The 255,688-nt window shown below is 37.6% G+C and overlaps 4 protein-coding genes across 14 annotated transcripts; 3 read left to right on the forward strand and 1 right to left on the reverse strand.

The window, feature by feature from the left end:
* The first annotated feature begins 2,826 nt into the window (after positions 1–2,826).
* Positions 2,827–49,866, forward strand: ttyh2l (tweety homolog 2, like). 3 transcript variants are annotated; one of them, XM_051885801.1, is made up of 15 exons: positions 2,827–3,327; positions 10,085–10,257; positions 22,649–22,760; positions 28,995–29,215; positions 32,834–32,929; positions 34,633–34,705; positions 40,642–40,711; positions 42,742–42,797; positions 43,393–43,485; positions 43,578–43,685; positions 44,846–44,988; positions 45,062–45,238; positions 45,370–45,448; positions 46,628–46,652; positions 48,601–49,866. In XM_051885801.1, the coding sequence occupies exons 1-15, from the start codon at positions 3,199–3,201 to the stop codon at positions 48,639–48,641; spliced, it is 1,596 nt and encodes a 531-aa protein (XP_051741761.1). In that variant the 5' UTR covers positions 2,827–3,198; the 3' UTR covers positions 48,642–49,866. The 3 variants fall into 3 exon arrangements, with proteins under 3 accessions (XP_051741761.1, XP_051741759.1, XP_051741760.1); XM_051885799.1 differs by lacking the exon at positions 46,628–46,652 and having other exon boundaries at positions 2,828–3,327; XM_051885800.1 differs by lacking the exon at positions 46,628–46,652 and having other exon boundaries at positions 2,829–3,327; positions 43,593–43,685.
* Positions 49,867–52,608: 2,742 nt separating this feature from the next.
* On the forward strand, positions 52,609–63,194 carry chmp6a (charged multivesicular body protein 6a). The gene is made up of 8 exons (XM_051885975.1): positions 52,609–52,826; positions 54,777–54,886; positions 55,064–55,151; positions 55,276–55,362; positions 59,109–59,174; positions 61,823–61,903; positions 62,002–62,068; positions 62,161–63,194. The coding sequence occupies exons 1-8, from the start codon at positions 52,761–52,763 to the stop codon at positions 62,208–62,210; spliced, it is 615 nt and encodes a 204-aa protein (XP_051741935.1). The 5' UTR covers positions 52,609–52,760; the 3' UTR covers positions 62,211–63,194.
* A 132-nt stretch (positions 63,195–63,326) lies between these two features.
* Positions 63,327–173,082, forward strand: baiap2a (BAR/IMD domain containing adaptor protein 2a). Of its 6 annotated transcripts, XM_051885795.1 has the most exons (15): positions 63,327–63,526; positions 94,256–94,331; positions 100,675–100,761; positions 127,971–128,032; positions 130,087–130,158; positions 135,774–135,911; positions 151,618–151,770; positions 154,684–154,917; positions 157,635–157,851; positions 157,978–158,179; positions 158,727–158,795; positions 162,320–162,473; positions 163,136–163,173; positions 171,146–171,189; positions 171,731–173,082. In XM_051885795.1, exons 1-14 carry the CDS (start codon positions 63,455–63,457, stop codon positions 171,171–171,173), a joined length of 1,602 nt encoding a protein of 533 aa, XP_051741755.1. In that variant the 5' UTR covers positions 63,327–63,454; the 3' UTR covers positions 171,174–171,189; positions 171,731–173,082. The 6 variants fall into 6 exon arrangements, with proteins under 6 accessions (XP_051741755.1, XP_051741753.1, XP_051741750.1 ...); XM_051885793.1 differs by having other exon boundaries at positions 171,146–173,082; XM_051885790.1 differs by lacking the exon at positions 171,146–171,189.
* A 1,220-nt stretch (positions 173,083–174,302) lies between these two features.
* Positions 174,303–230,066, reverse strand: aatka (apoptosis-associated tyrosine kinase a). 4 transcript variants are annotated; one of them, XM_051885695.1, is made up of 14 exons: positions 229,260–230,066; positions 201,444–201,577; positions 191,493–191,634; positions 184,573–184,652; positions 184,221–184,339; positions 183,923–184,010; positions 182,882–183,015; positions 182,476–182,560; positions 182,245–182,366; positions 181,559–181,708; positions 177,468–180,777; positions 177,186–177,330; positions 176,887–177,087; positions 174,303–176,746 (listed from the first exon to the last, which is right to left on the reverse strand). In XM_051885695.1, exons 1-14 carry the CDS (start codon positions 229,339–229,341, stop codon positions 176,718–176,720), a joined length of 4,821 nt encoding a protein of 1,606 aa, XP_051741655.1. In that variant the 5' UTR covers positions 229,342–230,066; the 3' UTR covers positions 174,303–176,717. The 4 variants fall into 4 exon arrangements, with proteins under 4 accessions (XP_051741655.1, XP_051741656.1, XP_051741654.1 ...); XM_051885696.1 differs by lacking the exon at positions 229,260–230,066 and adding an exon at positions 216,609–216,833; XM_051885694.1 differs by lacking the exon at positions 229,260–230,066 and adding an exon at positions 204,908–205,028.
* Positions 230,067–255,688: the final 25,622 nt, after the last annotated feature.

The following is a 255,688-nucleotide window of genomic DNA, read 5'->3' on the forward strand; positions in this document are numbered from 1 at the left end:
AAAAGCAGTAAAATGTTAATTTCTCAGCACATTGGGTTGTTAGAGATCATGGTCGTTCACTATGTACTTTTCTTATCTTTTTTATTCTCTTTGACTTGTAATGTGCTACTGCCACCTCTCGGTACGTGATCACAGGCTCAGCAAATAATTTAACACCCACATCTATAACAGCATTTTATAACATATGGAGTGTCATTAAAAAATAATATTATTAGGTTTATTTAAATAAATGTGTGTGCTCAGCATGCTTAATTAAAGTAGTATATTTTTGCCTAATGACCTTAATTCATTATTTAGTAACACCTGTCTTAATGTTGCCTATTTCATACATATTTTCCATTCATTCTATAGCTTTCCAAGACAAATGTACATGACTGTGTACTTAACTTATTTTATGGTGCAGTTCATCCCTGTGAATCAGTGTTGTTATTGACTGCACAATCCATTTAATTATATATTTAATATTATATGAGTCTTTTGTTGATTATTTTGGCCTTGCTCCCTCCTGAAGTATTTTGTGTGTCCATTTTTTTTCCTCCTTTGTCAATAAACCTGAGTCTATTAATTTCAGGTGAAATGTTGTTCTTAGTGCTGGAGACGAGAAGTTTCCTCTCCACTTTTTGTTACCTCTGTCCTCAAGAGGACTAAACTGTAACAGTCATTATTTGTAAGTATAAAATTACAGTATATTAGAAATGTACAGATATTTAAATAGGTTTCGAATGATTCCATAGTTTCCATAGTAACAGCAACTTCTGTGATTGGTGGATTTTGTTTCAGCATTGTGGGTAGTGTAGTACTCTGCATTTAAATGCCATTTTAAAAAATGAATAGTGGGTCATAAACATGGTTTGGGGACATGAAAGGGTCATTGGTTTAGAAAGGTTTGAAAACCCTGGAGTAAGACAATTATTTTGTGAAATGCCCTTTCTGTCCACCAGATGTCAATATTGAACAAGAGTGAAAGAGTTAATGGCACTCTCACTTGGCTGGCTATGAATTGTTTTCACTTTGAAATAAATGTTAGATGCTCTTTTTTTTTTTTTTTTTTTTTTTTTTTTTGAATGAGGCACTTACATTTTAAATGAGTATGAAATATTTTTTTTTTCCATGTATAGGCCTACAGAAACATTTGTCTGTTGTTGACTTTATTGTGATGTATGTGAGATTTATTTGACAGTATTCTTCTGATCATTTTAGTAGCATGTTTTTCACACATTATTTTTTATTGTGGAACTGCACACGTTTTTATGTAAGCCAATTTTCGCCTTAAAAGTAAATAAAATAATTATGATTTTTTATGTCATAATAAGTCATAACATATTAATGACTTTTTACATCACATTGTTAAAAAAAATAAAAACGGAAAATGTGAAATGATTTTCTGCCAGGACTTTGTCCAGTAATTTTACAGAAATTTCCATTAACCCTAAAATACAACACTGCAATGCGTAATTCTAAATATAGGTAAAACACCTGTAAAAAAACAAACAAACAAACAAACAAAACAAAACAAAAAAAATGAAAATACAGAAAATTCCTTCATATTTATATATACAGTACATTGTATTCATATCATATATCATATTTTTCATTTTATTCATTGTACTTTTTTACAGTGCATAATTTTAAATACCTAGTCATAACTGACATAAAAAGTAAATTACATAAAAGTCATAAAAAGTTGAAATTATGGGATAAAAAGTCAAAATTATGACAAACAATATTTTGACTTAATATTTTCAGACTCATAAGGCATTTATTTTGAAATAGCAATGAAAATAAAAAATCTTAGTCTTTTTGCATGTCTTTTATGTGTTTGTTAAAGGCTGAATTCAAACCAAATACTGCCATTCTGCCCATACTTCTGAAAAGGATGTCAGTTTCATAAATTGTATGAACATTATGGAAATAAATGGTTCAGGTCACTCAAACCATAGGCTATATGGAAATGGAAGAGTCCTTATGTGGTCACCAATGGAGTCTGGATGGTATCTAGTAAAAAAAAATGTGGTACTGTGCCCATAACAAACACTTACAGAAAGCTAAATTCTTCAGATATCAACCTAAAATTTGAAACACAACTTGATTAGATTTTAGATTTTGGCTTTGATTTCCTTGCAGTTTTAGAGTAAAACAGTTTTGTAAAATTTATATTTTATATAAATTATTATTTTATATTGTCCTAAACTAAAACTTCTATAACTATTTTTTTTTTTTTTTTTTTTTTCACTTTCATCTTTTTCTTTTACTTCTAAAATAATCTGCCAAGTGTCCCTTTTAAGGAGACCAAACTTAAGTCTGTGCTTAAAAGTATTCAAGATTTGGGGTCTGTTTCCCAAAAATGACAGTTAAGGGGTTAAGCCTAGTCCAAAACTAAAATGCACATTTGAGCTGTTTTAACAGAAAACAACTTACACTGGCATAGGCCTATCTTAAAATATGTCGGTGCCATTGTTTTGTCTCAAGATGCACACCAGTATAATGTTTTTTTTTTTTCTAAGGCACGTTTATAAAAGCTATTCAATATGCTAATTGAACTAAGGCTTAATGTTGACTTGTCTGTGAAACACTAAATCATAATTATGAGATTAAAACGTCATAACTATGAGATAAAAAAAAACGAAACTATGACGTCATAATTATGAGATTAAAAAACGAAATTATAAAATAAAAAAGTCGAAATTATGATTATAATAAATTATAATAACTTTTTATTTCTTAATAGTCATGACTTCTTGTCATAATTAGGCTATGATTTACCAAAGCATGTTTTTTTTTTTCTTCATATGTGGTGGAAATGGGCTTCCTTACATTTTGCCTGAAAATGGTGCCGGTCCTGTTTATACATGAGTTCACAACTTGTCTCGAGTGATCAGTGCCTTCGACGCTCGCTCCCTGAACGCGAGTGGTGCGCAGTCGCAGGAGAGACGCGTGGAGTCAGTCGGTGTCAGGGAGCCTTGAAGGGGTCACAGCTGATCACTCTGCATGCAGTCACACACTCAACTCTTGTGTTATGCATCCTTTTAAGCGAAAAAAGCTAGGGGAAATACTTTTTTGCGGTGTTTCCCTGTGTAGTCATCGTGTCTCGTCTTCGGGTGGCGGATCTTCGTTGTGTTTGGTGTTTTAATAGAGTGAACAGTGAGGATAACCGGAGCGCTCCAGAGATCAGCGGTGTGCTTGAGTTTCTCGCCCGGGATGGCCTCATTGCGCCAGGACTACATTGCCCCATGGTGGACCTACTGGCTGCACAATTTCCCGCATCTTAATGTTAATTTCCAGGCGGTTGATAACACTTTTAAACCGGAGGACGCCAGCTATCAGCAGGTGAGAGGATGGATTTTTAGTTTATGCAAACAAGATATATATGCTAATTAAGGTAGATTTGAATTGAAAGTTTGAACCGTGTTCTCAGAACAAGAGTGTTTTATTTATTGAAATGACCGAGGCTGGCTAGTTATATATGGCTCAAGAAAAAAAAAAATGTAGTTCATATTGAACACACGTTGACTTGACCACAATTGGAGCATGTTATTATACTTCACGGGGCAAGTTGTCACGATATAACATGCCATTAAACAGCCCATGACTTTCTAGCAAGTAAACAGTAAAACTATTATGAGTTTAGCTTTTCATTAGACTGCAAAGTAATGGATAATTTGGCCTAAATGAAAATAAATGAGTAACGTGCAAAATACCTAACCATTGTTTTGGCCAACAAATATTATAATTAATACATTGCATACATGTATAACTATAATGATTTAAAACATGTGACAACTTTTGTCCTGACCTTTAAGTGAAATTACTTTCGTTTTTGACTCTTTACTGTACGCCAGTGTCTAAAACAAATGTAGCCAGAAACCAATTTTATAACTTTTATAATTTTAAAATTTTATAAGTCTTTGCAGTTTCATCAGTGTTTTTTTTTTTCTCTTTTACAACTGATTTGCTGTTTGCAATGATCTGAAAACCAATTAAATTCCCTTTATATGCTACATTTTGAAATATATGCGAAATATATCCGAGTGAAACTGCTTCTTGAACAAGAACAAATGTAGGGCGGGATTTGTTTTTGTCCTTTGGGAATTGACTGGATGGTTGTGGTTTGCTATTGGTGGATCTCCTGTGAGTGACAGGTTGCCCCGCCCTCACGCCAGTAAACACATCATCAGAGAAGAGATGTCGCTGCAAGAGGGATGGGAAGTTATTTTGATTAAAGATTACAAGAGCACAATTAAAAAATGATTAAAACAGATAAATCATTTATAATAAGTACTTAAATATTTCATAAAAAAATAAGAATTGTCAATTTTGATTACATGGTGACCCCAAATATATTGTTAATGGCTTTTTACAGGAAGTCTAATCTTCTCAAATCAGTGTCAATGAACAGCAGGTTTCTACCGTGTATTGTCACATGCCCCACGTTTTCCTGTTTTCTGAGCAAGCATTGTTCAAAATGAGTTTGAAGCCAATACTTTAAGACATGTTCCTATACAGAAACTGACTTAATAAACCTACCCATAGAAATATTCACTGGAGTAAGTATTGTGACAGCTAGCCCCGGTCTCCTCTGTGAGTAAGCAGCTGAAGCAGTGGCATGTTCTTGCAGGTGTAGTGGTGGAACATGCAGGATGATGAGTGTGAAATGTAATTTTGTAAGTGGATCACAGGTTTCTCTCTGCTCTGCAGTTGTGTAGAACTCAGACAGGTTCTGTCGTCTGTGACTTGCACTCTTTATATGCATCTATTTGTTTACAAAATCCAAATTCATTACCGTTAAGACAAGAATTCCACACTCCAGTAATGGTTTGTACCTTCAGCATCCTGGGACCAAAAATGTGTGATAATTATAAATGTCTCTCACTGAACTCTAAATGTGCATTATCTGGTAAACACAGATGCGTCTGGTGGTGTGTCAGATCTCCGTTAAATTGTCTCTGTTTCCCCTGCGCTGTGATTAGTACTTTCACAGAATACAGTCTCCAGAGAAACATTTTCCTCATTGATTCAGTCAATACTTCTGCAGGGGTTTTTGTCAAAAAGTATATTATGTTCCTTGTTCAAGGTCACATTTCTCTGAGTTACTTGAGGAAATCAATAAAGCAGCAACTCAAGTTTATTTAATCTCTCATTCTAAAATTAAGTCTGCTTGTCAAATCTTCCTCTTGGTTAAATTCCCTCACTAGTGCTTATTTGAAATCAATCTCAGGAATTGTTCTTTTGAACATATTTCCAATACCTTCTTTAGGAATGTGTGTTATCAACAGACGTTGACATCGCGATTGGGTCATTCAGTGTCAAATCAACCAAATTTCGTAGACTTCCCCGACTCAAATTTTTGATTGTGTTCATATTTTTTCTGAAGAAAGAAAGAAGATAAATAGTGACGAGAGCCAAACAGATTGGTAGGTCTGTTAGTAAAATCTGTTGACTTAAGCAAACTTTGTTTCATTATATGCCAATGGTGAAGGTTCAAAAATGGGGAAAAAGCACTTCTTGTGTTTTTTGCCCAAATTTGCATGTCTGTAACTCAAGAAGTATTAAAGATATCTTAATATCCTTTTATTATTTGGTTTTTAAACAAACATTTCTTTTGGTATCTTCATTTTAAAGGCCCTCGATTGTTCAGTCCCAGCAGCTCCATGAGTAAATTGGTCAATTGTAAACATTTTCACTTTGCAAACATCTGATACTTTTTTTTATTTAAAGAGGAATATCTGAACAACAAATAATGTTAATGCTAGAAATGTATCTCGTGTTTTTCTATCAACACAATTGCATAGAACATAAATATTCCTTTTCCAAAGTTTGCATGCCTGTAATTCAAAAAGTTTTAAAGGTATCTCAATATGATTTTAGATGCTGGATATTATCGAACTTTTCATTTGAAATCTTGAATTTTAAGGCCCTGTATGGTTCAGTCCCATAGATATGGGGATCTCAATGCGGCTCCATGTTCAATTTGTTATATTTTACCAATTTTCAACGGTCGAAAACCAAATGTGGAATACAGTAGTTTGGCTTTCTTCTTCATTTATGTATTTCTTTCACCAGGAAAAAAAAAAAAAAGCTAAAGAGCAAAATCAAAATTTTTAGCTGAAGACTTCTGGTTGAGTTGACACGGAATGACTATATTAATATATACGGAATGAATATTATTTAATGTAGTTTTAGTTTTATGACATAATTTAACATTTCTCACAGCAATGACGCATGTCATGTGTAGTAAGTTCTTTTAAAGATGTATTGAAAGTACTAAAAGGTACCATGGTAGTTAAATCTAGTAGTTTTCTGGATATGCACGTTGGTTGTCATCATAGTTTTGATAGTAGATGAATATGGTAATTAGATGCCATCACTATACCATAGTACTACCATAGTACTTTTCTGTAAGGAACTATATGCAAATGAAAAATGCATTTCCTTCATTGCCTGTTCTTCTGAGTAGGCCTCCATCTCTCCTCTGTATGTTTTCTTTAGCACTGGCAGGAAGTTTGGTTTAATGTGGTGCTCTTTAAACTTCCTCTGATAACAATGCATGGGACAAATATAGAGTTATGTGGTTAGTTATGTAGCAGGTGTGTCGGTAGCAGGTTATAGAGTTAATTAGTAATTAAGTTGTTTAAAAATAGTGAACGTGTCCAGGGGGCTGTTGCATTGCTATTATTTCATAGCTTTGGATAAATACTGGAGGTCTCAGTATGTTTGCCTTTAATTATCAACTTTTTCTCAGATGTTACTTAAACTTCTTAGCAGAAATAAAAATGAGACCATTATTTAGGAGTGCAGAGTAGTAAAATGTGGATAGAATATATATATAAAGTTTTTGAAGAACATCATGAGAAATGTTTGAGGTCTTGGTGAGATCTCTGACTTTTGATTGCATACAGCAGTGGACAAACTATGCAAATCAAGTACTTGAGTAAAAGTACAGATACACAGTAAAAGTATAAGTACTCTGCTTCAATTTTACTTGAGCAAAAGTACAAAAGTGCTTGATTTTTTTTTTTTTTTTTTTTTGTAATGTACTTGGGTATCAAAATTACTGTTTGGATTTAAGTCTATGATTGGATTATTATTGCAGTGATTATTATGTTTCTAGCATGTTATGTTTGTCAACAGTTCTTTTAACCCTAATTGATGGAGTGTGTAGATTTTCATTTCTTAAACAACCATGTACGAAGACACATCATGGCCATATTTCAGGATGACAATGTCAAAATTCACCAGGGTTAAAATTGTGAAAGAATGGTTCAGAGAGCATGAAGAATCATTTTCACACATGAATTGGCACCTCTGAGTCCAGACCTTAATTTCAATGAAAGTCTTTGGGATGTGCTGGAGAAGACTTTACAGAGTGCTCACCTCTTGCATTGTCAACACAAGATTTTGACCAAAAATTGATGCACCTCTTGATGGAAATAAATGTTGTGATTTTGTTTTTACACTCAATCAATTAGGGTTAGAAGAATTGTTGTAAAACATATAAGATTCTAGAAACATAATAATCACTGCAATAATGATTAAATTATTTACTCTTAAAGCTGCAGTCCGTAACTTTTTTTGGTTAAAAATGATCTAAAATAAATTTGAGTAAGTACATAACCAAACAGTGTATAAAACTATCTCCTTACCTTAGCTCAATTCACAACGGTAAGCTTGTACAAATGTTTTATAATAAAATTGGTACTGGTGGGTTTCCACGTGAAATTCGAGCATGCAGCCATTCGTCTTTGCATCATTGTGTCACGTCTGTTTACATAAAGAAGGAGTCCCAGCTAGTAGGCTATATGGCATGAGGAGGATGCTGTAGGTGGTGGATCATTTATAGCCTTTTCTCACAGCAGCTGGAATAATTAAATTAATAATTTTGATGGCAGATTGTATGGAATGACAAGTGGACAAATAGAGAATAGACTGTACAGAAATTGAAATCCACAGGTAACACTAATACACACTAAATACACATAGTCACGCAATGCTGATGTTGTTAACATTAACAATTTGAGAACAAAGTATAACAATAATAATAATTTGCGCGGTTTGATGTGATCCGAGCTAAGTGATTTTAATCACCATTGGCAGCATGATTTATAGCTTTTTTTTTCCTCTCAGTTGGTCAGAACAAAAGTGGCAGATTTTTTACTTACTTATTCAGATGACATTTTCTGGTGAAAATTCTTATTTTGCTCATACTTCCAAGACTACAATCTGTGATTCTGAAGTACATGTGCAGTATCCACAATTGTGGTGACTGAGTTGTGCCGATGCACAATCCACGTAAAGAGGATAATTCCACAAACAACTGCAATTGCAGGTTTCAAACAGAGATGGCGACAATAAGGGAAACCTTACGGACTGCAGCTTTAAGCATTTGCCTATTTAAATCCAAACAGTGACTTTTTTTTTTTTTTTTGGCTGGGCATTGTATGAACCATGAACCATTTATTTAGCATTTGTATATACTTAATCCAACAATAAGGAAGATTTGTGGGTGAAGACATTGATTATATATTGATTTGTAAGTAAACAGTTTATTTTATTTGTAGCAATTTATAGCATTTTATTTTATTACCAAAACATAGGCCTACACTATCAAAACATCAAACTTCAGTATACTAAAATATCAAGTTACTGATAATTAAGTTGTTCAAAGAAGTGAAAATAACAAAATATACTATGTATTATGTAAAATTTAAGAAAATACAGTGTGGTGACAAATACTATAAACATGCAATATAAAAACAGACGTCACGTGGGGAAAAAAAATGTATTTGAAGAAGAACGTTATGCAAGCATGCTAGTTTTATATAATTTAAAACTACTAAAAAAATGCTATATGGGCATAAATTTGCATTAGTTTAATGTTATTTATAGATTTTACCTAAAGTAGCCTATCCCATACACATGCAAACATGGGCTTGCTCACGTTCAAGCATTTCATACAATTGACTTAAACAGCTCGCCCTTTTACAGCAAATTTAGCTACAAATAACTGACAGTCATGAGCTAGTTATGATTTTCATTAACTAATCAACATTAAAATTCAGCATTAGTGACTAACAATCCTCAAATTGTTATATAGTGGTTTAACTGTACCAGTTTGAGCATTAAGAATAATTTCACGCCACCATTTAGTGATTTTAGTCATTTTGCTCAGAATTTCCCAAGAGCATGTTGTGATTATCTAATGTGAAATTCAGTTTTGCACTCTGGCGTAACCACACTTTTTGTTGTCCCTTGACGCAAAATTAAAGTTTAAAAGCTTGGAGTGGTATTTGTTTTGCATTTAAATGAGCAATAGCCCTTTTCAGTATTTTCTTAACTGAATAATATCTAATATATCTATATCTAATATCCAGCTGCCCTTCTGCTATCCCTGGATCACAAGACTCCAGAGCTGATGTGCTTTACTTTCATCACATGATGTTCGACTCAAAGACTGAACATTTCTGTTTAGCCTCAGTCCATGTGGGTTACCATGGCGATGTGCATGGGGGCCCAAGCTCGCCCTCATAACAACCATTATATGATTTATCCGCCTACAGCTGCCATGAACTGTTCGAGGCACAACGTCAAGAAACATAATCTCGTAGAGGTGTGAACACCTTTGTTTTTCAATTTTCTACATAGTGTTCAGAAAAACGCATAACATTTATTCAGTTCTTTAATCATAACATCACGAATAATGTATAATGTACCACATGTGTCAAGTGTAGCCTTAGAACATTTCCAGTTTTACACTGAAAAAAAAAAAAAATATTTAAGGCATTTTGTTTAAAACATAACTTTCCTAAATTGTTTAAATTGATACAAAACTATTTAGAATTGGGTTAAGAAAAATTTATTTAATTCAAGATATAAATACTCAATTTCAATATCTTGAATTATTTAAGCATTTTTTTATGATGATCTTTTACTGAACACCAAAACAATAATACTGATTTAAAAATGATGCAGTTTAATCAACTTTGTCTTGCACTGCATCACTGAAGTCAGATGAATCAACATTAAGAGCTTTTCTACTTCCTGTTTGGTTTGACCATCTGCTCAATGTTTGCTTGACTCTGTTCCGCAGTCTCTGATCTTCCTGGCCTGTGTTTCTGCCGTGGGTCTGGGATTGAGTCTGCTGGTATTGTCTATATATCTGACCTGCCTGTGCTGCTGCCGAAGGGAAGAGGATGAGGAAGTCAAAAGGCCTGACACCTGCTGTGTCACATGGGCTGCTGTTATCACCGGTCTGGTCATATGGTGAGTAAAAAAAGAGTTTTGCACCCATCTGGACATATGTGAATTTTTGAATACATCATCATGTTTGTGTCACTGAATGCTATTGCAGATGCAGTATTATGGCATTTATTTGGCAGACACTTTAGAGTCAGTGACGTAGCTTTTTTCTGTCTATGGACATTAGTTCAGAAATACATGGCTCAAAAGACATTTAAAGACATTAATGCTTATATTCAGCAAGGAAACATTAAATTGACAGTAAAGACAGAAGATTTTACAGAAGATTTCTATTTAAAATACATGCTGTTCTTTTGAACTTCATATTTATCTAATAGTCCTGAGAAAAAAAAAAAAAAAGAGTAATGGCTACTGAAAATTCAGCTTTCCCATCATAGGAATAAAATAAAAATGTGTGTGTGTGTATGTATATATATATATATATATATATATATATAATATAATATAATATATATATATATATATATATATATATATATATATACATACAAAACAGTTGCTTTTAGGGCTGGGTAAACAGTGTTGATTTCTCGATTTTAATCGATTCTCATTTGTACGAACCGATATCGATTCTTAAATCCCAAGAATCGATTAGTCTGTTTTCAGTTGATGAATGAACAGAACATGTAGAGCGCCTCCCATCCAATAAATCGCAATAATCTTTGTGCTTTGTTACTTTTGATATGAAGCAAAGCCTCAGATTTCAAATGACATCCATCTTATTATGAGATTCAAAAAATAAATACCGTTTTGGCGCTGTTTAATGTGACGTGACAGATCGTTGTAGCGCCTCAGTAAAAGAGAAGCAGCAGCACGGAGCGCATGCGAACATCCTCTCCTCCGCTTTAATACCAGTTAGAGCGCGAAATAAACATGACTAAACATCTGAAGGTATGTTAAAATATACAGTACAACTTACCGAAATCCGTATCATGTCTCGTGTGATAGCTCAATCAGTGTTTCAACCTCGGAAAGACATCAATAAAACAGCTTGTAAACAATGTCGCATAACGTCACATTTACCTCAGAAAAACATATTCAGTGACTAAACTCATTAGTCAGCTAGAAAAGTGAACTCTAGAAAGCAGCATTATGATAAATATAGCTATGCACCGTTAAATATTCATTATAATGTTCTTCAATATTTAATGCATGTTTGAATAAATCAGTTATGACAGCCACGATTTAAATGTTTATATTAAAAAAAAAAAAAAAAAAAAAAAACGAATTGGAGTAGAAATATGATTGTGTAATTCTAAACTTTATTTATTATAAAAAAAACATAATTGAGTGTAATTTAAGTGTTTGAATATAAATAAGTTAATTTTAACCTTCAATATTATAGTAAAGTAGTACCAACTGACTCCCATGTGTAGTTTACAGCATTAGTTGAGAGATTTTTTTCCTCTAGAAAATTTGCCATGTACTGTAACTGATATACTACATCCAAAATAATCTATATCGAATCGAAATCATAATCGAATCGAAGCCCTAGTTGCCAGCCCTAGTTGCTTTGAATTGTAATAATATTTCAGAATTGTAATAAATAGTATTTTTGAATTGTAATAAAATCTCAGGTTTATACACTTTTTACAAAAATAATAATAATAATAATAATAATAATAATAATAATTAGAAAACAGACATTCTTTTATAATTGTATTTTTTTCTTGTTTTATTGTTTACAATGAATAGATTAAGGAATACAAAGAAGGCTGATGGGAGGGTACTGAATGATGTCCCGGGTTACTAAAGACCCGAGTTATGCATTTAAGGGTTAACCTGTGGCATTTCATTTAGGATATCAGCAGTATTTTACCATGGATAAGGGTGCGTTTAGATTGGATTTGTTATGCGACAGGTTAATGGGTGAGATGTTAGCTGTGGAAGAGATATTTTTAGTATTTAAGCTTGTGTGCTTTGACCTCACACACAGTTTCTTGTTCTCCCGAACGGCGGAGCAAATCAGAGCATGAACCGCTGCTTTCAGCTCCGATTGGTAGGAATTAAGATGGAAACTCAATTCTAATTTTGTGAGAATTAATCCTCCTTCACCTCTGCTCTCTTTGAGCCGGATATGTTGCGTAAATTCATTCTCTGCTAACCAGCACACACGTGTCACAGGATTCATTATGTCCGGTGCATGTCATTAGAATGAAAACACGTCAGGGTCTCTTATGCACAAAGTCTGCTGGAGATCACTTTTACAGTAAGTTATGGACCAGTTTCAGGATCCAGAAAGTGGGATACACGTCTGGTAAGAAGTCGGGACAGTTGGTATGTGCACGAATGATATCTTAAAGCTCAGTTCATACCCTCAGAAGAACCTATGAATCGATCTTCCCAGAGGCTTAAACCTCTAGAGCATCGAAGAGTTAGCACACTGCTAACACTGTTTGCTTTTCATTATGTCAATAAAAGAGAACAAATGCTTTTGCTAAAGTGATAAATTGAATTGGCAGAGGGTTCAGCTTAAACTTGTGACAGTCATGAAAGTTTAAGTCCTGATTAAGTTAACATTCCAGATCTAGACACAGGGCCTGTTGTCATGTTAAGTGCTGCTGCGTGATGCTACTTAGCATAAAGTCTGACTTAACCCTTCACTTGTGTACATGTATTCTAACACAGTCTATTATTCATAATTGGCTCTTTTAAAGACCTATATAAAATCCATATTGGAGTTTTGTGAATCCAGATGATTTTGAGAGTGTTGGGGAGACTTACTCAAAATGTCATTTGCATTGTATCATGGAAGTTGGCTGATTAGCTTCTTTGCCACAATTTACATTATCATGGTAACAACAACTTCTCTGATTGATGAATCTCAGCCCAGGATTATGTATTAGGGTAGCTTTTCCAGTGAAAAATTTATTGCGTCATCACATACTGTATAGTATGTACTACATTTGGTTTGAAACTTACTTCGTGACCGTTAAAAAAGTGTTTTAAATAGTTTAAATAGTATGAATGTGTGTGTAGTATAAATAAAGTTCGGACTATTGTCATGTGACCTACCAGCATCAGTTGCGTCGCTTCACTGCCATTCACGACGCCTTTCCTGTGGCCTCCTGAGATAGTAGTGTCCATCAGATGCACACTTCAGAATCTCATAGGGCTGGGACAATATATCTATGCATCGCAAATCAAGAAATGAGTCTGGATCGGTAATACCGCATATCTCACTATTCCTTAACCGTGACAGCCCTAATCTGCTGTTCAAAACTAAGCTCAAAAACGATTAACGATATGCGATGCATTTGGAAAATATCAGAAACAACCCACGAGTCGCAATGCATCGATATATTGTCCCAGCCCTAGAATCTTGGTGAAAGTTGTAGGTCATCCGGGTACTTTTCACCTACTGTTTTTTGAATACTGTGAATTCGGACATACTAGGCTCACATACTGTTTTTCATCTATTATATAGTATGGAAGTAGGCATATTCGGACACCGCGACAGTGTTCTAAAAACACTGAGCACTGATGTTAAAGGAGATCTTTAAACTTTTTAAAAATGTGTTTTTAAAATCTCAAAAGCATGTTCTGTGACTGGCCCCTAATTCAGTAATAACCTTCTTATGGTATATAATTAGAGTCTGAGTAAGGGTTTAGTGGAGGCATCAAGTTGCAAGCTCAGTTTTCTCATTTCCTCCACTTACTATATGACATCACCTTCCTCCTACTGTTTCCTTTCTAGCACAGATAAACATGACTTGTGCTTGTGGTTTTTCTTTGGTCATTTTCATTTTTCAGTTTTTGTCCTTAAATAAATCTTTGAAAACCCCATACCAGTTGACCACTTATCTAAAATTTGGAAACATACATTTCTAAATGTATATAGTGGCTGTGACCCTGCGTGAGGTCACTGTAGTGCAAATATATTAAAAACAAGAGGTGGTGTACTGCAGCAGATCATGTTCTTAAGCTAAGACACTATTATACTAAGACCTTAACTCAATAATGTGACTGTTTATCTCATTTATGTTTTTGTCGGGTGGTCCTTATTGGATTATCCCATCAGCTCTAAGTCGCTCTTTAATTCCATTATATTACCATTTTTAATTTTAAAAAGTAAAAAAGAACGGGAATAGTTTTCGTTGTCAGTGTTTCCGTTCCTTATAAAACACTTGGATGTAGGTCGTAAACACCATTGCCATGTATATCAGAAGCCAGTTCTCCCCTTTAGCCACTGTAGGAAACTCAGAAGCGAAGACCAGGAGACTTGGAAGTATCTTCAGCAGAATTCTTTATTGAGAACATGCTGTTGGTCGCTGCAGTCATCAAGTCTGACTAAGGGAGCTGAACATTGTATTTTATAGGCATTCAGTGGTCAGTCTTTAAAGGTGTTGACCTTACACACAGCCTTAGAACAAAATCATCTAAAGACAATACAGGGAATTACCCCCGACACCTTAGTTTTTCATATAATGTTATGTCAGGATGTAGGATCTGCAGATCTTAAACAGATTCTTAAATTTTTAATCCCACACCACGTTTCCTTCACATTTACAGAATAACATTAGCCCTGTTCACCCCATACTCCACAGTTTTCCAGTTTATCTCAATTTTTGCTAATCATAAACAAGCGTTCTTTTCAGTTAGCCATGCTCTAAGCTCTAATGACAGCGCTGACCCCATTAAAGCCCTGCAGAGATGGCTGATGGGTTAAGATTCAGCCGCAGTGGGTCATTTCAGCAGGAACTGACCTTCTAATTCTTATCCAGCTTCAGAACAGCATCTGATGCTGACAGTTTTTGAGATAGTGTGTCTCTCATTTGCACATTTGGACATATTAGGCATTTAAATGGCACTTTATCCCGCATCGCTCTATCAGTGCTCAGCGGGAGCATGCAAGTGTTTATTGAAGCATTGGATAAGTCCTCCAGTGGCTTAGAAGAGGATCACCAATCAGTCCTCAATGTTATTTATTCTATTGAAGACAAAAGGAGAAGATTTGAAGAATCTCTATGCAGATCTGTCTATACTACAACAGTTTGTGGTAACACTTTACAATAAGGTTTCATTTGTCAACATTAGTTAACTATATTAGCTAACATGAACAACACTTCTACAGTATTTATTATTCTTAGTTGATGTTAAAGGGATAGTTCACCCAAAAATGAAAATTCTGTCATCATTTACTCCCCCTCAAGTTGTTCCAAACCTATATAAATGTCTTTGTTCTGCTGAACACAAAGGAAAATATTTGGAAGTATGTCAATAACCAAACAGATCTCATTCCCCATTGGTTACCATAGTGGGGAAAATAAATACTATGGAAGTCAACGGGGATGAGATCTGTTGAGATGTACTGACATTCTTCCAATATCTTCCTTTGTGTTCAGCAGAACAAAGACATTTATATAGACTATTAAAATAGTCCATGTGACTACAGTGGATTAACCTTAATGTTATGAAGTGACGAGAATATTTATTGTGCCCAAAAACAAAGACGCAAAACTATCACAGAATGGTTCGATCTTACATGTGTCATATATTCCAAGTGTTCTGGGGGTATACGATAGGGTTTGGTGAAAACAAACCAAAATTCAATGTATTATTTAACAAAAATCCAGACCTTGGCCATTGGTCTTCTGTGCACGGCTATGCGACGTGCGCGTTTTCGAGACTCCATTAGCACTGCAGTTCACTCTGTCTTGCCCAGACAAAGCACACAAGTTGTGAGAAATCATGACTAAGAAAAACGTGACATGAAATGCAATACATGTACTTTCTTATCTGATTTGAACATTGGTTCTAGGTATTGTATTTCATGTCATGTTTTTATTATTTTGATTTCTCACAACTTTGGAGTGGACTGCGGCGCTAATAGAGTCTTACAAATGTGCAGCCATGCACAGAAGACCAATGGCCAAGGTAAGTTTTTCCTTTACGCAATACATAAAATTTCAGTTTTTCACCAAACCCTATCGTATCCTCCCAGAAAACTTAGAATGACATCAGACCATTCTGTGATACTTTTGCATCTTTTTAATTTAAAGCCTGATGCTGGTCACTTTTTTTCACGCAATTATATGGATGAGTTCAAGCTGGACATTTTTGTAATTTCTCCTTTTGTGGTTTGAAAAAGAATGAATGGGATACAGTGTTAGAACAACAGCATTTTGGGTAAATGATGACTTAAATTTCATTTTAGGGTGAGCTATCCCTTTAATATGAACATGTTAAAAACCCCACAGGCAGTGTTTGTATGATCCACTTCTTTAAGAACTATTTAAATCTTTGCACTTTCACATGTTTAATCGTTCACTGTGTCCAGTCATTTATTTCAAATTTGCACTGTATTTGCTTTTGGCACTTCAATAAATGGAGGGAATGTAGGTGAGATGTAACCAGATGAGCAGTGATTTCAGCAGCTTGCTGGATGCCGAGGGTGAAAGCCAGGCTAGCACACTCACCCGCTAATGGGAGCAGAAATGCTGCTGGCCTGAGGGAGTTGTAGTAATGATATAAGGAAAGAGCCTGGAATCCATCATGCTTAGGGGAAATCAGAGACAGGATTCTCACTCAGACCACCTGCCTCCACACCAGCACACACACACATCCTGTTGAGGAGTTATTATAGCAGGACAGTGTATGCCATCTGCTCAGTCTCCACTGTCCTTCAGTGGGTTTCTTGCATTGAATGTGTTTTTAGACTGGTTTTTGTTCAGAAGTGTGTGATATCTGACAACAAATAGTGTAGTCTTGAGAGTGTGTGTTCATGTGGGTGTTTGTGGTTGAACAAGGTAATGTGTGTTTGTTAAAAAAGGGGTGTCAAAGACAAAAAACTCCAGTCTGGCCCATGAGATGCTTTGAGGAAATTTTCTTTTTAAAAAAGTGAAATATGCTACAAATTAAATGGCGTGTACTCATAATATATGTTTTAAATAGAGCTGGACAGATAAACACAACAACAATTTGAAGAATTTTGTACATCATTTCAATATGTGGTAGAGCCTTTATTTTAATTATGCACAGCATTCAAATTCATGCTTTTCAGCTGAAACCGAATCTGTGGGTAACAGTGTCCTTTGGCGACCCAGTTTGTTTTGTCCCACTTTTAAGTTTGAGTCACTCAGTAATGGCAATGATGGCATGGACAAGGGGAAAATACTAGAGGTAAAAAACAAAGATTATTAAATCATGCCATGAATACCAAATTAGTGATTGCATAGAAATTCTTTTTTTTTTTTTCTCCTTAAAATAAGCACAGGATGTGTGCTAAAAAGGTCAGCAGATTCGTTCTTGGGCTAGTTATTGGTTATAAAATAAAAAGTTATTTTTTTCTGAAGAGCACGTTCAATCTGCATGGGTATGCCAAATAAATAAATAAATAAAAAAAATAATAAAAAGTGAAAAATAAATATATTGTCTACTGAACATTTTGTCTTATTTAGCTGTAATTTAGGTTTTCTAATCCTTCTCTGCTTCTGTCTCTCTCTCTCTCTCTGTGTGTGTGTGTGTGTGTTTTATATACAGGTGCTGATCATATAATTAGAATATCATCAAAAAGTTGATTTATTTCAATAATTCCATTCAAAAAGTGAAACTTGTATATTATATTCATTCATTACACACAGACTGATATATTTCAAATGTTTATTTCTTTTAATTTTGATGATTATAACTGACAACTAAGGAAAATCCCAAATTCAGTATCTCAGAAAATCAGAATATTACTTAAAACCAATACAAAGAAAGGATTTTTAGAAATCTTGGCCAACTGAAAAGTATGAACATGAAAAGTATGAGCATGTACAGCACTCAATACTTAGTTGGGGCTCCTTTTGCCTGAATTACTGCAGCAATGCGGCGTGGCATGGAGTCGATCAGTCTGTGGCACTGCTCAGGTGTTATAAGAGCCCAAGTTGCTCTGATAGTGGCCTTCAGCTCTTCTGCATTGTTGGGTCTGGCATATCGCATCTTCCTCTTCACAATACCCCATAGATTTTCTATGGGGTTAAGGTCAGGCGAGTTTGCTGGCCAATTAAGAACAGGGATACCATGGTCCTTAAACCAGGTACTGGTATCTTTGGCACTGTGTGCAGGTGCCAAGTCCTGTTGGAAAATGAAATCTGCATCTCCATAAAGTTGGTCAGCAGCAGGAAGCATGAAGTGCTCTAAAACTTCCTGGTATACGGCTGCGTTGACCTTGGACCTCAGAAAACACAGTGGACCAACACCAGCAGATGACATGGCACCCCAAACCATCACTGACTGTGGAAACTTCACACTGGACCTCAAGCAACGTGGATTGTGTGCCTCTCCTCTCTTCCTCTAGACTCTGGGACCCTGATTTCCAAAGGAAATGCAAAATTTACTTTCATCAGAGAACATAACTTTGGACCACTCAGCAGCAGTCCAGTCCTTTTTGTCTTTAGCCCAGGCGAGACGCTTCTGACGCTGTCTGTTGTTCAAGAGTGGCTTGACACAAGGAATGCGACAGCTGAAACCCATGTCTTGCATACGTCTGTGCGTAGTGGTTCTTGAAGCACTGACTCCAGCTGCAGTCCACTCTTTGTGAATCTCCCCCACATTTTTGAATGGGTTTTGTTTCACAATCCTCTCCAGGGTGCTGTTATCCCTATTGCTTGTACACTTTTTTTTCTACCACATCTTTTCCTTCCCTTTGCCTCTCTATTAATGTGCTTGGACACAGAGCTCTTTGAACAGCCAGCCTCTTTTGCCTTTTGTGTCTTGCCCTCCTTGTGCAAGGTGTCAATGGTCGTCTTTTGGACAACTGTCAAGTCAGCAGTCTTCCCCATGATTGTGTAGCCTACAGAACTAGACTGAGAGACCATTTAAAGGCCTTTGCAGGTGTTTTGAGTTAATTAGCTGATTAGAGTGTGGCACCGGGTGTCTTCAATATTGAACATTTTCACAATATTCTAATTTTCTGAGATACTGAATTTGGGATTTTCCTTAGTTGTCAGTTATAATCATCAAAATTACATGAAATAAACATTTGAAATATATCAGTCTGTGTGTAATGAATGAATATAATATACAAGTTTCACTTTTTGAATGGAATTAGTGAAATAAATCAACTTTTTGATGATATTCTAATTATATGACCAGCACCTGTATATTTAACTACAACAGAAAAGTTATAAGGTTATATGCCTTCTGTATGTGTGTGTGTGTGTTTTTTAAGATGTCTTTTTGGCATTTTTGCCTGCTATTGAGATAGGACATTGTTGAGGGCTTACAGAAAGAGAGAGGGGGACGGGTTTGGAAAAGGACTATGAGCTGATATGCCTTATGTGGTTAAAATACTTTTTCGTGCATTTTGCCTGTTTCCTAGGGTGCTGCTAGAGCTGGTTACTATGGTGATGTTATGCATTTCTGGGGAGTTTTGGGTGATAGATTGATAGATAGATGGACCGATTGATGGATGAGCGGATGGACAGACAGACGTATGGGTGGATGGATGGATGGATGGACGGGTGGGTGGATGGATGGATGGATGGATGGATGGATGGACGGGTGGGTGGATGGATGGATGAATGGACGGATGGATGGGCAGATGGATGGACGGACAGGTAGGTGGATGGATGAATGGACAGATGGATGGATGGGTGAATGGCTGAATGGACAGATGGACGGTAGATGGATGGATGGATGGACGCATGGGTGAATGGATTAATGGACAGATGGACAGGTGGATGGACGGATGGATGGACGGACTGATGGACAGGCGGATGGATGGACTGATGGACAGGTGGATGAATGGATGGACAGGTGAACGGATGGATGGATGGATGGAGACAGATGGATGGATGGATAAACTGGTGGATGAATGGATGAACGGGTGGATGGACGGATGGACATATAAGTGAATGAATGAATGGACGGTTGGATGGACAGGTAGATGGAAGGATGGACGATAGATAGATAGATGGACCGACGGATGGGCAGATTGATGGATGGATGGATGGATGGGTGGATGGATAGACGGATGGGTGAATGGATAGATGGATAGATGGGTGGCTGGATGGATGGATGGATGGATGGATGGATGGAGGGGCGGGTGGATTACTGGATGAACAGGTGGATGGACGGATGGACAGATAAGTGAATGAATGAATGGATGGTTGGATGGACAGGTAGATGGAAGGATGGACGATAGATAGATAGATAGATGGATAGATGGGTGAATGTATGAATGGATGGATGGTTGAACGGGTGGATGAATGCATGGACAGGATGGGATAGATAGATGGATGGATAGATAGCAACAATAACAGCAAAATTTTCAATAAGAAAAGCTGAAACCTCCTATAATTCATGCCAATGTAACAGTCTGCTGTGATCCACAGCCAATACACTGTTTTTGCATTTGTCAGTCTGAAAAATATCCTCTCTGCTGAAGCCATCAAAGAAAATGAGAAGAAATATCACGTCTGGAGTGGACTGTGTCTCACATAGCGGCTCTAACATACGGATTGGGGGGGTTTAGATCCCTTGCTGAGATGGGCTGAGCGGCGCTAATTCTTGACAGTCTGCACACATGGTACTGATGAGGTTGCTTAATGAAGCTGATCTGATGCTGTCTGGAGAAGAGAGCAGACTGGCTGCTGGCCTGTTAAGACGCAGCACAGCAGTCTAATCAGGTAGACCACAGTTCTGGAGGTTTCTTTGAAATATTACTTTAGATTTCACATTAGAAGCTACCTTGAGACCAATTGAGTCAAAATGATGAATTTTTTAGTCAAACTGGTACTGGTGAGCGCACTGGTGAGCGCACTGTTTATTGCGGTATCAGCTGGAGTCCGGTGTGTTTGGAGACTTTGGTTTGTGCTAAAATAAGAAACAAGGGCGTTTCGATACATAAGTAACAAGACTACCCTGGGTGTGAATCTCTCAAAACCTTTTTTTTTTAATTGAAGGAAATTAGTATTTTTATTTAGCAAGGATGTGATCAAAAGTGACAGTAAAGACATTATAATGTTAAAGAATCTATTCAAATAAATGCTGTTCTTTTAAACTTTCTACTCATCAAATAATCACAGTGTCTACAAATACATGAAGCAACTGTTTTCAACATTGTTAGAAATAATATTAATAAATGTTTCTTGAGCATCAAATCATCATATCAGAATGATTTCTGAAGGATCATGTGACACTGAAGACTGCAGTAATGATGCTGAAAAATCAGCTTTACCATCACAAGAATAAATTACATTTTAAAATATATTAATTCAGAACGTTGTTACTTTAAATTCTAATAATGTTTAACAATATTCACATTATCACTGTATTTTTGATCAAATAAATGCAGCCTTTGGTGAACATAAGATGTATCGACCTCACACATTTGTATGGTAGTGTGTCTTTGTCCTTAAAGGAAGTTGAGTTTTACCGTTTTCGAATCCATTCAGCCGATCTCCGGGTCTGGCGGTACCACTTTTAGCATAGCTTAGCATAGTTCGTTGAATCTGATTAGACCGTTAGCATATTTTTCCCATTTAAAACTTGACTCTTCTGTAGTTACATCATGTACTAAGACCGACGGAAAATGAAAAGTTGCGATTTTCTAGGAATTTTCTAAAAATATCGAAACTCTTTGGTCATTTTTGAGCAAGATGCTAACGGTCTAATCAGATTCAATGAACTATGCTAAGCTATGCTAAAAGTGGTACCGCCAGACCCGGAGATCAGCTGAATGGATTCGAAAACGGTAAAACTCAACTGTTTAACTCTAGGGGAGTTGGAAAATGAGCCTATTTTCAAAAAAAGTGGAGTGTTCCTTTAAGAAAATGAATTTACCATAATGTATAAAGTCCCATTTGTATGTGTCTATATGTATGTGTATGTGTGTGTGTGTATATTTTATATATATATATATATATATATTTGTATACAGAATTTTTTTACTATGATATTGAGGAAAATTATAGAATTACTATTGAGAATAATTGAAATGAGAAAATGAGAATAAATGTGCTTTATTGTCATGAAAATAAGCAGAATTAACAACTTTTACTAAATCAGTCTGTGAGATTTTACTACATTTTACTCTTATCGTTAGTTCTTCTGGTGTTTAGGAATGATAGCATCTATCTTGTTTCATCAAGTGTGCAAACGCCAAAAAAGTCTCCCTGACATATCTATGGTGCTAGTAAGTTGTGTACCGTCGGAACAAGCTGTTTTTGTAGTTTAGTTCAAATAAAATGGCTTTTTGAACTGTGCGGGATGCTTTGAGGAAGCTGCAACAAAATCTTTTATCTCATAAGATCAATGACAATTTGATTCCTCATCTGACCCGTTTATAGTGGTAAAAAAGTATACGCTTAACCTTTAAATGTCTTAAATCTTCAACAAACTGTTTGAAATGAAACTGTATTTGTAACACAAACTGTTGTTTTGCCTTGATTTGTTTTTCTCACAGTTCAGCGGTGGGCGTGGGTTTCTATGGAAACAGCGAAACCAACGATGGAGTTTACCAGTTGACTTACTCAATTTATAATGCCAATCACACACTGGGTGGCATTGGCAGTCTGGTAAGAGTTTCACTCCCTTCACCTGTCACTCATCATGTTGTGTCATTTCATTGGAATAGCCTAAGGAACATTGTGATTAAAATGAAATCTGAATTTTTCCTGCTGCATGCTGAAAAACTAAGAGCCGGAGCCTCAGGGGCTTTTCATTGCTGCTAGAGCTAGAATATGACTGTATCATGAGTGGCACACACACACAGAAACACATACATGCAGCGGACTTCACTTCTGCCACAGAGCTGTAGTCATAACGTGTCTGTCCCTATTTTAACTTCAAGTTTTTGAGGAGTTTGAGTTGTAGACTCTAGAAATCTCTCCAGATGCAAACACATCCATCTGGTGTGTGTATTCATCCATGTAGGATTATCTTTTCATCTGCATTAAAGGGGATTAAAAATCTATCTGTATATCCACTCATGGATACTTGTCCACGGGTGTGCCGGGAATGTTTGTGAGTGTCCTGCTGATCACAGAGTGATTGAGGACACCCACCACTGAATGACCACTTCTCAAATCCATTTATTTTATTTTGTATTTATTTTATTTCATTATTTTAACAGCAAACTGCCTTAGAATTGAAAATTGAAATATCACTTAAAACATTTGCAATTAAAGCACCATTTCCATCTCATGTGTTCAAGAGAACAAAATTGTCACTTCCTGGGGGAAAAAAAAAAAAAAAATGGAAGATGCTGTAATTGGGGAATAATTGGGATGTAAATTTTTCCTCCATCATTCCTTCAGATGCTTCTGGGAGGGAATTAAAGCAAATCATTGTGATGACAGACTTTGGCTTAGTCATTTCAGAACGACCAAACCAAAATTTGAGAAGCTTTTGAAATAAAACTGATCCACCAGTTATCCAATAACATCCATTGTTGAGGCAGTCACGTGATTTTGTTGTTGCGCTTCAAGGATTTATTCGGTAAATGTGTGTTTCATGGTAGTTTGTGCGCATGTTTTCTTATCGGGTTAAAAAGAAATGATCCATCTCATTTGAGAATTTATGTTTAGAATTTGTTTAGTTTGTCATTTCCATCCAGCGTTTCTTTATCCCAATATCCCATTTCTTTATTCCAATATCCCAAATGCGCATAAAAATAGGTTGATGGAAACATAGCCAGTGTGAGCATCAATGTGATTTCAATGCACTTTTTAATTTTGGCCATTACATTTAAAGCAATTAATACACATTCTTTCCTTGTTTCACGACTTACATGTTGATATGCTTTCAATTTTGTATAAGGGTCATTGACAAATAAGGTTTTTAAAAGTGTAAAAAAAACATAATGGATATATAATTAATTTTGAAGTTTTATTGAGTGTTAACAATGCGATTGTTTTTTTTTTATATATATATATATATATATATATATATATATAATTAATTAACGCTGCTTAGGTCAAAATTTGTCACCAAAAAAGTAAAACCGAACGACACTTTTAGTTATACCGAATGACGATATTTTCAAACAATGCTAACAGGCTGATATCTAGCTATCTAGCAGAAGGACAATCAAACATTTTATATTTAGTACAAGTTTTTAAAATATTACAACATTTTCCATGTTTTATAGCGGTTGTACCGAATGACCTGATGTTTCGGGACATGCACATGAGCAAGTGAAAACATGACTTTTTCAAATAGTTAAGAGAGAGTTAGTTACTTTACTTCATGACCATGTGGTCCTTTGCAGGTTTCTGAATGATGTCACATCCTGTCACGTGATATTGACTGCATGATCCAAAATGGTCCCACTAACTAGACTAGGTTTTAGACTAGGTTTACAAGTTCTTTCCGTTCTCATTAAAAATGTCACTGTGTTATCTCTGCCGAAAATGCACTGGGCAGTTCTTTGTAATTCACAGCTATGTTCTATTTAAAACAACCCACAAACAGTGTTTCCAGCAGTAGTCTTAGATGTGAGGGCCATGTAATTCAACATATGGCAGGTTGAGTCGGGTAAACAGAGCATTTGGCTGGCTGGCTGGCAGAAAATTTCTCCTCACACAGCCCTGATGTTCATTACCTGTGGTGACAACCTCTGTTCTTCTAATACTCTGCCTCCGAGAGCTTCCCGCCATCACTCTCGCTCTCTGCCAGTGTATCTTTGGCTCACTGGCCCATAATGCATTGCTTCACGGTTGGGTGATCATATCTAAATGAGCTGTCTAGAACAGACTTTTCACTGTTTGCTGCAACCAAAACAACATTCAGAATGTGAGAACAACAAACAGCCGTTGGCTTCACTAAAACCGCATAAATCCAATTTCAGCTTTAGTGAAAGTCAAATTTAATAATTGAAAGGCAAAGAGGACCAGTCTGAAGGCCAAGCTTGATTGCACAACTGAATTCATGAATGTTGAAGTGATTGGGAGAGTGAGGAGGGAGTTTTCAGACCTGCCAAGCTTTTTAAACGCCTCCTGCCAGTGGTTGCGTGCCAGAAAATAGCTGTTGCAACTGTGAGTAAATGGGTGTAGCGATTTGCCATTTTGCATGCTTCTAACTTTATTTCATGCTATGTCCACACCTTCCACTAGGGCAGTGACTCTGTGAATGTTGCTTTTATGAATCTTAATCTCTATGAATCTTAATTACACTTCCACCATCTCGAAATTGAGTTATAGAGCTATTATTCAAAAGAGCTACATATTGCAATTTACTGAAATGAAAGCAGAATGAGCAATTATTGCCAAGAATAAGATTTACCAGAAATGCCACATGGTGGCCTTTAAAAAGATGGAAAGAACACTAGTTTCAAACACTCACTGATGTACTGATCAACTACAGTATATTAATGATTTCACGTCTAAGAAAAGACTTAAAACATTTTTTTATGTGTTTTTTTTTTTTTTTTTTAATTGGATACAGACAGTGCTATTAATCCAGTCTATTGTAGCTTGAATAAGATGGTTGAATAAGATGTCTGACCTATAAATTGATCAGGTTTTAGGACCTGAAAAAGTTGACAATAATAGTGTGATGAGTAGCAAAGTGGTAGCTAATACTAATAATGTCACAGCAGTCTCCTTTAAAGGTTGAACTGAAAAAAATTACTGCTTTTTTCCCTCAGGGTTGTGCACCATTCAGTTTTTTAGAGGCCAATACATGGATGGGTCTCTAACGTTGATTCAGGCCAACAACAAAGGCTGTATTGTTCAAAGCAATAAATGCAGAATATTTCATGGTCATTACTCTGCACCTAGGCAGTTGAATAGCAGTAATATATCAAGGTTATCTGACAAAATCCTTCTGAAAGCATAATTGATTCTCCTCCAGCACCTGAATCTGTCAGAAACAATGATTGGGGACTGAAGAAGCTGACTTCAAACTTGTTTGTTACTTTCTGGACACGTTTTGAGCCTACCACATGAGAAAACCACCTTAACGTTAACAATGGATGGTCAGCCAAAAACATCAATTTACTTCCTGCCATATATCATAGTTTATAACTATTTTGTGCTTTTAATGTAAATGTTATCCAATGAAAGTTTAGCAAGTACTCTCATTTAAAGGGATAGTTCACCCAAAAATGAAAATTATCCCATGATTTACTCAACCTCAAGCCGTCCTAGGTGTATACTCTATCTTCTTTCAGACGAACACAATCTCTGATATATTTAAAAATATTCTTAGCCATACGCATTCGACGTACGTCCAAAAAGCGTTAACTTCTCGATCTTCAGTGACATGACATTCTACACTATGCCATGACGTACTAAGCTATGTCCTACGCTATAATGCATAGTACATCATGTCATTGTGTACTACGGCGCGGAAGTTACCTCTTTTTGGACGTATGTCGAATGCGTATGGCTGTTGCGCCAGAAGCTCGTTATTTTACTTTAGAAAGTTTTAAATAAGGATATTTGTCTTACACAAATGTATCGATTTACTTCAGAAGGCCTTTATAAACCCCCTGGAGTCATATGGATTCATTTTTTTATGGATGGATGCTTTTTTTTTTGTCTTCAAAATTTGGCCACCCATTCACAACCATTATAAACCTTGGAGGACTAAAATATGTCACCGATTTTGTTCATTTGAAAGAAGATAGTCATATGCACCTAGGATGGCTTGAGAGTGAGTAAATCATGGGATAATTTTCATTTTTGGGTAAATTATCCGTTTAATCTTGTCCATTTCATGTCCATTTATAAGTAGGGCTTCCCCCTAATAGATAACTAATCGTTAGTAGACTAGAAGAGGCTTAGTCAACCAAATTTTATTAGTCGGTTAGTCACAGAAAAAGAAGAAGCTTGTGCCTAAGTCATGCAGTCCGTGAGGGACAGATCATTAACGTGGTGATTACAGTATGTCAGGCAGGAAATCAAAATGTTCATCTATCATCCATTGCCCTCAAATATGATTTATCATTTGAAACATATTAGTAGCAGCTTTACATGGCTGTACACTCTAACTTTAATCTAGATAAATGTGCACTATTAGTAGGCGCATATCCAAGTGTTTGAGCAAGGTGTGGAAGCTAAAGTATAGCACCTTTACTGAAAGATATGGAGGCGCCGGCGCGATGACTTGCATTTTTTCCTGACAACAGTGGAAACAACGTAATATATTCCAACATTTTTGGTCATACAGATACGAGTAATACATCATTCGTAACTGTAAAGTGGTCTACTTTTGTTTGTGTAAACTCACAATCAAGAAAACGTTGTACTTTTGTAAAATAAAGAAAACAACCAGGATACACTTTCTGTCATCTCGATCTCTGTGAACTGGAGTGCGTCACAAAAAAAGAACCAAACTCAACGTATAGGCTACTTGACTCACAGATATGAGAAATATACAGTATCTATAGAAAGCTTGAAATGTCTTTTAAACAAACCAATTCAAATATAAAACAAATGCTCTCTGCTTATGTAATCCGTATGAAAGTTGCATTTCTCTCTATAGGCGCGTTCACTATACTGCGGAGATGGCGAGGCAGCATTGTCAACTTCATCTTTGTAGCCAACACTGACTCAACGCTAGTTTATTAATAAATCATTGTCTCTTTTTTTTTTTTCCCGACACATTCATAATCATTACTTTTACCAGTGAATTGCGGCAAGCTTTATGTGTGCTCTTAAGCATGGAATAGGCTATATTATGCCTATATATATTAAACGCTCATCATGGTTTAGTATTCTCCTCAGTATATATTTAAGTAATTAAATACAAATGTGCGATTAGTCGACTAATGGCTTAAATGAATGACTAATAGTCTAGGAAAATCTTTAGTTGGGGCAGCCCCATTAATTAGTCACAACATAATGACAAACATAAAAACAAAACATGAAAATATTGTTTTATAACCCTCTTACTGTCTAAAGGTGTCTTCGTTACCTTTGTTTAGTGAATTTTCGCAGGTGAAATCCAGTCAATAGGCTCAGAAATTCCATGTGAGCAAATATTTCCCCACACAGATTTCGCAACGATTCAAGTCTCACAAATTTGATGTGATGACTAGATTGGATTGAATGTGACTTCTGTGTGAGCTGTGCATTATACATCCCTACATTTGGACCTTTTTGCAGGCTACATTTTGCTAATGTGGCCACACCAATTCATAAAATTTCCATAAATATTTCCATTTTACCTGCTTTTTGTGGTCTTGTACTGTGTTACTTCTAAACTAGCTTCTTTCTGTCCCATCTAGCCTTATTCTCAATTCTCTTTCCTCAAAATAAGGGGATAAGACCCCTCACTTTGTCCCAAACTCATCTTTTAAAAATGTTTAGCCTACATATCCACTGGCTTGGGAGAAACCAGCTCAATACCTGCCAGTGAGATTGGGGGACTTGGGGGACATGACATTTGCAAATGTTGTCAGTAAACGATCAATAACATCATTGCATTTGCATGATTATAGTTTATAAAAAATGTTCACTGTAAATGCACAAAGTATACATAGAGTATCAATTTAAGGGGATGTTTTTTTTTTTCTGCTGAACAAAAAGATATTTTGAGAAATGCAATGAAAATCATTTTCATCATCATCAGTATGTTTGGACCCCAACAATCATTAAAATATCTATAATAATTAAACAAATATACAACCTTGCTCAACTTTTTGTCACTCTTGCAACTTTGCTTCTTTGGCAATCCCATGATCACCCGTGCATGCCTCCCGCTCCCGTAGATAATTATTTGGAAATGGCCATTCATCTCTGCGCCAGCGCGGCACCATTAGTCTGCTAATAGCGATCAGCAATTTTCTTTGTCTCTTCTCTCAGGTGGGAAACTCATTGGGTAGCATGCAGGTTGGGCTGAAAGAGCACCTGGAGCGGTTGGATGAGATATTTTCTCCACGGGGAGACTACACTCAAACCTTGCGCTTCATGCAGCAGATGGCTGACAACATTATCCAGCAGCTGACAGCCATGCCAGACACAAAGAAGATGCAAGTGGATTTGGCAGCCATTGCGGACCAAACTGCATTCATAGAGTACTATAGGTGAGCTGTTTTGAGCTGCTGGGGTAAGGGTGGCTTATTTACCGAAATGTTTTGCAACAACATGTCCTATGTCTCATCAGAGGTCAAAGACAGGACGGCTCTATTTACTCTTGAGATTTCTGGTGTAGATGTGGGTCAGAAATATGTTTGAATGATTCAGATGCCTCTGCGCTTCAAACATGTGACCCTATTTTTCAGACTTACCTTTTTTAACGCCTTACTCAAACATTTGACCCTATTTTTAAGACTTGTAGCTCTACTCCTTAAACATGTGACCTTATTTTTCAGACTTCTTGCCCTACTCCTCAAACATGTGACCCTATTTTTCAGACTTACCTTTTTTTAACTCCTTACTCCTTAAACATGTGACCCTATTTTTCAAACTTCTGGCCTTGTTCCTCAAACATGTTGCCCTATATATATATATATATATATATATATATATATATATATATATATATATATATATATATATATATTATTTTTTTTTTTTTTTTTTTTTTTTTTCCAGACTTCTGGTCCAACTCCTCAAACAAGTGACCCCTTTTTTTTTTTTTTTTTTTTTTTTTCTCTCAAATGCCTGGCCTTACTCCTCAAACGTGTGACCATATTTTTTCAAACGCTTTACTTCTGAAACATGTGACCCTCTTTTTCAGTCTTCTGGCCCTACTCCCCAAACATTTGACCCTATTTTTCGGTCTTCTGGCTCTACTCCTCAAACATGTGACCCTATTTTTCATACTTCTGGCTCTACTCCTCAAACATGTGACCCTATTTTTCAGTCTTCTGGCCCTACTCCCCAAACATTTGACCCTATTTTTCAGTCTTCTGGCTCTACTCCTCAAACATTTGACCCTATTTTTCAGTCTTCTGGCTCTACTCCTCAAACATGTGACCCTATTTTCAGTCTTCTGGCCCTACTCCTCAAACATGTGACCCTATTTTTTAGACTTCTGGCTCTACTCCTCAAACATGTGACCCTATTTTTCAGACCTCTGGTCCTGCTCCTCAAACATTTGACCCTATTTTTCATACTTCTGGCTCTACTCCTCAAACATGTGACCCTATTTGCAGTCTTCTGGCCCTACTCCCCAAACATGTGACTAGGGCTGGGTGATATTTTTTACTGTTTAACTAGTCAACTTAAAAACTTAACTACAATATGATTTAAGTAACATTCTCTTTATTAACAATCTGGTTAAAAAAGGTTCCATTCCAAGTGCACCACACATGAAGTGATCAACATGGTGTAAATGTAAAACAATTTGTTAAATATCTTTGCAGAAATATGAAGACAAATGTTGTACAAACTTCCTATATACTTAGAAATAATATAAAATAAGAAAATGCTAAATATTTCTGAGCCAAAAAGTAATAGCAATAAATAACACCAGTAATAGGCTATTATTAACAGCAAATGCTCTGTAAAAAGAGAAAAAAACAGCAACTTTCAGCCTGTCACCATCATGCAAACATGAAATATCAAACCGGTTTACAGGTTTTTGCATTCCATTGCGCTATTTGTCCTATTGTTTTTATGTTTGGCGGACATGTTTAGGTGTTGCACTTTTGCGTCTTTTGCAGCGTCTCACCCATGAAACGGCATTCTAAAAACACGGCGGTCAAGTTAAAAAAAAATGCTCAACTCGGGCTAAATAACTTTGCCTTTTTTTTTTTCTCATTCCACTCCCTGCATCTCATTTTTATAACGCAATAACGCATTTCTGAATGAACAGCCGCTTAAGAATAGTGATGTCACATGAGAGCGGTTAATCAGGCGCGATCATGTGGTCGGATCATTTTCTTCTCCTAATACGGTTATCATTGCTGTATTGTCAACATGTCTAATTGTAACGCTTGCTAACATTTTTATTCAAAATCGCGATTTCTCGATTTAAAAACTAATAAAATCGAGGCAAAACAGTAAATTCGAATTAATTGAAAAAATCGGAAAAATCGCCCAGCCCTACATGTGACCCTATTTTTCAGTCTTCTGACCCTACTCCCCAAACACGTGACCCTATTTTTCAGTCTTCTGGCTCTACTCCTCAAACACGTGACCCTCCTTTTCAGTCTTCTGGCTTTACTCCTCAAACATGTAACCCTCCTTTTCAGTCTTCTGGGCCTACTCCTCAAACATGTAACCCTATTTTTCAGACCTCTGGTCCTGCTCCTCAAACATTTGAACCTATTTTTCTTACATCTGGCTCTACGCCTCAAACATGTGACCGTATTTTTAGTCTTCTGGCCCTACTCCTCAAACATTTGAACCTATTTTTCTTACATCTGGCTCTACGCCTCAAACATGTGACCGTATTTTTAGTCTTCTGGCCCTACTCCTCAAACATTTGACCCTATTTTTCTTACTTCTGACCTACTCAAATACATGACCATAACTTTTGTCATTACTCCTCAAACATCTGACCCCTTTTCTAAATTTTTGTCCATTACATCTTAAAATGCTGGCCCCACTTCTCAAACACGTGACCCCAAACTGCTCAAACATGCTGCCCTACTCCCCCTAACAAAATCAACTTGTTTTGAGTTGGAGAATGAGGTGATGCCTTAAAGGTGTCAGCTCTGGACTACTTGTTAACCCTTACTGGTACTACTACTTGATCTCCATGTGTGCTAGGTTACTTTTGCTCTTTTGGAGCTGTTAGTCTTGTTGAATTGATTTGTATGTCCTCCTTGAAGATTACATTTCCATTTGTAGACCTGCGCGTTATGAACTTGCAGTGCATGTATTGACAAGTAGCTAGTGTTTCAAACAGCTGAAGGACTGCGCACTTGAGCAGCAGCGGTCAAACCTCTCTTCCTACATTACTCATAGGCAAATCTAATCGTCCAACCTTTGGACTCCCTTCTTTGATTCTTCATACTCCTTTGTCTCCATATACTGTATTTCTCTCTTTCACTCTCTCTCTTTTTCTGGCTCAAGATATGTGGCCATTTTTAAGTCCTCATGGTGTAGGATTACTGATTGGATTGTGGTTTGCCAGGCATTCCAATAGAAAAATAGAAAATACAGCACAGCACCTGTTTTTACATGTGGTTTTAATGCTTTAGTTGGCTCTGACATTAGTTAGAAAACGGTGCCTTACATATTAGGCCATTTTGTAATTCTTTTATTGAAATGTTATGAGTTACATACAACATAAAACCGTTTTTATGATCTCAAACAGTATGTCTGATCACCGGAAGGAACACCTTCTCAGTGTGAGCTGTTTGGCAGATTTTCTATTCTCACATACTAGGCTGGAGCTCATAAAATTCTTATGTCTATTTGGTCTGTTCAATTATTAATCATATAGATGGGAAATATACAATGGAAGAATAATGTGAGTGCCATAAACACCCACTTTTAAAGTCATACACGCTGAAAGCATGCTCCCACACACTTATATCACACAAGATGAATATTAAAATTAGAGCTGTCAATTGATTAAAAAAAATGGAATTGAATGAGGTGATACACAGTTTAATTACTCAAATTAAATGGAAATAAGCACATTTAAGTAATGTTTGCTTAGGAAAGCACTGAAGATAATTCTAAAACATTATGTAAAACATTATGAACATTTCTTTCCGCTCTCATCTTGGTTTTCTTTCTTTCAGATGGCTAACATACCTGCTGCTTCTGATTTTGGACTTGGTCATCTGTCTCTTAGCATGTTTGGGATTGGCAAAGCAGTCTCGATGGCTGCTCGCAGTGTAAGTGTACACTAAATATGTATGGTTTAGTCTCCTGGCTTTGGGTGTTCCCTTCGCAGAAGGGTAGTATGACCCATTTTTGTACACATTTCCATTTCATGTAAACATTGAGATGCAATATATACTTGTATGTTTGTGTATACGATGTGACATGTGTTATATTACCTGTATTTCAGCATGTATATAATCCTTTCTCGTTATTAATTGTTTGTTAGTGTCGCAAAGTTGTTTATCACTGCTAGCTTAAATCCCTAACGGATGCACTATAAAATAATGCAGCCTCTGACATAAACAGACCTCTGTGGAATGACTCTGAGTGCATCGAGTGCTGTGGTTACCAGTCGCCAGCAAGCCCTGCATTTCCTCTGTCTCTCTCTCCATTTGCCTTATTGGAAGCTCCTTTAGATCTATCCCCACTTACCCCACTAATGCTTATTGATCTCTGTGCCCGCGTGAGCATGTGCTCGCCCTTAACTAATTATTACGTGCTTCCAATCCGCTTTATTGGTGCTTTTAAGACCATCCTCAGATGAGAAAGGCTGTTTGAGGAAACCTCGGCTCCATTTTCCATGGCCACCAGAGAGCCGTTTACCCCATTCATCTCCTTTTGAATTCCTATTTACACACGTGATCGCTCACATGCTCACGTGTTCTCACCGTTTACATCCTCATTCATTTGTTTCTTACTACTTACTAAGTTACTTGCTTAGTAAGTCTTTTGTAGGTTGATTTCTGAATGCTTAAGTGACTTCAAGAACCTTACCATGATAGCACACCGTAGAGTTTATGCTCATCTGCAGTTGATCACTAAAACGTTTCCTGTTAGATACACATTCGACAGATCCTTTTGCAATATTCTTAATTAAAACAGTTGTGAGTTTAAAGTCTGAACTGAATATAATGATAAAAAAACACTATAACATGAAAGATTACAAATACTATAAAGAGACAAGACATATTTTTATCGTAAGGGCAAAACATACATTGTGAATGAGAATTGAATCAATCAAAGACACATTAAGGAAGTAATTAGAGCAGCTACTTGAAGTAAGTAGATTTACTTACTAACTGGAAGTTTGGTTGATATTCATTTACACATTCACAAAACATTTTTGTAATAAATGGTGTTTTAATAGAAGTAGTATTATAGATCGGTAGTATTAGTATCATATTAGAATTCTGCTGGAAAGATTACACATTTTTCTCTTTGAAGATGTTTATTTTAATTCAGCTCAAGAATTTATTAAATTGATCAGAAGTGACAGTAAATACATTTATAATGATTTCTATTTCAAATAAATGTTGATCTTTTCATCAAAGAATCATAAAACAAATGTACAACAAAAATATTAAGCAGCACAACTGTTGATAATAACAAGAACTGCAAATCCGCATATCCGAGTGATTTCTAAAGGATCATGTGACACTGAAGACTGGAGTAATGACGCTGAAAATTCAGCTTTGCATCACAGAAATAAATTACACTTTAAAATATATTCAAAGAAAACAGTTATTTTAAATTGTCATAATCACAATCTTACTTTTTTTTTTTAAAGCAATCAAAATTATTTCTTGGTGAGAATCTTTCAAAAGCATTCACAAATCCTACTGACCCCAAACCTTTTAACTGTAGTTTACAGTTTTATTTTTGACCTCACATCTCACTGTTATTCCCTCGCTTTCTCTCTTTTTTTCCATTTCAGTATCATGGTGTGTGGGGTATTGACCCTGATCATGAGTTGGGCGTCATTAGGAGTGGGCACGGCCACAGCTGTGGTAAGTTACTGCGTTTTCACATGACTGCTCACTTGAAACCCCCTTTGATCATGTCCAGGGAACAAATCAGTCACTTCATTCACATTTTTTTTTTCCCTTTCTAAAAACTATGTGAATGTTTGTAAGTCAAGAAAGAGGGGGGCGTGAGCTGTGTGAAACTCTTAGGAGATTATCAGGGTTCAGTGACTGCATTTGTGCGTCTCGTGGTGCATGCCAGTTTGCAAAGCTGATTACAAAGCCCTGGTCATTTAAATTAGACAGTCCGCTGGCTTAACGGAGGTTAACAGTTGTACTCTCTGTGTCACTAAACAGGCCAATTTACTTTGTCTCATGTCTCGCCTCTGTCTTTATCTCTGCATCTCTCAGGCTGCATAATAATGACTGCAAACTGTATTTATTGATCTGAAGATGCTTATATTTAGTCTTGATTTTAATACAGTGATTGGGTATGCAGTACATTATGCGTAGGGGCTTGTTCAGGTACTTTACACTTCCTGTGATGTACTTACCTGACATCAAACATGCCACATTTCATTAGAAGTCCAAATCCTCAAGCATAATGGTACCACAGCCTTCACATGAAGAAAACAAAGTAAAAGTTGTTTATTACTTACAAACAGGGCTCTGAACCGGTTCAAGGAATGAAAACGAAAACTGGAAACGAACAAAATGTTGACCGGAACGTAACCAGAAACAGAAACGAAATCAAATTTAATCGTTCTGAACAGAAATGCTAATTTGAAATGGCCATTTGGCAGTCAACCAATCACGAATTCAAATAGTACAGCCTATGCAAATGTGACGCTGACGCATCCAAAGTGTGTGAAATGCCCGCGCTCAGGCTCTACAGTGAGTGAAATGCCCGCGCTGACGCGCTCAGGCTCAGCTGTCAAGGCATCATAGGTTAGGTAAGTGACAATGGCAATGCCCTGGCATTAGTTTTTCCAATGATATGACACCAACCGTCAAGCATTAGGCCTACATTTAAGTGAAAATGAATGTCAAGTAGGCTAATATGCAGCTTGTTGTGCGATTTGAAACCAGCGAAAATGGCAGGATATGTAGAACATATACTTGCTTTTACCTGTATAACCATAAATTATGGAGTACAGTTTACTGTCTTTAGAAGGAAAAAAAAATTCAGTGGTCGCGCCGGCGCCTCACGCGCGCACACACTAATTATTGCATTGCTTACTTGATATTGCAGCCTGTTAAATAATTAAAATAAAATACAATCAACCAAACATATAAAATGTTACACTGCTCAATTCAATTCTGTAATACAATCTGCCGTTTACCACCCGTGACCACCCCCTGACTGTGCTGTTATGTGAAGGATGATGTCGATAATGCGAGTGAAGTACAAAGCTTACATAATAATTAATAGTTTAGCATTCGCCTCGAAAATGGAAACAGTGTCGAATGAGAAAGGTAGGCTTTAAATTAATTCGTTTAGCATCTTATTTAGTTTTATTTCTAATAAATAAACTTGTTTCTCGCCTTGAATATAGCAATAGAAGCTGGAATGGCGTTAAAAAAAAGATTTTTTTTTTTTTTAATTCGTTTTGGCTTGACGTAGCTATAGCCTGGATAGGCTGTTAACTTTAGAGGTTTTGTGGTAAATAAAATAGGGCAGTTTTGTTCATAATTTATGTTTACAAACATTATTAGCCTATATATTATATATAGGCTAGGTTATTTGTAAACATTTTATTTTATTTACTGATAAATTACATTATTTCTGAATGTAATAATAAAATGCGACGTATACGCGACATATCTTTTTTCCTCTCAGGAATAGCGTCGGTATTTTTAACCAAACATTTTAAAATATCTTGAAAAAAATACTTTATAAATCGTTGATAGTTTTTCCTTTCGTTTAATAGGTTTACATTTGGACAGAATCTTGTTATAAAAGAAAATTGTAGGCCTATTGGCTAAGACGGCAAATACTCTTTGTTTTTTAATAAATAAAATGCCTACGTATTATTATTATTATTATTATTATTATTATTATTATTATTATTATTATTATTAAGTAGGCTACATGCAAACAAAAAAAAAGTTAAAAAATAACGTTATTAACCGTTATTTTTTCTAAAAAAACGGTTTCGGAACGTTAATAATACAGAAGGAACGCTGGAACAGAAACGATTGAATTTTTTTTTTTTTTTCGTTTTTAAGCCTTGTTTACAAATGCTGCCAGATGATATTTACAGTTTGTCAAGAAACATGTTCTATTATAAAACACTATGTAATATGGTAAATGTATATGGTGAGTTCAGTAAATGAAATAGTCATGTAAGCAATAACAAATGAGCAATCAAGCAGTGCAGACCAATAAAATGATTGCGAGTGATATTGCTTATATATAAACAAGACGTTAATATTTGAGCAACTATATTTCTAATGAAGGTACAGCAGAACGACATTTTAATTCTGACTTCTGAATCAGTGTCTTTGAACAACTCAGTATGAATGATTTTGTGACTCACTCATAAAGACAGTTGTTTCACTCCGGAATCCTTTTTTTTTTTTTTTTTTTTTTTTACGAATACTTTTTTATTAAGAGTTACTTACCCAGTAACTTACTCTTAAACACATTCACTTGTCACCCCCTAATGCTTTTTTTATATTAGGTTGCTTAATATGAGAAGCATAAACACATCAATTTTAACCCTTTTTAATTTTTTCTTGGTCATATCTTGATTGGTTTGGTTCATGGTTTTTGAGGATGTAGAACCATCACTCAACCTGTCTGTCTGTTTCATTTGACTATTTTCTACGTAGACACAGATGAATTTAATATACTGTACAGTTTGATTTCTTACACAGCCTTTGGTGTCAACCACAAAATAAATGGGAAGTTTTTACTGCTTTCTTTTTAAAAGTTGATAAGTCTGATTATTTTGCCGTTCTAACTATGGTATATAGTTACAACAGCAATGGTATATATGTCAGAACAAACCCACCATTGCACTGTTGGAGAATAGCTGTGCTATTTACACCTGGGTACAAATGGACGTTTGGGAAAAATACATATACAGGTGCTGGTCATATAATTAGAATATCATCAAAAAGTTGATTTATTTCACTAATTCCATTAAAAAAGTGAAACTTGTATATTATATTCATTCATTACACACAGACTGATATATTTCAAATGTTTATTTCTTTTAATTTTGATGATTATAACTGACAACTAAGGAAAATCCCAAATTCAGTATCTCAGAAAATTAGAATATTGTGAAAAGGTTCAATATTGAAGACACCTGGTGCCACACTCTAATCAGCTAATTAACTCAAAACACCTGCAAAGGCCTTTAAATGGTCTCTCAGTCTAGTTCTGTAGGCTACACAATCATGGGGAAGACTGCTGACTTGACAGTTGTCCAAAAGATGACCATTGACACCTTGCACAAGGAGGGCAAGACACAAAAGGTCATTGCAAAAGAGGCTGGCTGTTCACAGAGCTCTGTGTCCAAGCACATTAATAGAGAGGCGAAGGGAAGGAAAAGATGTGGTAGAAAAAAGTGTACAAGCAATAGAGATAACTGCACCCTGGAGAGGATTGTGAAACAAAACCCATTCAAAAATGTGGGGGAGATTCACAAAGAGTGGACTGCAGCTGGAGTCAGTGCTTCAAGAACCACTACGCACAGACGTATGCAAGACATGGGTTTCAGCTGTCGCATTCCTTGTGTCAAGCCACTCTTGAACAACAGACAGCGTCAGAAGCGTCTCGCCTGGGCTAAAGACAAAAAGGACTGGACTGCTGCTGAGTGGTCCAAAGTTATGTTCTCTGATGAAAGTAAATTTTGCATTTCCTTTGGAAATCAGGGTCTCAGAGTCTGGAGGAAGAGAGGAGAGGCACACAATCCACGTTGCTTGAGGTCCAGTGTAAAGTTTCCACAGTCAGTGATGGTTTGGGGTGCCATGTCATCTGCTGGTGTTGGTCCACTGTGTTTTCTGAGGTCCAAGGTCAACGCAGCCGTATACCAGGAAGTTTTAGAGCACTTCATGCTTCCTGCTGCTGACCAACTTTATGGAGATGCAGATTTTATTTTCCAACAGGACTTGGCACCTGCACACAGTGCCAAAGCTACCAGTACCTGGTTTAAGGACCATGGTATCCCTGTTCTTAATTGGCCAGCAAACTCACCTGACTTTAATCCCATAGAAAATCTATGGGGTATTATCAAGAGGAAGATGCAATATGCCAGACCCAACAATGCAGAAGAGCTGAAGGCCACTATCAGAGCAACCTGGGCTCTTATAACACCTGAGCAGTGCCACAGACTGATCGACTCCATGCCACGCCGCATTGCTGCAGTAATTCAGGCAAAAGGAGCCCCAACTAAGTATTGAGTGCTGTACATGCTCATACTTTTCATGTTCATACTTTTCAGTTGGCCAAGATTTCTAAAAATCCTTTCTTTGTATTGGTCTTAAGTAATATTCTAATTTTCTGAGATACTGAATTTGGGATTTCCTTAGTTGTCAGTTATAATCATCAAAATTAAAAGAAATAAACATTTGAAATATATCAGTCTGTGTGTAATTAATGAATATAATATACAAGTTTCACTTTTTGAATGGAATTAGTGAAATAAATCAACTTTTTGATGATATTCTAATTATACGACCAGCACCTATATTTATATGTGTGTGTGTGTGTGTGTGTGTGTGTGTGTGTGTGTGTGTGTGTGTGTGTGTAGGGTATCAATGAATTAGCTTAATTACTAATTTTTTTGCTCCAAACTTTGTGAAGCTACACATTATGAGGCAGACCTGAGCTCTACCATGAGCTTAACAGTGATCAGAGTCACAGCCGACACTTCAGCCAGGATGTCTGTGGGGAGCAGGACCTGAGACTGCTCAATGAGGGTCCAGAGCAAAGGTCAGGCCCCGCACTAAAGTGGATTACTCCAGCAGTGCTTGACTACATCGATTCCTTCCTGTTACTGAGAGTGGAAACAAGCCTTGCAGGGATGTGTGACTCACACGTCTGCATTCAACCCTTTTTAATTCAGAGAGAATTTCCTGTTGAAACCCAATGTGTACCACTCTAATTGATTAATTGATTTTGAGAAATTAATAAATTAAACATTCAATTATGTTAATCAATAGATAAAAAAAAAAAATAAGAGCACAACAATTTAATTAGAAACAATGTTTATGACATTTTCCCTCAAGAAAGTTTCAGGTAACGGGTCGTTCTGTCTGTTTTTGCTGCTGACGCCAACTAATTTTAGCTTGGCCATCCACAGATTTTCACAATAGGATTAGCCCCGTGTGAACAGCTTGTATGGTCCTGACATCCAAGAAACGTCTTAGGCCCTGTTTACACCTGGTATTACGATGCAGTGGACGATGCTAAAAACAGGTGTAAACCGGGTCTAAAACGTTTTGAGCTTGTCCACCTTCGAACACTTCCAGAGGTAGTCGAAAACGTATTTAAATGGATTGCTTTCGTAGTGTAGACGTTCATGTGGAATTCGTTCAAACAGCCACAAAGACTGGCTATTCTCTGCCTACTGACCTAACATATAAACATTACGGGAAGCTCGCTAGCCAGACAGGCATTCATATGAAAATTTTGTGAGCTTATTTCGTCCATTAGATCGAAAGATCTGAAAAAGCCCATACATTTACTCATACATAGACCCTCCCCTCGAATAAATCGGGACAGAAGTGGTTGAAAGTGGACAAAGAGACGGAATAAAACACACAGGAATGTGTCTCCTTCATCTGCTTGTGATCCGATTGACCAAACACATCTTAATACCATGTGTAAACAGGGCCTTAGAAACCTGTCCCCTTTTGATACAAATATCACAACCCAATATGTTTGAACACTGCAGTAACATCAACAAAACTATTTGTGGCCTGTCAATATCAGAACTGTAATTGCGAATTTATTTGATCTGTCCTAGGGCACCAGTGACTTTTGTGTCTCTCCTGACAAGTTCATTGTCAATCAAACCAAAGACTCCTTAAGAGCAGGTAAGTGATATTTCATCACGTCATATGCCTGTCCTTTTCATGAACCTGATCTTTTCAGCACAGATATTTTAAAGGCATATTCAACCACTTTTATGCCATTTTATTTATTACAAAATAAATGTATTTATTACTGATCACCTGATTGAACATGCCATAGGCATGAGGACTGCAGATGTGAACAGAGCAATAAACTGCAATGTCCGTAATGTAAGACTCCTGAGACTGTGCCATAGGGAGACAGGAAGGACAGCTGATCGGCAGCAAACCATGTGTAACCATATGAATGCAAGAACTTGCAAGTGTCTTGGTGGAAGAGTGGAGTAACCTCTCACAGCAAGAGCTGGCAAGTCTGGTGCAGTCCATGAGGATGAGACTCATTGTAGGACTTAAAGCAGCTGGTGAACACACCACATACTGACTGCTACTTCTAATATTGACCCCTCCTTTGTTCAGGGACTCATTCAATTTCTGTTTATGAATTGTTGGTGAAATTTTTTTCAGTTTATGTCTCAGTTGTTGAATCTCTTTATGTTCATACAAAAATGTACATAGTAATTAAGACATTTGCTGGGAAAAAGCAGTTGAAAGTGGGAGGATGTTTCTTTCTTTCTTTCTTTCTTTTTTTTTTTTTTTTTTTTTTTTTTTTTTTTTTTTTGCTGAATCAAGGTTTCTTGCACCAAAAACATTAATTGTTTAGTTTTACACAATCATTTTCAATACTTTCTTACACTTAGTAATTTACATCTACATATAATTTGCATGATTGGTGGCTTAATACTGAATAGTTCTTGATATGTGGGTGGTCATACAGTGTATTAATGTTCTCAAATGATCCATTTAGCCAGTTCAATTTTAATTAATGGCACAGTAATCTGGGGCCAGATTCACAAGACATTCTTGAAAAAGAAAAATCTTTATAACCACTATTTTTACTTAAGAATGAAACTGAGAATATTTTGCATTCCCAAAAACAATTATTGGGAATACTTAAGGTTGTTCTAAAGACAAAACTTAACAAGAATTTGAATTCTCAAATAAAATGTTCTTAAAAATCTTTGTAAATAATCCTAAAAATTAGGATAAGCTTCCAACTTTCTTAATACCCAAAGACAAGATGTTTAATTAATTTATTTCAAATATTAAGCATTACATCATAACACTAGCTACACACAGTGTTGAGTAAGTTACTCTAAAAAAACAGTAATTACTAGCTACTAATTACATCTTCAACAGTGTAATTGGATTACTGTACTAACCCCATATCAACCTCGACCAGTTGAACAATACAAGGATAGACATGAAACTGGTCTTTTAAATAAATAATATAAAAGTCCATAAATTATTATTGAGCTGACCAAGGTGTTTAAGGGGAGAAGGTTACATTAAAAACATACATTTTATTATTATACATTAAATTTCAATGTTAAATCCACTATTGTTTCATATAGACTTGTTCTATAGTCTATACAGTGTTTAATGCAATTACATCAGAAGTAACTAATACAATTACAGAAAAAGTAATCCCTTACTTTACTTTTTAAAGGGAAAGTAATTCAATTTAATTACTTAGTAATGAATTACACCCAACACTGGCTACATTTAATACATGAAGTAACGGCATATTCGAGTCACGAGTCAGATAGGGACCTCATGTTTAATTTTATAATTGCAACGTAATTTTCAGGCACATTTAGCACATATGAGGGAGCGCGTTAAAGATTAATGAAGACCGAGTGCAAATGAATTCTACATATACCACTCAATCTTTAGACAGGCTCTTAAAAATATTTAAAATACACAGTTCATTAAAAAACATGACACAGATTGCTGATTTCTTGCACCAATTGTGACAAAAACTGTGAGAAAGCTTATGATTATTACGGCGTTAATCCTCAAGTATATTATTATTTATATTATTTTTAACGAACTTCTTGCACTTAATAAATTAATACATTTCCTAACTTCTTTCCTAAGAAGACGTCTGTGAATCCAGCCCATGAATGTTCACTTTGTTTGTGTGTCCCCTGCAGATATAGTGCACTATTACCTGTACTGCAGCCAGAGTCTTCCCAATCCGTTCCAGCAGGTAAACGATTCCCCGGCACATCAATGTTCAATTCCTCCCTGAACTCCTGACACAAGCAATTAACGCAGCGTACAGATTCATTTGACCTCTAATTGAGGCGAATACCCATGTTAAATCCATTATAATGTTTCTGTAAAAAAAAATCTGCGTGGCTAATTAAATTATGAATAGGCGATATGAAAATAAACTTTGATCAAAGAGGGTCTCTTTTGTCTGTAGTTTTGGGATAATTAGATTTGTCTGGCTTTCTCACGTTGCCTGTGGGAATCCTGTGAAAGCTTTTCCACTGATTTAGACATTATTCTGTGCTGGTTAAGCTGCTGTTTTGGATGATCATCTATTACAGTAAACGTTCTGGGGGGAAGGCATGAAGCAGATATAAGACAGATGTAACCATTAACCACATTTAAACCCTTAACAACTGTTAATCCAGATGTAAATACATTTCCTCAGCAGGGATTTGTGGCCTTTTACTAGTCATTGCATTAACAGAAGCCATAACCTATGGCATATCTGTGTAGAAATCATTTAGGTCAGTGGTTCGACTGCTTTAGCTCAAATGTTTGTCTGATTTGCTGTTGTTTCTCCACTGCAGTCTCTGACCATCTTCCAGAGGTCTCTGACCACCATGCAGATACAGGTGCAAGGTTTGCTGCAGTTCTCTCTCGCCGTGTTTCCCACCGCAGAGGTGAGAGTGCTGTCAAATATAGATGAAATAAAGAGTTCTGCTTCACATTCTTTCTGTACCTCCTTTTTCTCTAAATATGATTCATTTCCCAGTATGAATCATTTCAGAAAGATCTTCTTGGAATTCAGCGTCTCTTGAACTCCTCAGAGTTCAATTTGAACCAGCTCACTGCCTTGCTGGACTGCCGTAGTCTTCATAAAGTGAGTCATCCTTGTGTTTAAAAGAATATTTTAACAATTTGTTTGTCTGGAATAGCCAGACTTTTACCTATCACCAGTTTTCACATTATTTTAACCAAAAAAACAAAAAAAAACAAAAAAAACACCCACAATGACAATTTCAGTTAAATGTAATGTAATTTTCATTGCACCTTGAATCAATGTGCATGTAATGCATGTAAGTTGAAAACATTTTAAAAGATATTTTATTTTGTTTTTACAAATATCATAAATTATTCATTCATACATCATGTTTTTGGGGAGTCGCACCACATGACACTTTATAGCCTGAACTAACCTTGCCTTTTCATAAACAGATAAAATTATCTGACATTTTAAGAAATTTATGTTGACCTTGACATAAGGTTCTGTTTTTTTTTCTTTTTTTTTCTGTTTGTTGGTTGCACCACTTGACTTCGATATTACAGACAAAAGATTTTCCAATATTAATAAGCAATGAAGCATTTTTGTATTTTTTTCTCCTAAGAAATAAAAATAAAAGTCAAACAACATAAGGCAAGACACTACAGGCAAAGACTAGTGGAAAGAAAAACATCAAAATACACTTATGTATTTTTTATTATTATTATTACTACACTCTATCTACATGATTACAATACATGTCTTTAAAGGCTGTTTTTTTAAAAAACAGAAATCTGCAGTTTAGTATCATTTATATACATCATTTTTATTCCTTTCTACAGTATATTCTGAATGTGTTTACAAAGGGGGTTGTTCATATATCATTTGTCTGATTTTATTCCTAAAAACATGGTCGAAGTGTTTTTTTTTTTTTTTTTTTTTTTTTTTTTTTTTTCTCTCTTCCTGTTTACAGTATTTATTTATGGATATCCAAAATCCCCTCTGACTCTGATTTATCAACAAAATGAAACCTAGCTTTATCCAGTGTTCAGATTTCTCTTCTGGAAATGTATGCAATTTAGTGCATACTTATTTAGATAATGCCTCATTTGCATATTTCAACATAATATTTAAAAAAAAAAAATGCAATTTTTAACGTAGTCAGTCAACTATGGTGATATCTATTAGTTAACTTTTTCTACCCTATTCACCTGTGGCATCTTGCCTTCAAATCAAATGAATAGTCTCATGTTTGATCTAACAGCGTTCTGGTGTTGCAGGACTATCTGGAGGCTCTGCTGGGTGTTTGCTATGATGGTGTGGAGGGGCTCCTGTATCTGTGCCTGTTCTCTGTGCTGGCAGCCTGTGCCTTCTGTGCCCTGCTGTGTGCCGTCCCACGTGCCTGGACCCTCATCGCCATCAGGTACCATTCCTGTTGTGTCATTGCGGTGCATGGCACCGATCGATGTAGCTGACGTGTGGCTGGTTGTCCTCAGGGACAGGGATTATGATGATATCGATGAGGAGGACCCCTTTAACCCATCGAGACGCATCAATGCATATAACCCCAGCCGAGCTCAAGTTCACAGTTTCTGCAGCTACAGCAGCAGCATGGGCAGCCAGACGAGCCTTCACCCTCCGCTGCAGGCCACATCCAGCACTCCAGAGTACATGTGAGTGAGTGTGAGTGTGAGTGTGTGTGTGTGTGTGTGTGTGTGTGTGTGCGTGTGTGTGTGTGTGAGAGAGAAGGAGAGCTGTTGTTTTCTCTCATGCTGACCCAGTTATCTTTCCTCTTCTCTTGCAGGAACCAGTCCATGCTGTTTGAAAGAAATCCTCGCTATGAAAACGTCCCTTTGATTGGTAGCGGTTCACCACCGCCATCGGTATTTTGATTTTTTTTAATCTTCCATTTACTGTCAAACTTTTACTCAATCCCAATGGATTTTACTTACTATTGATCTTTTAAAGGATTTTTCTTGCAGAAAATAAAATTATCATGTACCATTAACCATCATGTCACTCTACAACAGGGCTCTGTGGATGCAACAATATATCAATATATTGCTATTATATTTCTGTAGCACTACTAATTTATTTCTATAATATATTCTTTATTTCTATATTTCTTTCAAGTTAGACAAGAAGTATGTCCAATTTCAACTCAAACTAGTGATTCTCAACTCTATGACATGTCCTATACAGGACAGAAATAAAGCAAAGTTTTTAATATTGCACTTTTCCAACCAGTATGACTTACTTTTTTTCCACAGATCATGGAAATATATTTAGGGTTTTAATTTTTAGACAGTTATTCCTTTAATTATCACTCATGTGCTACTGTTCTAAAATTTGTGGTCAGTAAGATTTAAAATTTTATATATATATATATATATCAGCATATTAGAATGACTTCTGAAGGATCATGTGACACTGAAGACTGGAGTAATGGCGTCTTGAAGAACATAAGATACTTCTTTCAGAAACATTAAAAAAATATTACTGACCACAAACCTTTGAATGGTAGTGTATTTTTAAAATAATTCTTAATTCTAGCAAATGTTTTGGTGTGAATGAAATCTTAATGGATCTGGTCCTCATGTGGCCTGTGTTGAAGGTTGCGTTGTGTGATTGTGGTGCTCAAGATCATGAGAACTGAAGCTGAAAGATATGGAGCATTACTGCCCCCTAATGTTTCCTTTTTTTAGTGGAGCATCCATGCAGGGAATAAGGAGAAATAACTATTAGTTGTTAATACTAAATTATTAATGAAAATTAATTAAAAAACAGTCCTGATTTGATTTAATTTAAAGCTAGAATTTCCACCCGGCTCATGCAGATTATGAGGTCTAAGATGAATCGTAAGTGAACGAGCGTAATTGAGAGGATCATCTTCTGAGTCGTGTCGGTTGATGCATTGCAGAAGGCGTAAAACTCATCACAGGACAGTCTTCTGTCTAATGAACTGTTTCCCAACTTCATTTTTAACTGTCAAGACGCTGTATTCACACAAAGATATTTTACAGCTAATTGAGTTCTTTTCCTGTCTTTTATCACATTTGAAGTTGTATCCCCAGACATTTAGAAACAGTAAGTGAGCACCCTGCCCCCTACTATGCTTCTGCCTTCCTTCAACATGCCTTTGTCCTCTTTGTTTTCATTTCCTTCATCTAAGGATTATCTTCACCCAATTCATAAACATTCTGTACCTCCATTTGAAACTTAAGAGCACTGAGCAGTTTGTGCTGCTGTTGTATTTTGCCATTTTTGCCCTGTATGTTTCCCACTAAGCTCTTTTCCTGCACTAGTATTGTACATCACCTGAAGGCCTGTTCACACATACAGTGATTTTATTTCTGGAGGTTTCAAACAAATAAATGATAATGGTAAGAGTGTGCCCTTAACTTGTCAATACAATCTTTCCAACATGACTTGAACGCACCATCATCTACAGTATCTGGCGGGAAACAGATCAGTCAAAGGCTGTGTCGAAATCACCCCCTATACCCTTAAATATAGGGTAGCCATTTGTAGTGGTGTCTGAAACCATAGTGGACATTGAGTGGACATTGAGTGCACTCATTTGATCCAATAATGCACCCTAATAACGAGTGTACAACTGATGTACACTCAACAGCTAGAGAATACCCATAATACATTGTGAAAGTCGCACGTCGATTGAATTCCCGCATCTCGCCAGATGGCGCCCGCAGTTGAACCATCCATCCATCCATTTTCCAAACCGCTGGTCCAATGTGGCTACAGTGTAATATCATACAGGTTTACATTATTTTTTAATTGATAATTAAATTGTTTAATTAGGGTTTATACATGCTAGTTTCCATGACAGAGTTCAAGATAAATCTTTTCATTACTACTGGAGCTGATAGTTTGCTAAGTTTCAAAGTAAGCAATAAGATACGAGAAGCTGTGCTGTATCGTGAATAAGTCACGGCTGAAGGGCGTTGTTAGGCACGATGCGAAGCGGAGTGCCTGCAACCCCTTCAGCCGTGACTTATTCACGATACAGCACTAGCCTCGAGTAACTTATTGCTTTTATAAAATGGTTATATAAGCCAAAAATATAGCAACAGAAGTTATATTTTCACACCATTAGATGGCGACAAAGACCGTCTTTATGAGTGTGTCAGTCAGTAGCGAAGACTTTTACATTGAAAAGACTGAATTGTTGTGAACACGGAACAAGACGCAACTGACAAATGCATTGACTAGTGCTGTCAGTCACGGGAAAACCTCTTAACTGTTAAAAGGACAAGATAATACATCGGATATTTAAACAGATGTTTTATTTTAAACATAGGACTGACCTGAAGAAAAATGCTAAATCTGAATGCAGGTAATAAACTCGCTCAATCGATCTTTCTCACAATACTCTTCTAATTTTACATAATACAGTAAGCTTCAATGAACAATATCAGCTGAGAACAAACAGTTTACGTTGTTAAGAGTGGTTGCTAAGGGTATTGTGTAGTGATACACAGAACTGTTGAGTGAAGCGGTCATAGCTGTGTTTTATTGTGAATAAAACACAGCTATTGACCAATCAGAATCAAGGACAGGAACTAACTGTTTTATAATGATTATTAAACAACAGCAAGTACAAACTGTGCAAAAGCGGCAGCCCTTCCGGCACACTCAGTGTCCGAATTCACTCACTCGTTTTCATTCACTCTGTCAAGAGGATTATATTAGTAGAGTAATGTAGGGAATAGTGAATAGGGGGCGATTTTGAACACAGCTACATTCTTCACTTCTATTGGTAGTCACTGAATCACTGCTCATTTGCATAAAGACATTGGATACACCCACACCCCACATCACAAAAGGTCGCTTTAGCTAATTTTGCCTTAAAGCATCAACTCATTGAAAATTAGTGTTTTTTCTTACTGCAGATCACTGTATTCATGTGTGAACAAGGCTTGAGGGTCTTTTGCCTGTGGTTTTCACACATGCTATTATCCAGTGTTGAATACCATTAACATCTCTGTTTCTCTCCCTGTTTCTTTATCAACTGCAGTATTCACCCAGCATGAGGACCACCTACCTGTCTATGACTGATGCTCAAATCAGACACTTTGGGACAGACTTTCAGGTGTAGGTTTTCTGGGTCCTCATCCCAAAGGAGTCTGGCGGCGTGAGATGAAGATTAAAATCACTCATCGTCTTTGAATCATCTCAAAGGACACACGTGGATGGTAAAGCACAAATATTTAATGCGAATTAAAGGGAGTTCTCAAAGACTGCATGCCATCCAGAGCATTAAAATACACTTCTCATCTAGAAAGGCAAAGCGTTACCTCAGAGGTTTATGGGTGAGCTCTGATCACGTGTAAATATTCGCTTATTCTCCTCAGGGGCTCGTCAGATCATTGATAAATTTTTTTTTTTTTTTTTTGTGATCGCAATGTACTGGATCAGAAAAAGATCCTTGAATAATAATACTTCAGCTTAGCTATTAATTTGCATTTGCATAACCTAAAGAAAATGAAAAAGAAAGAAAAAAAAAAACTATTTCATTTTAGCACACAAAGGCCTTGAGCTCCATAATGAGCCTTAAATTAATATTTCACTGACTTTTGTACAGGTTAAAGATGTAGCCTGAGAGAAAGGGCCAATTGGATGGCCTTCTGCGATCTGACAGACTAAAAGCTCTTCTATAATGAATATATTTTGCATGAGGAACAAGGTGTTTTGTTTGGTGCCTCTCTTTAAATATATGAAATTCTATGCTGTGATGTGATTTCGCCTCAATGTCTGTATTCTAGTAGTCAAATAGGTCTGCTATTCATTCCAGACAAAATACATGAGGCTCACAGCATAGAACAAAGATAAATATGAATCATTTTCTGCAACAGTAGATATGGGGATGAACAATTTGGATATGGAAATCGCTGACAGACTAGTTGTTCGTTTGGTTCAAGCTTCTTAAAGTGTCTTTGTCTATATGCTTGTGTACTCAAACTAGATCAAAGCTGGCGAAGCCTAATTTTCTAGGTTAAGCATTTTTTGTGTGTTTCTACTGATGTACTATATAGATATGGCCAATCTAAAGAAATGTCTTTATTAAGGTTTTTTTTTTTTTAGGCTCACTGTACAGTTGTTTAGACAGACAGCTGTTTATGATCCCAATGAATAAAAGAATAATAAAATTAGATTAGCTGATAAATGTTGAATTCTACCATACTATATTGTCTTTATTTGTCTACATTCCAAAAGTGCTGTTTTTTATTGTTCATGTAATGCGTTTTTGTGACATTTAATTCAATAAATAATTTTTTATTAAGTTATGTTTTATTATTCTTAATCCATGCTGTAACATAAATTTGTAACTTCAGTTCTCACTCTGTGAAAATATGGTTGGTATGAAGGAAAAATTATTCTGTCAACAAAATAATTTTTTTGTAGAGGTGAGAGAGAGAAAAAAAAAAAAATTGTTTATATATATATATATATATATATATAACACACACACACACACACACACACACACACACACACACAGTGGTGGTCAGAATTATTGGCACCCTTGGTAAATATAATCAAAGATGACTATAAAAATAAATCTGCATTGTTTATCCTTTTGATCTTTAATTCATAAAATTAGCAAAAATCTAATCTTTCACTGAAGGAAAATAATTGAAAGTGGGGGGAAAATCACATTATGAAATAAATGTTTTTCTCCATAACACGTTGGCCACAATTATTGACACCCTTTTATTCAATACTTTTTGCAACCTCCTTTTGCCAAGATAACAGCTCTGAGTCGTCTTCTATAATGCCTGATGAGTTTGGAGAACACCTGACAAGAGATCAGAGACCATTTCTCCATACAGAATCTCTCCAGATCCTTCAGATTCCAGCTCCATGTTGGTGCTTCTTCTCTTCAGTTCACTCCACTCATTTTCTTTAGGGTTCAGGTCAGGGGACTGGGATGGTCATGGCAGAAACTTCATTTTGTGCTCAGTGACACATTTTTGTGTTGGTTTTGATGTTTGTTTTGGATCATTGTCCTGATGGAAGATCCAACCACGGCCCATTATTGGATTTCTAGCAGAAGCGGTCAGGTTTTGATTTTTTTTATCTGTTGGTATTTGATAGAATCCATGATGCCATGTATCTGAACAAGATGTCCAGGACCTCCAGCAGAAAAATAGGCCCACAACATTAAAGATCCAGCAGTATATTTAACCGTGGGCATGGGGTACTTTTTATCCATGAGTGCACCAAACCCATCTGGTGGTTTTGCTGCCAAAAAGCTCTTTTTTTTTTTTTTTAGTTTCATCTGACCATAGAAGCCGGTCCTGTTTGAAGTTCCAGTCTTGTCTGACAACTGAATATGCTGGAGAATGTTTCTGGATGAGAGCAGAGGATTTTTCTTGAAACCCTCCCGAACAACTTGTGGAGATGTAGGTGCTGTTTGATCTTTTTTTTTTTTTTAGGCTTTCTGAGACTCAAGACTCAACTAATATCTGCAATTCTCCAGCTGTGATCCTTGGAGAGTCTTTGGCCACTCAAACTTTCCTCCTCACCGCACATTAGGACGATTTAGACATACATCCTCTTCCAGGCAGATTTATGACATCTTTAGTTGATTAGAACTTCTTAATTATTGCCCTGATAGTGGAAATGGGGATTTTCAATGCGTTAGCTATTTTCTTACAGCCACTTTCTATTGTGTGAAGCTCAACGATCTTTTGCTGCACATCAGAACTATATTCTTTGGTTTTTCTCATTGTGATGAATGATTACGGGAATTTGGCCTTTGTGTTTCCTCATGTTTATACTCCTGTGGAACAGGAAGTCATGGCTGGAAAATTTCATGTTCATGATCACCCTGGTGTGCTAAAAAAAATGTAAATATGAATGTACTTCAGAGATATTTTACTCATAAAAAAAATTCTAGGGGTGCCAATAATTGTGGGCAACGTGTTTTGGAGAAAAACATTTATTTCATCATGTGATTTTCTCCCCACTTTCAATTCTTTTCCTTCAATGAAAGGTTAGATTTTTGCTAATTTTATGAATTAAAGATCAAAAGGATAAACAATGCAGATTTATTTTTATAGTCATCTTTGATTATATACACTTTTGATATAATTCTTTTATCTATAATTTATATATAATATTTATTTATATATATATTTTTTAAGTGTAAATATAAAATACTAATCAGCTATTGTATTTAAATTTTTATTTTGACAATTTAGTTGAAGAATTTAATAGCCGATGACAGACAAAACAGAATCCCTGTATAAAGGAGATTTATCTTAAAGGTGAAATTATTCTGACTTGTATAGAATATTTATTTATTTAATTGCCAATATTTTAATTGAAGATATAGATAGAAATGCCATGAGATCAAATTGAATGATTTCACTCAATTAACCCATAGGTTTTTACAGTTTTTCTCAGTCGCTTTGGTACATTTCTTGAATCATCCTTAAAATTTTCAAACCAATAAGTGCATTTCTCACCGAAAAAAAAAAAAAAAAAAAAATTGTACAAACAGCAGCACACAATGGATTACCTGCAAAAGCCTGTAACTTGCTCAAAATCCTTAATTCATCTCTCAAAAGTAAGTATTTATATCAATGAACATATCAGTGCCTTCAGAATAAAAAGTCCTTGTGTCATTGTTCACAAACAAGATATATTTGACCATGTTGTCAATATAAAAGTGAACTCCGTCAGTATTTTCAGATGTAAACTATGTCTACGATTTTGATGATGACTGAAAATGCACAATACTGCACTTTATCTGTACGGCATATATACATTTCGACGGTACAAATTTACACATTACTCTATGTGGTATGTTAAGAGACTGGACATGATTCACAGTTCAACTTTTACTGTTGGTCTGTCAACAATTTACAGTACAATCTTACCCCATGTTACCCTGTATAAATGAACGAATGCCCTTCATACACCTGTACAAAGCGAAAGACAGGGGGCGTCAAATAATCACATCATAGACGCTAGAGGGCGCAGCTGCCTCTATAAACACAACATGGGCTTAGCGAGCCATGTGAGACAGCCGAATCAAAAAACGCCATCCTTCGATATACACCTGACACAGCGGAGCACATCTCTTCCATGTGTTTTGAAGTGAAGAGTAGCTAGCATTTCAGATGATATGTAATATTATAACAGAGGCGGGGATGTGGTTTATTCGCGATGGGAAATGTTTTCGGCAGACAGGGACGCTCCAGTCGAGTGACAGAGCAGGACAGGGCGATATTGGTAAGATCAATCAATAAGTCAATCAGCATCGCACTCACTTGTGTTGGGTTTGTGTCATCGCATACGCGTGTAGATAGAGAGCCAACATACTGTAGAGCGTCTGAAATGAGTTCAGCCATACTGAACTGCCAATGAAAGGATTAGATCAGCTGTCCTACTTTACAGAACACAGAATAGATACACAACAGCTTCTGTAGAAATGAGTGTATTATAGAATACAACAGAACACAGTCTGTAGAACAGATAGTGTAGAGCAGAACAGATCTGCTTCTGTTATTGAATAGAAAAGAGTGTATATTATAGAACACAACAGTTTATTATAACATAAAAGTAGTACAACAGAACACAGTCTGATATAGTATATAACAATGTTAGAGAGTTGTGTTTGTTATAGAATAGAACCGTTTATTATAGAAGAGAGAACATCTTTTATTGAATAGATTGAAATGGAATAGTATCAATTATAGAACATAATGTATTAGAATAAAATGCTACAAAATTGTATTGAGTAGAATAGAATTAGAACCACATCTACTGTAGAACACAAATCGGTATAGTTGCGTAGAACAACATTTAATAGAATAATATATAATTTAGATTTACTATAGAAAGTATATTCTATTCTATAATAAAATATAAATAGCAATGTAAACTACAATATAAGCTAATTAAGGGGGCTGGCTTAAAAGTGTTTAAATTATTAAAATAATTTAAAGTAATTAAAGTCCCCCTGTAGTTGATAATTTTATCCCTTAAAACTCATCTTTGATCACCAAAATTGCATATTTAAACGTTTTTTTCCTGTGGAAAAAAATATATATTAATGCCTTAATGTAACTACACCCTTGCCTCATTTAATATACACGGACCTATGAATATGCTAATTAGCCCCGCCTCCACCCACTCGCACGAGCTCAGACGAGATCCACTCGCTCAACTTACTGAGGTAAACGCTGCACAATGGTATCAATTTTTACAACGTCGGACACATAATTAATATGATTAGCGTTTTGCTTGACTACTTTATCAAATAACTAATAATGTGTTGCTAATGTTACACAAACCATTCACATTCATGAGTCAGACAGCTGCCTTCTAACAATCAGTATCCTTAGAAACGCTTTGAACAACTGAGAATGTCAGTGGAGAAAGGCATATAGTTTATCATAACATAGTAATATGCATCATACACCCGCTATATTGCTAAATCTACATGATTTTTCATATCAACAGAAAAATATACCGGGATAACCTTCTTTTGAGACTCCCTTGCACGGTCAGTTAATGATATGCTGAAGTCCGCCAGCACGTTGACGTGATTGGTTACAAGGTAGTTTGTGACGTCAGAAACACCAGCGATTTACTTTGGTTTACTGCAGTTTTAAAGAGAAAATACTCAGCAATTGTGTTGACTTATGAATTTGCACATGGTTTGTCTTAAAGCATATTAAAAACACCACATAGATATAAACAACATTAAAAAACTTGAGGGGGGTCTTTAAATTATTATTAATGTTATATTATATAATATATATTTTTAATGTAATATATTAAATATTTATAAAGTATTTAACATGCTAAAAAAACACAAATTCAAAATGAAATCAAATTTTTTTTTTTCCCTCCTTAATAACTATTGTTTATTCAACATCAGTTTTCACAGTTTCTATTAATAAGATGAGTTGAAAACAAGAAGCATTATCAAAATTACAGAAGAAATACTAGAATTATTTAAGTCTATATGGGAGGCCTTAGAATATTGTGTTGGACAGTGTCTGTTTGAGTGGAGTCTGCTGTCTTATTTATCAGAACAGTGTTTCAGGCGTACATGCACACAGATCCATGTCTGTTTATTCCTCGAAATCGAGAAACTGACAACTTTATGAATAAGAAGTGTGTCTATAAGTGAACTGTCATGTTTCTACATCACATCCTGTCACTGGATCACAGCAACTGAAACAGCAGAGAGATAAACTGAAACAATATCAGAAGAAAATCACATTACAGCTGGAGAAAGAGAGACGTCTGGCCAAACTGCTCCTGAAGGATGGCAAGAAAGAGTAAGACATTTCAGATTATGTAACGCTAACATTCATGATAGCCGATCACCCACAGTCACCCATCATGCATTGCATAGTGCCTTTATTGTGCTGACGTGGTGCCATCTGCATTGCACATGGCAAAAGTGATTTTGGTTTAACAGATTCACTAACACGTGTGATTCATGCATTTCACAGACGAGCTCTTCTGCTGCTCAAAAAGAAACGCTACCAAGATCGCCTGCTGGACAAGACCGAGATCCAGATAGCCAACCTGGAGCGCATGGTAGGTTTAGATGATATTATTCACATTTAAAGTATTAAATGTGATCATTAACATTAAGACATATAAGAGGATTTTACAAGAAGTATGAGCAATATGAATTACTTTTCGAATATGCTTCATTCAGGTTCAAGATATTGAATTTGTTCAGATTGAAGTAAAGGTCATCGAGGGTTTAAAAGCTGGAAATGACTGTCTCAAGCAAATGCATGAGGTAAGTCTATATATATATATATATATATATATATATATATATATATATATATATATATGTATATATATATATATATATATATTTATACAACCCGAATTCCGGAAAAGTTGGGATGTTTTTTAAATTTGAATAAAATGAAAACTAAAAGACTTTCAAATCACATGAGCCAATATTTTATTCACAATAGAACATAGATAACATTACAAATGTTTAAACTGAGAAATTTTACAGTTTTATCCACTAAATGAGCTCATTTCAAATTTGATGCCTGCTGCAGGTCTCAAAAAAGTTGGCATGGGGGCAACAAATGGCTGAAAAAGGAAGAAATTTTGAAACGATTTAGCTGGGAGAACATCTAGCAACTAATTAAGTTAATTGATATCAGGTCTGTAACATGATTAGCTATAAAAGGGATGTCTTAGAGAGGCAGAGTCTCTCAGAAGTAAAGATGGGCAGAGCTGTGAAAGAGTGCGTAAAAAGATTGTGGAATACTTTAAAAAATAATGTTCCTCAACGTCAAATTTCAAAGGCTTTGCCAATCTCACCATCTACAGTGCATAACATCATCAAAAGATTCAGAGAAACTGGAGAAATCTCTGTGCGTAAGGGACAAGGCCGAAGACCTTTATTGGATGCCCGTGGTCTTTGGGCCCTCAGACAACACTGCGTCACTCATTGCCATGATTGTGTCAATGACATTACTAAATGGGCCCAGGAATACTTCCAGAAACCACTGTCAGTAAACACAATCCGCCGTGCCATCTGCAGATGCCAACTAAAGCTCTATCATGCATAAAGGAAGCCATATGTGAACACGTGTCCTGTGGGCCAAGGCTCATTTAAAATGGACTGTTTTAAAGTGGAAAAGTGTTCTATGTTCAGACGAGTTCAAATTTGACATTCTTGTTGGAAATCACGGACGCCGTGTCCTCTGGGCTAAAGAAGAGGCAGACCTTCCAGCGTGTCATCAGCATTCAGTTCAAAAGCCAGCATCTCTGATGGTATGGGGGTGCATAAGTGCATATGGTATGGGCAGCTTGCATGTTTTGGAAGGCACTATGAATGCTGAAAGGTATATATAGGTTTTAGAGCAACATTAAATGAAAAATACGTCAAAGACGACCACGAACTCTTCAACAGCTGGAAACCTACATCAGGCAAAAATGGGACCAAATTCCAACACCAAAACTTCAGAAACTCATAACCTCGATGCCCAGACGTCTTCAAACTGTTTTGAAAAGAAGAGGAGATGCTACACCATGTAAACATGCCCCTGTCCCAACTATTTTGAGACATCAAATTTGAAATTAGCTCATTTTGTGCATAAAATTGTAAAATTTCTCCATTTAAACATTTGTTATTTTATCTATGTTCTATTGTGAATAAAATATTGGCTCATGTGATTTGAAAGTCTTTTAGTTTTCATTTTATTTAAATTTAAAATTTTTTTAAAATTTATTCCTTTTCCGGAATTCGGGTTGTATGTATATATATATATATATATATACACATATATATATATTGTGTGTGTGTGTGTGTAAGTCTATATATAGGTTTATATAGACTGAAACTAGTTTAAAGTCCTCATGAAATGGAAGTTGCAATAGTCTTTCTTCTCTATTGTGACGTAAATATGAGTGAAACAAGAACAAATGTAGGGGGGGACTTGATTTTGTCTATGGGGAATTGATTGGATGGTTGTGGTTTGCTATTGGTTAGGGATGTAACGATTCACTCAACTCATGATGCGATACGATTCACGATACTGGTTTCACGATAGGTTTTTCTCACGACTTTTTTTTACCAAAATAGATTTAAGACAAATTCTAAATGAGAAAGTGTCTTTATTATTTCTCAGACAAAATGCTGCATATTTCTTTTGATTATGAGGGCACGTGGATAAAAAAAAAAAAAAAAAATGATGTGCATAGATAAACCATTTATAATAAACGCTGCAATATTCCATTAAAAAAATAAGAATTTTTCTTTCATGGTGACTTTAACTCACAGATCTGCTGTATTGTAACAAGTGAACATACCTGCAGAAGCCTAGTAATCATTTATCAGTCATGTTTAATGCTGTTATTAGGAATTAAGATGGTTCGTTGGTCTGTTTTGGTGCAGTGGGCACTGTAGTTCGCAGCACCATGTTTTGGGAGCTGTTGCACATTGTTCTGGGATTAAAGGCTTAAACATAACACTCTTAGATTACAGCAGAGCTGACCTGTCTTTGTTTTGTCCTGGGCCATACTATTAAGACCTCTGAATCTCCAGAGCCCCTCGAAATCAACAACAGGAAAAAATGTCCCTTTTGCTAAACCCAACATATAGTGTAACTACCTTGTCACCCGTTATATTATCAGACAAGTTTTTGCTGTTTTCTAATATAAGTCTTCGGAGGATCTGTGTTTTGATTATCTTTTCTCAGTATCTGAAACGGTTCGATAAAGCATTCGGTCTCTCTAAACCCCTCCTTCCCGAGAGCTACTCTGCTCTGATTGGTCAGACGGCCTAGTCTGTTGTGATTGGTTACAGCACGTGTCGGAAACAAAACGCCTATTCCTGAGGGTCCGTTTACACAAAAACAATGTACTATAAATGGAAATGTTTTCGTTTTTTTGTGTACAGATTACAACGTTGTCAAAATGATCCTCGTTCACACAGATCCGAGAAAACGAATAAAAACGCTGTATTATTCATGCCAGGCCAGTAGTTGGCGATGTCACTTTGTAAAGAAACACTACACGCTACGCGTTTTTGTAGTTTTACTCTGAGACAATAATGGTATTGTTTTCAAAAACTTGCATTTTCAGGCCCACAAAACACCATTGTCATGTAAATGAGTGGCCAAAGTGCAAAAAAAGTTTCTGTTTTTAGTTGAAAACAGTGTCGCAAAAATGGCCCCTGAATTTCAGCTCTGAATCTTCCACAGTGATATGAACAGTAATAATGCCGTATCAATTCGAGTCCTCATTCTTTAGAAGTGCAACAAATTCCATTTGCTTTTGAAGAAAACAGTGTCTTCTCGACATGTCAACAACACGAAACCAACTTCTTCCAGGCCTCAGCTACAACTAAATTGTTTGAGGGTCAAAGTAGACGTTGTTCGCGGGCAACCAATGAAGACCTCAGGCTGGCAATGTGCAAATGTGTTACAAACCTATGTGGGTTTGAGCACGAAGTAAGACTGGAATTACTGACGACATGTTTCAGGCATTTCAGAATCATTTCTTTCTTTTGGGAGACAATAACTCCATTTATCCATATATTACACACTATATGAAAGTTAATATCTGAAAAAGCATAATAGGGGCACTTTAAATCATCTTTGCTGAATAAAAGTATTAATTTCTTTCCAAAAAAAAAAAAAAACTAACCACAAACTTTTGAGCGGGACTTTGTGTATTGATTCAAGTTACAGTAGAGGTGAGAATAAGTTTACAGTATCATGTGTTGTAGGAACATCAGAAACAATTCTGTTCACATAATTCCAACTTATATAAGAATAACATATTTTCCATTTTCACTGCTTTATGAGCACATTTTACTGAAAATTGCACTGTTCACTGATTCATTTCTGTGGGGCGTTTTGTAATGCTTGTCTCAGTGAGCAACACTAACCAAATGGGGGTGGAGGTTAGCATAAGGTCAATAATGTTATGAATATATAAAAAGTTATTTACTGGTCTATTATGAGCATTTGACTGAAGTAATTTTTTTTCTGCCACATTTTTTTTTCTCATCAGGTCATGTCAATTGAGGAGGTGGAGAGAATACTAGAGGAGACGCAAGAGGCCATCGAGTATCAGAAGGTTATAACTGTCACATTCAGTCCACTTCACATCCAGAGTCACGCTAAATAGACTTAAAACACTTCAAAATGTATGACAATCATTGCATTTATATTAAAGAAAGACAGAAAGACAGCACAAGAACACTTTAAACAAAACATTTTGCAAAATTATGTTTGCTCATTTCTCAAATAATTAAACAATATAATTGTGACACTTTGTGGTTGTTGAATGTTACTGTAACATGTCTATAAGTAATATGATAAACTACGACTGTGTGAATTCAGGGAGAATTCATATCGTTCCAAAGTTTGGGAGCGGTAAGATATTTTATTTTTTATTTAATGATTTTATTCAAGGTGAGGATACATTCAATTGATCAAAAGTGACAGTTAAGAGGTTTTGTTAAAAAAAAAAAAAAATGAAGCAGAACAGTTTTTAACATTAATAATAATCAGAAATGTTTCTTGAGCATCAAATCATCACATTAAAATGATTTCTGAAGGATCATGTGACACTGAAGACTGGAGTAATGATGCTGAAAATTCAGCTTTGATCACAGGAATAAATTACATTCTAATATGTATTTAAATAGGAAACATTTTAAATTGAAATAATTTTTCACAATATTACTGTTTCAAGTAAACTCAGTCATAGTGTACAACCACTAAAAACAACCAAAAAATGACATTTACACCTTTTTAAGTGTGTCTTAAAGGGACAGTTTAACCAAAAATGAAAATTTTCCCATCTCCGGAAATAATAGTTTATAGTAAAAAGAGTATAAAATATGACTATTTTTCTTAAGGCCCATTTAAACCAAGAACAATAACTACAAAGATTACTATAACGATTACTATATTTGCATTCACACCAACGAACGATAACGGTCTGTTTATTCTAAGCTTACTCTAAGCTTATTCTGCGGTTTCAAAGTGTGTACAACATGTTTTTGCTGTTCTTGTTGCATTCACATGGCTTTAACCAGCAGAAGTCCTGAGCATGCTGTGTTTCAAGTGAACAGCTAGTGTAATCGATCTGATCTAACAGGGAATTTAGCTGACGAAGTCAATCTAGTGGAATAAAAACAACACCTAGACTTTTTCACTGCAACTTCAAAGGAAGGAAGAAAATGCTTTCGAAACTAGCGCTGGATTCCTGAGGTAATTTTGTTACAGTGTTTGCTAGCCTGACATAATGATCTCATTGTTAATATTTCTCACCATTTATTCCGAGGGAATGACCGATTGTTTTCCATATATCTATTTTCTTTAAAGTATCCTTGAAAAGGGGGGTTGACTTGTCAACTTCGGCAATTAACTGCTCCGCAACCGCAATGTTGTCTGCCATTTTAAATGCGCACGCCCTTAAATTAGAATGGATATTGATTGGCTGTCAGTGTTTTATCGTTCAACAGCTGGAAAAAAAAATTGTTCTGAAAGTGAACCCTACTACATATCGTTTCTCTATATCATTATCATTATAGCTGTCGTGTGAGCTATTCTTATATATACAGAATGATTTTCAGAACAATATCTTTATCGTTATCTTTATAGTTCTTGGTGTGGAAAGGCCTTTACACACATCTATCTTTTTGCTTCAGAAGACACTGATTCCTCAACCGGGGTCGCATGAGGGGCTTTTGCACCGAATAGTTCTAGAAACTCAGTTATAGGAACTAGCCACTAGGATAGTTTCTCGAGAACTAATTTCTCCCCAGGCCATGTTCCTGGTTGCATTCACACAGAGAATAGGAACTCTGAATTGGCCGACAGCGGCGTCTTAAGTGCGGCATTTACAAACGCTAAAAACCGGTGGATGGAGGATGCCGTGATCGGAGCTGTTTGTTGTGTGTCGTGGGTTTTGTGATAACGGAGATGGAATGTAAACACATAATCTACGCACCTGAAAGAGCAAAAAGTGGGGCTAAGAGACGAAATCTCCTATGACAACTTTCAGTATTACATATCATCGAGGCGGAGAAAAGAACACAACCCTGCAGGTAAATCCCGTTATCACTGTTTTCCATGTTCGTGAAGTAAATATGTTTACACGGCTTTTTAAAAATGCCGGGTGCCGGTGTTTGACATGCGTTTGACCAATCAATGTACAGTCACGACACTGATAGTTCCAATAGTGCTGGTTTAGACCCTACTCTTGAAGCAGGAGCTAATTTAGTTCCCCCAAAAGGAGTTCTTAGAACTAAAATCAGCCCTAGTTCCTGCAGTGCGAACACGGCAAAATCCGGGTACTTCCGCCAATAGTTCTAGGAACTATGAAAAGATTCCTCCGGTGTGAAAGCCCCTATAGATTACAGTCACGATTGTTGGTTTTTCCAAGTGTCAAATGAGCGGCCAATGCCGTTATATAGACTCACAGAGATGGATTATTTTCCTAAAAATATTAATCGTTTGTGTTTATCTGAAGAAAGAAAGTCATATACATCGGAGATGGTATAAGGAAAAGTAAATAGTGGGAGAATTTTCATTTTTCAGTGAACTGTCCCTTTAAGTGTCCAAATGTAATTGATCTTCACTATTTGTAATAAAATGTTCAAGCTTCTCATCACCCTTCCTGCTTTTATAGCCCTGGACATTGGCCACGCTGCTCTTTCCTGGTTTTTATTGCTTCAAATGTCTCACTGCTTCTTGAAACTTCTTCCCTTGCAGCAAATTGATGAACTGCTGGCGGGTTCGTTGACACTGGAGGATGAGGATGCTGTGTTAGCTGAGCTGGAGGCCATCACTCAGGTATGGGCACCTTTACCTGTCATCCATCTTTATCATCGCTCGCTGGTTCGGCGTAGCATGTGTCTGATCCAACGCTTCTCTCTCTCCGTCCTGGCCAGGGAGAAGATATAACCCTTCCAGAATTACCCACAGATCCATTGCCAGCGGTGCCTACGGGGGAGACAGGTGTTGTTTTAGTACTGTCAAACACAGCACTGTGTGAGAGAATGACATGGCTCTTTTATTTGACTTTTTGATTGTGTTCTGTGTCTTTGCAGAGAGAAAAGAGGCGCAAATCAAGCCGGAGCGAGAGATGCTGGCAGCGTAATGTTTGATCTTACAACCTTGCTCATCACTCTGTTTTAATGAAAGGAAGAGCTAGGGGAATATAATTGACAGAAAAGAAGGCTTTCGTGGGATATTTAATAGGCTTGCATCAGAAACAGTGCTCTCACATTTATGGAAAACATTTTTGGATTTCCAGACTTAATATGTTCTTCTATTAAAATGCCTGTTGTTAGTTTAAGTATGTTTATTGGATATAGTAGTTCCTATTTGATTTGCTAAAATATATGAACTATGAGCACTTTTAAGTAGCAAATTTCAATACTTTTACATTAAAGCACATTTACAGATGTTTTTTAAATAATGTGCGTTTTTTAGCCTGTTCATGTATGCAAACCCTTTAAGAGTTTGGGTTAAAATCTGTGTATTCTACAATGTAAACTACATTGATTTCCTGGTTTTGCCACTTGGAGGTGTGTTAGCATCTCATGACCACCAGGGGGCTCTTAATATCACTAATTGAGAGGAAATAAATCTGTGCTGACAGATGCAAACTGCCAATCCTCTTCCGATGGCTCAGTTTGTGTTTAATGTAAACCTTCTGTTCATGTATGTAAGCATTTATATACATATATGAATCTGTGTGTGTTATTTTATGTCTAATACTGTAATTATAAAGGGTTTTCCTCTGACTCTCACAGAGAAATATCAGGGAGCTTTAAATTTTGATTCCAGTCATTGAAAAAAAAAAAAAAAAAAAAATATATATATATATATATATATGATCACAAATGAGTGGAAAAGTCCTGGATATTCACTAGTAAAGCAGTGAAATCCTGGGTAACAAACAGATGAAGCACTGTACGATCGAAATTATTTTTTTTTCCAACAAACTTTACACATTTTTCTTACCCAGTGTGTAAAGAATTTGCTCTGATATAATAAAATAATTAAAGAAGCTGTTTTCTGCAGTCTCTCAAAGTGTTCATAGCCAAACCTGACATAAAACAATGAAATGTTAAACAATGAAGATCAATATCCAGGGGGTTCTAGAGAAATTACATCCGGAAGTGGGCGGGCGCAGGTGAAGCGTAGCCACGCCTCCTTCTCGCGTTTTCCTAACACGGGGCGGTGCTACTTTTGTAAGCCCCTCCTTCGTTCTGTTGCCTCCGCACGGTAGTGTTGAGCTGAGAACAGACTCCCGTGGATCGGAGCGCAGATCCGCAGCTGACCCTCATCACACAGACACTGTTCGGATAACACACCACGTTCTGCAAAACACCGTTTATGGTTTTAACTGAAGATTTCACCATGTCTCGCACCGACGAGGTTCACCGCATTACGGAAAATGTCTATAAGGTAAAGTGCATTGATCCAACTGTTGGAACAACTTATCGATCACAGGTGGTGATCTAATGGGCTAATCCGTGTCACGAAAGTGCATGCTTTATGAGTTTTCGTCGTTGTTCTTTGTATTGCATAAGATTATTGTCTTTAGTGGGTTTATGGTTAGATTTGTCATCATTAATGAACTTGATGAGAGATCAAGTTTCTTGTTCGTGTTGATAGTGTCATTTAAATGCAGCTCACCATGAGAACAGAAGTGATTTGCATTGTTTTTTTATTTATCTGTCAGGAAAAGAACATAACCCCTCTCTCTCTCTCTCTCTCTCTCTCTCTCTCTCTCTCTCTCTCTCTCTCTCTCTCTCTCTCTCTCTCTCTCTCTCTCCACACACCTCTCTTATCTATCTATCTATCTATCGTGATCGACGATCACTTTTTACAACAAATTGTTTAAATGTCCGATGATTACTGATGCAGAACCAATTTGATTGGTTTTATTTATACTTTTCGACTAAGAAATAATTAATAATTCTATCGAAACAAAACATAATGTGTATTATGAATATTTTAATGCTTTTAAAGTAATTATTATTATTTATTTAATTTGCAAGTATATTTAGGCTCAGTTTACGAACTAAGTGGTCACAAATGTATGTAGGCTAGTATCATCCTATCTATCTATCTATCTATCTATCTATCTATCGTTCTATCTATCGTTCTATCTATCGTTCTATCGTTCTATCTATCTATCGTTCTATCTATCGTTCTATCATTCTATCTATCTATCTATCTATCTATCTATCTATCTATCTATCTATCTATCGTTTTATCGTTCTACCTATCTATCGTTCTATCTATCGTTCTATCATTATATCTATTATATCGTTCCATTGTTCCACTGTTTCATCGTTCCATTCATATATAGATTGGCAATATATATATATTTTTTTTTATGACTGATACAATATACAGATTATTTTGTTTAAATGTCTGGTAACTGATATTAATTAGTTTTATTTTTGAGTTTTCACTAAGAAATAATACAATAAAATAATGCAAAAAAAAAAAATACTACAACAATAAAACATTTTGTTCTAAAAACAATTTTGCTAAGTGGTCATTGATGATTATGTAATGTAAATCTGTCTCCTCATGCATTTTTTTCCATGTTGTTTTTGTTGTTTCAGCTTTTCCCCTGTAAACCTGTATTGGTTGCTATGTTTATTGGCATGTGCTCTGTCGGGCATTCCAGCATAGGTGGTTTAGGGAGGGGGGATGTGCTGGTGTGTGTTGCAACAGGTTCAGTCAATGTGTGTCTCGTCAATGTTTCAATAGATTCCCAAAAGGTTTCGGTTACAGTTTTTGGTTTGTAACTTTAAAAAAAGTTAATACTTGCCACACCATTAGGATTACGGCTCTCATCAGATACTTAAGCCTGTTAAATAGGCCACCTGAAGTCCAACACCTAAAATGAGGACAAAGAAACTATTCTGGTTGATCAAGGGCAGGCGGATGTCTCCTGTATCTGGGGTGTTACTCTTAAAGCAATGGAAACTTAACTATGAAGACTAGCTTACAGCACAATTCACATAATATTTTCATTGGGCTAACAGATATTTAAATTCTAGTTTACTGTGTCAGTCTGTATAGATTTACATTTCATTAACCTAAAGTGGGTTAGAGCTCACGGGAGGGCTTTGAATTAGACCACTAGTTGTGTATTGATGATCTGCGTTTGCGTGAGCTGTCATTTAACCGAGAATCGTTGTGTGCCAATTCAGTGTTGCCATCTTTCAGGGGTGGTGCTCAGCTGGATCGTTTGTCCAAATCCACCCGCTATTCAGATAGCTTGTTAAATCAGCCAGCTAAAGAACATAGATTGAGTTCAAAAAGAGTGCAGTATTGATGATTGTGTATGTGTGTGTATGTATGTTTGTGTGTGTGTGTGTGTGTGTGTGTGAGAGAGAGAGAGAGAGAGAGAGAGAGAGAGGGAGGGACAGATAAGAGGGGTAAACATCAGTGGAAGTGGTGGGATGTTTAACATCTGCTGAAGTATCACAGGAAAGCCAGAACTATGAAAGCTTGTTTCTGCCACTGTAGATAAAAAGTTAATTAAAAGCAATAAAAAAAAGGTCATTGAGACTTTTTATTTCACAGTTCTGACTGTTTTTTCACAATTGTGTGTTTACATCACTATTGACATTTTTCAGAATTCTGAGTTTTAATCTCATACAGTAATTCTGACTTTTTTCCTCTCTGAATTCTGAGTTTACATCTCGCAATTCTGATTATTTTTCCCTCAGAATTCTGAGTTTACATCTCGCAATTCTGACTTTTTTTCCCCTCAGAATTCCGAGTTTACATCTTGTAATTCTGATTATTTTTCCTCTCAGAATTCTGAGTTTACATCTCGCAATTCTGACTTTTTTTCCCCTCAGAATTGAGTTTACATCTCACAATTCTGATTATTTTTCCCTCAGAATTCTGAGTTTACATCTCACAATTCTGATTATTTTTCCCTCAGAATTCCGAGTTTACATCTTGTAATTCTGATTATTTTTCCCACAGAATTCTGAGTTTACATCTCACAATTCTGACTTTTTTTCCCCTCAGAATTCTGAATTTACATCTTGGAATTCAGTTTTTTTGTTTCTGCCACAGGATTTTTTAAAAAAGGTAATTGCCATTTTTTTTATCTTACAATTCTGGCTGTTTTTCCACACAATTGTGAGTTTGACTTATAATTATATCTTATAATTCAAAATTTTTCCTCAAATTTCCTTTTCCTTTGTGACTCAATGCATGGGTGTACCAGGGCGTGTGTGTGCGTGTGTGTGTGTTCTGTTGTTACTCAACTGTGCACACAGAACACTCCCTACCTGTGAGCAATAGCTGTGATCCTGCTGGAGTTGCTATGGATTTAAAACAAGCCTCACCTGTGAGTCACAGCCGGCCCTCAATCACTCAGCCTCCTGGCGTCAGACTCTCAGCAACAGGGCCCAGTCATCTAGACAGTGCCAGGCTCGGTCGGATCTCTCTAATCCCATCAGCCTCCAGGCGAGCACCAACGGCAGGGCTGACAAGACCTTTGCCAGCTGGTGGGTGACATAACTGCTGTCCACTCACCTGTGTGTGTGGGTGAGCTGAGGTCAAGCCACTTATATGTAGTTTGAGGCCAGACTCATACTGTGTGCTAATGCAGGTTGCTAAAGCATTGTTAGCATACGGTTTCATTGTACTTGCGTTTGTTCTTGCGTCACTGTGGCAGTAACAAACCTCAGGCTCAGGAGTTACCTTTAAATATGTAGCTCAAAGTTGTGGCTTTGATTCCCAGGCAAAACATGTTCCTAGCACTTACTAAAAATCCTCTTGGATTAAAGTGCCTGTTGAATACAGTGTACGTGTAAAAATGTTAATGTCTGTGACTGTGCCATTGAAGCTGCTGGAATTGTTTTGCTAACTGCTATTTTGCTAACTTCAGCCACACACCCTCTCTTCTATCTGTCTATCTGAATTTTTTTTTTTTTTTTTTTTTTTTTTTCTATTTTCCTTTTAATATCTCTATTGGGCTAGTGGTTCAAATTTTTACTTGCCCTGCCAAAATTTTCACTGGCTCCACCACAAAAAAAGTAAAGAATAAATAAATAAAAATGGGCCTAGTTGTTGTTTTTGGTGTTTTATCCCATGTAGCCTTAATAAATAAGGCTATGACACCAAAAACTACTAGCCCAACTTATATAAATTTTAAACATTAGTAAAGACAAGTAAACAGTCCGTAATAAAATGAGAGCAAATAATCAAATTACGAGCAATAGCAAAAATAAATACAATAGAACAAACAGATAAATGAAATAAACAGTGCTTTTTAGGTTTTTCAGGTTCAAGAGCAGTGAGCAATTTTTTTTTTTTTCTTCTTCTTTCTTTGTCTTATTGTTTGATTAACATTAAAAACATAGGCAGAGGCAGGTATATTAGGCTGCTGTCACTTTAATTCATGTCCAATATACAGTTTTTCCATTCCACTGAGCTACTTTTCCATTCTTCATCAATATAAATGTGCTAGACAGACGTCTTTAACTGTTGCGCTCGTGTTTTGCAGTGTCTTGCGTATGACATGGCATTCTAAGAACGCCGCTCAAGTTAAAATAAGTACTGAACTGCGGTGCAAACTAACATGACGGCGCCCGTCGCACATGTAGCTCAACTAACGCGATCGTTACAAAGGTGTTTAAACAACAAAACACATACATCAGAATATACAATATTTCATGCTATATTTATCAAATTTGTGAATATTTTGAATAAAAAAGGAAAAATTAAATAAAAGCAGATCATCAGTCATACAGCGCTATTGTGGCTGCGGTATGTCACATGACAAGCAATGATGCATCACCATGGAAACGATAAAGCGATACATTCTAAATAATGGTCGCCTTGAAAAATTCACACCGGGGGTTCAGCCAGAATATTTTAAACTTATACAGCCAAAACGCGTTCTGTGTGAACCAGCCCTTACACATGCATTTTATTTCTCAGCTGTTTATATTCACTTAAAGGGGTGGTTCACTGTTTTTTTTTCTAGGCTTGATTGTGTTTATGGGGCGCAGTTTAACATGTCTTAATGCTTAGTTTTTAAAAAAACGCTGTGTTTTTCATATATTTTACCTTTATTCTACACCGCTGTTTCCATTGTCATTTGAACAGACAGATTAACTTCCTGCTTATATGATAGCACTCCCTCCGAAATATGCAATGTGCTCAGATTGGTTAGCCAGCCCAGTGTATTGTGATTCGCTGAAGCGTCCGGAAACGCCACGCCCCCTACCATTAGTTGTTACATGTGCTTCAGTGGAAATGTAAATAATGGCATCTATATTGCCGTATCAAACTGAGCCCGAATCAGACCCAGATAGCAGTAATGAAGAGGGTCAAGCAGAACCTCTGCAAGCACGGCTTTTAAAGGACGTTTCTGAATGGTAAATATTTCCGTTTGTATTTGAGTCAAAGTGTTTAGATATGCTGTCACTTGTAAATGTTACTGTTGTTTGTTAGCTTTCAATAAACGGTTTTATCCTAAGTAAAGCTTTACTGTAGCCGAATACATGACTGAGTATAGCATTTTTGTAAAGGTATCGTTTAATTTACAGCATGAACAACTGTTTGTCTCTGAACATAGAAGTTTGTTGGTGTTTGTTGGAGAAGTATGAAATAGAATTTAGCTAACTGGCTAGCGAAGCAAAACCACGTTGGTCTTTGTTTACGTCCTTGATGCAACCAAAAAATAGCAACAGAACTATACATATTTAAAAGACATGTACAAACAATAAAACATACTTACAGTTGGGGGCCGATAAACAGCAGCTTCTGCTTTTAAAGTGGGAACTGCTTCATCTTTCAGTAATAGCCTTTGTGCAAATCCAGCATTGAACTCGTGTAGATTGTAGAAGCTGTCTTCCGCGCCGCATCCAGTGTAGACAATATCAATGATTATAACGGGTTCTATTATCTATTGACGCGACGCGACGCTCGCGTCCGGTGTAGACAACTCTTCCGTTTCCATAATGGCGTTCGACATGGCCTCACCCACTTTGTTGTGTGTTCCCGTGGGCAGTGTTTTGCAGGGTTTATGATGTCACCAACCCGGGAAGAAGCTCGTTGTAGTCCAAACCGGTCATTTTTGTAGGCATTAAACTGCCATAACTTTAAAAGACAAAATCTTCATTTGCATTGAACTTTCAGCACTGTAACTTTGCAGATACTCAAGCAGCAACATTACACACTAACTAAAGTAAAAAGGTGAAATCACAATGAACCACCCCTTTAAAGGGATAGATCACCCAAAAATAAACATTATTCCATGATTTACTCACCCTCAAGCCATCCTAGGTGTATGTGACTATTTTCTTTCAGACGAACACAATCAGAGTTTTATTGAATAATGTTCTGGCTCTTCCAAGCTTTATAATTATAGTGAAGGGGGCGTGAGATTTTGAAGCCCAAAAAAGTGCATCCATTCATCATAAAAGTAATCCATAATAAATCCATTAATAAAGGTCTTCTGAAGCGAAGCAATGGGTTTTTGGAAGAAAAATATCCATATTTATAATTTTACCAACAGTAAATAGCTTCTGGCAGACAACTGTAAGCATCAATTTATGCCAAAAGAGTAACCCCCTGACGCAACGTAGGATGTAGGAGTAGCGTAAGCTTAGATGCCTATCATGGCTCAAACAAATAGGGCTGTGCAACAAACTCAAGCCTCTCTTCTCTTATATCGAAATCCTCTGACATTTCACTTTAAAAAAAAAATCTTGTTTTAGGCTTCTAACTCGTGACCAGTGTTTTGTTTTGCTCTATCCTCTGCACTTTTGCATTCTTCATTGCGTCATGCTCAGATTAGGGGTTTCTCTTCCACAGTAAAACGATGCGTACAGCCCTCTGCCGGAAGCTAGTTATTATAGTTTATGAAGTTTTAAACAAGGATATTTTTCTTCCAAAAACCCATAGCTTCACTTCAGAAGGCCTTTATTAACCCCCTGGAGCTGTATGGATTACCTTTATGATGGATGGATGCACTTTTTTGGGCTTCAAAATCTCACGTCCCCTTCACTCCTATTATAAAGTTTGGAAGAGCCAGGATATATTTTAATATAACTTCGATTGTGTTTGTCTGAAAGAAGATAGTCATAATTTTCATTTTTGTGTGAACTGTCCCTTTAAGACATAACTAACTAGAGGATACTCGCCAATACGGGCATTTTGCCACAGTTTTGTGTGAATATGTCTGTTCATGCACAACGTGAGATTTTGAAGCCCCAAAAAGTGCATCCATCCACACTTGAAAGAGAACTCAATTAAGTATTGTGCGCTGTTTAAAATGTGCCTTTCTGGGTGTGATCTATCTATCTAGCGTTTCTTGTGGCAACATTCTGAATGCAACTCATAATTGCATTTTATTATAAATTGACCAAAAGCATTTTTGTGCACCGATTTGTGCAGGCTAAAATATGTATTTCATCCTACACTTGAATTTGTGTAGTGATTGATTGGAAACTCCTCCTGCGGTGGTGATCAGGCTGTAGGGAGAGATGTGACGGGACAGGGCATGTCTCATCACGTCTACAGGTGAAACAATGTGATAGGAGTGTCTCTAACACCTCTCCCAAATAGTCAACTTAGAGTGACATAAACATGGTTACCATGTTCACACAATCCCAGGGGAAACTTATAGGTGTGTCCATTTTTTTGTATTTATTTATTTTTTTTTTTATCCTACATACCATGACTGATATTGGAGAACAGAAATAACAAGCAAAGGTTTCAGTTACAATATGCATATTACTCTCCCGTAAATCTCTTTGATGAAAGCATTATCATACCCGACAGGCGAGGAATTTCATTTGTTCAGGAACTCATTTCATCAGAGATCACCAGGAGCAAACTATATATTATATTTTTTATTTTGTTATTTTTTTGAAGGATTGAGAGGACACATTTTTCATGTAGAAAATCTGGAAAGGTGGTTTCTTAGCAACAACATGCTACAAAATGTTTCTGTCATGTCTTTCAGTGAGATGCACAGAGCGCAGATAGAAACAGACATTGAGAGCATGTATTTGGTTATATTCATCAATAATACATAAAAAGTTCTTGTAATGGGGCTAATGAACTGTTACTGTTTTTATTTCGTCTAGTTCTTAAAGGGACAGTTAGCCTAAAATGGAAGTTTTGTCATCATTTACTCACCCTTGTGCCATTTCAAAACCCATATGACTTTTTTCCTTTACAACACAAAAAGAGTACAGCACATTGAAATTGATTTAAAGCTCAAAAAAGACAAAAAAAAATAAAGCACCAGTAATGTGTAGGGCTGGGACAATGCATCGATTCTCGATACAAAGAATCTGGAGCATTTCTGATATTTTCCGCTGAATCGCGATTCCCTCTCGAATCTATTCTGAGTTAAGTTTTCAACAGCAGATGGCACTACGTGCTTTAGAAACACTCGTACACTACCTGCTTCCAGTACCTTTAAACACGCTACTTAAACTTAAAATAATCATTCATAAAGTTTGAAAAGGTTGAAGCGAATTACAAGTGTGTTCGCAGTGGGCTGTTTACATTAATCTCGCCTCATAAAAGCATTCTGAGCCGAGGTGCAAGTATAACCACCTACATGACTCAGCCGAACGAATGATTGCTGCCCAGCACTCTTCTTCATGAGCATTTGAGTGTGCGGTTAAAACCTAGCCTAGAGCGCCATCTGCTGTTAAAACTAAGCTCAGAATCAATTCGAGAGAGAAAATATCAGAATCGATCCAGAATCATTGAATTGAGAATCGAGAATCGATGTTTTGTCCCAGCCCTAGTAATGTGTCAGAAAAGTAGTCCATACAACCGTTTTTGAGGAACAGTACATTATTTACAATAAATGTTTTGACAAAAACCTGCACAAGTTCGTTGTCTATGATGTGAAACATCATTGGTTCTTGTGAGTGATTGTGATGTGCCAGATTTGAATTTGGAAAGATTTTGTTAGTGTTTATTACACTTTTTTTGGATGCTATCACTCTCTGCTTTCATTATAAGGGAAAGAGCAGTGTGGACATTCTTCAAAACTTCTCCTTTCATTCCACTTTAAAAAGACTGAAACAAATCATTTCAAATCATGAGGTTGTGTTACAAATAATCCGTATCCATCAGTTTGACTGAATGAAATGTAAAATGTCCTTCATGTTCTATTTTCAGTCACTGCATTCTTTTCCTTCTGATTATTTTCTTATTTTCCTTTGTATTCTGCTGTAACATTATGGAAAAAGATAACATGTACTGTGAAATTGTGATCTTCTGTACTGATTTATGATATATCCCATGAATGCATAAGAATTTCTTGTTTTCAGTCTTCACATCTCTTACCAGGTTGTTTTCACGCAGATGCTTTAAAATGTAATTATCTCCCCTTTTCACATCTAATCCCTATTAGCAGTGTTGACTGGAGTGTTTTAAAAGCAGGTAAATCTGTCAAAATGACGGAAATCACTTGCAATGTGTTACATAAGGGTTGCAAAAGGGGGGAAATTTTTGGGTGAATTTCCGGATATTGCTGGGGAATTTTGGAAATATTCCAAGTTGGAAACTTAGCTGGAATTTAAGGAAATTAAATGGAATTCATTGGAAATTTGCGGTCATTTGTACAAACTGTATCATATACAATCATAAATAGAAACATTTTGTTTGGTCATATGCAGATTCCCTATGATCTGGTTGTTTTACAATTTTTTTTTCCCTTACATTTAAGCTCCCTCTTATAGGCTAACGTGCAGTTTTGCAAATTTCTATTTTTTTCTCATTAATTCCCATATTTTCCTGTTAATTCCCATGGAAATTTTTCAACTTTGAAAATTCCTGGGATTTTGCAACCATATACATAATACAGTATGATGTAGGAAAAAGGTTGATAAATTTGGAAAATGATGAGGCAACTGTAAGTTTCAATAATTTTCATTATTTTCTCATTATTTACCCTCAAAACTGTACCTGATTTGGCAAAGGCTGTGATTTTTTTTTTTTTTTTTTTTTTTTTTTTCTTTTCTCAGTGAAGCATGGCTCTTTTATCAGTAGTAAATGCTGCTCCATCTGAAAGCAGAGGGCGCTCTCACGCAGAAACTCCAAATCAGTGTTGCTAAGTCCATGGTTTTTCCGTGGAATTGAGCTAATTTAACAGTGTTGCCGCGGGTTGAAGCTACCCCAAATAACATGATATTTAGCCCCTGGAATGCGAATTTTACCAGGGGAACCCACCAAAAATGCGGATTTTACCCTCTGGAACACAACTGGGCTAGTTTGGAGTAGCAATTGGGTGGGTTTTGTTGTGAAAACCTGGCAACCCTACTCCAAATATGTCCCGCAGAAGTACGATAAAATGCACATCATTCCAGGAAATCCCTATGGGCATCATACTATCGCTGTACTATCGCATATTGTCGCTGTAGCTGATTAAACAGAAGATTGAAATGTTTTGATTAAACATGACTAATAAACACATGACTACGACAATATAATAGGTTTATTTGAGTTCTTTAAGCCTTCTCTGGTATTTTCATGATAATAAAGTACAGTGTATACTTCAGTGCTAATCGACATAGCCTTTATCACTGTATAGAATAATATGAAATATGTTATTCTGTTTAAGAAGCCACATCATTTCACAGAAGGATGTTTTCAAACACTCAACTAATGTTATGAAGTAAGTTTGGAGTAAAAACATGTTACTAAATGTTGTCTTTTGTTGGACATGAGGTTAAAAATGTTTCTCATCTTTGGAAAGATGTTTGACGCGTGTTGCTTTTTCAAATGCACGTTAACTAAGTGCTTTCGGATGAAGCAGCATTTACTACTGATCACAAAGCCATGCTTCATTGACAAGCTGCGCATATAAAAATAATCACAGCCTTTGCGATTTCTTAATCTAACCACGATTTCAAGTTAATTGCGATTTATCGTGCAGTCCTAGTACCTATGCTGTTATTTTTTTTTTCTGTGAAACAATAGAGAACATGGTCTAATCATTTTGACTATATTATGGTGTTCTTTTTTATCGGAACTTGTTTCTGCAAAAATTAAAAGATAATTGTGACTTTTTATCTTACAAATCTGACTTTTTTCCTCACAACTGTGAGATTACATCAACTTTTTTCTCAGTATTAGGAGATATAAACTCGCAATTGCAAGAAATAAAGTCAGGATTGCAATTCTGACTTTTTTTCTTGAGATTCTTAAAAATTCTCTTTGCATTTCATGGAAAAACAATAGCTAATAGGTTTGGAACAACATGAGGATGAGTAAATAATGACAAAATGTACTTTTTTTGTGTGTACTATCCTTTTATTTGTGTCATAACACAAATACTATCTCTTCGATAGTAACAGTATACGATAACCGAGTAAAAACCTCTAAGAGCGAGAGAGATTTTTTCCTTGTAATTGGTAAGTAAATAGAGATGTACTCTTGTAGTGTAAACTATGGCAGCTGTTTAAGGAATGGAGGCTTTTAAGGAATGTGAGTATATACTCAAGTCCTATGGAATTCCCATGGCCCTTTGACAACTAAACAATCAATACGTTTGCAGTTATTCCGCTGACAAGTTAATGGATCTCTCGACCCTATGATCACTCGCAATGTATTTAATAAGTGTAAAACAACTTTCTCCGGTCGCCTTTGTGATCTCGACAAAGATATAGCTTTTGTCGGTGTGTCAGAAGTCCCTGGGCCTCAAGAGATTGCATTTATCATAGGTTTCCCGACAGTCATTTGAAAAGGAATGGGTTTTATAAGAGATGGATTCACTCCGTACACCCACTCTCTCCTCTCCGTCTGGGGGTGGATGGCTCTGAGCCGTTGCCACATCTTATTGTCTGAGCTCTCTCTTCAAAGAGCTCTCTATCTCTAATACTCAGAGCTCACAAGTAATGTCGCAGTACGCTCACGGAATACACACCTTTAACATTAGCAACAGTGCGCTTTGGATTTATTGCATAATGAATCAACGTATTAAACCTGATGAGGGTTAACTAAGGCGAACGCTTCGTGCATGTGGAATAGCAGCTTGCTTTGGCATATTCATTAATTGAAGAAATGTTTCTAACTTTTGGATTTTTAGAAATGAAACTCTTTAACAAGCCCTTTCCAAACTATAGTTTATTTAATTTGTCTACTAACCATGTCCAAAAGGGGTGTATACATCCATCACAAATTAATTATGTTATGTTTGTCTTTTTTCCCCACTTGCCATTTCCACCACTTCTCAAATCACTTTTTGAAATAAAATGTCTGGCTCCATTTTGCTAAGGATCATTTAATTGCTAGCAGTTTATGTATCCTAAATACACGTATAAGTTTCACACCTTTTGTGTAGATAGAATTTAATAAACTTACAGCTTGATTGGAAAAGACACAATTCATATTTACCTTCCTTTTTTTCTTCACACATCGCATCTCATATTCCTCAAGTATTTTGTTTCCTTGGTAACCGTGTGTGTGTGTGTGTGTGTGTCATTGACGAATAAGGTTTTTAAAAGTGTAAAAAAAAAAACATAATGGAGACAATTCATTTTGAAGTTTTATTAAGTGTTAACAATGAGATTATGTGGTTTTTATAATCAATTAACACTGCTTTTGTCTTTTTTTTTTTTTTTTTTTTTACAAAATTTGTCACCAAAAAAGTCATTTGGTTTAACCAAAATGTCAGTTTTACCGAATGACACTTTTGGTTATACTGAATGACAATATTTTCAAACAATGCTAACAGGCTGATATCTAGCTAGTTAGCTTTCTAGATAGCTAGCAAAAGGACAATCAAACATTTTATATTTAGTACGTTAAAATATTACATAATTTTCCATGTTTTATAATGGTTGTACCGAATGACCTGATGTTTTGGGACATGCGTATGAGCAAGGGAAAACATGAATTTTTCAAATAGTTAAAAGAGAGTTAGTTACTTTACTTCATGACAATGTGGTCCTGGGCAGGTGTCTGAATGATGTCACGTCCTGTCACATGATATTGACCACATGACTTGATCTAAAATGGTCCCTTTATATTGTTACTCCAAATGACATCAATGAAATTCATTTTTCCGGACATTCTTTCTCATGACAAAGCAACTTCTACACATAATTTTAATAACATTTTGCACTATGTTAATATATGATTATATAAAATCATGCCAGAATAAAAAAATATATACATTTATTACATTTTTAGATGTTTTAATCACAAATGAAATGGCTGTATTGGCTTTTGGACGGTTAAACCGAATGACCTTTTGACACTTCAAAATCTTTAAAATACCTTTATATGTAGCAAAATATAATTAAAACCTTTTGGATTCAATAAAGAGATCTAGTTGTACTACCTTACATACTTTGGATCTCATATCTTTGTTTTTTTATTATTATTAAGGCCTTTGGACAGAAAAATGACCTATATGAAAAATGACCTAAATGATATATATATTTGATGCACAAATAATGAATTTATTGTGGACTTTCATTTTGTACAATTGAAACAAGATCTGGGACAAGGGGCAATAAAATATGTCAACTTTAAAATACACTACCATTCAAAAGTTTGGAGTAAATAAGGTTTTTGTTTATTTTTTTATTTATTTATTTTAAAAATTCATGCTTTTATCCAGCAAGGAGGCATTAAATTAATCAAAAGTGACCGTAAAGACATTTATAATGTTAAAGATTCAAGATTTCTTGACTTTCTTTTGAACTTTATATTAATCAAGTTATCATGGAAAAAAACCAAACAAAACATGAAGCAGCACAACTGTTTTCATCATTGGTAATAATCAGAAATGTTTCATATCATATTAGAATGATTTCTGAAGGATCATGTGACACTGAAGACTGGAGTAATGATGCTGAAAATTCTTCACAGGAATAAATTACATTTTAAAATGTATAGAAAACAGCCTAATTTTAATAATATTTTGCAATATTACTGTTTTTACTGTATTTCTGATCAAATAAATGCAGCCTTGATGAACATAAGAAACCTCTTTTAAAATGAATAAAAACTTCACAGGCCCCAAACTTTTGAAAGGTAGTGTATATCGAGATATATAATATCCAGTATTATCAAAAGAGTGAACAACACTGAACATTGCCCAGCCCTACACTTCAGACTATATATAAGCTACAAATAGTGGCTTCTTCCCCCTCAACCAAAGGTTACAGGGAGACAACCTCCACTTTCATCTGAAAACAAGAGCAGACTGTTCACAAGAGAGTTCTTTTTGAGTACTCAAGGTTAAAGTTGACCTCTTCCGAGAGATGTAATACAGTTTTGCCCCATTTGTCACAGCAGGACTGACCCCTGTAACCCAGACATAATGAAAACGTGTTCCTATAGGAAAAAAGTCATTTGAGGGCCATTCGCTCCATAATGGCCCAGCAATAAAACGGTTAGAAATAAATGTATCCTTACTCTATGCTAATCCCATTCCTTATGTCTTCATGCCTCTAACCAAGTGCTGGTAAATTAGTGCTGGAATCAAAAGCAGAGGAGTTTCCTTTCGGCCGACTCCGTGACCTGCCGCCCGCACCTCCTCCTGAATAATTACAGGCCCACATCTCCACACAGCAATTACAGACCATTTCCACAAGGATCGAGAAGCTCTCTTTCTCTCACCCACACCCGATTCTTGCTCCCACATTCATCTGCTCTTTCAAAGGCCGCTCCTGACATCTCACTCTCTTCTTAGTTTTGATAGATTTCAGACACCAAGTCATTCTGACCTTTCCAAAATCATTTTGGACTTTCTTCAACTGCGGGCTCTTTCATGACCTGGGGGTCGAATTTTATTTCAAAAAGTTTATTTCAAACTTAAGTTCAAGGCTGCATTTATTTGATCAAACATAGTAAAAACTGTAATGTTGTGAAATATTATTACAGTTTGTTTTACAACTGTTTTCTATTTGAATATATTTTAAAATGTAATTTATTCCTGTGAAGCTGAATTTTCAGCATCATTACTCCAGTCTTCAGTTTTTCAGGATACTTAGATTAATAGAAAGTTCAAAAGAACAGCATTTCTTTGAAATGGAAATCTTCTGTAACATTATAAATGTCTTTACTGTCACTTTTGATCAATTTAATGTATCCTTGATGATAAAAGTATTAAGTTCTTTAAATAATCCCACTGACCCCAAACTTTTAAACAGTAGTGTATTTGCTTTGAAGCAGCTTTGAGAGAGATAATGTTTAAAAAATACTGTAAAAATCTAGTTCATAACAATCGTGGCATTTCTGATGTGCCCAAGAAAGACTGTATATATGAACAAAACACCTTTTTGAATGATTATACAAATAAAACAGACAGTTTGAACTGATTCACATGAATCGAATTTCACTTCAAATTTTTTACTATAGAATTTAAAAGAAGCTCATAAAAACCCAATATTCTTAATTTTACTGTATATCGCATGTGAATATATCAATATATCATTCAGATCATTCAAATTTAGATTGGATTTACTTAAAAAGCAGTGTCAAGCGGGTTCCATGCAACTATATTGAGTAATTTGTACAAATAAGAATTTAGTTGTATGAACAAAATAAATTCAAGTAAAGCTGACAAAATTTCTTTGAGTAAATACAAATCATTTGAATTTATCACTGTTACATAATATTTATGTGCAGTTTACTTAATAATGTTACGTTAAATTTATAAAAGTTTATTAAGTAAGCAATAAGGTGCAAGAGACTGTCCTGTATCATGAATAAGTCACGGCTGAAGGGCGTTGTTAGACACGACACGAAGCGGAGTGCCTGCAACCCCTTCGTGACTTATTCACTGACCGTGACTGTGACCCTGATGGCGGTAAAGACTGTCTTTATAAGTTATTCACTCAGTTTACATTGAAAAACCTGAATTGTTGTGAACACGGAACAAGACGCCACTGACAAATGCTTTGACTAGTGCTGTCAGTCATGGAAAACCCCTTAACTGTTAAAAGGACAAGATAAAACATCGGACATTTAAACAGATTTTTTATTATGAACATAGGACTGACCTGAAGGAAAAAGCTACATCTGAATGCAGGTAATAAACTCGCTCACTCGATCTCTTTCTCACAACACTCTTCTACATAATACAGTTAGCTTCAATGAATAATATCAATTGAGAACATACAGTTTACGTTGTTAAAAGTGGTTGCTAAGGGTGTTGTGTAGTGATACACAGAACCGTTGAGTGAAGCAGTCATAGCTGTGTTTTATTGTGAATAAAACAGCTATTAACCAATCAGAATCAAGGACAGGAACTAACCTTTTTATAAGTAGACATTTATTGACTTAATTTACCTTATTAAATTAACTATTTGCTCTACAAAATAGAAACAACTCAGTTAAATTAAGTTCATGGTAGTTACATGAGTTTAAGTAATGTGTACAAGGATGGTTTGAGTGAAACTAACAACAGTGATAGTTCATTTTTTGAGTGTTTGTAACCCAGCCCTAAAACACTTATGGGACATTATAAACCCTGTCTTCTATAATCCCTGATGATCTCCTGTCCAATTATGTTCGGTGACATTTTTCTTGCCATAAAACATTAAAGGATTTCTGTGTGTGCATTTCATTGTGGTTTTAAACCTTTCAAGTGCGAGAAGACACAAAAGTGGACTCATTTTGGCACTTGTGCGCTGTTTTCTGTGCTGGGCACATCCAGAGCATGCACACAAAAACCTGCCTCTCATACGAATACTGAATTGAGTTCATCTTCCTGCACTTGACCGGACAAATACACACAAAATTATGTCAAAATATCCTGGTAAACACAGTCGTTCATGTCTTAAGTGAACGTAAGCGGTTGAGAAAGAAAATGCATGTGTAACAGTATATTACGTCTGTGCATTAGGTCTTAAAGTGACAGCAGCCTAATATACCGGCTGCCGTCTGTTTCATAACTTTTAATCAAAGAATAAAAGAAAATCACTCACTGATCTTGACTGAATAAGTTGTGTAATTTAATAAGGGATAATATACATTCTAGTTATAAAAAGAGAACTATGCAGTATTGCTTTTACATTTGATTTCAATTTCTGAAATGTGTTCATTGGTTGTATTTATTTGTGCTATTGCTTATTTGTGCTTAATGTATTACTGACTGTATACATGTCTTTAATAATGTTTGAAAATTATATTAGTCTAGTTTATTAGTTAGTTGTTTTTAGGCTGCTGATTTTTGTTCATGGTATTCAGCTGCAACAAGGTGTTTGGTAAAAAGACAGACTAAATGTGTTTGGTATCTAAACGTTTTTTACCATATTTGAATTGAAAGTGGGAATCGATAAGAATCGGAATAGGTGAGCAGAATCAGAATTGGAATCTGAATCGCTAAAATTCAAATGCTACCCAGCCCTACCAATCTGTGTTGTTTTGCTGTAGGTATGTGGCGTATTGAATGGAGTAGTTTAATGATCAGGGGACACTGAGTCCTGAGCTACTAATTAAGTTCTCAAAAATAAATCAATCAGCGTGTAACCTGCAGAGGAAGAGACACTTTCAAATGTTTCCATGGAAACCATCAGTGAGCTGCGGGAATATGAAGTGTTGTCACAGGGTCAGGGGGTTATGTGTTGAAAAGCGCTGTCTAACAGCATCACCTACGTTCTGAAGAAAAGACACATCTGTCCAGCTCAGATGCCTCTGCCTCTCTCAGACCTGCTTCATTTAATTGGGCTAATTGAATTTAGATACACGGTTATCTCAGCCAATGACGTGGTATCAGTCGCCCAAGCTGCCAGGCTTGCTTTCTCTCGTTACATAATGTTACATTCACTGTGTTAATCATACAGGATTTGTTCGTCTTGTTCTGACTCTAAATTCTGGTTTGAAGTCGTAATGAAGCAAAATAGTGCTTGACTATGACACGACTCCTTGACTGCTCACATATTCAGGTCTGAAATGCCAACAACAAAAAGTCTCTCAGTGGACTAAATAGCACTACTATTGGAGTGCTGCCGGACCAATCAAATTAAGGGACTGGAGCTAACCGTTCAGTAGTGATAAAAACACACCTGTGACCACACATTCAGTTTTAATTTGTTATGTTGCTTTACAGTCTTAAACAGCTTCCAGTTTTGAAGCTTTGGTGTTTCTTTTGGGTGTTTCTTCAACTATAGGGACACTTTTGGGACTGTGAACATTTAGAAAATAAATCCCTGAAAACACATTTTTTTTCACACTAGTTTGTTTCATTTGTCTGCTAAAGGGATCTAAAAGTGGAAATGCCACAAAACAAGTCATAAGTCGCAAGGGTATATTTGTAGCAATAGCCAACAACTATATATTATGGGTCAAAATTATCGATTTTTCTTTTATGCTTTTAAAATCATTAGGATATTAAGTAAAGATCATGTTCCATGAAGATATTTTGTAAATTTCCAACTGTAAATATATCAAAAATGTATTTTCGTGGGTGGATATGCATTGCTAAGGACTTCATTTGGACAACTTTAAAGGTGATTTTCTCAATATTTTGATTTTTTTGCACCCTCAGATTCCAGATTTTCAAATAGTTGTATCTCGGCCAAATATCCCAACAAACCATACATCAATGGAAAGCTTATTTATTCAGCTTTCAGATGTATAAATCTCAATTTCAAAAAATTGACTTTTATGAGTGGTTTTGTGGTCCAGGGTCACATATAAATACTGGATGATAAACTAAAACGAAAATGAGAAATGTTGACTTGGGAGTTGAAGTACTAAAATTACTACTAAAACTGAAATGAAAATATAAAAATAAAAGCTAATTCTAAGCATTAATAAACATTACAATAATATGAATAATATTAAACTATCACTGTTTCTACAACAGAATGTACTCAAACAAAATACATCTCTTTGAGATGTGGTGGAAATTACAATAAAACAAGAAAGGCATTTAAAATGAGCAAAAATATATGATAAAGTTTCCAATTGAATAAAACCAACAGCAAATATATATATATATATATATATATATAATATTTATATTTATATATATAATATTTATATTTATTGCCTATTTATTGTCAGCTTTTATCATTTTGCTGTGGCCATTGTTTAAAGCATTGAGCCAGTCGAGGTTGTCTTTTGTAGCAATTTTATCACACACTTTGCATTGTGCTTAACAGCTTTTACCCATGGCAAAAGGAAGGCCACCATGATTTGATACAGCCAGACTTTCACTCTGTGGTAAAAAAAAAAAAAAAAAATCCTTTTCTTATTTTCATTTGTTCAGATAGTCGAGGACATTTGTTGCGCATTTAATATACTGCATCATGAAGCTTTCTTGTCATCTCATGTGCATCTGAACACAAGGCTGGTAAACACAGGCCTGACTCCAGCAGCTCTGTGGTGCGGTCAGGCCAGTGAAGTGCATTCTGGGAATTCCTACACATAATGGGAGGATCATTAAGGACCCTTCAACCACTCAATGGTTTTAGGATGACAGTGTGTTCCATAAGAAAGTTCAAGCCTAGTTTGAGCACAAGACAGCAAGAGGACTTTGCATGGATTTTCTGTGGTTGTTCTTTAACCAGTGATGAGTGATTAGTGCTTTGCATGCAAATCTCGTTTGGTATCTTCTTCACTCATTAAACAGGCTGATGTACAATTTTTAACTCTGTCGAATAGATCTCCATGGGTCCTTTTTAAATGGCAGCTTACAGATAAATTTGTTTGCATTATAACAGTTATCTCAACTGGTGGGTTGTGACCCAAAAATGGGTTCTGAATCTGATATATGAAATAGTGAATCTGAGTATTTTAGCTCAAATTCATTTCACTTATCTAATGTTAATACAGTATTTGGCTGAGTGTTTGTTCCATGTGTTACACTAATAATGAACACTTTTACTGTTGTGTATGCATCTCAAAACACTTTGACCACAGTGCATGATTTGTAAACTAATAAATTCCAATATTTTTAAACACATAAACAGCTCCATATATTTGGCTTTTTTTGATGTAGTAAACTTGCTTGGTACCTTACCTGGTACAGCGCTTAACTTTCAATCACTCGAGTCCCGTTGAACACATATAACGATAAAACGGACTTGTGGAATCAAGCTAAAATGCCATGGTTGTTTCAGCAAATGTGTTAGGGCTTGGACAATACATTGATTCTCGATACAATTATTCTGTATCAATTCTGATATTTTCCGAATGTATCACAAATCGATTCTGAGTTTAGTTTTTAACAGCAGATGGCACTACGCGCTTTAGAAACGGACGTACTCTGCTTGCTTCCAGTATCTTTACACACACCACTTAAACCTAAAAATCATTCATGAAGTTCGAAAAGGTTGAAGCGAATTACAAGGGTGTACGCAGTGGGCTGTTTACATTAATCTCGCGTCATAAACGCATTCTGAGCCGAGGTGCAAGAATATATAACCACTCACATGACTCACCGAACGCACAAGTGCTCTCCAGCACTCTTCTTTGTGAGCATTTGAGAGAGAGAATCGCGATACATTCAGAAAATATAAGAATCAATCCAAAATAATTGTATCGTGAATCAAGAATCAATGTATTGTCCCAGCCTTACTATCAGTTAGGTTTAGGGTTGGGTTTAGTGTAGGCTCTTAACTTCTCTCAACGGACATTTAATTTCCAAACAGCGGCAATACAAACAACGTAATAAATGTTACCAGATACATGTTTCCTTGTCACTAAAGTTTTATCTCTTTTAGATAAAACTAAACACACTTTTAGTGCCACTTGCTGGAAATTTCACTTTGAAAGTGTTGTGAAACAGAAATGTGGCTTGGGTTGCAATTGTGAATATGTTAACTGAGGTAAGAAGACTGCATTTAAGTGATTTTGTGGAGGTTTTAATAATCTAGCATATTGGGGCTGTGCAGTTCATGGTAATATTAATAAATGTTTGTTTTTAGGACATTTTGTACTTTAAACAGTTTTAATCTTGTGTTTGGTCACCGCTTGATGTGCAATATCCAAACTTGGTTGTGAACAGTGTGAAGTAAAACCAGTTGGGAACCACATTGGCAGGCTTGTGTTTAGGAGTATTCGTCGTTGAGCCTGAATTAGGGATCGAAACGGAGACTAGATTTGTATTGGATATTGAAAGTAAGCCTGCATTCATCCTGCCCAGAAACACAGAGAGAGAGGGTGAAGATGATCCTGCTTTTTTTCAGCCCCTTGATGTGATTAAGACAGGGGTCTGATGGGGGGGGGGGGTGGAACAGTACGCTAGTCATTATACTGATACAGTTGCTATCCTCCACACATTCCTCTCTGATTGCACACAACATGTGCTCCGTCTGCCGAGAGCCCATGCACAGACCTCTGCCGCATTAGATTAGCACTGCCAGCATGTTGTCAAGCGCAAGGCCAGCTGTTGTTGGGTTCTGGACATTTGTAGTGTCAATCATTTATTAAGCCTCAAAAAAACAGAAAAACATTGCTGGTGTTTAAAGGGAAACTTCCTAACTCTTTATTTTATGCTGGAAAAAATGTCCTTAATGTAAAGCACTTTTTTTTATTATTTAATTTAATTCACAATTTTATAATAGCACAGATGGAAGGCAAGAATGATTCCTGTGTGATCAGACCCCTTAGTGAACTCAATCTGTTTTCAATAACTTTTTAATACTAATATCTTGTTTTGCTTCAAAAGAATTCGATTTATGTAAGAGATAATGTATGATCAGTTGGTCATAACCGTAAAATACACCCAGACAGTGTGATCAGGGCCCCAAGAAGAAAATAATTCACATCTGCAATAATGTCTTATCTCTCCTCCCAGCCTTGTTTCCTCTTAAATGCTTCTTGGAGTGTGTTTAAGTAACATTTTCCCTTTGCCTTTTATTGCTAACACTTTTTCCTTTATTTCTGTTTGGTCAGTGCTAATGTCAGGTATTAAAGTTAACATTGTGTTCCCCACTGCACCATAAATGCTGGGTGGTATGGGCAATGGTTGCCTCGGTCGGTAAAGGTTGTAGGTTTTAACCTAGAAGTAGTATATGATGTGGTTTTGTTTGGAAATAAATGGACACACTGGGCGCAGCTTCATATATATTAATGCATTAATTTTGACAGCCTAAATAAATATATCATCCGTCCATCATTATAACTAGTTATTATAACTATTATTATAAATATGTCAATTAACTTGGATGCCCCCAATATTAAATATGTCTAAAAATAAATTATTATTTGTTTAATGTTATTTTTTAAATTCAAATATTTGATTATGAAAAGTGAACAACATGAGTAAGATAGGATACGTCATAAGATGCGCAATATATCAGGAGACATGGAGTGGGTCAGACATGATTTTGACCACTTCATTAAGTTTTGTTTTGTAGAAAGCCTTTCTTTAAAGTGAATTTTGTTTTGTAAAAATTGTATCTTAGTTTCATCAACCAATTGCCTGGATTTAATAAATAAGAAGCAAATATAGAAGAAAATATAATCATGACAATATAATCATGGCGCCGGCGCGATCACTTGCACATGAACTGGAGTGCATCTTACAGGCTAAATGAACCAAAACTCAGCGGCTGCTTGCCTTAGACATGAGAAATATATCTATAGAAAGCTTGAAATGTCTACTTTTAAACTAAATAATTCAAAATGAAAAGAAATATGCTACTCTCTGATTACATAATCCAAATGAAATGTGCATTTTCTCTCTAAGCGCGTCCACAGAGATGAGAGTCAGCAATGTCAACTTCATCTTTGCAGCCGAAACGGATTCAGAAAACATTAGTTTATTAATAAACAATTAAAATGTCTCCTTACTGTTTTTGTCACATTCATAATCATTACTTTTGCCGGCTCTTTATGGCAAGCTTTATGTGTGCGCTTGAGTGCTATATATCATTATTATGGTTTATTCTCTCCAGTATTTAAGAAATCAAATAAATACAAATGTGATTAGTCAACTAATGGTTTAAATGAACAACTACTAGTCCAACACACACACACACCAGAGAAAAAACTTTGCAGGTCCTATGGCTGAGAGAGAGCCTACTCGGATGAAAACAATTATAGTAACGCCGCATTTTTTTTTTTTTTTTTTTTTTGTCAGTAAGAGTAACGGTGTTGTATTGGGGGAAAAAGTAATTTGTTTGATTACTCGTTACTGAAAAAAGTAATGCCATTTATTTATAACGCCGTTATTCCCATCACTGGCTATAACAGCCTCAACTCTTCTGGGAAGGCTTTCCACAAGGTTTAGGAGTGTGTTTATGGGAATTTTTGACCATTCTTCTAGAAGAGCATGTGTGAGGTCAGGCACTGATGTTGGACAAGAAGGCCTGGCTCGCATTCTCCGCCATTCAACAAAATGATGGGCGAAGGTTTCACAGTAATTGATGTTTTATCAATGTATTTTATCATAGCCAAAGAAAGGTTATTCATAAATCAGTGACATTTTCTGGAAGGCTTTATTGCTATTCTTCAATTGTACACAAGATGTGTACAATCAAAATTTAATTATGACGCATACCAATTTCCTTCTGCCGTAATTCTTTAATTGACACACCTTCACCTCGGAAATATGAGGCTCAAAGACAGCTCAAACAGCCAAGTACTGTAGAGATTCTGACTCAACCTAAACCTTAAATTGAACAACCCAGGCTCACAGGAAAAACTTGCCTGTGGCGACATTTCTGCAAAATGATGTTACGTTGCTTCTTGCAGGTTTCGTGACACTTTCGATGTGAAATAGTGGTGCTAAAAGCATGTTTAATTTTCCCTGAAACAGATGAACTTGAACCTGGCAGCGTTTTATTATGCTAATTATTGTACATATTTAGGACGTGAAAATAAGTCTTTATTAGTCAATAATCTGCCCTTGTAATCATGTTTTGTGTGAAAAGGGCTAGAAGTTGTTGGTTTTTTACTGCCTCTAGAGTTCATTTCGGATGGAAACTCTGGTGAATTGTATGAATAGGTACGTTTTTGGAGTTGTGCAAAAATGTAGGAAGAGGCACGTGTTTCTAGTGAGCTTGTGTTGCAGCTGAATACTGTAATCATGATTATTTATTTAATGTGCAGCCCCCATTTTTCAAAGAAGTGTTTGCACTGCTAGCATTGTGGGGAAATTAAATATCTCAGTTTGTTTACTTGCTTCGTTGAACCCATTAGCATCTTATTACACAAAGTAAAGCTCAAATCCGACTTTGATTGTCTACTTTTGCTGTTTTATCTGGCCAGATTTATCTGGTATTCTCTGTCACAGTTTTTACTGTCACTTTCATGCCTTGTCACTAAAGTGAAGGTGTTGCACACGTCCCCCTTACAGAGAGTCAGGAATAACCAAGCTCTCAGACAAAGTGTATGTTGGCCTCATATTCCAATTAGCTCTTGCAATTAGGCTGGCAGATGTAGCACACGAGGACTGGGATGATAAAATTAGCAACACTGACAGAATTTAGAAAAGAAACCACCTAAGCCCCGCCCAGTCCCTCTGACCTCACTTGTGATTCACAAGTTCAAGGTGCTAGCATTACGCCAAGCTAATTACACCTAGCTGAAGTGACACTAGCATTAGCAGAAAACCAACAATTTTTTCGGTGCTGAATGGTGTTTGTGTGACAGTTAAACTGTCTCAGTTTTGTAGGTACTGGAGTGCTGACTACAGCTCTGCTCCTAGTGAGCTGTCTTTCTGTCTACTGCTTACATAGACAGATGTCTTCATAGACAGCATTTTAACTGTTACCTTATAAGTAGCTGAAGTGCAATGCGGTACATCGACACATAAATAGTGCTCCTAAAATCACACAAATGCACACTACTGATTCAAATAGAATTTAACTTTAACATGTTGCTAAGCTAATGTACTCCAATACACATAAACATACACTGCTCACATAAATTAGTTAAAACAGATCCATTTAAATCAGAACTTTTTTTTTTTTTTTTTTTTTTTTAATTATACGTTATAATGAAATGTTCTGTAGGTATATTTTTACACTAGGATATTTTTCACTGAGCTCAACACAATATGCACTATTTTTTCCTTAGTCGGAATTAATCCAATCCGATTTCAGATTCTAGAAGTTCTGTTTACATGAACCCTAATTGTTGCAATCTGATTAATATATTTATTTACATCTGCATTACAAGTCACCGCAATAATGTCACCAGAGCCACAAGTATAATTGTCATGAAAGCTGGCATATTTGTCAGACGAGGGTTTTTTTTTTAACAAATATTTAGTAAAAATTCAGTCTCCTCCACTGAGATGTGAGATGTAAATAAACATATGCATGTTCATAAGACATCAAACGTATGTAAACATGCGTATCACAGCGTTGCGCATGTGTGCAAATCTGATTGAGAAAATAGTCTGATTCAAGCGTTAATGTTTTTTTTTCTGTTGATCGGATTATTTCAGATCTACACCACCCCTTCCAATCCAATTGAAAATTAATTCAGATCGATTTAGATATTTACATGAACTAAGTATCTTAGAATCCAGTAGAAGATTGCTGCCTATGTTTTGGAGCAGCCTTGGCATCGGGAGCATGTACGTGATGTCTTAAAGTAATAGTTCACTTTAAAATGAAAATTACCCCAAGATTTACTCACCTCCAAGCCATCCTAGGTGTATTTGATTTTCTTCTTTCTGATGAACACAATCGGAGTTACACTAATAAACATCCTGACGCGTCCAAGCTTTATAATGGCAATGAACGGGACCAACGCGTATGAAGCTCAAGAAAGTGCATCCATCCATTATAAACGTACTCCACACGGCTCTGGGGAGTTAATAAAGGCCTTCTGAAGTGAAGCGATGTGTTTGTGTTAGAAAAATATCCTTATTTAACAAGTCATAAAGTAAAATATCTAGCTTCCACCAGACTGCCTTACGTATTTAACTTACGAAGAAAGTGTAATGCCTCTCGCAGTTCAAAACGCTTACACTACGTCCTACGCCTTCTGTATTCAACTTTCGAAATGAGCTTTCTTCGTAAGTTGAATACAGAAGGCGGTCTGGCGGAAGCTTCTTACACAAATGCATCGCTTCGCTTCAGAAGACCTTTATTAACCTGGAGCCGTGTGGAGTATGTTTATGATGGATGGATGCACTTGTTTGAGCTTCATACTCGTTGGTCTCGCTCACTGCCATTATAAAGCTTGGACGCGTCAGGATATTTATTAATATAACTCTGATTGTGTACATCAGAAAGAAGGTCAAATTCACCTAGGATGGCTTGAGGGTGAGTAAATCTTGGGGTAATTTTCCTTTCAAAGTAAACTAATCCTTTAAATGCCATTTAGGTAGGCAGTTCGCTAAGTTTTGGAGAAGAGCCTACTTCATTACTGTTCTATCATTCCCACGTCAGCATCGACCAATTTTGCTCTTGATTACAGGAGTGCCATATGAGCCCAGACCTGGTCTCGCCTAACAGTTATGTAAGCCACCCACATCTAGCGCCAGGCTCTTTGCATCTCTACCTCTCTTCATTGTACCTTATCTCTCTCTTTCTCTTTTTTTATTGCCCTCACACGTTATGAGGATGTTGTTGAGGGGTCTTTTTAACGAGGCACTGCATTCTGGCAGGGCGTTATAAAGAAGGGAAGGTGCAGGAAAGAGTCAAAGGGGTAGGTAAAGGGAAAAAAATCCCTTGAAATGGAGAGAGGCCTTTCATTCTTGAGAGAAGAGAACAAAAAACTCTTGCTATTTTTTTTTTTTTTTTTTTTTTTTTAATGAATGAATATGTATTTTTCCTTCTCTCATTGTGGATCTCTTTCTTTCCATCTAATGGAGCTCCTGGGGTGAGGATTTTGCTGCTGCCTACTCTCCATCTTACTCTCCGTCAGGTGCAGACCCACTTTCAGAGCTGCCCTGAGAGTGTGGCAGGAGTAGGAAGGTGACCTGTGACGTCAAGCCACTGAAGCCTAGGGAACAGGTCTTCTTGTCGCTCAATCAAGGATTCGGCACTAGTTTTGCTCCCAGACTTCATTTATTGTAGAAAACATTAATATTTTTGAAGTTTCAATGAAATATTGACTCGATCTTTAAGTAGTTTGATGCCTATTAATACCTGACCTAAATCATCTTGGTAGAGTCCGTCCAAATATGTCTTCCTTTTCGGGCATCCGAGAGAGTTTTGACCTGGTATTTCTCCATCTGTTGACATGTTCCAGCCTGCATTTGGTGTCTCTGTGTGTTGACTGATTGAACAGCATCTACCCTGCCTAAGACTGTCAAAGATGCTCGATCCTGGGTTGCACCAGCAGTTTTCAAGGGCTTTTTTTTTTTATATTGGGAAAAAGTTAGCTACTACTTATTTTGTACTTGGTTGGGTGCCCAAGTGGTTACACTTAAATCATCTAATACTTAGGCACTTAATATGTCATCTGCCCTATTGAGATGTAAATTTGTAAACAGGAAATTGTTTAAAGATTTGTTTTTGCCAAGTGGGAGAGAGAGGGGGATGGGACCAAGATGGGAGAGAGGACCACGAACCAGGAATTGAACTTGAGTCACCTGGGGCGCAACCTGTGTCGGAGTCGGCACAATATGGCAGAGGTGTTGCAAATAGTGAACGAATTTTCCTTAAAAAGGACTTTGGCTGCATCTGAAATCACATACTTCTCTGCTATAATAGTAGGCAAAAAACTTTGTGTGAAATTCATAGTTTCAAAAACAGTAGGCGAAAAGTACCCGGATGACCTAGTATTTCTGCCAAGATTCTGAAGCTTGCATCCAATGGACACTTTACTCTCCCATGAGGCCACTGGAGAGAATTTGTGAATGGCAGTGAAGAGAAACAACTGATGCTATGTCACATGACAATGACAGCATGACCAATGTTTGTCTGGATTACATTCATACTTCAAAAATTCATACGATTACATACTTTAACAGTCGCAAAGTATTCAAAAGAAGTACCTACTCAGAGAAAATGTGCACACAACCCCTTGCATTATAGAAGAGGTGGAGTTTATGGCTGTTCTGTTGACTTTTTTGTTTTTTTTTGTTTTTTTTAAGAAAATGGTGAGAAATGCATGGCCAAAGCTGCCAAAGCCATTTTTAAATATGTGAACCTTAAATGTTAATTAGTAATGGATTTTAAGGTCATGGATTAAGCTAGATGCTAATGCTACAAGTAAACTTGTACTCTGCATATTAAGAGGATATTGAGGGTGAGACATTGACCAATAGTGTTGTTTACTGTGAAAATACTGGCTTGATATGTACTGTTTTTGAGGGTTTTTTTTTTTTTTTTTTTTTGTGAAGGAATAGTCATAAAGTTTCTATGAGGTTTCTACAGGCTGCTGTATGGGATGTAGTTATTTCGTGGTGAATTTTAGAGTAAGAAAGCAGGGTTCGGTGGTGTTGTGCTGTCAGCTTCAGGACTTTGTTAACCCTAAGGCCCTGGCTGACTGTGGCTGCTCTAATTGGAGGAAGCCCTGAAGGGGAAGTGGATGGTGCTCAGGGTGTTATGACAGATGCCCGCTCGAGTGAGCATCACTGAAGGATTACAGCATGGCGAGGCGGTAAAGTGTTTATTTTGGTTGCACTAGGCCCGGAGCTTCGAGACAATTTGCCCTGACTGCATATGTGCCCTCTCAGAAACACCAGACATCCCAGCCCTTCCTTAAAACGAACTGTATACACTTCCTGGCAGTATAACAAGCCCAGCTCGCACACTGGCACTTCAGAGCAAAATATGTTCATTAACTCTAAGCATATGCTTCCTTTCTATCTCTTTTACTTTCTTGCATCCTCTTAAATAGCCTCAAAGCCCTGCACAAAATGTCAAAGCTCTTTGCTCTCCCCCGAATGAGTGTCTGCTTCCCTCCCACATGAATAATCACACTCTGTTTAACACAACATGGAATGATGGGTGGTGTGAATGAGGGATGATGCTGTGGACAGTTTTTGCATAAGGGAAAATGGAAGCATCCTTGGTATGTTTGTGTGTGCATGGATGCACAGCCCCTGCTGAAAAGATGGTCACCATCATGTATGCTATGTTTTTTGTTGGAGTTCCTTGGTCAACCAGCTAAACTAGAAGGTACTAATCTGCCTAAACCAGCATGGACATTTATGTCTAATCCAGTCTTTTTAACAGGGGGGTTGAACAGAGCTAGATAATACTACATACTTATTGGTAGCTGACAGCATAATCAAATGAGCCAAGTATTCAGTAAGCAGGCTAAGGATGGGACAGGTTGATTAGTGTATTTATCTGTATATCTATTGTTTTGCTGTCAAAATACTTTTTTTGTGAGGGCAGTTTTGTGCAATAAATGGAGATTATATATAATATATATATATATATATATATATATATATATATATATTTTTCTTCATGTTCTTGTTCAGTCTGTGCTGTTGTTTAAATAGTTGGTCTATGTATACAATGATACTTCTGGAAAAATATTTAAGACTTATCTGTTCTATTCTGCTGTGTTCAGTCGAAGGATGTGTTCAAATTTGTCAGGTTTAGTGCAAAAGCTAATGCGGTTTCTTAAGTAGGACCCTATTTCTCACGGGGTCTCGATCCACTTCTATACGAACCCTGGTGCGGTTTGACTGAAATATAAATACAATATATAACATACCTGGTTTTTCTAGTCATAGTAGCTACATTGCCCATTACAGCATTGGAAATGCCAACTCCTTGCAGCAGATCTTCATTTGTGTGCAACGGAGGAATTCCTGGCATTGTTCTGATTCCTTTACACATTTTATAAGCTCTTCAGAAGTTTTCAGCTGGGAAAAATACCATTATATGTGTGCGCATACAATAAGCGTGTTTAGACCAGCACACAGCATTGTTTTGGGTGTTCGGTAAGTTTAGTCTCAGAATATACATCATAAAATAAGTTTTTTGTTTTGTATCTTTAGGTTCGATGTTAAAAATCAACAACGTCAGCTAACTTTCATTAATTTGCAATTGGGTCATTGATGAATAGGTTTTTTAAAAGTGTAAAAAAACATAATGGAGATATAATTAATTTTGAAGTTTTATTAAGTGTTAACAATGAGATTGTGGTTTTTATAATCAGTTAACACTGCTTTTGTCTTTTTTTTTTTTTTTTTACAAGATGGACAAAATTTGTCACAAAGTCATTCGGTTTAACCAAAATTTCGGTTTTACCGAATGACACTTTTGGTTCTACCTAATGACGATATTTTCAAACAATGCTAACAGGTTGATATATAGCTAGCTAGCTAACAAAAGGACAATCAAACATTTTATATATAGTACAATTTTTTTTTTTTTTTTTTTTTTAAATATTACAACATTTTCCATGTTTTATAACGGTTGTACCGAATGACCTGATGTTTCAGGATGTGCGTATGAGCAAGTGAATTTTTCATATAGTTAAAAGAGATTTAGTTACTGCTTCACAACCATGTGGGCCTTTGCATGATATTGACCGCATGACTTGATCAAAAATGGTCCCTTTATATTGTTACTCCAAATGACATCAATGAAATTCATTTTTCCGGACATTCTTTCTCATAACAAAGCTACGACTTCTACACATAATTTTACTACCATTTTGCTGATATATGATGTTATAAAATCATGTCAGAATAAAAAATATATACATTTATTACATTTTAAGATATTTTAATCACAAATAAAATGGCTGTATTGGCCTTTGGACGGTTAAACCGAATGACCTTTTGACACTTTAAAATCTTTAAAATACCTTTATATGTAGCAAAATAAAATTAAAACCTTTTAGATTCAATAAAAGAGATCTAGATGTACTACATTACATAATATGGATGTCATATCTTTGTTTTTTATTATTATTAAGGCCTTTGGACAAAAAATGACCCGTCACGCTATTAACCCAAATAAATGTCAACTAACTCTCATTAGAGTATTAGTAGACTGTTAGGCCAGGGTTAGGGTTAGTAGAGCAAGTTGACAGTCTACATATAGTTACTTATAGTTAGGAAAAGTTACTTTTAGTTAGTAGAATGTCTAAAGCGAACATGGACTATCAAAAAAAAGTGTTATGCCTGGCTCACACTACAGGAGTTTTAAAATAGTATGGAATTTTAATTTTGGCTTATTTGCTATAAAGTGATATTATCGGTTTATCAGCTTTGTAATGTTTACACATCCTTAGTTTGAACACAAGATTTTGTATGAGCCTGCCAATAACCCATGCACACTTAACGTGTTGCAATTCTGCTCCTTTAACAAATCTTTCCATCTCTTGCAGAGCATCATGGAACAGTTCAATCCCTGTTTGCGGAATTTCATCGCCATGGGGAAGAACTACGAGAAGGCTCTCTCCAGTAAGTACCCCCACATCACATCTCCAAACGTCCCCCACATTCAGGCAGCTGTCCAAACCCTCCACGCCTTCCCATCTGCCTTTAATGCCACTTCATTTGAAGATGATGACAATGTTTGTCATCCTGTCATTCAGATGGCCACACAGCCTTATCAACTCTCACATAACCCGAGACACCTCCTGAGCTCAGATGGGCCGAACACCAATGCTCAGCTGATGAGGGCATTCAGAGAGGAGATAATGTGTCCTGCCTCAATGATGATTTGATATTTAGCCATTAGACAGAGGAACAATCAGACGACTTTGAAGGCTTTGTGCAGTAGGTGACTGATGAAAGCCAGACAATTGCCCATTGATGTCTGCGTTCACATTGGCAAATGTAATCTTGCTCCGGCAGCCTTGGGTGTGCAGTGGCTGTAAAACATTTAGGGTGATGTGCAGGAATACATCTTAAAGGAATATCCCAGTTTAGCGCAAGCACCAGTTTTGAGAAAAAGAAAATGTTTGGCCTTTCCCTTATTTTCTTTAAAAAAACGTAGAAATCTGTGTTACAGTGAGGCACTTACAATGGAAGTGAATAGAGCCAATATAAAAACGTTAAAATAATCGCTGTTCGATAGTATAGTTCATTTAAACAAAAAATTGTTTTGCTGAGCCCACTTAATTCATTTAGTTGTCATACTAGCCAGGTGTGTCTTTAGCATACTAACATGCACTATTGCTGGTCAGTATGATACAGGAACTTAAATTTAAGTTGGCTCAACTAATTTTGCAGTCCAGTTTCAATCATCATAATATACAATGTATAACATAAACAAACTGGAAGACACTGGTGTCATTACTGATATTAGTATAGTTAATACTCACCGAGTTAAGCAACTAAACTCACATAATAACTATCCTAAAGTGTGAATTGGCCTTTAAAGAGTCACAAAGGAAACCTGGGCTACCCATAAATCTCAAAACCCAGCACTGGGGGGATTTATGTAAAATCTGTGAGACAGACTGCCCTTCAAACTCTTGAGCATTAAAGGCAGATTGGCTGGGGTTTGTGAAAGACTCTTATCCTCAGAAAGGGGGCTACCCAAGGGTCCATATGCTTCCAGACTGCTATCCACAGGTAGCAAGACGTTCTAGAGCTAATTATGCAGCAGTTTGGTAGAGAAGAATGTGGGTTTGTACTGTAAATACACGGCTGAAAGAACATAAAGGGAAGAGACAGAGTTGAAAAAGAGATTTATTCCATAATTGACTACCCCGTACTGAGGGGAAACTGGGCTCTGGTGGGAGGTCCTAGGCCACTAAGCCCACCAGAATAAATCATAATCCTCTTTTGCTCTCAAGCCATGTCTTTACCACTCTACCCCGTGTTTTAGGAAATGAAATCACTCAGACACAAAGTCAGCAAAGCTCTCTACCCCCATTTATTATTTCTGACTGGTATTGTTCTTGCTGATTTGTTTTAGAGCCTCAGGCACCGAAAGATGAATGAGTGCGGTAGGAGGAGTGTGTTATGACAAGGTTCTTTCTCAGTAAAAGATAGAATTTCAAAGCAGGAGACTTGCATATATGGATGGGAATTGTAAGGATTCCAATTTTACTTAATCCATTAGCAACTTTTCAGGAAGCATTTGCAAACTATCCATACATCCATTCATCCTCTAAACCTCTTGTCCTATGTAGTGTCACAGGGATGCTAGAGCGTATCCCAGCGTCTGGGGCTGTAGGCTGGGAAACACCGTGGACTGAAGGCCAGGGGACCTTCGTGCTGTGAGACGACAGTGCAATGTGATTTTTTTGGAAATTATATGTATTATTGTAAATGTACCAAAATGTAGCAATGAACCATAAAAGTAATCTGAGAGAGAGTGTTGAGAGTAGACAGGGAGAAATTGGATAAACATCAGCTTAATAGAAATCATTCAGAAATTATTTGTTTGTGAATTAGACTACACTGGCCGTGCTGTATGTTTGTGTTGCTTGCAATTATTGAGGACAAAGAAATAATACGTCTTTGTATTATTTTGTGACTTTCATTATTTCTCTCTCACATTCAGTTTGGTCTGTAAACAACCTGTCAGAGTATTTTAGAGCAAGTACCGTTCTACATTCACAGATGAATGTAGACGTTCAAGAACTGTTAATGGAACTAAATTTATTGAAAATGATAATGTTATGGTATTTTATTTCATAAATGGACCAGGTTCTTAATAAGAACTAGTTTTCATTCACCAATCCTACTTACAAAGTAATTTCACTGTAAAAAATCGGAAGTTGACAAAACTCAAAAACTTGAGGCAACCAACTTCAGGACTTTTTGAGTGCAGTCAACTTATGGGAAAAATGTTGAATCAACTTCACAATTAAAGTTGGTCTATACTTTCCAATATTTATGTCACCATAAGTGACCAAAAACACGATTTACTGTGCAATTAAAGTGTATCATCAGTGATCAAACTGAGCATGATCAGCAGACTGTTAGTTGGACCATCACCACCAAATTTGAGTTGAAAACTTAAAAGTTTTCTCAGTGTATTCCACACCGTCGGCTGAAGTTGGTCCTTGTCGGCTTTTATTCGGCCGATTCGACATGTTGAATCGGCATTGGAGCTCGTCGGTCCGTCGGGCCATCTGATCTTTCTGATTGGCTGTTCAGCTACTGCCATCTGCTGGCACGGAAAGGCATTTCTTCCTACGCAGACGCAGAACGGACATGCTACTTGGCCGTCGGGTGTCGACGGTGGTGTGTCAGGGCAACTTTGGACCCAGACGCTGCCGATGTGAGCCAACCCCCGCAGTCTGCTTTCATCGCCACTAGTTTGTCGGCATCGGCTTAGTGTGTTCCGGGATTAAAACTGAAATGTCATCATTAACTCGTCCTCATCTCGTTCCAAACTTGTTTCACTTTCTTTCTTCTGTGAAACTAAAAGATATTTTGAAGAATGTTGGTAACCAAACACATATGATTCCCATTGAACTTATTACAGACCAAAATACAATGAAAGTCAATGGGAACTGAAACTATTTGGTTACCAACATTCTTTAAAATGTTCTGCAGAAGAATACACGTGAATACAGGTTTGGAATGACATAAATGTGAGGAAACGATGACAGAATTTTCATTTTTGGATAAACCATCCCCTTTAAGTTGCTCATTCTAATTGACTTAAGTTATTTTTATTAAGCTTTTTCTGCATTCGATTGTTGAATCAACCTGTATATCAGCAAAAAAAAAAAAAAAAAAAAGAGTTCCTCTACTGGTCTATCCAACCTAGCAGATTAAGAAGAAAGAAACAAAGAACAGAGACAGTGAAGACAATGAAATAGTACATGGGAGTGCCCAGAGTTGATGGTCCCATCTGTCAGGCACATTTCTGCATAATTTCCCTGTAAATAAGCCCTGAACAGTAGCCACATAGTCTTAAACCTAGTGCAACATTCTGCTTTGCCATACTTAATCAGAGCCACAGCTGGTCATCTTGATGAATTGTTTGCTCAACCGATTTTTGTGGCCTTTCTGTCCGCGCCAAAAGCTGAGGATGGGTTTCCACAGGCCCTCAATGGATTCAGATGAAAGTCCCGATTGATTTCTGAATGAATTCCATAAAGAATAGCTGACTGGTATCCGCTTTCTCCCTGCGTGTTTTTTGCGCTCTCTCTGAGGGAGGTAAAGAGCCATTATTTTAAGCCTTGGTGCAGTGTTGGACACGCCTGCGGGAAGCACTGTTGGGCCACTACCTGAGCTGCTCTTGGAAGTTTTGGGGGGGGGACCAGCATCTTGGCTGCCAGATCTTGCAGCGTAGTTACAGTTTGTGGCAGTGGCTTTGTCCTGTGTTCATAGCCCAAGAGTGACTGTCATGAAGCAAGTCCAAGCTGCTGATTCCATGAAACATCTGTGAGGCAGGAGATACAGGTGAGCCCTGTATGAGTGGGCCAACTGCTCTACTCGATAATGAGTCCCGCCAATCCTACAGAAAACACCAGCATATTCTGTTTAGCTGTCCCAAATCTCTCATTCTTTCACTCAGTTCCTACTCCCTCAATGGAGAATGCCACATAGTGCACTATATATGGAATAGGCAGCGACTTTGACACACTTTCTGCACCAGACACATGGCTACATCTGAATTGCTTCATTATGATTAACTTGGCTGTCTACATTGCAAGCACCTTTTTAATTTACTAACTACATTAGGCAGATGCCCCATTTCTATTTTTGGTGTGCTGTACAGCTATTCCATTTTATTCTATTTTGTTTTGATGTCCAACATACATAGAAATTTGGGGTCAGTAGGTTTTTTTTTTTTTTTTTTTTTTTTTTGAAAGAAATTGATCGTTTTTATTCATTAAAGACATTAAATTAATCAAATTGACATGTTAGAAAATATTTCTATTTTAAATAAATTCTGTCATTCAAACGTTTGTTCATCAAAGAGTCCTGAACTTCCACACTTTATTAAGCAGTACAACTGTTTTTAACATTGATAATAATAAGAAATGTTTCTTGAGCAGCAAATCATATTATTATATACATAATATTTAAATTTAAATTTATAATATAAAATTAAAATATTAATATAAATTAATATAAAATATAAATTAATATAAAATATAAATATAATATTTAAATAATATTTAAATAATAATTAATGCATAATATTTTAAAATATATTACAATAGAAAATAGTTATTTTAAATTGTAATAATATTTCACTGATACTTGCTTGAAGCAAAAGTGTTCATGAAATCTCAGAAAAGATCATTATAACATTAAAGTGGACTTTTAAAAGATGTAATATAAGTCTCTGCTGTTCCCAGAATGTGTCTGTGAAGTTTCAGTTCAAAATACCCCACAGATTATTTATTAAAGTTTGTCAAATTTGCCCCTATTTGGGTGTGAGCAAAAACACGCTCCAGTTTTGTTGTTGTTGAGCAACCGAAACACAAGATGTTAAAGCTCCGCCCTCTCATGGAAAGTGTGTGTCCCTTTAAATGCCAATGAGCTGCTGCTCCCAGCCCGCTTTCCATGAGAGGGCGGAGCTTTAACATCTTGTCTTTTGGTTGCTCAACAACAACAAAACTGGAGAATCTCACGCTGCCAAAATGACAATTGCCAGTAACGGTGTTCAGCTTTACATTGTTCAAACCGGAGTCTCAGGAAGAAGTTACAGCTTTTAGAATGCATCTGGATGTTTCTGAACGGTTAGTGGATAAATTTCTGTAGTTGCTGTGGAGTTGATTCAACTTATCAACTAGCATGTGCCATCTTTTGTGCAAATCCAGCATTTAATTGACCTTCGTTTGTGAAGTAGTCCAGCGTCTACTACAACAACTCTTCCTCTTCTCTAAAGCAGCCCAACATGGCCTCACCCCCCTTTGTTGCGTGTTCCAAAGGACAGGGTTTATGTAAATTTTAGGGTTTGTGATGTCACCAACCTGGGAAGAAGCTAGTCCCTACCAGCCATTTGTTGTAGTCCTTAAAAAGTGATTTCTGTAAAAGAAAATATCTCCCTTTGCATTAAACTTTGAGCATCGTAACTTTGCAGATGTTTTTATGCTCAAACAGCAACATTACTCATTATCTAAAGTTAAAAAATGAAATAATAACCTAAGACCCCTTTAAGGTTTTACAAGTGAATAGCCTAGCTATGTACAGTAGTCCCACCAGTAAGACCAACACCAAACCATAAACCAGCCTAGGCTAGACCACCATGGAACTTCTCTGTAAGCTAAAAAAAATCACACATCTCTCTCTCTCTCTCTCTCTCTCTCTCTCTCTCTCTCTCTCTCTCTCTCTCTCTCTCTCTCTCTCTCTCTCTCTCTCTCTCTCTCTCTCTCTCTCTCTCTCTCTCTCTCTCTCTCTCTCTCTCTCTCTCTCTCTCTCTCTCTCTCTCTCTCGCTCGCTCGCTCGCTCGCTCACGTGGGGATCCAGGGAGAGTTGTGGAGATAATGATATTCTGTTTATTCTTTTTCACCAAAGTTGACATTTTAAAACCGCAATGAGGCATGGGATTGGGAAACAGTGTGTGTGTGTGTGTGTGGGAGACAGCTGGGCTGGTCTGGTAAAGAAAAATAGGGCTAAATTTCCATAGTCACAGTAGGGCTATCTTTACTCATTCTAAATGTGTTTCCTGTACAACTGATTGTGTTTCCTGTTGTGCGACAGACTCATCTACTCCTATAGCTTTTTTTGCTGCTCATTACCCAGCTGGACTGACACCAACTTGCACAGCTGATAGCCGTCCCATCCTCGTCATGGGCCCTTTTGATCACTGAATACACTGCTGTAATGAGAGATGAGAATGTTTGTGACATATTTTTCCTCTTGCCTCCATCTTTTGCAGGTGTGACATTTGCAGCGAAGGGCTATTTTGATGCTCTGGTGAGAATGGGAGAGTTGGCCAGTGAAAGTCAAGGATCTAAAGACTTGGGTGAGTCTCAGCATCTTGTTTTGCCTCAAGGGAAAAGGCAAACTGTGTGACCTGATCCAACATGACACAACAAAACACGCACTAATGGAACCACATGCTCAGCAAAGTGCCGATGTTGCTTTCGTTAGGCCCAACTGTCAGAATTTGTACCTACGAGAAGCTTTTATATCGTGCCTTTTTATATCTGAGGCGTTTCAGATATAGTTTATGTACTGGCGTAAATTATTCCTTGTTTCACTTGCTCAATTTCTCGAGTTTGCGTGGAAAATGAAGTCAAAGGGCTGATAGCATTGGATGGGAATTCATCTGCCGTGCTGCAGGGAAACTCAGCGATGCATCATTTATGATCAGTTTAAAAAGCGGATCTAGTTCGAGGGCTATAACTTCTTGAAATAGCATTTCACTTTCTGCTACAGGGAGGCTTTCAGAATTGTTGGTCGGTTCTTTGTTCTGCCAGGGATGTGAGAGTGGGTGTATACATGACCCTCAAGATGCTTGTTGATGGGGATCAGCTAGAGTTATGGCAGCAAAATCTCGTTTGTATTCGTGAAACGATCTCCATTGTCTATTGAACTTTCAAGTCCCTTTGGGCATGGACTGAACCTTCTTCTACCTCACTGTCAGGAGCTCTGAGTGAATTTAGGCTCTAGTTGACTCTTGTTTTATATACTTGGGGTTTTTCAGACAGACCATCAGGTGGGGATTTTTTTTTAGTCTTTCTGCATGTTACATCGTTAAACCTGTCTGTCACAAAAAACTGTCATTGAATCATTCGATCACTCCATTCGTTCAAATCACTGACTAATTCAAGAGCTAAACGAGTTGCTGTGTTTGAAGTTGCTTTACTGATTGAGTAGTTACAAAACGTTAAAAAGTTTGTTCGGTAACACTTTATTTTGATGGTCCACTTTAAACTTTATACTTTCTATAAATAACTTACTATAAGTAACTGAGTGAGTGTCTTTGTCTTTATGAGTGAGTCATTGAATCATTCGCTCGAATGATTCACTCAAACACACTGATTCATTTAGGAACCACACAAGTATCTTTATGAATGAGACATTGAATCATTTGCTCAGTGTACATTTTGAAACACGCTGATTCATTTAGGAAGTTTACAAGTAAATGTGTCTTTATTTGTGAGTCATTGAATCATTCCCTCAACCAATTAATTCAGACACACTGATAAAAGTATGTTCTGTATAATATGAATGTAATTTTGACATATACATTCATCATGTTGTCATTGTCATGTAACCTACCACTGTCAGTTGCGTCACTACATGGCCATTCAAAAATCCTTTCCAGGTGCAACATGGGATAGTGTCCATCATATGCGCATTTCCGAATGTGCCGGAAGAATTGTCTGGGTACTTTTCGCCTACTGTTTTATGAATACTGTGATCTAGACATACTTTTTCACATACTGTTTTTGTATCCTATATAGTAGGAAAGCATGCTTATTCAGAAATGTATTGCCAAAAGGTGTGTTTGACATCGGCTGTGGCTGGATGTAACCGATCGGCGAGAGTAGCCGCGTGCAGGCGGGGAGTAGCTGAAAACAGAGACTTGAAGTCGGACACTTTCTGCTTCTCGTAGTGACGCTCGTGCTGCGTTTGCATACTTTATCACAGCTGAAGTGAAATAAATGCAATATTTGACTAATACACTGATGTTTCAGAGACATTTTCATTCAATACTTTATGTACTGCTTAATACAGCGTCTGTTTTTACAAGAATAAAGTTGTATATAACACAATGACTACATGAAAAGAGCTTTAACTGTTATAAAAATACAGATTTGTGAGCATTAGTTGAACTGATGGCGTGACAATAAACATGAAACATATGTGATCGTTGTCATGCGGTGAATCCGGCCAATCGTGAAACAGCTGTGTCGTCATCAGAGCTTGTGCAGCTCCTCTTGAGAAACTGCACTGGCTGACTCAGGCGGCTGATCTGAAGCCATACGTCACAGTCACATGGCGTCAGCGGCGGTCTCGAGTCTTACAAAAATTTTTACCGCCATGCACTGCTTCAAGTCAGCCGCCAATCGGCCTGTGCAGCGCTGCATCAAGTCGAACAAGCCTATAGTCTTTATGAATGATTTTCTTTATGAATCATTTGCTCATCCGATTCATTCAGACACACTGATTGAACTAAGCAAGTGGCTGTCAATTTAGTTAAAACACACTGATTCATTCAGGAAAAAAACACCACTACTGTGCTGATTGAATTTGATTTTTGTGATTTGCTTGTGATTTGCTTGTAATTTCAATTTTGTTTGGTACTGTGTTTGTTGACAGTGCAAAAACAAACTGGCAATATTGTGCATGAATTGTACAGTAAGTTCAAGATATGTTTAATGAAACCTGAGAGATTTCTGTCCTTCCATTGAACGTCCATTCCACCAAAACTTTGTTTCAGTAAGTTCATAGAGATCATAAAAGAAATCCATATGAATCAAGCATTTTGGAGGGACCGAAATCTCTCCACTTTCATTAAAAAATATCTTCATGCGTGTGTTGAAGATGAACAAAAGTCATACAGTATTGGAACAACATGAGTGCTTGAGTAAGTAAATGATAACAGAATTTTAATTTTTGGGTGAACTACTCCTTTGATTATGCCGCATTTCAAAATGTATGCATAAACTGTCCTTTTCATGGTATAAATGCTGTTTGAGATGTGAGTGCAGTGTATGAATTTAATTGGCTCATATCCATCGCATTGGGTCAAGGGTGTCGCGTATGCTGGTGCCGTTGCTCAGGACATGAAAGCAGCATCTATGTTATTTCCACAGGGAATTTCCTGGACTGAGGCAGAGTAAACTCCCCCCTCATATATAATGCAATCAACTGTGAAGTTCATCTCTCATTTGAACTCGCAAAAGGTATTGGCACTTGAATCCCACTCTCTCGCTGTAACTGAGAGTGACTCACAGAGAGAGAGTCCCAGCCTCAGTGACAGACCCCCTGGACATAGAACACAATGAGGGCCTCTCCAGTTACTCTTCATATACATACAACACAACAAATAGTATAAACAGTATAAAACACTCTTCAAGATTATAATTTTTTTACTTGATGACAGTGGCCAGCATCAGGTTACCACAGTTTTATTGCCTTAAGCTTTGGCAGAAACTGCGACTATCATTGTACATTTTTGGAAGGGCTATATTTACTTAAATCCAAACATTAAAGTAGCCCAATTATGCTAAAGGTTCCTAATTTTGTTTTGGAGGTCTCCTACAGTAGGTTTACATGAATCCAATGTAAAAAATAAACACTATAATTTACTCATATTATACATTGCAGCATCACCTCGTTTTGATCAAGGATTCGGTCTCTCTAAATCCCTCCCTCCCGAGAGCCTACTCTGCTCTGATTGGTCAGATCTGTTGCCCAATCTGTTGTGATTGGTCTACTCTAGTATTACCTTCAATACCAAGTCGGTACTGAAATTTAAAAAATGTGACGATAACAGCATTTCCCCCTAGCATTTTGAGCGCTGTTGAGCGAATTCTTAAACACCTCTGATTGGCCGTTATGTTCATGCGCTCAACACAATGGCCAATCCAGAGCTGAAATTCAGATATGGTAATGGGAGTTTCATTTCCAACACGTGCTGTAAGTGGTAGACCAATCACAACAGACTGGGCCATCTGACCAATCAGAGCAGAGTAGGCCAATCACAGCAGACTGGCCAACATTTCTGACCAATCAGAGCAGAATAGACTAGTGTTGTCAAAAGTCACCGAGCACTATGAGCAGATCTGTCTATCAGCGGATATGTTAGGGATCCGCTGATAGACCCCTGCTTTCAAATGCTCCCGTGTGTAACTGTGTAAGCACTCGGTGAAGAGCGTCAAAGATCTCTATTTACAACATGTTTTTGATATGTCTGTTATTGACTACAATGATCAACGCATCTGTTGAGCATGTGAACACAATGGCCAATCAGAGGTGTTTAAGAATCCGCTCAACAGCGCTCAAAATGCTAGGGGGAAATGCTGGTATTGTCACATTTTTAAAATTGACTTGGTACCGAAGTCTGTACTTTTGACAACACTAGTCTACTCTGCTGTGATTGGTCAGATCTGTTGCCCACTCTGCTCTGATTGTTCAGATCTGTTGCCCAGTCTGCTGTGATTGGTCTACTGCTTACAGAACATGTTGGAAATGAAACGCCCATTACCCAACTCTGAATTTCAGCTCCAGATCTTCCTCATCACTTGACACACAGTGATATGAACAGTAACAATGGCGTCAGTTTTACCGTATCAATTCCAGCGCGAGTCCTCATCCTTTGGAAGTACAGAAAAGTGGATTTGTATTCATAGCACAGAAACCAACGTCTTCTTGACATGTTGACAACACGAACCAAACTCTTCCAGGCCTCAGCTACAACTACAGTGTTTAAGGGCGGGTCAAAGTAAACATTGTTTGAGGGCAGCTAGTGAAGACCATAGGCTGGCATTATGCAAATGTGTTATATTGTTACATATGTATGTAACAGGACGTGAGACTGGAATTGCTGACGACTCATTTGAGGCAGTTCAGAATCGGTTCTTTCTTTTGGGAGACTTTAAACTCCACTTATTGTCCACTTTGATCTTTGAAACTTGTCAGACATTTTATATTCATGAACAGCTATATAACACTACAAGAAAGGTAATATCCAAAAAAGCATAATAGGGGCACTTGAATCGTTTAATAGTAAGACGTCTTCGAGATATTGTGTGTTAAAAACTAAAAACGTAGTTGACTGATGGCTGTTTTTCACCGTCATTCTCTAATGCCGTTACATGTACTGTACATAATGGGCAGGTGTGGTTTGTGAGAAGCTGTGCCGTTGTTCATCAGCGGTGTCACATTGAGTCATTCTGCTTTGATTAAGTGACGAGTGTGTGCTTGTTTGTGTGTGCATTCATTACTCAAGAACAAAAACATCTGCATTATGCATTAGAGCAGGAGGGCTCAATCCTGGAGATCTACAGTAGCTGCTCTCAGTCTGCTAACACACCTGACTGTCATTTTCAAGTGAACCCAAAGACCTTGATTAGCCGTTTCAGGTGTGTGATTAGAGTAGCAGCTGAACTCTGCAGGAAGGTGTATATCCAGGAGCAATGTTAAGCTACGGACACACTAGGCGTCAAGCACGAAAATGACTTTGGACCCTGCAACAAATATGGGCAACAGGATGTGATGTCATGCTCTAGAGTCTGTTTTTAAGAGTTATTGTTAAATAAAAATATTTAAAAATATTTTGTTAATTGAAATAAAGCTGAAATAAAATATGTAAATTTTAGATCAAAAACTTAATATGAAATTAGATTAGAAATTTGGCCCAGATAGCCCAGTCTGTTGTGATTGGTCTGCTCTGCTCTGATTGGTCAGATAACCAAGTCTGTTGTGATTTGTTCTAATCTGCTCAGGGGTACATTTCCCCAAAAGCATCGTTGGCCAACTTCGGTTGCAAATTCCATTGAACTCTATTGGTAATGACGGAACTTGCGACCATAGTTGGCTTTGGGAAACACACCCCTAATTGGTCAAATGACCAAGTCTGTTGTGATTGGCCTACTCTGCTCTGATTGGTGAGATGACCCAGTCTGTTGTGATTTGATCTACTCTGCTCTGATTGGTAAGATGGCCCAGTCTGTTGCGATTGATCTACTCTGCTCTGATTGGTTAGATGGCCTAGTCTGTTTTGATTGATCTACTCTGCTCTGATTGGTCAGATGGCCCAGTCTGTTGTGATTGGTCTACTCTGCTCTGATTGGTCAGATGACCCAGTCTGCTTTGATTGGTCTACTCTGCTCTGATTGGTCAGATGACCAAGTCTGTTGTGATTTGTTCTAATCTGCTCAGGGGTACATTTCCCCAAAAGCATCGTTGGCCAACTTCGGTTGCAAGTTCCATTGAACTCTATTGGTAATGACGGAACTTGCGACCATAGTTGGCTTTGGGAAACGCACCCCTGATTGGTCAAATGACCAAGTCTGTTGTGATTGGTTCAAAAGATTCAAAAGTTAATATACTATTGAAAACAAATATAATGTCAAATTTTAAGGAATGTAATTATATTTCTAAATTAATTGATAAAATCTTATATTTGGAAAGGTAACACATTCATTTAAACCATTAACACGTTTAATTAAAATAATGGCATTAATTTAGCCTTCAAATATTCAAGTACATTTTCTTCAAGTTGTCAAGTAATTACTCAAGTAAAGTAAAAGGCAGTATTAAATATTCAAGAAAATAACTGAGAAACAGAAAAAAATAATGACTAATTAGATGTAATACAAAAATATTTAATTGGCATGGTCATCACTGCATGATATAAAACAAAAAATTGTTTTGATGGTGTCAGAGTTTGACTGAGAAGCAGGTCTTTAATTAAACACTTATTAATATTTATTGTTTGTTTTAATATTAATGACACATTAGACAGCGGTATGTATGTTTACACTGCAAAACCCACAGATACCCAGTTGAGATGCTACTCTTAATACTGATTCTGCATAAACACTGATATTATTCCTTTCTTTTTGTGTACTTTTTTCAATTTACCATCAGCCTATGTACCAGTTCGTTTGACACTGCAAACCATTGATGTTTATATTCTTTATATTGAGCCAAGAGGTCAATCTGTGACATTTAGTTCCTCTCTTGGTCAAATGTCACAGGTGTGCATTAATCGGCATTGTCGGCGGCTTCAAACGCAGCTCATCCAATCAGAATTTAGTGTGGGAATTATCCCTTTTTTTTGGTCCACACCCAAACCTCATTTGAGTTTTCCTGACATGTCACTCCCAGAGGGATCGCTCAAGGTTATATCCTCTCCCATGTCAACACACCTGCTCGTGAGAACAAACCCAACTCAAACACACACGTACCACAGAGTTTTGCTCAGTCAGACAGAGCATCATATGGTACTTCTCCCTGCTCTTTGAAAAGATAAACTAGCCATTACGAGCACAGATACACTCCAGCACCGCTGCGACCGCCGACCCGCGGAGATAATGACGGGGTTTCTTTTACTCTCAGCTGAAATGGAAGATCTGTCGTTTAGTGACAAATGCTTCATCTCTGTTTTGGTTAGGAGATGTCCTGCGCCGTGAGGTGGAACACTAAATTCTTGTGGGCAATTTTGCAGTGCTGTGTGTCTGTCTTTCTCCATGAGAGAGAGCCATGGGGGTTCGCGTTGAGACAGACTGTAAATGGTTTCCGCCTACACGCGCTCCTGCTTTTCTCTCTCTCGCTTAATTCCTTGCTGTTTTTCGTATATTTCTCGCATTAAACGCCACACATTCTCTCACGTACACACACACAGTTGCATAAACTCAGTCACGCACTCATAGTTGAGCCTGGGCAAATATCGTGCCTTCGTTTTTGGTGTCCTTGGATGCACAAAGCGCTTGCAGTGGAGAGCGCTCATTTTCATCTAAAAGTGAGGCGTGAGGGAGAGCGTACACACACTCACTCACTCTCTCACACACACACAATTCTTCCCCCGCTCGCATACACTCCCACGCTCACTGGTTTGTTTAGGATAATGATGCCCCTGTCACCACCTCCCACTCATATCCTCCCACCACATCTCTTTCTCTGTGTTTTACTGCCTTCATTACATCACTGTGTTATACTCTCTCAGTCTTACACAAGCAGACAGTGGTTGGACTGCTCGTAGACGACACATCACAACACGGCGCGCTCACGCTCCGCACGCTTACCAGGGTTACGTCGTGTTTTCTCACCACTGTTTCGGTATCTCATCACGTTTAAAGGGATGTTCTGGGTTTGAGTGGAGCGCTGTCGACAGCTTTCATGGCATGGTGTTGATTACCACAGAAAATCATATCAGTTTGTCCCTCAATCACGGTTACAGTAAAGGCGTGGTCACATTTTTTTGGCAAAAAAAAGCTACTTTAAGTGGATACATTTCTGGTTTTAAAGGGGGGGTATAATGCTATTTCATGCATTCTGGCTTATTTACACTGTTAAAGAGTTACATTCTCATGCTAAACATGGCCAAAGTTTCAAAACACGTATGACGGACTATTTCTGTGACAAATACACTACTTCCGGTTTCGGACCAGGTTTCAGAGAGTTTTTTTTCGAGTATGGCCTGTCAAAAGAGAGCGGAATTCCTTGTATAGGCACTTCTCCCTGATAAGCGTGCACACATAACCCAGAGCAAAAGCACGCCCATCAACGTGTTTCGTTCGGGATATGGAAGCCGAGAGATTTTTCAACAACGGCTGTGTCCTAATTCAGGGGCTGCACCCTTTGAAGGCTGCATACATCACCGAGGCGGTCTCATTTAAGAAAAATAAGCCTTAGATTGCAACGTAAGAAAGAAATTACAGTATTTTACACCTCACAAGGAATATCAGTCAATTTTATTGCGGTTACTTTTCTTAAATATGACATCCTTGATGAAGTATTCAGCCTTCAAATGCGATCTCCAAAGGACGCAGCCTCCGAAATGAGACGCAGCTCCTGTCTATGAAGGAGTGTGTTTTTGGTTGTGAGGGAAAGATTACCTTTTTCAGCTTCCCAAAGAACCCAGCGTTAAGGGAACGGTGGATGAAGTTTGTTTTTCCGGGGCAGCAACAGAGTTGTGCATGTATGTTTGTTTGTTCCCGGGATTTCTGTGATGAATACTTTGTAAACAAGTCCCAGTTCGGCGCTGGATTTGCAGATTGCGGGTGGTGAGTAAAGCTGCATCAAATGTCTGTGCACAAGTGCATAGAATGTAAACACCATGAACGTTTTTGTTCCCTTTGTATTTATAATGATGTCGCAGCTAACAGACGATCTTTACGCAAAAGCTGCGCGCGCTCGTGACTCTTTAGCTCCGCCCACGGCACTGACGGCAGGCACGCCTCCAGGAGCTCGACTTTTTTCGGAAAGACTCAGTTTAGCGTATCTATCTTTTATAAATATGATAAAACTAAAGACTTTTTGGAGATATGAAGGATGCATTGTTACTCTAGATGTACTCAAGATTAACATGAGATTGGCAGAAAATGTGTGTGAACCCCCCCCACTTTTGAATACTTTAGGGATTCCTTGCTGAACAAATAGTCTTAGTCTATTATTTGTCTTACAGTAAAAACTGAGTTAAAATCATTTTCTTTGGCGATCTGACACACAATGTTGTTGACAAAGCTTATTGAAACCAGAACATTCATAGATATGTTTTTAATATGTGTCTAATTGGGTTTTATTATTGATTTTTGTTGTGGACTGTGCTGTTGCTTATTGAATAAGTCTAGCAAAAGAAAAAAAAGTATCTAAAGTCAAGCAGCATCCTTCACTGCTTTAGTAAAATTGCTTGTGAAACAGTTACCATGAGAACAAAGCTTGGTGAAATTCGCCTCTCTCTCTCTCTTTTATTGAGATCTGAATGTTGTTTTGATATTACGCTTCCGTTTGACGTGATAAATGAAATAATTATCATTCTTGTCTATTTTTTTTTTTTAGATATTCAGTTTCAGTTTCCGGATAAATTATAACTGACTGATTTAATCAAATTTGTATTACGTTCTGCCTTACACAAGAGCCTGATAATGCGTCATGTCACAGCGTGCCACAACAGCTTGAGGTCATTCATACTGGAAGCTTCACAGCTATACATCTCCGAATGTTTACTTACATGGACCAACCAGCTGTACACCTGAGGACAATCTCTGGATTCAACTGAAATCCATTGGTGTAAAGAAGAAATTTGCATAGACAGAAAATACTAAGATTATATGTGAAATGATTTCAATTTTAGTATCATTTAGAAACAAAAAATATATAGAGACCAAATACATCCCAAGCTGGCTTTGAAATTGAACACACAAAACGTTGACTTTGAAGTTTCCCTATTATGCTTTTCCGGATATTATCTTTCATGCAGTGTGTAATATAGCTGTTTGTGAATGTAAAAGGTCTGAAAAGTTTCACGACAACTAAAGTTATTGTCTCCTAAAAGAAAGAACCGGTTCTGAACTGTCTGGCTGAAACGAGTCTTCAGTAATTCTAGTCTTACTTCCTGCTCGAACCTACGTAGGTTTGTAACACATTTGCATAATGCCAGCCTATGGTCTTCATTGGTTGCCCGTGAACATCATTTACTTTGACCCTTAAACACTGTAGTTATAGTTGGGGCCTGGAAGAGTTTGGTTTGTGTTGTTGACATGTCAAGAAGACGCTGTTTTCTGTGCTGCAAAAGCAAATCCAATTTGATGCACTTGCAAAGGATGAGGACTCGTGCTCGAATTGATATGATAAAACCAATGCTATCGTTACTATTCATATCACTGCGTATCAAGTACTGAGGAAGATCCGGAGCTCATATTCAGATATGGTAATGGGCGTTTCGTTTCCTATACGTGCTGTAAGCAGTAGACCAATCACAACAGACTGGGCAACAGATCTGACCAATCAGAGCAGAGTAGACCAATCACAGCAGACTGAGCCATCTGACCAATCAGAGCAGAGTAGATCTCAGAAAGGAGGGGTTTAGAGAGACTGAATCCTTTATCGAACTGTTTCAGACACTGAAAAAAGAGGTGTTGCTGCAATGTATATTATGAACAAATTATAGAGTTTTTTTTGACCTTTGGATGCATGTAAACCTTTTGTAGGAGACCTCCAAAACAAAGTTAGGAACCTTTAAAATAGCATAATAGGGGCACATCAAGACCAACCAGAAGCCTTTAGCAATCTGTTGCTTCAACAATGGACTCAACAAGCAAACGGTACACTTTAGTCCTTTGACTATGTAGCTTGTATCTACCCATGGCTGCCTTTTAGCCAATCATAACTTTAAATGCCAGAATTAATCTTCATGAGCTAAGACCCACCTGACTCTTGTGCCGTGCCTGACAGAAAGACACTTCCTGAGGAGAGAAGACAGGACTAAGAGAAGTAGTCTTTAACAATGCTGTTCAAAGTTTTTAAAAGTGTAACTTTTAAGTACAGTGACTGACATTTGTGTAAAGTTTCATTTTTAAGCTTTGAATGGTTTTCGTATGAGTGTTTCTATGGCAACTAGACATTTAAAACAATGTAGTAGCAGAGACAGAATGAAAGTCCCACCTTACATATAAAAGAGCCTTATTAAAAGGTACTGCCTCATCTTTTTGCTGTTAAAGGTTTTAGCCATAATTTCAGTTAAATGAGCTATATGTATTATACCATTTCATCAGTTTTTATTGATGATATGAAGTTCGATATTGCTATATAGAAAATAGCTTCCAGGAGCGTTGCGGTGCCAAGATGGCTGGCCGAGTGAACTGACTTGCATTAAAGGGATTGTGAATTGTGAAAAGAGGCTGTTGAGATGAATTTTTCAGATCGTTTCTGCGCCCATGTCTACAATGGGGGAAAAAAACTGTTACATAATTAGGACTCATCAGCATTTACGCCCCTCTGAGCGGCAAATGATGTGATGATATGCCGCTTTAATTTCCTGTCAGGTCTGAAGCACTTCCCCCTGTGGTTTAGGTCGAGTGGCCAGTGAATTAGTTCAGAGATATTGATGCAGAAAGAACTCGATGACACAATTTGTTCTCCAGAGATCCACAAAGGTGGCCTGCGATCACCTCAGTTTGAGAAGACAGAGAACACATTTATTAGTGATTGTTTTGAGTAATGCAAGTACAGCTCTTATCTAATTGAATGGGGAAATATCGAAATAAAACTATTTGCCAGACTCACATTTCAACAACATATTAAAGAGATTTGAGATTTTGGGCTATTTTGCCTCTGAAACACATCTTCTTTCTGACTAGTAGAAAGAAAACATCCAAAATACACATTTAAGTGTTTTATTACACTAATATCTATAGTTTCAATTACAATGCATATCTTTAAAGGGCTTTTTCTCACAATGAGCCAGAAATCTCCACTTCAGTAGCACTTACATACACCAAACCTCACAGTCTTCTTCATATCTATGTTATGAGAGGGATTTTTGTTCAGATTCATATAGATCTGACATGAATGGCATCATAAACGTTGTTTCTTGAAATATTGTGTCACACACGTCACAAAAGTCAGGCGGGTATTAGCTCATGAATATTAATTCCGGCACTTGAAGTTCTGATTGGGTAAAAGGCAGCCCTGGGTAGATAAGTGCTATATTGCCAAAGAAAATAAAGTGTACCATTTGTGTTTGTTCAGTCCCAGTCTGTTATGATTGGTCTACCGCTTGTGTTGGAAACAAAACGTCCATTACCATATCTGAATTTCAGCTCCGGAGGCTTCCTCAGTACTTTATGCAAAGTAATACGAAAGATGCCATCGGTTTTACTGCAATTGCAGCACCAGTCCTCATCCTTTTGAAGTGTGTGCAAAGTGGCCTCAGGTACAACTACAGTGTTTGAGAGTGAGGCAAAGTAGACATTCTTGAACCAATGAAGACAGTAGGCAGGCATTGTGCAAATTTGAGCCAGAAATCTCCACTTCAGTAGTCAAGTCATCTTCATTTATATAGCGCTTTTTACAATACAGATTGTTTCAAAGCAGTTTTACAGTAATAATAGAAAAATTAATGGACAGAAATGGTTTTGGCTTTACAGCAGCTCTAGGAAAAAGTTATCGAGCTAAAGGAAGTTTTTGATTGAATCACTTCTGTTGTAAAAATTGCTTAAATGACACCTTTTCAACTGAAAATAGAAGACTTTTAATGCGTTCTTGCTGTTCATTTACGTGTTTAGTCTATAGGTATCCACGTTTAGTCTTTCTTTACAAAGTGATATCACCAAATTACTTGTCTGGCCCGCATAATACAGAATTATTAGTCGTTTCCGTGGATCCATGCGAACTGGAATCAGTTTGATAGTGCTTAATCTATACATAGTGAAAGGGAAGGAGGCCTTCGCAGGTGATAGTTTAGTTGACACTTCCGGGCTGCATTGTCGTCGTGTCTAGGCGCAGCTCCTGCATCTCATCTGAATATGGCAGACTACAGAAAACCTCTGAACAAACGGAGAGAGACTAATATTAGCGTAGACGCCATTCTTCTTATGATGTAACGAGTACATCAGGTGTTATGGGAAGTGTTCCCGGTTCCGGCTGACCTAATCTATGCAGCCTAACAATTGACATGATTTGAATTATAGAAGTAGATAATGTGTTGTGTGTTTGCCAGGTTAAAGAGATGTGTTTTTAGTCTAGATTTAAACTGACAGAGTGTGTCTGCCTCCCGAACAATGCTAGGAAGGCTGTTCCAAAGTTTAAGCGCTAAATAGGAAAAGGATCTACCACCAGCAGTCAATTTTCATATTCTAGGTATTATCAACTGGCCAGAATTTTGAGATCGCAATAGATGTGAAGGACTATAATGTGTTAAGAGCTCGCTCAAGTACTGGGGAGTTAAACCATTTAGTGCTTTCTAAGTAATTAGCAAGATTTTTAAATGTTTAATAGGGAGCCAATGCAGTGTTGACAGAACCGGGCTAACATGATCATACTTCCTGGTTCTAGTAAGAACTCTAGCAGCTGCGTTTTGGACCAACTGGAGTTTGTTTATTAGGCGAGCAGGGCAACCACCCAGTAGAGCATTACAGTAATCTAGCCTTGAGGTCATGAACGCGTGAACTAACTGTTCCGCATTTGTCATTGAGAGCATAGCACAGTAGCACTTACATACACAGGGATTTCGGTTTAGATTCATATAGATCTGACATCAATGGTATCATAAACACTTAGCGTCAAATTAAAACTCTATTTTAGTTTGATCCAGCCAATGCACATGCAGTTTTAGGTGACTACTAGGCAATGATTTTGCTAATGGACTCTTTTTTACAGACTGTGTATTAAGAAGGTGGGACTTATTTTATTAGAGTCACCATATTTGTCATTACACATTTCTCCCATTCATTGTAATACCAGTGGCTCATAGCATTGAAAAAGCGACTATTTGTAATTCATCTTTTTGATGTCCATATGTTATATATCAGAGAGGAAACATGTTAATGGCGCTAGTAAATGCTAGGAGGTGTGTTATCTGTTTAGGATGAAATATGTTTTGCTCAGTCACTCCTTTTAATGGAACGTAGACCGAGTCCTATGATAACTTCTGACAACCCCCCCACCCCCCTCTCTCATTCACCTGGGCCTGTCGGAATGAGAGCAGTGGAGCTCTTTTATTAGCCCTGTGCCTCGGTCCCAGGAGCCCTACTTTCTCCTGCTCTATTTCTGAGAGCTGCACTGCATGCTGGGAGAACGAGGGCCCACACACACTCCCTCACCTTGCCCTTGATTTGCTGTCTTGGCATATATGTGCAGAGTGTCTTGATCCATGAAAGACTTGTATATGTATGTTGCGTCTTGGCTTTCATAGAGCTCAGAGCTGGAATAGTTAATAAGCTTCTGCAGCCCCGTGAAATTAGAGGCTTTCTGCTTTTCATCCTGTAGTGCTTTATTACAGAGATGGCTTCCTCTCAATTGCTGTTATTATAATATATCCTTTCTTTTTCTTTCTTGCTTTCTTTTGCTTCTTTTTTTAACTATCATGATCTTTGTCTTCACACCCTCACTTCGCTTAGAGGTCATATCATGGAAAACAGGATTTTTTTTTTCTTTCTTTGTAGAAACAAGAGTTCAATGCACACATAAGTGGTGGCTGAAACTCAAGTTTTAAAAATAAGTATGGAAAGTTTGGGTATTTTTTTCAATGATTTTATGTATGATTGTTTTAATGTTTCTGAAAAAAGTGTATATATAATATACAAAAAAAGTATAGTGTAGCAATGAAATGCTACAGCACTGTAGCAATGGCCTTTAAAACGAGCTTTGTAGTGGTATGTTCCTGTCAAGACACATCTGAGGTCATCTGAATCAATGTGCTCTATACAGAACATGTCACAACACGACAGGAAAAGGTTTCTGCTAAGAACAGATTGATTTGGAGAATGAGCGTATGGTTAGATAAACGTCACTGGATTTCTTTGCTGTAGTTCAGAAATATTCGCTCACTTCCAGCAGATGTAGGCATTATATTCTTCTGTCTTATGGCACATTAGGTTCCACCTCCCATCAGCTGAGAAGCACAGGCTGTGCCGATAGAATCCCTCACACTTGCCCTTCATTGCCAAATCTGCCAAAAACTGTAGTTTGGAGTGTAAGCTGCATCCCTGTCAGCTCTAATGGCTACATTCAAACACTGTGTTGTCTGTCAGGATTACAGACTCTCTGATCTCCACCTCTTTCTTTTCCCTCTTTTTCCCATCCTCAAATTCTATAGCTTCTTATGGCGAATGAAGCCAGAAACACACACAAGCACAAACAAATGTGCTCACTCACACAAAACTCTAGAAAAACCACAAGAATTTCATGTGTAGTTATGTATTTCTTTGTGTTTTTGTTGGTATCATATTGTACGTAATGGTGCTTTGATTTAAACCAATGTACTGGATGATTATTGTATCTATATGCCATGTCACTCCACAGTAAAAATTTGGTCCCACTTTATATTAAGTGTCTTTAACTAGTATGTAATAACATTTAAATAAATAAATAGATACAAAGAGTGTTTGTAATACAACATGAACACAATAAGTACATTGTACCTAATAATGAAGACACTTAATATAAAGTGGGACCAAAGATTTCTTAATGTAAAGTAAATAAATCTTTCATCCCAATGTTTTTATTCTTATATAACTATATTTGCAGGAAATACCAATAAATGCTGTAGTATTTGTTTCTAAGGTTATGCAGGAGGCTGTTTATCTGCCTTTAGATTTGGGCTATGACTCGTCTGTTCATTAATGCTGCAGTACAGGCTAGTTTCCTGGCTTCAGCTGAACTGTCATTGGAGAGTTGGAAACTGTCCTACATGCTGAGGTGAAGAAGTCATGACAGTGAAGAGATTTTACTGGGTCAATAGGACAGGATCCCTGGCCTGACATGGCCTGTCTCCAGCTTTATATGATTAAACTGCTCTTCTCTTTAGGCAGTAGGGTTTTGCGTAGGGTTATGCACAAACACACATCAGCACGTGTGCAAATCACCATCTTTAAAATTCTGTAAAGGACCATCTTTTTGGAAACTATTTAGGTCCAAGAGAGGAGAAAGAAGGCCAGTAATACAGAGATGTCTACACTGGTCTTGTATCATGTCTTCTTTTAAAGTCATCATGAAACAGAATTTGCAGTATTGGAATTTGCCTATCGTGACGTATATCCGAGTGAAACGGCTCCTCAAACAAGAAGGGCAAGACTTGATTTTGTCCATTGGGAATTGATTGGATGGTGGATGGTTGTGGTTTGCAATTGGTTGATCTCATGTGAGTGACAGGTTGCCCTGCCCTCAGGCCAGTAAACACATCATTGAGAAGAGATGTCACTGCAAGTGGGAGGGGAAGTTATTTTGACTGTTTTAACACAGAAATGCCATAGTATTTCTGTGTTTTCAAACATGGTACCACTCTAATTACCATTCTTGTACCATCGTACCACCACAGTACCACAGTATATGCTGTGTTTTCATGCCAAGCTACAAGATACTCTTCAGCTGAAGTAGTTAAAAACTAGTCAAGCTACTCTTCTGAAAAAAATAAAATTAGCTGTTTTTCTACTAACAAATATTAGCTAAGTATAGCTAATATGAATGATATAACATAATATGATATGAAACGACAAGCAATTAAATGATAAACCTATCAATTTACATGATTTTTACTAGGAAGCAATGGTATTTAGTAAATAGTAATTATCTGGCACAAAACATTTGGTTTTAAATTAGAGCCACTGCATCAAACTTGAATACGGGTCAATGACGTGACGGGTCATTTTTTTTTTGTCCAAAGGCCTTAATATTAATAATTATTATTATTATTATTATTATTATTATTATTATTATAATAAACAAAGATATGACATCCAAAGTATGTACGGTAGTACATCTAGATCTCTTTTATTGAATCCAAAAGTTTTAATTATATTTTGCTACATATAAAGGTATTTTAAAGATTTTAAAGTGTCAAAAGGTCATTTGGTTTAACCGTCCAAAGGCCAATACATATCATATACAATACATAAATATCTTTATGTATTGTATATGTATATGTATTACTTTATGTATTTTATAACATCATATATCAATATAGTGCAAAATGGTATTAAAATTATGTGTAGAAGTTGTTGTTTTGTTATGAGAAAGAATGTCCAGAAAAATGAATTTCATTGATGTCATTCGGAGTAACCAATATAAAGGGACTGTTTTGGATCAAGTCATGCGGTCAGTATCATGTGACAGGATGTGACATCATTCAGACACCTGCAAAGGACCACATGGTCGTGAAGTAAAGTAACTAACTCTCTTTTAACTATTTGAAAAATTCATGTTTTCACTTGCTCATACGCATGTCCCGAAACATCAGGTCATTCGGTACAACCGCTATAAAACATGGAAAATGTTGTAATATTTTAAAAACTTTGTACTAAATATAAAATGTTTAACTGTCCTTTTGTTTGCTAGCAAGCTAACTAGATATCAGCCTGTTAGCATTGTTTGAAATTACCGTCATTCGGTATAACCAAAAGTGTCATTCGGTAAAACTAAAATTTTGGTTAAACCTAATGACTTTTTTAGTAACAAATTTTGTCCATCTTGTAAAAAATGACAAAAGCAGTGTTAATTGATTATAAAAACCACATAATCTCATTAACACTTAATAAAACTTCAAAATTAATTATATCTCCATGTTTTTTTACACTTTTAAAAACCTTATTCGTCAGTGACCCATACATAAATTTATACAAAACAAATTAATAGCTCCCTGTGCAACAGCACGGAAAACAGGGTAATAAACAGCATTATGTAACTAAATATATATTTTCATTTCAGTAAGTCTTCTGGTAACACTAGTAATGATGGCTGTGATTCAGTAAGTCAGTTTTTTTTAATTCGTTAATTGGAATGAATCACCTAAACAAACAGCTTAGTTCAAATGAATCAGACTTCCCCCCACTACAAAAGAGAGAGGATATTCGAGGGGAGCTTGTCTGATTGTTGTTGGTCTGTTTCTCACAATCCTGCTCCTGCAGAGTTTATCTCTAACACACCTGCCTGGAAGTTTCCAAGACCTTGGTTAGCTGGTTCAGGTGTTTAATTAGGACTGGAGCTAAACTCTGCTGGACAGTGGGCCTCCAGGAGCAGGATTGGATACCCCCGATGTGAGCTTAGCAGCAGCATAATTGCAGCAACAGGCTCGTGTTGTGCTTTCACACTGTTGCTGCATGAAAGAACTGCAGCTGTGTGCAGAAAATAATGTGATGTTTGTGTTTGGCTTCATAAAATTCTGCATCGCAAAAGATTGTGCTGATAAGTAGATTTGAGGTGCTTTTTCGCTATATTTTGTTCATGCTTGTCAGTTTAGTGTGCAAATTGCAGCAATATGGGCTCAGCAATGATTATGCATCATAACTGCAAATGCGAGTTGCAGGACGTTCATGCATGCTGCGGCTTGCAGAAACAAAGCATTGGCAGTTGTTCGATGAAAAAGGGTTGAGAAAGTTGAGAAATGTTTAAAGTGCTCCTATGATGTTTTGTTTTGGAGGTCTCCTGTAATAGGTTTACAATAAGAGTGATCAGCAGTATGAGCGCCCACTATGACTACAACAATACAGCCACTTGACGGCCTCCAGTGATTAAAGTCACTGCATGTATGAATAAGCACTGCTCAATACTGTATGACACAACTAAGTACAATTTGATGTACTAGATGCACCAGTGCACCATGGGATACATGTTTTTTGTCAGAAGCTGCACCGTGGGGAGTGATGTAATCTGCTTTCTATACAAAAAGACAAAGGAGGCTACGCATCTCTATGTTAAGCTGATACACAAAGTCCTCCATTTTGTTCTTCAAAATCTCGGTTTGGCTGGAAGCCTCAGCGTTTCGACTGTTTCCATGACACCCTGCAGCGATCCACACTTGACCATTGTCAGTGATTCACTCTGCTCTCCTACTTGTACTCCTCCTCCCAGACTGGTCTGGCCTGTCAGGTTTGCCCGCGGCTGCCGCGGCTCTCCGCAACCTGCGTTAGTTTTATGAACGATGACGATACTCCTGCACTTCAAATGTTCCTATATATGTTTGCATATAGAGCCGGTAAGGTGAGATGGGACAGGAAGTATGGTGCAAATTATTTGACTAGATGGACTTGATCCAATTTTTTTTTTTTCTCTCGCGCACATTTTTCTGTCCGAGTAGAGACATGCAAGACTACAGGCGCAGGTTTTCCCAAGACAACCTGCTCTACTGACTGACAGGTATCTGTTGTTCTCTGTTGGTTGCGGGTTGTGACAGAGAAGGAGAGTTTTAAGTTTTAATTTCATTAATAAGAACAATTATATTTATATAAAAATAAAAACAATTATTATTATTTTTTTTTTTTACCCCAAATAAAAAAAAAAGTAGTGAAATAACAGTGAAGCAGGTTTATTAAAACATTAAAATATTTTAATAATAACAACAGCAATAATAATAATAATAATAATAATAATAAAATTTGTTGTTGTTGTTATTGTTAAAATATTTTAAAATGTTTTAATAAACCTGCTTCACTGTTTTATTTTGTTTTTTATTTGGAGAAAAATTAGCATAATAATAATAATAATAATAATAATAATAATAATAACAATTTAATGGTAATATAAAATGATAATGTAATGATAATATTAATATTAATTGTAGTAGTAGTAGTAATAATAATAATAATAATAATAATAATAATAATAATAATTATTATTATTATTATTATTATTATTATTATTATTATTATTATTTATTATTATTAAAACATTAAAAAAAAGTTTTAACAAACCTTCATTGTTTTATTTCACAACTTATTTTTTATTTAAGAAAGTCAGCTAAATCAATAATAATAATCATAATAATAATGCTTATTAATAGTAGTAGTAATAATAATAATAATAATAATTATTATTATTATTATTATTATTATTATTATTAATATTAATATTAATATTAATATTATTATTATTACAAAATGCTTTAATAAACCTGCTTCACTGTTTTATTTCACTACTTTTTTTATTTGGGAAAAAACTGGCATAATAATAGTAATAATAACAATATAATGGTAATATGTAATGATGATAATAATAATAATAATAATAATAATAATAATAATAATAATAATATCATCAAATAATTTTTATTCTTAATACTGATACTAATGATGATTATAATAATCATAATAATAATAATAATAATAATTATTATTATTATTATTATTATTATTATTATTATTATAACAACAATAACAATAACAATAATAACAATATAATGGTAATATAATGATAATATTAATAATAATAATAATTATTATTATTATTTTTATTATATCATCAAATAATTTTTATTCTTAATATAGATACTAATGATGATAATAATAATAATATAATAATAATAATAACAATATAATGGTAATATAATGATAATAATAATAATAATAATAATAATAATAATAATTATTATTATTATTATTATTATTATATTATTATTATTATTATATCATCAAATAATTTTTATTCTTAATATTGATACTAATGATGATTATAATAATCATAATAATAATAATAATAATAATAACAACAACAATAACAATAACAATAATAACAATATAATGGTAATATAATGATAATATTAATAATAATAATAATAATTATTATTATTATCATCAAATAATTTTTATTCTTAATATAGATACTAATGATGATGATAATAATAATAATATAATAATAATAATAATAATAATAATAGTAATAAAATAATAATAATTTGAAATTATTTACTAATGATAATTATAATAAAAATTATGATCATCTTCATAATCATCATCATAAATATTGTATTTATGTATTATTATTATCATCAGCAGTAGTTGTAGAAATATTGATATTTATAATAATTACATTTAAATATTGTGTTCATTATTGATGTTAGTAGTCGTGGTAGTAGCATGAATGTAGTAATAATAATAATAATAATAATGAATGTTACTATTATTATTATTATTATTGTTACTTTATTATTTATTTTACAACGTTTTAGCAAACCCTCTTCACTGTTTTATTATGTATTTATTTTTTATTTGGTAATTGTTTTCTTCTGCAAAATCAAAGTCATGTAATGCAGCCACTAGATTTTCCCAAGAGAACCTGCTCTACAGACTGACGGGTATCTATTGTTCTCCATTGGCTGCGGGTTGTGAGGGAGAAGGAGAAACGGCCGTGACAGGGGGGTGTGTGTGTGTGTGTGTGTGTGTGTGTGTGTGTGTGTGTGTGTGTGTGTGTGTGTGTGTGTGTGTGTGTGTGTGTGTGTGTGTGTGTGTGTGTTGTGGTTTGCTGTGTCGAGCTCTCTGCAGTGACCGTGACTGCTTGCTGCCCCGTTGCCGTCTGTCAGTCATGCAGCTGTGCACAAAGCAGAAGGAATGCGGATGTCATAAGTCCGTTTTTTAAAGAGCTTAAAGTACCTGCATGCAAAGAGCTCCTGTCAGACACTTCAAAGCAGAGTCAAGTTTTCTGAAAGGCTTTTAGTGTGTTTTTGCTGTATAAACTCACTGCACTTCTTTAACATCAATTTCAATATATTTTACATAGACAATATTCTGCTGACTTGTATTAATTCAGTAACTGCCTCAGATCAAGTTTCCTTTGATTCCTTTGACTCAAGCCAAAAAAAAAAAAAAAATCAGACCTTCCATGTGCTTGCAAAGTGAATAAATGATCTAAAGGTGAATTGAGGAAGAGGCTTTTCTAGTAACGTATCGGGAAGGAAGCTTTGGGTGTGTCTGTGTTTCTTTGTGGCCACATGCACACTGTTGAGGTTTGGGAGTCACATTTGAATGCAGAAGTTAATCCTCTAAATTATTGTTAAGTGACTATGAAATACATGAGTCACTCCTGAACATTGCATGGTTGATGTGATGGTAACCATAGCAACATTTTGGACTCTCAGTCAGTGGTGTACTGCTTTTTTCATAGTATCTATTAATTTATTCAAAAATATTAAAAAAAAAAATGCTGTTCGTACATGCTGTACAATCACTTGAATACGGATTTGGGTGAATTAAAATTTTTGTCGTTTTATATAATCGTAAAAAATGTCAGGATGATAAAGCTGTCCTAATTTTTTTTTTTTTTTTTTTTTTTATAAATTTTAATAAACTGATTGATTGATTGACCTGCTTCAGTGCTTGATGAGCATTATTTTATGGGTGTAGTCGTTAATAACAAAATTAGTTTTGCTAAATGGAAATAGGACAAATGGTGTAAAAAGTCCACACATTGCATTTAAATGAACACGCATTTTGATTGGTAACGACAGTCATACGTCATTTCATGACGACAGACGTAACACGACACTTTCATTATTTTTACGCCAGCTAGAGGGCGCATGACTTTAAAACTTTTTGGAGGACAGTCTCTAAAGATAACAATGTTTGTAATGTAATGCAACCAACATTCAGGGGAAAAAAAAAAAAACATAAACAGGAAATGATATCATAGAGCTGACCCCTGCATATCCTCATGACTGTGTGCCAAGGTCAGTTAGTCGATTAAAATATCATATAATTTGACCTTTTTATGACAAAACCAGATTAGGTCTCATATATTAGAGGTCAGATGACCTGAATAACTGAACTCTATGTGTACAGAATGAGATTAAGAACTAGAAGAAGAGTGACAACTGTCCTTTAGATGTAGTGTGTGTGTATGTGACCTGTGTATATCTGTGTGTTCACAGCAGGCTGTAGTGCTGCGTGTGTTAATTGATCCCAGCGCTAAGACCAGTCAAAATACCTCTTTAGTTTGTAAGCCTTGAGGCTGGTGAGCACAGCTGATTCGCTTTAATCGGTTTAGGCTACAGACTAATGAGGGAGGCCACTGTTTTAAAGTCTGATGTCATCATTCTGCACCATATACCTGTTTTTAATCAAACCTCTGATTGTGTTGTGATTTGCAAGTTATGTTGGTGTGTTTCAATCACTTGATTAATTGCAATCAAGCCACTGAAGTCATTTTGATCATTATTTTGAATACGGTGATGACTGAGGAAAATAATTGGTTGTTCCTTATCATTAAATTGTCGTGCAACACCTGTAACACAACAAAAACTAGCATGGGTCATTTCTATGGTATTTATGGTTTTCAAAAGTTATAGTGTGGCTAAAATAACAGATTTGTACACTTTAAGATACTTATTTAAATTTTAATAGTTGTGATCAACTGTAACAATTAAAGGCTTGTGTCTGATGCACAATTTGAAGATCAGCTCAAGTCTGGATGGAAATTTCTGTTTGGTTACTTTTTACCCCATCATTAACACAATGAACTAAGAATTTACAATAATTTCACAGCATGTATTAGTTTTATAAATTAACATTAGCACATTCACCCTGATTAATAATGCTGTAAAATTGATAATAGTTAGGTAGAGATATTAGGTAGAGTATTGTAAAATGTTACCCAGCATTTCATTAACACCCTGGGCAAATAAAAAGCATTGCACATGAACCGCCCACATAGTTACCGGTTTCATTCTTGTGATATGATATATCTCTGATTTTTTTTATTATCACTGTTATAGTAATGTTCCCAATAAGCTTCATATAAAGAGAATGGAAGTGTGTGGATTACAGTATATTGCATTTTCTTACATTTGAGAAATGAATGAATAAAGGAATGAACAATTCTGTCTTATTAAAGTAGTACCTTGTTCCTTGTGTTCTGAGTCCAGCCTGTTTTTGTTCTTGTTTTGTACAGCTTTCTCACACTGTGTTTGCTTGGCTGAATGACTTTGGGCTGCAGTGCTCATTTAAATGCGTCTGTGTTTTTTGTCTGGCAGTTTACTAAACATGCCCAGAGAGATAATAATTAAGATTATTGGGTAAACTCAAACTAGTGACCTGTAACAGTATGAAACTTGCAGGGATAGTTCACCCATTTACTCACACTCACATCGTTCTAAAAAAATGTTATGTTTTCCATGGAACACAAAGGGAGAAATTTTAAAGAATCTTCACACCGCTCTTTTCCATACGGCAAGAGTCTGTCAAGCTCCAAAAAGAACAAAATGGTCAACGCAACTCATTCGCTATATTTCAAGTCTTTGCAGCTCTATAGAAGTCAAATCTCTTTCAAAAATTATTGTACAGGAATTAGACATGTGCTGGTATACGGTAATACGATATATCACGATAATGAATATGCTTGATATTGTTATCGTGGGCACTTTAAAATAGCATGAATAATTTATTATTACTAATTATTCAGATTTTTAGAATGCATTTTAAGAATACTTTCCTCATCAACCGTATAAAATGCACAACATTGCTGAAAAGAGGCATGTGCACTGATGTAAACAAGCCCAATGTGCATGAACAGCGCATGGCGGAACGAGTGAAGGAGACGCGCTGAATGAAAATGCACTTTCTGACAGCAGAGGGCGCTGATGGAACAGCAGAAATGCAGCGGCTACCCCGGAAACCCCCGTAAACAAAGCAGCTGCTCTACAGCTACTACAGTATTTAAATGTTTTAAACAGCCATTCAGATTTTTGCATTTGCTATCGTGTTCATCACCGCACCAAATACTTAAAGACTTAAGGCTATTTATTTTCAAACGTAAACATTTTTATATTTTAATCTGGACTACGACATGCCCTATATATTGTTTTAATATATTCTGATTCTTTATTGTTCAATCACGCTTTACAATAAAGTAAAAAAAGTTACAATGAAGTTACTTACGTTAACTGAGACCTTATTGTAATACCTATTGTTCTTTGTAATTCTCTTGCACTTTAATCTGTTTGAAACATTTGTTTACTTTATAATTTTTTTGTGCATTGCTTTATTGTATTTATATGTTCAGAGTTATTTTTGTTACAAGAAAAAGTTATCAAACCTGTTATAGTATGACAAACATTTTTTTACAAGTTAATTTAACATTGTGATAATACCGTATACAGTAATAAAAGCTTCAGCAATTATCGCAACATGAACATTTAATACCGTCACATGCCTAACAGGAATGTTCCAAGATAAACAAAATATGTTGTGTATAATTCAGTAAAATCAGGACGTGCATTACTGACTAGTAGTCGAAGGTCGATAGTTGGTATTTTTTATAAATTATTAGCATTAGCCGTTAAGTTTTTCTGTTAGGCTGGTAACTGTCAGACTAGTGTCAGACTTTTATTATGACAATACCAGGACTTTTATTTTGACAGCGCCCATTTGGGAGTTTCCATTCTCTGTCATTAGTTTAAAGTCTTTATCTAACAGCTATTTAATAGCAACTTTAAATTTTTGATTTCAAACTGTGCTGCGCTATATCCAGTCAGCCACTAGATTTAAAATTAGCATTTGAGAAAACATTATTTCCAGTGCGCACAAACTTACTGAGTGTTCTATTGCTTACAGTGTTTACTTCCCTTTTATTCTTGTTTTTAACAGTTTCTTTTTTCTTTTTTTTTTACGTGTTTATTTTTCTTTCAAAATTATTTTTTTGTATAGATTCATTTTTAAATAATTTTTAATTTAGTTAATATTGTGTAAAATAAATATACATTACATTGAAGTGTGTGTTATTTACTAACTTTAAAGAGTTAAATATGGACAATAAGATGTAATGTAAATCCGCTTTACATTGACCATCAGACATTCTGCTCTTTAACATATTGGCAACGGCCATCAAAAAAATCTATATTGGTTAACCACTAGTACTAGCTTGTCAGCCCCGACCTATTTCTTTTGTTGTATGGAAAAGAGCAGCGTGGACATTTGGCTAAACATCTCCTTTTGTTTTCCATGCGAGGCAAACGGGTTTGGAACATGATGAGGATGAAAGAATGATGACCTACTTTAATTTTTGGGCAAACTGGTCATCATTAATCTCTCCAGGAGCCTCTCTCAGAGTAATCAACAGGCTCAGTGCTTGTACCTTTCAGTGAGAGCTCTTCAATCATGCATCTGTGGTGTAAACAACCTCGTGGGGATCCGACGCGTGTTGTTACACTAGACTGATTGTTAAATCATGAAGTATGAAGTGTTCAAGCACACGCAAACACTAGATCCGCTCTGCACTGTGCTTAAAGACGTTCTGTACCACCTAACTTTAGGCTGGCGTACTGAGATGGGCGGAGGTCAGGGCGGCTCGCTGTTGTCTTCCATTGCTGTGTGTTCTTTTCAAAGTGTCTTACTGGGTCTCCTCTGTGCTCTGCTCACTGTCTGTTCCTTTCTTCACAATGCATTGCATATTCAGAAGCAGCAGCATGTAGGTATATTAAAACAACTTCCACCAGCTGCATGGCCTCTCTTTGTTTCTTTTTTCTTCCTGTTTTCTTTACTCTTCTGCAATAAGTTTCACAACATTCTGACAGTCATCCTGCAGGAGAAGCACTTATTAAAAAGACAAATGAAACTAATTTCTAATTTTCAGTCAAGAGTTCTGTGGTTATGTTTAAAGGAACACTTCACTCAAATGTAAATCCTGTTCTGACATTCATGTCATTCCAAACCAAACCCATATGCTGTTATTTTTCTATGCGGAAAACATACACACACACACAAAAAGAATTTTTGAGGAGTCTTTTCCATAAAGTAGCAGTTCAAAGTGACCATGCCAGTCAAACGTCCCCCAAAAACCAGCGCTATAGTCTTCTGAGCTAAGAAAAATAACAGCATATGGTGAGTAAATAATGACAGAATTTTCATTTTGCGGTGAAATATTCCTTTAATACACTGAAATGTTCAAACCCTGTTTTGAAATGCTTTGTATTTTTGCTCATCCGAGTTTCTTTGTTTGTTCTCCACCCTTTCATCCTGTCGTTAATTTCTCTGTCTCAGTGTTTAATGTCTTTTGACCGTGTCATTGTCCCCATGTTTGCCCGTCTGTGGTGTGTTCAGTGTGTTGGCATGGTTTAATGCACGTTGGGACTTATCTTGCTTCTCTCCCTCTTTCTCTCCCTCCTTCCTATCTATCTATCTATCTATCTATCTATCTATCTATCTATCTATCTATCTATCTATCTTGCCTCCTCCACCCTAACTCGATCAGTCTCTATAACCTTACTACATTTTTCTCACTAGAATCACATGATTATGAGTCCATTTCCTGTTGTCCTCTCTCTTAACGGACATCTGTCCCTCTTCTCTGCAGGGGACGTGCTTTTCCAGATGGCAGAGGTCCACCGGCAGATTCAAGTGCAGTTAGAGGAAATGGTGTGTACCCTACTCAGCCACTGTCCATGTCTCCCCTTTATTAAAGGATCTATTTATCATAGATTACATTAGAACAGTTTTTTTTTTTTTTTTTTTTTTTAAACATGTTCACAGGTTCAATACAAGCTAGCTTTTGCTGTAACGCAAACTCTACCCATAGGAATTGCATCAGAAGGAGGATTTACAAGTTTGCAGTTGAAATTAAAAAAAGTTTTTACTGAATAATTCATGTAACTGCTAAATCAAAATAAAAACTTAATGTTTCTACTGTACCTCCTGAATGCTCTTGAAGACCTGACCCCTTTAATTACTGTTGCCAAGTCCGACAAGCCATGCCGTGTCCTGAAAGAGGACACTGACAACGTGTTGACAGACAAGACAGAGCAGGTTACTTTTGATATGAAACAAGGTCTCAAATTTTAAATTTTGTCATTTTTAAGGAAATTTATACAATAAATACCGTTTTGTGGCTCTTTAATGTGTCGTTCGCTGTTGTAGTGCCTCAGTTCAAGCGGTTCGTGAACCGATCATCTCTTCCTACTAGTTCATTTAAAGCATCAAATAAACATGAATGAACATCATAAGGAATGTTGTTTCAATCGCAGAAAGACGTCAGTACACACCATTTTTCAAGTTCAAGTCCACCGACGTTAATCTGCTAACTCCCCTGACTGCTTTGTCGGACAAAATGGCGGAGTCGGCGTTATGATTGGTTAGATCGCCTGTCAATCAAACTCCCGGCGAAGGGTCAATTGATGCTGTAGCCATGGCCGGTAATATTGTGACTCGTTACATATTCACTGTAAACCCAAGTAACTTGGCAAAACTCAAAAAATATGAGGCAATCAGTTAATAAATTTAAGTAAAGTTTAAGTAAGCAGAACTGGCAGATTTATTATTTCGTATGCATACGTTTTAATTATTCTTAACTTGAAATGTTTGAGTACACTAATACATACATTTAACTTAAAATTATCATGTAACCTCAATGTAAACAGTTTTATTAGTGTAAACTTAATCTTGCACAAAACAAACAAACAACCAAACAAAAATAACACTTAATTTTAGCATTTACTCTCCCTTTCGAGTGTCATGGGCAAAGCATGCTGGGAAATCCCAGCCCAGTTTCACTTAAACTTAAGTTTGTCTAAATTAAAGAAATAAGTTCATAAACTCAAAACAATGAAACAGTTCAACTTAAAATATATCAGTTCTGTGAACTTGAAAGAAAAAGAAAGTACTAAAGTTAATTTGACTGAACTAATTTGTTTAATTTAAGTTTGTCCTACTTAAATCAATTAATTATTTTGAGCGTTAGGGTTTACAGTGTTACATGTAATTACTGTAGTAATAACAGTAAATGATGCATAATTACATTAATTACTAACCCTATTCCTAATTCTAAGGGTATGTTTACACAACAATGATGTACTAAAAATGGAAATGTTTTTCCTTTGTGTATTTCACATACAGACGACAACGTGTTTTCAAGGATCCAACAAAACAACTAAAAATGCTGTATTATTCATGCCAGGCCAGTAGTTGGCGACATCATTTTGTAAACACTACGCGCCTATAGACTGAACATGTAATACGCATGCACATGATGTCACCATTTTCACAAATTGTAGTTTACATGGAGACGATAACAGTATAGTTTTCAAAAACTTGCACTTTGAAGCACGTTTTCAAAAGTTGTGTAAATGAACGATCAAAAAACATAAAACGTTTTCTGTTTTTAGTTGAAAATGCAATCGTGTAAATGGCCCCTAACTCTATAGTAAGTACATGTATAGTAATATTACTCAGTGCTTAAATGTATAATTACACTGTAACAAGGGCACCTTAGAATAAAGTAACCCCACGTAATTTTCTTTAGAAAACAAAATGAGGGACGAGTAATTATTTTCTGTGCTCATCAACATTATACTAAAAATGTTGTCGATAGTGTGTTGAACCCATATATTATTGTATAATCTGCACATATCTGTGCTTTCAGGTTACTAAAAAGACAATTTAATGAACTTCACTCAATTTTTCTGCTTTGTTTGCAGTTGAAATGCTTCCACAACGAGCTGCTGTCGGAGCTGGAGAAGAAGGTGGAATTGGACGCGAGATACCTGACTGTGAGTCCGCACCTCATCCCACTGTTTCCAGATGACAAGACACGTTGAGCACACTAACACTCTGAACAGAAGCGCCGATTAATAAAACCACTCTATTTTTTTTTTTCCTGTTTCACTTAGAAATGCATCAGATTATGAAAGTAAAATGGATTGTGAATGGTGTTTTAGGTTGACTTAAAATATGAACACCAGTGAGATGTTTCAAACAGTATGCTATATTATTATTATTATCACTTGACTTCGCTGTTGTATCTTTAATGTCACACATGGCATCCAGTTATTATTTCAGACATATACTACCGTTCAACACATTTTCGTCAGTTTGGGGTTGGTGAGATTTTTTTTTTTTTTTGAGAGAGAGAGAGAGAAGTCTCTTATGCTTATCAAGTGGAAAAAAAGTGAAATGTTATAATTTGAAATAACAATTTTCGGTAACATTTTAGTATAGGGAACACATATAGACCATTAACTACAACTTTTCCCTCAATAAACTCCTAATTTACTGCTTATTAATAGTTAGTAAGGTAGTTGTTAAGTTTAGGTATTGGGTAGGTTTAAGCATGTAGAATAAGGCATTAATTATATAAAATGTATATTACTAATAAGCTAATAAGCTAATGCTAATAAGCAGCTAGTTAAAAGACCCTCAAATAAGGTGTTACCCAATTTTCTTTTTTAATGTTTTAAAATGTAATTTATTCCTGTGATCAAAGCTGTATTTTCAGCATCATTACTCCAGTCTTCAGTGTCACATGATCCTTCAGAAATCATTCTAATATAATGATTTCGATGCTCAAGAAACATTTATTATTATTATCAATGTTGAAAACAGTTGTGCTGCTTCATATTTTTGTGGAAACCATGATTTCTTCAGGATTCTTTGATGAATATAAAGTTCAAAAGAGTAGAATTTATTTGAAATAGAAATGTTGGTAACACTTTATTTTAGGGTTCAGTTCTCACTTTTAACTAGTTGCTCATTAGCTTGCATATTACTAGTATATCGCTTGTTTAGTAGTACTTACAAAGCACATATTAAAGCTGCAGTCCGTAACCTTTTTTGGTTAAAAATAATCCAAAATCAATTTTTGAGCAAGTACATAATCAACCAGTGTTCAGTGCTCCTTACTTTAGCCCGCTTCACAACAGTAAGCTTGTAATATTGTTTTATAATAAAAATTGGTACTGGTGGGTTTCCGCTAGAAATTCGAGCATGCCACCATTCGTCTTTGCATCATTACATCACGTCTGTAAACAGAAAGGAGTCTCAGCTAAGGCTAAGCCCCAGGTGTATTGTAATCCAGAAAGGTCCAAATGACAATCATCAGTGACAACTGGAGATTCACCCGTAGTCAAAAGCAAAAGACTTTGGACTGCGGAGTGGCTACAGAAATTGAAATATACAGTTAACGCTAATACACACTAAATACACAGTCACACAATGCTGATGTTGTTAATATTAACAATTTGAGAACAAAGTGTAATAATAATAATCATTTGCATGGTTTGACGATCTGAGCTAAGCGATCGTTAGATTTAATCACCATTGCACCGCGATTTATTGTTCTGTTTTTTCTCAGTTGGTCAGAACAAAAGTGGCAGACATGTTACTTACTTATTCAGATCACATTTTCTGGTGAAAATTATTATTTTGGTCATACTTCCAAGACATAAAATATGTGATTCTGAAGTACAGTATCCACACCGATGTAGACTGATAGCAAACATTACATTCATCCACGCTGAGGAGTCGTGCTGATGCACAACCCACGTAAAGATGATAATTCCACAAATAACTGCAATTGCAGGTTTCAAACAGAGATGGCGACAAACATACAGACTGCAGCTCTAATGTCTTATTCTGCATGATCATATTCTACATCCCTTAATCCTACCCAATACCTACATTTAAATGCTACAAAAACTACCTTACTAACTATTGATAAGCAGTAAATTAGGAGTTAATTGAGGCAAAAGTTGTAGTTAATAGTGAATGTGTTCCCTATACTGAAGTGTTACTGAAATGTTTTATAACAACGTAAAAGTCTTTACTGTTATCTTTGCTCTTATCTTTCCTAATTTCTTTAAAAAAAATCTTACTGATGCCAAACTTTTGAACGGTAGTGTAAATATGGTTATTTAGCATTTTTTAGTCAAATTTTGCCTTGCCTCTTGGCAGTCAGATGAAACATTGAGCCAAGAATATGTAAAAAAAACAATTTGGATGACTTTGCTGCCACTGTTTTTGCTGTTTTGCATATACTGTATACTCCACATTTAGGCAAATGTAGTAGCTAATTTGAAAACAATTTATATTTATGCTTTTGGCAGATTCTTTTATCCAAAGCAACTTATCAGTACATATGTTCCATTTGATTCAAACACACAACCTTGGTGTTGCAAGCGCCATACACTCTTAAAAACAAAGGTTCTTTATTGGCATTGATGGTTCCACGAAGAAGGTTCCATGGAATTTTTCCATTGCACAAAAGATTCTTTGTAGTGCAAAAAGGCTCTTTAGGTTATTAAAATATTCTTCACACTAAGAAAAAAAAAGGTTATTTTAAGAACTGATCACTGAAAGTTTCTTTGGGAACCAAAAATGGTTCTTCTATGGTTTATCGCTGGGACAACCCCATTTTGGAACCTTCATTTTTAAGAGTGTACTCTACCAATTGAGCTACAGGAAAAATGCATACAGAAAATTTGTGTACACTACACAGCATACTTTATATACTGCTTTCTTAGTATGTACAGTAGTATGCCATTCCAAACATACCCACAGATCTTGTAAATCTACGACTTGAGACGTTGATCTTGCTTTCTTGTGTAGCAAAGGCCCTGTTTTCCCGTCATTCCTTGTTTCCACTATTTTCAACAAATGAAAGTACACAATTTGCGGGAGATTAAAGTATGTTTGGAGCAGTGCTGGGAGAGATATCTTTAGACCGTGAGTGGGTTGGAGAGGAGCTGTGTAGAGCAGTTCATTGGGGGGGGGTTTGGGCGACTGGGATTGGGCGTCGCTTGTCATCACATTGTATTCAGATAAAATTAATGCCTTGCTGTCTTGCCTTATTCAGCTCTGGAGAGAGCGGTCTGCAGTCATTCCCCTTGGAAACCAAACACTTTTTTTCCCTCAGTCCACACATTCTGTGCAAACATGTTCAGTTTCTGCTCTGGAGTCTCTGTTTAGGTCTGGAAGATTGTTGTGATACTCATTTTGTGCTGCTGTTAGAACACTGAATTACCGTTAAATAACATGGTTGATTTCGTACTTGTTAGTCAGAAGAAAATGTTTCACAGGTTCCAAATGCATATTCTGTCCCGTCCTCAACAAATCAAGGATGTCTAAAATACTTTGACAGAGCTGTTAGCTATTAGAAGTTACTGAAGTTAACCAGCCACATGCTCCGTCTCTCGAATTCCAAGAGAAGTCATGATCCATAACACATCAGACTTGATGTTATATTTATTCCTGTTGAGCATTGTGAATCATTCATGTGGTGAGAAAAGGGGATCATGGCTGGCAAAGCAGAATCTTCCTTTTCTCTCGCCGAAGATGGAGCGATTGCTCCATCGCTCACATGTAACGCTGTCTTTGTAGACACATTCCTGCTGTGCAAGAATCTGATTGAGCTGCCAAACTATTTATAGACGTGTAGTCTAGAGATCATTCTCTCGGCGTACCTTGTGTAGGATGTGTGAAGGTTCTTATATCTAGAAATGTTCTCAGCCAAGTGTATCAGCCTCCAGAATTTGGCCGTAAGCCATGGTGTGCAGTTGGGAGTGAAGACCTTCGCTTCTTTCTTCTGCAGACATCAGAACGCACTGCCCTGAAACCCCAGACCTTCAGCTCTCTTCCAGACCCCAGTGAGCTGTCTGGCTTTTGAAGGCATCATGGAGCCTGACTTGAAGGCTGTTCCTAACAGTTGCTGGCAGAACTTTTGCTGCCTTCCCAGACGTTTGGCCACTTTCTACACAGTCTCACATGTAGCATTGCATGTGTCCATCGTTGAGAAGACAATCCCAGAATTAGGAATGTGCTCTTTGGTCATTTTAACTGATGATTATTCAGCTGATCAATCAGATGTGTACTCGTTATTCGGTGTGAGACTGGCTTTCAGTGGAGCAGCTTCTGTTTCTAATATTTCATTTGTTGTTTGATGTATATATGGTCATTTTTTGCTGTTTTCAGCATCTCAAACCATGAGCGCAGGCAGTGTCTTTAAGACCCCTGTCACGTTAAAAACTAGTTTATTTTTTTGTGTAATGATTATAAAAATGAAAATGGTGGGGGGAAAAAAGGATAGCAGATGAAGATGAAGGAAAATGTTGATTATGAATATACTTGTATTTGATCCAGTACTGAAAATGCTGGCAAAATTAGGCCGTCGTTAGCTTAGCAACATGCTAACATCAGATTCAGTTGAGCAAATATTACTGTACTGAAAAAAATCACCAATTCACAATTATATTTTGATTATAATTATGATATAATAATGATAACATTTATATATAATAATACTAATAATTCTACTAGTCGTCATGATGATGATGCTGATGATGATGATGATGATGATGATGATTAGTAGTAGTGGTGGTGGTATGATTATTATCACAATAATTATATCACAATAATAATTGTGATCTAATAATATTTAATAAGAAAGATGATGATGATAATAATAATAATAAAACAATAACTTAAATATAATAATAATAATAATAATAATAATAATAAATTATTATTATTATTATTATTATTATTATTATTATTGTATAAATGTTATGTAATATAATCAAAATATAATAATAATAATAATAATAATAATAATTAGTAATAATAGTAGTAGTAGTAGTAGTAGTAGTATGATTATCATCCCAATTAAAAATTACAATATAACAATTAATTTTCATATAATTTTATTATTATTATTATTATTATTATTATTATTATTATTATTTATTAATAATAAATTGATGATGATGATGATGATGATAATCTAACATCATAACTTTTGTTTATTATTATTATTATTATTATTATTATTATTATTATTATTATTTCACCAAAATATCACAATTATGATTTTTAGTGGCAGTCCTACAGATGTGTTCGCTGAATCTGACAATTATAAATTCAGAATTAATTGTGATATAATGTTTATACAATAACAATGACATAATAATAAAATAATAATAATAATAATAATAATAGCAATAATACCATTATCATGAATGGTTTTTTTTATTGTTGTTTTTGTGGTTGTTGAATCATTGCATGTGTATTGTAACATATATTGTATTAGAAGGTTGTTGGCTCTGTTGGCCTGTTGTGTGTTGTTGTCATGAGTGCTGTGTGTCTGTGTACTGCACACGAGTGACCATTAAGAAAGATCCTGTCTATGTAGGTCATTTACAATCAGTCCAGTGCAGTCAGGACTCTGCCTTAGAGGAGGGCAGCTGCTTGTGTAGACGGCAGACAGCGAGTGTTTTGGAACATGACTTTTGACTAGTGGGTTTTGACTCCTGTGTCTTTCTCAATTCAGTAGCTACAGTCTGATGATTTCTGCATTTACCAACACTGTTCTTGTGTTTTTTTTTTTCTCCTGAAGGCGGCTCTTAAGAAGTACCAGATGGAGCACAAAAGCAAAGGAGAGAGTCTGGAGAAATGCCAGGGTGAGCTGAAGAAACTGCGGAGGAAGAGCCAGGGCAGCAAAAACCCCTCCAAGTACGGCGAGAAGGAGTTGCAGGTGAGCCCCCACACTGCCGCGGGTCGTGAACAGAGCTAGCGTGTCGCTGTGGGCTCCGTCCAAGGCCTTTGAAAGGGACGGAGGTGGATGGATAGGCTCTGGTTCAGCAAGACCACCTACATCATGTTAATGCTGAGATGATTTTAACAACGTCTGAATTTAAGAAGTGCTGCAAGCCTCTTGAGGCAGTGAGAACACAATGGGTGGGCGAAAGCCGTAGGTGTGTATACAAACAGCGCAGCAGCGTTTCAGCTAAGAGGTTGCGCCGAACACACACACACACGCAAACATCACAGCTGTTTTTTACTAACTTTCTTGTCTGTGGAAAGCATGCGAGTGGACCAGGCCCCAACCTACTGTATTAATTGCGGTGTGTGAATGCTAGCCTGCTGAGAGGAGTCTTACACTACGACAGCGGGGCTGTGGAGACCCGGCACAGATCAATAAGCAAAGTGCATGTGCTCTCGGAAGCTTACGCGCTCTGCCGGGTCTGAAAAAACGCTCCTCCTGACCCCATTTATATGCCTGATCTGATCACACTTCCTCTAAATGTAGCTCTGCAGGTGTGTTCTTAGCTTTAAAGTTGTTATTTTCAGATTGTAATAACAACAACTATTTTTATTATTATTATTATTATTATTATTATTATTATTTGTTATTGTATTTAGATTGTTTAGAATATTATTGTATGATAATAACAACAACAACAACAATAATAATAATAATAATAATAATAATAATAATAATTATTATTATTATTATTATTATTATTATTATTATATCACAGTTGAAGTTATTATTTTTTTAGTTTGTTTTTTATTTGGATTTTCCAAGTTTAGTTTTTATTTTATTAAAAAGACAATACAGATACAGTACAGTAGTTGTAGTTTTTGCAGTAGTATTTTTTGTAGTATTTTTCCCCCATCCATTTTTCCTATAGGGATTTACAAAAAACTTCATTAAAGAGCAATAATATAGCCATGAACCAAACCAACCAGCTGCAAGGTGAATCATAACATTACAAACTTTGAAAAAAAAAAAAATAAATAAATAAAAAATAGAAAATCAGAGGAAAAAGACAAATTACAAGGCTGTGTTTAATGAGGAAAAGGACTACAATCCCAATAAGCACTGAAAATGACAATCGAATTTAAAAAAAATGTTGGGTGAATATAAAACTATTGATGATTTATATTGAACCAATGTAGTTTGTTTGTTGCAAAATATGGGAAGGAAAGATTTTTTTCAAAGTGCTTTACATGAAGATTTAAAAATATTCATAATCATATCAGATGCATAATAAACTAATTTTAAATTAAATAAAAATAATAATAAAAGAGAAAAATGCATAAATAAGTTGTTCGCAGTGCTTCATGGGAGGCAATGCATGCTACAGTGTTGACATGATTTGCTAGTTTCTTTACAGAACTATGGGTAATGTTTCTCAATTTTCAAGTTGTTCCAAACCTGTATGAGTTTCTTTCTTCTGTTGAACACAAAAGAAAATATTTTGAAGAATGTTGGTAACCAGACAGTTGATGGCAGCCATTGACTTCCATAGTATTTTTTTCCTAATATGGAAGTCAATGGCTACCGTCAACTGTTTGATTTGAGAGGAAAGAAACTCATACAGGTTTGGAACAACTTGAGGGTGAGTAAAAGATGACAAAATGTTCTTTTTTTTTTTGGGTGAACTATCCCTTTAAGTTGAAATAATGCATGTGATACCTTATAAGTAAAATGACCCGTGATTGGTTCACCTTTCAATCAGATGGTCAGTTCTTGCCTTATTTGACTTATTTGATTCTATCTGACACAATGCAGTTTAATCAAAGGGTTAGTTCACCCAAAAATAAAAATTCAGTCATTTATTACTCACTCTTATGTCATTCCACACCTATAAGACCTTTGTTCATCTTCAGAACACAAAATTAAGATATTTTTGATAAAATCCTGCATTAACAGCAAGATAATTAACACTTTTAATGCTCAGAAAGCTACTAAAGACATATTCAAAGCAGTTCATGTGACTACAGTGGTTCAACCTGAATGTTATGAAGCATCAAGAATACTTTTTGTGTGGCAAAAACAAAACAAAATAACGACTTTATTCAACAATATCTAGTGATGGGTGATTTCAAAACACTGCTTCATGAAGCTTTACGAATCTTTTGTTTCAAATCAGTGGTTCGGAGTGTGTATCAAACTGCCAAAGGCACGTGAACCATTGAAATTTCAAAACGTTTCGAAACTCTTATGATGTAACAAAGCCTTGTTTACTGAAATCACGTGACTTTGGCAGTTTGATACACGTTCTGAACCACTGATTCGAAACAAAAGATTCGTATAGCTTCGAAGCTTCATGAAGCAGTGTTTTGAAATCGCCCATCACTAGATATTGTTGAATAAAGTCGTTATTTTGGGGGTTTTATTTGGCGCACAAAGTATTCTCATCACTTTATAATATTAAGGTTGAACCACTGTAGTCACATGAACTGTTTTAAATATGTCTTTAGTAGCTTTCTGGGCATCTGAAAGTGTTAATTATCTTGCTGTCAATGGAGGCCTCACTGAGCCATCGGATTTTATCAAAAATATCTAAATTTGTGTTCTGAAGGTGAACGAAAGTCTTACGGGTGTGGAACGACATGAGGGCGAGGAATTAATGACAGGATTTTCATTTTTGGGTGAACTTACCTTTTAAAACATCCAACACTGTTTGGGGAAAAAAAACCTAAATTCATTCTTCATTTTCAAGCACACATTTTCATATTTAAAAGAAAACCACCTTTGTTATGGGTGATCTTTTTTTTTTTTTTTAAAAACTGTATACAAAAGTCTTAATAATAGGTAAAGGTTGTATTAGCAAAAGTTAATATTGCTTAAGTGTTAGCGCGGTCAGATGTAGGGCTGAATTCGCCCTCGGGCCGTAAGCATGTGGGAACAGGTATCTGTCAGTGACTGCTGTTTTGAGATGCAGTGCTGCTGGGAGTTTATACAGTAAATGTCAGTCTACTGCCAGATGCCCTGCAGATAGTGAGCTCAGGCTGGGTGGAGCTTCACTCGCCTTAGAGAACTGCAGATATTTAGAGTTTTGTGATTTTGTAAACTAAAGCTACAAGGAGTACAGGGTTGCCAGGTTTTCACAACAAAACCCGCCCAATTGCTTCTCAAAATTAGCCCAATCGCGTTTCAGGGGGATTCACCTGGTAAAAATCCTGTGGGGTAAAATCCACATTTTTTGGCGGGGTTCCCCTGGTAAAATTAGCATTCCAGGGCTAAATATCACGTTATTGGGACTGCTTCAACCCGCGGACATGAAAAACAAACCCGCAACAACACTGTTATAGTAGCCCAATTTCACAGGAAAACCACAGACTTGGCAACACTGAAAAGGTAATGAATTACATTGCTGGCAACAATTCTTATACTTGTAAAGAAATAACACTTAATCAGCAAGGATGCATTTAATTGATTGAAAGTAACAGTAAAGACATTTATAATGTTACTAAAGATTTTCTTTTCAAACAAATGCTGCTTTTTAAAAATTCAGTATCTAGAAAAAAATGGTTTCCACAAAATATCAGGGAGCACAACTGATTTCAACATTGATAATAATAATCAGAATGTTTCTTGAGCATCAAATCAGCATAATAGAATGATTTCTTAAGGATCATGTGACCAGTGTTGCCAAGTCCACGGTTTTCCTGCGGAATTGGGCTACTTTTAAATTGTTGCCGGAGGATTTTTTTTTTCTCTCTAGAACTCAACTTATGTACAGTCACAGCTATTTTACTTTACTTTACTTTACAGCTACTTTACTTTAATTTACTTAAAGTAAATCAGTCAGTCTCATCCAATCAGATCGGTAACATAATGAAGCAATGAAGTGTCATGTTTAAGTACCCCTTTTTCTCATGGTAATGTCACCATAACACACTATAGCTTATTCCTTTAATAAAATGACAGCAGTCACAGATGTTCAGTTAGTAGTTTGATGTATTAATATTAATAGTTTGCGCAGAGTTTCGGGCCTTACAGTTGCCAAGCAACACAGTCACATGCCACAATAATATATAATGTCTGGTCACAAGCGTGTGTCTGCATTTTACAATGACAATGAACACTGCTTATCAGATTAAAAGTTGTATAATTACGCATTTAGATGATATATTATGAGTTATTTTATGTTTCTGAGCTTCTAAAAGATCAATCCTCAATATCTGCTTCAGTCCAAAGAACAGAGCACCTCTCATTTTCTACCTCAGACTCTTTTTCATGGAAATGAGGCCTTGAGCAAGAGCAGGAAAAGTCAACTGATTTAGTCGAGAGCCCCAGGGGAGCATAAAGCCAAGTCTGAGTGCGCACACACATAAATGCAGATACTTCATCCATATTACCGTAAATCACACCGCTATTGCTTAGACTGATGGTGGTTTGGAGGTTCATGGATTGTGATTCATTGGAAAAGCTCCATGAACAGGCATGAATTGACTGCTCTGTCTGAGCGTGTTCAGACGACTGTTTATGCACTTTGTTTTTCTCACTCTCAACTCTGTTGTACCTCCGTCCTCTGTTCTTTTTTTTTTCCTCTTCCTGTTGCTGCTGAAATAATTAGTCGCTGAAGTCCCTCTGAAGATGCTAATTAGCTAATTATTCAGTTCAGTAGAGTGGTCTGAGGTACAGCGGGAGGGATATGAGATTCGGCGGAGGTCTACGGCGCTCACGCTCGCTGTAATATCACACGTTAACAGACATGTCATGCTTCTGAATGGTGTGGACTCTTCAGCGAGTTCAGGGAAAGCAATTAGAGTATCTATAGAAGAACACTTGCATGCGCTGTTAGTACACATGTGAGAATTATCCTGAGAGAGACAGGGATTGTTGCTTTACTGGGCTGGAGAGGAAGCTGCTGTGCCACAGGATGAAGGACTGCTGATGTCAGAGGAACGAGTGGAGCTGCGGCTATATCAGGCTGACGCAGCGGGACACGCAGCAGGAAGCATTTAAGTTAGAGAGGGCTTTGTACTTTACAGCACACGAGTGTTGCTTTAGACATAGAGGGATTCCACCTCCCATCCAGCACACAGCCAGGGTCCAAAAAACACTTTTCTGCAAATGCTGGCTAATTTATGAAAATGTACTACTTATGAGAAAAAAAAAAAAAAATCCTATAATAAGGAATCATTTAGCTGGATATTTGCAGCAAACAGCGCAAGTCATTATAATAATGTGTGCCTCCCCTCACAAAATCGACAAACAAAAATGTCAAATCCTAATTATTTTAAATTTGAATCATTGGTGTTGCACACATGATATCTGCTACATGAAATTGCTGCATTATATAAAACGTTCAAAGGTCCCCCTATCTAAGCTGATTGGTACCTCTGGTACTTTTATTTTTAGTTTAATGTTATACATCTTTTTTTTTTTTTTTTTTTTTTTTAGCATTATAATTAAGATTGTTTATATAACTAAATTTAAGTTATTTTAAGACATACACTATTCGTGGATGTCTTAAAGCTTCGTGGTTGAGAACCACTACTTTAAGGCCCCGATATACTTAGAGGAAAACCTAAGAACAAACTGTGTGATGTAATTTCAAACAAAATCAGGCCAAAACAAAGTTTGTTTAGGGAGTTCAAACCAGTTGGTAAACACCTTTGAACTACTATTGGTTCATGGCAGTTACATAATAGGTAGATGTGGCTCTGAAGCTCCACCTTCTTGAACATGGAAATCTTCACCAGTTCATTTCTTTGGTTCAGTCCGTCAAGGTCAGACATCAGTGAGTAAAAACATGAACACACTGAAAGATCTGGAGGGTGGAGAGTCAAGACGCTGATGACTCAGAAGTCCAAGGCAAAACCAGTGCGACAATTGACCAAGGTGGAGCCAGAGGGACGAGGGAGCCTGGTGCAGCCTAAGGGACGACGGACCAAGGTGGAGCCAAGGGAGCGTTGAGTCAAGGTGGAGCCGATGGGTCGGTGGGCCGAGGTGGAGTCCGGGGCTCGATGGCTTGAGGTGGAGCTGAGGGATCCACAGATACTTATGTCGGCTCACACATCTGGACAGACTCTGCATTAGGATCAGGCTCGAAAAGTAAAGAGGCTACGAGAGCCTCTGGTGGTTGCTCTGATTCTTGCTTCGTGGTGGGATCGGGCTTCGGGTCTGTGATGGGCTCTGGCTCTTTCACTGTGGGTATGGCTGAAGGCTGACTGGGCTCTGGGTCTGGAGTGGGGCTGGCATTGTCCTCAACCACATGGCAGATGGTAAAGGGTTGTCTTTACTAAACATTAAGGTAATCTTAAGGTTTTATTTGTAATCTTTAGAAACTGCCAGGTGAATTTTCAGAAAACAGCCGAAAAAGCTAAATGCTTTTCTGATATTATCAGTAAATATCATCAAACCCCTAAAATCCTGTTTAGCACTATAAATTCAATAATTAATCTTCACATCTCTTATAAAGTAGAACCATCTCCTGATATTTGTGAAAGATTTGAAGTTTTTTATTGAAAAGATAGATTGGCATTCAACCCTCCCTTATTTCATTTCACTCTAATACTTTGCTTGACTGTTCAGTTAATGCAGCTACCTTAAACAGCTTTCAGACGGTGTCCTTTTCTGAGCTGAGAGACTTAGTGATGCAGATGAAATCTGCAACTTTGCCTCATGATTAGTCTCTGGTATTATCCCTGCATTTTTAAAGCACGCAGTTGTCCATCCTTTGCTCAAAAAGCCCAATGTTGATGCAAAGTGTTGCCCCATTTTAAAATTAGCAATTTTTCCAAAATTATGGAAAAAGTTGTTGTCACAGTTGCTCCCTGTTTTGAACTCGACTCAGGTACGTAAACTGTCAGTCAGGTTTTACAACTCATCACAGTTCTGAAACAGCTTTGTTAAAAGTGATGATTTGTTACTTGCAGTTGACTCTGGTGATATTGCAGTTTTGGTCTTACTGGATCTTAGCACCACTTTTGACACGCTATATCACAATATCCTTCTGTCATGCCTTGAACAGTGGGCCTTAAGGATACAGCACTACTTTGGTTCGGGTCATATCTTAGATCCAGGGCATTTGCAGTAGCTATTGCCCAGTTTTTCTCTTCATCAGTTTCTCTATCCTGTGGGGTTCCTCAAGGGTCTATTTTGGGGCCGTTACTCTTCAATCTGTACATGCTTCCACTTGGTAATATCATTAGAAAATATATAATCTCTTTTCATTTCTATGCTGATGATTCTCAGCTGTACCTTACATTAAAATCTAGAGACTCTCTGCAGCCTCTCATGGACTGTCTTGAGGATATTAAATGCTGGATGGCAAATAATTTCCTCCAGCTCAACAATGATAAAACTGAGGTGTTTATCTTTGGTCGCTCCAAAACAAGAAACTCTATTTACTCAGACAATCTCTCTCCATATGTTAAGTCACATGCAAAAAATGTAGGACTCAGACAATCGCTCTCCATATGTTGAGTCACATGCAAAAAAATGTATGTGTTATCTTTGACTCTGAGCTTTGTCTTGAAAAACAAATTAGCTCAGTTGTTAAAAACATCTATTACCAGTTGAGAATCATTCATGCGTTTATTAACATCTGGACTATTATAATTCTCTATACCTTGGTCTTGCCCAATCTTCACTGGCACATTTGTAGATGGTTCAGAACACAGTGGATAGACTGTTAACTAGTGCAAAAAAAAAAAAAAAAAAAATTTAGCTTCTCTTCGCTGGCTTTCTGTCTTTTTTTTAGAATTCAATTCAAGATTTTGCTGACTGTTTTTAAATCTCTTAATGGACAAGCCCCATCTTATATCTCTGATGTTATTTATTTGAATTCAGCTCCAAAGTCTCTCAGGTCTGCCAATAAAGCTCTCCTACATGTCCCTCGGTCACGTCTTAAATTAAAGAATGACAGAGCCTTTGCAGTTGCTGCTCCACGCTTATGGAATCATTTGCCATCTGAAATTAAAAGTGCTCCTTCTATTGCTATTTTTAAATCTAGACTTAAGACACATATTTACTCTCTGGCCTTTCCTGGCTATTAACTTATTGATTAGTAACTGATTAGTGTAGTAGTAATGATTAAGCTGTAGCCTAATCCAAAGATAATGCATGACGCAGAATGAATGGTCAAAAATTAAACAAGAACACAACTACCAAAACTTTAACGTGAGAACTAATCAGAAACCATGACAACTAATGAATTAGAAATCTGGGCCGTCCTTCGGGTGGTGCAACTGGTGCGTCTTCACGGGGCCCTGTAATTTGAGCAAAATAAGCTACATTTATGATGCATTTGCTGATTTGAAATATATTATTGACAATAAATGGAAAACCCTCACACAACGCAAAAATTAGTAGGTGCGTAAGGTAATGTCTTAATGTCACAGTATATTTAATGCCACGTTGTGCAAGCTGTGCAAGTTTTTTTTCTTTTGAAATGTCATCTTGGCAAACACTTTTGGAGGTTTCAGTCAATTAGATACTGAAGGATCTTGGACAGAAAATACCAAGTTTTCAAAAACAATAAATGTAACTTTGTTATTTGGGTGGAAACTATGCTCTTTCAAAAACATTCTATAAAAATACCATGGTACATGATACACATCATGACACTGAATAATTAATCTATTTACATCAAAGCACTGCTTTAGAGTAAGGGTATTCATTTTAGATGAGCAGTTCATTGGAATAGCTGTTGCTTTGTGGAGAGGAATTCATGATAGTGTTGACAGCAACATAAGCATAACAATACCTGTGTCTGGAATTTCCCTGCGGTACATGTGTCTTCTGTTTCACTTGTTAGAGAAATGTACCTTGTGTCATAATAAAGGTTGAGCTGGAATGGTTCAGCATGTCCCAGAGTGCAACACGGCTGTTTTTAGTGAGTTTTTCTTATTCTCCAAATTAAAGTAACATGTTGTTGGAACTGTAGCCTCCCTTTGGCGAGAGATGAGGCTGCTTCAAAATTGTTTTTTTTTTTTTTTTTTTTTTTTTTTTATAAAGTATAGGCTATGTGTCCACCTAAGCATTTTTCCTAAGGCCAGCATATTTTGTTTCAATTGTTATCAGTAAGAGCGCCACATATTTAAAAACGGCAGCATGTAGCATGACAAGGTGCTGAGCATCTATTTCACGCTGATTGCTTGCCGTCTTTTTCTGGATGCTGAGAGTTGAAAAATGTTCAACCTTGAGTAAAACTCAAACAGTACTCATCACTTTCACTTTTTACCTAGTCGTCCAATTACAGTGGTGGAGGGGCGGGACAAATACCACACCAACCATCCGCCACATCCTGCTTGTACAATGGCAACAGATGACAACAACGAGCACAAAATCATTTAAAATAAGAGCCAGAGCAAATACTTTACATTGTATTATCATTTTTATACTCCGAAACAAACTATCTGTGAAGTCAGTCTTCAGTGTCACATGATCCTTCAGAAATGTTTTTCTTCAGGACCCACTGATGAATAGAAAGTTCTAAAGAACTTTTTTCCCCCCCAGGAAGTCTTAACTAATCAGTTTAATGAATTCTTGCTGAATAAAAATATTCGTTTAATTAAAAAAATCTTACTAACCTCAAACTTTTGAATAGTAGTGTATCATACTTTTGGATGAATATTAATTGAATATTCAGTATGGTAATACTCAATCAAGGCATGGTGCTGAAATCTTACTGTGGCACCAGAATAGGTACCATGCAGCACTTCTCTCCGCTGTCTCCATCGATAACTGGAGCGAATGTGCTAAAGCCACATGACCTGTGTGACATCTTTCATAGCGGCTGATTGAGTAGGTCTGACAGCTTCCATATATGAAACTAAGGGTCCTGCCTTCTCCATCCATCACTCCATCAGCACGGCTGTCACCCGCGTCATGCCTGTCCACGCGGCCGTCTGCTGTCATGACCTCTAATGAATCTTTTCATCAAACACTCATTCCCCATGTTCTATATTTCCGTTGTGCTTTTCCTCATTTCACCTCCTGTGCTGTCGTACCTCACCGTGTCTCTTTCACACTGCAGTGCTCTATGACTCATAGTAGAGTTGTATCTGTATTTTTATTCTGGAGGGGAAATTAAAACATTCTGCTTTATCTGGGCTGTAAAACAAGTCTGCATCTCTGGTTAATGTATTATTCTGCAAGGCAGGAATCTTCCTTTAAACTCCAAAAATTGACCCTTTCTTAATGCATTCTCTTTTTTTGTCAGGAAATATCATTTTGCTTGAAAATGTCACATTATGCAAGTATAAAGGGGTTTTGAACAATGTTTCATGTTTTTAACCTATTCATAAGTGATGCAGACCTCTATTTTTCAATGCTAAAGACTATAGGTCTTTAACAGGGGGGTTCTGCCAATTATCAACCTCCTGCTGGGATTCTGCCAATTATGGTTTGATCTCAAGCTAATTTTTGAAGTTTTAGATCAGCCAAATCTTTCATCAGCCCTCCCACATTGAGGCTACGTTCACACTGTCATTTGGGATTGACAACTGCATTTACCCACAGGTGTGAGTCTGTTCAAACAGCAACTTATAGTAGCGCCTCAAATGCTCTCTGTATGAACATGCAATGGGAGTTAAAGTGTTAGTTCACCCAAAATAAAGAAATTTCTGTCATTAAGTACTCACCCTAATGTTGTCCCAAACCCGTAAGACCTTAATTCATCTTGGGAACACAAATTAAGATATTTTTGATGAAATCCGAGAGGTTTCTGACTTCCGATAGATTGCAACGTTATTACCACTTTCAAGGCACAGAAAGGTAGTAAAGACATCACTAAAATAGTCCATGTGACTACAGTGGTCCAACCTTAGAGGGTTAGTTCACCCAAAAATGAAAATGATGTCATTAATTACTCACCCTCATGTCGTTCTACACCCGTAAGACCTTCGTTCATCTTCAGAATACAAATTAAGATATTTTTGATAAAATCCGATGGCTCAGTAAGGCCTGCATCGCCAGCAATAACACTCCCTTTTTCAATGCCCAGAAAGCTACTAAAAACATATTTCAAACAGTTCATGTGACTATAATGGTTCAACCTTAATATTATAAAGCGACGAGAATGCTTTTTGTGTGCCAAAAATAACAAAATAGCGCATTTATTCAACAATATCTAATGATGGGCGATTTCAAAACACTGCTTCATGAAGCTTCGAAGCTTTATGAATCTTTTGTTTCGAAGCACATATCAAACTGCCAGTCACGTGAACTATTGAAGTTTCAAAATCCTTATGACGTAACAAAGCTTCGTTTACTGAAATCATGGGATTTTGGCGATCCGAAACACTGATTTGAAACAAATGATTCGTAAAGCTTCGAAGCTTCATGAAGCAGTGTTTTGAAATTGCCCATCACTAGATGTTGTGGAATAAATTTGCTATTTTGTTATTTTTGGCACACAAAAAGTATTCTCGTCGCTTTATAATATTAAAGTTGAACTACTGTAGTCACATGCACTGTTTTAAATATGTCTTTAGTAGCTTTCTGGGCATTGAAAAGCGGAGTGTTATTGCTGGTGATGCAGGCCTTACTGAGCCATCGGATTTTATCAAAAATATCTTAATTTGTGTTCCAAAAGATGAACAAAGGTCTTAAGGGTGTGGAACGAGTAATTAATGACATAATTATCATTTTTGGGTGAACTAACCCTTTAAGTACTCATCCTCATGTTGTCCCAAACCTTTGTTCATCTTCTGAACACAAATTAAGATATTTTTGATGAAATCCGAGAGTTTCTGAAGCACACATAGGCAGCAACGTTATTGCCTCTTTTGAGGTGCAGAAAAGTATTGAAGTCATCGTTAAAACAGTCCACGTGACTTCAGTGGTTCAACCTTAATGTTATGAAGCGACGAGAATACTTTTTGTGCGCAAAAACAAAACAAAAATAACAGCTTTTTTTCAACAATTTATTCTCTCCTCTGTCATTCTCCTATGCAGTTGACTTAGTGCAGGCTTCCGTGTTTACGTCTGAACGCCGGCTCAGTATTGGCCGACACTCAGTGCTCGAAGTGGAAAAGTAAAAGTGTCGGTACTCCCGATGCTCTGTTCAAAACGCGTTCCTGAAAAAGGGAGGGTGCGGCGGGCTTCCGTACATGCAACATGTCGGAAGTGCCAGTATGCAAGGAAAACTGGCGGTATGCTAAAGGTAAAAATAGATAAGTGCAGGTACTGCGTTAATACAATAAAGCCGATTGATTTAATCAACAGAAACTCAAAATATTATGTTATCTGAACCACATTAAGTTGATTTGACAAAAAAAAAATGTTGGGATAACAAATCATGAAAATAATTTTTTTCTGTGTAATGAGTTCTGACACATCACTGTCCTTCAGTGACTAACTTTTGCAACGGTCTTGATAACTTCGGGTATGTAAAATCTTTGAAGTGACTCCCATGAGCGCAGAATTGTGACGAATGTTTATCTGGAGTGACGTAAAAGTTGCATGAATTCCGTTTTGAGTGTTCAGACTGAGGTCGCATTGCAAAACATCTGACCTGTTTCGGATTTAGGACCACATATGGAAGTGGTCCAAATCAGAATCGAAAATATCAGATTCCATGTGGTTTGTGCTGTTCACACTGTCATGACAAAAACAGATCTGAGTCACATATGAGGATTTGCGCCACATTTAACTGCAGTCTGAACATAGCCATAGTTACCGAAAGCGAAGCCACACATGAAAACCCACAACGCACGGTAGATGTGCATTTGTACAGAGCAGATCATCTCTCTCGCACTGTGAGACATGACACAGTCCAGTCCAGTCCAGTTCCGTTCACACAGCACAAGCTTTCCAAGAATGCGGTTGTGAGTCCTGAAATTTGTGATTTCGGTTATAGAATGCAGTTGTTACTCCCGTAAACAACTCAACTGTGTGTGAACGTAACTGTATTAAGAACTCAAATACTGGACTGACAACCGTATTCTCCTGCTGTATGAATGTGGCCTTAATGTAACGTGTAAATAGGCTACATGACTACATGTACATACTTTATTCTGTGGAACTTAGAAGATATTTTGAGAGATGTTTTTTGTCCATACAAGAATAGTCATTGGTCACCAAAACTGTTTGGTTACCAGCGCTCTTCAAAATATCATCTTTATTGTTCCACAGAAGAAAGTCATATAGGTTTGGAACGACATGAGGGGGAGCAAATGATGACATTATGATGAAATGATGATCATTTTTGGATAATCTTTTGAAAGCAGTAGTACTTAGCCTTTTTGCCTCAAAAGACTCCATTGTCCAATATAATTATTATTTTTTTTATATTAAATTAGCCACAATCATTTTGTGATTACTGAAGTTTCAGGAACTGTATGTTCTTCAATAAAAACAATAGTTTTTGAAGTTATTGAAGGGGAAAATGAAAATAACCCCATGAAATGATTTGATGAACGCCATTTTCTTTCATGCACTAACATATTTCTGTTGAAACTGAAATTTGGGATGGTATAAAAGCCTGTGGTTTTTGTTAAATAGCCAATTGCATTTAGTTTAGCTCACAGCCAGACACAACCTGATTTACTAATGACAGGTTGTATTTATAGTATTTATAGACATTGTAGAGAGAATATTTTGAATACATCCCTAAGAAGAGTATATTGCGAGTACATCCTTAAAAGGAGATTACATTTTTTCTGGAAGAGAAAGGCAGTACTTTTAAAATCCTAGATCTGCTAAGAGTTACTTTTGTCAACTTTTTGGATTACATTAGCATATAGATGACAGATATGGACTAAAAGCCACAAAACATATACTTATTTGGTCTTTAATGCAATCTTCTGTTGTTCCTCAACACATGTAAGCCAGTCGCCATCAGTGTTAAACTAGCGCCAACCTGTGGTAGTGACTTCTAACTGCATGTACTCAATTCAGTCAGGACCTTGCATTTTGTGGCAATGTCGTGAACAATGGTTGTGTTTTATCTTGCATATAATAAATACGCTCTTCAACAAGCTCTTCTTTCAGATAATTCAGTCCACAGGATCCGAATTAGTTGGAAGTCCATCAAATCTCCCTATAAAACTCTCTCCTGCTGGTTTTACAATCCATTAATTTTACATCCCAATCTTCATCTGAGCTTTCGCCGTGTGACTGTAGGAGATTTTCTGCTCCATTAGGTTTTTGACTCTGACTTATTCATCTGCATTCACTCCCTCTATAAGTCCTTTTTTTATTTGAAGTAGTTCCTATCATTGATTCTTGATGGTGTCTGAAGTACTTTTCTCATTATAATGCTTTTCTCATCACTTGTCTCATTCATGCCAATATAACTGAAATGCCTGATGATACCAGGGGGCGATGGGGAGTCCCCCTCGTCCTGTTGTGGGTAAATTGGAATAGGGCACTAAAACACCTGGATGTGTTGAGATAATGAGTTCTGTAATGGTTCTGACATTTCCGGGAGCTGAGAGTCCCCACTGGGGATGTGAGAGAGGGAGATGGCAAGGTGATTATGGACCAATCAGCAGAGAGCGGGTAGAGAAAAGATCCTTTTAGTATTCATAAGAAAAACTATGGCACAGACATCTAAAACACATTCATATATTCACAGCTCTCCTACTCATGTTTTAATCTAGAGCACAGTCACTGACAAAACAGCACTAAAAAGCACCACTTTTGTAGTGCAATAATGCATTAATATGATAATCATTCAGTACCATGGTACTGTCGCAATCGTTTTTGTAAGGCATAATAGAGGACCTACTTTAACCAATTATTTGCAAAATATATGCATAAAGTTCTTAATCAGTACCAAAAAGAGTTTCACAGCCTTATGCCTAAGCAAGAACATTTTTAAAGGGATAGTTCACCCAAAAATGAACATTGTCATCATTTACTCACCCTTTTTATTTTCTGTTAAGCACAAAAGGTGAAACTAAAAAATAAAAAGGTGAAAATAAAAAGGGTGAGTAAATGATGACAATGTTAATTTGAGAGTTCCAAAATTTCATTTTGGAAAAAAATCCTGAAAAACTCCTGATATGAATGAGGATGAATGAGGATATGTGTTTTTGTATTCATTAATTACTATTACTACATTATACTACATTACATAGATTACTATTCAAAAGTTTGGGGTCAGTAAGATTTATTTTAATACTTAATATAAGAAGAAATTAATACTTTTTATTCAGCAAGGTGACAGTAAAGACATTTGTAATGTTAAAAAAAAAAGTTTTTGATTTCAAATATATTATTTTCTTTTGAAATTTCTATTCATCAAAAACATGAAGCAGCACAACTGTTTTCAGCATTGATAATAATAAATGTTTCTTAAGCATCAAATCATCATATTAGAATGATTTCTGAAGGATCATGTGACACTGAAGACTGGAGTAATGATGCTGAAAATTCAACTTTGCCATCACACGAATAAATTACATTTTAAAACATATTTATATAGAAAGCAGTTCTTTTAAATTGTAATAACACTTCACAATATTACTCATTTTACTGTAGTTCTGATCAAATAAATGCAGCATAAGAGACTCCAAAGAACCATATAGCCAACTTAAGAACCTTAAGTTGGTTCTTGAGGAACCAAAAATGGTTCTTGAGGAAGCTCAAGAGGCCATTAAAGAACCTTTAAGAATGTATATGCAAGCTTTTTGTATGAGTTTTGTATGTTCACCATAGAAACTAATTGTTTTTTTTGTTTTTTTGTTTCTTTTATGTTCCTCAGTACGTTGAGACCATCAGCAGTAAACAGAGTGAGCTGGATACCTTCATTGCAGAGGGCTACAAAACTGCACTTTCAGAGGAACGTAGGAGATACTGTTTCCTGGTAGACCGTCAGTGTGCTGTGGCCAAGAACAGCAGTGCCTACCATGGCAAGGTGAGACCCAGATGCTTTTTCCTTTGCTGTACAAGATAGACAGCATCACCACAAATGTACTTTCACAGTCTCTCCTGTAATATGGCTGAAGACAGCAGCAGTTGCCATGGCAATCCCCAAAGATCACCCCTCACTACCGTCTCCATTGGGCACAGTTTGTTTGGGCTTATTGCAAAGATGAGATTTATTCTCCCCTGCAATTGTCTGTGTTCCAAGAGTGCCTATGAAGTAATGCACGCCATTTCTGACATATCAATTTTCCGTAATAACGGAGCCACTTTCTCACGGTAAAACCACATCATGCTGCATGTAGAGCAGTTATTTAGATCTGCAGGTGGTCCCACCCCATATGCAATCAACTTAAATGCACCTTTTTACATCTGTATACTTGTGTGTGTGTGTGTGTGTGCTGGAGAGATGCTTGCACGTGGCTATTTTGTGTAATACTGTATATTATTGTATAACTTGCTCTGACTAAACCATAAACCCTGATCACGGACAAGACGTGTGGTGCTGTCTTCTGGGAACGCTGAAGCTGTAGGGAGGGGCGGAGAAAAGCCTTTCGTTTTCAAGAACATCCTGTCCAGTAGCTAATCAGTACGGAGGCGTGTGTGGGAAGAGTTCAGAAAGGGCGCGCTGAAGAGAGAGAGAGAGAGAGCGAGTGTGGTAGAATCAGGAGCCGTGAGTGTGTTGTGTGCGTGAGTCACCAGGAGTGGGCGGTAGGACGGAGACGAAGGCCCCTCACCCACACTGCAGTGAGCTGTACTGTAAGTGGTCCGAGATGTGAGAGACCCATCGGCAGTTGCTCAGAATCGACAGTTAACTGTTATGATGTGAGGTGAATTATATGTTGAAAGGATTGTGCTATGTTAAAATTTTGAAGCAAAAGACAGAAGTCAAAAAGCTTAGGGTCAAAACGGTGAAGGTGGTCGGGCGGGACTCATTTCACAAGCAACCAGAGAACAACCCAACAACACACTGAAAATAACACCCAGAACATCCGACCAACCATCCTGAACATCTTAACAATAGACTAAAACACGCAAAACACCGTAGCAAACACTCAGAACATCCTAGCAGCACACTATAAACCATTTAGAACATCCTAGCAACCACCCAGAACAACCAAACAATACACAAACAACCACACAAACACCGTAAAATAACCCAGAACGTCCTAGCAACACACCAAAAGCCTGTCAGATCACCCTAAAAATCACTCGGAACAACCTAACAACACACAAATAACCACTCGGAACACCGTAAATTAGCCCATAGCATCCTAGCAACACACCAAAAGCTAGTAAGAACACCCTAGCAATCACTCAGAACAACCAAACAATACACAAACAACCACACAAACATCGTAAAATAACCCAGAACGTCCTAGCAACACACCAAAAGCCAGTAAGAACACCCTAGAAATCACTCAGAACAACCTAACAACACACAAATAATCACTCGGAACACCCAGAAATGACCCAGAACCCCCTAGCAATCACTCAGAACAACCTAACACACAAACAACTACTCTGAACACCCTAAAATGACCCAGAACATCCTAGCAACACACCAAAAACCAGTCAGAACACCTTAGCAATCACTCAGAACACCATAACAACACACAAACAACCACTTGGAACACCCAGAAATGACCCAGAACCCCCTAGCAATCACTCAGAACAATCTAACAACACACAAATAATCACTCGGAACACCCAGAAATGACCCAGAACCCCCTAGCAATCACTCAGAACAATCTAACACACAAACAACTACTCTGAACACCCTAAAATGACCCAGAACATCCTAGCTACACACCAAAAGCCAGTCAGAACACCCTAGCAATCACTCAGAACATCATAACAACACACAAACAACCACTCTGAACACCCGGAAATGACCCAGAACCCCCTAGCAATCACTCAGAACAACCTAACAACACACAAACAACCACTCCTAGCAACATACCAAAAGCCAGTTAGAATACCCTAGCAATCACTCAGAACAACCTAACACACAAATAATCACTCGGAACACCCTAAAATGACCCAGAACATCCTAGCAACACAGAATACCCTATCAATCACCCGCATCACATTAAAAACACTCAAAACACCTTAGCAACAAACTACAATCCATTTAAACAGCCTAGCAATCACCCAGAACACCTTAGCAACACAACACAAACAACTATTAAGAACACCTTAAAAAAAAATCCAGAACACCATAGCAACACACCAAAGAACACTCAGAACACTTTTGCAACACAATATAAACCACTTATAACACCATAGCAACCTAGCAACACAATAAAAATAACTCAGAACACCCTAGCAACACACCAAAGACATTTTTCTGACACATTTAAAATCCAGAACACATTAGCAACACACTAAAAACCACTTAGAACACCCTAGCAACCACCCAGAACATCTTAGCAACACAATAAACACAACTCAGAACACCCCAACCAATCACCTAAAACACCATAGCAACACACCCAAAACACTCTGATCACCTTAGCAACACACAATAGACCACTTAGAATACCCTAGCAACAACATAGAACACTATAAAAACCCATTTAGAATCACTCAGAACACCTGAGCAGCCATAATTGAAACATCTAGGCAGCCACTTGCGTTTTCTTCTGAAAGTGTAAAAATCTAGTCACGATTCTGAAGTAGTAAAATAACTGTAGTAACTCTGGGGTTTTGGCAGAAACTACAGTTACCATGGTAATTTTTTTACATGAGGAGCAAGTGTAGTGTAAAGCCAACAGAGGACATCTGGCATCTCTCTCTCTCTCCCTTTTATTCACTCATTCAGATACATTTTAGCACACCATTTATGGACAAGCTTTTCCAATGCTATTCTAAACAATCCCTGTCTTTCCCATTTTGTTTGTAGGGTAAGGACTTGTTAACCCAGAAGATCCCGGTGTGGCAGCAGGCCTGTTCAGACCCCAACAAGCTGCCTGACAGGGCCATGCTGCTCGCCCAGCAGATGACCTCTGGATCAAGCACCCTCCTCTCCAGCCCTCTGCACTCCTCCAAGGGCAACCTGGTCATCTCAGATCCCATTCCTGGAGCACAACCGCTGCCCGTGCCCCCCGAACTAGCTGCCTTCATGGGCCATCAGGGGGTTAGTAAAGAATACTTGTCATCCGTTTCACAACATAAAGCATTGATTGTTAGTCAGAATGTACAAAATAGCATTTCAAGCCTTGCATATCCTGATGTGAAAAGTAAATGTTCATTTGCATACTGAAGCATTAGCTGAGCGTTGGATGATTCAGCCTCTTTAAAACTCATGTCTGCAGGCATGAGTTAGTTGAGTGGCCCCTCGCTAGAGCAGAACGCTCACACAATATTAATTGTGCCTCTACACCCATAATGCACTAACACTCTATTGGTGCTGCTGCTCGAGTGATACTCATATATCACAGAGCTTGTTTAGAAGTCTGTGGCCTTGTCTGCTGGTTTAAAACCCAGCCTTTTGTGTGCGTGTCTGGTTGTGGCCGACTGATATTGTTTTTTTTTTTTTGTTTTTTTTTTTGTTTTGTTTTTTGTTTTTTGATGGCCGATGCCGATATCACACTATTTAAAGGTGCAATAGGTGATTCTCTACAGAAACATTTTTTGTTATTCTGGTTGAAAGTCTCCTCATATCCTGATAGAAATCACTAGGTCTAAATGTATTTTTATAAATGTATATCATCTGTGGAAGGCGTAGGAACATAAAACGTTCATCCAATTATTATTCAGTCCGAATGAAATAATACGATGTCCTACCTGCCTGTCAACGTATGTTTTTACATACCCTAATGCACCCTGTTCGTGCAGACATCATACGTCATCAGCATGTTTCTTGCTATGCAGAGTTTATGTAGACAGACGTTAGTCACAGAGCACCGCAAACAAACAGCAGCCACCTTTTACAGTTCCTACCATATCAAAACAACGAGTTTATGCTGCGTTCACACCAAAACTACTGTAATTAAGAGATGGCAACCCATGACGTTCTAACCGGAGCTGTTCACGTCCTCAGACTCAGAATGAGTTTCCATGTATCAACACCGAAATTAATCTGCAGCAGTCAGTTGCAAGCTCTCGAAGTTGTTTACGTTTATTATTATTGTAATGTTATGTGCTTTGAGACATGAGGTAGTTTAACGCCGTCACTTGTGACGCTTTGCCGAGAGCAGCTGTGCGTGTGTGCCTTCATGTCTTTTGGAGGAGGATTCTTGATTGTGTGTGTCTGTCCTCTCCTGTCCGCATCCAATTCACATCGACCGACCATTAAGCACTGACTACACATGTTTTTATGCAGTCTACAAATGCACAGAGTATACTTTTTTTTGTATACCATTTGCTCAGTTCTGTCTAATAATGTAATGTAATGTAATAATGCAGAGGTCTTCAACCCTGCTTCTGGAGACCCACTGTCCACCCACAAGTTTAATTCCAACCTGCTTCAACACACCTGAAGAGCTTGACTAGCTGGTTCAGGTGTGTTTGATTAGGGTTGGAGTTATGCTGCGTTCAATTCACGCCATGTCGTAATTATGATAAATAAAGCTCTGTATGCTTTTCAAATCACTCTCGTGTTACTTTGATGTCATACAAAAGTCAACCACAAGTCAAACACACCTTAAATCTGCAGTGGCCACGTGGTACAAGTCGAAGCTCTCAGAAAATTATGAGTTTACACGTTGTAATTACAAGTTCTACAAGCATGTGAAGGCTTTTTACAGTTCAGAATCCTTACGGTAATTACGACATGGCATAAACGCACCTTTCAACTCAGGAGCAGGGTTGAAGACCTATGTAATAATGTATTACACTGTTAAACAGAGACAGTAAACTAAAGGCCTGTTCACACTAAGAACGATAACTATAAAGATAACTATAAAGATAACGATAAAGATATAGTTCTAAAATTCATTCTGAATATAAAAGAATAGCACTGTCCACACCACAGCTATAACGATAATGATATAGAGAAATTATATTGTTGGAATCACTTTCAGAACGATTTTTTTTTTCCAGCTGTTGAACGATAAAACTGACAGCCAATCAGAATTCATTCTAATTTAAGGGCTCGCGCATTTAAAATGGCAGATGACATTGCAGTTGCGGAGCAGTTAATCGCCGAAGTCCAGAAAAAGCCACCACTGTCACACGTCAAACAAACGTACAAGTCAAACCCCCTTTTCAAGGATATTTTAAAGAAAATGGATATATGGAAAACAATCGGTCATACTCTCGGGATAAATTCTGAGAAGTATTAACGATGAGATCATTATGCCAGGTTAGCAAACAGTGTAACATAAAATTACCTCAGGAATCCAGTGCTAGTTTTGAAAAAAAAAAAAAAAGATTAGCCATTGTTTTTATTCCACTATATTGACTTCGTCAGCTAAATTCACTGTTGATTAGATCGATTACACTAGCTATTCACTCGAAACAGCATGCTGAGGACATCTGCTGGTTAAAACCATGTAAATGCAACAAGCAAAACAGCAAAAACATGTTGTACACACTTTGAAACTGCAGCGCATGAGCTTAGAATAAACAGACCATTATCGTTCGTTGGTGTGGACGTAAATATAGTTATCGTTATAGTTACCTTTATAGTTATTGTTCTTGGTGTGAACGGGCTGCTCCGATGCTCAGGCACTGGCATTAACAGTGCTGTCAGAATAAAAGTCTCACACACTCTCAAAATAAAGGTAAAAGTAAAGGAAAGACTTTTCGGGCAATGCCGATAATTAAAAAAGGCCAAATGACAGCAGAGGCGATATATTGGTCGACCATTAGTGTCTGGCATCGCTTACTTGGTGATATTTATGCTTGCAGCGGCTAATGGGTCCTGATGGCATGTCTCTGGTGAACGGGACGACGGGGGTCCATGGAGATGACTACTGGAATGAGGGAGGGGTCTCTCAAGGAAGACCGCCCTCCCCACAGAATCAATCTCAAACGCAGAGCCAGCCCCAGAGACAGGTCAGCGACGTCTATTCCAACACTCTGCCCGTCCGCAGGCCTCAGCCTGCTAAAAACAAGACCACTGTGGGTAAGAGAAACCAACCATTCCACACAACCTTATGGACAAACAAAGTGCTTTTGATTTTGAGAAAAGCTCTATAAAAATGGAAGGAATTATTTTTTTATTATTATTAATAGTTAATTCACTCTCTAGGAGAAACACGAACTCTGCCTAGGTCAAGTTCCATGGCGGCTGGTCTGGAGAAGAACGGACGCGCCCGTGTGCAGGCCATTTTCTCCCACGCCGCTGGTGACAACAGCACCCTGCTCAGCTTCACTGAAGGAGATATCATCACCCTGCTGGTGCCAGAGGCTCGGGATGGCTGGCACTATGGAGAGAATGAGAAAAACAAGATGTAAGCACTCAATAATATATGTTGTACATTAGCAACAGAACTCAATGGAAACATTACAAGTCTTTAATGAACCACACATCCCATGAAGCACTTCAGATGACATTGGGATAGTCGCTAGGGTTTCAGAGCCCCTTGAACTGTTCATCTCAGATTATTCTCTTGAGAAAAAGAGCCCAATAATCTCCCATGTGTGTCCTCCAGAGTTTCAAAAGAGATCTCAACAATGTCTCAAAGTGCCTAGCAGCGACTGCAAAGTCTGACACATTTCTATACATTCTCTCACTACTTATATATTTGTATTTACTTAATTATTTTGAAATAAACAATGATTTATAGATCATATGCAAATAGTTAGGGTGATAAATTTGATTCTTTTTCTCAATCTGAGAAAAAGTCTCCATTTACTCTCCAATTATTTTTTTTTTGTTTTTTTTTAAGAGAATATTTTTCTAAATAAATTGGGATATTAAAGATATTTCATTTATGCTTTTTCTTCACATTGACATCATGGATGTCAAGTTTCTAAAGATAAGCTCTTTTCTTTCAGGCGTGGATGGTTTCCTTTTTCCTACACTCGAGTGCTGCCTGAAAGTGATGGCGATAAGTTAAGAGTCAAGTAAGTTCCCTGAAATGGTATAAAATGTGTTTCTCTCTTTACATTTGCTATTAACATACTGTATGTTTCCAATGATCGGCTCATGATCAGATAGTACTTTAAAAGCCAGGTGTACAGTAAATTCAGCAAAGATATTAGATTAAATCGGTTCACTAAAACCATGCATTGGAAGATGGATTTGACCACATTTACAGGGTTAGTTCACCCAAAAATGAAATTTCTGTCATTAATTACTCACCCTCATGTCATCCCAAACCTGTAAGACCTTCGTTCATTTTCAGAACACAAATTAAGATATTATTGATGAAATCCAAGGGTATCTGATCCACACACATGACATTGCACCTTTTGAGGTCCAGAAAGGTATTAAAGACATTGATAAAATAGTCAACGTGACTACAGTGGTTCAACCTTAATATTATAAAGTGACGAGAATACATTTTGTGCGCAAAAACAAAACAAAAATAACAACTTTACTCAACAAATTCGTCTGTCCCCTGTCATACTGCTACGCTATTTTCGTTGTAGAGCTTCAGTGTTTACGTCCGAACGGCGGCTCAGTATTGGCCAGATCTGGTCACGTGAGCAGCATGACGCATGCGTGTGATGCTGACGCAGGAGCCGGCCAATACTGAGCCGCCGTTCAGACATAAACACTGTTATTTTTGTTTTGTTTTTGCACACAAAAAGTATTCTCGTAACATTAAGGTTGAACCACTGTAGTCACGTTGTAGTCCAGTAGCCTATTTTTTTCGATATCTTTAATACCTTTCTGGACCTCAAAAGGTGCAATGTCGTTGCTGCCTATGTGTGGATCAGATACTCGGATTTCATCAATAATATCTTAATTTGAGTTCCGAAGACAAACAAAGATCTTACGGGTTTGGGACGATGTGAGGGTGAGTAATTAATGACAGAAATTTCATTTTTGGGTGAACTAACCCTTTAATGAAGGTGAAAAGGGAAATCTTTTTAACAGTTACGTAAGAAATACGAGGTTACACTAAAAACAATTATATACAGTATGTCACTTTAACTGACTGAGCAATGGGCTGCAGGTTTGGGCTTTTTCTTTTTCTTCTCTGGCGATTTGAAAGACTCTTGTTCTCTTGCGCTTTGATTAAATCACCTGATTTAATCAACAATATCTGATTATTAATCAGAAGATTTCACTGGAATACGGTTGGAATCTTGTTTGCTCATTTTTCTCCCGAAAGAAATCGCTTTAAAACCTTTTCTTCTAGTTTCTTCACTTCTAATCACTATTAACATTCTTTACTGAGTTCATACAGAAAGGAAACACATTAAATGACCTTTTCTTATTTTAAATGACAGAAATATCTAAATAATTAACAAAACCTCATACCTCAAAAATTTGGGGTCGGTAAGATTTTTTTGTTTAGTCTTTAATGTTTCTGAAAGAAGTTTCTTATGCTCACCAAGCTGCATTTATTTTTAACAATAATCAGTAAAAACTTTAATATTGTGAAATATTACAATTTAAAAGAATTGTTTTCTGTTTTTATATATTATAAAATGTAATTTATTCCTGTGATCAAAGCTGAATTTTCAGTATCATTACTCCAGTCTTCAGTGTCACATGATCCTTCAGAAATCATACTAATATGATGAATTGCTGCTCAAGAAACATTTTTTTTATTATTATCAATATTGAAAAAACGTGATCCATTTATTAGGATTGTTTGATGAATAGAAAATATTATAAACAAACCAACTTAATGATCAGTTTAATGCATTCTTGCTGAATAAAATTATTGCAGAAATGTTGGGACGTTTTTTTTTAAATTTGAATAAAATGGAAACTACAAGACTTTCAAATCACATGAGCCAATATTTTATTCACAATAGAACATAGATAACATTACAAATGTTTAAACGGAGAAATTTTACAGTTTTATCCACTAAATGAGCTCATTTCAAATTTGATGCCTGCTACAGGTCTCAAAAAAGTAGGCACAGGGGCAACAAATGGCTGAAAAAGCAAGAAATTTTGAAAAGATTCATCTGGGAGAACATCTAGCAACTAATTAAGTTAATTGTTATCAGGTCTGTAACATGATTAGCTATAAAAGGGAAGTCTTAGAGAGGCAGAGTCTCTCAGAAGTAAAGATGAGCAGAGGCTCTCCAATCTGTGAAAGAGTGCGTAAAAAGATTGTGGAAAACAATGTTCCTCAACGTCAAATTGCAAAGGCTTTGCAAATCTCACCATCCACAGTGCATAACATCACCAAAAAATTCAGAGAAACTGGAGAAATCTCTGTGCGTAAGGGACAAGGCCGAAGACCTTTATTGGATGCCCGTGGTTTTTGGGCCCTCAGACGACACTGCATTACTCATCGGCATGATTGTGTCAATGACATTACTAAATGGGCCCAGGAATACTTCCAGAATCCACTGTCAGTAAACACAATCCGCCGTGCCATCTGCAGATGCCAACTAAAGCTCTATCATGCAAAAAGGAAGCCATATGTGAACATGGTCCAGAAGCGCCGCCGTGTCCTGTGGGCCAAGGCTCATTTAAAATGGACTGTTTCGAAGTGGAAAGGTGTTCTATGGTCAGACGAGTCCAAATTTGACATTCTTATTGGAAATCACGGACGCCGTGTCCTCCGGGCTAAAGAGGAGTTATCAGCGTTCAGTTCAAAAGCCAGCATCACTGATGGTATGAGGGTGCATAAGTGCATACGGTATGGGCAGCTTGCATGTTTTGGAAGGCACTATGAATGCTGAAAGGTATATAAAGGTTTTATAGCAACATAAGGTCCCCTCCAGACGACGTATATTTCAGGGAAGACATTTCAGCAGGACAATGCAAAACCACATACTGCAGCTATTACAACAGCATGGCTTCGTCGTAGAAGACTCCAGGGTGCTGAATTGGCCTGCCTGCATCCAGATCTTTCGCCTATAGAGAACATTTGGCGCATCATTAAACGAAAAATACGTCAAAGATGACCGTGAACTCTTCAGCAGCTGGAAATCTATATCAGGCAAGAATGGGACCAAATTCCAACACCAAAACTCCAGAAACTCATAACCTCAATGCCCAGACGTCTTCAAACTGTTTTGAAAAGAAGAGGAGATGCTACATGTCTATTTTGAGACCTGTAGCAGGCATCAAAAATTTGAAATGAGCTAATTTTGTGCATAAAATTGTAAAATTTCTCCGTTTAAACATTTGTTATCTATGTTCTGTTGTGAATAAAATATTGGCTCATGTGATTTGAAAGTCTTTTAGTTTTCATTTTATTCAAATTTAAAAAACGTCCCAACATTTCTGGAATTCGGGTTGTATTTATTTATTTTATTTTATTTTAAATCTTACTTAACCCCAACTTTTGAGCAATAGTGTGTGTAACTGACGATTTTCGTTTTGCGATTATAATCTACTGGGGAGGCATTTGAATAAAGGTGTAAATGCAATCCAGTGAAAAACTATCCGGATACAAAACACATTAATGGCAGGTGTAAAGATGACTGATTGACTGACCTTCGTCCTGTAGTCTTCACCATGGGAAGAGCAGCAGCACAGGAAACTTGCTGGAGCGAGAGGACATGTCTTTGCCCATGCCTGACTATGGTCTGACTGCCCGACTGTTGGCACAGAGCCTAACACAGACTCGACCACGTCCCTACAGCATGGCAGGCTTCGCACAGGTACACACACACACACACATATGTTAGCATTAGACAGGAAGCTCTCACTGATGTCTCCTCTCTAGAGAATTTTTCTCTATAATTCTCTTTAAACTCTGCTCAGAGTGTAAACTTTATGTCAGCTCTTCTTTAATCTGTTCTCTAAAGCTTACTGATGCTGTGGGTCTCTCTTAACATGCATGATTTTCAAATTAAAAGGATAGTTCATCCCAAAATGAAATTTCTGTCATCATTTACTTATGCTCGTGTTGTTCCAAACACAAAAGACTTTCTGTCTCGAAGATCTTCACTTTTCCATGTGGCAAAAGCATGTTGATTAGGGGCAAAAATAGGATGGAAGTGTACACAAATCATATGAATCATTAGTACAAATCTATCAAATCTCATTCACGTTTCAGCATGTTCAGTGAAAAACAACATTTTTGAGCTTTACAGTCGCCGGTCACATTCTACTTTAATTGTAGGAAAATACAATTGAAACATTATGAACAATGTGTCCTTCCCTTTGGAGCGATATGGGAGTGAGTAAATGATGACAGGATTAGTATTTTTGTGTGAACTGTCCCTTTAATACACTTTGTTGATGCATGCTTGGATATTTTCCCTTTAAGCTGGAAATAAGCCTCTAAGCCGCACTGAAATGTTGTTTTTACGAATTCCAGCCAGCGCTAGAGGATTATGACAGTCAGTTTGCCACAAGGTAAGATCGGCTCTTAATGAACAGAAATGGCACTTGATAAAGAATCAGTCTTATGAATGATTATCCCAAAATGCCAAAACTGTACTGCTAATTATAAACCTCTGTTAGTGAATAGTAGTTAATATCTGTATTTTTCCTCTTCTTAGCTCTTGCTTGCTTATGCTAAATGTGCAATGTAGTGCTGATATTTGTTGGGAGACCAACCCTGTTTTATCTGAGAATTGTAAATGGTTTGACAAGAGAAGGTTGTGTGTCTGTCTGTCTGTTTTTGTGAGTGGAGCGAATGAGCTGTTGGATTGTGAAATGCATCGTTGTTGATCTCATTGTAATCTCACTGTGTGTGTGATCCATTAAGGTCAGGATCAGAGCTGCTCACAGTCTGTGTGCCCTGAAGTCATTGTCTCTAGGAGCCTTTAGTTGAGTTGACAAATAAAAACAGACTCAGTTCACTTCTATTGACTCTATTGACAGCAGATAATAGTTCAATACCGTCCCGCAGTTTATAAAAACAAACAAAAACTGTGTACAGTAACGCACTTACAATAGAAACAAGTTCATTCAGAAGGGTTTAAAAGTAGAAATGTGAAGCTTGCATTTTTTTTAAGCAGTACTGTTTTAAGTGGATAAACTTCTGGTTATACATTACTCATGTTGGCATATTTGTCTCTATATAACAGCCCTTTCAGGTAGCAAAAGTTACTAGGTTTTCTAGTTTTTGTTGTTGTTTTATATGGTCATGATAAGATTTTTTTATGAATTATAAATGTAAGATGGGGCCTGGTCATTAAAAACAAACAACACTATCTTAAAGGATTAGTTTACTTCACAATTAAAGTTTCCTGATCATTTAATCACCCCCATGTCATCCAAGATGTTCATGTCTTTTTTTCTTGAGTGGAAAAGAAATTAAGGTTTTTGAGGAAAACATTCCAGGATTTTTCTCCATATAGTGGACTTCAACAGGGTTCAACGGGTTGAAGGTCCAAATTGCAGTTTCAGTGCAGCTTCAAAGAGCTCTACATGATCCCAGCCGAGGAATAAGGGTCTTGTCTAGTGAAACGATTGGCCATTTTCTAGGGAAAAAAATAAAAATAAAAATTATATACTTTTTAACCACAAATGTGGTTAAAAAGGTCATGTGTGACGTAGGCGGAAGTACAAAGTTCAAGTTACAAAGTGAACTAAAAAAACTAAAAAAAAAAGGCAATTTTGGACGATTTTGAAGTTGGAGGAGAAAATGAGATGGAGTTTTTCACCCTACCGCGGTACTTCCGCCTACATCATGCGTGACCTTTCCGATGTGATTACATAATGCGTGGCGGCATCAAAGAGCTAGTGCAAGATGAGCATTTGTGATTAAAAAGTATATAAATTTTTCTTTCTTTTTTTTTTTTTTTTTGAAAATGACCAATTGTTTCACTAGATAAGATCCTTATTCCTCATCTGGAATCATGTAGAACTCTTTGAAGCTGCACTGAAACTGCAATTTGAACCTTCAACCCGTTGGTCCCCACTGATGTCCACTGTATGGAGAAAAATCCTGGAATGTTTTCCTCAAAAACCTTAATTTCTTTTCGACTGAAAAAAGAAAGACATAAACATCTTGGATGACATGGGGGTGAGTAAATTATCAGGAAATTTTAATTTTGAAGTGAACTAATCCTTTAAACTGGATCCTAAAATAAACCGGGAGCAAATGAAGAGAGACTAGGATAGGGGTAATATGGTCATATTTTTTGGCCGATGTCAACAGCCTAGCAGCAGCATTCTGGACCATCTGAAGGTGAGAAAGTGAAGATTGAGGAAGATCAAAATAGAGGGAGTTACATTAGCCTGTTCATGAGGTAATATAACAGTGAATTTGTAGCCATACTTTTGAAAAGGTATCTGTAAACTATAGCATTTATTCCAGCGCAATGCCCTGCCTCATAAATGCCAAATGTAAGTGCATTACTGTAAACACGATTTGACGACAACAGTCAAAAGATTGTTGTTGTAGATGAAGCTTAAAGGGTTAGTTCATCCAAAAATGAAAATAATGTCATTAATTCCTCACCCTCATGTCGTTCCACACCCATAAGACCTTTCATTCATCTTCAGAACACAAATTAAGATATTTTCGATGAAATCTGAGAGCTCTCTTACCCCTCCATAGATAGCAATTTAATTACCACTTTCCAGGCCCAGAAAGGTACCAAAGATATCGTTAAAATAGTCAGCGTGACTGCAGTGGTTCAACCTTAATGTTATGAAGTGACGAGAATACTTTTTGTGCGCAAAAATAATGACTTTATTCAACAGTTTCTTCTCTAACCTCTCATTCTCCTACGCAGTTTGCATAGCAACGCTTCCTGGTTCTACGTCAGAACGCTGGCTCAGTATTGGCCGACGCTGTACATGTGAGCACCACGATGTAAGAGTGTAATGCTGACACTGCGTTCTGAAGCTATGCACTGTCTATACAACGTCAACAGCGTAGGAGTCTAACAGAGAGGAGAAGAAATTGTTAAATAAAGTCATTTTTGTTTTGTTTTTGCGCACAAAAAAGTATTCTTGTTGCTTCATAACATTAAGGTTGAACCACTGTAGTCACATGGACTATTTTAACGATGTCTTCTTTTCTGGACCTGGAAAGTCGTAATTAAATTGCTGTCTTTGGAGGGGTCAGAGGGCTCTCGAGTTTCATCAAAAATATCTTAGTTTGTGTTCTGAAGATGAATGAAGGTCTTACGGGTGTGGAACGACATGAGGGTGAGTAACTAATGACAGAAATTTCATTTTTGGGTGAACTAAAACTTTAAATTGTACTTAAGCCAAATTATTTTTTGGCAAAATAAAGATAGCTTTAATATGAAACTTGACCTGACCTTTTACCAATTTTAATCCCTTTGTCAAATCTTAACTGAAGTTGGCAGTGTAGTTTGATGCTAGACAGGTTAAACCCCCTTAGGTTGAGGAATAATCCCCCTACAGCCTTCACTCCTGCCCATTTGTGGCTGTCTTGTCTTTTCTTCATTTCTCTCTGAATGTGTCCGACCTGGCAAGCTTCCTTCTCTCTTTGTTCCACAGTTCCGATGGCAAATTGATTTCGACAGTGTGAACACAGACAGACTATCAGACACAGATCCGGATAGCACAGGGGCCACGCCCCTACTTCCCTTAGCCCCTCCCCCTCTTAAGCTCTGCCTCCACACACTCCTCCTCCAATGGAAGGGGCCAGTCTCATCCCTCCTTTCTGTCCTCTCTTCCTCCCTGCGTCTTGCCGGGGTGATAGTGGTGGTCGCGTGTGGTGGGTCGGGGGGGAACTCTGAGAAGAACGACCGGAACGCAGTCCAACTGCTCGCCTCGCTGCTTTACGGACTCTGATTCGCCTGTAGTGACGCCGCTATGACATCGCTGTGGACTCCAAAGAGACTGCTTACCACTTCCCGTCTTTCATGCATGAGCACAAGTTTTGCTATGTGGTTGTTTTTTAAAATGACATCCTCATGTAAAAGTGCCAAAAGCAAATTTAGTCTTTTGGAGCAGCTCTCCTCATTCTGAAGCTCTTGCTGAGTGTTTTTTCTAAGCAGATGTGATGGGAGCCTCATGCCTAATGAGGAATGTTTTTTTGTTTTGTTTTTTTTAAATTCTTCTTTGTGGTTTAGTTGTGCAGAGTGTACTCTCTCTGTGTGTTTTTGAAGAGCTTTTGCGTTTTGTGAATCCCTCATGTATTACCTGGTGCTCCTCTGGTCCAGAGGCTGTGTCGCTTTGTGCCGCAACAAACAGCAGCTTAGATTTTCCTCCGATTCACCGACGAAATTGGAATGATTGGAAGGAAAATTGAAATTTTCCCTCATTAAACAAGTGCCAAATGAGAGTGGACCTACGAAACTAGAGTGAAGGTCGCATGAGCTTCAAAATACTCGGGTGGGACTGTGCCGATCGCCCAGACCGGCACGCGTCCGCTCACCCTACATGCATGAAAGAAAAGTGCTCTGAGCAGAAACCTTTACCCCAAAAAATACCCCATTATCCTGCCTCAGACACCTTAAAGTATGGGATCAGAATAGTATTATAATGAATATTTTGACATTTATGATTTACAAATTTGACCTAATTCACAAAGTACAATTCTCAAATATTCATGAAGTGTGTTAACTAATTTTGATTTTTACAAATGGATGGATTAGTGTGGGGATGTATTTGACTTTTTTGAAAGGTTTTGATATCAATTTTTTTTTGGGCCAAAAATACCAAAATTAACTTCTTTTTTTTTCTTTTTTTTTTTGGTAAAATAGTAATCAAAATGTTTATTTTGAATTTGTTCATCAAGTTTTTTTTTTTTTTTTTTTAATCAAATACATCCACTTCAGCCAATCAAATGTGAGTTAGATTTCAATGCATTGGACAATGCTGATGCGCGGTCCTTTTAAAATGATGCCTTTGTGAACATACTTTTTTTTTTTTTTTTTATGAATATCAATTTGGTTATATATATCATATTTTGTGAATATATTCATTTTAGCCTATTTTGAGCCCATATTGAAGTGCCACCAGCCCATGTCTTTAAAACATTCCCATTGTAGTATGTTTCCGTGCAGTTTTAGGATGCTGACTGACAGATCCTCTGGAGCTGTGGTGTAGTCCTCGCTGTGTTGATGTTCTTTTGTTTCTTCTTTGTTTTTTTTTCTTGGAAAATAGACAAACTAGGAAAAATGCACAAGAAATCAGTGTAACAATCACAATATGCATGCTGAGGAGGAACTTAGTGAACATTGACCTTGAATGTATGGTGACTTTTTACGAAAAGAATAAATAAATATCTATATATTAATAAAACTTTTGTTCAAATGAGCTTTTGATGATTTTTAATTTGTCATCTTGAATTTACACGTTTCTGCATTAAACAACAACAAAAAAAAAAACACACCTTGAGCTTTAATGGGTGCTGCACACCTACAGCCAACTAAGCAGAGTTATTTATTGTGAAATTTATTTATAGTTTTATGATGTTATGACTTGAAAAAAAAAAAAATATATATATATATATATAAGTACTGTGCAAAAGTCTTAGGCCACCATTACATGTTGTTTTAGCAATAGTAAATACAGTAAATTTGTATGCAGCATTAAAAAGACAGAGAAAAAAATCTGAAAAAAAAAAAAACAGCTTCTGTAGGCTGAAGTGGCAAGTATTTAGTGACTTCCCCTTACACTTGAGCAATAGCAGGAACCTGGCTCTCTTAAACCTAAATGGGATGGAAAAGGACTGGAAGGCCAAGAAAACTTTCAAAATATGAGAAGTTTCTCAGAGTTTCTTCTTTGAGTAGGGTGACCAGACGACCAGACGTTTTTCACGGGACAGCCCCGTTATTCAACTCTATTTTTAGTGTCCCGACTTATTAAGAAAAAAATCGTGTTTTGTCCCGTATTTCAACTTTCCTAAAATTTCGTTACGACTGGGTGATCATAGAACAAGTAGTAGTAGCCTAGTAGTGTTCTATCACACAGGAACAGCCAAATCAATTCGTCGTAGAACAAAATTATCATTCAATCACAACTCGTTATCGATTAACTTGCTGTTAGTGAAGGCGGGATAGGCGGAATCGAATCGCGCTGACGCAGACCAGAAGCGCTCTCTCTCGCGTGCACTCTTTCTTTTCTTGCACGCGATCCCAGTTCTCTCAGACAGTGTGCGATCAGTTCGCCTTGCGCCTGAATGGTCAAATGCACACACAGTTGTCAAAAAGTCCATCGTGTGGAGTATCTCACGTAAATACAGTAGGTTATGGCTTAAGTAGACATAAACAGCTGGGTGAAAACCGGATGTGGGTCAGTATATTACATCCATAAATTCGGTCTTAAAGGGACAGTAGCCTAATTAAATATTTGTCTGTCATTAATGTTAATCAAACAACAAAAGATGTTAAATAAATGTATACATGGTAAATAAACCTACTGTATCTGAAAAACAAGTTTATTTAATTTGTATCTCTATCATATTTGTCGTATTGTTTGTAATTTGTTTGTAAAGTTCTTTTTTTAAATAATAATAATTATATGTAAGCAATAAGGTACGAGAGGCTGTGCTGTATCGTGAATAAGTCACGGCTGAAGGGCGTTGTTAGCAACCCCTTCAGCCGTGACTTATTCATGATACAGCACTTGCCTCGAGTACCTTATTGCTTTTATAAAACAGTTACCACACAATACAAATATTAAAGCCAAAAATATGTATCAATGCAACTTTCATGAATTAAACTTTCACCAAAAGCCTTCCTTCCGCCCAAAAAAATAGTCCCTGACCGTGAACAGCAACAGAAGTTACATTATTACGCCATTAGATGGCAGCAAAGACTGTCTTTATGAGACTGAATTGTTGTGAACACGGAACAAGACGCAAATGACAAATGCTTTGACTAGCGCTGTCAGTCACGGGAAAACCCCTTAACCGTTAAAAGGACAGGATAATACATTGGACACTTAAACAGATTTTTTATTATGAACATAGGACTGACTTGAAGGAAAATGCTAAATCTGAATGCAGATAATAAACTTGCTCACTCGATCTCTTTCTCACAACACTCTTCTACATATTACAGTAAGCTTCAATGAACAATATCAACTGAGAACAAACCGTTTATGTTGCTAAGAGTGGTTACTAAGAGTGTTGTGTAGTGATACACAGAACCGTTGGGTGAAGCGGTCATAGCCGTGTTTTATTGTGAGTAAAACACAGATATTGACCAATCAGAATCAAGGTTTTATATATGTGTGTGTGTGTGTGTGTGTGTGTGTGTATATATATATATATATATATATATATATATATATATATATATATATATATATATATATATATATATATATATATATATATATATATATATATATATATATATATATATATATATATAATCTCGTAAAATAAAATTTCTCATATCATGGTCATATTGCCCACCTCTTGCTCACTCGTCCCGTATTCCATCATGAGATATCTGGTCACCCTATCTTTGAGAAACTGGAAGTTCAGGAGGTCACACAACTTACTGATTTTTGCTTAAAGAAGCCATTTTGTTCTGATTTTTTTTTATTTATTTTTTTACATTATGTACATATTTCCTGTATTTTCTGTTTCTAAAAATACCGAAAAATAAATATGGATGGTCATTAAAACACTGCTAAAACAACAAAGCTGGTGGTGGCCTAAGACTTTTGCACAGTTCTGTATATACTGTAAATATAAAATGTACTGTATATGGCATGAACAGTTTCGGGCCATTAATGGCTAATCTTGCACCCTGAATTTATTCTTCAATTTCTTGGCTTTCTCACTTGCACCCACATTACCGCCAAGACGAGGTCGTCCACAAATAAAATCCAGATGAGGTTACGTTGCTGTCCTTTGAGAGCGACTTTAATCCGACATTTCACGAACCTGAAGAGCACACAGTTCTAATCTAGCGTAATGTTTGTATGTTTGTGCATCATGATGTTGTGTCTGTATGAATACGTGACCTGTCCGTGTATTTCTGTGGCTGTGCTTGCCTGCTCGCCTTTTTTCTTCTACCTTATCTTCTAAGATCTGATCTATTTGAGATGTATGTGTCAGTTTTCTAAGCATGCATTTTATTTCAAGAACTGAAGGGATTTGATATGTAAATGTGCTCTTCAAGAGTTCTTTGTTTTTTTCCATACACATCTCTTTACTAATCGGACCTCCTAATCGAACTGCTATGGGCAGACCTTTCATTTTGCACTATATTTTGAACCCATGTCATTTCTAGAAGTGCGTTATTTACTCATCTACGAACATAAGACTGTGACGTCATCCATGACCAGTCTAAACGCACCATGTCACAGAGCGAGTAACCTACAGTACAGCCATCGTACGCAACACTAACAGTCATGTGAATGCGGTGGAAATGTAGCCATGCATAGCTGAGCTGAGATCTCAGGTACAAACCCCTGGACTCTCTTTACCTTCCAGTTTGGGTCCTGAATTGTCCCGGTTCTGAGTGTTGCAGGACCTCCGTAAGTCACCTGCCTCCATCGCTGCTCAGCCAAACCAATCATGCCCTTTGTTTTATTCTTTTGTTTTGGTTTGTTTTCGACTCCCATTCGCTGTTGGGCTTAAACGGGCAGTAGGGCTTCACAACTGTTTCGTCTCATGCCGCCACCTGCCTCTCTGGTTGGTCCTTGGCTTTTTGTGTGTGAGCTGTAGTTCGTACCAGCCAGAGAGGTCATAGGTTGCCAGGAAATGGTGTTGGCGCTGGAGGTAACCCTCAATCTAACTCTTGCATGCCTCTATCAATGCTGACAGAAGTAACTATGTCTTGTTCCATTTGCATGCCTGCTCCAAACACCCTTCATAGACTCCTCTCCAGATACCTGTTCATAAGTATATGTCAAATGAATCACCGTATGCCTTTCAGCAGTACTTTTCTTCTGTATCCCAAATCAAAGTGCAGTAGATGTTAAGATGTATTTGTGTCGTAGAGTTCAGTGGGTCACTAGCACGGGCCGTGTTTTGGGCGTACTGACCGTGTTTGTTCTCCACCCCCTCTCTATCTAGTGACCGTTCCCTGGAGCTCTACTTCAGGCCAAGCATCATGGACGACCGATCCGCTCCTCTCTACTACTAGAGGGGCCGCGCTGTGGCCTGTGCGCTATACCGCCCTCTTCTGTTCTGTCTGTGTCATTGCAACAGCATGTGGAGGCAGAGCACATGCATTTACCCACAGGGCATGGAGCTTGTTGTGCCCTGAAAGGATTAGAGTAATGATCTTAACTCTGTAGCTACATAATTATCGGTATTTGTAACCACCAATTCACGTATTTCAAAAGGTAACAGCTTTTCTAAAGGGTTTTCTTCATGTTAACAATGTTTTTTTTTTTTTTTTTTTTTTTTTTTTTTGGAGGGAACATGTACGCCTGACTGTTTAAATATGAGATCTTTTACTTGAATGAATGTGAAAATGTAAGAAAAGTGAGTAATTCGTAGATATTATTTCTATAAATGCAGTTCTATAGGGAAGCCTTTCTTTTTCTGTCTGTTATAAACATTTTTGTGGCACATGCCTCTAACACTCATTTCAGAAAGCTGATGAAACCTCTTCGCAGGGGTCTTAATATTAATATTAAACAGACCACCATGCTTTGCTAATGTTTTAGTGATGCCTCTGTGAATTCTCTGTCTATGCAGAGATCTGTACAGTGTATTAGATGCAATATATAGTGCAATTTCTCATGCAAGCAGCACTGACACAGGAACTGTGCCTTTTCCTGCTGTTTTGTGCTTAATGCGATTCTGAATATCTGTAACTCCACTGGTGTAAGTAAAGGGATTTGCTTTTATGTGATATTTTGTTGTTCCATTTGATTTTTGTACTATTATTTGCTTCTACTGTACTTTTTTTTTTCTTAGAAATTTCAATGACTGTTATAGATTTAAGAGGGTTTATTTGTTTATTTTGCTTTTCCACATACTGAGCAATACTGCTTATTAAATATCAAAAATAGACTTGCTGCGTAATAGTGAAAATATTAAATTGCAGGTTCTGTAAATATATCTTTTGGTTTGTTTCTGCTTGAGAGACTGAAAAGAACTAGACCAGTCACAAAAGCCATTATGTACAGTATATACAACCTTTGAAATGACTTCATGTTACAGGAAAGATACAAAATCAGGTAGATTAGATGCTGATATGAACTGCATGTTTTATAATAGGGCGTCTACTGTGGATTGTTTGAGAAAGGTGGGAATGTTGTGTGATTCTTCAATGGAGAGATTTTGTCTGATCAACTTTAAAACCCATTTTTGTTTTTGTTTTGGCTTTTCTGTTTATTCCTATTTATGGAGAACTGCAAATGTATGTGCACATTCTTGTCTTTTCTGAAATAAAAAAAAAAGCAAATGAAAACTGATCACTAACACGTTTTCAGATTATATTCAGATTCCAAATGACTGAGATCTCATTGAAAATGTGGCTTTTTTTAAATCTTTCAACCTGAAAATGATTTATTTTCTTTGACCGAAGCTCAAGCTACTTTTTGGATCATCTCAAATCATGCTAGAAAACTTCAGTTCAAGTGATGTTGTTAAAGCAAAAGAAGGATGCACCAAATACTAAGACATTCTGATATTCATAGTAATTTTCATTTTACATGAACAATTTATGTATTAAAGGGTTAGTTTACCCAAAAATTAAAATTGTCATTAATTACTCACCCTCATGTTGTTCCACACCCGTAAGACCTTCATTCATCTTCGGAACACAAATTAAGATATTTTTGACAAAATCCGATGGCTCAGTGAGGCCTCCATTGACAGCAAGATAATTAGCACCTTCAGATGCTCAGAAAGCTAATAAAGACATATTTAAAACATATTTAAAATGTGACTACAGTGGTTCCACCTTAATGTTATGAAGAGACGAGAATACTTTTTGTGCGGCAAAAAAACAAAATAATGACTTTATTCAACAATATCTAGTGATGGCTGATTTCAAAACACTGCTTCATGAAGCTTCGAAGCTTTACGAATCTTTTATTTCGATTCAGTGGTTCGGAGTGTGTATCAAACTGCCAAAGTCACATGATTTCAGGAAATGAGGCTTTGTTACGTCATAAGTGCTTCGAAACGTTTTGAAATTTCAGTGGTTCACGTGACTTTGGCAGTTTGATACACGCTCCGAACCACTGATTTGAAACAAAAGATTCGTAAAGCTTCATGAAGCAGTGTTTTGAAACCGGCCATCACTAGATATTGTTGAATAAAGTCATTATTTTGGTGCACAAAAAGTATTCTCGTTGCTTCATAACATTAAGGATGAACCACTGTAGTCACATGAACTGTTTTAAATATGTCTTTAGTAGCTTTCTGGGCATTGAAAGTGTAAATTAACTTGCTGTCAATGGAGGCCTCAGTGAGCCATCGTTTTTTTTTATCAAAAATATCTTAATTTGTGTTCTGAAAATGAATGAAGGTCTTACAGGTGTGGAACGACATGATGGTGAGTAATTATTGACAGAATTTTCATTTTTGGGTGAACTAACCCTTTAAATTAAAGGGGTCTTAGCCTTTTAGAGCCCATTGTATTTACATATGCACGAATAATCTTTAATAACTGTCACAGGCACAAGGAGAAACTATAGTTTGGTTTATTTTTCGAATAGTACAGTAGGCATGAGTCGTGAGGACATACAGTTCGACAGCTATGAGGCAGTAACAACAGACTTCTCCCCTCAACGCTACATTCAACACTCAGTTCACTTTCATTTGACCTTTCTTTGGCAACCATAAACACCCGAATGAAGCACTGATGCTCTGAATGAGAAAAAGTACCTACTGCCACAAGGTTTAGCACAGTATAAAACTCTTGAAAGGCATACAGCGAGAAAGCGAGGGTACAGTGCAGTGATTGTGACTTACAGCATTGGCACAAATGTGTATGGGCTCCAGTGATTCAAGGCAGAGCATGATAGGTACAGCTGTACTTTACATTTAAACAGATCATCGTGTAAAACAGGTCACAACTTTTCTCGGTGTAACACTTCAGATCATATAGGGACAAAGTGAGAACCTTGTAGAAACACATGAGGTCCACATGCCGTCTGGACCATCTGAATTGTTTTGTAGTATATTTTTTGAACATCTATCTGTTATTGGATTTAACAAAAATAACACTTCTGAGATGAGGCATCATCACAGAAGGAGGATCAGATCTGCAGGAGCTGCCATTATTGTTTGTAACAGATTTTGTTCACAGACGAGATGGTCACTCTTTGTTCTTTAACTTGGTTATGTCTTTGAGTACCACAGCTGAAGTTGTACAACTGTGATAACCCACTGGTTTGTCAGTTCCTGTAGCTCTTGAATTCAAATCAAATGCTATTCATGCCCAAGACGGATTGCTGTAACAGGCTTCCTAAAGTTCTGATCCTGACAAGCACCAGTAAACTAATCGCCATCAGTACCATAAGGGTCATTCCTCTTATGCTGAGAATTTTTATTTATAGTATGTCATACTGAATGAAATCTTAAACTCAAAACTAAAATCATAAACAAACAAAAAAAAATTGTCATCATTTACTCATTACTTTTATCACTTCATTTTTCTCAGAATTGACTGCCTGAGCTACAGATTTAAATACGGTAAAAGCACCATAAATGTAGCCGATTTAATTCCTCAGAAGTCATACAATAGCTTTATGTGAAGAACAGACTGATAACAGTGAAATCTTGCACTCATTTAAACATTCAAAAATTGCAGTCAAGAGGCATTATGACATATTTGATGCAAGTGACAGGTCTTGTGAACGACTGTGATGTGCCAAAGTTTGGACATGTCTTTTTTAATGAAATCTGAATCAGACTGCACTCAGAATATAGCACATGAGATTTGTTTTAAAGTGTTTTAAGTGCCTGATATTTCTGAAAACCCATTATAGAAGTGCTTTATTTATAAGTTTTCAAATGGCTGCATAACAGGAATGACCCATATGCAAGCTACCATACTAGTTGGAAAAAAAAAAAAAAAAAATAGATGGGTTATTACCCGCTCGCCTGCAATACTGTCATTCTTAGAGCATACAAGTACTATAATGTAAAATATTCTGGATGTTTAAATAGAAATCTAGGAATCTAAAGATCTAACCAGAGAAGAACTAACCTGTTAATGATTGAACTGCAGTTTAATAAGATCTTGATTTGGATGTACTTGATTATAAGGAAAGAGATGTATAAAAGATGTCTTGGTTCAAATAATGAAAGTCCAGGTAGTTTTTGTTTGAACGTTGTTCGGCATAAAAAAAGTAAAACAGCAGACAGTATGAAGACTTTTAAGCGTGATAGTTTATATTGTTAATACTTTTGTACCATACCCATAACACCCCTGAGCTAAAGTTTAGTTAAAAGTGGTCAAATATAGAAAATATCACTTTTGAGCAGCTTGTGGTAGGGGGCTCAGATATATATAGTTTTTGAACCCTCAATAATAAGTGGGGTCTTTCTTTTATGGGGGCAGAACATCCTGCACTCTATTTTATGCAGCTCATTGGGTCAAGCTGAAACATGTAAATCACAGATATTTCAGACTCTAAATCACTTAATGATAATATGGAGCATGACAAGGAAATGAGGAGAGCAGCCTTGTGTCTGTATTGGTTCCTACAAGTTGTGTAAAAAGAAAAAGATGATTTCAGCATGATACTGATATTGAATTGTGCAAATAAGTTATAATCTTCATACGTCATGTTTTAATACATAGATAATAAATATGTTCTTTTATACAGATCTCTTTTTCTGTTCTTATAACTGTTGTCCTCGACAGACTATCACTCAACCACCGTCTGTCTAGGAACACTTGGAAGGGGCTGGCTAATCCACTACAGTACGAGGCACTGTGTCCAAACAGCATATCAGGTTAACAGGACCCTTTCGTCCAGCACGTTTAAAACAACAAAAAGATAGCAATACATGAGAACCCACAGTCTGATCAGACCATATCAAACCATACAGGTTCTAAACACCTCTTTAATTAAACATGTTAATGACCCCTTTACTCCTGGGCTCCATTCTCACTGTTACCTGTGTGACGAAAGGAGAGAGCTAGTTAACTTCCAGTGTCAACCATGAATAAACTCACATTTAAAAGCATTTCACAGCCCTGAAATTCCTAAATTATGTCAAGAAGGTGTTTATGTGAAGAAGTACAGAGCTGAACTGACCTCCCATGGAGTCCATGTCAGAGTCAGACACATGCGTAATGGAGAAACGAGAGACACTAAATCGGGAAAGCGTTGGTGCTGGTTTTTCATCTGGAGACTTGACGGGAGAGTTGGGTGGTGTGGTGATTTCTTCAGAGCCAGGTTCTGATGTTGAAGGGCTCGGCATCAATGGAAAATCATCTTGCCACTCAAATGCACCACCTGTTTAGGGTGAGAGGCTTGTGGAAATTCACTGAACGAGAGGTAATACCCATGCAAAAGTCTAATCTAATTTAGAAGAATTGTTACTAAACACCCACTTTCTTCTAAGAAATTCCTTCCTGGTGAATCCTCAGGGGCAGTGACCCTATCTTGGGGTCGTGGCAGCTCCACTTCTGAAGCCTGGCCATTAGGTTCTGCCTCCACAGGAAAACTGTAGTCCCCAAGCTCACCCGTGGGGCTCTCCTGCATCGGTACACGGCAAGACACAAACTGTGAGTCAAATTAGCATTGCACAAATCAATGTATTATTCTAAAAAGAAAAGAAAGTAGCATGCTACTTAATGTTCTACTTCAATACTACAAGAGATAATTCTACGAACCTGGTCAAACAGAAACACAGTGACGTCATCAAAGAATGACACAGCTTTTTTCTTGCTCTCCAGTTCATCGCAGAAGGACTGTGTAAGTATGGAGGGCATTTTGAGGAGGCTGCGTAGATGCCGTGCACTGCTACGGTCGCTCACAATGACAGGCACTACGGGGAACTCGTCATCACTCTCTTCACTCTGCTCCTGTATGTTGTAGCTACGAAGTTCTTCATCAGACTCATCACTATCCTCAGAATCCTCCTCGTCTGCCTCCTCTCCATTCCCCAGTGGAGCTGGGACATCAAGGTCTTCTGGCAAGGCTGGAAGAATGTTCTCCAAGGAATCATCACGCTTTGATCTTGAAAAAGCTTGACCTATGCCACCTTCCACTGAATCCTCATCTTCTTTTTCCTCATTGTGTCCTTCCCTTGGAAGCTCTGGATTGTCCACTTTGTTACAAGCCTCTTGTTCTTCTGTTTGGATTATCTCTCCACTGAAGTTTACTATGATACAGTCTGAGCCTAGTGACTCTGCTGAGGAAAAATCTCTGGTGTCTCCATTAGAGTGCTCCTCCACACCCGAGGCCTCCTGTGTCGAGGAGGAACCTTCGGACACTGTGGAAGAAGGGCATTCCGAGTTTGGTTCCTCTGCAGAGTGATCAGATTCCAACCCAATACCATCATCTGGAGTTGACTCCTTTGTCAAGCATCCCCCCATCTCTGGAGGAAAGGGAGAAAGCATGGAAATCATTGGAACCAATGTAGGTGATGAACACAGATTTGGATTTGTCTTTTTAAGACAAAATTGTTTAGCATGAAGGGCAGCATTGTTGTCCTTTGGCACAGAGTTGTTATTTCTCTTCTCACTCTCCATGCTATGTCCTTCTTTCCCAACTGTCTTTTCTGAGCCCTCCTTTTCTGCTTTGAGCTCAAAGACATCATCCTCGTCTTGGCGATTGAAAAAGGTGCTGCCCCCTTCACTGGGGCTCTTGTCGTTTTCCATGTCATAGTCAGAAAAATAAGCAGAGTCTCTGTACTGATTCCTCTCACCAAGGCTGATCAGTGGAAGATGACTGCTGGATGGATGCAGGAGCATTACATTGACATCTTCATCTAGGTCCATCTGGAGCACCATGTCACACTCGTCTGATTCTACACTGGTGCTAAGGGCTGGATTTCCTTCAAGGTCTTTCAAGATAAACTCTGGGGATTCATTGTTCTCTGTGTCATAGCCACTGTCTAGGGATTTCGGCAGAATGGATGTGTGATAACTATCAGGGCTGAAGGCCTCACATGGACTGCTGCTAGAGGCAAGATTAATTGTGTCCTCACAATGTCTGGACCCAGTCTCTCTCTGTAACGGTCTATGAGTCAGTTCAATACTGCCCACCTCTGTATAGTCCAAAGGATAATCTGCAAAAACTCCAGAGGGGATGTCAGTGCAGTCATCACTGCAGTCATTAATTTCCACCAGACTGATACTGGAGTTGTTGGGCACTATCCCGTCTGTCAAATGGTTACACTCTGAGACACTCTTAGGCAGATCCTTAGGGCATGACACCATTTTTACACACACACCAGTAGAACCATCTGTCCCAAGTTTCATTTTTTGTGCAGGGGATATCCTTGTCTCGAGTAACATGTTTTCTTTAGTCACTACAATATCTGTTGGAAGAGTTGATGGATTCATTCTGCTGTAAACTCCTACATGGAAGTCTGATGTATTGTTTTTGATATGTTTATGAGCAATGATCTTCTGCCGTGTATGAATATGCTGACTTTCTGTGACAGAATGACATTTGGAAGATGATTCAACATCCTGAGTACCTTCAGGGCATAAATGTAGGTACTCACCACCCTCTGAGTCAGTGTGAGGGTTGTTAGTGGTGGGCGTACTATCTGTGGCTTCCATGTATGAGTGGACTTTGAGAGAATCAATGCAATTATATGTACAACTGTTGCTTGTTTCCAATACTCTTGATTTCAAATTCTCAACATGAGAAGAGGGTGTTGGGTGACGTAAATCAAGGTATGCATCTCGAAAACCCACAGCTTGCGTACGATCGCTTAAACTGTTGTTGTTTGCTGAGTGGTTGGAGTTCCAGTTAGTCATCATGTTCTGAGAAAACAGATCATCATCATCTTCTGGATTGGGACTCCCTGTGCCCAAAAGAAGGCCATCGCCAGCATCAATATCAATGCTCATGTAGTGGGGTCTGGGAACATTCTTTTGAATGGGGCCCATCATGTCATAATAGGCCTCGTTGGCCATACTTCTTTCTGCAGTTCTCTGGTTGGACTCAAGGTATGGATCACAATATGCCAAGCTGGGACTACTAAGAGAGACTGAAATGCCAAGAGGGCTTTCCTGTACTGTCTCCAGTCTATGGCAGAGACTTCCTGAACCTCTTCTCTGCTGATTAGAGTCTGAACCATACCCCCTTATCAAATGAACATCTGGGCCTGCTTGAGGTGACTGTTCACATTGTAAGTTCTGCCTGTCGTTAGAAGAGAAATATACTTCTGACTGGTCAGTCTCTAACGAGCTTGGAACTCTTCTTTGGAGTGGCTCCATGTTCAGGCTACTATCTGAATCATAATCATTACTGATGGGTTCTTTAGCTGCTGACCAGTAGGCATTTGGCTGAGACCCAATGGGGCTTCTCCTGTCCGTAGACGACAAGTTACTGTTGCTGGCTTCAACTCTTGGGCTGTAATCAAGATTGGTGTCTTCTAAGTTGATGTTGCACTCAACTGGTTCCTCAATGCGGATGTAGTACTCACTACTTACTGAGGGGCTGTGTGCACTCAGCACTGGAACCACCCCTGGATGGTCTGACTCATAGTAGGATGGAGAGACCCCGAGAGGGAGGCTCTCACTCTTGCAGCTACCTGTGGAGTTGCTAAGAGGGTAATACACATCCTGGTAATGGGGATTATTCTTTCCCAATGGTCCACTAGCTGAAGAGGAGCAGTAGGGCTGCTCTGCTCGTGCCTGCTCCCATTTATACTCAAAGTTGAGCCCATGGCTGGTCTCAGTTACTGTCAATATGTCGTCCCCATTCTCAGACTGGAAGCTGTCTGCCATAGAGAAGTGTTCAAGTAGAGGAAATGAAGAGGAAGTAGAAGAAGCTACTTCAGGTGCAGGTGTCCTGTGAGAGTTGTTGGAGCCCAGACTTGGCCTGAGAGAGTTCCAGCGCTGCTCAAAGTCCTCCTCAGCCTCAGTGGCACCCTTAGCACACAGATAACTTAGCAGTAGATGGACTTCCTCCACGACAGGTCTCTGCTCAGGCTGCAGCCAACAGAACTGCATTACCTCATACCTGCTCGCACATGTGACAGAAAAGCAAATATTTTAGACCCCAAACTAATATCTATCAGAAACAGAATTGGTTGATTGTAAAGGTTTAGTATAGATTGGTTGGACCAAATTGCCTACAAAATCTATATTTAATTTTATATTTAAGTTCCAAAATCTTAAAAATGCAGATGTCAACATTTATTCTTTTCTTGGCGCCTAATGATGTATGAGTAGAACAGATTTGATGCTCTATTATATTATTGTATTATGGATACTTCAATGGACGCTAGTATAGTATGGACAATAGCCAGAAACCCATTAAGTGATGATTTGAAATATGGACAGTTTAGCGTGATAGTAGCCTTGCAGTCTTAAAGTATGGTCATTCATTGTTTCGTATCCTGTAGGAGATGGAGTGGTATAGTTGTATGCATGACTGCTCTTGATTAAATGGACAATAATTGAAGTGTGTGGGGGTAAAATTAATGACTGTGTGCTTCAAGGACTGGATAAATGTATGATTGATGGGCTTACAGAGGGGGAGAATTAATGATTGACCACAGTGGATTTGAGCAGTATTGATTTGTTGGTCTTGCCAGAGAAAATGACTGGTAGAAGCACCTGTGGTTGGAAAATATTCATTGCTTTATATGTATTTAAAAGAAAAGTGATTTGTGGGTGTGTCTCTGGAGGGGAACACTGATTGGTTTGAATGCGGTGATGGGGGCTGGGGGAGTCATGGTTGGCAGACGTAAGGGGATGGGCGGTTCATAACGATGATTGTGACTTGTGAGACGACTCACCAGCGTTCACACAGAGGCACTTTCAACAGCGGCTTTGGCAGTTTGAGCTGCTGTTCCTTTACAGCATATGTTAAAACCTGCCTATCAGAATAGTGCCTGTAAGGCTGGTTCCCCAGTTCAAACAACTCCCATATTGTCACACCTAGTGACCTGCAGGGTCAAAAAACAAACAACTTTAAAATCACATAGCAAAGAGTCTATTGGTCAGTAAGAAAATTAGTTTAAAGTATATAATATTTCTTAAATTCTGGATCTTAAATTTTACACACATATGTCAGTATATCACAGGGCAGAGGTTTTCTACCTTTTTTTTTTGGTCAACTATGGCTTTTTTTATGAACCCATACAGAATTAAGAAATATACTTAAGGATATCACAGGCTGCAAATTATGTGAGGAATTTTACCTTTTTGAGAGGTGTTGAGCTTGTGTGTCATGCTGAAGCTTGTCAAAGTCTAGTATTATTATTGAAAGCATGCTTATCTCCTCTTGGATAAGCCAAATATTACCCCAAAATTAGTATCCAAATAAGTGCTAGTTCTGCCTTGGCCATTTGCGGTATCCTGATTGTTATGCTGAGTTCACCTTTGCATTCAGGTTACATTTTAGTGCACATATCATGTAATCTCATGTGACCTCAAGATTAAGAACCTCTGTCATAGTGATTTTCTTTAAATTATTTCTCACCAGACATTGCTGGCCTTGGTTTGGTCCACGACTAAGAGATTGCCGTGGACTTCGTCAATAAGTTCTGGGGCAATCCAGCGTAGAGGAACCCATATTTGATCTGCTGTTACATAATAGTCATCCTAACAGGGGGAAAGGATGCATTGATATTGAATATGAACAAATACTGAGACAATGTCAAAAAAAATTGGATCAGCATGACTGCAATCCTAAAAGCCTGCACAGACTTACCTTGTACTTACTGTGGCTGAGGCCATAGTCTCCAATTTTCACTGCCAGCTCTGAGGTCAACAGGCAGTTCCTAAGAGCCAGGTCACTGAGAACAGGACAGAGTGGAGCAATGTTTGCATCATTTATAGTTCCTGTCATTGGCAAACTTTCATGACAAAGGAAGTCTGTAGTGTCATCTCACATTTTCTTCAAGGGTGACTAAGAAATAACTGATGGTGTTTGTTGAGCGAGGGGTTTTCCCCCAGCAACAAAATCACTGATGCTGGAGTCTGTGACATGTACTCAGGCAGCACCAGGATATTGTTGCCAGGAGACACCAGAGCTGGACGTCCAGTGAGCGGCAGGGTGAAAAATAGCTAAAAGAATCAATATTCAGGGAAAAGGCCAAAGGCTAGTGGATCCTGACCTGTGAATGTAATTGTGTTTGTGAAGGTACAGAAGACCAGAAGCAATCTCGCATGCCATCCGCTGAAGGATCAAAGGGTCAGGGGTCATGGAGTCTGTGGCCCGACAGCTACGTAGGTATCCTTTAACATCTCCCTGTATAAAGTTAACATCAATCATAAGAACAATGCATGAATGCTAATGTGTGTTATCATACAGCTCACCACCTTAAACTGTAATTCTGGTACCATTACTGTTAGTTTGCTGTGCAAACTGTGCCAATGCACAATTTCTAATATGACCAGCAGAGGGAGCATTAAGCTGTTTAATTACCCCTTTGCTAAGCTCCGTCCCCTTTTGTATGCTCAGACCAGCTTTACAGAAATGTCACTGCATGCTTTTCAGTTAAAAGCGATGCTGTTTTCCTTAAATTGTTGAATGATGCAGTAAAATGATTAAAACTGTGAAATTAGAAACACCTACCATAATCAAATAAAAAGAGAAAAGCCACATTTGATGGTGATCAGAACTGTTCCTAATATTTTGACAACCTCCTCCCTGTTGTACCATGAACACTTTATTTACTATTACCTTTAGTATAACTACATAGTATAAATCAATACATAAATGAAATTTTAGGAAAGTTATTAACATTACAGTTGATACACAACATGAACTTATCAAGATTTACATAAAGATTTGAAAAATTGTATGTAAAATAAAGCATGCAACCTCTCTGGGTTCCATGTTTTAGTGACCTGACAATTTAGTTTTTAAATGCAAAAAAATAATAATAATAATAATAATACTCTAAACACACAGATTCTCCATAGACTTACACAAGCAAAGAACAAAAGTCTGATTATATGGCAAGAGTTTCTAAGCTGGGATCGGTCTGGCATTTTGAAGTTGTGGCTTACCAAAGTGTCAGCTTCAATACATTGTATTATAATTGATATAATATGCCACTTAATCTCAAAAGGCTGCTGACCGCTAGTATAGATTCTAAAGGGTAGGCAGACCACCTCAGAGTAAGGGAAGTGCCTGGTATTTGGTGGCTTACCAGGGGACAGTGCTCCATAACCAGCAGGTAGGGCGTGACTTCTGAACACTGGGATAGACACTGCAGGAGGGCTGGATGCTGGAGCACCCTGTAAGATCCACACATTCAAACATCACATGAGAAACTGTTTAGTTAAACATTCCAAATAAGAGATATCATTCATGTGTTTTCAAGAGAGATGTAAGGACAAAATGTCATAAATATAGCATATATGTTAGCATATAGCATAAGATAACATAAGATGTGAGGGGGTGAGTAAAATAAATGGGGTTAGAGAGATAAGAGGAAAGGTGTGTACCGGTAAGGCTGGACCTCTTCCAGGAACTGCATCTGCTCCTGTACACTGGCACTGGCCTTCAGCTCCTTAACCACCACCTGTGTGGTGCTGAGTCCAGCATTCACCTCCCCCAGCAAAACCTGAAAGCCAGCCCAAACCGCACATTAACACTGAGGAAATGGCTCACACCTGCCACCTGTGAAACTGGCAGCACAGAGTGAACACTTGTGCGCTATTTATCTAAAACTGTTCGTTTAACCGGTAGCTCATAATGAGATCACAACCACATTACACTGTACTATGTTTAATATAAACTCCATGAGTTTTTCTAAGGGACACCTTACGGTATAGCTTGGGTTATAAAAGGTCTCACCTTGCCAAACCAGCCATGTCCCATTTCTTTTATGTAGAGGAGGCTGTGGCGTCCGAGATCTGTAGGCTTCAGGAGCTGAACTGAGGGAAACGGAGAGAAAACATTAATTCATGGACACAATGAGCAGTTTGAATGTTCTCAAGCAATGGAAGAGTGACCAATATCCAGGGAGGCAAAACCACAAGAACCATGGTTATCTGCTCAAACTACCTCTTCTATTACCACATGATGTAGATGTAAAATGGATCAAATTCTATCGAAGTTGACAAAACTTCAGACACTCTGGTTCTAAATACCTTGAACCATCATAATTCAGCAGATAAGATACAGCGACGAAGAGCAGCTCTCTTTGTCTGGCAGGAAACCTTAGGATGAAGGTCCGACAACGCTGTGGAATGGAGTTGCCGTTCTTCTCCGGTTCTCCATGTCTCCGTCCAAGCTCCAGGGGTTTAACCCTCCAAGCCCTCTGACAGCTGAGAAAGCAGCGCTGTCTTTCTTCCTTCCCAGAGAAAGAGCTCGTCTCCTCGTGCTGAGATATGGCGTTCCACAACATTCCCATAATGCACCCGGCTGGAACTCTCAGCTGGAGCCAACTCATCTTGAAGCTGTGGTAAAAACTAGCAGCTCTAGCTGAGATCAGTGTTTAAAGTGCCAAGTGTCCCTCGGCCCCACCAGGAGCTGGACGTATGTCTGCCGAGCAGCTCCGCACATGCCAAATGAATCTGCTCACGCAAGCAAAGCCATGAGCACATAATAACCCTCGCTCCTCTGCCCCCTTCCCTCTGTCTGTCTCAGCAAGACTATGGGGGCAGTTGTAAACAAATAAAGCACTGTGAGCAGCAGAAAGACCTCTGTCATTAACACGAGCCCCCACACACCTCCTCCTGTGCTACGAGCAGGTCTCACAGTGTGCGTGTGTGCGTCTCACAGACCCATCCCTGTATTAATGCACTAAACTGTTCTCCTCCTCTGCAGCGTTCCAGAAGCTTCTCATTCCAGCCCCTCGCACTCCCCGCCACAGTTACATTGTGGCTTTTGTCCGCAGAGCAGCAGCGCCTGGTACCCCAGTACCAGCCCAGACACAAGGCCCATTCTCTGCTGCTCAGAGCCAGGATTGTCACAGCAATGACCCCCCCACGCCACCCCCCCATTCCTGACACACAACTATCTCTCTTTTCTTCAGCAGACTTGAACTGGCCTTTTATATGATTTCTGTGGAATCTGTGAGTTGTGCATTCCCGTCCTACTCCTGGCATTCCCACAGCAGCCTTGGGCCATGTTAAAAATGCATTAAAACGCAGTACAATTGCACGAGAAGACCCAGGCTGGCCTATGATCGCACATGGGCTAGAAGAGAAATTCTACTTAATATGTCGACAAAAGATTTCAGAACGAGTAAATCTGCAAACTTAACTGAATGAAGGGATTTCAAAGGTGCTAAGATGAATTTGTTTTGCATGAGCTTTCAATATGGAAGAGAAAATATGCGTACATCAAATTTGTCGATTTATGTATGATGGTGTTGATTCTGGTATAGCACTAGCATGGTAGATAAATAAAGCTGAATTACAGTATATAAAATGCAAAGTTAGAAATGTGTCAGCCATTACAGATTTTACTACACCGTTTAGGATATGTACTGCAAAGGATGGCATACATTATTTGCATGTTTTGAAAGAGAGACAAAGAAATATGTGTGAAATGATGTGAAAATACAGAGCAGGACATTTCTAATATGATGAGGATGAACTTATGAAGGAGTGTTGTTTGGCACAATGCTTAGCAGGTTTTAGTTGTTCATGGGCATCGAGCAATGTCTCGACTTTAAGCATCAACATAGATCATATAAGCTAGTTTAACAGCTCTGAATTTGTGTCATCCAATCAGAATTTAGAGATGCAACTATATGATATTAATTTTGCTGTTTTGTCTTTTGTCTTTAAAGGCAGGGGTAGGCAACTTTGGAAAGGCTAGCAATATAAAGCTAGCTTTGAAAGAATAAGATCCCACCCTCCCCTAGAGCATCTCCAAAGCCCAGGGTTGCCAGGTTTTCACAACAAAACCCACCCAATTGCTACTCAAAACTAGCCCAATCGCGTTTCAGGGGGTCCCCCTTGGAAAAAATCATATTTCGGTGGGTAAAATATACTTTTTGGTGGGGTTCTCCTGGTAAAATTTGCATTACAGGGGCTACATATCATGTTATTTGGGGCCGCTTCAACCCGCGGACATGGAAAACAACCCGCGGCAACCAACAGTGTTAAAATAGCCCATTTTAAAATTTCCCCCATAATCCGGGGGAAAACCATGGACTTGGCAACACTGCCAAAGCCACGCCTCACATGAACACACACAGCTAGAGCAGAGTCTGCAAAGCGTCACGAGAGACAGCGTTAAATTACCTCATGTCATTTTGCCGTTCATAGTGTTGCCATTAAAACACATAATTCCGAGTCTGAGGACGTGAACAGCTCCGAGTAGAACGTCACCGAATGCAATGATTGGATGAACATTTTCTAGTCCTGAGACTTCCATGGAAGATATATAAATATCCCCATAAAATCAAATTTGATTAATCTAGTTTTCATTCTGAATGATTTATCTATAGACATCATTATTAAAAAGACAAACCTGCCCTTATCTTTAAAAACATTAACGTGCAAATTGCAACAATTAGCAAATGACAACAATCCAATGATCCAGTAAATCCTTGATGGACAAAATGAAGTCCCACTTTTTTTTTCTTTTTTTTTTATTGTTCGCGAAGCTGTTTCACTTGTATTGGAAAGAAAAGAGTCCCAATTTCCATTTCATGATAACTTTAATTACATTGTGATAGTTACAATGATTGTTCCCATACAAGCTAAACAATTGGTAGAGCATGTTGGGTTCAATTCCTTAAGAAAATAAGTGATAGAAATGTTTCCCTTAAACCAGGGTTTCTCAACTCTGTCCCTCGAGGTCCACTGTCCTGCAGAGTTTACCTCTAACCCTAAACAACAGGGCCAGAGTTGAGAAACCTTGTCTTAAATGTTCTATAAGCTCCTTTGAATTAAAGTGTCCACTCTATGAATAAAGGCGTAACTGTGAGACCCTTTTTCTCTGATTCTCCATGCTCAACCTCTTTCAGATTGAAGCTTATGTCACAGTCAGTGAAAACCTAGAAATGTAGTTTAGGAGTGAAAAAACACCAGGGACATTCAAGTGTGGGGGTTTTACTTCATTGCATTCAGTCAAGTGTTTTACATACAACATTAATACAACATGCACGAGAATGAAGAAGAGGAAGAGGGGGAGGACGGAAAGGGAGCGGTCCAACCATGACCGAGCCCTTCTCAATATCACAAGGGACTCAGTGCTACCCTCTCGCTCTGCAACACCTGGACCAATCACATGGCTGTAACCACAGGCAACGAATAGTCCAGAGGCTATTGGCTGGCTCCTAAAACTCTTTTGTCCAATCCCTGCTTTCATTCCAGCATCCCGCTGTCTCCCCCACCCTTTCCTGATGCTCTACGCAGACAGAGCGTGTGAGTCATAGGGAGAAAACCTAACTTGCACGGATTCACCCACGACAGTCAGCCATTCAGCGAATGGGTTTGACTTCATGCGAAATTACATGTAATACACTCAGTAGATTTTTATCATTCCTGAAGAAAATGTGAATGTTGTTCGCCTGTGCAAAACTCTCTGCCATTATGCCAAGGCATTGTGAGTGGTTGCCAGGGTGTTACTATGCAATTCCTAAGGTTTTTTTGCATTAGCTTGCTCTTTCTAGGGTGTCCTGAGTTGTTTCTAGGTGACAATTTAGATGGAAAATATCCCACTAAGGCTTGTTTTTCAAATCTGATCTTTCGGATTAATTAAATCAGATCAGTTTATTCAAAAGTGTGTCAATGTCTGGTGTATCTACATCGGTAGCAGTCTATCTCATTCATTTGGAGAGAGAGGATGGACTTGTTAACTTATTATCTAAATAGTGAATGTCACATGGCATATGACAATAGAGTTAGTAAAAATGACTATTTGGACACAGACGATATTGGGCATTTTCAATTATGTTGCGTACGTGTTATGTCCCAAATTATGAAAAATTATGAAAAACTACTCATCTTTTCTGTGTTTAGACTACAAAAAAGTCGAAAATGCCATTTTATATATATATATATCAGGTGCGTTTCCTCCGAGGAGGCAAGGGAGGCAGTGCCTCCTCAAAAAAAAAATAGGATGAGAAAATAATCCATATTACATATAAAACAACACAAATATTACAAATTATGACATTAAAGAGAGCGCAAGTCACTCGTATTTCTAAAGTTACAGCAGGAGTCATGCCTCCCTTTGCTCTCATAGAAAACCATAGAAAACCATCAGACCCCCGGCGTGCGGTGGGTTTTGTGGGGGGTAATTGAGAATGAATGGGGGAAAGTCACGTGAGAGGAGGCAATGTCTCCATCGCGCTATGATTGGATGTAATTGGTTATGATTGGATATGATTTTGTTTGTGTGCGATAAATCCCGCCTCTTGTTTACGTGCGCGTTCCAAGCGTCAGTTTGAATGAACAAATGATGGCGTCAATGGGAAGACTAATTGAAAAGTAAGTAAACAGATCACCCAGTTAGATATCACTGCTTTATGTCACGTCAAAATCAAACCTGAAATGGACTGAAAACACGATGACTGCAGGGATTTTTAGTGCACCAGCTTGGTGAAATTAAAAATACAATTCGTGTCTGTGACAGACGGTGTTTACGGAGCATGACTGATGATCCAAAATAGCCTAAGTTGACTATTAAAAAGAAAAACATCAATACACAAATAAAATATATTGTTTAAATTATTATTGCCTTTAGTTATTATTTTGGAATGAATGTAGAAATGCTTAAAACACTAACTTGATGAGATTGACTTGGTTTTGATAAATAGAACATTTATTGCAATACATTGTTAATGTAAAATTACAAAATAGAATTGTATTTGGTTTCTTTTCTTTTTTGATGTAATGTAAAGTAATGTTCATTTAACAAGAAAGATGTGTCAACGTTAAGAGTAATGCACATGAATTTACATTGATTCATAAATAAATAAAAAATTTGCCTCCTCATTTCAGAACACCACTGCACGCCACTGATATATATATATATATATATATATACATTTTTTTTTTTGCTGAATGTCTTTTATGTTCACCAAGGCTGCAATTAATTGACCAAAAATACAGTACAAACAGTGATATTGTGAAATAATATTATAGTTTAAAGTAACTGTGTTCTATTTTAATATATTTTAAAGTGTAATTTATTCCTGGGACGTTAAAGCTGAATTTTCAGCATCATTACTCCAGTCTTCAGTCACATGATCCTTCAGAAATCATTCTAATATGATGATTTGATGCTCAAGAAACATTATTATTATCAATGTTGAAAACAGCCGTGCTGTTTTCAACATTGATAATATATTGATAACATTGATAATATATTGATAACAATGTTATCAACATTGATAATATTGATAAAATCAAAGAAATTAATTTATTTAATATAGACTTCTTTTGTAGCATTATAAATTTCTTTACTGTCACTTTTGATTACTTTAATGCATCCTTGATGAATAAAAGTATTCATTTCATTGACAAAAAACCTTTAACCCCAAATATGAGCAATTGTAATTGTAGTTTACCTTAGCAAGCACCACTAACAAATCAATTCATCTCTTCTAAAGAGATGAAAACCTACAGCCAATTTGGGTTTAGGACACATCTGTTTCATATCTGTTAAAATATTGTTGGTAAAAAACAGCTTCATTTCCATCTGTACTCTCTAGCGCTCCATGCATTAATAACTTCCTTTCCCTTCTGCAGTCCAGTTCACATGCATCCATCATGCCAGGAGTCCTCTGGGCCGGTCTCATGGTGCATTATGCAACTGACAGATGTGTGTTCTGCTTCCAGAGACGGTTCGCTCTCCACCCCTCTCTGCGCTGTGAGAACATAAACAAGGCCACTGCTCTTTTTCCGGAACCATCCGTTCACAATGGGCACAGAGAGAGATCCTGTTCTTTACTCTTCCTGTCACAAGGCCGTTAGGAATGTGAGGGACAAATATCAGAGTAGTGTGGCACTTCACTTCCAGTATTGTTTATTAATGAGAAACACAACCAGCGATCTGCCTGCAATGTGTGAATGCACACTGCTGACAATGAAGAGCTATAAACACCATTGTTAACACACAGTGTGTTCATTAAGGCCCTGATGTACTTCGAAATCGAATAATGAACCAGTGTGACATAATTTCGAACTGTTTAAAATGGTTTTCGGGAGTTTACTCCGACTGGTAAAAACCTTCAAACTACCATTGGTCCATGGTGATTACATAATAGGTGGGTGTGGCTGTGAGGCTCTGCCTTCTTTGATCTGAAACTTTTCTCCGGTTCATTTCTTCTGTTCAGTCCGTCGAGGTCAGACGCAAGTAAAAGCATGAACACACTGGAGAGCCGCTTTATAGTAGAAATTAAAGCTGAAATTCTATTGACACTGGCACTGTTTTCTCACCGCTGTCATTGTTGTTGTGTTTATTTTGTTATTAAGAGGAAAGCGCGCAGCACATATTTACATATTCAACTAACACTGTGCAAGCGACGTTGGAATGTTTGCTATATCACTGCTCAGCGATTTCAAACTTCTTTTTACCCCTTGAGCAAATAACGAATACGGACTTTGCCATGAGTATATTTGCGCCTTTAGGCAGTAAGTCTACTCTAAATCATGTTTTCCATTAAAAAAATGTCAACTTGTGCCGCCTTCTCGTGGTTGCCGCCATTTTGAATCACATGACCAGCACTCATTCCATGGAAAACACATTCTTCAAAACATCTCCTTTTGTGTTGGGTGAGTAAAAAATGAACAAAACAAGATTCTTACATGATTTGCTGGGCTGTTTGGACACAGGTAGTGAGACCTCCGTGAGAGGCAGGATATAAACCTCGGGGTCATTTTGAGAGCTGGGGGAGGCTAAAGTGGAAAGGCCAGCTTGGGCCTCCTCCCCCTCCGTATTTTCAAATTCCTGCAGGGAACAAAAGCACAGAGAATCAATGACACAATTCAGACACAAGCAGGAAATTTACAGTGACAGTATTACTTCAGCACTATTACTTTACGCATACTGGGAAATTAATATGGAATTTTAATGGTCTTTTTTGTCACAGTATGACGGCAGATGAAAGTCTCTCATGCGTTATTTCTTGTGTTATGAATGCTGAATGCCACATTTTGAAAATCATTTGCTTGGACCCAATAACCTATGGGTATTCAGCTCCCACAGCTCCACATATTGGCTTATTCTCACACAGTCTGATTATTGTTGAGCATCTGTGTTGGGGAATTGAATTGTAATATTGAATCTGTGCCATAACCGACGTGAATTCAGTTCTTGTATTTGATCTGAATTTGGATTTGGGTAGTAAACAAGATGCAGAATTGTATATATAAATACTTTTAAATTTTAGTATTCAAAATGAGAAATATGTATTTGATTTGAAATATTTCATTTATATGTAATACAGTAATGTTTTGAGCTGTCCTATTAAAGCACTAAATTAAAGCTTCTGGGAATGTCCTTTACAGTTTTTTCATCATAAAATGTAATAGTATTCAGTAAAATTACACAACATGTTTTTACTGTAGCTTTTTTTACAGTCTTTTTCTGCAAAAATTACAAACATTTTTTTACAGTGTGGTGTGTATGATGAAATTTGTGGCAGTTCCTACATTAAGACCAAAGTGTCCTTTAGTCTTTATATTATATTCAGTAAAATAAAGCCATTCACCTTCTTTCCATCGGTTCTGCTGTTTACAGAAAGGAGTAGGAGCAGTTGTGAGCATCTGCTGTGTGACTGTAATGAATTTCTATGATTTGTAATTCATTAAATTCCTTTTATGTCAATCCAATTGCAATTCCGATTCAAATTGGCTGTGGCCAAATTCAATTTACATTCCTATACTCATGAACAGAAAGGGAGCCAATTCTTCAACTGTGACTTTTGTGCCTTACTTTACCAATAACGTTAGAGTATTTATCTTTTCTTGCATATCCTCATATTCTTTGTATGTCTGAGTACAATGGATAATATCTCTTATCGTCTGCTGTAGTACCTCACCTATTTTAAGAAGTACAATATTTCTTTTTGTAATGTTACAATTGTTCTCTGACTAAAAAAGGATTTGCTGAGGAAGGAAAAACAGCCATTTCTCTTTTTCGTGCATCAGATGGAAAGATCACCTTTTTCCTGCATAAAAAAATAGCTTTGATTGTGTGCATATTGTATGGAAACACTTATTTATTAAATTCTGGTACTCAAACTAAATATGTAGTTGTGTGCAGCTTCTATAAGTATTATAAAATGAAAGCTTCTTTTGCCACTTTCAATGTAAAACAAGCTTTTAATAGCAAATCTATACTGAACTGCATCTGCTAATAGGGTGTTTATCATCGGCAGTGGATGGCTGTGAGGCAAATTGATGCAATATCATTTAGAACCACTTGAGGGTGCAAAGTAATTTACTTAATTCACACACAGTCCATATAAATATTTCATACTTCAATCTGTTATTCATGCATTATGTGTGCATTACTAAAGTACTAAAAGGACATGTTTGAAGAGGAGGCAGCAGTTTATCTTTATTCACCAGCAGTCGATAAAAACTTTCATTTGAAGGTAGCTGCTGGTTCCATGTGTTTTATGTGCATGATGGGATGAAGAGAATAAGATGAGGCTGGGAAATGTTGGCCTGCTCCTCATCCTTTTGAGATTTCAAGACATTTATAATGTTACAAAAGATTTCTATTTCAAATAAATGTTGTTCTTTTGAACTTGCTATTCATCAAAGAAGAAAAAAAAATGTATCATGGTTTCCACAAAATATTAAGCAGCAAAACTTATTTCACCTTCTCTTTTTATTCCCCCCCCATTTTCTATACAGTATCTCTTTATTTACTTCACCTTATTGTCTGTAAGTCTGTTAACATTGTAAATTTTAACAATCATGCAAATACTTTGTTGAGTCTGACTCTGACAGAAGTACAGTTTGTTCAATATGAAATACTATATATACTATATACAGTAGTGGACTAAAGTAATGTCCGGCCTAGGAAAAATGACATATGCACCCTGTATTTAATTATTATTTAAAATTTTTGCTAAAGATTTTGTAAGCATATTGAGTAGTTGTGCTGGGAGTCGATTGTTTTATTTGTGATAACGCAATGAAACAGGCCAAATTGTGTGGACATAATTTTTGGCCAGTACAAAGAAATTATGAACATATGAAAAAACAAGACAGAACCAATGAAATATTAATAACTGATTATGTTGTAGTCAATGTGTGCTTTTTCGTGTGAGCTTTTTGTTTTTCTATGCAATTTTTATATGTATTTATAGATGGATGGATGGTTGGTTGGTTGGTTGGTTGGTTCGGATGGATGGATGGATGGATGGATGGATGGATGGTTCGGATGGATGGATGGATGGATGGATGGATGGATGGATGGTTCGGTTGGTTGGATGGATGGTTGGTTGGTTGGTTGGATGGATGGATGGATGGATGTTTTAAAATATTAAAAATATATATATTTCCTCATATTTTTGATGGTTTAATCAAACTTGTTGGGTCATTAAAAACAAATATCCCGTCCGGACATCACTTTTGGCCACTACTATAGGTGCCCAGTCAATTTTACAGCGGACTAAAAAATATTTTGTGAAAATTAGACATCCTATGATAGTATGACAGATTGAACATATTGTAAGCTATACTTCCATCCTTCTATCGGCATTCAGCATCAAATTAAATACGGCATCTACTATATGTTCTAATAAGAAACATGCTGTTTACCCGCATACTGTAATCTGCCATCTACCAGCAGGGGCTAACTGTCAAAGCTAAACGGTCAAATGTACTATGACAAATGTCTATTGAGACATACAGTAGAAAGTGTCCATGAGAAAGCAGCATGTTTCCAGTGCCAGTTTGATATTGGCACAGGATATCAGACCATAATGGACTGCAGCCATACAATCAGTTACTTCCCAACAGATGCACAATAAGAACCTCAAACATCTTGATGAAAAGTACGCCAGTGTGAAGCAGCCAACTCATTTCAATTAGACTCCAGCAATAGTTGTAGCTCCGGGGAGCGAGGGCTGCTTTCCATTCAGGAAGAGCAGCTGTCTCACTCCATCAGCAGCGTTTGCTACTCGTTCGCAAGATACACACAATCCCTAAAGAGGCTTTAGTCACATTTAATATCAACACGACTGTCTGTTACAGAGACCCATGTGAAATCAAGATGAAAAGATGTGGTCTGGTCTCACATGCTACTGCAAATGCCGCCCACTCCTTGGTAATGTTACTGAGCATTATGTGAGAGATTTTTTTTCCGGCATGTGTTCCCTTATAGAAACATACTATGGTTCTACCAGGGTACAGTGTAGGTTTGTGCACCATTCAGAATTAAGATGCCTTTTAAATGTCAATTTAGCTCCTGAATTTCAATTAGGGTAAAGGACAGGATGCAGAATTGTAATTCAAGGAAGCAATGCTGTAACCATGTCTTGAACATTGGGGGACCGAAGGTTAAATGCACACATTTACTCTTGTTTGTATGTCTAATATGTCAAAAAAATTAAAAAAAAACAAAAAAAAAAACATCTTGTCTCAGTCACATTCAGTTATGAATTACATAATTTAAATGATAGCATATTCTCAATTCAAAATTGAGAAATTCCATTAAAAAGTTGGGTATTCTGCATCACTGTATGTTACTGTGGGTTGTTAAACATATCCATTGTAAAAAAAGTTGTAAAATATTCAATGTTACTTATACACTATATTGCCAAAGGTTTTGGGACACCTGCCTTTGCGTGCACATGAACTTTAATGGCATCCCATTCTTAATCCGTAGGGTTTAATATGGAGTTGGCTCACCCTTTGCAGCTATAACAGCTTCAACTCTTCTGGGAAGGCTTTCCACAAGGTTTAGGAGTGTGTTTATGGGAATTTTTGACCATTCTTCTAGAAGCGCATTTGTGAGATCAGGTACTGATGTTGGACGAGAAGGCCTGGCTCGCAGTCTCCGCTCTAATTCATCCCAAAGGTGTTCTATCGGGTTGAGGTCAGGACTCTGTGCAGGCCAGTCAAGTTCCTCCACACCAAACTCGCTCATCCATGTCTTTATGGACCTTGCTTTGTGCACTGGTGCGCAGTCATGTTGGAACAGGAAGGGGCCATCCCCAAACTGTTCCCACAAAGTTGGGAGTATGAAATTGTCCAAAATGTCTTGGTATGCTGAAGCATTAAGAGTTCCTTTCGCTGGAACTAAGGGTCTAAGCCCAACCCCTGAAAAACAACCCCACACCATAATCCCCCCTTCACCAAACTTCACACTTGGCACAATGCAGTCAGGCAAGTACCGTTCTCCTGGCAACTGCCAAACCCAGACTCGTCTGTCAGATTGCCAGACAGACTCTCATCTCCACTGCTCTAGAGTCCAGTGGCGGCGTGCTTTACACCACTGCATCCGACACTTTGCATTGCACTTGGTGATGTAAGGTTTGGATGCAGCTGCTCGGCCATGAAAACCCATTCCATGAAGCTCTCTACGCACTGTTCTTGAGCTAATCTGAAGGCCACACGAAGTTTGGAGGTCTGTAGCTATTGACTCTGCAGAAAGTTGGCGACTTCTGCGCACTGTGTGCCTCAGCATGCGCTGACCCCTGCTCTGTGATTTTACGTGGCCTACCACTTCGTGGCTGAGTTGCTGTTGTTCCCAATTGCTTCCACTTTGTTATAATACCACTAACAGCTGACACAGGTGGCAACCTATCATGGTACCATGCTTGAATTCACTGAGCTCCTGAGAGTGACCCATTCTTTCACAAATGTTTGTAGAAGCTGTCTGCATGCCTAGGTGCTCGATTTTATACACCTGTGGCCATGGAAGTGATTGGAACACCTGAATTCAATGATTTGGAGGGGTGTCCCAATACTTTTGGCAATATAGTGTATCTTACCACGCACACTCTTTCACTGTAAAAACTAAAAGCGTTGCAATGGAATTCACACTCGTCTTCAGTGAATAGTAAGCCCCGCCTTCTCTGATCTGATTGGCCATCATTTTGACATTGACGAGTGCTGTTAGACAGCAGAGGCAGACCAGGCTAGAATTTTAACTTTTTAATCTGTCTGTCATCCTAACAGCAGTGTGTAATGGAGAGCAGCATGAAGAAATATCAAATATTGGAGGGGACAATTCGGTCATTTCCAATTATTGGAGGGGACTTGTCCCCCTCAACTCCTATGGTGGTTATAGCCCTGCAAGGAAGTAGAAATGGACTAAAATTAAAACAAATTCATTCAACTGCTTAATCTTTAATCATTATGTTTTTTTTTTTTTTTCCATGTGAGTGAACCATCCAATATATTCCCCATGGACAAAATCAAGTCCTACATTTTTTTCTTGTTCGAAAAGCCGAATATGTCTAGTTGCAAGACAGGTTGCAAATGGATGCTGGTGGTTTCTGAAACGCTGCTGGTTTCGGAGTGAAGCTCTGCACTTTGCATGCAGGCAATTCGTGGTCCGGTGAAGCATTGTATCATGGGCTGCGATGAGCAGCGCCACTCTGGAGCGCACATACTTATTTAATTAAATCACAGTCTGCATGATATTACAATTGCACTAAGCCATATCACGATAACAGTTTTATTTTGAAATTTACAATGTACTAATATAGGCAATTAGGCTTAATTGCTAATTTAATGAGCTAGAAAGAGCAGGTAAGGCTAGAAATTCATACACAAGGAAGGTCAGCTTGTTTTCTGTCTGAACGCCCATACGAACATGGACAGACTCTCCACAGGGTGGCATCCCTGCGATTTCCACAGAACAACAAATGCCATGGTAATTATACATGATCCCTGGACTTGAACCATGTTCGCAGTCTGCCACAGACAGCCCAGTGTGGGACAGACATGGACAAACCATCCACCCACTCACACAGTCACTTAGAGCAGACGATCCTATTAAAAACAGACAGTACAGAAGCAGGGCTTTATGGGCAGCATATTAACGGACTGTAGCTATGTGCTGCGATAGGGTCTTATGATGTGCCATTCGCGCACTGCTGCTGTGCATGAGGACATAAACAGCCTGCTTACATTAATCCTCAACTGTGTGTTACCAAAGCCAATTCTGATAACAACTTATCCTACTGTCCCCATCTGTTTATATTCTCTGTCAAACATTCATGTTCCCTCTAATTTTTGTTCTTGCTGAGCAAAATCTAATTCTATTAAGCAGAGGCTTCAGCCACCTGAGCAAAATCACCCCATGTATCAGAGCCATGCTGGGTTCGATGTGCCATTCTTCATAAAGAAATGCTATGGCTCTGTTCCTAAACCTAGTGATCTGCCCTGCTGCCTACATGGGAAGATGCCTTATAATGCAGCATCCTGACTGAAATGAATGCGATGCATATGGGTGACTCTATTTGCAACAGATTTAGATTAAGATTTAGATTAGATTAAGGCCTGTTCACACCAAGAACAATAACTTTAAATATAACGATAAAGATATAATTCTAAAAATCGTTCTGAATATAAAAGAATAGCAGTGTCCACACCACAGCTATAATGATATAGAGAAACAATATCATTGGGATCACTTTCAGAATGATTTTTTTCCAGCTGTTGAACGATAAAACACTGACAGCCAATCATAATCCGTTCTAATTTAAGGGCTCGCGCATTTAAAATGGCGGACGACATTACGGAGAAGTTAATTGCCGAGGTCCAGAAAAAGCCACCACTGTTTAACAAGTCAACCCCGATTTTTTAACGATACTTTAAAGAAAATATATATATATATATATATATATATATATATATAAAAAGGCGCATACCCTCGGAATAAATGGTGAAAAGTAATGAGATCATTATGCCAGGCTAGCAAAAATGTAACGTAAAATAGCACTAATTTCGACACATTGTCTTGCTTCCTTTGAAGTTGCAGTGAAAAAGACTAGCCGTTGTTTTTATTCCACTATATTGACTTTGTCAGCTAAATTCACTGTTAGATCAGATCGATTACACTAGCTATTCACTCGAAACATAGCATGCTGAGGACATCTACTGGTTAAAGCCGTGTAAGTGCAATAAGAACAGCAAAAACATGTTGTACACACTTTCAAAGCCGCAACGTGTGAGCTTAGAATAAACAGACCGTTATCGTTCGTTGGTGTGGACACAAATATAGTTATCGTTATAGTTATCTTTATAGTTATCATTCTTGGTGTGAACAGGCCTTTAGTCTCAGCCTCAGCCTCAGTCATCACGTCCACAGACTGCAAGCTGAACTTGACATTTGATATTCAACAGTGCTTTGATCTGCCTGCATTGACACCATTTTCTTTAAGAGCTGCTGTGCAGCCAAAATTATATACCAGTTATCACTGTAAAGCTTCTTTGACACAATCTGCATTGTAAAAAGCGTTATATAAATAAAGGTGACTTGACTTGACTTGAACATCTGACGCATAAGGCACACAAAATGGGAAACACTTCGGGAGTTTTGAAGTCGTCATCTGATTGGTTGAATTCTACAGGATTTCTGAGATGTGTGTGTCACGTTCTTTAACAGTACGCCTGGAAACAAAGCCGTCGTAATGCCAAACCCCCTCATGGAAGAAGAAAGCTTTTGTGTTTTCAACTGTGACAATCAGTGCTTATTAGTATGAAATAAATGCTGGATTTTCAAAAATATGTGAAGTTTGCGGCACCATTGCTACAGTAAACTTGCACAACTTTCTTGAATTAAAAATTTATTAGATGCATGCCGATCTGTTATTGTAGGAACATCGACTTCACATTTTCACAACCCTAAACATGACAAGGTAAAAACTGTGACTGGTTGCGTTACATATCAGTCAGGCATCCCCTTGGGCAGTCCTTTGCCAATGAAAGCTGCGAGGAATCCAGACCTTTTGTCATCAGTCTGAAGGTCTGGCTACGCAGCAGCATGGTGCATAATCAGCATGAATAATCAGCATGAATATGTACACTGCCCAGTCATAAAAAAGTCACTGTTTGGATTTAAATAGGCAAATGCTTAAGTCTCTAACTGGATCATTTTTGCAGTAATTATTATGTTTCTAGCATGTTATATGTTTGGCAACAGTTCTTCAAACCCTAATTGATGGATTGTGTAGCTTTTCATTTCTTAAGGAACCATGAAGACACAACAGAAATGTTGTGATGTTATTTCCATCAAGAGGTGCATCAATTTTTGATCAAGATCTTGTATTGTCGATGCAAGAGGTGAGCACTCTGTAAAGTCTACTCCAGCACATCCCAGAGACTTTCAATGAATTTAAGGTCTGGACTCAGAGGTGCCAGTTCAAATGATTCTTCATGCCCTCTCCCGACCATTATTTCACAATTGGAGCCTGATGAATCTTAACATTGATCCTGGGCTGGAATATGGCCATGATGTGTCTTCCTACATGGTTGTTTAAGAATTGAAAAGCTACACACAATCCTTGCTCAATAAAAATATGAATATCTTTCAAAAAAAAATCTTACTGACTCCAAACCTTTGAACGGTAGAGGACATTGGTCAATAAGGGATTTTAATTGTGATTAATTGTTTTGTGATGCCTAAATTCACTTGTAGCATTTAAAAATGACTGATTTCGGTGTAAATAAACTCCAAGCAGATGAAAGCAGTACCATGGACTTCAACAACTTGTGAGATCTCTATTTCACCTTAATTGAGTAAATTCTTGCTTTTCAAGGTAAGAGCTAACTTTTTTGTTATTTTATTAATAATCAGCTCTGTTATTTCCAAAGCTATGTGATTATTTTTATTTTTAAATTGGTTGATGCTGTTGGTCAATGTTTAACTGCATTTTTGTCTTTCTCCCATCTGTTATTCTACAATTAATTGAATTGATACTGTCATGCAATATTGTTAGCTTGAATGACGCCTTTGAATGAACTTGCCATACCTTGACTGTAGTTAACTAACGCCACTGATATACAGTATCAATCTATTTTAATTGGAATGAAGTAGTTTTAATCAGTACTTCTGAGTACTGCATGAATTATTTATAATTACTTCTCTTGTTTTGTCTGCCATCTTATATTTAACTTCACTCAGATTTCCACCTCCACAAAGGATGCATGCAATACTTCTTGAGATTTTGACTACAACAAGGAAACTTAGAAGACAGGATCATCATGCTGCCAAACTTTTTGAACAGCCTTTAAGCCTTTAAGGAAGTAGCTCACAAAGTTTTGGACAGAGTCTATGAAAAACAGCAAACATTAAGACTAATTGTGCCATGCTTCTGTTTTATAGTTTGTTTCAGAAATCTAAGTTATCTTCAGGTTTTCGCGTGTTTAAAGGATGCACAATACAGAAGTAGCTAGAACAAAGATGGTCAGAATTAAATGGAGGCTTTAATCCTCGAAATGAATTAAAAAAAAAAAAAAGACCACTGAGAGTCATTTTTTGTTTTGCACTGAAAAGCGCTGCAAGATTGACGTTTTCTTTGTGAGGCTTTGTAGGTACATGTGTACATGACTAGAAGGACAAATCAAACCAATCAGGCTGAATGACATGATGTACTTCTAGGAAGAAACAAGGTGACATCAAACAAAAATGATAATAGGTAGCTGAAAAAAAGACTTGAGTGAACTGAACGACGTGCCTATAAAAAATGAGGATGAGGTGCCGCAGAAGACATTAATTTCTCATCTTCCTTTAATTTGGGGGGCCGTTGTGATGGATGAAATGACTAATGAGGACTGAGATCTCACCTTGAAGCTGATGTCCCCTTTCTTGCAGCACAGGCAGGCGAGCATGAGGAAGACAAACGTGAAGAGGCCAGAGAAGGAGACAGCCACCACCGCCAGAGAGGACGGCCATGACAGCTCACTCAGTGGGGAGCCACCTGGGGTGCACAAACACATACTCGGTGTCAAACTCTGCTACTGGACTCCAAACAACAGACTTCAGTGCATAAATGCTCACTGACAATGTTTAAAGGTGAAATGTGTCATTTATGAGCATTTAGTGCATAAACAGATCCAAACCAGCGGCCAATGAGCTTGCTGCTCAAACATTCAAATATTTGGCATTAATGGCTGTCAGCAGCACTTTAAGAGGGCATCTGAATCAACATCTAAGATAAGTAAAAATTATCTTTTATTCCTCCTATGTGCTTTTGTGTGGTCCAGTTATCAATCCCTAAATGAGCTATCTTACAAGTCTTAAGCTAGCGTCATGTCAACAGATGCATGAGTGGGTTCCCATCTCTATCAGCTTGCAACATTATATTTACTGGTCATGAGAACACACAGCACACAGATCTGCTGTTTTTGGGTGGGTGTTTGTCTATCTTTCCTGTCTGTCTGGGGGGTGTTTGTTCTATCCCTTGCTGTCTATGTCATCATGTGCCGATTTATGCATATCTGTCGATGCAGCAGCTTGTTCTCACTCAAAAGCACATGTATAGTACTGTATTGTCTAATCCTCCATTAGATGTATAGGGTGAAAAGTGCTTTACAATGTACAATAATAGTCTTCGTCAGCTGTTTCACCACAGCTTTATTGGCTTTGCCTTACACCTGTAATGATCTGTTAGATGTTTGTATTGAAGGCTCTGCCCTTTTCTTTGTTTCCTGATTTGTTGGGGGGTTAATTCATGTATGTTACATGTGCAGCAGCATGAGCAGCATGTCTTACATGCTCACAGCAATGTCTGTGAATGTACTGGCAGTAGCAAGTCTCGGTACTTGCTCTGTAGCAGCGGCAGCAGCGTAGCAGATCTATTCCACCAAGACCAAATACATTAACACTGCCATATCCATTACCATGCTAATCTCAATTACCATACCAATATCCCAAGAGTTGTCTTGACAGAATTATTGTAAAGTGTTAGCAAATTATATAAATAAATAAAAACATTAAAACACCTGGAAAAAAAGAACAACCATTACAGAGAAAATTAAATTGCATTTTCACTTTGCCTTTACGAAGGGAGAGACTATTGGGGGCTATTAACAGCTGATAAGACAATAATGCAGGTTATCTAAATGTTTCATAACAGCAGTATGCGGCTGCTGTCAGTAATTTGATTTGGTGGGCATCACATTTGAACGGATCACTTGTCCCTGAAGAAACCAGGGCTAATGGAAGCTAAATCTGCTTTTCTAGTTGCGGTGAATCATTGATGCAGTTGGCATGATGATGCAGTATAGGATTAAAAAACATAGATACAAGATGACTCACTAGTTATTCATAATGAAACGCAAATTGCTTGTTATCAGTTAATGAAGTGAGAGACAGCGATATGGCTGTCAAAGGAAAGGTGAGGCTAGTTTCTGCCGTTTGATTGGCTATATACTAATAAAATGTAAATTGAGAAAAGGTAATGCAATCTTAAAAGGACGTCCATCCAAAAACAAAAATTCTGCCATATTATTTTTTTTACCCTAATGCCATTGAAAACCTGTATGGAAAAAAAAAAAAAAAACAGTTATTTTGCAGAATGCCTATGCTGTTTATTTTCATACGCCAAAATGGATGGCGATTCACACTGCTAAGCTCCAAAATGCACCATAAAAGTACCATAAAGTAAATCAATGCAACTTGTGCCCTATATTTCAGGTCTTCTGAATGCAGTGGTGATGTTTTTTTTGTAGGCCAACCCCAAAAGTTAGCATAATCCTGGTTCCCTCGACATTTCCATTGGCTTTTGGATTATTGCAGAAAATAAGCTCTGTACCAACAAAAGTTTGTTTCTTAAGTTTTGTTCAATAAGTTGATCTTCACAACTGAACACAACTTTTATGAATTTTGAAGCCCAAATACAATTTCCAAACGTAAAAAACTATAGGCTATAAATGAACTACAGCATACTCACACAACTTCATTGTCACCACAAATAAATCGATCAATCTTTATAGTATAAACACAACAAGGCTGTGAAAGAAGGCTAGTGAGCAGATGAATTTACCTTTTCGGCGAGATGACATTTCATGTCCCCTATAGTCCCATTTAGGGACTATTTAGGGAGCCTTTTTCAAGACGCAACACAACTATCACAAAAATCATGAGTGGGGTATTACTGATGTATTTTAAGACATAGAATAAAACATGAAAAAAAAAAAAAAAAAACTTGTGTTAACTGCAGACCTATTTCAGGCATTTAAAAAAAAAACTACTGACTTCAGGACAATGCAACCGAAAGTGCAAAATGCTAACTCGTTTCTGGATTTTAGGACTCACTTCCATATCAATCTATAGACCAATTTGGTGTTTGCAAACAGCCATGACGGTTTTTTGTAGGCGGAGCCTACCTGGTTGCAGAAAACAACATCAGTAGCAGTCTATGGAAGCCACGGAATAAAAGAATAAAGAGTTAATTTTGACTTTATATCTCACAATTTTGACTTTTATTTCTCGCAAATCTGAGTTTATATCTCACATTTCTTAGAAGGAAAAACAGAATTGTGTGTCTCTTTTCCTCAGAATTGCAAGTTTTTATCCCGCAATTCTGACTTTTTTCCCCTCAGAATTGTGAAACAAACTCACAATTGCGAGTTATAAAGCCCGAACTGGGAGATATAAACATGCAAATGCAAGAAAAAAATTCAGAATTGTGAAATAAAAATATTATAGGCTATGTTTAAAAGTTATCTATGTAAAATGTTATAGGTTTAAATATTATTTCTTGCTGTAACTTCTATGTATGTATGTCCTCTATGAACTGCATATGTGAATATTATGTAGACTTACTGTTTACATCAAATTCCTGGTTTAATAGTAGACTAATCATTGCAGGTTTCATCAGTCAAGTCTATGACTTGCAACATAAACGCCTCCATTTAGCTTCAAAGGACGTCTTCAACGACAGTATTCTATAAAAAATGAAGTCTTCCGATTCCGACATCCAGAGGCACAACAAAACATTTTTCTCTTATTCTCTGGATTTTGCACATTTTCCTCCACTTGCTACCGCTGTTTTTCTGCAACCACTATGCGCGCGCAGCTGCAAGTGACTTAACTGTGACGTCTGCTCCAAATGGGTCTATAGCTTTATGTGAGAAAAAGGCCTATATTAAAAAGAAAAAGCATTACATCTTAAATGTAAAGATACACATCAATTGATGCATATAAAAATCCAGAGACATACAGTAGGAACGAGAACACATAAAACATATAAAATCAGCTTGGCTCATGAATAACAAGTACACCGACATGTACCCCCTAGTCCTACCTGATTTTCTGAAAAGAAGAGATTGGTAAAATGCCGCCAGATAATGATTATCTCCCAAAAGAAGGACAAAATTTGAAAGCTCCGCTTGAGGTAAAATTGTTGCCATTTAAACATGCCTCCCAGCTGTCCAGTTTGATTGGTTGTATGCTAATGAAGCAGAAGCGATGGGACTCAGGCCAACAGCATTTAGGCCTTTTCACACTCTGTCATTACAAGGACACCGCAGGGGCAGGTGTCACATTTTGGACCACTGAGATTTAATCTGACTTTCACTGTAATCCTGCTGTCAGCAGGGGACAAAGACACACACACACACACACACATACAAAGACACATGATAAGCATGTGCTCTTTCTCTCAGTTGAAAAGTGCATGGACATCCAGATCTGCAAAACTCTTCACCGCAATGGCCATGTGTCCTGAAATGGAGGAAGTGGCTTGTTTTGCTGATATGCTGACACATGTCACTGTGGACACAATGTTCCACATATGACGTCTGTCATGGCTCATGTGGGATGAAAGGTCAATGCCTTGAAACAGAAATAGACATGGGATGGTATAAACACACACAAATACAACAAAACAAAACTCTGATGGGCTCTGCACCAAAACCTAGTGAGCTGCCCTGCTGTATACTACCTACATAGGCAGCTGTCTTCTTAGGGAGAATTCTAACTTGTATGTACAAAATGTTTTTGAAAAAAAGTCTCTTTTGCTCACCAAGGCTGCATTTATTTGATCCAAAAAATACAGTAAAAACAGTAAATACACAGCAATTGACCAATTAGAAAAAAGGACTGGAACTAACAGTTTTATAAATGTTTTTATTGTCACTTTTGTTCAATTTAATGCATTCTTGCTGATTAAAACTGTTAATCTTAAAAAATCTTACTGATCCCAAATGAGTAAGTGACAAATTTAGAGTGCATTATGGGATTGACTTCACAACGGATACACACAATGCTGTTTTAGAATTTGCAAAAAATAAGTTATCTAAAATGGTATAATAATGCTGCTGCATACTAAAACAGTCTTAGTTGGCATTAGGAAAACAACTATTGCACCCTAATAAAGCTGTCTATGTAGGCATCTCAGTGGTTTTTAGAACAGTGTCAATGTCAGTGACCGAAGCATGTGTGTATACACAACACCACATGCAGAGACACGGTCAGCAACGTGTTGGGTTGGGTGCACAAAAGCATTTCTCCCACCCACTCCCGTGTCTCCATGGTAACAGGCTGGCTGCCTGACCCGTCATGTATTGCACTTCGCTTTTTGTCAAATCTCTCCTCAGCCCCCACCTTTCATAATGATGACACATTTCTGCTGATGCATTAACAGCTGCTCTTTCTATTTTCCTCTCCCTCTTTCATCAGGTTTCCCCCTCACACCCAAGCATTCTCACACAGCCTCCTAAACACATAGCTTTGCTTCCCTGGGGTGTGAGTGTACACAGGAGATCAGAGCTGAGATGATGACGAGAGCGGGATGAGAGCTACTGAATTTAAAAGCTTTCTCCTGCTGTTTTGAAATAAGAGTAGGGTTTAGCACAGGTGTTCAGAATCGCATACTATCATACTTCTTCTGCAGTATGCAAAAGCCTCGTTCAGACTGTCAGTCCAAATCCGATTATTTGTGTATCCGATTGGAATCTGATCTAAAAAATTTAATGTCCACACTGTGTATCGCAAGTGTTCAGATCCGATTTGTGTGTCCATGGCGCTTTTTTGTTGTCCGGATTATCTGCATTGGTTTCTATGGAAATGACGTTGCGTTCCTAAGTATACGCCAAAAACAACAACCGCAACATGGAGGGGTCTGCAATACAGATGTTGTCTTATTTACATAATGACAGTGTGTAGCTGCCAGTGCTGGACTACTGCGTTATGATGAGGCAACGGCAGAAACATAGGAGGCAGGTATGAGCGGCTTAATTTCTGCTTGTCTGGCACTTTGCAATAACACAGCCTTGTTTCTCCAGCGACTTTCCGCATGTTTCCTATAACAACGTCTGATGTTTACGTTTTACGTTGCGTGAGAAAGTCACATAAACCACGTGAAATCCGATCAGTGCAGTCAGACTGAAACGGATTTCCAGAAATGCAATCTGAATAGGATTCCAAACCACATATGAATGAATCGCATTTCATGTGGTTTTTGGCCGTTCAGACTTGCTAGATCTGATCGGATTTCAATCGGATATGCACAAAAATCAGATTTGGACGAGGCTGAAGTGTCTGCATGCATAGATGCAGTTGTCACCAAAACAAGCTGTCTTAATGAATGTTAATTAGGTGCTGACATTTAAACAGGACCTATTATGCCCTTTTACAAAGTCTTGATTTTATTTTTGGGGTCTACTAGAATAGGTTTTCATGCTTGAATGTTAAAGAAAAACACATTATTTTTCACATATTTGTCTGTCAGTAATGCTCTCAAAAGCATCGTTAGCCAACTATGGTCGCAAGTTCCGTTGTTATCAGCATTGTTCAATGAATCAGTGTTTCCCAAAACCAAACAGAACAGAATTGCAAAGTTGTGTGATTGTAACGACAGCTCTTGATCTGTGGTTCACGAGTTCACACTTACAGATAAGTCAGATAAGTAAAAGGTATGCGTATTTGGCGTGCTGCCCAAGGAGAGGGCTCTGAGCTTGGTATTTGGCCCGAGCCCAGAGTACTCCCCCCCCGTATTCTGGTTAGGAAGTAACCAGGCAAGTGTGAGGAGACGGGGTGGTGGAGGGATGCTGAAAAACTGTCGAGGAACATAGGTTCGTCGACTGCGTATCTATAGTCCTCCACTCATGCTGACTGGGTAGACATGTTGATTACTGATTGCTGTCTGTTGACTGGAATGACGTGATGATTAGATAGATCATTTGAAAGTGCTCCTCCCGAAATTTGTTAATAAAACATCATTTAGAAGAATAGATTTTTTGTTTGTATGTAATGTGGACTTAATAAATCCTAAACTTGAGCAAAATAAGCAAGCTGACATTCAGAACAATCTATATGTTTTATTCTGAATATATACAAATTTTGTTTGTCAGGAGATTTAAAGCTGTGTTTTTGAAGAGTGCGCATGTGCATATGTGCTCTAGTACGTAAGAACGAGCCTATGATTGAATCTGGAAATAAAGCAAAATAACTGAGAAAAAAGAGAATTAGTCCTCAGAAGCCATGAGGACTAATTCTAGCATTAATTTGATCTCAAATGGATTCATTAAAAGAAGTTATTACTCCACCACCTGCGTGACACTAACCAATGTGTTTGAACAACAAATTTGTCACGGTTTTGGGAAATTTCTTACTATGGTAGTTAAGCAGCGAGTTACGTTGTTGTACAGGAAACGCACCCTTGATAGTTCCTGTCTCAATGAAGTCCCTCATTCTGTAAAGCACAATGTGCTCTGATTGGTTAGTTGGATCAGTGTGTTGTGATTGGTCAACTGCTTTGAGTGTGTTTCAGAACTGCCATGCCCCTTACCATAACCACGAGTTTCAACACACTAACGCAACTAACCAGGCCTCGCCCCTTTATTTTGTGTATTCCCTAAGGAGGGAATTATTTAAATGAGGAATATTGTGATAAACCTGCAATTCTGTTCCCAGAAGACTACAATCGAGGCGTTTCAGGGAGTTCAGAAACAGTGCGCATATTTGCAAGATGTAATATAAGACTCTGGTGTCTCTAGAATGTGTCTGTGAAGTTTCAGCTCAAAATACCCCACAGATCATTTATTATAGCATGTCCAATTTGCTCCTATTTGGGTGTAAGCAAAAACATGCTGTTTTTTTGTTTGTGTCCCTTTAAATGCAAATCAGCTGCAGCTCCTGGCTGCTTTCCAGAAGAGGGCGGAGCTTTAACATCTCGCGCTTCGGCTGCTCAACAACAACAAAACTGGAGAATCTCACGCAGCCAAAATGACGATTGTCAGTAACGGTGTTCAGCTTTACATTGTTCAAACCGGAGTCGGACACTGATGGAGAGACTCAGGAAGAAGTTACAACTTTTAGAAAGCATCTGGACGTTTCTGAATGATTAGTGGATAAATTTATGTAGTTGCTGTGGAGTTGATTTAACTCATCGACTAGCATGTGCAGTAATGTTGATCTTTTGTGTAAATCCAGCGTTGAATTGACCCTTGTTTGTGAAGCAGTCCGGTGTGACTAACTAAAGTTAAAAAAGTGAATCATAATCAACCACCCCTTTAACTGGTATAAATATTAGAGCTGTCAATATTTAATTGTGATTAATCTTATCATTTTTTTTTTTTTTTTTTTTTTGAGAATCCTGTCTGAATATACCTATACCTCCCTACTACATTGTGAAAAGTTGTTATCTAAATGAGCTATTTCCACCTGATTTAACTCATAAAAACTCACAAAATGTTTTTATTTGGAGATGTTAATATTTTTTATGTGAATAAAACGTTAATGTAGGTGTTACCAATTTTAGGCTACCATTTTTGTCAGTGTATAGTGATCGAAAGGCAGTATGTTAAAGAGTTAGTTCAAAACACAAGTGACGATATTTTTAATGAAACCTAAAAGATTTCTGTCCTTCTATTGGAAATCCATTGCACAAAAACTTTTATGCCTCAAAAAGTTTAAGTTTAGGCTTTTATTCACATAAACACTGATCAACGCTCATCAATTATGCTAAAAGGAAGCTCAACCATGCTTGGATGACATGCGAGAACAAGCCACATTGGCTTTTGCACATCAAGCGAGTGCAACTGAGCTTCCATTTACTATATTTGATGTGCTCCATTTATGTACATTGATCAATGTTTTTATGTGAATAAAAGCTTAAATGAAATCTGTTTATCATGTAAAGCAATGTGGAGTTGTGTGTTGTGGAGTGTATGAATAAAAATAATGGCTGGCTAGTTTATGGTGAGTGAGTAGATGGACGGAAGGAGGGGGCAGCAGTCACTGGGGAGATGAGACATCCTGTTCACTGCATCATGAAGCAGAGTGACTCACTCATGTAGGATTTCATTAGACAGGGTTCCCTCCAAACTCAGTTTTCGTTTTGAGGGTCTTGCCACTGAACCTAAAAAACCCATTTGGTTACACTTTATTCCGATGGTCCAATTTAGACATTCTACTAACTATAAGTAAATGAGCAACTACATGTCAGTTAACTCTCATTAGAGTGTTAGTAGATTGTTAAGTTAGGGTTAGGTATTAGGGTTAGTAGAATAAGTAGACATGTAGTTGCAAAGTTAATTAGTAGAATGTCTAAAGTGAACCATCAAAATAAAGTGTTACCGTACATTTTTCTAGTCTGATCTTTTCATCTAGGTTACCCAAAAAATCAGACTTCACAAAAAGTAAAGGGGAAATGAACTGAAAATAGTATCTATTTAACCAGCATTATTACATGTATAATTGTATAGTAACTGTGAAACCTGACAGATTTCCATGAATATTTGATGGACATTCCCATTTTAATTGCCTCGCTCCCACTGTAAAAAAACAAATGATCTATTCATACCCAAAATAGTGATGACTGACACTAGCTATGTTTCCATCCACCTATTATGTGGATTTTGGGATATCGCATAAAAAAACTGTGTGGAAATATGCACATAAAAAACATTTACGCTCAATTGAGGCAGTTTTTTTTTTTTTTTTATCCGATAACAAGATATGCACATAAACTAAGTTGGAAACACATTTGCCAAATAAATCCCTCAATGAGCCAAAAAAAAAAAAAAAAAAACTCATGTTACTTTGCCTCAACAGTGGATATGATTGGATAACTGGAATAACCAGTGGACCAATTTTCATTGCACAGCATCTCAAATGTTGTTTTGATCATTCTGAAGCCAAAGTCTGTCTTTGGAATGATTTGCTTTAATTCCCTCCCAGAAGCGTCTGACAAGATAACATGACAGCATCTATTGCGTTTATCGTTTGCACGCTCTGAGACGCAAGTCATTTATGATGTACTAAGGGGGAACAGGGAATCACATGAAATGACCAGCAACTAAGACTGTAAGCATGAAATACAAAATAAAAGCCATGAACACATGTACAAAACCCAAAACCAACGTTACACTGCCACTAGTGAACGAAATGCGACAATGATACAAGAATGTTGGAAAAATCCAGCGTTAGCGTCAGTTCTGGCAAGTCACGTCAGTCAAGCTTGCATCAGCTGACTCCCAGGTGACTTGCATCAACCTATAGGAATACAACGCCTATCACAGCATCCATATATAAGCTCCTCGGTATTATCAGCAGCTATCGCATTTCTCAGGAGCTAATTACCCTCCTCCATCCCCAGCTCCTCCTCATCAGTCAGGATTTGGCCTTATGATCCCCCTAAATCAGACTAATTCTTGAAGTATGTGTACTTTAAATTATTGACATTAATGATATCTGCATATATTGGTTCTGTTCTGTTTACCCTAAGGGGGGTTATTGCTGCTCTCCCTGCTCTTATCCATGCTAGGCTGCATGGATGAGCAGGGAGTTCTTGCCCAGAACAGAACCATACTGCCAATACAAACTCTATGCATTATCAATCATATTTGATGATAGTGGTCCTGACAGAAACGTTGCTTTAGTTTGTGTCAGAGAGACTGTAAGTCGACTGCAAAATGGATTGCTGTGGACTGTAGACCTTTCAATATGGACATTTTTTTTATGGAATATTGCAGTATTTATTATAAATTATTTATCCGTACACATAATTATTATTTTTTTTATTCATGTGACTTGTAATCTTTCACTAAAATATCTTTCCCTCCCTCAGCAACATCACTCTTCTCTGTTGATGTGTTTATTGGTGTGAGGACGGGACAACCTGTCACTCACATGAGATTGACCAATAGCAAATCACAACCATCCAATCAATTCCCCAGGGACAAAATCAAGTCCTACGTGTTTTCTTGTTCCAGAAGCCGTTTCTGGATATACGTCACAATAGAGAAGAAAAGACTATCACAACTTCCGTTTCATGCCGACTTTAAGTTGTCACCATATCACATCATATTTTTTGAAATTGTAAATAACACAAAGATTATTAGAGTAAGTTTTAGTTAGTTTTACTTCAAAATTTAATTCAATGTTAACTTTTTATCTGTGAAAATTATCATTATCTGTGAAATTTAATAGCAATTTCTGAGTGAAAACTGTTTCAAAGTAAATCCTATACCAATTTATTTTTTTATATTTTTTCAGGTTGTCAACAACTGAATTTTTTCGGAGTGAATTCAAATTGTAAAATGCAGTTGTCAAACCTGTAAATAACAGAAGCATTAAGTAAGAGTGCAAATGTATTTAGCTGTAGTGTCTCTGTGGCCTAAAGCACTTAATTTTCCCAGATCCTCTTTATTACAAAGCTGTTCAAACACAGACAGGTCTGAGATGGACACTTGAGATGGATACACAAGGTTGCAGTTTCAGCACTCTCAGCTATTGAAAATGGGCAGTAGGAGAAAACGTGGGAAATAACTGATTAATACAGATAGAAGAGGCCCTATATCTTCAGCTGTCCTAACAAACAATGTCAGAGCTTGCGCATTGCTGTCTCTGTTCATGGTTAACATGAGAGGCTCATGACTAGACACATGCCAAGAGGAAGGCTTTGGTTATGTAACACATGTGGAGTCTGTGGGGGCCACTGCTGTGTTCGGATGACAGACAATGCAAGAGGTGCTGCTAATAACACAGAATGACTGCAGAGAGCCTCAGGTGCTGTGGCTGCTGTTAACCTGAGCTTTGTGAACGTCCTCTAACTGCACAGGACACTCACAGTGGTGCAGTGTGGCTGCTTTACACCTGATCTATCATTCGAGATGGAGGGTTATTTCATGGTTAATTATATACTAATTACTTTAAAATATAATAAATAGCCTAATCCAAATATCTCAATATGAATGACATAACACATTCTGATATCTCTAAATTAGATTTGGATTACCCCAAGGTCACATATGTATAGAAGCCCATTTTCACCTCAGAGTAAAAAATAAAATAAAAAGGTTACTGTATATATACGCACACATACTACTGTTTAAATGTTTAGAGACTGTAAGATTTTTTAAATATTTTCGAAAGAAGTCTCTTGTACTCACTAAGGCTGCATTTTTGAAAAATAAAAAAAAAATACAGTAAAAACACTAATATTGTGAAATATTACTATAATTTAAAATAACTATTTTCTATTTTAATATACTGTAAAATATAATTTATTCCTGTCATGTCAAAGCTGAATTTTCAGCATCATTTCTCCAGTCTTCAGTGTCACATGATCCTTCAGAAATCATTCTAATATGATGATTTGATGCTCAAGAAACTTTTCTTATTATTATCAATGTTGAAAACAGTATTCTTTGATTAATAAAAAAGTTAAAAAGGTCAGCATTTATTTGAAGTAGAAATATTTGTAACATTATAAATGTCTTTACTGTCACTTTTGATCAATTTAATATGTCCTTGCTGAATAAAAGTATTAATGCACATGGATAAGTGCAGAGAAAGTTCCCCTGGGTGCTTTAGCAAGCCTAAAAGAGCAGCTTTATTATAAAAGAGCTTTTTTACTCTAAAAGAGAAAGCCCAGATGTCTTCTTAAAGATGCTTTTACACCAGTGTGTTTCTGGATACAGTCAATATCTTTCAACCTCAGACAGTCATGATCACTGTCTCAAGTGTTTGGGTCTTACCTACGCTGTGACAGCGTTTGTGGATGGCTCATATCTCTTGAGAGAACATGACAATGGCAACGCTGCGATCGCGACTCTGTTTTCTGGTAATAGAGAGAGCCACCTCAGTTGCTCATCCCGGTCCTTCTGCAATGCACAAGGCCACAGCAGCTAGTGCTGAGGGCAATACAAGCTTCCTGACATGGTGACAAATGTTCCGCTTCACAGCCGCACCACAGATACATCAAAAATGATTGTTCTTCTAGTGGAGTCTGGAGGCCTGGTTAGCATCTCCCAACCCATCTCACTGGCTCATCAGGACAGTCAGACTCGATTATGCGATTCAGTTCGCCAGGCGCCTGCCTAGGCTCAGCAGCGTTCTCTTTACCTCGATGGCAGGCAAAGACACCCCTGTCCTGCATACAGAAATTGCAGCCTTATTGGCGAAGGATGCAATAGAACCTGTCCCTCCACCCAAGATGAAGAAGGGTTTCTACAGCCCATACTTCATCGTACCAAAGAAAGGCGGTGGGTTGCGACCAATCTTAGACCTGCGACTTTTAAACCCTGCACAAGCTCCCGTTCAAGATGTTAACACAGAAACGCATTCTGACATGTGTTCTCCAACAGGATTGGTTTACGGCGATAGACCCGAAGGACTTTTTATATCTTGATTTTGCCTCAACAACGACTGTTTCTTCAGTTCAGTTTTGAGGGTCAGGCATACCAGTACAAGGTCCTCCCTTTCGGGCTGTCCCTGTCACCTCACATCTTCATGAAATTTGCAGAGGCTGCCCTTGCCCCGTTTAGGAAAGTGGTTAAATCCTCCTAAGCCACACCGTATTCGCTCATGGGATCTCTCTGTAGTCTTGCTGGGCCTACAGGGAGTTCGTTTGAGCCCTTGGAGTCAGTAGAGTTAAGTGCCCTCTCTTTGAAGATGGCCCTCCTGACCGTACTCACTTCAATCAAGAGGGTTGGGGACCTGCAGGCGTTCTATATCAGTGAAACATGCCTTGAGTTCAGTCCGGCATACTCCCACGTGATCCTGAGACCTGGCTGGGCTATGTGCCCAAAGTTCCCACTACCCCTTTTAGGGACCAAGTGGTGAGCTTGAAAGCACTGGCTTGGGATGAAGCAGACCAGAATGATTAGGCTGTCTCCAAACAGAGGATGGCCCATTGGATTGTGGATGCCATTGCCTTGGCATACCAGCCCCAAGGCGTGCCATGCCCCTTAGGAGTGCGAGAACTGTTGCATCTTCCTAAGCTCTAGCAAACGGTGCCTCTCTAACAGACATCTCTGGGCGACACCCAATACTTTTGCAAGATTTTATAATTTCCAGGTTAAGGCAGTTTTGTCTCGTGTGCTATTGGCTATGAACAGGTAAGTTACGGACAATGGGCCAGGTGTACTGCTTGCACACAGCACCTTTTCCCTACCTGAGGTGATAACGTGCACTTTTTTGTCCACGTGAGTGCCTTGGAGGGGCAAACCCTGGGCATGAATTTTCCCTCAGCACCCTGTGGCAGTCAAATTCGGAGGAGGAATCTGACGCCAGGGCCAGTACTCGTGATGCATGCCCTTTCAGGTCAGCATGTATTCTTAGGCTAGGTGCTCCATAAGTAGTGATTCCCTGATGGTAATCCCATTGGATGTATTGTCCACAATACAGTTTCCATAACCATAAACCTGTGTCTTCCCCTAGGCAGAGCTCCGTTTCTAAAACCAGTCGCTGCGTTTGTAGCACTTCCTCCCTCTTCAGGTAAGACCTACCGCAGGGATGGATTTTCTTGCACGTGTGGTACATCCTGATTGGTAATCCATGTGATGTATTCTCCACATATTAATCTCCCTTAAGGAAGGATGTGGTCTCCATTAGTGCTAATTCTGGTCTGCACAGCTGTGAGGTTTATTTTTTTTTAAAAAAGGGAGAAAAGGTCAAAAGACCTATTCTCGTGTCCTCTCTGTGCCTGCGTGGTATGAGGGACTACACAGCTTACTTGGGGTGTTGGGTAGTGCGCTTGTTACCCAGCACACGGGGGCTTGTCGACATCTGCACTGCCAAAACCTTGTAACACGGTTCAGCTGCTGTGACATTTTCCCCAGGGGACCCCTAGTTTCAGTCAATCGACAACACGTCGAAGTGACTGACAGATAGGGAATCTCTCGGTTACTGTTATAACCTATGTTCCCTGATGGAAGGAAAGAGACGTGTCCCTCCTGCCACAACGCTGAATTGCCCACTGAAATGGCTAGGACACTGTCTCGGCTCCTCAAAACAAACCTGAATGAATGATGCACGCCAGCATCCTTTTATACCCATATGTCCAGGGGAGTGGAATGCAAATTCTCATTGGCCATTTCTCAAAGTATCAGAGGTGCTCCCATGTACGACCCCTAGTGTCAGTCAATCGACACCACGTCTCGTTCCCTCCATCAGGGAACAGAAGTTACAACAGTAACTGAGACGCTACTATTACAAGGCAATTTTATCATAGAAAGACAAAATAATTAAAAGTTGTGGGTATTACTAGGCATGGAAGTGGAGTCGAATGCAATGCAAAAGAAGGAAATGAGCAAGTCAAGTTGACTTTTTTAAACCAGGAATGAAGCAGCAAGTTATTTTAGCTTACAGAGAACGAAACAGCAAATCAAAAACAGGAAGGGAGAGTAGACTATGATCCATTTTTCAGAACATTATTACACAGGAGGTTAGCTGGTGAAGCAGTGGTATAGAGAGTGTAATGGGTAAATGTGAATGTGTGTGGTGTGAATAAGAAAGCTGATGGAGGAGAGCCCTCTGGGTCAGAACTGAAAAGTGCTGTTGTAATATTCATCACAGCATATGAAAGCATTGTGATTTTTCTTATTATGACACATAATGTTTTACTTTATAATAAAATGCCCTACTAGGACTTCATTTAAGTACTGCAAAAGGTTGAAATTTATTTCATCATCACTGTTGCAATTCTTCAAACAACTCTTTTGTATTTCTTTGACACACTCTCACTCTCTGCAGACGAATGTTAAAAAAAAACCTACCAAAAACAACATCGGTAGTCCTTGAAATTCAGAAGCAGGTGTTGTCCAAAAGACATATGACTCCCCACAGACCTTCAGACATGAACATTAATTCCAAAACTCATCAGCCAGGAGCCCTTCAGGATGAGAGCTGGGTTTTATGAAGCCATGGCACAACATTGTTGTGGCATCAATAAGTTATCGCCTCGTCCTCTGCTAGGAGTGGACACTGCCTGCGAGAGAGCATATTTTAACAACGCCAGACCCCAATCCCGCTGATGCCTGATAGGAAGGAAGAACAGAGGGGAGGGGGGCCACCTGTGTCCCTATTTTTAGCCTCCATCTCTCTCTTGCCGTTTTTCTCATGTACACACTCTCTTCCTTCTCATGCCTCAGCACAGCATAAGTTTCCAGCTGAGCTGTTCTTTCCCTCGTGTTTGTACACTTTAAAAGCAGGCAAGCATAGTCAGACATACCCACAATGCCTTTCACCTCCTTGACCGGGTGCCGACAGATTTGCAGAGTTGGTAATGTGCCAATCTTGACATTAGTGCAATAAAAACTCCTGTAAGGGAGGGATGCGTTCCTGGGTTATTATAGTTTAAAATAAACTATTAAAAATACAAAAACACAACACAATTAGTAAAACTTTAACTAAAATTAAATTGAAAATGGAAAATATAAAAATAAAAACTGATTCAAAATATTATTAAAAATGTTAGATGTAAGCACAGGTGAGCCTGCTAGTACTTCTACTTAAAAAAAAAATTTTTTAAACATTTTTTAATATTTTTAGTTAATAATAACAACACTGTTCTAGACAGGGAACATTATTCAACACCCTGCTGAAAAATCCAGTATTGCTGGTCTCCAGCATAAGGTATGTTTTGCATGCTGGGACCTGCATTGGGTGCTGGTTGCTGGTGGACCACCTAAACCAGCTCAGATGATTGAGAACAGCATGATTATGCTTGTCCTCCAGTTAGACCAGCACTTTACCAGCATAAACCAGCCTGAACCAACATGGAGTTCATGCAAGTCTATGCTGGACTTTTCATCAGGGCAAACAGTGTTGCTTGGGGTCATCTAGACGGGAGGCACATTTTTTCCCTCTCTCGCTCTAAAAAACAAGATCCAGCTCCATTTGCTTCAGTGAATAAGCTTGAATCAGTAGGAATCAGAGGATGAACAATGAGCACTAGAACGTTAATGGAGGTACTCGTTCAGCTCCACGACAGTATTGACCTTTACACACTAATATAGAGCAAAGTGCATCAGACTCTAGCTGAGACAACGGGAAAGCGGGACAAGTGACATTTAGGGAAGAATACTGGGGCTAGTATGGGGTGGGATGGTTGAAGTGATTCACATTTGTCCCAGTTTGGCCTTCGTGGACTTCAAGGAACATCAAGAACAAAGAGTCTGGCTCTGTTATAAAAAATAGTGATCTGCCTACATAGGCATCATAACCATGCTCCCGATGCAAAAGCTGCTCCAACAAGTAGTTAGCATACACTCTCAGGGAAAAAAAAAAGGGAAAAAAGCTGTCACTGGGGCAGTACCCTTTAAAAAGGAACGCCTTTGTACCTTATTTACCCCTAAAGTGTACATATAAGCACCTTAAAGGTACATATTATTATCTAAATGGTACTTATTTGTACCTTTTGAATGGGTACCGCCCCAGTGACAGCTTCTGTACCATTTTTGTATCATTGTACAATTGTGAGTTCTAATATACTTCCTATGGGGCAATACTATAGCATGTATTCTTGCATATCAGTAGAGTTGTTTTAGAGATGTTGGATATTGGACATATAGAGGTCGATATTTGATATTCAATTATTCATGCTTATTTCCCTTGTGTTTCCGGCATCTAAAACTCATTTAAGTTAATCTTTAAAAACACTAATATTTAATAACACACGTTAAATGTAGATCTCAATCCACACTCACTGCACATTATAATTATTTATTTTGAAAACAGAATTTTAATATTGTCCATTTATCAGTTTCAGCCTTATCATTAGAATAGTTATCAGCTATTTGGTAACGGCCAGAATATTAATATCGGTGCATATCTTTAAAAAATCAGTGCAGGATGGTAGACGAATCAAGAGTTTGATTAAGCATATATTTTATTATAATTCAATTTGAGAGAAAAAAAATCCATAAAATGTAATGAAAATATAAGGAAAACTGAATTTTAATTTTAATATATTTTTTTGTGTGCTGTATTTTTATGTATTTCACATGTAATTAGCTTAGCAACATGCTAACGGCAATCTCTATTGGAATCGATTGTGAGATGCGTCTCCAGTGCACTTGTGCTATTTGTATTATGCAGTGTCGGTAATGCATTCAGCTACCAATAGTGTAGTAAGCTCCGCTCCATTAAACACGTTTTACCATATTTGCGCAGAACATATTAAAAAGTATACAGATTCCAGGAGGGCCTTATCATCGCCTATGCAGAAATACACACAAACAAAAAAAAACACTCTTTTCACTAAAGAGTCAATGCTGAATCAGTGGAAAAGTGCTGTGATCTGTTCACTGTCCTAGAGAAAAAATTGATGCTGACAGCCGCCTTCTGTCAACCACTGAGTGAGTGACACGACAAAACCCATGAAAGAGAGAGAGAAAACCATATTGCCAAATTGCTATTGGGTATTGAAGCGGCTGAGAAAACGAAGACACTGAACCACATGGTGATTCGGGGAAGGAATGTTTCTTTGTGAAGTTTGAATGAGGGTGGAGGCTAAACAGCAAGTGGCTTTCTTCATAGCATGCAAAGCACAGAACCACTAGTTCGACACAGATGGCAATAACCCATGGTTCTCCTAACCACAGTAATCAGCGGGGCTGTGACGGGTGATGGGGTGCGAGCAATCATTAATGCCCCGTCTCAGAAGCTTTATTTCTGTTTACATCTTCTAGTTGGAAATGAGGCAAAAATTAACTAAAAATATAAAAAATGCAAAGACACAAGTAGTTCCAAAATCTAGTGAGCTTCCTTGCTGTCTAGCATCTACATATGCTGCTGTCTTCTAAGGGAAATGGAGCCTGTCACAACATCATCCAAACTGTATGCATAAAGTGAATTGTATTATCACCCAGCTCTAATCTGCTCTAATCAACTATAAAACATGAAGATATTAATATTAACATCAAGATTTTCAAGGGAGACTCAACTCCCATGCACTTTTAGCATTAGCATATTGCTAAGTGAACAGCACGATACGAAAGTCCCTTTCAAGGTAAATCAGTTCACTTGGTGGCCATATTTGAATCACCATCAGTGCAGCTATTTCAGAAATGCAAGACCAGATTCTTTTTTTACTAAAATATCGAAACCTCAAAAGCTGCCTGGCAAATTCACGATTCAAATTCAATATATTTCAAACCAGCAGCAAACTCTGTAACAAACTATCTCATAAATCTTGTTTTTTTTTTTACATTTAATTAGCATTTAAAAAGCTTATATTTTAGGCTGGAGCAGCCAATGCACATGTGCAGTCCCCAAGTGTGCATCTTTGGACAACGATTGTTTGTATGGAAACCAGAACTTCTAACAGCAGCTGCAGTGATTCAATGAATTTACCAATTGGCTCTTTTACTTACTCCACCATATGTGTGTTGCACTTTCTCTCATTCAAAGTAATATGAGTGCACTGTTTTGGCATATATATACAGTCTTTGGCAATACTCCATTGAGTATAAATGGCATAGAACACAAATATTGCGTAAAACAGTACATTTTTAATTAATTATATTTAGTATATCAACTTTTTTGTAATGAGTGAATTATATCAATCAATTTTTCTCTTTTTGCTTTGGATGAAGCTATAGGATGAATGTCTTCATTGCACTGCATCATGGGATTGCCTTTTCCATGAATGATACATGCCTTGCTGCCTTAGAATTTGGTAATAGGTAGGCAGAATAATTATTTTGCGTACCATTTGAAACTTACTTTGCGTCGGGAGCACATCTATGATGCTTTTGCTCCAGCTCATTAGGTTTAGGAACAGACCCTTTGACCAGATCCCCAGTTTGTTAGGTTGTCTTCATCCTTGGATAATTCATAATTAATCACTCAAAGACGTTTATTTTTAGTGCAGTGCCGTTTAGTGCCCCCGCAGAAACACTGTGTGTGTGTGTGTGTGTGTGTGTGTGTCGAGACACATATTCAGGAAGGAGGAAAGCAATGTGTTTTTTTGCAACAGTTCCTTCCCAGGAACAACGTGTGACAGAGATAAGAAAACAACATCCAAAGACAAAAAAACATTTCAAACAAATTTAAAACTGAAACTCACATACATATATTAAATATACTTAAGCCATATGCCACCACAAATGACGAAATACACACAAATAATTTTCTTCTGAAAGCCGAACATACAAAAAACATACAGGGAAATCCTTGCCACAGATATGATAATCTAACACTGAATAAGAACATAATGTCTCTTCCTCCTGCTTAGCCTCAAGATCTTGCTGTTCACACGCTTTCCTGTGTATTTCCTAATTTTGACTAATGACCGTTCTTTTCTCTTGCACAACAACATGCACATATGCTCAGTGCACTGCTGAAGCTTGTGCACATTTAAAGACTATTGCTTTGTGTCACACAGTTTTATTTTAATATTGTTTAGTATTTATGAATATTTTGAATTAGCTTTTTTTTTATATCTTTAGCTTTCAATTTAATTTTAGATTTTTTAATATTTCTATTTAGCTTACATTTATTTTTCAGTTTCAGTATTTATAAATTCAGTTTAAGTTTTTGTAATTTTAGTACTTCTACTTAAAGGATTGATTCACTTCAGAATTCAAATTTCCTGATAATTTACTCACCCCCATGTCATCCAAGATGTTTACTTCTTTCTTTCTTCAGTCGAAAAGAAATTAAGATTTTTGAGGAAAACATTCCATTTTTTTCGATGGCTACCAACAGGTTGAAGGTCCAAATTGCAGTTTCAGTGCAGCTTCAAAGGGCTCTACATGATCCCAGACGAGGAATAAGGGTCTTATCTAGCGAAACGATCGGTCATTTTCTAAAAAAAAAAAAGTTTAATTATACTTTTTAACCACAAATGCTCATCTTGCACTAGCTCTGCGATGCGCCACGCATTACGTAATCATGTTGGAAAGGTCATGCGTGACATAGGTGGAAGTACCAAGCAAGTATCTACGAAGCAAATGTGCAAAGACTAAGTCAAATGGCCTTTACCAAAAAAACATAAAACAACGATGTCGGACGATTTTGAAGTTGGAGAAGAAAATGAGTTTTTAACCCTACTGCGCTACTTCCACCTACATCACGCGTGACCTTTCCAACGTGATTACGTAATGTGCCGCATCGCAGAGCTAGTGCATATATATATATATATATATATATATATCTTTTTAGAAAATGACCGATCATTTCGCTAGATAAGACCCTTATTCCTCGGCTGGGATCATGTAGAGCCCTTTGAAGCCGTACTGAAACTGCAATTTGGACCTTCAACCCATTGGTAGCCATTGAAGTCCACTATATGGAGAAAAAACCTGGAATGTTTTCCTCAAAAACCTTAATTTCTTTTAGACTGAAGAAAGAAAGACATAAACATTTTGGAACATCTTAGAGCATCCTAGAGACCCTTCCTACATGCTGCTTATCGACTCTCTGGTTTTTTGGGACACCCACTTCCCACTTGTGCTCATTTGCAATTTCATTGGCTGTTGCTCATCATACGCACATGATAACTGGTCTAAACTAGTATAAAATGTCTCTATAGTTTAGTCTATACCTGGTCTTAAAGTCAGCATAAAACAGAAGTTGCAATAGTCTTTTCTTCTATATTATGACACATATCTGAGTGAAATGGCTTCTTGAACAAGAAAATATGTAGGGTGGGACTTGATTTTGTCCATGGGAAATTGATGGTTGTGGTTTGCTATTGGTGGATCTCATGCGAGTGACAGGTTGCCATTAAATACATCATCAGAGAAGAGAAGAGATGATTCTACAAGAGGAAGGGGAAGTTATTTGGAATAAGATTATGAGGGACATGAAATGATGTAGACAGATAAATCATTTGTATTAAATACTGCAATATATTCCATAAATTTAAAAAAAAAAACAAGAAAAACAAGAATGGTCCGTTTTGATTTCAAGGTGACTTTAAAAAGTGTCCACACTAAAAGAATGAAAATGATGGGCGCTTTTTGTCTCAGACTGGAAAAAAACTTGAAAGGTTGACGAGTGATTTGTAGTGTGTACTAAAAGACTGATTCTGTTCCAAAGTACTTCAACAAATTTGCCTTAACTACCCTCGACTGTTATTAGATTTTACACCTACAATGTACCTGATCGTACTGTAGGTGTTTCATTTGGTCTTGTTCTGAATCTTCCCACATTGTCTCAAACACATCAACACACTGCAGTCTTCTTCCAGGCTGCCTCACATGGCAAAGCAGCATTCAACCAGACGAGGTCAGGAAGAGGTGGTGCATTAAATACTGCATGAACTCACCCGTCAGTAAGAGGCAGTCAAGTGAATTTGACTATATGTGTGTGTATGGGAAACGAGAAACAGCAATATGGACAAAAGCCCATCTTCTTATACAGACAGACAAGGTTAATATAAGTATATCCAATAAGCATATCCAAATGCAATGCACTGGGATTATTGCTCTCTTCTTATATAATAGAAATTAGAGGAGTAAAACAAATCTTAACAGGAATGGAATTTGAGAATGGTGTCTCGGTCGGATTAAAGTATTGTTGTGCCCCTGACAATCCACTTCAAGTGTTTTACTAGTGCCTCAGGGCTTGTGTTACTTGGCTTAAAACTGTTCGGCACTGTGAGGAAACAATATAAGACAGCAAAGGCAGCATCCTTTCTTCCTGCACTACTGCTCAAGACTGTTGTCTATATTTTTCTCCAGGTAATATCACAATACTTCACATGGACTCCATAAAATTTCTGGAACATATTTATGGATTGATATCATAGGAGAACTTCAAAAGATGACGCTGGAAAAGCTTTTTCTAGATATCCATCTATGTGCCGGTGCTTCAAAAAATCCAAGTAGATCCATGTCTAGTCTAAAGAATCGAGAGATGTGCTGATATTATAATTCTACCTGATTCTGACAAGACAATAATTATTTTCATGTTATGGACAATAACTGATAAATGACTGATAGTATGCTGTTCTATAGTAAACAGAGTACAACTATAACTAAAATCAATCATTTTTAATCGCTTCTGGCATCACAACATTTTAATGTAAATTTATATTTGATATTTGCTAAATATTACATTTAAAAGTGTTTTTAATTATTAGTATTAGATGAAAAAGGTAATGTAAAGGAAATTATCATGCATAGTTAAATATCCAATAAAACTGTAACATCAAGATTATAAACGGAAAACAAAATATTATTAATAGTAAATTAAAACTTAAAACCATCAAATAAGGCAATTGTAACTTGGATTAAACTGCTAAATTTATATGGATCACGCGAAAATCTACATTACTGAGACTTTTAATGGATGGACAAAAAATGATAAGAGAACATTAATAATGTCTTCATTTAAGTTCAGAAGAGGTTTGAAATGACATGATGACAGAATCGTCATTTCTAGGTGAACTATCCCTTTAACAAACCTTCATTTTTTTAAAGTGTGGAAGGAAATAGCTTATGTACTTAAGGTACTGGTTGTAAATCTATTGATTTTATTTATGGTTTTAAAGAGGCCTGAAATGTAGCTTTGGGCTTCTGAGTTGCATTCCTTTGACTCTCTGAACTTTAGCAATTCACCATGTTATTCAATATAAATCTTGCATTTAGACATGGCCCTGTCCATGGTGCTGATTCTGTTCGCAGGTGTACAATCCAGACACCTTCCGTCGCCATATTAGTGAGGACCTGCACATGTATTTCTTCAGCAAAGCAACAGAAGATGTAGACTCGCACAATAAATAATAGGTCTATCAACTCAGTATTGATCTGCACATTCATAGCAGAGATCACTCAAACCTAAATTTCATCAAACAAAAGAGAACAAAAGATACAGAAAAAATCAGCAGCATTTATTTCCAACATCCATCTTTAAAAAAAAGGAAGAAGAAGAAAGAGTAATTCTCATTGAATGAGCCACGGTTGAAATCATTGACTGCACATTTTATATTAATCTCCTTGCATATGCAAGTCGCTGAGTTGCTTGCCAACCACAAACAGCCTACAGTTAGACTAATGAACTAATGAACCAGAATTATTTATTTTGATTATTACAAATAATAATTTAACTATTTATTATATACTAAATACGACCTTCATCTTGCACTTCACATGAGTTAAATTTTCAATACACAACCGCTTATGACCATTCAGATGTGTGAGGGGTCTTTATTTGTTTATCATATAAAACAAAAAAACCTGAAAAATTTGAATCAAAGAGAGTCTGGGATAAAACAAATTAGAGACAACTGGAGTAAACAGTTACAACCACAGGCAGGCCTTGAAGTGTTGAGCAGCCATCCTCTAACAGTGTTTGAGGATTCTGTTGTTGTGACCCGAGAGCAGTAATGCCCAGTTCACAGACAGTTCCAGGCCAACCACATCCGTGATGCATGTGGCTTTATAGGACGCATGAATAGAGTCTGGCTTTGAGAACCCAGCATGGTAAATAACCATCAGAATGCAGCATAGCTACAAATTCTGACAAATAAAAGAAGTCTTGCCCTAACAGACCAACTTTGAATGCTTTGATGTGGTTCCTTTGTTCCTTAACACAACAACCCTAAACGTAGGGATGGGAAACTGTGAGGAATGTAAAGATCCTGGTTCAGATTCCACAAAACAATTCTGGTTCTATTTTAAAGTTATTTTGTTGTTTTTTGTTAAATAAACACAATTTATTTTAACAAAATTTAGTATGAATAACCAGTCTAAAATTACACTTATTGTACACTACCATTCAAAAGTTTGGAATCAGTAAGAATTTTTAATGTTTCTGAAAGTCTCTTATGTTCACCCAGGCTGAATTCATTTGATCAAATAAAAACAGCAACATTGAAAATAACAGTTTTCTATTTGAATATATGTTAAAAAGTAATTTATTCTTTTGATGTCAAAGCTGAATTTTCAGCATTGTTACTCTTCTTCAGTGTCACATGATCCTTCAAAAATCATTTTAATATGATGATTTGATGCTCAAGAAACATTTATTATTATTATCGATGTTAAAAACAGTTGTGCTGCTTCATATTTTTTGTGGAAACCATGATATATTTGAATATTTGACATGTTTGTAATGTTAAGTGTCTTTAATTTCTTTAAAAAAAAAAACATACTGACCCCAAACTTTTGAATAGTAGTGTAAGTCTAAGTCTCACAAGCTTTAATACACTAGGCAGTAACACTTCTTAGCTCATGTCAAGATGGCAAAGGTAATGACGTAACCAATTCAGTGAGGGAGTGAATCATAGTCAATCAAACTAAACATGAATTTGCAATTGATTTTGACTCTTTTTAACTAATTCTTAAAAAAGTTATATTTTGGGGATGTTAGCCTTTACTTAGAAAAAACAGAAGGAGGACATACAAGAAATTATGGGAGTGGAGAGAGGGGACCGTGGACCTCAGCTTGAGCCGGGACTCGAACGCGGGTCATCCAAAGTGCAACCGCACCATACGGCAGAGCACTTTCCAACACAACTATGGGTCTGATATTCTTTAAAAGACGGAACCAGTTCTTATCCGTTTCCCAACCCCATACATTAGACTAATACAGTCCTAACCTTAAAAACAGCACTTGACTTTCAAACTGCTGTAATGTGATGAAGCAAACTGCCCTGTACCATTATAGTCCGGATGACTTTGCCATGTCCTTGTATATGTCCAAGATACTGAGGGTGGGAGACTGATTAGGCTCCTGTCACACACCACACCATCCACTGCCACTGAAACATTGATTCTCAATCCCATTACTTGGCCAGTCAGAGTAACAGATTGCTGCTGACTCCAGCCTGTTAGGGCATGTATATCACCCAGGCAGACTACAGTCACCTTAAATATGTCCTCATAAAGCAAAAGGGAATCTTTACAGCCTTAAGGCTGAAATGCACTACACGACTTTAAAAATCTGAGCAGATTTTTAAAACACTAGGCATCATACATTTGACAAAACTGGGCATCATACACTAAACAACTAAGGGTTACATTTCAGCGTTAAGGTTTTTCAGTGTAAAACCTTAACGCTCAAAATAATTAATTGGTTTGAGTAGGACAAACTTAAATTAAACAAATTAGTGCAGTACAAATGAGTATTTAGCACTTTCTTTTCTTTTAAGTTCACAGAACTGCTATATATTAAGAGAAAACTGAACTGTTTCATTGTTTTGGGTTTTATGAATTTGTTTCTTTTAATGTAGACGAACTTAAGTTTAAGTGAACCTGGCCTGGGATTTCTATTTCTCAGCATGCTTTGCCCACGGCACTTGAAAGGGAGAGTAAATACTAAAATTAAGTGTTATATAATGTTTTTTTGTGCAAGATTAATGTTAGGATTTAGTAGTGATTAATGTTTTGTTATGCTAATTTAGAAGAGTTAATGTGGATTTTTGGAGAGTTGATGACAAGTGGTGGATGCGGCTTAGTTTGAGAGCAAGCATGTTAAATGCTTTATATTTCTGTACTCATTCAGCAAGTGCTATACCATGCTATTGTTAACATGTTAGCAAATTAGCATTTTCTGAATTAGCTTGTTATAGCTAGCTAAGTTTACACTAATAAAAATGTTCACATTGAGGTTACATGGAAATTTTAAGTTAAATGTATGAATTGTACTCAAACATTTCAAGTTAAGAACAATTAAAATGTATGAGTACAAAATAAAAATCTGCCAGTTCTGCTTACATAAGCTTTGAATTTCGTAAAAAAAAAAATTTATGGCAACTGATTGCCTCAGATTTTTTGAGTTTTGCCAACTTATTCGGGTTTACAGTGTTCTAAACACAGAAACACATGCATGTGTTTTAAAATCGGCTCAAAATATCAAACATGTTTTAAATCCTCCGACTGGATGGAATCATAGTCCGAAGTCTGTGATAGTCTGTGCTCATCATAAATAGGATTTTCTGTGAAATCTATCAACTCAAATCTGCAGACTGGCTCTGCCTTTCAGCAACTGATATCAACTCGTCCAGACTCCAAATCGGGGCAAAATCTGGCCAAAATTTGTGAATTCTGTCCAAGCCTTTGGCCAATGGCCTTCCTGCACTACTATCATCTCAAACCAGGGTGGACTGTTGTGAATCAAATATGGAAACCCATATCCTCATTTCAGCTAGTTCTGATTTACTGTCATTACACACACAAGAGAGATTATAGAAATTCTGTTCTGGTTAGTGGAAGTTCCCTCAGAAAGCAGGAATGTAAGAGTGCAATTGAATCAAGCACAGGACTGTGCGCCAGTCAAGGCGTCTTTTCAGACGTAATTCCTCGGTCGTGATTGGGAGTGTCCGTGGCCCTCATATCACCCAATATAATTACAGCGGTGAGTGTTACATAATAGTTTATTACAGCGTCCCAATCAGTGAGCCATTCAAACGCTGATCTGCATGCGAAGTGCATAGCACAGACACAGTGAAGCTGTGGAAGCAAAGGAAGCTGACTCCCTCCGCACCCCAGATTCAGACAGTTGAACAGTAGCTGATTCATTAGTATGCTGCACGTCACTTCGGCCAGGGATGCTTTTGGCTTTGTTTACGGCTCTACCTATTTCTCTCCTCACCTATGTGAATCTAATTCATGCCGCTTGGCTTTCCATGGTCTCAGCACATGCGTCACATGCTGTATAATGAACGATGCGATCTGACTGCAGACATTCAGCCAAGTCGCCCCACTGTGTTCTGCTCGGCTGGGTCTCTCTCACCGGGCATGCATGCAGAGCGAGCTTTAAGCTGCTTGATTCCTCATTATGTTGAAGTAGACGCCAAAAAAGTGGTGTGCACGTGAATCTCAGTGTCATAGGTCGGCCTTCAACCACAAACCCTCACAGACACCACAGGCTGCTGACTTCTCGAGGAAGTAAACAGCAGTGCTCAGATATGTCAAACACACAGACGTTATGCAACGGAACTGCTTTGTGAACACAGGACACACAAGAAGAGGAACACAACAGTTCTGGCTGACTAATGCCAAGTCAGCTTTGACTGCAAATGTGCAAAAACACACTCTCCCTCTGTAGTGCATAATGCATGCATGTGCGAGTGCACACACATGCAGGTTGTCTTTTGATAAATGCATTATTCACAAAAACAAATAAAATATTTTGCATTATATTTATACATTTACTCTGCATCAAAATTATATTATTAATTAGAAAATAATTGAAAAGTAGCCTATTGAAGCAAGAGCAAAAATATGAAGCAAATTCATATAAACGCAATAAATAATGTCTACAAAAAAACTGTTTACAAAAATATATATTTAGGCCTTTATTATGTGTTTTGTTTACCTAAACATGTTAAACATGGTAAAACATGTATGTGGCAATTTCATCATGACAAATAAAAGTCTATATTGTTTCACATCAGTGGTAGCATCTATATCAGCGCATATTTAATGAATAATAAACGGTTGCGGGTCAGAATATGTCATGGTTTTACTCACCTGGGTCGAAATGCGAACTGAAGGCAAAACTGGGATTAAATAAAACCGAGGACATGACCACGACAAATACCGACGCTTTCATTCTCCTCAAAAGGCTTCAGATTTACTGCAGGACACAGCGAATGTACAGTAAATAAAGACAAAATCGCTTCATTAAAGAAAATTAGGCATGACGGTGCTCCGATACATCATGAAACACAGCGCGCGCGTCGCCTCACTTCAGATGCGTCGGATTAAGAAACAGATGCAGGGAAACATTTCCGCACGTCTCTGTTCTGCGTTTAGCGCGTTTCAGTGTAAACAGCTCGGTGTCTCCTCGTCCATCAGGCTGTTTGCTGAAGGCTCCTCGGGGCAGACCACCTATTAGCGTCGCTTTTTCTCCATGTGCACGCTATGCACCAAGATTTTGGTGTCTGGCAGTTGTCCAGTATCATTCCTGCAAATGTTTTGCTCTGCCTCCAGCTGTGCCCTTCGGACACGCAGTGTTTAATATACTTAGAGCTCTGGTCAGCTTATTTCGTTGTGTATGATGGAGTGTGTAGAGGAGGATTATTAATGCTGCAGCGGCAGTGACAGACAGTAGAGCGCGAGCGAGCGCCGTCATACATCATCAGCACTGTGACGGATTTGGTAAAGGAAAAAAAAAATCTGATCATAATCGGATCTATCGGAAGTAAAAAAAAAAAAAAAAAAAAAAAAAAAAGGCTTTACTGACGAAATGACTACTACACTACAACATAGGTATTCCCTGCTGAAAATAACAGCTTGAACCAGTCTAAACTGGTTTGCGGGTCTTAGCTGGTTTAAGATGGTCTCCCAGCCTGATCAACAGAAAGAGACCAAAAATACAGCTGAAACCAGTCAACATACCAGACTAGTAAATCAGCAAAACATTTTAAGATTGGTTTGTCAGCAGGAAATACCTTTAAAGATGTACTACCACCATAATGTTTAATAAACGTGGGTTGAAAATAGGTAGCAAGGTGGCAACTCCAAAACTATAACCCTAAATGACATAGAGGGGGGGGTCCTCAATTTCTACCGAGACGGATGCCTAAGATGAAGGTTTTGTTCTGGGCCCAAGAATTGCTTACTTCAACCCCGGTAATAGTATAGTATTGTCGTTACATAAAAATTGTTGTGATTTTAACGGTAAAAGACTGTAAAATTGCTACGGTGAAAAACTTAATTCGTACTATATACGGGGAATAACTGTAATAGATCTAACCATACATTTAATGCAATTATACAGGAAAATACAAGCATACTTGCATAATTTACAGTAAAAAAATGTAAATTGACATTCCCATAATTCCCTGCGTGACACATCACATTTGATGTTTTTTGTTGAAATAACTGTTTCTTCTTAGTTTTTCTAATCAGTTATGTAAATTAAGGTTTTATGTTACATCTAATGTTGTTAAATTAATGTTTATTGCATTTTTTAATTTCATGTGTGTTAAGTTTTGTGTTTATGTGAATGACACTGTGTGCATCTTCTATATATTAGTATTGTCATTCTCAGCTGGTGGAAAAGCTGCTTGTGATGAACTTTGATTCATCATGTGACTCTCATCACCACTGTGTTTGGTGGTTGTCAGTGGATTACAAAGGTACAAAACAGATATTAGATATTATCAGTTAATGAAATATGTTATTTTACTGTAAATTTAACTTAAATCCGTAAAACTTAAAATGTTGCTACTGTAATTTTTACGGTAAATTTCTAGCAACCAGAGTTGCTGTTTTTTTTACTGTAAATTTAACAATTTTTTTTCACAGTGTAACATTTTCAGACAGTTGTTCTTTGTCGTAGTTGTGTTCCAGACAACACCTGATGTCTGACCTCAAAGGCTTGGAACTCTGAATTCTCATTTAAAGATAAGGTTACACTTTATTTCGATGGTCCAGTTTAGGCATTCTGCTAAGTGTCAACTAACTCTCATATTAGTAGACTGTTAAGTTGGTTTGGGTTAGTAGAATAAGTTGACATGTAGTTGCAAAGTTACTTATAGTCAGTAGAATATGTGTTGGGGGATCATCAAACATCAAGCAGAAACATTAAGCAGAATGTCTACTAATATTCTAATGACTGGTAGTTGACAGGTTGACAGGTGTCTAAAGTAGACTATCAAAATAAAGTTTTACCTAAAATAAATACTGAAGGTTATGTTAGTCACCACCAAATTGGAAATAAAGTTAAATGTTGCATCTTATGAAAGTTGGGGTTGATCAATCTGCACAGGCTTACAAGCTGGATGGTTTTGTTCACCCAAAAATGAAAATTTTGTCATTAATTACTCACCCTCATGTTGTTCCACATCCGTAAGACCTTCGTTCATCTTCAGAACAAAAATTTAAGATATTTTTGATGAAATCTGATGGCTCAGTGAGGCCTCTATTGCCAGCAAGATAATTAACACTTTCAGATGCCCAGAAAGCTACTAAAGACATATTTACAGTTCATGTGAGTACAGTGGTTCAACCTTAATATTATAAAGTGATGAGAATACTTTTTGTGCACCAAAAAAATAAATAAATAAATAATGACTTTTCAACCATATCTAGTGATGGGTGATTTCAAAACACTGCTTCAAAGCTTTACGAATCTTTTGTTTTGAATCAGTGGTTCGGAGCACCAAAGTCACATGATTTTACTAAACGAGGCTTCGTTAACATCATAAGTGTTTCAAAATTTCAATGGTTTACCACTGGGGGGCGTGACTTTGGCAGTTTGATACGTGATCCGAACCACTGATTCGAAAGATTTGTAAAAGCAAGTGTTTTGAAAACGGCCTTCACTAGATATTGTTGAAAAGTCATTATTTTGTTTTTTTGGCACACAAAAAGTATTTTTGTTGCTTCATAACATTAAGATTGAACCACTGTAGTCACATTAACTGTTTTAAATATGTCTTTAGTAGCTTTCTGGGCATTGAAAGTGTAAATTATCTTGCTGGCAATAGAGGATTTTTATCAAAAATTTCTTAATTTGTGTTCTGAAGACGAACGAAGGTCTTACGGGTGTGGAACGACATGAGGGTGAGTAATACATGACATAATTTTCATTTTTGGGTGAACTAACCCTTTAAGCATAATTCCAGTAGTTATTTTTTAATTAAGAGGTGGCAGAATTCCATGTTCCAAATTTTCTGGAATGCAGCATTATGTATCTTGAGAAAGCAAACCATTAGCATTGCCATTCATTTCAACAGCAGTTGCTGAGTTACCCACATGCTGACATCTTTGCTTTATTCAATTGACTGATCACTCTGGAAAAGGACATCCTGACAAATTACAACTGCTAACCAGCCAAAACATGACCCCAGGATATTTCTCATACCATATTCACATTTGTGAAAGGAAATAACAGTACACAATAAGATTTGTCTTATTAATGTTGTGAACTAATTGTTGAAAGGTTGAAGGATGTGAAGTACATACGGAACTGTCTAGGGTCATACAGTGCCCCCATCAGGAAACAGCAAGTAAAGCAAGATAAAAACTGGAGGCATGCCTACTATATAGGGCAAATTTATTTTTCACCTCAGAAAAACTGTAGCCTCCTTTCTTTGTATTGTTGATGTTTTTGACATCTTTTTTCAGGCACAGACAGAAAGAGAGGTGAGCAGACTTCTAAAGACAGAGCTATCCGAGAACTTCAAAGGAAAATTCATCATTTATTCACCCTAAATGTCTTTCCAAACTTGTGACTGTAATACAGATTGTTTACATTGCTCTTTTCTACAGCTTTGCTCATAAGTTTACATACCCCTTGCAGAATATGCAATAATATTTTTAAAAAATGTGTACATTTTTAATAAATAGTAAATAATAATAAATAGTATAATTTAATAAATAGTATAAAATAATAAAGCTAAAGTTTTTACTTTAATTCTGGATGCTTTATTACTACAGCTATCATGGAAAGAAGGTAAAAATAAGATAAATACAATATATTTAGTAGTGTGTAAGTTGGAAGTGTTCATTTACGTCAAAACTAGGCTAAGTTGTATCTTTAGTTGTTACTTGCGTGCATAAACATAGCCACTATGTTAAGACTGTGTCTTAAGAACTAATGTGACTAATGTGTAGCAATTAGCCAAGACTGGTAATCTGGTAGTCTTTTCTGATTCAAATTAGGGTACATTTACACGATAACGATGTACTAAAAAAACGGAAACGTTTTTTCTTTGCACAGATGACAACGCTATCAAAACTATTCCCGTTCACACGGATCCACGAAAATGACTAAAAATGCTGTATTATGCATGTCAGACAAGTAGTTGGCGATTGTCACTTTGTAAAGAAAGACTACGCGCCTGGGCATACACATTCAGAGCACTCACACCAAACGCGCATGCCTATCCAAATTTTTACAGTTTACCGCACTTTGATATGTTCTCGTTATTTCCGTATAGCGGCTAATAAATCAGAAGTTTTGCACATTCACAGGAAAACACCTTGAAAAATAAGGTGGATAGACTTTTTTTTTTTTTTTTAGGTGGATAGACTAAACACGTAATATACGCATGTGCATGACGTCACCGTTTTCACATTCGGAAATGACAATCATTCCCTTTCGAAAGGGAACTCTACTCTGCGTTTGACATGCTATGGGGAACGTCACACGTGAACCGATGTCTGAAAGCCAAGTATGAAATCTCTCCAATCCTATTGGCCGGCGACAGCCTATGACATCATCATAGTGAGACCCCGGAAATATATATGGAGCGCCTAGAGAATCAGTCAGTATCTTTTCGTCTTTCGGGACTGTTTTGTCTGATCGCGATTCCATCGAATCCGGTAAGGGAATCTTATATTATGCCTTACAAACGTTTCAGAGAGTGTGTTCATCCGTGTCCCAGGTTTTTGACACTTGATATACACATTCTGGGCGTTTTTCTGTCTGGGAGAGGAGCGCGCATAGCAGCGTTTTTCTGTTATTTACTGTGAGTGTCTCCCTATCGGGACACTCCATTCTCTTTTGGCACTCTTCTTGAGGGAAGAGGTGTCCGCATCTGTGCCTGGTGGTTCTGGCCCCGTTTGTGCTGAGGCAAAACGGCGGCTGCAATCATGGGGCTTGCAGGTGAGCTCGTTGGGAAGTTTGAGAGAGGTGTATTCTCTCTCAGCCCCCTGGGGCTGACGAGGATGAGTTGTTGGATGACGATGACGTCTGTTTTTTGACGTCATCGCGTCCGGCAGCAAGCGCTCTTCTGGCTGCTGTATATGCGGAGCTGCTGGAGTTTTGTGGGATGCGCGTCTGGCAGGCTGCAGCTAACTTGGGGCGCGTTAAGAAAGGGACCGCACGCGGACGGCTCGACGAGCGGTTCCTTTCTCTCCATAGCTCTGCAGCTCCCGTGAGCCTTCCATTCCTTCCTGATCTCCATGTTTGAGATCGGGAGGGTATGGAAAAACCCTAGCCATTCAGATCTGAATCTGGGCCCAGACAGACGGGTGGTGGAAGAAGCGAGATTGAGATGGGTGATCGATTATAAACACCAACGGCGTTCGTGATCGATCCCCTAGCTGCAAGGGCAATTTACATCTGCCCTCTCCTCTTCTTCTTCCGCCTCCTTCTCTCTCTCTCTCTCTCTCTCTCTATATATATATATATATATACATACACAGTGGGTACGGAAAGTATTCAGACCCCCTTAAATTTTTCACTCTTTGTTATATTGCAGCCATTTGCTAAAATCATTTAAGTTCATTTTTTTTCCTCATTAATGTACACACAGCACCCCATATTGACAGAAAAAAACAGAATTGTTGACATTTTTGCAGATTTATTAAAAAAGAAAAACTGAAATATCACATGGTCCTAAGTATTCAGACCCTTTGCTGTGACACTCATATATTTAACTCAGGTGCTGTCCATTTCTTCTGATCATCCTTGAGATGACAGTAAATTTTTGCATATGTAAATAGAGGAGGGAATTAGACTGAGACCAGCTAGGAAACCTTGAGTTAGACGTGTAATGAGGAAATTAACCCAACAACGATTTGGATGAGAAGATAAATTTTTAGACAGTTCTTTCACGTTGACAGGGGTAGAAAGATGTTTATTCATCTTTTGCAATGTTGCGGGTTCTTGAATCTGCGGGGACAAATACTTCTAGGATGACTGTCGCCACACAAAGAACAGCAGTGAAGAAATCTACATTTGGTGTAAGGGCACACTGTTTCGTTAAAGTTAATACATAAAGGAACAGCAGAATTAAATGTATCGTTCACCTGTTTAGAGTAAAAAAAGTTTTTTGTCCCTGTAGAAGTTTTTGCGGGAATGTTGGAACTTCGCTGGGTTTGAAGGTATGCCGTTCTGGGGCATAAGCTTTTGGTGTGAGAGAAGGAGCCGCAAACTGAACACGAAATCGCTCTGTGGCCAGTGAAGTGCCGGATGATCAGTTCAAGGTCTATAATTGACCAGTCAAGTTTTTGGTTGAAACGGGAGATATACAAAGCTGCTTTCGCTGCAAAAGATTTATGGTATTCATAGAAGAGTGAGCCACCGTAATTAAGCACAAGATCAGAAATGATGGCATGGTAAGTGTCTAGTTCGGCTCTTCTATCGGGGAAAACTTCTCATAAAGGGTCCCTGTAAACACCAAAAGCTACATTGAATTCGGCTAGAGACAAAATTTTGGACAGTCTTGGGTCACAATCTTTAAGGACAACAGAAATGTCTCCACAATCAACAAATGCGTTTATCAATTGCATTAGTAGAGTAAAGCAGGATTTTCACAAGATTGATATCGTTACCTAAAATGATCAGATTTCTCAGGTTGTGAGGGATTGAATGGAGACCCGTTTGGTGGAGCTGGCAGCGCTGAGCTGAGGGTGTGCCGTGGAGATGAATCGATGCACGATGATACGTTAACTGTATGATGATCTGTCGGAACTCGGAAGTGCACTGGATGTCAAAGGAGAAGGGCTGTTCTTTTCCAGAGTTGAGACTCTGTTCTCCAGTTTCCCGATGGAGTCCCTGATTTGGAGAAGAACAGAAAGTATGGGATCATTGTCATCCGAAGGGTCACTGCGGGATCTTTTTGCTGGAGGAGTAGCGGCGGTTGGAGTTATATTCTTGCGCTTGGCCTTAGCTTTGGCCGGTGCAAGGCCTGATGGAGGAGGAGGAAGAAGCTGGCTTGGAGTGACTTCGGGAACAGAGAGGAAGAGAGCAAAAAGTTCTTGGTGGGATAAACCAGTTTTAGGCGTGATGTTCCGATTGAAAAGGTATTCCAGAATCTTATGTACTGGCCAGTCGTTGATGGAAACCTGGCGTTGCGCTAGACAAACGCTCCTAAAATAATATATAGAGTAGTTGTGGGGAGCTGTCTAGATCGTTTCGGTGGAAGGAGAGTTTGGGTTCTCTGTATCAGAATCAGGATCTGGATCGAATGCTTGATCTACCAGAGACAATACCTCATCGACCTCCAGATGAGACATTATTCCAAGTAGGTAGATTGTAGACAACAAGAAAAAGAATATAATAGGAGTTCTCATATTGTGCGGCGTGCTGATCGCAGCTAGGATACGGTATAAATAAAGCCACGTAAATGAGGAAGTACCTCTGATTGGTTGGTGTCATAGTACTGAAAGAGCCAATTAGCGATTGATAGAGTTTCATGACTGAATTTTATATATATATATATATATATATATATATATATATATATATATATATATATAGTAGTCAACATTTGAAGTGGATCAAAAAAGTTAATAAAAGTTGTCCTAAGAACTAAGTTGTCCTAAGAAGAAGGTTTTAAGACAACTTTGATGAAAGGTTTTGATCCACTTCAAATGTTGACTACTATATATATATAATTTTTTATTCATGTAACATGCTCAGATGCTTCTTACAGTAAAACTGATGGCTGGGCCCATGGTGATTATTTTTCTGACAGGCCCGCTTTACCCGGTTTGATAATAAGAGGCTCTTTTAGGCTTAAAAGAACCCTAGATTCCATCCTTTCATGTGGAAAATGAGGAGTCTTCGGTCTTCGAGCTGCAGGAAGGTAAGCTGGGTCTATATTTTATGTTTTAAAATATGTCAACCTTGTTTTCCCTGTATAGATTTTCTTGAGCATGTAGACAGCCAGGAGGTCTGGTCCGTCTCGAGCTGAGGCTCAAAGACAGGTGCCTCCTCCTCGGAGCAAGTCTCAGAGACGGCGGGACTTGAGGAGGAAGAAGCAGGTTTTAAGGGAGGTGATCGATCGCAGACGCCAGCAGCGTTGGTAATCGATTCCCTCTCTTTGCGAGGGCGACTTTACACCTGCCCTCACCCCTTCTTCGTCCGCCTCCTGGGTTTTGGATTCATTTTAACATACTCAGGCACTTCTTAAATGGTCAGGCTGACAGCTGGGCCCTTGATGAATATTTTTCTAAGGGCCCACCTTCTGGCTTGATAGGGAAAGAGGCTCTTTTAGGCTTCAAAAGAACCCTAGATTCCATCCTTCCTTGTGAAAGAAAAGGAAAGAGGAGTCTTCGGTCTTCGAGCCGCAGGAAGGTAAGCTGGGTCTATATTTATGTTTCTAAATATGTTGACCTTGTGTTCCTCTATAGTTTTTCCTGAGTATGTAGTCGGAAAAAGTAAGGGGTTTTTGGGCAAACTGAATTTTGTTAGGTTGGCTAGAACGATATTTGTGCAGGCCACAAAATGGCCGCCTCTTAGCCACCTTTTTATAGAGTAGCTTCTCCTCTGGTTTTAGCTTGAGTAAGTTTGAGTTAACACTCGTCACTTCAGTTAGATCTATGTCTAGTGTCGGCCTCTTGGCTGCCTGACATTGTTTGCTTGTTGAGCTTCACTTTATTTATTTTCCTCTTCTTCAGTGAAGTTCAGAGGTGAAGCCCAGGCATTTCTATGCTGCTTGCAGGCTTGCAGGCCCACAGCTTAGCGGTCTAGGCTAGGACTAGGATTAGGTGTTTATTGTTATAAATCACCCTTTGTATTACTATCCCTTGTTAGGTTGTATAGTTCCTAGTTCTGGTCTCCTCCTGAGGGAGTTGTTAGGCCATATGCCCATTTCCCCCTTGTTAATAGTGTAGGTGCAGTGGCTGAAGTTAACAGCTAAGGTAGTAGGCTGTTATGAGCCTCCCTGATGCTGTTGTTTCAGGTGGTAGGCCCTTATCTTTGCGTAGATAAGTTTATGCTGTGTATGCTAGGCCCCACTTTCTAGAACCTCATTCATGCTATGAATTTGTCTTTCCCCTGAGCTCCTTGAATTAACATTCAAGTTTGAGGTTACAATGCTAGCTTATTTTAGCTTGCGTTCTCTAGGGTTCAGTACAGATGTTTTTCTGTTTGGTGAGAGCATTTATCCTTTTCAGGATAGCATGTATAATATCAAAGTGTTATGTTTGCGTTGGGTTCTAGTTTTTGCCCTACACGTATGTGAGCTTTACTCCTAGTGCTGCCACAGGTTAGCACCTGTTCTCATAATTAGTAGGCTTGTGTTTAGCCTCTGTTTAAGAGCATGGTGATTATTTGTTTCCCCGTTTAGGGTTTGGTGTTTCACTGAGTGCATCACCTGATGGATTGCACACTCAGGTTGAGTGTAGTCACGTTCAGTTTGGTTCTGTTAGCTCCCTTTGGTTTGATCACTGCCACAACAGCTATATTGCATATACTGTAGGAGTTGTAGGCTCTATCAGATTGAGCCTCCTTCTAGTATGGTAGCTTGTGTTTTACAAGCGTTGCTGGTAGATGTTCATGTTTTGCTCACTTATTTTAGCACTGCCACAGGTTTATGCCTGTGTCTGTTTGAGGTAGTAGGCCTTTTTAGGCCTCCTTCAGACCATGGTAGCATGTTGTTGTGCCCTTTTTAATTGTAGTTGGTACATTGCCTGTTGGAATGTGTAGACTTAGCTCAGGTTGTGTTAAGCTAGTTACCCACAACTGTTGGTTGGGTTTAGAGCTGGTCCCCTTTGAGCTTGGTCCCCTTTATAACCACTAGCTTGCGCCACGTGTTGTTGGAGTTGTAGGCCCCGTTAAGGCCTCCTTTCAAATAGCATGTTGGCACAGTTCTGTGCTGGTTTGTTTTGTCACCGCCCGTCTCTGCTAAGGAGTATTGTGGCGGAGTGTGTACTCCTCTTGTTTAAGAGTAAAAGGTGCTTTACTGAGTGCATGGCCTGATGGCTTGTGTGGAGATAATAGCCACTAGCCGATGCCACGTGTCTTAAGTTGTAGGCCTTCTGGGCCTCCTGTGAGAACATGTTGGCGTATGTTTATGTACTCCTCTCACTTTGAGAGTAAAAAGTGTTTTTACTGAGTACATTGATGAGTGGCTGGCCTCTCAGGGTGAGTTTATTTAGTAAACCTTACGGTGGTTCGGTTTTCTACATTTGCTCCCTTGAGCTTGGTAGCACTTCCACGAGCTGATGCCACGTGTCTGTTTGGAATCTTAGACCTGTCTTTAGGTTTCCTTAGGACGCGATGGCATATGTTGTACTCCTCTTGCTTAGAGAGTAAAAGTTTTTTTACTGAGTACATAGCTTGTTGGTTTGTGTTGGTTTCTTTAGTTTTAGTCGAGCTAAATAGCTACCTCATAAGTAAGTTGGTTCTATTTTGCTCCTAGAACTTTAGTGGCCACTAGCTAACGCCACGTGCCTACAAGTAGTAGGCCCTCTGGGCCTCCTTTGAGAGCATGTTGGTGTATGTAATGTGTACTCTCGCTTAGAGAGTAGAAGGTGTTTTACTGAGTACACTGCTGGATGGCCGTTGGCCCAGGTTGAGTTGATTTAGTAACCTCTCTGTAGTTCGGTTGTTGTCCTCCCTGGAGCTTGAAACACTGCCACGAGCTGACACCACATGTCTGTCTGAAGTTGCAGGCCGTTTTTTTTTTTTTTTGGGGGGGGCCTCCTTTAGATCATGATTGCGTATGTTGTACTCCTCTTGCTTCTAAGAGTAAAAGGTGCTTTTACTGAGTACACTGCTTGTTGGATTGTGTTAGGTAGACTGTAGTGTGGGCACTTTACAGTCTTATCTGCTGTTACTTTTATGTGGTAGATTCTTGCTCTCAGCAAGATAGGTGTTCAAGGTGTGTGGCCTTGACAGGCCTCCCTTGGATTTTCCCACTCCCACTTCTGAGGTTCTAACTTTAGCAGCATATCATGTATTGTTTTCTACTCTGTGTAGAACTATAGTCATGTTGTAGGCCCCTTCCTGGCCTCCATGATTGTGTGCCTACAGTATGGTCTATCTGTTAGGTCGAGCTTTGTACTCCCCTGTTTGGGTTGTCCTATAAAGTGCTTAGCTCCCTAAGCTGGTCATTGGTTGAAGGCTTCTATGAGGCCTCCCATTTTAAGACCAGCCCCCAGGCTGGTGTGTGCTCCCCTTTATCAGGGTTTCTTTAGCGCACAGCCTCCTCAGTGCAAATAATCAGGCGCTGAGTAGATCCTAGGATTGAGCAGAGTTTACTCCACTCAATAAGAGGGTAAAAAGCCCGTCTCTACACTCGGGTTTGAGTTGCTTACTGCCTTTCCGCAGTCGCTCTTACTCGCTCTCTTCTCTGAAGAATGCGTTGTTGAGACTCTGTATACAGACAGGTTGCTGGCCAGAGACTAGGTTTTTTGTCAGACTAGGTCGGCCTCCCTGGTGGCATTTGGGGTGACTATGTCCCCCTTCTAGTGGCTGTCTGGGGTTGCTTTCGGATCCCTAGCCACATTCCCTTAAAGGGACCTTCTTTCTTCGGAAGATTTGGTCCCAGAAGCCTTGGAGCAGCCTTGGTAGGCGGAAGGCCTCTTTGAGGTTTAGCTTGGGCTGTTGGCTGTAGGGAATGCTGTCACTGACAGCCTTTGTGTGACACAAGGGTAGTTGCTCTGGCATTTCTTTCGAAACTGCTTTCACGTTTGTCTAGCCATTGTGGCATGCACTCCCCTCAAGCATGGCGGAATGGGTATATCGTTCCCAATACTGTGTCAAACGCAGAGTAGAGTTCCCTTTCGAAAGGGAATGTCTCAGGTTACGTATGTAACCATGGTTCCCTGAGAACAGGGAATGAGACTCTGCGTTTCCTTGCCATGCTCCAGGGCTGCCTGCTGAACAGTCCCTCAGACGATAAGATACTGACTGATTCTCTAGGCGCTCCTTATATACTTCCGGGTCGCACTATGATGATGTCATAGGCTGTCGCCGGCCAATAGGATTAGAGAGATTTGATACTTGGCTTTCAGACATCGGTTCACGTGTGACGTTCCCCATAGCGTGTCAAATGCAGAGTCTCGTTCCCTGTTCTCAGGGAACCATGGTTACATACGTAACCTGAGACGTTTTCAAATACTTTCACTTTGAAACCCGTTTTCAAAAGTTTACATATGTAGGCCACCAAAACGCAGATGTCCTGTAAATGAACGTCAAAACACATAAAAAGTTTTCTGTTTTTAGTTGAAAACGGTGTCGTGTAAACAGCCCCTCAGACTGATACCTTTTTATGTAACTGTCTTAAAATGAAATAAAAAAAAAAAAAAGACTATGCGGCATGCAACTGGCCCCTGTTCTGTTTTACCTTGATTGCCCTGTCTGTGGGCGAATTCCAAACTGCATTTTTGCACTCTTGAAAGGCCACTTCAGCAAGGGGACGCCGTTTGTAGGGGTGTTCCAAATAAAAGTGAACTGAATCCCTTAGGGCCCCTCCACAAGTCCGTTAGTGAAGGGTGTAAGACTTGATTTTCCTGCTAGGACAAAAACTGAGATCAAGCACCCTGCAATAAAGTAATAAAACTCATCTGGAGAGAAGATCTCAAAGAAAGAGCATAGGACAACGCCTTGCCCTCACACATCTACAGGATGCAATAGCCCTCCCCCCAACACACACAACACACACACACACCCTCCTTCCTTTCCCCCTGACTCAAGTCACTGAAAGTTCTCCAAGAAGTATAATGTATCTGGTGTATCTATTGTTTATTCCTTTCATGTTTGGTGTCATTTTAAATGTCTTAGTGCGATTGGTAAAATGGTCTCAATTTCACAGCAGTCACTGGTATTATGAAGAAGATTGAAAACTAAGGAGAATTCTGTCCTCCTTTTGGGTGGTGTCACTTCTGAAAACCCACTCCTCTCCCCCCAAAACAGGTGTTGGTGTAATAAAAATTTACAATCCTTTTGTTCTGGTCTTGGTATATAAGGTAAAGTGCAAAGCAGTCAGGGGGGATTTTCTGTAGCCAGAGACACCCACACAGTGGTGGACAAGTGTCTTCAAACACTAATCCACCACTGTGTGCAGGTGCATTTCAGTTGATGTTATGCATTTATTATTTCTGAATTGGCTTCTAATTGTCCAACTATGAAATTGACATGATACATTTTTACTTGACAAATAAAATGTTATATTTGATTTACTCTGGATTCTTCTGAAATCATTATGACCAGTAGATTATGGAGTCCGTCATTTCCGTAAATCTGCGTCAGGACAGGTCAAGCCAGAGAGCCCCATGAAAGGAGCATATTGGCACATCATGGGACTTTTTGAGTTTGTCTGTTATTGAATTAGCAAGTTGCAGTATCGTGACTAAGAAAACTGTATTTTTGTATGAACAAGCATGTGGCGGTTCGACTCAAATGCATTAGTAAACTCTGCATCCTCTGACTAGATCATAAACTGGCGAATTTATGTCCGTGAGAACGCAGTCGGACGATGTGAAATTCTCTAAGCGATGATGAGACCGTAATGAACGAATAATTGAAAATATGAGATACCCAGAATAATCAAAAATCAAAATTAATACATAACAAATGATTAATTTCCAATTGGGAACAAAACCTAAGAGTAATAATCATTTAAAATTAGAGCCAGATTAAACGAGTGAAATTAAGTGAACTTCACAGATGCGCTGAAAAGGCATACACGCGTTAACCTTCGCCCAGGCCGTCGGATTCCGTTTTTGGGCCGATGCGGGGTTCCTTACAAGGGAACATGCAACAGTCCCTTCAAGGAAGTAATTTAGTCGTTTACGGTCAACCTTTGACAGCGTTTTATGATTCAGCCTCAATTATCGTCCCTCAAGAACAGTTGCAGTGCTTTACAACTATAGGACAGGAAGAGCTAAATAAACTCATCATTGCGTCAAAACCAACAACATGTTTATTAGATCCAATACCCACTAAACTACTGAAAGAATTGTTACCTGTAGCAGAAGAGCCTCTTCTCAATATTATCAACTCGTCTTTATCTCTAGGTCATGTCCCAAGGCCGTTCAAGCTAGCAGTTATTAAGCTGTTGCATATATGGCCTATCTGGATCGAAATCCTGATAGCCCAAATCCAAATAAAGTGTGTTCTGCTGTCAGACCTCCAAACAGACCAAATGAACTTTGAATTTATATGAATGCTTTGATTCAACAAGGGATCCAACGACAACAGGCCAAACTCTTCAAGAAAATGGACAATAAGAAGACACAAATGGAGAGCCCTTGGACAACAACGGATCAGCTCTACAGCCAAGGAAATAATTTGAATGCTTAGACAACAACAGAGAATTAATGTAAAATTGATCTCATTAGTTAAAAAATCTTTTGATTTGAATACTTATTATGATGATTTAGCCCAGATCACAGGAGAGATTGCAACACTCTCTACTACTACAGCGCATCCGGTGATTGAATGAGTGTATAACTTCCTGTTGTGGTTGTTGTGGCTTACTGCATAAGAGACAAACATGTCCAATTGTCTTTCGAATGTTTTATTTCTTGCAAGAAAGGTCAGACAGTCATACAGAAACACAAGTAGCTGCAGAGTGTAGGACAAAGAATGAAAGCTTCCCCTCACTTTTATATCCCTAACCTCCAAGGCTGAAGCCTCTGTCCTTTTACCATATTAGGAACATGTTTACCACTTCAGTGTTTTTCCACTTGTCACCCAAAGAATGCATACTTAAACACTTCTCAGAATAACAAAATCATTTAACCATAAGCATATAAGTAAAATCATATGGAAATTATACAGAAACTCAAAATTTTCCCCACATGGTCTTGTAAACAATTGGGGCCAACTAAAATGTGTCTGTGTTTCAAAGAAGCTAGAAGCTTAGTAGGTTAAAGGTTCCTCGCTTATGCTAGGTGTAATATGTTGCACCTGCAGCAAACAATACACTGTAAAAAATTTCTCCAAACTCAGATTTTAACGCTAGGTTTAGGAATATTTAGGAATTTAGGAATTTCAGTTTATGTCTATGTGCATCAAACAAGAGGATAAAAACTTTTTTCATGTTTTATTGTCTATGGAACGCATACTCTCATTCTCCAGCTCTTTATCACATACAAACGCACACACATATAGTGCATATGTGTGTGTTTGCATCCGCAGCCGCAGTCACGCCGCTCGGATTGCTTCATATGAGGCTGCTTCAACATTGGCTCCACGGCAGGGTCCTGAGATGGGCGCGGCAGCGCGGTACGTTCCGTGTCCCCGTGACACCAAACTGCCGTCGCACTCTCACCAAGTGGTTGGACCCTTCGTTCCTGCGGGCTGGAGTTCCCCTCGAACAAGTGTCCAGGCATGCTGTGGTCCACACAGATGCCTCTGCCATGGGGTGGGGTGCCACATACAACGGGCATGCAGTGTCGCGTCTGTGGATGGGGCCTCAACTGCATTGGCATATTAATTGCCTCGAGTTGCTTGCAGTACGTCTTGCACTGAGCCGCTTGAAGAAGCTGCTGACAGACAAGCACGTACTGGTCTGCTCGGACAGCACTGTGGCTGTTGCGTACATCAAGGGTGGTCTACGCTCCCGCCACATGCCCGCCATCTCTTGCTATGGAGTCAGAAGCATCCGTGCAGCCGACGAGCTCTCACGGCAGCCTCCACTTCCGGGCAAATGGAGACTCCATCCCCAGGTAGTCCAGCTGATTTGGCAGCGCTTCGGGGCCGCATAGATAGATCTGTTTGCCTCCCCGGACACTGTCCACTGCCAGTTGTTCTATTCCCTGACCGACGACACGCTCGGCATGGATGCTCTGGCACACAGCTGGCCCCGGGGCCTACGCAAATATGCGTTTCCCCCAGTGAGCCTTCTCACACATCTCCTGTGCAAAGTCAGGGAGGACGAGGCGCAGGTCTTGCTAGTGGCTCCATATTGTCCCACTCTGACCTGGTTTTCGGATCTGACGCTCCTCGCGACAGCATCTCCCTGGCCCATTCCTCTGAGGAAGGACCTTCTGACTCAGAGACGGGGCACCCTCTGGCACCCACATCTCGACCTGTGGAAACTCCATGTGTGGTCCCTGGACGGGACACGGAGGTTCTAAGTGATCTCCCCCAGGCGGTGGTAGAGCTCCTTTAACTAGGAACCTCTATGCGTTGAAGTGGAACCTGTTCGTCAAATGGTGTTCCTCTCGCCGAGAGGACCCCCGATCATGTTCGGTCAGGTTTGTGCTTTCCTTCCTGCAAGAGGGCTTGGAGCAAAGGCTGTCTCCATCCACCCTCAAGGTGTATGTTGCCGCTATTGCCGCACATCACGATGCAGTTGAAGGTAAGTCGTTGGGGAAGCACGACCTGATCGTCAGGTTCCTGAGGGGGGCGAGGAGACTAAATCCGCCTCGCCCTTCCTCTATACCCTCTTGGGATCTCTCTCTGGTTCTTACATCTCTCCGGAGTCATCCCTTCGAGCCTTTGCAATCATTGGAGTTAAAAGTACTGTCCCTTAAGACCGTCCTCCTGGTTGCATTGGCCTCGGTGAAGAGGGTAGGGGACCTGCACACATTTTCGGTCGACGAATCGTGCCTGGAATTCGGGCCTGGTGACTCTCATGTCATCCTGAGACCCCGGCCTGGATATGTGCCCAAGGTTCCTACCACTCCCTTCAGAGATCAGGTAGTGAACCTGCAAGCACTGCCTTCGGAGGAGGCAGACCCAGCCCTGACTTTGCTCTGTCCCGTCCACGCTCTGCGCCTGTACGTGGATAGAACGTGAAGCTTTAGGACCTCAGATCAGCTCTTTGTCTGTTACGGAGGCCAGCAGAAGGGAAAGGCTGTCTCCAAGCAGAGGATGGCCCACTGGATAGTAGACGCCATCGCCTTTGGCTTATCAGTCCCAATGCATGCCTTGCCCGCTCGGCACTAGAGGAGTGGCCTCTTCCTGGGCGCTGGCGCACGGTGCCTCGCTGACAGATATCTGTAAAGCTGCGGGCTGGGCGACACCCAACACGTTCGCTAGATTCTATAGCCTTCGTGTGGAACCGGTATCTTCCCGTGTACTCGCTTCCAGCAGCCGCAAGACGCGAAGAGCCCGTTCTAGTGTCGGCTTGCAATGCCACTCCCTCCCTCTGGGCCGGATACGTGCATCCATTACTCCAGTGGAGTTCCCCGCTTGGTGAACCCTGTCGAGTTTCTCCACCTCCCCTTGAGGCTCGGACATTGCGGAGTGTCTGATGCCAGGCCAAACGTCCGTCACCGACGTTGATTTTTGGCTGGGTGCCATATGTCGTGACCCCTCCACATGAGTGGTCCCATATGTGTATTGTACACGGCCAACTCCCCATGGTGAGCCTGTGTCTTTCCCTTAGCAGAGCCAGCTCTGCTGTCACCTGTCAGATGAGTCTCCCCCTATGCCTAGGCTGGAGCCATACCAGGGATCCAAATGCGTACTGCCCTCGGCCAGTCCATATGTGTATCTCCAGGTAAATTCTTCCCCTGCAGGGTAGGTTGTGGCCTCCGCAGCATCCCCTACGGGTTCGCTTCCCCAGTGTTGTCTAAGTCTTACTGTAGTGGGTCTTGCGGAACAGCAGTAGACTCTCTCAGCGTAAGCTCACCCCCTTCTCCGCCCCCTGGTGCGCCAGGTGGCTAGAGCTTGCGCTGGGTGCTGGAAGGGGTCTGTAACTGTGGCGTTTATATTTGGGATCCCAATTCGTCGGGCACTACTGACGTACGTCGAACGTGACCGACTGAAAGGGAACGTCTCGGTTACGTATGTAACCCTCGTTCCCTGAAGGTCGTACATCCCGTCGCCACAGTTCCTGTGCCCTCACTGTAGTGCCGACCTATGTTGTCTCCTCAGCGAAAAACAGAGTGTGATTGCATCTGCTTCCCTATTTATACCACCTGACGGGGGTGGTGCGCATTATGCAAATATCGCACGCCAATTCCATTGGCTTGTTGTAGTTTACTCGAAGCAGATAGGGCTCTCTAGCGATATCCCAATTCGTCGGTCACTACTGACGTACGTCTCTGTTCCCACCTTCAGGGAACGAGGGTTACATACGTAACCGAGACATTCTGCTGAAGAAAGGCAGTTGTGGGATAACTGGGATAGCATCAGGGTAAATGAAAAATGATAATTTAATTTTTGAACAAATTCAAAAAGATTTGTGTTGGTTAAAGCAAGTGCTATTTTCCCTTTTTTTAAAGGGTTAGTTCACCCCAAAATAAAATTTCTGTCATTAATTACACACCCTCATGTCGTTCCACACCCGTAAGACCTTCGTTCATCTTCAGAACACAAATTAAGATCTTTTTAATGACAGAATGCTGTCAGATTTCCGTCCATTGACTGCCTTTGTAACTACCACTTTGATGCTTCAGAAATTTTATAAAGAGATCGGGAAACTAATCCATATGAGCATATCAAGTGGTTTAGACCAAATTGTCTGAAGAGACTCGATCGCTTGTTATGATGAAAAGATTTAATTTAGGCTTTTTCTTGCACGTAAACATTGATCAGAGAACATAAAAGCAGAAGCTCAACCTAACCTACTTCGAGAATGAACCTCATTGGTTATACAGCACGTTTGAGCTTCCGGAAGAGGTTTGTTCTTGTGCGTTATTCAAGTTATGTTGAGCTTCTGCTTATGTTTGCTGATCAATGTTTACATGCGAGTAAAAGCCTAAATTAAATCTTTTCATCATAACAAGCAATCAAGTCTCTTCAGAAAATTTGGTCTAAACCGCTCGATTCATATGGATTAGTTTTCCAATCTCTTTATGAAGTTTTTAAAGCATCAAAGTGGTAGTTACAAAGGCAGTCAATGGACGGAAATCTGACAGCATTCTGTCATCAAAAAGATCTTAATTTGTGTTCAGAAGATGAACAAAAGCCTTACGGGTGTGGAACGACATGAGGGTGAGTACTTAATCACAGAATTTTAATTTTGGGGTTAACTAACCCTTTAACTTATTGTTTGTATTTATGCTGATAATCAGTTTGGGTCAGTTTCAGCCAATTTGTCAATGCCTATTTTTTGCCTGTTTTAAAAAATAGCAAATGATGCATCATAATCTATTTCTTCTTTATTTATTTTCTCTCCATCTAGTGAAAAATAGTTTGACATGTCTGTTTGCATTATATACTACATATACTAGAGGTGTGTTAATTATGTATTGTTTATGTATTTTTTAATTTTTCTATATTGTAGAATTATAGCTGTAACCATTGCTGCAAGTATAATGTAAAACAGTATTAAAATGGTAGAATTACGTTAAATGGCTGGAACCACAGCTGCCAGTATGGTACTGTAAAATTACAGTAAAGCTGTAAAATGGAAAAACGGTGTTGAAACCGTACAATTACAGTAAATGGCTGGAACCACAGCTGCCAGTATTTTAACATAAATATACAGGTAAATTTTTTTACAGTGTATGTATCCCTTGCTTTGTAGATTGAGAAGGTGTGGAAAACCGTCAATGGTTGAAGGCCGAAGGAGAAAGCACCCTATGCTTTAAAGGTTAACAGGAAACTGTTTTTTTTCTTCTACCAAATGAGGTGATGAATAAGTACCTCCTCTTTGTGATGATTATAAAGGGTGAAACTTGTATCAGAAACCTCTGTTTATGTGAAGATTTTATACTATAAGTATATAGCATTTTTGAACCCAAGCTGAGTGTGACTGGACCTTCTTTAATCAACTGTTTTTTTCATCTTCCCTGGACATTCTGCAGGTAAGAGCTGTTTATTGATCAGCATTTATTGGGGATCAGTTTTTACATAATTGGTTATTAATCAAAGGGAGTAACAAATACAACAAAGCCCCAAATGTATTGGCAAATTAGAGACCCATTTCAAATCTTCCATTTATGTCTAAAATACTAGAAAAAGTGGTGTCAGTCCAATTGTGATCCTTCTAGCAAAAAAATGCTATCTATGAAAAATTTCAGAAACTGCGCTTGTTAAAATTACAAATGACTTACTTCTAGCTTCTGACCAAGGCTGTATCTCAGTACTAGTGTTACTTGATCTTGGTGCTGCGTTTGACACTATAGATCATAAAACCCTCCTAGATCGACTACAAAATTATACTGGTATTCAGGGACAGGCATTACGGTGGTTTAGGTCGTACCTATCAGACCGTCACAACTTTGTCTATTTAAACAGGGAAAAATCTAAGATAACGTCAGTAAATTATGGAGTGCCGCAAGGATCTGTTTTAGGCCCTCTGCTATTTTCAATAGAATATGCTGCCTCTTGGTGATATTATAAGAAAACATGGAATTAGTTTCCACTGCTATGCCGATGATACTCAGTTATATATTTCATCACAACCAGATGAAATCTCCAAATTTTCCAATCTGACAGAGTGTGTTAAAGAAGTAAAACATTGGATGACTAGTAATTTTCTTCTATTAAATTCAGATAAGACTGAAGTACTACTTATTGGACCAAAAACCTGTACACAGAATCTCTCAGACTACAATTTGCACTCAGAAGGATGTACTGTTACTCCATCCTCGACAGTTAAAGCCCTGGGTGTTATATTAGACAGCAACTTGTCCTTTGAATATCATATTTCATATGTTACAAAAACAGCCTTCTTCCACCTCAGAAACATTGCTAAGCTATGGAATATGTTATCTATTTCTGATGCAGAAAAGTTAGTTCATGCATTCATGACGTCTAGACTAGATTACTGTAATGCATTACTAGCTGGTTGTCCTGCATCCTCAATAAACAAGCTACAATTAGTCCAAAATTCAGCTGCTAGAGTTCTTACCAGGACAAGAAAATATGATCATATAACACCAATTTTATCATCTCTACACTGGTTACCTATTAAGTTCTGTATCATTATAAAGTATTGCTACTGACAAGGCTCAATACACTTGTGTGAATTAAATGTAATGTTTTCAGCTGCTTAAGTGCATTCTATTTGTAATTAGTTTCAAATGCATCACAGATTAAGTTCATATTAAATGCAATTAGTTGAACTTTTGAATGATTTTTTTAAACCACTTAAGTGGGACTTTAATACAACTTTATATTTACCTTTGTAATTGCTTCTAGTATCTTTAAAATATAGTTGAAGTGCACTGCTCAATGTACTGACAAGCAATTAATGTGAACTAAAATATATTTTAATATCAGTTATCAATACACTTAAGTGTGAATTAAATGTAATATTTTCAGCCGCTTAAGTGCATTCTATTTGTGATTATTTTTTAAATATATCACAGATTAAGTTCATATTAAATGCAATTAGTTGAACTTCTGAGTGATTTTTTTAAACTACTTCAGTGGGACTTTTTAATACAATTTTTTATGTACTTCGAAATATGGTAAAAGTGTACTTCCAAATGTACTGACAAGCAATTTACGGGAACTAAAATATACTTTAATGTAATTTACATGTACACTATTATATAATTTAATACATTTGTAATTACATTATTCACATACATTTTTATTTAATTTAATACATTTGTTATTACATTATTTGTAATTACATATAATAATGAAGTTACAATTTAGTATATTTCAAAACTTACTTACCAAGTTACAATCAACACAAATGCAAATTGAAACCCTCTACATTTACTGACAAAACAATCTCTAAAACAAATATACAAAAACCTTTTTGCTGATGCACAAGAAAAACCAAAGAAACACTGTACACAATCACAAACAAACACTTTAACTCTCATTTAGAAAGAGTCTGGAGGACAGTGAGGCTTATATGCACTATCATTTTCTCCCTCACACACAAAGGTACCTAAACCTAAACCTACCCATCACAAAACTTTCTGCACTTTTACATTTTCAGAAAAAAATCATTCTGTATGATCTATAAGATGATAAATAAGATAACACCCATGAATTAATACAAACAAAATGTAAAAAAAAAATTCAAAACTTTGGGTAACACTTTGCAATAACTTTTTATTAGTTAACAACTTTAGTTAACATGAACTAAGAATGAAAAATACTTTAAAGTAAATACTTTTAAGGAACCCCGCATCGGCCCAAAAACGGAATCCGACGGCCTGGGCGAAGGTTAACGCGTGTATGTCTTTTCAGCGCCTCTGTGAAGTTCACTTAATTTCACTCGTTTAATCTGACTCCAATTTTAAATGATTATTACTCTTAGGTTGTGTTTCCAATTAGAAATTAATCATTTGTTATGTATTAATTTAGATTTTTGATTATTCTGGGTACCTCATATTTTCAATTATTCATTCATTACGGACCCATATCACTTAGAAAAGTCACTTCGGCCGGTGAGTGCCTTTCACGATCACAAACTCGCCAGTTATGATCTTAGTCAGAGGTGCAGAGTTTACTAATGCATTTGAGTCAAACCGCCACATGCTTGTTCATACAAAAACAGTTTTCTTAGTCATGATACTGCAAGTTGCTAAGCCAGTTGATAGACAAAAATCAAAAAGTCCCATGATGTGCTCACATGCTCCTTTCATGGGCCTTTAGTTTGAATCTATCCTGACGCAGATTTGCAGAAATATGGACTCCAATAATCTACTGGTCATAATGATTTCAGAAGATTCCAGAGTAATTCAAATATAACATTTTATTTGTCAAGTAAAAATGTATCATGTCAATTTCATAGTTGGACAATTAGAAGCCATTTCAGAAATAATAAATGCATAACATCAATTGAAATGCACATACACACAGTGGTGGATTAGTGTTTGAAGACACTTGTCCATCACTGTGTGGGGGTCTCTGGCTACAGAAAATCCCCCATGACTGCTTTGCACTTTACCTTATATACAGACCAGAACAAAAGGGTTGTAAATATTTATTACACCAACGGGTGGGGGGTGGGGGTTGCATCCTCTAGATGTGTGAGGGCAAGGCATTGTCCTATGCTATTTCTTTGAGATCTTCTCTCCGGATAAGCTTTATTGCAGGGTTCTTGATCTCAGTTTTTGTCTTAGCAGGAAAATCAAGTCTTTTACCATTTACTTATGCATTAGTAAAATCAAAAGTTGCATATGTTAATAGATAATGCACTGTAAACTAACATGAACAATGACTATACATTTTATAACTTGAAAAAACCTCAAATGTCCAAGAAGCTGCGCACCATCTCTACACAGTATGCATAAATAGACATGTTCCAAAGAGGCAGGAAAGTAAAAAAAAAAAAAAAACCTTGAGGGGAAAAAAAAAAACAGAAACAGAAAACAATTGTTTGTAAACAGAGTCAGTCCATTATTATAATTGGCTCAGTTGAATGAAAGCTATAGATATATAGTTGCACTCCAAAGTTTATATACACCTTTGTAGGTTTTAAAAATAATCAAAAATGAACAAAGACATTTGCTGTCCTTTTCCACCACCCTCCTAGACCCATTTGGTAATCCTAAAGGCAAAGAGCTGCTTATAGTGATCGAAGCCTGCGGCCAAGATGTGTACTGTGTACTGATCATCTCCTCCACTTTAATACCAGTTACAGTGTGAAATAAATATGAATGAACATCTGAAGGTATGTTACAAGATACAGTACAACTTACTGAAATCCATAACATGTCACATTTAATCGCTCGATCAGTGTTTCAACTGTGGAAAGACGTCAATAAAATAGCTTGTAAACAATGTCATGTAAAGTCACATTTACCACAGAAAAATCAAATTCAGCATAAACTCGTTAGTCAGCTATAGAGAGGAGCATTCTGATAAATATATGCACCACGTTACATATTCTTTATAATGTTTTTTTAAAATATTTATTTCATTTATAATTCATTTATGTATTTAATGCATGTTTAAATAAATCATTTATGACAGCCACGATTTAAATGTTTATATTTCAAAAAACGAATTGGAGTAGAAATATGATTATGTAATTCTAAAGTTAGTATTATAACTTTATTATAAAAAAACATAATTGAGTGTAATTTAAGTGTTTGTATGTAAATAAGTTAATTTTAACCTTCAATATTATAGTATTATAGTACCAAGTGACTACAGCATTATTTGAGAGATTTCTTCCTCAAGAAAATTTGCCATTAACTGTATCTGATAGACATCCAAAATAATCGATATTGAATTGAAATCGAATCGTAAGCTTGTGAATCGAAATCGAATCGAATCGTGAAAATTGAGTCAATACCCAGCCCTACTGAATACTGTTAGACTTAGCTGAAAAATATAAAGCGCTATTTATTTCATTTGTATCTTTGTTCTATATTTGTCTATGCTTACAATTTGTTCATTATTGTGCATTTACTCACCTACAAAATCAACCCAATCATCCTAGAATTATCCTTTCCAAATAGAGCTATTTAAGTCATCTGGTGATTTTTTTTGTTTTTGTTTTTTTCATATCGCAATAGATATTGCAGAAAAACGTCATTTTTTTTCCAATATCGTGCAGCCCTAAACCAAATATTATTAAACTATTTCAATTGTAAATTATGTGCTAACTAGTTTTCATTTGGTATTAACTTTGATGTGCTATGTGTTGCGATATAATATTGTTTCACTATCATAATACTCCTCCACATAATTTGCTATTGTAACTGCCCTTATTTCCAGGGCTTGACATTAACACCCGCCAACCCGCCAAATGCCGGTAGAATTCAGCTGTGGCGAGTAAGACAGCCACTCCCACTAGCCACTTTGGCGGGTTGAATATAATTTCAGCCTACAGCTTGATCAAAGGTAGCCAAGCTCGTCCTAGCACAAAATTACAATCCGATCACAATTCGTTATCGATTAACTTGCAGTTAGTGAAGGCGGGATCGGCGGAATCACGTTGAATGACACACAACAGAAGCGCTATCTCGCGTGCGCGAGATCAGATCTCCTTGCGCCTGAATAGTCAAATACACGCACACACAGATGACAAAATGTCCGTCGTGTGGAGTATCTCGCGTGAATACAGTCGGTTATGGCTTAAGTGTACGTAAACAGGTTGGTAAAAAACTGGCAGTATACTGTGTCAGTATACATGCATTCGGCAACCCAATTAAATAAATACCTGTCTGTCATTATTGTGAATCAAACAACAAAAGATGTTAAATAAATGTTAAATAAACCTACTGTATCTGAAAAAAAAAAAAAGAGTTTAGGCTATTTAATTTACTATTGTATTTGTAATTTGCTTCCTTGTTCTTCTTAAATAGCCTAACAAAAATAACTTATACAATTATAAAATTTATTATATTATGTTCATATTACCCACACCCCTTGCCCACCCGTACATACCAGCTGATATACCATGTAGGCCTAGTCTTGATTTGGGTGGTCAAACTGCATTTGAAAGTTTGAAAGGGTTTTAAATCTAGCTAATCAAGTAAAATGACTCAAAATCAAGTAATTTTAGCTTGTCAAAGTCAACTTTAATCATATAAAATGTAATTTCCTAACAGCAAAATCGTGGCCAGTGAAATTGCTGAGTGGCTAGTAACAATGGAAAACCACTAGCCACAGTGGCTGGTAAAGGAAAAAGTTAATGTCAAGCCCTGCTTATTTCCGTCGTTGGTATAAGTGGCAGTGGGTGGTAGCAAGATGGTAGAAAACGATACGTTTCTTGTCTGATAACGTTTCTTTAGTCATTCGGCCATCCTGCAGCCTGAACCACTCTAGGCAAATCACCCTAACACCTTGCAGTATCTGCAAAATGTTAATAATTTTAACAATAAGAGGGATCATAAAAATATGCATGTTGTCTTTTTATTTAGTACTTCCCTGATGAAGCAGTTCATTCTGCAAGGCCCGATATACTATTTAATTTACTATTGTATTTGTAATTTGCTTCTTTGTTCTTTTTAAATAGCCTAACAAAAATAACTTACACAATTATAAAATTTATCATATTATGTTCATATTACCCACCCCTTGCCCACCCGTACATACCAGCTGATATACCATGTAGGCCTAGTCTTGATTTGGGTGGTCAAACTGCATTTGAAAGTTTGAAAGGGTTTTAAATCTAGCTAATCAAGTAAAATGACTCAAATCAAGTAATTTTAGCATGTCAAAGTCAACTTTACTCATATAAAATGTAATTTCCCAACAGAAAAATTGTGGCCAGTGAAAATGCTGAGTGGCTAGTAACTTTGGAAAACCTCTAGCCACAGTGGCTGGTAAAGGAAAAAGTTAATGTCAAGCCCTGCTTATTTCCTTCGTTGGTATAAGTGGCAGTGGGTGGTAGCAAGATGGTAGAAAACTATAAATTTCTTGTCTCATAACGTTTCTTTAGTCATTCGGCCATCCTGCAGCCTGAACCACTGTAGGCAAATCACCCTAACACCTTGCAGTA

This window comes from Ctenopharyngodon idella, chromosome 3 (assembly GCF_019924925.1).
Source record: "Ctenopharyngodon idella isolate HZGC_01 chromosome 3, HZGC01, whole genome shotgun sequence".
In the NCBI taxonomy this organism is placed as follows: Eukaryota; Metazoa; Chordata; class Actinopteri; order Cypriniformes; family Xenocyprididae; genus Ctenopharyngodon; species Ctenopharyngodon idella.

What these genes read in the sequence shown, in the direction of transcription:
- ttyh2l (XM_051885799.1), top strand. Translation starts at nt 3,199, where the DNA reads ATGGCCTCATTGCGCCAGGACTACATTGCCCCATGGTGGACCTACTGG. An exon ending in TGGACCCTCATCGCCATCAG is followed by an intron (nt 44,989 to 45,061) that starts GTACCATTCCTG and finishes GGTTGTCCTCAG; the next exon opens with GGACAGGGATTATGATGATA. An exon ending in GCGGTTCACCACCGCCATCG is followed by an intron (nt 45,449 to 48,600) that starts GTATTTTGATTT and finishes TATCAACTGCAG; the next exon opens with TATTCACCCAGCATGAGGAC.
- chmp6a (XM_051885975.1), top strand. Translation starts at nt 52,761, where the DNA reads ATGGGAAATGTTTTCGGCAGACAGGGACGCTCCAGTCGAGTGACAGAG. An exon ending in TAGCCAACCTGGAGCGCATG is followed by an intron (nt 55,152 to 55,275) that starts GTAGGTTTAGAT and finishes TGCTTCATTCAG; the next exon opens with GTTCAAGATATTGAATTTGT. An exon ending in GGTGCCTACGGGGGAGACAG is followed by an intron (nt 62,069 to 62,160) that starts GTGTTGTTTTAG and finishes GTGTCTTTGCAG; the next exon opens with AGAGAAAAGAGGCGCAAATC.
- baiap2a (XM_051885790.1), top strand. Translation starts at nt 63,455, where the DNA reads ATGGTTTTAACTGAAGATTTCACCATGTCTCGCACCGACGAGGTTCAC. An exon ending in TAAAAACAAGACCACTGTGG is followed by an intron (nt 157,852 to 157,977) that starts GTAAGAGAAACC and finishes TTCACTCTCTAG; the next exon opens with GAGAAACACGAACTCTGCCT. An exon ending in GCATGGCAGGCTTCGCACAG is followed by an intron (nt 162,474 to 163,135) that starts GTACACACACAC and finishes TACGAATTCCAG; the next exon opens with CCAGCGCTAGAGGATTATGA.
- aatka (XM_051885694.1), bottom strand. Translation starts at nt 205,013, where the DNA reads ATGGCAACAATTTTACCTCAAGCGGAGCTTTCAAATTTTGTCCTTCTT. An exon ending in CAAACAGCCCAGCAAATCAT is followed by an intron (nt 184,653 to 191,492) that starts GTAAGAATCTTG and finishes CGTTTCCCTCAG; the next exon opens with TTCAGCTCCTGAAGCCTACA. An exon ending in TTATGGAGCACTGTCCCCTG is followed by an intron (nt 183,016 to 183,922) that starts GTAAGCCACCAA and finishes AACTTTATACAG; the next exon opens with GGAGATGTTAAAGGATACCT.